At 43.7% G+C, this 284,667-nt stretch overlaps 18 protein-coding genes, 1 long non-coding RNA gene and 7 other non-coding genes across 39 annotated transcripts in view; 19 read left to right on the top strand and 7 right to left on the bottom strand.

Moving 5' to 3' along the window:
- Positions 1 to 10,020, top strand: part of LOC120026182 (GTPase-activating Rap/Ran-GAP domain-like protein 3) — a 41,715-nt gene extending 31,695 nt beyond the window's left edge. The window contains exons 10-11 of the mRNA XM_038971007.1: positions 9,408 to 9,528; positions 9,737 to 10,020. Of these exons, the coding sequence (XP_038826935.1) occupies positions 9,408 to 9,528; positions 9,737 to 9,902 (287 nt within the window). The 3' untranslated portion in view covers positions 9,903 to 10,020. The remainder of the gene's footprint in view (positions 1 to 9,407; positions 9,529 to 9,736) is intronic.
- A 14,632-nt stretch (positions 10,021 to 24,652) lies between these two features.
- On the top strand, positions 24,653 to 37,767 carry LOC120026396 (E3 ubiquitin/ISG15 ligase TRIM25-like; the record flags this gene model as incomplete). Its single annotated transcript, XM_038971251.1, has 5 exons — positions 24,653 to 25,296; positions 25,889 to 25,972; positions 36,723 to 36,956; positions 37,041 to 37,200; positions 37,568 to 37,767. Coding segments are annotated over exons 1-5 (1,269 nt in total), but the record flags the coding sequence as incomplete, so codon positions are not given.
- Positions 37,768 to 37,821: 54 nt separating this feature from the next.
- Positions 37,822 to 48,616, top strand: LOC120026395 (poly(ADP-ribose) glycohydrolase-like). The gene is made up of 15 exons (XM_038971250.1): positions 37,822 to 38,040; positions 38,280 to 38,393; positions 38,691 to 38,783; positions 38,930 to 39,001; positions 42,117 to 42,203; positions 45,017 to 45,177; positions 45,293 to 45,372; positions 45,570 to 45,636; positions 45,755 to 45,830; positions 45,979 to 46,126; positions 46,338 to 46,416; positions 46,508 to 46,616; positions 46,708 to 46,816; positions 47,223 to 47,351; positions 47,879 to 48,616. Exons 1-15 carry the CDS (start codon positions 37,876 to 37,878, stop codon positions 47,989 to 47,991), a joined length of 1,602 nt encoding a protein of 533 aa, XP_038827178.1. The 5' UTR covers positions 37,822 to 37,875; the 3' UTR covers positions 47,992 to 48,616.
- Positions 48,617 to 56,527: 7,911 nt separating this feature from the next.
- LOC120026181 (E3 ubiquitin/ISG15 ligase TRIM25-like) lies at positions 56,528 to 70,892 on the top strand. The gene is made up of 6 exons (XM_038971006.1): positions 56,528 to 57,143; positions 68,730 to 68,825; positions 69,635 to 69,868; positions 69,949 to 70,108; positions 70,476 to 70,676; positions 70,852 to 70,892. Exons 1-6 carry the CDS (start codon positions 56,553 to 56,555, stop codon positions 70,890 to 70,892), a joined length of 1,323 nt encoding a protein of 440 aa, XP_038826934.1. The 5' UTR covers positions 56,528 to 56,552.
- Positions 70,877 to 77,224, top strand: LOC120026493 (poly(ADP-ribose) glycohydrolase-like). Its single transcript, XM_038971374.1, has 15 exons — positions 70,877 to 71,008; positions 71,248 to 71,361; positions 71,564 to 71,656; positions 71,803 to 71,874; positions 71,958 to 72,044; positions 72,358 to 72,518; positions 72,634 to 72,713; positions 72,922 to 72,994; positions 73,115 to 73,190; positions 73,445 to 73,592; positions 75,419 to 75,497; positions 75,583 to 75,691; positions 75,783 to 75,891; positions 76,233 to 76,361; positions 76,784 to 77,224. Exons 1-15 carry the CDS (start codon positions 70,958 to 70,960, stop codon positions 76,894 to 76,896), a joined length of 1,494 nt encoding a protein of 497 aa, XP_038827302.1. The 5' UTR covers positions 70,877 to 70,957; the 3' UTR covers positions 76,897 to 77,224.
- Positions 77,225 to 129,916: 52,692 nt separating this feature from the next.
- ptges (prostaglandin E synthase) lies at positions 129,917 to 134,067 on the bottom strand. Its single transcript, XM_038970644.1, has 3 exons — positions 133,814 to 134,067; positions 133,587 to 133,669; positions 129,917 to 130,753 (listed from the first exon to the last, which is right to left on the bottom strand). The coding sequence occupies exons 1-3, from the start codon at positions 133,919 to 133,921 to the stop codon at positions 130,504 to 130,506; spliced, it is 441 nt and encodes a 146-aa protein (XP_038826572.1). The 5' UTR covers positions 133,922 to 134,067; the 3' UTR covers positions 129,917 to 130,503.
- Positions 134,068 to 143,958: 9,891 nt separating this feature from the next.
- Positions 143,959 to 147,674, bottom strand: LOC120026287. The gene is made up of 3 exons (XR_005473072.1): positions 147,438 to 147,674; positions 145,122 to 146,202; positions 143,959 to 144,892 (listed from the first exon to the last, which is right to left on the bottom strand). It is a non-coding gene; the product is annotated as an uncharacterized LOC120026287 (long non-coding RNA).
- Positions 147,675 to 149,191: 1,517 nt separating this feature from the next.
- usp20 (ubiquitin specific peptidase 20) lies at positions 149,192 to 174,641 on the bottom strand. The gene is made up of 25 exons (XM_038970498.1): positions 174,529 to 174,641; positions 173,899 to 174,007; positions 173,413 to 173,466; positions 173,243 to 173,305; positions 172,758 to 172,910; positions 172,267 to 172,375; positions 166,491 to 166,560; positions 165,184 to 165,297; positions 164,775 to 164,853; positions 163,254 to 163,758; positions 162,104 to 162,256; positions 161,728 to 161,840; positions 161,361 to 161,533; positions 160,412 to 160,506; positions 159,796 to 159,829; positions 159,647 to 159,692; positions 159,286 to 159,466; positions 158,822 to 158,948; positions 158,513 to 158,682; positions 157,777 to 157,858; positions 155,952 to 156,060; positions 155,756 to 155,858; positions 155,347 to 155,415; positions 154,603 to 154,781; positions 149,192 to 150,613 (listed from the first exon to the last, which is right to left on the bottom strand). The coding sequence occupies exons 2-24, from the start codon at positions 173,977 to 173,979 to the stop codon at positions 154,618 to 154,620; spliced, it is 2,847 nt and encodes a 948-aa protein (XP_038826426.1). The 5' UTR covers positions 173,980 to 174,007; positions 174,529 to 174,641; the 3' UTR covers positions 149,192 to 150,613; positions 154,603 to 154,617.
- An 83-nt stretch (positions 174,642 to 174,724) lies between these two features.
- On the top strand, positions 174,725 to 181,487 carry c31h9orf78 (chromosome 31 C9orf78 homolog). 2 transcript variants are annotated; one of them, XM_038970773.1, is made up of 9 exons: positions 174,725 to 174,833; positions 177,033 to 177,092; positions 177,560 to 177,611; positions 177,732 to 177,802; positions 177,899 to 177,979; positions 179,486 to 179,683; positions 179,904 to 180,040; positions 180,508 to 180,618; positions 180,834 to 181,487. In XM_038970773.1, the coding sequence occupies exons 1-9, from the start codon at positions 174,766 to 174,768 to the stop codon at positions 180,929 to 180,931; spliced, it is 876 nt and encodes a 291-aa protein (XP_038826701.1). In that variant the 5' UTR covers positions 174,725 to 174,765; the 3' UTR covers positions 180,932 to 181,487. The 2 variants fall into 2 exon arrangements, with proteins under 2 accessions (XP_038826701.1, XP_038826700.1); XM_038970772.1 differs by lacking the exon at positions 174,725 to 174,833 and adding an exon at positions 176,685 to 176,870.
- Positions 181,285 to 192,803, bottom strand: med22 (mediator complex subunit 22). Of its 2 annotated transcripts, XM_038970774.1 has the most exons (5): positions 192,719 to 192,803; positions 190,679 to 190,826; positions 190,361 to 190,441; positions 189,830 to 190,038; positions 181,285 to 182,335 (listed from the first exon to the last, which is right to left on the bottom strand). In XM_038970774.1, exons 2-5 carry the CDS (start codon positions 190,799 to 190,801, stop codon positions 182,134 to 182,136), a joined length of 615 nt encoding a protein of 204 aa, XP_038826702.1. In that variant the 5' UTR covers positions 190,802 to 190,826; positions 192,719 to 192,803; the 3' UTR covers positions 181,285 to 182,133. The 2 variants fall into 2 exon arrangements, with proteins under 2 accessions (XP_038826702.1, XP_038826704.1); XM_038970776.1 differs by lacking the exon at positions 181,285 to 182,335 and having other exon boundaries at positions 189,534 to 190,038.
- A 74-nt stretch (positions 192,804 to 192,877) lies between these two features.
- rpl7a (ribosomal protein L7a) lies at positions 192,878 to 196,473 on the top strand. The gene is made up of 8 exons (XM_038971005.1): positions 192,878 to 192,886; positions 193,665 to 193,785; positions 194,001 to 194,150; positions 194,732 to 194,872; positions 195,080 to 195,159; positions 195,412 to 195,542; positions 195,779 to 195,848; positions 196,162 to 196,473. Exons 1-8 carry the CDS (start codon positions 192,878 to 192,880, stop codon positions 196,264 to 196,266), a joined length of 807 nt encoding a protein of 268 aa, XP_038826933.1. The 3' UTR covers positions 196,267 to 196,473.
- Positions 193,521 to 193,596, top strand: LOC120026588. The gene has a single exon (XR_005473160.1). It is a non-coding gene; the product is annotated as a small nucleolar RNA SNORD36 (small nucleolar RNA).
- On the top strand, positions 193,848 to 193,916 carry LOC120026598. The gene has a single exon (XR_005473170.1). It is a non-coding gene; the product is annotated as a small nucleolar RNA SNORD24 (small nucleolar RNA).
- Positions 194,256 to 194,324, top strand: LOC120026599. Its single transcript, XR_005473171.1, has one exon. It is a non-coding gene; the product is annotated as a small nucleolar RNA SNORD24 (small nucleolar RNA).
- LOC120026587 lies at positions 194,932 to 195,003 on the top strand. Its single transcript, XR_005473159.1, has one exon. It is a non-coding gene; the product is annotated as a small nucleolar RNA SNORD36 (small nucleolar RNA).
- Positions 195,237 to 195,313, top strand: LOC120026586. The gene has a single exon (XR_005473158.1). It is a non-coding gene; the product is annotated as a small nucleolar RNA SNORD36 (small nucleolar RNA).
- Positions 195,636 to 195,704, top strand: LOC120026589. The gene has a single exon (XR_005473161.1). It is a non-coding gene; the product is annotated as a small nucleolar RNA SNORD36 (small nucleolar RNA).
- On the top strand, positions 195,937 to 196,002 carry LOC120026600. The gene has a single exon (XR_005473172.1). It is a non-coding gene; the product is annotated as a small nucleolar RNA SNORD24 (small nucleolar RNA).
- Positions 196,474 to 196,645: 172 nt separating the features above from the next.
- LOC120025996 (surfeit locus protein 1) lies at positions 196,646 to 199,549 on the bottom strand. The gene is made up of 9 exons (XM_038970771.1): positions 199,401 to 199,549; positions 199,177 to 199,243; positions 198,928 to 199,055; positions 198,756 to 198,838; positions 198,441 to 198,632; positions 198,242 to 198,314; positions 197,991 to 198,153; positions 197,696 to 197,777; positions 196,646 to 197,558 (listed from the first exon to the last, which is right to left on the bottom strand). Exons 1-9 carry the CDS (start codon positions 199,461 to 199,463, stop codon positions 197,495 to 197,497), a joined length of 915 nt encoding a protein of 304 aa, XP_038826699.1. The 5' UTR covers positions 199,464 to 199,549; the 3' UTR covers positions 196,646 to 197,494.
- Positions 199,550 to 199,587: 38 nt separating this feature from the next.
- surf6 (surfeit 6) lies at positions 199,588 to 202,073 on the top strand. Its single transcript, XM_038970770.1, has 4 exons — positions 199,588 to 199,948; positions 200,149 to 200,379; positions 200,550 to 200,632; positions 200,783 to 202,073. Exons 1-4 carry the CDS (start codon positions 199,858 to 199,860, stop codon positions 201,482 to 201,484), a joined length of 1,107 nt encoding a protein of 368 aa, XP_038826698.1. The 5' UTR covers positions 199,588 to 199,857; the 3' UTR covers positions 201,485 to 202,073.
- A 137-nt stretch (positions 202,074 to 202,210) lies between these two features.
- On the top strand, positions 202,211 to 209,916 carry kyat1 (kynurenine aminotransferase 1). 9 transcript variants are annotated; one of them, XM_038970469.1, is made up of 13 exons: positions 202,222 to 202,344; positions 202,547 to 202,640; positions 203,318 to 203,376; positions 203,457 to 203,490; positions 206,019 to 206,168; positions 206,269 to 206,355; positions 207,474 to 207,599; positions 207,803 to 207,923; positions 208,055 to 208,131; positions 208,262 to 208,351; positions 208,629 to 208,815; positions 209,027 to 209,103; positions 209,213 to 209,916. In XM_038970469.1, exons 2-13 carry the CDS (start codon positions 202,569 to 202,571, stop codon positions 209,357 to 209,359), a joined length of 1,227 nt encoding a protein of 408 aa, XP_038826397.1. In that variant the 5' UTR covers positions 202,222 to 202,344; positions 202,547 to 202,568; the 3' UTR covers positions 209,360 to 209,916. The 9 variants fall into 9 exon arrangements, with proteins under 9 accessions (XP_038826398.1, XP_038826395.1, XP_038826401.1 ...); XM_038970464.1 differs by having other exon boundaries at positions 203,457 to 203,604; XM_038970466.1 differs by having other exon boundaries at positions 202,225 to 202,339; positions 203,457 to 203,604.
- Positions 209,917 to 211,049: 1,133 nt separating this feature from the next.
- spout1 (SPOUT domain containing methyltransferase 1) lies at positions 211,050 to 215,916 on the top strand. Its single transcript, XM_038970637.1, has 12 exons — positions 211,050 to 211,120; positions 211,291 to 211,330; positions 211,804 to 211,926; positions 212,044 to 212,203; positions 212,329 to 212,418; positions 212,514 to 212,563; positions 212,707 to 212,837; positions 212,989 to 213,061; positions 213,206 to 213,304; positions 213,423 to 213,525; positions 213,986 to 214,133; positions 214,566 to 215,916. Exons 1-12 carry the CDS (start codon positions 211,073 to 211,075, stop codon positions 214,641 to 214,643), a joined length of 1,143 nt encoding a protein of 380 aa, XP_038826565.1. The 5' UTR covers positions 211,050 to 211,072; the 3' UTR covers positions 214,644 to 215,916.
- st6galnac6 (ST6 (alpha-N-acetyl-neuraminyl-2,3-beta-galactosyl-1,3)-N-acetylgalactosaminide alpha-2,6-sialyltransferase 6) lies at positions 214,802 to 231,937 on the bottom strand. 2 transcript variants are annotated; one of them, XM_038970638.1, is made up of 6 exons: positions 231,852 to 231,937; positions 228,087 to 228,166; positions 227,450 to 227,656; positions 217,264 to 217,682; positions 216,938 to 217,045; positions 214,802 to 216,585 (listed from the first exon to the last, which is right to left on the bottom strand). In XM_038970638.1, the coding sequence occupies exons 2-6, from the start codon at positions 228,108 to 228,110 to the stop codon at positions 216,399 to 216,401; spliced, it is 945 nt and encodes a 314-aa protein (XP_038826566.1). In that variant the 5' UTR covers positions 228,111 to 228,166; positions 231,852 to 231,937; the 3' UTR covers positions 214,802 to 216,398. The 2 variants fall into 2 exon arrangements, with proteins under 2 accessions (XP_038826566.1, XP_038826567.1); XM_038970639.1 differs by lacking the exon at positions 231,852 to 231,937 and adding an exon at positions 229,071 to 229,169.
- Positions 231,938 to 232,027: 90 nt separating this feature from the next.
- st6galnac4 (ST6 (alpha-N-acetyl-neuraminyl-2,3-beta-galactosyl-1,3)-N-acetylgalactosaminide alpha-2,6-sialyltransferase 4) lies at positions 232,028 to 235,291 on the bottom strand. 2 transcript variants are annotated; one of them, XM_038970359.1, is made up of 6 exons: positions 235,234 to 235,291; positions 234,833 to 234,918; positions 234,584 to 234,727; positions 233,919 to 234,328; positions 233,639 to 233,746; positions 232,028 to 233,393 (listed from the first exon to the last, which is right to left on the bottom strand). In XM_038970359.1, exons 2-6 carry the CDS (start codon positions 234,848 to 234,850, stop codon positions 233,186 to 233,188), a joined length of 888 nt encoding a protein of 295 aa, XP_038826287.1. In that variant the 5' UTR covers positions 234,851 to 234,918; positions 235,234 to 235,291; the 3' UTR covers positions 232,028 to 233,185. The 2 variants fall into 2 exon arrangements, with proteins under 2 accessions (XP_038826287.1, XP_038826288.1); XM_038970360.1 differs by lacking the exon at positions 235,234 to 235,291 and having other exon boundaries at positions 234,584 to 234,659.
- Positions 235,292 to 236,787: 1,496 nt separating this feature from the next.
- On the top strand, positions 236,788 to 252,464 carry miga2 (mitoguardin 2). The gene is made up of 15 exons (XM_038970828.1): positions 236,788 to 237,104; positions 237,615 to 237,977; positions 238,227 to 238,437; positions 239,217 to 239,335; positions 243,321 to 243,441; positions 244,368 to 244,504; positions 244,849 to 244,966; positions 245,136 to 245,236; positions 245,380 to 245,489; positions 246,205 to 246,277; positions 249,320 to 249,406; positions 249,655 to 249,753; positions 250,098 to 250,232; positions 250,431 to 250,601; positions 251,001 to 252,464. Exons 2-15 carry the CDS (start codon positions 237,882 to 237,884, stop codon positions 251,211 to 251,213), a joined length of 1,791 nt encoding a protein of 596 aa, XP_038826756.1. The 5' UTR covers positions 236,788 to 237,104; positions 237,615 to 237,881; the 3' UTR covers positions 251,214 to 252,464.
- Positions 252,465 to 256,691: 4,227 nt separating this feature from the next.
- On the top strand, positions 256,692 to 266,031 carry dolpp1 (dolichyldiphosphatase 1). Of its 2 annotated transcripts, XM_038970850.1 has the most exons (8): positions 256,692 to 256,777; positions 260,283 to 260,383; positions 262,259 to 262,343; positions 264,568 to 264,667; positions 264,781 to 264,879; positions 265,087 to 265,215; positions 265,416 to 265,505; positions 265,625 to 266,031. In XM_038970850.1, the coding sequence occupies exons 1-8, from the start codon at positions 256,702 to 256,704 to the stop codon at positions 265,659 to 265,661; spliced, it is 717 nt and encodes a 238-aa protein (XP_038826778.1). In that variant the 5' UTR covers positions 256,692 to 256,701; the 3' UTR covers positions 265,662 to 266,031. The 2 variants fall into 2 exon arrangements, with proteins under 2 accessions (XP_038826778.1, XP_038826779.1); XM_038970851.1 differs by lacking the exon at positions 265,625 to 266,031 and having other exon boundaries at positions 265,360 to 265,477.
- The last annotated feature ends 18,636 nt before the right edge of the window (positions 266,032 to 284,667 follow it).

The raw sequence follows: 284,667 nt of genomic DNA, 5'->3' as shown, positions 1-284,667 counted from the left end.
TGTTGAGCGCTCGTAAATTCGTTATTCTGCGCTCTGGTAGACTCAGACAAGAGTGCTCTGAAATCTGAATAGATAGCCAGAGCGAATTTACGAAAACACCCGAATGTCCATTGAGAACGCACAACTACTATACCATTTAGCTAAGCTAAGAATGACGGGAATAATCAAGTCAATAATCGTTAGGTAGTTAGATAGCCTATAGTTTATTTTTATTTATTTATTTTCACCTTTATTTAACCAGGTAGGCCAGTTGAGAATGTCGTGGATAATCGTCTCAGAAATATAACACTCTTACAAGACTTGTAAATTCAATATAGGCTTTCAATATAAAATATCAGAAGCCGTGTCAGTCCGCGGAAAAGACCAACTTCCATAAGCACTGGCTCTGTTCTTATACACACACATCAAATGAGTCCATCCCATATCTCTCATTTTAGACTTCCTGCTTGTTCATGCCCAATAACGCCTGTATCCGCTCTTGATTAGATTACAATGGTGCCAGGACCCTCTCAGTGTCCTAAAATAAATATGTATTATGCCTATAGTCCATCTGTTGGTCATTTGGCTGGCCCCCTCCTTTGTGTGTCCCTCTGACCTCGGTATGTCCAGCCATTCTATGCACTTATGGCCTTGCTTTAGTTTCCTGTCCTAGACAATAGACAATGTACTTTAAGTGTCGCCTCTTCCTTTTTACCCTAAGCCTTTATGCTTTTTATGGCTTTGGCCATTATGTCTGTTATGTCTTAGATTCCTGTTTTTACCAGAATGGCAAATGCACTCACGAATTGCCTTCTCCTCTTATATTCTAATGTACACCTGTCTTTTGCTTAATAGTGTGATATCTGTCTCTATATGTCTAAGTACTAACTCCTACAAGAACAAGTTCTCATTTACAACTGCGACCTGGCCAAGATAAAGCAAAGCAGTGCGACAAAAAACAACACAGTTACACATAGGATAAACAAAAGTACAGTCAATACACAATAGAAAACTCTATATACAGCGTGCGCAAATGGAGTTAGGAGGTAAGGCAATAAATAGGCCATAGTAGCGAAGTAATTACAATTTAGCAAATTCACACTGAAGTAATAGATGTGCAGATGATGATGTGCAAGTAGAAATGCTGGTGTGCAAAAGAGCGAAAAAGTAAATAAAAACAATATGGGGATGTGGAGGTAGTTGGGTGGGCTATTTGGAGATGGGCTATGTACAGCTGCAGCGATCGGTAAGCTGCTCAGACAGCTGATGCTTAAAGTTAGTTAGTCTTCAACTTCAGCGATTTTTGCAATTCGTTCCCAGTCATTGGCAGCAGAGAACTGTAAGGAAAGGCGGCCAAAGTGGGTGTTGGCTTTGGGGATGACCAGTGAGATATACCTGCTGGTGCGCGTGTTACAGGTGGGTGTTGTAATGGTGACCAGTGAGCTGAGATAAGGCGGAAGTTTACCTCGCAAAGACTTATAGATGACCTAGAGCCAGTGGGTCTGGCAACGAATATGAAGCAAGGGCCAGCCGACGAGAGCATACAAGTCACAGTGGTGGGTGGTATATGGGGTTTTGGTGACAAAACGGATGGCACTGTGATAGACTGCATCCAGTTTGCTGAGTAGAGTGTTTGGGATAGTCAGTTTCATGAGGGTATGTTTGGCAGCGTGAGTGAAGTAGGCTTTTTTGTGAAATAGGAAGCCAATTCTAGATTTAATTTTAGATTGGAGATGCTTAATATGAGTCTGGAAGGAGAGTTTACAGTCTAGCCAGACACCTAGGTATTTGTAGTTGTTAACATATTTTAAGTCAGAACCGTCCAGAGTAGTGATGCTACTCAGGTGGGCGGGTGCGGGCAGTGATCGGTTGAAGAGCATGCATTTAGTTTTACTAGCGTTTAAGAGCAGTTGAAGGCCACGGAAGGAGTGTTGTATGTCATTGAAGCTCGTCTGGAGGTTTGTTAAAACCATTTCTAGGGTACGTGGGACGGTAGCGTCCCACCTTGTCAACAGCCAGTGAAACTGCAGGGCGCCAAATTCAAAACAACAGAAATCCCATCATTAAAATTCCTCAAACATACATGTATTTTACACCATTTTAAAGATACACTTGTTGTAAATCCAGCCACAGTGTCCGATTTCAAAAAGGCTTTACGACGAAAGCAAACCAAACGATTATGTTAGGTGAGTGCCTATTCACAGAATAACACAGCCATTTTTCCAGCCAAAGAGAGGATTCACAAAAAGCAGAAATATAGATCAAATGAATCACTAACCTTTGATGATCTTCATCAGATGACACTCATAGGACGTCATGTTACACAATACATGTATGTTTTGTTCGGTAAAGTTCATATTTTATCCAGAAATCTGAGTTTACATTGGCGCGTTACGTTCAGTAGTTCCAAAACATCCGGTGATTTTGCAGAGAGCCACATCAATTTACAGAAATACTCATAATAAATGTTGATGAAAATACAAGTGTTATGCATGGAACTTTAGATGCACTTCTCCTTAATGCAACCGCTGTGTCAGATTTCAAAAAAGCTTTACGGAAAAAGCAAACCATGCAATAATCTGAGGTCGGCGCTCAGAGCCCAATCAAGACAAAAATATATCCGCCATATTGTGCAGTCAACAGAAGTCAGAAATAACATTATAAACATTCACTTTCCTTTGACGATCTTCATCAGAATGCACTCCCAGGAATCCCAGTTCCATGTGTTATGTTATGTCCAAATTCCTCCTTGTTGTTTTAGCGTTCAGTACACATTCCAAACTCACGACGCGCGTGCAAGTCCAGCGGAAAGTACGGACGAAAAGTTGTAAAAAGTTATATTACAGTCCGTAAAAACATGACAAACGAAGTATTGAATCAATCTTTAGGATGTTTTTAACATAATTCTTCAATAATGTTCCAACCAAAGAATTCCTTTGTCTACAGAAGTGCGATGGAACAGAGCTCGCTCTCACAAGAACGCGCATGGTCAGCGCATGTTCAGCTCATGGTAGACCTTACTCAATCCCCTCTCATTCGGCCCCACTTCACAGTAGAAGCATCAGACAAGGTTCTAAAGACTGTTGACATCTAGTGGACGCCTTAGGAAGTGCAACATGACCAATATCCCACTGTATCTTCAATAGGGGCTGAGTTGAAAATCAACCAACCTCAGATTTCCCACTTCCTGGTTGGATTTTTTCTTAGGTTTTTGCCTGCCATATGAGTTCTGTTATACTCACAGACATCATTCAAGCAGTTTTAGAAACTTCAGAGTGTTGTCTATCCAAATCTACTAATGATATGCATATTCTAGCTTTTATGGCTGAGTAGCGGGCCGTTTACTCTGGGCACGCTTTTCATCCGGACGTGAAAATACTGCCCCCTACCCCAAAGAAGTTAACACAGTGTCCAAAGAAGGGCCGGATGTATACAGAATGGTGTCGTCTGCGTAGAGGTGGATCAAGGAATCACCCGCAGGAAGAGCGACATCATTGATATATACAGAGAAAAGTGTCGGCCCAAGAATTGAACCCTGTGGTACCCCCATAGAGACTGCCAGAGGTCCGGACAACAGGCCCTCCGATTTGACACACTGAACTCTGTCTGAGAAGTAGTTGGTGAACCAGGCGAGGTAGTCATTTGAGAAACCAAGGCTGTTGAGTCTGCCGATAAGAATACGGTGATTGACAGAGTCGAAAGCCTTGGTCAGGTCGATGAAGACGGCTGCACAGTACTGTCTTTTATCGATGGCGGTTATGATATCGTTTAGTACCTTGAGTGTGGCTGAGGTGCACCCGTGACCAGCTCGAAAAACGGATTGCACAGCGGAGAAAGTACGGTGGGATTCGGAATGGTCAGTGATCTGTTTGTTAACTTGGCTTTCGAAAGGCAGGGCAGGATGGATATAGGTCTGTAACAGTTTGGGTCTAGAGTGTCTCCCCCTTTGAAGAGGGGGATGACCGCGGCAGCTTTCCAATCTTTAGGAATCTTGGACGATACGAAAGAGAGGTTGAACAGACTAGTAATAGGGGTTGCAACAATGGCGGCGGATCATTTTTGTTTAGCCGAGCTGATTTGTACGGGTCCAGGTTTTGCAGCTCTTTCAGAATATCTGCTATCTGGATTTGGGTGAAGGAGAAACTGGGGAGGCTTGGGCAAGTAGCTGTGGGGGGTGCGGAGCTGTTGGCCGGGGTTGGGGTAGCCAGGAGGAAAGCATGGCCAGCCGTAGAGAAATGCTTATTGAAATTCTCGATTATTGTGGATTTATCGGTGGTGACAGTGTTTCCTAGCCTCAGTGCAGTGGGCAGTTAGGAGGAGGTGCTCTTATTCTCCAAGGACTTTACAGTGTTCCAGAACTTTTTGGAGTTAGAGCTACTGGATGCAAATTTCTGTTTGAAAAAGCTAGCCTTTGCTTTCTGAACTGACTGTGTGTATTGGTTCCTGACTTCCCTGAAAAGTTGCATATCGCAGGGACTATTCGATGCTAGTGCAGTACGCCACAGGATGTTTTTGTGCTAGTCAAGGGCAGTCAGGTCTGGAGTGAACCAAGGGCTATATCTGTTCTTAGTTCTACATTTTTTGAAAGGGGCATGCTTATTTAAGATCTTGAGGAAATGACTTTTAAAGAACAACCAGGCATCCTCAACTGACGGGATGAGTTCAATATCCTTCCAGGATACCTGGGCCAGGTCGATTAGAAAGGCCTGCTCGCAGAAGTGTTTTAGGGAGCATTTGACAGTGATGAGGGGTGGTCGTTTGACCGTGGACCCATAACTGATGCAGGCAATGAGGCAGTGATCACTGAGATCCTGATTGAAAACAGCAGAGGTGTATTTGGAGGGCAATTTGGTCAGGATGATATCTATGAGGGTGCCCATGTTTACGGATTTAGGGTTGTACCTGGTGGGTTCCTTGATGATTTGTGTGAGATTGAGGGCATCTAGCTTAGATTGTAGGATGGCCGGGGTGTTAAGCATATCCCAGTTTAGGTCACCTACAGCACGAACTCTGAAGATAGATGGGGGGCAATCAATTCACATATGGTGTCCAGGGCACAGCAGGGAGCTGAGGGGCGTCTATAACAGGCGGCAACAGTGAGAGACAAAAAAAAAAAAAATAGAAGCTTGAACTGTTTGGGCATAGACCTGGAAAGTATGACAGAACTTTGCAGGCTATCTCAGCAGTAGATTGCAACTCCTCCCTTAGAATTTTTGGTAGCCTTCCTAAGCCAGGATTCAGACACGGCAAGGACATCAGGGTTGGTTGAGTGTGCTAAAGCAGTGAGTAAAACAAACTTAGGGAGGAGGCTTCTCATGTAAACATGCATGAAACCAAGGCTTTTACGGTTACAGAAGTCAACAAATGAGAGCGCCTGGGGACACACAGGGCCTGGGTTAACCTCCACATCACCCGAGGAACAGAGGAGGAGTAGGATGAGGGTATGGCTAAAGGCTATCAAAACTGGTCGTCTAGTGTGTTGGGGACAGAGAATAAAAGGAGCCGATTTCTGGGCGTGGTAGAATAGATTCAGGGCATAATGTACTATGGAGGTAAACCTAGGCATTGAGTGACGATAAGAGAGGTTGCATCTCTGGAGATACTAGTTATGCTAGGTGAGGTCACCCCATGTGTGGGAGGTGGGACAAAAGAGCTCTCTGAGGTATGTTGAGTGGGGCTAGTGGCTCCGCAGTAAAATAAAACAATGATAACTACCCTAAACAACAGTATACAAGGCATATTGACATTAGAGAGAGATATAAAGCGAGGCATAAAGCAATCGCAGGTGTTGATTGGGAGAGCTAGCTAAGACAATGTGTAAGACAGCAACAGCTAATCAGCTAAGACAACAACAACAGGTAAAATGGCGATGAATGGGCAGAGAGGGTCAGTTAACTACACACAGGGCCTGAGTTCGAGGCTAGTGCCGACAGATAAACAAAACAAACAAAATGGAGTACCGTGATTGATGAACAGTCCAGCAGGCATCAGCTATGTAGCCAGGTGATCATAGGGTCCAGTGAACAGCTATAGATGAAACAGGGAAGTCGTTACTATGCTAGCAAGTGGGAGACACAGCGTTCATAAGTTAGCAGGCCGGGGATAGCAGAAGCATCTTCATTGACCGGTTGAGGGCACATCGGATGGAATTATGTCTTCAGACCAATCGTGATGGATCTGCGGGGCTCCGTGTCGACAAAGGGTCCAGGCCAATTGGCAAAAGAGGTAATGTAGCTGGAGCAATATCGTTTGCTAGCCGGGAGATGTGCCTGGTTCAAGGCTAACTGGTGCTAGCTTCGGGACAAGGGCGTTAGCCACTATGGCCACTCGGTAGCAGCTAGGTAGTTGCGATGATCCGATGCAAAGGTCCAGAGCTTACGGCAGGAATCTGGCGATGTAGTGGCTTCTAGTCGTGTTAGTGAAGAGTTCGGGAGGCATCAGCTGTGTAGCCGAGTGATCATAGGGTCCACTGAGCAGGCTGGGAGATGGGTCTGGTTCAAAGGCTAGCTTTGGGGCTAGGCCACTCGGTAGCAGCAAGCTAGCTGAGAGGATCTGGAATAATGGTCCAGTAATGGAGTAATCTGGAGTAATGGTGGAGAAAAGCAGTCCTGATATGCACAGGGTTGATATCGCGCTGTGCAGACTGGCGTTGTGCAGACTGGCGGGTATTATCCAGGGTAAAAGCGGCTGGTGTCTGAGCTAGAGGTAAAAGCTGCTAGCAGTGGCTAGCAATGACTAAATAGCTAGTAGCTAATTAGTTGGTTAGCATCTGATGGCTAGCTTCTGATGGAGGTTCTAGCTATAAGGTCTAAAAATAGCGGATCCGTATCACATTGGGTGAGACGGGTTGCCAGAAGGTATATTTTAATTAAAAATGGAAAAAGAGATTGACATATATTGAAATATATACAAAAAAGACAAAAAAAGAATACATTTACATGGGACAACGACAAACACGTCTGCACTGCTACGCCATCTTGGATATGCCATCTTAATATATTGGCAAGTTTGATGTATAAGTAGCCAACTAACGTTAGGTAGCTAGCTAACAACATACTGGTACATACTGCTGTAATGATACGCTATGTGGTTCGTAAGGATAGCGTAGCTAACAAATTGTCTTATTTGAAAAGTCATTACTTTATTACATTGCTCAACATTTTCTTAACATTTGTCATAATTAGTTAAAGCAATGAATTTGTATCCGCCCTCGTACTTCAGCTGCACATTTTCCGCCATTTTCTTCAAATCTGGAAACGTTGTGAAGCCACGCCCATTTCCTGAAGAATTTTATTATGGGCACTAAAGTACAGAAATGATGTCCTCTGCGTGTATACTTCATATTTTGGCGAATTTAGTATCACATCCGGGAACTTTTGGCATGCTAACTATATCCATACTATGACCAATAAGCATACTATATACTCAATTCACGTCACAAATAGTACGGTTAGTGCGGTTGGTATGAGTATTAAAACACAGCTTATGTTTCCATCTACAAGCACCTACAGGTGACAGTGACACATACAGTATATTTACTATTTGTTTCCCATGAGGGAATGAAACCGTCAACCCATGTGTTGCAAGCACACTAACCTGTCTAACCCACTAGAACCATCCCAGCATACTAACCTGTCTAACCCACTAGAACCATCCCAGCACACTAACCTGTCTAACCCACTAGAACCATCCCAGCATACTAACCTGTCTAACCCACTAGAACCATCCCAGCACACTAACCTGTCTAACCCACTAGAACCATCCCAGCATACTAACCTGTCTAACCCACTAGAACCATCCCAGCATACTAACCTGTCTAACCCACTAGAACCATCCCAGCATACTAACCTACTGTAACCCACTAGCATACTAAGCACACTAACCTGTCTAACCCACTAGAACCATCCCAGCATACTAACCTGTCTAACCCACTAGAACCATCCCAGCATACTAACCTGTCTAACCCACTAGAACCATCCCAGCATACTAACCTGTCTAACACACTAGGACCATCCCAGCATACAAACCTGTCTAACCCACTAGAACCATCCCAGCATACTAACCTGTCTAACCCACTAGAACCATCCCAGCATACTAACCTGTCTAACCCACTAGAACCATCCCAGCACACTAACCTGTCTAACCCACTAGAACCATCCCAGCATACTAATCTACTGTAACCCACTAGAACCATCCCAGCATACTAATCTACTGTAACCCACTAGAACCATCCCAGCATACTAATCTACTGTAACCCACTAGAACCATCCCAGCATACTAATCTACTGTAACCCACTAGAACCATCCCAGCATACTAATCTACTGTAACCCACTAGAACCATCCCAGCATACTAATCTACTATAACCCACTAGAACCATCCCAGCATACTAATCTACTGTAACCCACTAGAACCACCCCAGCATACTAACCTACTGTAACCCACTAGAACTATCCCAGCACACTAATCTGCTGTAACCCACTAGAACCATCCCAGTACACTAACCTGCTGTAACCCACTAGAACCATCCCAGTACACTAACCTGCTGTAACCCACTAGAACCATCCCAGCATACTAACCTGCTGTAACCCACTAGAACCATCCCAGTATACTAACCTGCTGTAACCCACTAGAACCATCCCAGTATACTAACCTGCTGTAACCCACTAGAACCATCCCAGTATACTAACCTGCTGTAACCCACTAGAACCATCCCAGTATACTAACCTGCTGTAACCCACTAGAACCATTCTAAGCACCACAAGCGATTGTAATGCTATTTGTGCTCCTCCTTTCTAAGTGGTTAATTGAGCGGTTGTGTTGAGGTCGGTCCTTTCTAAGTGGTTAATTGAGCGGTTGTGTTGAGGTCGGTTCTTTCTAAGTGTTTAATTGAGCGGTTGTGTTGAGGTCGGTCCTTTCTAAGTGGTTAATTGAGCGGTTGTGTTGAGGTCGGTTCTTTCTAAGTGGTTAATTGAGCGGTTGTGTTGAGGTCGGTTCTTTCTGAGTGGTTAATTGAGCGGTTGTGTTGAGGTCGGTTCTTTCTAAGTGGTTAATTGAGCGGTTGTGTTGAGGTCGGTTCTTTCTAAGTGGTTAATTGAGCGGTTGTGTTGAGGTCGGTCCTTTCTAAGTGGTTAATTGAGCGGTTGTGTTGAGGTCGGTTCTTTCTAAGTGGTTTTAATTGAGCGGTTGTGTTGAGGTCGGTCCTTTCTAAGTGGTTAATTGAGCGGTTGTGTTGAGGTCGGTTCTTTCTAAGTGGTTTTAATTGAGCGGTTGTGTTGAGGTCGGTCCTTTCTAAGTGGTTAATTGAGCGGTTGTGTTGAGGTCGGTTCTTTCTAAGTGGTTAATTGAGCGGTTGTGTTGAGGTCGGTCCTTTCTGAGTGGGCATGACATTCCCCTACTGAATGATCTTATTCTGTGTGTTCTTCCCAGGCTTGACCGAGGAGCCGAGCAGTAAGCCCGACAGCAGCACGGTCAAACAGAGGAAGATGAGCAAGAAGACCACTGAGGAAGAGATAAAGGCACGAACATTGACATCCACCAGCAGTGACAGGTGAAAGACCCATATCATCTTCAACAACTCAAAAACCTAGATTACAGATTATATTAATATATAAAAATATATACAGATTTGTATCTATCCTTAGGCCCTCTCTGAAGGTGTAGAGGGCCCTTGCGGTTCCCCAATGTTCAAATGATATGAGTGTAACACGTTATGATGTAGTGATTCTAACTGATGGGCATGCTCTGTGTCCTATCAGAATGGGCTCGGAGTCGGCCGACACGGACTCGGACATCCAACGGCACTGCTCGTCCAGCTCGGAGGCGGAGCCAGAGAAAGTGGTGCTTAGAGAGGAGAGCCCACCATTGGCCAGCCCCTTCACCCTCTCCACCTCGTTCGAAGAAGACATCCTGGACCTAAAGTGAAGACAATCCCATCATGCACTTATTTTCTGCCTCCTCCTCCTTTCCTCCTCATCCACCTCTTCTCTCCTCCTCATTTCCCTGTCTTCTCTGCTCCTCCTTTCCTCCTCATCCCCCTCTTCTCTCCTCCACCTCTTCTCTGCTCCTCCTTTCCTCCTCATCCCCCTCTTCTCTCCTCCTCCTTTCCTCCTCATCCCCTTCTTCTCTCCTCCTTTCCTCCTCATCCACCTCTTCTCTGCTCCTCCTTTCCTCCTCATCCACCTCTTCTCTCCTCCTTTCCTCCTCATCCCCCTCTTCTCTCCTCCTCCTTTTCTCCTCATCCCCCTCTTCTCTGCTCCTCCTTTCCTCCTCATCCCCCTCTTCTCTCCTCCTCCTTTCCTCCTCATCCCCCTCTTCTCTCCTCCTCCTTTCCTCCTCATCCCCCTCTTCTCTGCTCCTCCTTTCCTCCTCATCCACCTCTTCTCTCCTCCTTTCGGTCATTTTATTTGTAGTTTGTTGATTTCTGTTTAGTTTTTATCTCTGTGGTCTGGGTCTTCATCCTCAGACGTGGTGTGTAGAAGAGGTATGTGTGTGTGTTGCACTGCAGCGAGTAACCCAAAGAAAACGAGGAGGTCATTTGAGGTGGTGTGGTTAGTTCAGAGTTCAGAGGTCATTATACGGCGAAGGTTTCATCAATAAACCAAAACTGAATGTAAATCTACGCACCAAGGCACGAAGAAAAATCTGTGTTGGAACCGACGCCCTCGTGAAGTTGCTTTGGCTTACCATTTGTTGCATATTATATGATTATTTCCTAATCCACTTTCAACTGTAGTATAATATATGTATGTGTACATCTATTTATATATTAAGATGCATACACACTGACAGACATGTATGCCTTTATAGATATATTATAATACACATTTTATTCACATATTTAGTAAATGTAAGATGTTTTATGCTCTCCATGTCTGTCAGTCTTGTTCTGTTTCCTTTCCAACTCACAGTATGCAGGTAGACAGGGCTGGACTGGAGGCAGAGTCTCCCACAAGTGCCAATTCGCCACATCCTACACCAAAACCAGAACTCCCATCAGCCAGCTCTCCTCTGATTGGCTGGTCTCTGACAGTAGCAGTCTTAGTCATGTATCCCTCTGTAGATAACATCCTACAGTGACTCTGTGAGCTAGGTTCAATCATCATAGAGTCACACACACACACCCCCCTCTAGGGTTTCTAAAAGCACCTGCATGCCATGCCTTTGCTACTACTGTCCTGTTTCTGGCTATCCCTGAGAATCCCTCAGTCCAGGTCCTCACAGAATGAAAAGGCATACAGTCTTCTATACACAGACTACAACCTTCCCTGACAATAAGCTTACTGTGGCCTATAAGTGGCCCAACATTGTCATAGCCAGCGGCCAGTTAGCTCATCGGCTTTCTAGTGGGTTGACGGCAGTATCTGACACAAACAGCCGGGCACACACTGGCTGAATCAACATTGAATAGTCCTTTCAATTAAATAACATTGAACCAACATTGAATAGATGTTGAATTGACGTCTGTGCCCAGTGGACATGGTCTGTCTGGTGTTAGGCCGCTATTGTCTACGTGGGACCTCTATCAGCTTGCCTCTCTGTATAGTGGTGTGTAGACTCAGCCAACATTGATTATCTTGTTAGTCGGGTTGGAGAATTTATCAAGTAGCCAACTACTTCCTTTTAGGAGTGATGGCATGAGGTAATGTAGTCGGTCATAGGTTGGGTCCCAACTTTTAACCAGGGCCCATAGAGCGCTGATCAAAAGTAGTGCATTATATAGGGAATGGGGTGGCTTTTAGGACATAGACATAGTGGATGAGAGTCCATTTAGATGGTAGATTGGTTAGGGTTAGATGGTAGATGGGTTAGGGTTAGATGGTAGGAGGGTTAGATGGTAGATGGGTTAGGTGGTAGGAGGGTTAGGGTTAGATGGTAGGAGGGTTAGATGGTAGATGGGTTAGGGTTAGATGATAGGAGGGTTAGATGGTAGATGGGTTAGGTGGTAGGAGGGTTAGGGTTAGATGGTAGGAGGGTTAGATGGTAGATGGGTTAGGGTTAGATGGTAGGAAGGTTAGGGTTAGATGAGAGATGGGTTATGGTTAGATGGCAGGAGGATTAGGGCTTAGATGGTAGATGGGTTATGGTTAGATGGTAGGAGGGTTCGATGGTAGATGGGTTAGGGTTAGGGTTAGATGATAGGAGGGTTAGATGGTAGATGGGTTAGGTGGTAGGAGGGTTAGGGTTAGATGGTAGGAGGGTTAGATGGTAGATGGGTTAGGGTTAGATGGTAGGAGGGTTAGGGTTAGATGAGAGATGGGTTATGGGTTATGGTTAGATGGCAGGAGGATTAGGGGTTAGATGGTAGATGGGTTATGGTTAGATGGTAGGAGGGTTAGATGGTAGATGGGTTAGATGGTAAATGGTAGGTACTGTAGCCTAACTCAGAGTCCCTATAGGAACTATTTGGAAGATGGAATTTCCTCTCCTCTCCAACTCTTCACTAGGAGCAAGGCATAACTCCCCAAGTGCAATGGGACATTTCTGAACACAGGAGTTGTGATGCATGTAAAGAGAGAGTGGACTGAAACAGCACAGAGGAAGCCATAACACACCTCTGATACTTAACACACCTCTGATAAGATAGATAAGTAACCAATCCCAATGAGTAGAGTGATATCAGCCTATCAGCACGCGGGTCGGGTCAAACATGACTCAATACTGGGGCGTCATGGTAAATGTAGTGTTTCATCAGTATGTACTGGACATGAGTTGGGCTCACGCCTGCAACTTCAAAATCAGTGTCATCCTTAACCCAAGTGGGAATTTCCTACTGGGCTAATGGTTAGGAGTTTGGTATCTCCCATGGGAGACCAGGGTTCAGACCCCTCCCTTGACGTACAGCATGATATTGTGTTCTCAGTGTCTTAAGCTGCATCATGCTGAGAGCAGTGTTAGGGAGCGGCTCTGTTGTTACTACTATACAGGTCACGGTGATATTGCTGCAAAACCTACATACAGTACATGTCCTGAGAGGAATATTAGGGAGAGTTCTTGGCTTAAGCATCTGTGCATACGTTTGGCCATGTGTGGTCAGCTTGTGACATGGCACCCCTCTTCTGATCTAGCATGAGCCCCCTTCTCTCTCTCTATCACACCCTTTTCTTCTGTACTTGCCTGTCTCAATATGGTCTCTTTCAATACTATTACGCAAAACCAGAGGGAAAACATAGGGGGACTATTTTTACAATGGAATTTGACTTGTTATTTATTACCCTGGTTCTTAACAAGAGTGTAGGTGAATGGGAGAGGGATGTCTGGTGGTTTGAAGGTTTGTAATACGGCTTCTATCACTTTGATCATTCTCCCTGTTACTCTCTCCTTTGTTTCCGTCGTCCCTGTTAAGTTCACACCTCCCTACTCCTTGATGTTTTTGCAGTGGTTTTTGTATCTAAATCAATATTTAGTGTTTAGACTGTTGCTCAACCTCTCTGTGATATCAAAACGAAAGAAAAAATAATAAAAATAACACCAAGTGTCTTAAAAATATTGTATCGCCATCGTTTTTAATGCCAAGTACTACTTGTAAATGTTTGTGTTTCAAATGTGGCCTCAAATGAACCTTTATTCTAAAATTATTATTATTATTATTATTTTTTGAACAATTATTTCAGTTATTTGAACAAGTGCTGTAGACCACTGCTGTGAAAGTAGTAAATTCTGTTCATTGATATGTAATAAATATTTATGAAATTTGAACACATTTTGTTTGTTGTCTTCCTCATTATGGATTAGTTATTCATGGTGTTGTGATGTCAGAAATTGCTGGAAGCTGTATCTGTACCACCGACTGTAAGTATCTACCTGCTAAACTACATTTCCCATGATTCCCCAACTGTCACACATGGAAACACCGCTCTTCCCACCTGGAAGGTGGCGGCACAAACTGAGAGGCAAATTAGGGCCATATTAGCAGGTCAAGTTAGCACAAGCTTTGTGTCAACACATCTGGTGTCTGCTCCAGTCCCTGCTGGAGCCTGTTTGTCGTGTGTGTGTGTGTGTGTGTGTGTGTGTGTGTGTGTGTGTGTGTGTGTGTGTGTGTGTGTGTGTGTGTGTGTGTGTGTGTGTGTGTGTGTGTGTGTGTGTGTGTGTGTGTGTGTGTGTGTGTGTGTGTGTGTGTGTGTGTACGCGCAGCTGATCAGAATTCATCTCTCACCTCTCTCTGAGCAGAATCATCAATCTCCCTGTAACAGCAGCACCCCCGGTGGAACACACACATACGGTCACATACACACACACATTCTCAACCTTACTTCATTCTCCCTGTGACACAAATGGGCAAAGTTTTTCCACTGCACTCTCCATCCCTCCCAATACCTCTGACCCCTTCTCTCTTCAAAACCATGGGGAAAGCAGGCGATGGTGCCAATGCAGCACTCTGCAGAGCTCTTTCCCAATGCTTTTGAATGCACCACTAACTGATACAATTAGGGGTGTATTCATTATGCCAATTCTGTTGTAAAACATTTACTCTGTTGCAAAACGTTGCAATGAAAACAAGACCTATTGGACACATTCAGGTAGGTCTACTTTCTTCAACTTCTTAACATTACCAATGTCCTCTCCTAATCCTTTAAACGTATTGAATTATTTCCAAACAATGTTACCCAGTGTTATACTAATGTAACAACATAGAAAGCTGATTCTTCTTTCTTGGCCTGTGTCCAGTTGTGCCCCAACTGAAATGTAAAAGCGTCAGTGACAGATATAGGGAAGATAATCAAGGAGGTGATGGAGTCCAGGTGAGTGTCATGAGGCGCAGGTGCGCGAGACGATGGTGACAGGTGTGCGGGATAATCAGCAGCCTGATGACCTAGAGGCCGGAGAGGGAGTATACGTGACAACCTCTAACTTCCTTCATACTGGATGCATGAACTTAAACATTTTCATCTGAGTCTGGGGAAGAAGATAGAGAGCCACAATCATTGTCAAAATCCCAAACTGTCCCTTTAGGTTATTTTAAGATAATTTGGACATGAAGCGCAGAGAATGTTAATATGAATTACTACATTACTAATGTTGGCACCCCCCAAACCAAATCTGGTGTTTTGGGAGCAGCAGTTTGCAAATCTGAACTAAACGGACTTGACAAGTACCACTCCCCATCCTCTTCCATGACGACAGTGAAAAGTATCCCATCATGCCCCAGAGTTGCGTTAGAACAGAAGTGTGACTTCACTGACTTTCCTCCAGGAACCAGCAAAAGGCTGTTTTGCCATGCACAGGGACACTAAGGCCTCAAGCCCAATCCAAAGCCCTGGGTAATGAATGTTGTGTTGAACGTGTGAAGGAGGGTCAGTGAATGTTGTGTAGAACGTGTGAAGGAGGGTCAGTGAATGTTGTGTTGAACGCGTGAAGGAGGGTCAGTGAATGTTGTGTAGAACGTGTGAAGGAGGGTCAGTGAATGTTGTGTAGAACATGTGAAGGAGGGTCAGTGAATGTTGTGTTGAACGTGTGAAGGAGGGTCAGTGAATGTTGTGTAGAACATGTGAAGGAGGGTCAGTGAATGTTGTGTAGAACATGTGAAGGAGGGTCAGTGAATGTTGTGTTGAACGTGTGAAGGAGGGTCAGTGAATGTTGTGTTGAACGTGTGAAGGAGGGTCAGTGAATGTTGTGTAGAACGTGTGAAGGAGGGTCAGTGAATGTTGTGTAGAACATGTGAAGGAGGGTCAGTGAATGTTGTGTAGAACGTGTGAAGGAGGGTCAGTGAATGTTGTGTAGAACGTGTGAAGGAGGGTCAGTGTGTCAGAAGAGACGCTTTGAAGGACAGAGTGCCGGCCGGCCAGAGATACACTCCAACTCTGTGAGTGCTTCCAGGAGGAGGGGACATGTATGGCAGTGTTCTGCTTATTAAAATTACGTACAAATCTGCTTTTCTGTGTTGGAATGGTGTGGGCGTACCCCAAAAATAGAATGGTGTGGGCTTATACCGGTCATTAGAAATATTTATTTCACTGGATAGTTACTTAAAAACGGCAACATTTTATCTTAGACTCATGTCAAAATGTGTAGAGTAGCAGGAAATTAGCTTTAAAACTGTAAAATGTTCTCTCATCCTCATCGCAGAAGAATAGCATGAAATTAGCTATAAAATAGCAAATGTTGCTCTATGCCCCATGGCATTGCAGGAAATTAGCTTTAAAACAATGACAAAATGTGTAGAATAGCATTATAGAACTGAACATTTTTTCTAGCTGTTTCTCTCCCCCACTTATCCTTCCACTTATACTGTTTTTTTCAAAGTACCCCTACATATACCCCTCAAAAGTAAGTCATGTCAAACTAGAATTGCAGGAAATATTTTTCAACCCCCCCCCCCCCCCCCCCCATATCTACACCACAATTTCACCCTTGACGTAGAGTCTTCTGTGAAAACCCAAAAGGGTTCTGTCACGCCCTGGCCTTAGTTATCTTTATTTTCTGTAATATTTTGGTTAGGTTAGGGTGTGACAGGGGGGATGTTTGTGTTTTTGTCTTGTCTTGGGTGGTTGTAGTGTCTAGGGGGTTTTGGTAGAGTGTATGGGTTTGTGTTGAGTGTAGGTGTCTAGGTAAGTCTATGGTTGCCTGAATGGTTCTCAATCAGAGACAGCTGTCATTCATTGTCTCTGATTGGGAGCCATATTTAAGGCAGCCATAGGCAGTAGGCTTTTGTGGGTAATTGTCTATGTTTAACGTTTGTAGCTTGTGTATGCACTTACGTTTGTAGCTTCACGGTTGTTTTGTAAAAGTGTTCGTTTTTCGTGTTTCATCTTCAAAAATAAAAGAAGATGTATTTCTCTCACGCTGCGCCTTGGTCCACTCTTCCTCAAAGTTATGACGATCGTGACAGGTTCTACCTGGAACCCAAAAGGGATCGACAGCCGATTTAGCATTTTTGGTTCTAGATATAACCTTTTTTTCTACAAGTGTAGTTACAACCCTGTCCTTAGCCGCTACCCAACCGAAACTACCAGTGGCCCACAAAGCCACTTTTCTCCAGTGTGTCAGTGAGCTTCTTCTGGTTTATGTCCCTTAGGACTTGATCTTCAGAGCCCCCTTTCTGGCATCCCTCTCCTGGTTCTCATCTTCAGCATGCATCACTTCCTCATCCTTCCTCTGACTCTCAGTGCAATCTGGGTATTCTTTACAAAGAATCGCCTTGAGCATCTTCAGCTCATTTCTCACCAAGGTGATGACATTATCCTAAAGTATCTGAAACAAACAATTCAAATGGAAAGCAAAAGAAAGTTGTGGTGATGCTAATTGCGGTTGTTAACTGCTATGTTGCAATGAGTAGTTGTTCATGAGCAAGGTTTCAAAGCTATTTTATACTAGCTTATTTAGAATTAGGCTCACTGTGTGTCACGCCCTGACCTTAGAGCGCCGTTTTATTTCTCTATTTGGTTAGGTCAGGGTGTGATTTGGGGTGGGCATTCTATGTTGTCTATTTCTTTGTTTTTGGCCAAGTATGGTTCCCAATCAGAGGCAGCTGTCTATCGTTGTCTCTGATTGGGAATCATACTTAGGAAGCCTTTTTTCCCACTTTCAGTTGTGGGATCTTGTTTTTGTTAGTTGCTGGTTTAGCGCTACTATATGTTACGTGTCGTTTATCTTTCTTGTTTTTTTGGTGTTCATTTAATAAATTCAAAATGTACGCCTACCACGCTGCACCTTGGTCTCATTCCGATGACAGCCGTAACACTGTGAATATGGAGGTCAGGTCCATTTGTTGACAGGAAAGACTGACCACTGGGGATCTCTAAATGTGAGCTCTCCTGTTGGTCTTTGGAAAATCAGTAAGACAGCAATAGATTTCTGAAAAAGTCCAGAAAATGTACACTCTTAGAAAAAAGGGTTCCAGATGGGTTCTTTGGCTGTCCCCATAGGAGAACCCTTTTTGGTTCCAGGTACTGTAGAACCCTTTTAGGGAAAATGTATGGAGCAAAAAGTATATTATTTTCTTCAGGAATATAGTGAAGTAAAAGTTGTAAAAAATATATATAGTAAAGTAAAGTACACATACCCCCAAAAATGTGTAATTGAAAGTATTTAAACTTTTATTTCTTGCACTTTTTACAGCATTTCAATCATGTGCATTCATATTTATCTACATGTAAGCTCACTTTGATGAAGATGCAGAGCAACAACTGTATTGATATCTTTTCTCGTTATAAGACAAAGTATTGTTTATGAATTACAATAAGTTAGACTGGTTCTCTGATGTCAATCTCAGTTTAAGTAGTATTATGATAAACAATAAAGGGCATTTTAATGAATTGCTGCCGAATTAATGAATTGACTGTGATGAAATGAAGGCACTATGATGTCAGCTACACCAGGCCTGACTTACTGTAACGGCTGTTGGAAGGAGAGGACCAAGGTGCAGCGTGGTAAGTGTTCATATTTTAATAGAATAAATAACCTGAACGCTGAACAAAATAACAAAGAGCAAGAACGAAAAAGTTCTGTAAGGTGAAGACACACAAAACAGAAAACAACTACCCACCAACACAAGTGGGAACAGGCTACCTAAGTATGGTTCTCAATCAGAGACAACGATAGACAGCTGCCTCTGATTGAGAACCACACCCGGCCAAACACATAGAAAAGGACAACATAGAACAAAACATAGAATGCCCACCCCAACTCACACTCTGACCAAACCAAAATAGAGACATAAAAAAGGAACTAAGGTCAGGGCGTGACAGTACCCCTCCCCAAAGGTGCAAAACCTGAACCTATAGCGGAGGGTCTGGGCGGGCATTTCACCGCGGTGGCGGCTCTGGTGCGGGACGTAGAACCCTTGCAGTGGGCCCCAGACAGGAGGGCGACTCTGGCGGCTCCGGACAGGAGGGCGTCGCTGGAGGCTCCGGATTAGAGGGCGACGCTGGAGGCTCCGGACTGGAGGGCGTCGCTGGAGGCTCCGGACTGACGGCCTTCGTTGGAGGCCTCGTGCCATAACTCCTCACTGGAGGTTTCGTGCCATGGATCCTCACTGGAGGCTTCGTGCCATGGATCCTCACTGGAGGCTTCGTGCCATGGATCCTCACTGGAGGCTTCGTGCCATGGATCCTCACTGGAGGCTTCGTGCCATGGATCCTCACTGGAGGCTTCGTGCCATGGATCACTACTGGAGGCTTCTTGCCATGGATCATCACTGGAGGCTTCTTGCCATGGATCATCACTGGAGGCTTCGTGCCATGGATCATCACTGGAGTGGAGAGACACACAGGAGGCCTGGCTCTGGGAGAAGGCACAGGACTCACCAGGCTGGGGAAACATGCAGGAGGGATAGGGCTTAGCACAGGCACAGGACTCACCAGGCTGGGGAGACATGCAGGAGGCCTTGTCCTTGGCCGAGGCACCGGATACACTGGGCCGTGGAGGCGCACTGGAGGTCTCGAGCAAAGAGCCTGCACAACCTGTCCTGGCTGGATGGTGACTTTGGCCCTGCACGTGCGGAGCGCAGGCACAGGATGCACTGGGCTGTGCAGACGCACTGGAGACACAGTGCGTAGAGCCGGCGCAGGATATCCTGGGCCGTAGAGATGTACTAGAGGTCTGGAGAGCAAGGCTGGCACACTCCGTCCTGGCTCGATGCCCCCTCTAGCCCGGCCGATGCGAGGAGCTGGGATATAACGCACCGGGCTAAGAACACGTACTGGAGACACCGTGCGCTCCACCGCATAACACGGTGCCTGACCAGTAGGACGCACGCAACGGTAAGCACGGGGAGTTGGCTCAGGTCTCCTACCTGACTCCGCCAATCACCCCGTGTTCCCCCCCCCAAAAAAATCTGGGGCTGCCTCTCGGGTTTTCTTGCCAGCCGTGTTCCCTCATACCGCTGGTTCCTTTCTCCTGCTGCCTCCGCTCTCCTGGCTGCCTCCACCTGTTCCCATGGGAGGCGATCCCTTCCAGCCAGGATTTCCTCCCATGTGTAGGATCCCTTGCCGTCCAGAATGTCCTCCCATGTCCAGTCCTCTGATCCACGCTGCTTGGTCCGTTGGTGGTGGGTAGTTCTGTAACGGCTGTTGGAAGGAGAGGACCAAGGTGCAGCGTGGTAAGTGTTCATATTTTAATAGAATAAATAACCTGAACACTGAACAAAATAGCAAAGAGCAAGAACGAAAAAACGAAACAGTTCTGTAAGGTGAAGACACACAAAACAGAAAACAACTACCCACCAACACAGGTGGGAACAGGCTACCTAAGTATGGTTCTCAATCAGAGACAACGATAGACAGCTGCCTCTGATTGAGAACCACACCCGGCCAAACACATAGAAAAGGAAAACATAGAACAAAACATAGAATGCCCACCCCAACTCACGCCCTGACCAAACCAAAATAGAGGCATAAAAAAGGAACTAAGGTCAGGGCGTGACACTTACCCAAAGCAGGATTAACAAGGTAGCATGTTCGGCCGTCGCTCATCCATATATTTATATCTACATATTCTCATTCACCCTTTTAGATTTGTGTGAATTAGGTAGTTGTTGGGAATTGTTAGATTATTTGTTAGATATTTCTGCACTGTTGGAACTAGAAGCACAAGCATTTCGCTACACTCGCATTAACATCTGCTAACCATGTGTATGTGACCAATAACATTTGATTGATTTGATTTGAGTTAACTTTGATCTGACTCATTTTGTGGTGCTTTGAGAAAGCTATAGTTGGATATGTGTTATAACTTATCATACTCAGTTTTACCATGTCCATTCCAATCTTCTTTTATGAATTAGGAAACTAACAATGTCTATCTCATTCATCTTTGTGATTTAACCCCTCTGGTGATGGACAAGAAATGGACACTATGTGTTAAGTATACTCTAAATTAAAATACTCTTAGTCCACACTGTTTATTGTCCAAAATGATTTATACATTCCTTCTTATAATCCAGTAATGATGTCACTCTTAGTGTATTGGTAAACTAAACTGACCATTGTGGAGCCCTGTATTGTGGCTGAGTGCTGGCACACACAATATATGTTTCTAATATGTTATTAATAAGTTATTCATCTATAACATATATAGCATTCTAAGACCGACGTGTTGACATTGTCTTGTCTTTATTGAATGAAAGAATTAATTAATTATTTTAAAAAGCATAGAACACTATACTAAAATAATGTAAATAAATCCTTTATTTAGTCCCAAAGAGATCCCCACCAGACCAGTAGACATTTTCACCTCATCTCTTCATAAGTTACTACTGGATCTTATACAATGTTTGATATAATATAATAATATAAAAGTATAATAATGTAATAGTATAATAATATAATAGTCATTTCTCATCAATTAATCTCTTAACAGTTTGTTTACATTTGGCACAGGAGGTGGAAGAGAGGGAGGAGAGTGATTTGTCAAGAGGAGAAAAAGAAATGAAAGAGAGGACGAGTGGGGACAATAAAGGAAGGAGGGTGATTGTCAACCAGAGAGAGAGAGAAAGAGAGATCAATGAACAAAGCTCCCTTGGTCTATGAACTAATATCTGACGACAAGACTTCCTCCACCTAACTGAAACTTGGCAACAACCTGGTGATTTATTTTCTCTTAACCAAGCTACTTGCCGCTGGCTATCCTTGTGTACCGTCCTCCTGAACTTAATGAATCATTCCTGTCTGAACTACTCACCTTTGCTGTCCCATTCTCCCACCGCTTAATGTTGCTTTGCGATATGAATATTCACACGAACTCATCAAACTCAAAACTTTCCTCTGATTTCATTGCTGTTCTGGACAGTTTCAATATTGCCCATAATGTACATTTTCCCACTCACATCAAGGGACACATACTTGATTTTGTCTGCTCTGTTGGCCTCAACCTAACTCATATCTCCCCCTCCCTATTCCAACTGTCTGGCCACAATAACCTTCATTTCTCTCTTCCCTCATACTCACACCAAAACACTGACAAACGCCTCCTTTCCTTCTGCAACATCAAAGCTGTTGACCCCCTCCAACTCTCTGATGCCATCTGTTCTGCCCTGCCTCTTGACCACACCCCCAACCCCCCTGATGAACTAGCTTCCAAATTCAATACTGCTCTATCTGTTTCTCACAACTCTCTGGTCCCCCTCCAAAGTATTGGTGTCTCTGAGGGGTCTTTGGCCTGCTTTGCTAACTACCTCTATCAATGAGTGCAGTGTATAAAATCAGAACATCTTCTGTCTCAGCCACTGCCTGTCACCAAGGGAGTACCCCAAGGCTCGATCCAAGGCCCCACGCTCTTCTCAATTTACCTCAACAACATATCTCAGGCAGTAGGAAGCTCTCTCATCCATTTATATGCTGATGATAGTCTTATACTCAGCTGGCCCCTCCCTGGATTTTGTGTTAAACACCCTACAACAAATCTTTCTCAATGTCCAACAAGCTTTCTCTGTCCTTAACCTTGTTCTGAACACCTCCAAATTAAAGGTCATGTGGTTTGTTAAGAAGAAAGCCCCTCTCCCCACAGGTGTGATTACTACCTCTGAGGGTTTAGAGCTTGAGGTAGTCACCTCATACAAGTACTTGGGAGCACATATCAAAGCTGCAGGCTAAAGTTAAATCTAGACCTGGTTTCCTCTATCGTAATAGCTCCTCTTTCACCCCAGCTGCCAAACTAACCATGATTCAGTTGACCATCCTACCCATGCTAGATTACAGAGACATCATTTATAGATTGGCAGGTACAGTAAGGATGTGCTAGATGTGCTTTACCATTCGGCCATCAGATTTGCCACCAATGCTCCTTATAGGACACTTCACTGCACTCTATACTCCTCTGTAAACTGGTCATCTCCGTATACCTGTTGTTGTCTTAGGTCTCTCTTTATGTAGTGTTGTGGTGTTTCTCTTGTTGTGATGTGAGTTTTGTCCTATATCTTATTTTTAATTTTTAATCCTAGGCCTTTAGCCTTTTGGTAGGCCATCATTGTAAAAAACAATTTGTTCGAAACTGATTTAAATAAAGGTTAAATAAATAAAAATAAATAATTCCCCAGCACTCACATCTCTAGCCATGAAATGCTTTGAAAGGCCGAACAGTTATATATTTGTTTCATCAGACAAGAGGACATTTCTCCAAAAAGTACGATCATTGTCCCCATGTGCAGTTGCAAACCGTAGTCTAGCTTTTTTATGGAGGTTTTGGAGCAGTGGCTTCTTCCTTGCTGAGCGGCCTTTCAGGTTATGTCGATAAATAACTTGTTTTACTGTGGATATAGATGCTTTTGTACCTGTTTCCTCCAGCATCTTCACAAGGTACTTTGCTGTTGTTCTGGGATTGATTTGCACTTTTCGCACCAAAGTACATTCATCTCTAGGAGACCGAACGCGTCTCCTTCCTGAGCGGCATGGCGGCTGCGTGGTCCCATGGTGTTTATACTTGCGTACTATTGTTTGTACAGATGAACGTGGTACCTTCAGGCGTTTGGAAATTGATCCCAAGGATGAACCAGACTTGTGAAGGTCTATATTTTTTTCTGAGGTCTTGGCTGAGTTCTTTTGATTTTCCCATTTTGTCAAGCAAAGAGGCACTGAGTTTGAAGGTATGCCTATCAATTAATTATCAATTATCAATTAGCCTATCAGAAGCTTCTAAAGCAATGACATCATTTTCTGGAATTTTCCAAGCTGTTTAAAGGCACAGTCAACTTAGTGCATGTAAACTTCTGACCCACTGGAATTGTGATACAGTGAATTATAAGTGAAATAATCTGTCTGTAAGTAGATGTCCTAACCGACTTGCCAAAACTATAGTTTGTTAACAAGACATTTGTGGAGTGGTTGAAAAAAGGGTTTTAATGACTCCAACCTAAGTGTATGTAAACTTCCGACTTCAACTGTATCTACCTCAATTACCTTGTACCCCTGCACATCGACTCGGTACTGATACCCCTTGAATATAGTCAAGTTATCATTACTTATTGTGTAATATCATTACCTTTATTATTAAGTGTTTACTTTCTATTATTTCTCTATTTTTGTTCTCTCTGCATTGTTGGGAGGGCCCCTGAGTAAGTATTTCACTGCTAGTCCACACCTGTTGTTTATGAAGCATGTAATAAATGCAATTTGATTTATTACTATGACTTTGTCTGTGACTGCATCTGTCTGTGTGTGTGTGTGTGTGTGTGTGTGTGTGTGTGTGTGTGTGTGTGTGTGTGTGTGTGTGTGTGTGTGTGTGTGTGTGTGTGTGTGTGTGTGTGTGTGTGTGTGTGTGTGTGTGTGTGTGTGTGTGTGCGTGCGTGTGTGTGTGTCTGTGAGACTGCATCTTGGGTTGGGTTGTTAGTGGGATGGTGGTCTTGTGGTCTGTGGTTGCATGAGATATCACTACATACCAGCTCCCTGAGCCCATCACTGTGAGAAGATGACAGGCATAAAGACTGTAGCAGAAAGGAGGTTATACCTTATCCACATGCCCCCCCCCCCCCCCCCCCCCCACACACACACACACACACAAACACACACAGACACCTTTTCTCTTGTTCCCCCCCACACACACAGACACATTTTCTCTTGTTTCCCCCCACACACACAGACACATTTTCTCTTGTTCCCCCCCACACACACAGACACATTTTCTCTTGTTTCTTTCTCTCTCTCCCTCCTCTGTCTCCTCCCTCTGTTTCTCTAACTCCACCCTCTAGCAGAACCAGGAAGTCCCTCCCCCTCCCACAAACTCTCTTCTGAGGAAACGAAACTGATCTGAGTCTCTCTGTCGTCTGTCTGTGTGAGAGTGAACAACAACAGTCTAAATGGCTCAGCAGGGAGTTCTGCTGGACCAGGACCAGTTCTGTTGTTCTGTCTGTCTGGAACTACTGAAGGAGCCGGTGGCTATTCCCTGTGGACACAGTTACTGTAGAAGCTGTATTGAGGGCTACTGGGATCAGGACGATCAGGGCATCTACAGCTGTCCTCAGTGCAATCAGACCTTCACTCCAAGGCCTACTCTGGGGAAAAATAACATGTTGGCTGAGGTGGTGGAGACACTGAAGAAGACAGGACTCCAGGCTGCTCCCCCTGCTCTGTGCTATGCTGGACCTGGAGATGTGGTGTGTGATTTCTGCACTGGGACCAGAAGGCAGAAAGCCCTCATGTCCTGTCTGGTGTGTCTGGTGTCTTACTGTGAGACTCACCTCCAGCCTCACTATGATCTTCCTCTACTAAAGAAACACAAGCTGGTCAAAGCCACCGCACAACTACAGGAGAAGATCTGCTCTCATCATGACCAACTGCTGCAGGTTTACTGTCGTACCGATCAACAATGCATCTGTTATCAATGTATGATGGATGAACATAAAGGCCATGATACAGTGTCAGCTGCAGCAGAGAGGACTGAGAAACAGGTTAGACCAGAACAACTTGTTGGTAACTCTCTGATAAACAGAAATAAAGACAAATAAAGACAAAGTAGGAAGGTTGGTTTAATAGGAGAGAGAAATTAACATAGTTATTCAAATGACATCTATCCACAGCAGAAGAATTATGAATACGGGTGGCAGGTAGCCTACTGGTTAATAGCGTTGAAAGGTTGCTGGTTTGAATCTCCAAGCCGACTAGGTGAAAAATCTGTCAGTGCGCCTTTGAGCGAAGCACTTGACCCTAATTGCTCATCTAAATCACTCTGGATATGAGCGTTTTCTAAAGTAAAAAAACATAATTCCGAATGAGCTTTCATGAGCCCAATGTTCAGTCTCTCTGATTTGTGTTGTGTACTGTAAAAACTATAAACATTCAACTGTGTAGTAACTGTTTGCTAAGTGATTGACAGGTTATGTAGGTGAGAAAATAGGTTTAGATGGCTGGCCTTTTTTAACAAACAACATAGATCATAGTTTTCCAAAGTGACTTTCTCAAGATTCATCTCTATCCTGTTAGTTACTGTGACTTATTGGACACATAAAACTTGGTAGCTCAATAAAGAGTGTTTCTCCACAGAGTCAGCTGGGGATGAGTCAGCAGAATGTCCAGGAGAGAGAGAAGGTGCTGAAGGAGATCCAACAGGCTGTGGAGTTTCTTAAGGTGACTATTATTATTGACCAGAAGAGACGCACCATTTCACTTCCCTCCTCGAGTCAACCAGTTAAAGAGAGTGCGAGAGAGAGAGAGAGTTCTGAGTTTTAAATCATCTTTATTGGGTCTGGGAACCCACAACACAATAAAAACTCATACAAAACCATAGTTACACATCAATTAAAAACACAACACCAAATCCTCCTCCACAGTAACTAAACACAACAGACTCTGAATACACCATATACTCATAAACAGATCAATATTGTTAACCAGTTTGTAATAGGCAAACTCAACCCTCAGTCTCGCTTCCAACATTCCCTCCAGCATTCCCACCACATCCACAGACCCCTGTCCCCGAATACTGTTCTTTCGGGTCTTCCATATTGCTAATTTAGCTGCCCCTAACACAAAATTAACTTCTTGTCAATAGGGGGGCGCTATTTTCACTTTGGAAAAAATTGTGCCCAAATTAAACTGCCTCGTACTCTATTCTAGATCATACAATATGCATATTATTATTACTATTGGATAGAAAACACTCTCAAGTTTCTAAAACTGTTTGAATTATATCTGTGAGTAAAACAGAACTAATTTTGCAGCAAACTTCCATACAGGAAGTGAAAAATCTGAAAACAAGGCTCTGTTCCAGGGCCTGCCTATTCAACTGGCTTATATTTATCGATATGCATGCACTTCATACGCCTTCCACTAGATGTCAACAGGCAGTGGAAGGTGGAATGGGGTGTCTAGCTTGATCTGAGGTCGAACAAGAGCTTTTGGAGTGGCAGGTCAGGAATTTCCTTTCTCTACCTAGGCGCGCGAAGCACCTCCATATTGTCTTCTGATAAGCGTTCGGTATACACGTCTAATATCTCCGGCTCTGATTTTATTTGATACATGTGATAATAACATCGTAAAGTATGTTTTTTCAACCGAGTTTTATCAGATTATTCAACGTTTATTGGGACTTTTGGAGTTTTCCGTTCTTTGCGTCGAGAGAAACTGGGAACGTCATCAACATTGGCTAGCATTGTGGCGCGAATTCGACAGGAGAAAAGGACATTCTAAAACCAAACAACGATTTATTCTGGAAATAGGACTCCTTGTACAAGATTCTGATGGAAGCTCAGCAAAAGTAAGAACAATTTATGATGTTATTTCGTATTTCTGTGGAAAATGTTATTTCTATTCTCCGCCGTTTTGGCGGGCGCTGTCTCGCAATAACGCAAGCTGTTTGTTATGGTAAAGTTATTTTTAAAAATCTAACACGGCGGTTGCATTAAGAACCAGTGTATCTTTCATTTGCTGTACAACATGTATTTTTTAGTAAAGTTTATGATGAGTTCTTTGGTCAGATTAGGTGAGTGTCCAAAATAGCTCCTGACATTCTGGGGAAATGTTGCTACATTTTCACAATGTATAACCACGGTTTGCAGCTCTAAATATGCACATTTTCGAACAAAACATAAGTGTATTGTATAACCTGATGTTATAAGACTGTCATCTGATGAATTTGTTCAAGGTTAGTGATTCATTTTATATCTTTTGCTGGTTTTTGCGAATGCTATCTATGCGGTGAATAAATGCGTTTGTGTGTTTGGCTGTTGTGGTAATATAATGCTATATTGTGTTTTCGCTGTAAAACACTTAAAAAATCGGAAATATTGGCTGGATTCACAAGATGTTTATCTTTCATTTGCTGTACACCATGTATTTTTCATAAATGTTTTATGATGAGTATTTAGGTATTTCACGTTGCTCTCTGTAATTATTCTGGCTGCTTTGGTGATATTTTTGATGGTAGCTGCAATGTAAAACTATGATTTATACCTCAAATATGCACATTTTCGAACAAAACATAAATTTATTGTATAACATGTTATAAGACTGTCATCTGATGAAGTTGTTTCTTGGTTAGTGACTAATTATATCTCTATTTGGTCGGTTTTGTGATAGCTACCTATGCGGTAGAAACATGGTGAAAATATGCGGTTGAGTCTTTGGCTATTGTGGTTAGCTAATAGAAATACATATTGTGTGTTCGCTGTAAAACATTTTAAAAATCGGAAATGATGGCTGGATTCACAAGATGTTTATCTTTCATTTGCTGTATTGGACTTGTGATTTCATGAAAATTATATTATATGATATCCCTGTCCCGTTAGGCTAGGCTAGGCTATGCTAGTCAGCTTTTTTGTTGAGGATGCTCCCGGATCCGGGATGGGTATTTAAGCAAAATCACTACACCCCTTCGACTAAACCTGTACTTTAACCCAAATATAAACAGTTGGGAAGAGAAAACCTCTCCCAAAGCTGAGAACCAAGAAGGGATCAGGTCAATCAGCCCAACCAACTGTAAAGGGACTGTAAAAACAGATGTGCCAGAGTTTCAGACTCAGCACAGAATGGACACCCTTCCCCAACTGTCGGATCCAGGTGTACCAGATGCATATTGGTGGCTTTGGCTCAATTTATTTTTTTTATTTTTTATTTAACCTTTATTTAACCAGGAAGGGCTCATTGAGATTTGAAATCTCTTTTTCAAGAGCGTCCTGGCCAAGATAGGCAGCACCAAGTCATTACTAAAATTACAGACAGACAACATGAAAAACTACAAGTAATCTAGTAAAAACCATTGAATTAACAAGAGTATAACAAAATCAAAAACAGCAAATTAAAAACATTGACAGGTCAGGGAATCAGCCTCAAAATCCTTCATCAGTGATTTAAAAACACAAATCGGGACAAGTTCTTCCAGTTTAAAAGTATTTTGTAAGGTGTTGCAAGACGATGGCGCAGAGTACATAAAAGCCCTTTTACCAAATTCAGTTCGGACATTTGGAACAGTTAGCAGGATAAAGTCCAGCGAACGAAGAGAGTACCCAACACATTTCTGAACAATAAAAATGCCCAAATAAAATGGTAGTATACCCAAAATGGCTTTGTAAATAAAAGTATACCAGTGACTGAGCCTACGAGTGACTAGAGAAGGCCAGCCAACCCTGGTATACAAAGTGCAGTGGTGCGTAAGGGTTTTGCAGTTTAAAATAAATCTCAATGTGTCATGGTAAAGGGTGTCAATTGATCTCAAACACTGAGCGGAAGCATTCATATATAAATATCTCCATAGTCTAGTAAAGGCATAAATGTAGCTGATACTAGCCTCCTTCTAGCTTCAAAAGAAAAACAGGCCTTATTCCTAAAATAAAATCCCAATTTCAGCTTCAATTTTTTTGTACGTTTTTGAATATGCAATTTAAAAGAGAGGCCGTCATCAATTAGAATTCCAAGATATTTATATGAGGTTACAACCTCAATCTCCTTGCCCTGACAGGTAGTAATAGGTGAAAGGTTCAGAGGTCTATTTCTTGCATTAGAAAACACCATTAGTTTAGTTTTGTCAGTATTGAGGATAAGCTTCAATTGACACAAGGTATGTTGAACAGTATAAAAAGCAGTTTGCAAGTTCTGGAAAGCTTTTGTAAGAGACGAGGCACAACAGTAAATAACAGTATCATCAGCATAAAAATGAAGTTGTGCATTTTAGACATTTTTGTCTAAATCATTTATATAAATAGTGAATAAGAGAGGACCAAGTACAGAGCCTTGGGGCACACCATTAAGGACAGACAATTTAACAGACATAAGCCCATCAAATTGAGTGCACTGAGTTCTATCAGACAGATAGTTAGCAAACCATGCAACTGCATGCTCCAAAAGACCTACACTCAACAATCTCTGCCTTAGTAGAGCATGATCAACTGTATCAAAAGCCAGTTGCCAATGGTATTATCCTCCATTGGAGGTCAGCTGTCCTCTTTTCAATAGGCAGTTTGTATAAAGACCGCCAACAACCTTTTGAGGATGCACCTGTACCCAACACGGCACGTAGCCTAGTGGTGAGAGCGTTGGACTTGTAACCGAAAGGTTGCAAGATCAAATCCCTGAGCCGACAAGGTAAAAATCTGTCGCTCTGAACAAGGCAGTTAACCCACTGTTCCTAGGCCATCATTGAAAATAAGAATTTGTTCTTAACTGACTTGCCTAGTTAAATAAAAGCACACCTGCCCGCGTTGTCGATTTTACACCTTCCAGGGAAGAGGCATGGGACACTTTTACACAAATTTTGTACATGGCCTTCTATCCCACTTCCTTGAACTCCCCCAGCTCCGGGGTATTGAATGAAAGCATCATCCCCACGTCCTCCTCGAATGACCCCGCCGCAGCACTAACAATCAGTGCAGGGAACACATAATCCAGACCCTCCTTCCACCGATCAGAATTGGAAGTGTCAATCACATACTGCAGATGAAGTACTGGCAAGGAATCACAGACCTCATCAACGACCTTCCTCAGTAGGCGAGATGTTGTAAAAAAGAGGCTCTTCAAAAAGCCACATCCCTGGTGGCGTGACGGCCTTACGGGACTTGACAAGAACTCTCCAAGCCTGCATAACAGACTCATAAGATGGAGTCAGACTCGACAAAGGATCCCCGCTCTTTCTCCCAGCTCCTCCAACGATCTGCTCCTGCTCCGCATCAGATGACCCAGCTTAGTACACCCCACACCTAACAAGCATGAATGTAGGCTGGCTGAACCCAGAGCACGGGACTGGATGGCAGTGTTGTAAAAAAGAGGCTCTTCAAAAAGCCACATCCCTGGTGGCGTGATGGCCTTACGGGACTTGACAAGAAATATCCAAGCCTGCATAACAGACTCATAAGATGGAGTCAGACCAGACAAATCACCCCCCTCCAGCTTTAAGAGAAAAAGATGCTTGTCTAAGCCCAAACAGCCCGCTCTCCTCATCAATGTGTAGGCTGTGTCGACCCAGCTAGAACCGTCACTGTACAACTGTCTCTGGGCTGCTTGAAGTCGGAAAGCCATGATCCTGTAAGAAATGTCCACCAGACCTTGCCCACCCTCGTGCAGTGGCAGGTACAGGGCTGCAGCTTTAATCCAGTGTTGTCCAGACCAGAAGAAATTGACAAGGGTCCTCTGAAGCTCTTGTATCAGACCCCCCCCCCGGGTGGCTGTAAAATCATTAATCTGTGCCACAGGGTAGAGGCAGCAAGATTATTAGCTACCAGTACCCTTCTCCTATAAGACAGCTGGGGTAGCACCCATTTCCACCTTGACAGTCTGGCACACACTTTCTCCACTACACCCGCCCAGTTTTTTTTCTGAAATACATCAGAGCCTAGAAAAAAAAAAGTCTTCATCCCATCTCTGCCCAACTGAAGCCCCCCTGGTAACCGTGGAGCGGACCCTATCTGAAGCTGACCTGCCCACAGCGATTCACTCTTTTCCCAATTGACTCTAGCTGAGGAGGCCCCCTCATACACCTTTAAAGCGTTTGAGAGAACCTTAACATCCTCAACCCCTGTAATAAAAACTGTCACGTCATCTGCATATGCAGACAGTGCTATCGTGGGACCCTTCATTACTACTAGCACAGAGAAACCAGTAAGCCTCGCTCTTAAAAAACAAAGCATTGGTTCAATTTCCAGACAATATAACTGCCCTGAAATTGGGCATCCCTGCCTGATGCCCCTTTGGACGGGGATGGGGCAACTCAAACCACCCCCCACCTTCACCATACACGAGGCCCCAGCATACAGTAAACTCATCCAAGACAAAAAAACATCCCCAAACCCAAAGGTTTTCATTGTCTTGAACAAGTACTGGTGGTCCACACGGTCAAAGGCCTTCTCCTGATCCAAAGACAGTAAACCCATATTCACATCAGACAGTTTACAAATGTCTAAAACATCTCTTATTAGAAACAAGTTATCAACAACAGAATGGCCAGGTACACAGTAGGACTGGTCCTTGTGGACCAACAGCCCCAGATACTCTTTCAACCTGTTTGAGAGACATCTAGATACAATTTTATATTCTGCGCACAGCAATGCAACAGGTCGCCAATTTTTTATAAGAGCCAAATCCACCTTTTTCGGCAACAATGAAAGCACAGCATGTTGATAGGATACAGGAAGAGAACCCTCATGAAAAGATCCACACACCACTTCATAAAAATCCTCCCCAATAGACCCCCAAAAGTGCTTATAGAACTCAGATGGTAAACCATCGATGCCAGGTGCTCGGCCTGATGAGAGCTGCATAACTGCTGTTGACAGCTCATGCAGAGTAAAGTCAGAGTCCAAAGCAACTCTCTGCTCTGGTCCCAATTGAGAAAGACCGTGTAACAACTGTTCAGTACACAGAGAGTCACAATCCTCCGCCTTATAGAGGGCAGAGTAAAAATTCACGGCATGTTGGCGCATTTCACTGTCATCCGTGGTCACCTTCCCATCAGGGAGACGAAGGCAGACCATCTGTTTACGTTGCAATGTCGACTGTCCTAGGTTAGGAGCATCCATATCCTTGAGGGTAGCAAAACAAGACCTAATCAAGGCACCCTTCACTCTTTCATGTAAAAACGACCTCAGTTCATGTCTCTTGTCCTGTAAGTTCATAACTAGTCCGGGGTCATTCTGAGTGAGCAACTTCAATTCAATAGATTTGATGTCCTGTTCAAGGGCCCTGATAGTCTCTTTAACTTCAATACGAGACAGGGCAGTATACTGTTGACAAAACAATCAATCGTATTTGGGCCTTCCCAACCTCCCACCATTGTCTCAAGGACTCAAAATTCCCTTTTGTAACCCTCCATTTTTCCCAAAACAACAAAACCTTTCACAAAACATGACATCATGTAACAACTTAACAGTAAAATACCAATAAGGTGATGACATTCGAGGACAGGACAAGTGAATATCAACAGTAACAATATGGTGATCAGAGAAACCCACAGGAGTAATATCACACCTTCCAACCCTACTACAGTAGTGTTCAGATACATACAACCTGTCTAACCTTCCAACCCTACTACAGTAGTGCTCAGATACATACAACCTGTCTAACCTTGCTGCACTGACACGACCTTCATTAACTTTTAGCCATGTGTACTGCCTAACTTTTACATTCCTTACTCTCCACACATCAGAAAGCTCAAACTCAGTTAATAGACCAGACAGGCAAGTAGCTGACCGCAGGTGAGGTTCTTCAGCAGTGTGATCCACTGTACAGTTCCAGTCCCCCCTAAAACCATACACCCCTCTTGGTCACACTGTCTTAAGGTTTCCTTTATTTTATCAAATACAGCAATACACTCTGTACCCTCATTAGGAGCATAAACATAAAAATAATAAAAATATTTTAAAAACATAACATCCGCCTTGACCAATAAAACCCGACCCATGACAATCTCTGTTGTAGATATCACAGTCACCCCTAAGCCTGAGGAAAACAAGATTGCCACCCCAGCACTGAAATTAGTACCATGACTGAGTATATCCCACCACATACCCCAGTCAACCTCATTAGCCTCATCACTATGTATCTCCTGTAGAAAAACTATATTAAGCCTTTTCTGTTTTATTACTTCTAATACCCAAGCCCTCTTATTCCTGTCCCTTCCCCCATTAATATTGACAGAACCTATGCTTAGTACCTCCATATAAAAAAGAGAAAGGAAAAGCAGAAGAAACCACAGAGAAACCAAAGAGGAAAAGACACCCTATGAGGCATAATCATCATCATTGTTTTAATTTTCTCTTAAAACCTCACTAGGGTATGTGGGACGGTAGCGTCCCACCTTGTCAACAGCCAGTGAAACTGCAGGGCGCCAAATTCAAAACCACAGAAATCCCATAATTAAAATTCCTCAAACTTATAAGTATTTTACACCATTTTAAAGATACACTTGTTGTAAATCCAGCCACAGTGTCCAATTTCAAAAAGGCTTTACGACGAAAGCACACCAAATGATTATGTTAGGTCAGAGCCAAGTCACAGAAAAACACAGCCATTTTTTCAGCCAAAGAGAGGAGTCACAAAAAGCAGAAATAGAGATAAAATTAATCACTAACCTTTGATGATCAGATGACACTCATAGGAATTCATATTACACAATACATGTATGTTTTGTTCGGTAAAGTTCATATTTATATCCAAAAATCTCAGCTTACATTGGCGCGTTATGTTCAGTAGTTCCAAAACATCCGGTGATTTTGCAGAGAGCCACATCAATTTACAGAAATACTCATAATAAACATTGCTAAAAGATACAGCTGTTATGCATGGGATTTTAGATCCACTTCTCCTTAATGCAACCGCTGTGTCAGATTTCAAAAAAACTTCACGGAAAAAGCACACCATGCAATAATCTGAGTACAGCGCTCAGAGCCCAAACAACCCAAACAGATATCCGCCATGTTGTGTAGTCAACAGAAGTCAGAAATAGCATTATAAATATTCACTTACCTTTGATGACCTTCATCAGAATGCACTCCCAGGAATCCCAGTTCCACAATAAATGTTTGTTTTGTTCGATAATGTCCATCATTTATGTCCAAATACCTCCTTTTTGTTAGCGCGTTTAGCCCAGTAATCAAAATTCATGAGGCTAGGTGCAGACGAAAAGTCACTAGGTGCAGACGAAAAGTCAAAAAGTTCCGTTACAGTCCGTAGAAACATGTCAAACGATGTATAGAATCAATCTTTAGGATGTTTTTAACATAAATCTTCAATAATGTTCCAACCGGAGAATTCAATGGAACGCAAGATAACTATCACGTGAACGCGCATGGTCAGCTCGTGGCTCTCTGGCAGACCTCTGACTCAATCCCCTCTCATTCGCCCCCTCCTTCACAGTAGAAGCATTAAACATGGTTCTAAAGACTGTTGACATCTAGTGGAAGCCTTAGGAAGTGCAATATGACCCCATAGACACTGTGTATTCGATAGGCAAAGAGTTGAAAAACTACAAACCTCAGATTTCCCACTTCCTGGTTGGATTTTTTCTCAGGTTTTTACCTTGCCATATGAGTTATCTTATACTCACAGACATCATTAAAACAGTTTTAGAAACTTTAGAGTGTTTTCTATCCAAATCTACTAATTATATGCATATTCTAGCTTTTATGGCTAAGTAGCAGGCAGTTTAATTTGGGCACACTTTCCATCTAAAATTCCCAATGCTGCCCCCTACCCTTGAGACCTGACCACATTTCCCACTACCTTTTGCTGCTGTGACAGCAGTAACAAATTTCCTCAAGCGAAAATGCTTCTTCTCACTCAGCTGGTCTAACCCCACCATCTTCTGTAACATCACAGCTGACCTCACAAACTTATCAACATCAAAAAAATCAGATTTCCCAAAAGTCTGATCCAGGAACCCATTTACCTCCTCTAGACTGTAAATTGAGTCTTCATCAGCTGCTATCATATCAGGAGAGATATCCATATCCTGATCCTCCTCAGCTGAGGCCACAGACCCCTGACTCCCCTCTACCACATCCCTCTCAACACTCCCCACTTGCACCCCATCACTCGTACCAGGCATCTCCTCCACTACCTGGGAGACTAGCCCCACCTGAACCCCCTCCCCTACTCCATTACTCATAGTGGGCATCTCCTCCACTACCTGGGAGATTAGCTCCATATGAACCACCTCCTGTACTCCATTACTCATAGTGGGCATCTCCTCCACTACCTGGGAGATTAGCTCCACATGAACCCCCTCCTGTACCACAGCACTCGTACTGGGCAACTCCTCACCAGTCTGAGGAAATAGCTCTTCAGATCCATCCTTACCTTCTACAACAATATTTTTCTGCTGCATAACATTTCCCTCTGGTACAAGTTGCAACTCCGTGCCCTCAACACGGACAACTTATTCCTCAGCAACAGGTGCTTGTGGCTGCTCAACCACTGTCGGCCCACCTCTCCCTACATCAGTGGGTCCAGGCGTTACAATGACCACCTGCGCCCCTCCCTCTGTCTTCTCCCTTTTCGGGCAAGCATGTCGCTTATGGCCAACATCCCCACACTCAAAACACCGTTGACTACCCGTGCTAGCATAAGCCATATACAGTCTGTTGTCATACTTGACTTTAAACGATAACTCCAAAGTCTGCTCCGGTGAGTCCAAAAACATAAACACCTGTCGCCGAAACGACATAACCTGTTTCAACGCCGGGTGTTTGCAACCCAACGGGACAACCTTAATTGAACTTGCAAACTTCCCAAACCGCAATAACTCGCGCTCCAATAGCTCATTGGGAATAAACGGCGGTACATTTGAAATCGTTACCCTTGTTGACGGAGAAAAAAGCGGTGTAACTTGAATAAACATTCCTTTAAGAAGTACGCCATGCTCAACCATACGATCAACAAGGCCGCTCTTCTTTAAGAAAAACCACCACCGCTTTATTCATCTGTGACGCATAAGCAACATTCTCATATCCTACCTTCTCTCCTACGGCGACCAGAAACTCCTCCACAGTGACAGTAGCTTCAGTAACACACCTAAAGCCGTGCCACAGTGACAGGGACGGCGTCCCTATGTGGGTAATTTCGACACGAAAAACAATATACTTAATTCTACCACAACAACTAAATAGAAATAATGATAACCTTAATCATCAGAATCAGAAAAAAGATACCACCAAGAAAAGGAAACCTAAAAGAAAAACCAGGATATCTAACTCTACACAGCACTCACTCATACAATTCCCAGCATGCACCAAACACTCCCAGCATGCAGAGAGAGAGAGAGACAGAAAGAGAGAGAGCAGCCGCTCTCCAGTCCCACTGTCTGAGTCCCACTGTAGGGAACAGGCTGTCTGGGTTCCCAGTTAGAGTGGGAATATACTTTTTGACAAGGAGCCTCCTCTCTCTCTCCTAATAGCGTTCTGCAAATGCAGCAGTGGATGACAGTGAGAGTATCTTTACTGAGCTGATCCGCTCCATGGAGGAAAGGCGCTCTGAGGTGAAGGAGCTGATCAGAGCCCAGGAGAAGGCTGAAGTGAGTCGAGCTGAAGGTCTACTGGAGCAACTGGAACAGGAGATAGTTGAGCTGAAGAGGAGAGATGCTGAGCTGGAGCAACTCTCACACACAGAGGATCACATCCATTTCCTTCAGGTGACTATACTGCCTTGTTAGGCCTATACATGATATGAATATGAAGTTACAGTGATGTAAATCTCTCTCTCTCTCTCTGTCCAGAGTTATCAATCTCTCTCAAGTCCCAGTGTATCTTCAGACTTGCCCAGCATCATTGTCTGTCCTCTTCAGTACTTTGGAGATGTGAATAAGTCAGTGTCTGAGCTGAGAGTGAAAGTAGAACACCTCCTTAAAGGAGAATGGACCAAGATCTCCACTACAGGTGGGTTGGAAATACTAAATCTGCGAGGTATACAGGTGGCCCAAATCTGATCTTTTGCCCAATGATTTGTCTTTTGACCAATCAGATCAGATCGTTTGCCAATAATTGTGCAAAAGATCAGAATTGGGCTGCCTGTGTTAATGAAGCCCTTTATTTAAATACAAAATCTCTTACCTTTCTTAACTATTGAATGAACTATTTCTGTCATATTACCGCTGCTCATGAACCAAATTTCCCTTTGGTGACAATTAAAGTTTGATGGATTGATTATAATAACATCAACTTATTCTTATTGAAGGTCCTACAGCTATCAAATACAGCATTAAATTGTCATCCTGTGTCCTCCTGTCTCTCTGTCTCTCTCTAGGGATAGCAGGTCATAACAACCACAGCTCCCAGATGAAAGCTGCTCTGCAGCAAGACGACCCCATGGAGGACAAGGACAGGGGTCAGGAGGTCAAACGGCGCCCAAGCAGCGAGTTCCCTGTTGGAAACCTGGTCGATATTGACAACACTCTGGTCGACAAATCACTGCACGGAGACAGTGAGAGAGAAAGGGATGGAGAAAGGGAGAAAAAGAGGGGTGGAGGGAGGGAAGTTGAAATGGATGGCGCAAGGGTAGGAGAGAGAGATGGAACAACTGAAAGAGAGCAGGAGGGGGTGAGGGAAGAAGCGATGGATATAGGGTGGGAAAGCGAGAAGGATGGAACGAGAGAAGGAGTGAGGGATGAGGAGGAGAAGAGGTCGTGCTGCTCTCTCTCTGAGCTGAAGAAAGTCCCTCAGTGTCACGTGGAGCTGGAGCCGCTGTCCTTCAGCAGAACTAACAACGTTCTCATAGATGTAAGACTCTCTGGCATCGCTCTGTCTGGTCAGAATAACTGTGGTGTCTTTCTTTGTTTGTGATTATGGAGAGAATGAGGAGGAGGAGGTAGAGTGAGATAGTTAAAACAGTCTAGCTCAATGAAAAAGATTGTTTTTAAAGCGACAGAGTGAACTGGATCTTTACACCAGAAAATGTATGTTGAAATCATTGCTGTCTCTCACAGATCATTCATGTCTCTGTCTACGTCCCTATTCAGGTGAATGAGTTGCACCATAAAAGGACATTAAAACCTCATTCTGGACATCATGTGTGGCACAGTGACTTTGTTAAGATGCCCTGCTCACCAGAAAGCCTCATCATGACTGGATGGGTGTGTTCATTGATTCATTCATTTACTGTTTAATTTATACATTATTTGTCGATTGATTGGCTTATTGAATGTTTGGTTGATTGGTTAATTGATTGATTGGTTTGTTGGCTGAATTATTGATTTGTTAGTTGGTTGAGTGGTAAGGTAGTTGATTGGTTAGTTGGTTGATTGGTCAGTTGCTTGAATGGTTAGTTGGTTGATTGGTAAGGTAGTTGATTGGTTAGTTGGTTGATTGGTCAGTTGCTTGATTGGTTAGTTGGTTGATTGGTTAGTTGGTTGATTGATTGACTTTCCCAGGTAACCAGCTCTGAGCGAAGTCGGTGGGAGGTGGTCTCTAAACAGCTGGAGAGTCTGGCCAAGAAGACCACTGCATCAGTGGGTGACGTAGAGGTACGACACACACACACCTCCATTATCCTAACATTTCCTAACATGCCTCCTCATGTTAACCTGGGTTTGGGGTAACAGTTAAGGTAGGGGTTAGCATGTTTGACCAGTACTGTTTAACTATGATCTACATGTTTCTCTCCACTTAGAAAGCCATAAAGAAATACAACCCAAAGTATGAATTTCAATGGTCCTTCGATGCCCTGCATACCTTTGTTCAGGTCAGTTACCACTTCACTGTGAAGGAACTCTCTCTAATGGTGTTGTTATGTAGAATTAAGCAATAAGGCATGAGAACCTGGGAGGCCCGACACGGAGCGGAGGGCCGGGGAAACAGCCCTTAGGAGGGTGTTATTCCTAATAATTCCCGGGTTCGAGGGCCTTATTGCTTTTGTAAAACGGTTACCAACAAAGACGAATGACATGTTTTCATTGAAAAAGTTATTTTAATAAGTAAATTAGTTTTATTTCATTTTTCCACCAGACATTATAGTCCAGGCAAAATCCAGTTTTTAGTTCTGAGATTCTGAAGTTGCTAACCAAACAAGCTGGTCGTCCAATCCAAATGTTCTAAGCAAAAAGGTTGCCATGAAGGCTAGCTACTTCTCCTTTGCTAGCTAACCAACTAAGGCCGAGATTCAATCAGATATTTTGGCGGTGTCAGAGGTGGAACTGGGTTGAAGTCATCAAATTGGTGAGCAACTGCTCTTGTGGTCATTGTCACACCCATCTTACTCGCATTCAGAATGAGAAAGTGTAGTCTGTATAGAAACAATTACGCTCAAACTGAAAAATCATTCAACAAAATGTTTTGGATTTCTATTATCCTAATTGAGGTGTAGATTACATCTCACATATTCCAGTGTTCCAACTTGTAAACAAGGCTGCATGGGATTGCAACCTGATCTCAGTGTATTTCGTAGTATTCTGTAGGTAAATCCAAGACACTCCATTTAGTATGATATGTTACGTTTCGTATGGTATGTATTAATTTGTGGATGTCCTTCACCCATTTTGTAGCAAATCAAATTTTATTTGTCACATGCGCCAAATACAACAGGTGTAAACCGTAAAATGCTTACTTACAAGCCCTTAACAAATAATGCAGTTTCAAGAAAAATAAGGGTTAAGAAAATATTGACTAAATAAACTAAAGTAAAAAAATAAAAGTGCACCAATAAAATAACAATACCGAGGATATATACAGGGAGTACCGGTCCCGAGTCAATGTGCGGGGGTACAGGTTATTCGAGGTAATTGAGGTAATAATGTACATGTTGGTAGGGGTAATGCAAACAGTGAGTAGCAGCAGCGTAAAAAGGGGGGGGTCAATGCAAATAGTCCGGGTAGACATTTGATTAGTTGTTATGCAGTCTTATGGCTTTGGGGTGGAAGCTGCTAAGAAGCCTTTTGGTCTGAGACTTGGCGCCCAGTACCGCTTGCCATGCGGTAGCAGAGAGAACAGTCTATGACTTGGGTGGCTGGAGTCTTTGACAATTTTTAGGGCCTTCCTCTGACACCGCCTGGTACGGAGGTCCTGGATGGCAGGAAGCTTTACCCAAGTGATGTACTGGGCCATACGCACTACCCTCTGTAGCGCCTTGCAGTCGGAGGACGAGCAGTTGCCATACCAGGTGGTGATGCAACCAGTCAGGATGCTCTCGATGGTGCAGCTCTGGAACTTGTTGAGGATCTGAGGGCCCATGCCAAATCTTTTCAGTCTCCTGAGGGGGAATAAGTGTTGTCGTACCCTCTTCACGACTGTCGTGGTGTGTATGGACCATGATAGTTTGTTGGTGATGTGGACATCAAGGAACTTGAAGCTCTCACCCTGCTCCACTACAGCCCCGTCGATGAGAATGGGGACATGCTCGGCCCTCATTTTCCTGCAGTCCACGATCATCTCTTTTGTCTTGATCACGTTGTGGGAGAGGTTGTTGTCCTGGCACCACATGGCCAGGTCTCTGACCTACTCCTTATAGGCTGTCTCATCATTGTCGTGATCAGGCCTACCACCGTTGTGTCGTCGGCAAACTTAATGATGGTGTTGGAGTTGTGCTTGGCCACGCAGTCATGGGTGAACAGGGAGTTCAGGAGGGGACTGAGCATGCACCCCTGAGGGGCCCCCGGGTTGAGGATCAGAGGGGCAGATGTGTTGTTGCCTACTCTTACCACCTGGGGGCGGCCCGTCAGGAAGTCCAGGATCAAGTTGCAGAGCGAGGTGTTAAGTCCCAGGGTCCTTAGCTTAGTGATGAGCTTTGAGGGCACTATGGTTTTGAACACTGAGCTGTAGTCAATGAATACTAATATAATACTGTATGTTACAAATTACAATTCGTATTAAATTTGACGAATTCTCTAAACGTACAATATATTAAGAATTTTCTAAACATATGATATGTTACGAATTCTAGCTAGGTGGCTAGGTGTTGTTAGCTAGCTCGCTAACGTTAGCTAGGCTAGGGGTTAGGGTTAAGTTTAGGAGTTAGGTGAAGGGTTAGCTAAAGTGCTAAAGTTGTCCGTAATGAGATTTGAACTCGCAACCTTTGGGTTGCTAGACGTTCTCATTATACGCACACCCATCCACCCTGACCAACCACCCTACTTTCGTTTTTGTAACATAACATATCATAATAAATGGTTGACTACAATTTACATACAGAATAATACGAAATGCTCTTCACTTAATGCGACTTCATGCAGCCATTGTCAGTGTCCTTTTTAGGTATAATGCCAGAAACCACTTGTACATTAGACAGCGCTAACGCAGTTCCACCTCCGACACTGTCAAAATAACCATTATGCGGATGTCGGCTAAAGTGGATCTGATTGAATAGAGTGCTAATGCTAACACACAATCACATCAAGCCGCTGAAATGACAGCCAACTATGTCCATTTTCATTTGTTTTACGTTTCTATTGGCAGTTATTTTGATATATCCATTATAATGATGCTGATAAATGAGTTGGCCTGGCTCAGAGAAGCTGAGTCGTCATGTTCATTCTCTCTATGACACAGTGGAGATCGCTAAAAGATACTACTTTGTTGCACAAGTTGGAGAGGCAGGCAGCAAGGTTAAGACAAACCACAGCTGTTGCAAACATAATGCTAGCCTAGTAGCATGGGACAATAATGTCTTGACACTTTTTTCCATGGGAGATTAAATTTATAAATTGCCTGGCTGGGCTGTGGGACAGTGGATGCACATTGATATTTCAAATGGAACAGGCATTACTCGGGGATTGGGGTGAATAACTCCCTGCAATCAACAAATCAGCATCCAGGACCAAAACAACCCCGTTACAATGATATATTCTCCTTTCCCTCTCCTCTAGAAAGCACCTAAAGAAGAGAACTACTACACGTCTGTTTTTCCTAAGATAGCAGAGCTGGCCTCCAACCTGCCTCACGATATCAAGAAGGTAACAACATAGGAACTGAATGATGTACTATGGTACAGAGGTAGTGTACTATGTAGGGCACAGAGATAGTGTACTATGTAGGGTACAGAGGTAGTGTACTATGTAGGTTACAGATTGTAGAGGTACTGGATGTGTCACGTTCCTAACCTGTTTTCCTTTGTTATGTATTTGTTTTAGTTGGTCAGGGCGTGAGTTGGGTGGGTTGGTCTAGGTTTGTTTTTCTATGTTGGGATTTTGTGTTTGGCCTGGTATGATTCTCAATCAGAGACAGGTGTGTATCGTTGTCCCTGATTGAGAGTCATACTAAGGCAGCCAGGGTTTCACTGGTGTTTTGTGGGTGTTTGTTTCCTGTGTCAGTGTTTGGGCCACACAGGACTGTTTTCAGGTTAGTCACGTTTGTATAGTTTCGTAATTTGTAGTGTTTGTTGTTTGTTCATTAAAACATGAATACCTACTACTCCGCATCTTGGTCCGATCCTTGCTCCTCCTCGTCTGAGGAGGAGAACGACTACGACAACCTTAACAGAAACACCCACCAACACAGGATCAAGCGGAGTGGAGAAGGAAGGCAGGAACAACAGCAATGGGGAAAAGAGGAATGGACTTGGGAGGAGATCCTAGACGGTAAAGGACCCTGGGCAGAGCCAGTGGAGTGTCGCCGCCCCAAAGCGGAGCTGGAGGCAGCCAAAGCGGAGAGGAGGTTGTATGAGGCTAAAGCAAGGCAGAGCGGCTGGAAGCCCGAGAGGCTCACCCAAAAATTTCTTGGGGGGGGGGCTAAAGGGGGGTGTGGCGAAGCCGGGTTGGTTACCTGAGCCAACTCCCCGGGCTTACCGTGGAGTGAGAGGGCGTCGTACTGGTCAGACACCGTGTTATGCGGTAAAGCGCACGGTGTCCCCAGTACGCGTGCTTAGCCCAGTGCGGGCTATTCCACCTTGCCGCACTGGGAGGGCTAGGTTGGGCATCGAGCCGGATGTCATGAAGCCGGCCCAACGTATCTGGCCTCCAGTACGTCTCCTCGGGCCGGCGTACATGGCACCAGCCTTACAGGTGGTGTCCCCGGTTCGCCTGCATAGCCCAGTGCGGGTTATTCCACCTCGCCGCACTGGCAGGGCTACGGGGACCATTCAACCTGGTAAGGTTGGGGAGGCTTGGTGCTCAAGAGCGCGTGTCCTCCTTCACGGTCCGGTATATCCGGCGCCACCTTCCCACCCCAGCTCAGTACCACCAGTGCCTACTCCACGCACCAGGCTTCCAGTGCGTTTCCAGAGCCCTGTTCCTCCTCCACGCACTCTCCCTATGGTGCGTGTCTCCAGCTCAGTGCCTCCAGTTCCAGTACCACGCACCAGGCCTACTGTGCGCCTCAGCAGGTCTGAGTCGGCCGTCTGCCCAACGCCATCTGAGCCATCCGTCTGCCCAGCGCCATCTGAGCCATCCGTCTGCCACGAGCTTTCAGAGCCGCCCGTCTGTCCCGAGCCATTAGAGCCGTCCGTCAGTCAGGAGCCGCTAGAGCCGTCCGTCAGTCAGGAGCTGCCAGAGACGCCAGCCAGTCAGGAGCTGCCAGAGACGCCAGCCAGTCAGGAGCTGCCAGAGACGCCAGCCAGTCAGGAGCTGCCAGAGACGCCAGCCAGTCAGGAGCTGCCAGATCCGCCAGCCAGTCAGGAGCTGCCAGATCCGCCAGCCAGTCAGGAGCTGCCAGAACTGCCCTTCAGTCATGAGCTGCCCTTCAGTCATGAGCTGCCCTCCAGTCATGAGCTGCCCTCCAGTCATGAGCTGCCCTCCAGTCATGAGCTGCCCTCCAGTCATGAGCTGCCCTACAGTCATGAGCTGCCCTACAGTCATGAGCTGCCCTACAGTCATGAGCTGCCACTCAGTCCGGAGCTGCCACTCAGTCCGGAGCTGCCACTCAGTCCGGAGCTGCCACTCAGTCCGGAGCTGCCCCTTATCCTGGTGCTGCCCCTTATCCTGGTGCTGCCCCTTATCCTGGTGCTGCCCCTTATCCTGGTGCTGCCCCTTATCCTGGTGCTGCCCCTCAGTCAACTGCTACCCCTCAGTCTGTTACTGCCTTTTGGAATAGCGGGATTGACATGGAGGGTGAATATTGGGAGGAGGCCACGGAAGCGGGGGTTGACTATGGTGGGGTGGGGACCACGACCAGCGCCAGAGCCGCCACCGTGGACAGACGCCCACCCAGACCCTCCCCTAGACTTTGTGCTGGTGCGCCCGGAGTTCGCACCTTAAGGGGGGGGTTCTGTCACGTTCCTGACCTGTTTTCCTTTGTTATGTATTTGTTTTAGTTGGTCAGGGCGTGAGTTGGGTGGGTTGGTCTAGGTTTGTTTTTCTATGTTGGGATTTTGTGTTTGGCCTGGTATGATTCTCAATCAGAGACAGGTGTGTATCGTTGTCCCTGATTGAGAGTCATACTAAGGCAGCCAGGGTTTCACTGGTGTTTTGTGGGTGTTTGTTTCCTGTGTCAGTGTTTGGGCCACACAGGACTGTTTTCAGGTTAGTCATGTTTGTAGAGTTTCGTAATTTGTAGTGTTTGTTGTTTGTTCATTAAAACATGAATACCTACTACTCCGCATCTTGGTCCGATCCTTGCTCCTCCTCGTCTGAGGAGGAGAACGACTACGACAACCTTAACAGGATGTGTGTTCTCTAGTCTGTTAAATGTGTGTGTGTGTGTGTGTGTGTGTGTGTGTGTGTGTGTGTGTGTGTGTGTGTGTGTGTGTGTGTGTGTGTGTGTGTGTGTGTGTGTGTGTGTGTGTGTGTGTGTGTGTGTGTGTGTGTGTGTGTGTGTGTGTGTGTGTGTGTAGGCTATCCCTCTGCTCCAGAAGGGCCAGACTCAGTCCATCACGTTGTCCCAGAGTCAGATAGCTTGTCTGCTGGCCAACGCCTTCTACTGCACCTTCCCCCACCGCAACTCCCCCAACCCCAGAGCAGAGTACCATAACTACCCCACCATCAACTTTAACAGGTCAGAACACACACAACAAACTCCACTGAGGACCCACACACATAGAGACAAACATGAAGTATTCCAACTTCAACAGATGATAACATGTGACCACTCTATCTCTCTGTGTTGTCAGTCTGTTTGAAAAGTGGTCTGAGAGGAAGAGAGAGAAGCTGAGAGCCCTCCTTCATTACTTCCACACTGTCACAGACCCAGGTACGTTACTACCACACACTACTATAGTCACTATAATGACTGGAATACAAGTAGTGTACTGTAGGGTACAGAATGAGTGTATTATGTAGGTTACAGGAACCTATGATGAGTGTCGATGAGGAATACCCTCTGATAATAGTTGCTGTGGGAACCAGGTTTACCTGTCTGAACTTTGACCCTTGTTGTTGCCATGACAGCAACCAGGCCCTGTGGACTGGTGACCTTTGAGAGGCGCTACATCAGAGACATGCCCAACTGGAGGAGGTACACACACACAGACACACTCACACACACACACTCACACACACATACAGACACACACAGACACACAGACACACAGACAAACATAATAAGTCCCCTCTTGTCTTTCTCTTTGTGTCAGTTGTAGGGAGACTGTTCCTAAACTCCACGTCTCCTCAGTAGGCTTCATAGAGGAACAGGGAGCAGGGATGTTACAGGTTGTTGACATCTACTGGCTTGTGTGTGTGTGTGTGTGTGTGTGTGTAATGCTGTATGTGTGTGCGTTTGTGAATTTGTGAGTGTGTAACACTAAGTGTGTGTGTGTGAATTTGTGAGTGTGTAACACTAAGTGTGTGTGTGTTGCAGGTGGACTTTGCCTGTAACATGATAGGAGGTGGAGTGTTGGGCTCAGGTCTGGTTCAGGAGGAGATTCTGTTCCTGATGAACCCTGAACTCATCGTATCTCGACTCTTCACTGAGAAACTAGGAGACAATGAGTGTCTCTTCATCACAGGTGTGTGTGTGTGTGTGTGTGTGTGTGTGTGTGTGTGTGTGTGTGTGTGTGTGTGTGTGTGTGTGTGTGTGTGTGTGTGTGTGTGTGTGTGTGTGTGTGTGTGTGTGTGTGTGTGTGTGTGTGTGTGTGTGTGTGTGTGTGTGTGTGATCACAGGTTATATCATCTCTCCTCCCTTTCCCTCCGTCACATTTTCTCTCTCTCTCTCTGTAGGTTCTCAACAGTTCAGTCAGTACAGTGGCTACAGCGACACTTTTAAGTGGGTAGGGCCTCACAGAGACGACTTTGAGAGGTGAACACACACACTCACTCACACACACTCACTCACACTCACACACACACTCACACACTAAAGTCCCTGATTGCTCTGCCTGTGTTTGCAGGGATGAGTGGCAGAGGCTACACAGGCAGATTGTGGCCATGGATGCTCTCCACTTCAGACACCAGAGAGAACAGTACAACATGAAACAGGTCACCAGGGAACTCAACAAGGTGAGAGACAACCCTCCTCTCCTGTAGGGGCCAGATTACAGCTGATTAGTAGAATCTGATGTCGGTGGTCTCCTGTAATATCCTCCCTCAGGCATATTGTGGCTTTAAGGCAGATGACAACACTTACCCAGACTTCCTTCCTGACATCGCCACGGGCAACTGGGGCTGCGGAGCCTTCAATGGAGACCCCAAACTTAAAGGTACCCCTAACTGTTAACCCCTTACTTAAAGGTACCACTAACTGTTAACCCCTTACTCAAAGGTACCCCTAACTGTTAACCCCTTACTTAAAGGTACCCCTAACTGTTAACCCCTTACTCAAAGGTACCCCTAACTGTTAACCCCTTACTCAAAGGTACCCCTAACTGTTAACCCCTTACTCAAAGGTACCCCTAACTGTTAACCCCTTACTCAAAGGTACCACTAACTGTTAACCCCTTACTCAAAGGTACCCCTAACTGTTAACCCCTTACTCAAAGGTACCACTAACTGTTAACCCTGGCTCCTAACCCCTCAAACAATAACTCAACTCTACTCACAGAGACCCACTCTGAAAATTCACACAAAATTACTCTGTGATCTGATTGGTTGTTTTTCCCCTCCCAGCTCTGATCCAGCTGATGGCTGCAGCCAGGGCCAAGAGGGGCGTAGCCTTCTTCACATTCAAGAACTTCAGCTTGGAGAGAGAGCTGCAGAACATGCACCACCTACTGGTCACACACAGAACTACAGTGGGTGAGTTAGTACACACAGAACTACAGTGGGTGAGTTAGTACACACAGAACTACAGTGGGTGAGTTAGTACACACAGAACTACAGTGGGTGAGTTAGTACACACAGAACTACAGTGGGTGAGTTAGTACACACAGAGCTACAGTGGGTGAGTTAGTACACACAGAACTACAGTGGGTGAGTTAGTACACACAGAACTACAGTGGGTGAGTTAGTACACACAGAGCTACAGTGGGGGAGTTAGTACACACAGAACTACAGTGGGGGAGTTAGTACACACAGAACTACAGTGGGTGAGTTAGTACACACAGAACTACAGTGGGTGAGTTAGTACACACAGAACTACAGTGGGTGAGTTAGTACACACAGAACTACAGTGGGTGAGTTAGTACACACAGAACTACAGTGGGTGAGTTAGTACACACAGAACTACAATGGGTGAGTTAGTACACACAGAACTACAATGGGTGAGTTTATCCTCCTAGTGGCCATGTAAATCAAGTTTGATTTATTCCTCTCCCCTGTCTCAGGTGAGCTGTATGAGTTGCTGGATGACTACTGTGCTGTGATACGATCGGCTCACACACATGTGGACCTGTTTGATTGGATCAGGAATACCCTGAAACACATGAGTCAGCCTTGAGGACACATCTCCATACTTTAAAGGAGCTTCCTTTCCTTGTCTCCTTTCCTTTTTTCACATTATTGAGATGCACCCCAGAGATAGTGGCTCTATGAATGATCTGTGGATAGAAACATGGTACAATTCCAAGTAATGGTTGATTATGAATGTGCTTGTCTTTTCAATAGTTAAACTGTTCCTAAATCAAACTGATATATTCGTAACTACTGCATACTGAACTATTTAGAAAACGACTAAATGTGATGATAAAACGAAGCTAATGAAATGATGTCAGCAAAATCAGGGGTCCTGCTTTTTGATTTCTCCCTTGATGATAGCCAACAACTTAACCAAACACTGGAAACTATGCACATCACAGGAGGTTGGTGGCACCTTAATTTGGGAGAACGGGCTCGTGGTAATGGCTAGAGAGGAATCAGTGGATTGGTATCAAATACATCAAACATATGGTTTCTATGTGTTTGATGGCATTCCAATTTCTCCTTTCCGGCCATTATTATGAGCAGTTCTCCTCTGCTGTGATGCACATGAAGTGTACTGTAAAATACTCTAGAATTATTATTATTTTTAAATGATTAATAAATTCCTCTTTATAATCCAGTAATAAATTCCTCTTTATAATCCAGTTTTTATTTTGTGGCTGTTTTTAGCACCATAGCTTTTTTGAGCAGTGTGACTGTTTTCAACATTTTAGCTGACATATACACACACTTAAAACAAGGACTTGTTGTAAGTCCATGTGGGCCACCATATTTATGCACCTCTACTATTGTCACTCTAACGGTGTAACCAAGGACAGATTGTTTAACCAATCAGCATTATGATGACCACCTGACCCATACAGAGTGTGTCTGGAAATGATGACTGTACTGTTAGCTTTGGCTGAGACAGACAGACGCTAGGCTGGCTGTTGTGTTTAGTTCTGTTGCAGAACCATTATTCTGTACTATAACCCCATTTTCAATACACATTTTCAGAGCCATATACCTGTATATAATATAGTACAGTACATATACACATTTACATAATCTGCCACTAAACTAGGTTGTTGTTGATCAACCCGATTTTCAGCTATTGGAACATTTAGTGACATGAGTAGATTTTTTTTAAGGAGATGGCTGGATCAAATCAAATCAAATCAAATTTTGTCACATACACATGGTTAGCAGATGTTAATGCGAGTGTAGCAAAATGCTTGTGCTTCTAGTTCCGACAATGCAGTAATAACCAACAAGTAATCTAACCTAACAATTCCACAACTACTACCTTATACACACAAGTGTAAAGGGATAAAGAATATGTACATAAAGATATATGAATGAGTGATGGTACAGAACGGCATAGGCAAGATGCAGTAGATGGTATAGAGTACAGTATATACATATGAGATGAGTAATGTAGGGTATGTAAACATAAAGTGGCATAGTTTAAAGTGGCTAGTGATACATGTATTACATAAAGATGGCAAGATGCAGTAGATGATATAGAGTACAGTATATACATATACATATGAGATGAGTAATGTAGGGTATGTAAACATTATATTAAGTGGCATTGTTTATAGTGGCTAGTGGTACATTTTTACATAATTTCCATCAATTCCCATTATTAAAGTGGCTGGAGTTGAGTCAGTATGTTGGCAGCGGCCGCTAAATGTTAGTGGTGGCTGTTTAACAGTCTGATGGCCTTGAGATAGAAGCTGTTTTTCAGTCTCTCGGTCCCTGCTTTGATGCACCTGTACTGACCTCGCCTTCTGGATGATAGCGGGGTGAACAGGCAGTGGCTCGGGTGGTTGTTGTCCTTGATGATCTTTATGGCCTTCCTGTGACATCGGGTGGTGTAGGTGTCCTGGAGGGCAGGTAGTTTGCCCCCGGTGATGCGTTGTGCAGACCTCACTACCCTCTGGAGAGCCTTACGGTTGTGGGCGGAGCAGTTGCCGTACCAGGCGGTGATACAGCCCGACAGGATGCTCTCGATTGTGCATCTGTAGAAGTTTGTGAGTGCTTTTGGTGACAAGCCGAATTTCTTCAGCCTCCTGAGGTTGAAGAGGCGCTGCTGCGCCTTCTTCACCATGCTGTCTGTGTGGGTGGACCAATTCAGTTTGTCCGTGATGTGTACACCGAGGAACTTTCCACCTTCTCCACTACTGACCCGTCGATGTGGATAGGGGGGTGCTCCCTCTGCTGTTTCCTGAAGTCCACAATCATCTCCTTTGTTTTGTTGACGTTGAGTGTGAGGTTATTTTCCTGACACCACACTCCGAGGGCCCTCACCTCCTCCCTGTAGGCCGTCTCGTCGTTGTTGGTAATCAAGCCTACCACTGTAGTGTCGTCTGCAAACTTGATGATTGAGTTGGAGGCGTGCATGGCCACGCAGTCATGGGTGAACAGGGAGTACAGGAGAGGGCTCAGAACGCACCCTTGTGGGGCCCCAGTGTTGAGGATCAGCGGGGTGGAGATGTTGTTACCTATCCTCACCACCTGGGGGCGGCCCGTCAGGAAGTCCAGGACCCAGTTGCACAGGGCGGGGTCGAGACCCAGGGTCTCGAGCTTGATGACGAGTTTGGAGGGTACTATGGTGTTAAATGCTGAGCTGTAGTCGATGAACAGCATTCTCACATAGGTATTCCTCTTGTCCAGATGGGTTAGGGCAGTGTGCAGTGTGGTTGCGATTGCGTCGTCTGTGGACCTATTGGGTCGGTAAGCAAATTGGAGTGGGTCTAGGGTGTCCGGTAGGGTGGAGGTGATATGGTCCTTGACTAGTCTCTCAAAGCACTTCATGATGACGGAAGTGAGTGCTACGGGGCGGTAGTCGTTTAGCTCAGTTACCTTAGCTTTCTTGGGAACAGGAACAATGGTTGCCCTCTTGAAGCATGTGGGAACAGCAGACTGGGATAAGGATTGATTGAATATGTCCGTAAACACACCAGCCAGCTGGTCTGCGCATGCTCTGAGGACGCGGCTGGGAATGCCGTCTGGGCCTGCAGCCTTGCGAGGGTTAACACGTTTAAATGTTTTACTCACCTCGGCTGCAGTGAAGGAGAGCCCGCAGGTTTTGGTAGCGGGCCGTGTCAGTGGCACTGTATTGTCCTCAAAGCGAGCAAAAAAGTTATTTAGCGGGCCTCCCGGGTGGCGCAGTGGTCTAGGGCACTGCATCGCAGTGCTAACTGCGCCACCAGAGTCTCTGGGTTCGCGCCCAGGCTCTGTCGCAGCCGGCCGCGACCGGGAGGTCCGTGGGGCGACGCACAATTGGGCTAGCGTCGTCCGGGTTAGGGTGGGTTTGCCCGGTAGGGATATCCTTGTCTCATCGCGCTCCAGCGACTCCTGTGGCGGGCCGGGCGCAGTGCGCGCTAACCAAGGGGGCCAGGTGCACGGTGTTTCCTCCGACACATTGGTGCGGCTGGCTTCCGGGTTGGAGGCGCGCTGTGTTAAAGAAGCAGTGCGGCTTGGTTGGGTTGTGCTTCGGAGGACGCATGGCTTTCGACCTTCGTCTCTCCCGAGCCCGTACGGGAGTTGTAGCGATGAGACAAGATAGTAATTACTAGCGATTGGATACCACGAAAATTGGGGAGAAAAGGGGATCAAATTTATAAAAAAATAAAATAAAATTTTTAAAAAAAAAGTTATTTAGCCTGTCTGGGAGCAAGACATCCTGGTCCGCGACGGGGCTGGTTTTCTTTTTGTAATCCGTGATTGACTGTAGACCCTGCCACATACCTCTTGTGTCTGAGCTGTTGAATTGCGACTCTATTTTGTCTCTGTACTGGGACTTAGCTTGTTTGATTGCCTTGCGGAGAGAATAGCGACACTGTTTGTATTCGGTCATGTTTCCGGTCACCTTGCCCTGGTTAAAAGCAGTGGTTCGCGCTTTCAGTTTCACACGAATGCTGCCGTCAATCCACGGTCTCTGGTTTGGGAATGTTTTAATCGTTGCTGTGGGTACGACATCGTCAATGCACTTTCTAATGAACTCGCTCACCGAATCAGCGTATTCGTCAATGTTGGATAGGAGCAAAAGCAGGGAGATAAAGTAGAGTTTATTTAAGGAGATGGCCGGATAGGAGCAAAAGCAGGGAGATAAAGTAGAGTTTATTTAAGGAGATGGCCGGATAGGAGCAAAAGCAGGGAGATAAAGTAGAGTTTATTTAAGGAGATGGCCAGATAGGAGCAAAAGCAGGGAGATAACGTAGAGTTTATTTAAGGAGATGGCCGGATCGGAGCAAAAGCTGGGAGATAACGTAGAGTTTATTTAAGGAGATGGCCGGATAGGAGCAAAAGCAGGGAGATAAAGTAGAGTTTATTTAAGGAGATGGCCGGATAGGAGCAAAAGCAGGGAGATAAAGTAGAGTTTATTTAAGGAGATGGCAGGATAGGAGCAAAAGCAGGGAGATAAAGTAGAGTTTATTTAAGGAGATGGCCGGATAGGAGCAAAATCAGGGAGATAAAGTAGAGTTTATTTAAGGAGATGGCCGGATAGGAGCAAAATCAGGGAGATAAAGTAGAGTTTATTTAAGGAGATGGCCGGATAGGAGCAAAAGCAGGGAGATAAAGTAGAGTTTATTTAAGGAGATGGCAGGATAGGAGCAAAAGCAGGGAGATAAAGTAGAGTTTATTTAAGGAGATGGCCGGATAGGAGCAAAAGCAGGGAGATAAAGTAGAGTTTATTTAAGGAGATGGCCAGATAGGAGCAAAAGCAGGGAGATAAAGTAGAGTTTATTTTAGGAGATGGCCAGATAGGAGCAAAAGCAGGGAGATAACGTGGAGTTTATTTAAGGAGATGGCCGGATAGGAGCAAAAGCTGGGAGATAACGTAGAGTTTATTTAAGGAGATGGCCGGATAGGAGCAAAAGCAGGGAGATAAAGTAGAGTTTATTTAAGGAGATGGCTGGATAGGAGCAAAAGCAGGGAGATAAAGTAGAGTTTATTTAAGGAGATGGCCAGATAGGAGCAAAAGCAGGGAGATAAAGTAGAGTTTATTTAAGGAGATGGCCGGATAGGAGCAAAAGCAGGGAGATAAAGTAGAGTTTATTTAAGGAGATGGCCGGATAGGAGCAAAAGCAGGGAGATAAAGTAGAGTTTATTTAAGGAGATGGCAGAATAGGAGCAAAAGCAGGGAGATAAAGTAGAGTTTATTTAAGGAGATGGCCAGATAGGAGCAAAAGCAGGGAGATAAAGTAGAGTTTATTTAAGGAGATGGCCGGATAGGAGCAAAAGCAGGGAGATAAAGTAGAGTTTATTTAAGGAGAACGGAATTCTGAACTCCTTTTGTATTTGTTATGTATTATTTATGATATACACAGGCCCCATGCTGGGATTGAATAGAGATCCCCACCCCATTACTGGTACTGGGCTCACTAGAGTCGTAGACTGTTCACCATGACCAGGTAAGAGACCAATGTTAAATCAGTCCATTCAGGTAAAAGGCTTAACTGAATAAACAACAGAGACAACACATGAATATGAAAGTATTCAAATAGTTTAGCGGATGGCCTCGTCTGTGAAGGGTTACCCCCAGAGCCAGATGCTGGCTTGGCAAGTAGCCCTTTGGTGGGCAGCTGGCATGGAAACCCCCTATCCCGCTGAGAGTGAGAGGTTCCGATTACGGAACTTCAGCTGGTGGCGGTGGGTGGGGAGGTGGTGGGTCGACAGTAACACTTGCTGCAAGACAGCGAGAGATAGAACAGGGGTAAATACATCACAATATGTATGCCCGTTGTTGAGAGGAGAGCGAGCTGATCATCGTACAGGGATTCCCAGGTTATTTAGCAAGAGTGGTGAGGTTCCATTATTCTTTTACATTTATATTTTATTTATTCACTTTTTCCCCAAACATACAAACATACATATACGAACCACAACATACAGACGCACACAAACATCGAATACACCCCAACGGCCCACCCACATGTTCATACCCCTATCTCCAGTGCCTGCATTATTGTTCTCCACATGGCCTCAAATTACACCATTTTGTTTTTCTCTGTTGTCCATGCACTTTTAATATTTAAATAATAAATAATTAGATTTTATCATTGTGTTAATGATGGCAGATTGATTAATTTCCAGGTGTTAAGAATACATTTCTTCAAGATGAATTATTCTGCTGTGCTCATTAATTATAGGGTAAAGGGGATTGACATTCCACACCTGGCTAATTGATAGTAAAGGAGGAGGAGTGACATGATGCTGTTGACGAGAACATTTGTAAACCTCACAGATATAAATTCCTGCTGTGCCCATGATAAAGGATGTGATGTGAATTATGTTGTAGCCTACTACTGAATCAAAGTAGAATGTGAGGATAATCATTCAGACCAGCCTTACTGATTAAACTTACGTTAACTACATTAGTAGACTACATCTGTAATAGTTGATGAATATCTTAAAAGGATAGTTCACACAAAATATCCCAATTTCCACGTTTTTTCTACTTAACTTTCAACTACCATTTATTTGATAAATTATTCTTGATTACACTGCCCGTCATACTATCTCTCTGTAATAGGTTCACCATAGGGAGAGAAGGCCTGCTATTCATCTTCTTCCTGTTGCTTCCACTGGCCTTGGTCTGGGAAGACCCCCCAACCCTCAGCTCAATCAGTGATCTCAGTAATATTGAGTTTGGCCACCTCTTCCCAAGTCACGGCCTACATCTGCTCTCCTTCATCGCCCACAACCCAGTTGTGGATAACAACGCTGCCCTCGTACCAATGTTCATACCAGACAGGGGAGACTGGGGCTTCCATACCAGACAGGGGAGACTGGGGCTTCCATACCAGACAGGGGAGACTGGGGCTTCCATACCAGACAGGGGAGACTGGGGCTTCCATACCAGACAGGGGAGACTGGGGCTTCCATTTCTACAGTAACTTTGAAAGGGTGTTTCCACCGCTGCAAGATCAAAACCTACATTACAGGCTTACTATGCTGTTTTTCATGGTTCGGGCTAGGCCCTTCTAGATGATTCTGTGCTTCCAACTTTGTGGCAGCAATATGGGGAAAGGCCCTTTCCTGTTTCAGCATGACAATGCCACCATGCACAAAGCGAGGTCCATACAGAAATGGTTTGTCGAGGTCGGTGTGGAAGAACTTGACTGGCCTACACATAGCTCTAACCTCAACCCCATCAAACACCATTGGGTTGAATTGGAAAGCTGACTGCGAGTAATCATCCAACATCAGTGCCCAACCTCACTAATGCTTTTGTGGCTGAATGGAAGCAAGTCCCTTCAGCAATGTTCCAACATCTAGTGGAAAGCCTTTCCAGAAGAGGGGAGACCATTATTGCAGCAAAGGGGGGACCAACTCCATATTAACGCCCATGATTTTGGAATGAGATGTTTGACATGCAGGTGTCCACATACTTTTGGTCATGTAGTATATATATCTACCATGTCCATCCGACCTGGGACCCAGGCTCGATTCTTTCTGAATAAATTATTATGAACCTTCTGCAAAGTTAATTCCCCTGGGAACACTGAAAGAGAACCATGTTATTTTTCATTTCTTGTCAGTGAGTTCAAACCTCAAATCTACACAGAACTAGTCAGCTTGTAGTAGTACAGATGTAGGATTTTAATTTGATAACTCTTTTGCTGCCAAGACTTGATTTGCCTTAACCAAAAATGTATCAACCCCTACAAAAATGTCCATTAATTATAATCCACATTAAATTTCAATTTCCAGATGTTGCAGGATTATTTTCCTGCATACCAAAACTTGCTCGAGTTCTGTTGTTCTGTCTGTCTGGAACTACTGAAGGGGCCTGAAGGGACTACTGAAGGGGGTTATGAGCATTTGAAACCCCATTATCATTCTGAATGCTCTTTTATCAGTCCAAAGTTCAGTCTCTCTAATACATGTTGTGTTTTGTAAAAACCATAATCATTCAATCAATTGTGTGCTGTGGTGACTGTGTAGAAACTGTGTGATGTGGTGACTGAGTAGTAACTATGTGCTGTGGTGACTGTGTAGTAACTGTGTGCTGTGGTGACTGTGTAGTAACTGTGTGCTGTGGTGACTGTGTAGTAACTGTGTGCTGTGGTGACTGTGTAGTAACTGTGTGCTGTGGTGACTGTGTAGTAACTGTGTGCTGTGGTGACTGTGTAGTAACTGTGTGCTGTGGTGACTGTGTAGTAACTGTGTGATGTGGTGACTGTGTATGAACTGTGTAATGTGGTGACTGTGTAGTAACTGTGTGCTGTGGTGACTGTGTAGTAACTGTCTGCTGTGGTGACTGTGTAGTAACTGTGTGCTGTGGTGACTGTGTAGTAACTGTGTGCTGTAGTAACTGTGTGCTGTGGTGACTGTGTAGTAACTGTGTGCTGTGGTGAATGTGTAGTCACTATGTGCTGTGGTGAATGTGTAGTCAGTATGTGCTGTGGTGACTGTGTAGGAACTCTCTCATTTCTCTCTCTCCCTTCCTCCCTCTGTTTCTTTAACTCCACCCTCTAGCATAACCAGGAGGTCCCTCCCCCTCCCACAAATTCTCTTCTGAGAAAACGAAACTGATCTGAGTCTCTCTGTCATCTGTCTGTGTGAGAGTGAACAACAACAGTCTAAATGGCTCAGCAGGGAGTTCTGCTGGACCAGGACCAGTTCTGTTGTTCTGTCTGTCTGGAACTACTGAAGGAGCCGGTGGCTATTCCCTGTGGACACAGTTACTGTAGAAGCTGTATTGAGGGCTACTGGGATCAGGATGATCAGGGCATCTACAGCTGTCCTCAGTGCAATCAGACCTTCACTCCAAGGCCTACTCTGGGGAAAAATAACATGCTGGCTGAGGTGGTGGAGACACTGAAGAAGACAGGACTCCAGGCTGCTCCCCCTGCTCTGTGCAATGCTGGACCTGGAGATGTGGCATGTGATTTCTGCACTGGGACCAGAAAGCAGAAAGCCCTCATGTCCTGTCTGGTGTGTCTGGTGTCTTACTGTGAGACTCACCTCCAGCCTCACTATGATCTTCCTGTACTAAAGAAACACAAGCTGGTCAAAGCCACCGCACAACTACAGGAGAAGATCTGTTCTCATCATGACCAACTGCTGGAGGTTTACTGTCGTACCGATCAACAGTGGATCTCGTATCAATGTATGATGGATGAACATAAAGGCCATGATACAGTGTCAGCTGCAGCAGAGAGGACTGAGATACAGGTTAGACCAGAACAATTCTAAACATAGAATTTAAGACACAGTAGGAAGACTGTTTTAATAAGAGAGAGAAAAAGTAACATAGTGCAAATAAACTTGATCAAAGCAGATGAAATATGAACGTGAAACCTGAGTTATGAGCATTTGAAACCCCATTATCATTCTGAATGCTCTTTTATCAGTCCAAAGTTCAGTCTCTCTAATACATGTTGTGTTTTGTAAAAACCATAATCATTCAATCAATTGTGTGCTGTGGTGACTGTGTAGTAACTGTGTGCTGTGGTGACTGTGTAGTAACTGTCTTCTGTGGTGACTGTGTAGTAACTGTGTGCTGAGGTGACTGTGTAGTAACTGTGTGCTGTGGTGACTGTGTAGGAACTGTGTGATGTGGTGACTGTGTAGTAACTGTGTGATGTGGTGACTGTGTAGTAACTGTGTGCTGTGGTGACTGTGTAGTAACGGTGTGCTGTGGTGACTGTGTAGTAACTGTGTGCTGTGGTGACTGTGTAGTAACTGTGTGCTGTGGTGACTGTGTAGTAACTGTGTGCTGTGATGACTGTGTAGTAACTGTGTGCTGTGGTGACTGTGTAGTAACTGTGTGCTGTGGTGACTGTGTAGTAACTGTGTGCTGTGGTGACTGAGTAGTAACTGTGTGCTGTGGTGACTGTGTAGTAACTGTGTGCTGTGGTGACTGTGTAGTAACTGTGTGCTGTGATGACTGTGTAGTAACTGTGTGCTGTGGTGAATGTGTAGTAGCTGTGTGCTGTGGTGACTGAGTAGTAACTGTGTGCTGTGGTGACTGTGTAGTAACTGTGTGCTGTGGTGACTGTGTAGTAACTGTGTGCTGTGGTAAATGTGTAGTAACGGTGTGCTGTGGTGACTGTGTAGTAACGGTGTGCTGTGGTGACTGTGTAGTAACTGTGTGCTGTGGTGACTGTGTAGTAACTGTGTGCTGTGGTGACTGAGTAGTAACGGTGTGCTGTGGTGACTGTGTAGTAACTGTGTGCTGTGGTGACTGTGTAGTAACTGTGTGCTGTGGTAAATGTGTAGTAACTATGTGCTGTGGTGACTGTGTAGTAACTGTGTGCTGTGGTAAATGTGTAGTAAGTGTGTGCTGTGGTGACTGTGTAGTAACTGTGTGCTGTGGTGACTGTGTAGTAACTGTGTGCTGTGGTGAATGTGTAGTAACTGTGTGCTGTGGTGACTGTGTAGTAACTGTGTGCTGTGGTGAATGTGTAGTAACTGTGTGCTGTGGTAACTGTGTAGTAACTGTGTGCTGTGGTGACTATGTAATAACTGTGTGCTATGGTAACTGTGTAGTAACTGTGTGTTGTGGTGAATGTGTACTAACTGTGTGCTGTGGTGAATGTGTAGTAACTATGTGCTGTGGTGACTGTGTAGTAACTGTGTGCTGTGGTGACCAGGGTTGGGGAGTAACGGATTACATGTAAGGGATTACAAAAAAGCAGTAACTGTAATCCGTTACCAGCAAAAATATTGTTATCAGATTACAGATACTTTTGAAAAACTAGATGATTACTTAGAGGATTCATTTTAAATTCAGAAAGCATGTTTGTGGAAAAAAAAACTTTGACAATTCTCTGTTTTCTTAATGGCATTCAAATAAGCATTGAAAAAAGGGGCAAGTTTCAGTTTGTTCCACCTGAGTGAGTCTGACCACAAGTCAGAGACCACTATGATGACACACCAAATGGGTTTGATGGATTGCGTAAAAAGAGCAGGAACAGGCTTTTGTAGACTACAGTCCAAGCTATGTCTTCCAATGGTGTGACTGCTGTCGGCATCCAAAGATGATTCAACTTGAATAAACGCTTGGAGGTGAGGATGACAGCAGTGGTGTAGTCTACTGAGATACGGATATCACATTTTATTGATATCTACATTGCGCATTGATGTGAATCACACTGCTGCTCTCTCATTTAGCTACAGTTGAAGTCGGAAGTTTACATACACCTGAGCCAAATACATTTAAACTCAGTTTTTCACAATTCCTGACATTTAATCCTAGTAGAAATTACCTGTTTTAGGTCAGTTAGGATCACCACTTTATTTTAAGACTGTGAAATGTCAGAATAATAGTAGAGAGAATGATTTATTTCAGTTTTTATTTCTTTCATCACATTCCCAGTGGGTCAGAAGTTTACATACACTTAATTATTATTTGGTAGCATTGCCTTTAAATTGTTTAGCTTGGGTCAAACGTTTCGGGTAAAAAGCTTCCCACAAAAATTTGGGTGAATTTTGGCCCATTCCTCCTGACGGAGCTGGTGTAACTGAGTCAGGTTTGTAGGCATCCTTGCTCGCACACGCATTTTCAGTTCTGCCCACAAGTTTTCTATGGGATTGAGGCCAGGGCTTTGTGATGGCCGCTCCAATACCTTGACTTTGTTGTCCTTAAGCCATTTTGCCACAACTTTTGAAGTATGCTTGGGGTCATTGTCCATTTGGAAGACCCATTTGCAACCAAGCTTTAACTTCCTGACTGATGTCTTGAGATGTTGCTTCAATATATCCACATAATTTTCCTGCCTCATGATGCCATCTATTTGGTGCAGTGCACCAGTCTCTCCTGCAGCAAAGCACCCCAGAACATGATTCTGCCACCCCCGTGTGTAACGGCTTTCTTCTGTGGACTAAGGAGATGAACAAAGCACAGCGTGGTTAGTGTTCATCATGTTTAATCAAGACAATAAACGTGAACACTACAAAAATACAAAACAACAAATGTGAAAAAAACCGAAACAGTTCTGTCCGGTGCAGACACACGAAGACAGAAGACAACCACCCACAAAACCCAACACAAAACAGGCTACCTAAATATGGTTCCCAATCAGAGACAATGACTAACACCTGCCTCTGATTGAGAACCATATCAGGCCAAACATAGAAACGGGAAAACTAGACACACAACATAGAATGCCCACTCAGCTCACGTCCTGACCAACACTAAAACAAAGAAAACACAAAAGAACTATGGTCAGAACATGACACCGTGCTTCACGGTTGGGATGGTGTTCTTCTCCCCATTTCCCTCCAAACATAACGCTGGTCATTATGGCCAAACAGTTCTATTTTTCTTTCATCAGACCAGAGGACATTTATCCAAAAAGTACGATCTTTGTCCCCATATGCAGTTGCAAACGGTAGTCTGGATTTTTATGGCAGTTTTGGAGCAGTAGCTACTTCCTTGCTGAGCAGCCTTTCAGGTTATGTCGATATAGGACTCTATTTCTCTATATTTAACTGTGGATATAGATACTTTTGTATCAGTTTCCTCCAGCATCTTCACAAGGTCCTTTGCTGTTGTTCTGGGATTGATTTGCACTTTTCGCACCAAAGTACATTCATCTCTAGGAGACAGAATACGTCTCATTCCTGAGCGGTGGTGTTATTACTTGCGTACTATTGTTTGTACAGATGAACGTGTTACCTTCAGGCGTTTGGAAATTGCTCCCAATGATGAACCAGACTTGTGGAGGTCTACATTTTTTTTTTCTGAGGTCTTGGCTGATTTCTTTTGATTTTCCCATGATGTCAAGCAAAGAGGCACTGAGTTTGAATGTAGGCCTTGAAGTACATCCACAGGTACACCTCCAATTGAATCAAATGATGTCAATTAGCCTATCAGAAGCTTCTAAAGTCATGACATCATTTTCTGGAATTTTCCAAGCTGTTTAAAGGCACAGTCAACTTAGTGTATGTAAACTTCTGACCCACTGGAATTGTTATACAGTGAATTATAAGTGAAACAATCTGTAAACAATTGTTGGAAAAATGTATTTTGTCATGCACAAAGTAGATGTCCTAACTGACTTGCAAAAACTATAGTTTGTTAACAAGAAATTTGTGGAGTGGTTGAAAAACAAGTTTTAATGACTCCAACCTAAGTGTATGTAAACTTCCGACTTCAACTGTATTAATGCCTTACGGATTGTGGTTGTTGTGGATGGCTGTTCACAAATCTAAATGTCTATTTGAACCCAATCATGATTGAATTCAAGAAGTTTAAGCTGCCTATCAATCATTGTTTTTGAAACCAGTGGACAACCAGTGAAAAATGTACTCTTGCAACAGCTGCATATCACAGCCTATGGAATAAAAGTGGGGCTTTTATTGTTCAATCTAATTCATGCTGATAAAAAACAAAATCCATAGGCCAAATGGACACACTTTTGCTAGACTTAAAGAGGCAATCGTAGTTGCTACATCCATATTTGGACTTTGCACACTTTTGGCATTCTCTCAACCAGCTTCATGAGGTAGTCACCTGGAATGCATCTCAATTAACAGGTGTGCCTTGGTAAAATCTGATTTGTGGAATTTCTTTCCTTCTTAATGTGTTTGAGCCAATCAGTTTTGTGGTGACATGGTCAGGGTGGTATACAGAAGATAGCCATATTTGGTAAAAGCCCAAGTCCATATTATGGCAAGAACAGCTCAAATAAGCAAAGAAAAACGACAATCCATCATTACTTTAAGACATGAAGATCAGTCAATGCGGAACATTTCAAGAACTTTGAACGTTTCTTCAAGTGCAGTTGCAAAAACTATCAAGCGCTATGATGAAACTGGCTCTCATGAGGACCGCCACAGGAAGACCCAGAGTTACCTCTGATGCAGAGGATAAGTTCATTAGAGTTAACTGCACCTCAAATTCCAGCCCAAATGCTTCACAGAGTTCAAGTAACAGACACATCTCAACATCAACTGTTCAGAAGAGACTGCATGAATCGGGCCTTCATGGTCGAATTGCTGCAAAGAAACCACTACTAAAGGACACCAATAATAAGAAGAGACTTGCTTGGGCCAAGAAACACAAGCAATGGACATTAGAATGGTGGAAATCTGTCCTTTGGTCTGATGAGTCCGAATTTGAGATTTTTGTTTCCAACCCCTGTGTCTTTGTGAGACGCAGAGTAGGTGAACGGATGACCTCTGCATGTGTGGTTCCCATCGTGAAGCATGGAGGAGGAGGTGTGATGGTATGGGGGTGCTTTGCTAGTGACACTGTCAGTGATTTATTTAGAATTCAAGGCACACTTAACCAGCATGGCTACCACAGCATTCACAGCATTCCAGGACAACCAAATCTGCCCGATTCCAGCCTTGCTGAAGCACCCCCAGATCATCACCGATCCTCCACCAAATTTCACAGTGGGTGCGAGACACTGTGACTTGTAGGCCTCTCCAGGTCTCACACCCACTGTGAAATTTGGTGGAGGATCGGTGATGATCTGGGGTTGCTTCAGCAAGGCTGGAATCGGGAAGATTTGTCTTTGTGAAGGACGCATGATTCAAGCCATGTACAAGGTTGTCCTGCAAGAAAGAAACGTTCCCCAACTCTGAGGATTGGTTGTTCCAGTAGGACAATGCTTCATGCCACACAGCCATGTCAATCAAGGTGTGGATGGAGGACCACCAGATCAAGACACTGTCATGACCAGCCCAATCTCCAGACCTGAACCCCATTGAAAACCTCTGGAATGTGATCAAGAGGAAGATGGATGGTCACAAGCCATCAAACAAAGCCGAGCTGCTTGAATTTTTGCGCCAGGAGTGGCATCAAGTCACCCAACATTAATGTGAAAGACTGGCGGAGAGCAAGCCAAGACACATGAAAGCTGTGACTGAAAATCAGGGTTATTCCACCAAATATTGATTTCTGAACTCTTCCTAAGTTAAAACATTAGTATTGTGTTGTTTAAAAATGAATATGAACTTATTTTCTTTGCATTATTCGAGGTCTGACAACACTGCATCTTTTTTGTTATTTTGACCAGTTGTGATATTCTGCAAATAAATGCTCGAAATGACAGTAGTTTTATTTGGAATTTGGGAGAAATGTTGTCAGTAGTTTATAGAATAAAATAAAATACATTTTTTTTACCCAAACACATACAGTACCTATAAATAGTAAAACCAGAGAAACTGATAATTTTGCAGTGGTCTCTTAATTTTTTCCAGAGCTGTAACGGCAGCCTTCCCTCTCTTCACGAGAAGAGAGAGTGTAACAGGGATCAGACCAAGACGCAGCGTAGCTCGTGTTCAACATGTTTAATTAACAAGACGAATACTGTGAACACTTACAAATACTACAAAATAACAAACGTGGCAAACCGAAACAGCCCTATCTGGTGCAGAGAAAACACAGAGACAGGAAACAACCACCCACAAAATCCCAACACAAAACAAGCCACCTATATATGATTCTCAATCAGGGACAACGATTGACAGCTGCCTCTGATTGAGAACCATATTAGGCCGAACACAGAAACAGACAAACTAGACACACAACATAGAATGCCCACCCAGCTCACGTCCTGACCAACACTAAAACAAGCAAAACACATAAGCACAATGGTCAGGACGTGACAGTACCCCCCTCCTGAGGTGCGGACTCCGAACGCACCCCTAAAACTCAAGGGGAGGGTCTGGGTGGGCATCTGTCCGCGGTGGCGGTTCCGGCGCAGGACGAGGCCACCACTCCACCATTGTCTTTGTCCCCCTCCTTAGCGTCCTTTGAGTGGCAACCCTCGCCCCCGACCTTGGCCTGGGAATCCTCACCAAGGTCCCCACTAAATTGAGGAGACAGCTCAGGACAGAGAGGTAGCTCAGGACAGAGAGGTAGCTCAGGACAGAGAGGTAGCTCCGGGCTGAGGGGCAGCTCCGGGCTGAGGGGCAGCTCCGGGCTGAGGGGCAGCTCATGACTGGAGGGCAGCTCATGACTGGAGGGCAGCTCATGACTGGAGTGCAGCTCATGACTGGAGGGCAGCTCATGACTGGAGGGCGGCTCTGGCAGCTCCTGACTGGCTGGCGGCTCTGGCAGCTCCTGACTGGCTGGCGGCTCTGGCAGCTCCTGACTGGCTGGCGGCTCTGGCAGCTCCTGACTGGCTGGCGGCTCTGGCAGCTCCTGACTGGCTGGCGGCTCTGGCAGCTCCTGACTGGCTGGCGGCTCTGGCAGCTCCTGGCTGGCGGCTCTGGCGGATCCTGACTGACGGACGGCTCTAGCGGCTCCTGACTGACGGACGGCTCTAGCGGCTCGGGACAGACGGGCGGCTCTAGCGGCTCGGGACAGACGGGCGGCTCTGACGGCTCGGGACAGACGGGCGGCTCTGACGGCTCGGGACAGACGGGCGGCTCTGACGGCTCGGGACAGACGGGCGGCTCTGACGGCTCGGGACAGACGGGCGGCTCGGGACAGACGGGCGGCTCTGACGGCTCGGGACAGACGGGCGGCTCTGACGGCTCGGGACAGACGGGCGGCTCTGACGGCACTGGGCAGACGGATGGCTTAGATGGCGCTGGGCAAACGGATTGCTCAGACGGCGCTGGGCAGGCAGGCAGCTCAGACGGCGCTGGGCAGGCAGGCAGCTCAGACGGCGCTGGGCAGGCAGGCAGCTCAGACGGCGCTGGGCAGACGGCCGACTCTGACCTGCTGAGGCGCACAGTAGGCCTGGTGCGTGGTGCCGGAACTGGTGGTACCGGACTGGAGACACGCACCTCAAGGCTAGTGCGGGGAGCAGGAACAGGGCACACTGGACTCTCGAGGCGCACTATAGGCCTGGTGCGTGGTACCGGCACTGGTGGTACCGGACTGGAGACACGCACCTCAGGGCGAGTGCGGGGAGAAGGAACAGTGCGTACAGGGCTCTGGAGACGCACAGGAGGCTTGGTGCGTGGTGCCGGAACTGGAGGTACTGGGCTGGAGACACGCACCACAGGGAGAGTGCGTGGAGGAGGAACAGGGCTCTGGAGACGCACTGGAAGCCTGGTGCGTGGTGTAGGCACTGGTGGTACTGGGCTGGGGCGGGAAGGTGGCGCCGGATATACCGAACCGCGCAGGCGTACTGGCTCCCTTGAGCACCGAGCCTGCCCAACCTTACCTGGTTGAATGCTCCCCGTAGCCCGACCAGTCCGGGGAGGTGGAATAACCCGCACTGGGCTGTGTTGGCGAACCGGGGACACCATGCGTAAGGCTGGTGCCATGTATGCCGGCCCGAGGAGACGCACTGGAGACCAGACGCGTTGAGCCGGCTTCATGGCACCTGGCTCAATGCCCACTCTAGCCCGGCCGATACGTGGAGCTGGAATGTACCGCACCGGGCTAAGCACACGTACAGGAGACACCATGCGCTCTTCCGCATAACACGGTGTCTGCCCGTACTCCCGCTCTCCACGGTAAGCATGGGAAGTGGGCGCAGGTTTCCTACCTGACTTCGCCACACTACCCTTTAGCCCCCCCCCCCAATAAATTTTTGGGGTTTCTTCTCAGGCTTCCAGCCACGCTTCCGTGCTGCCTCCTCATACCACCGCTCCTGGGCTTTAGCTGCCTCCATCTCTTCACGAGAGCGGCGATATTCTCCAATGTGAGCCCAGTGTCCTTTTCCCTCCAAAATTTCCTCCCATGTCCAGGAGTCCTGTGTAGTGGGCCGCTGCTGCTGCTGCTGCCCGTAGCCACGCTGCTTGGTCCGAGATTGGTGGGTGGTTCTGTAACGGCAGCCTTCCCTCTCTTCACGAGAAGAGAGAGTGTAAGAGGGATCGGACCAAGACGCAGCGTAGCTCGTGTTCAACATGTTTAATTAACAAGACGAATACTGTGAACACTTACAAATACTACAAAATAACAAACGTGGCAAACCGAAACAGCCCTATCTGGTGCAGAGAAAACACAGAGACAGGAAACAACCACCCACAAAATCCCAACACAAAACAAGCCACCTATATATGATTCTCAATCAGGGACAACGATTGACAGCTGCCTCTGATTGAGAACCATATTAGGCCGAACACAGAAACAGACAAACTAGACACACAACATAGAATGCCCACCCAGCTCACGTCCTGACCAACACTAAAACAAGCAAAACACATAAGCACTATGGTCAGGACGTGACAAGAGCTTTATATCCATTGATTCTTGAAGAATATAACTTATTAATGCCTCATTAGTTTAGTTCAACTGTCACACTTCATGAGAACCCAAAATATAAGCTTGTTTTTCTCCAATGTTTGTAAACATTTGGAAACGTAATCAAACATTGTATAGCGTCAACATGGTTAAAACTATAATTTTGATATCATGGATGGTCAGTACTTCCATCCATAACTTTGTCTATTAATCTGAGAGTGGTTCCATTTCTCCAGGCCCATCCCTCAGCTTCTTACCTAAACAGAAGTGACCGTTTTGTTACACATGTAAATAGCACTTTTCAGTAATGCTCAAAGCATGCAATTCCATGAGCACAGCATTTATTTTTCAACTAGAATCAATGAGACCAATCAGTCCTCCATGATAACAAAATCATAAACAACAGAGTAGGGCTGGCTAATAAGTCCTTAGTTTTTGGTTTATGATCAGGTAAAATTAATTTGGCTAATCTATACTTCCATATTTCCAAGTCCTATTCTTGAACATCAAGGGGTATAACATTTAAAGGAGTGATGGGAATTCTGATAGACTTTGTTTTTTAATGTAAATATATCATTTAATCATATTATTATATTTAGTAGAAAGCGATGGGTTAGAAGAAGCCTACATAACCAACCCATAAAGTAAAATGTAACATCCACATATGGCCAGCTATGTAAACTGTAACATTTATTTATCCTGCAATAGATGTTGTTCAATTGGTAACATACATTTGTGTCTTCTTCTAAAGCCTCTTAAGGGGAAAGTAATCTAAACATAACGGAATGTAATCAGATTACGTTACTGAGTTTGGACAGGTAATTAGTAACTGTAATGGATTACTTTTAGAAAGTAACATACCCAACCCTGGTGGTGACTGTGTAGTAACCGTGGGCTGTGGTGACTGTGTAGTAACTGTGTGCTGTGGTGACTGTGGTGATTGACATGTGATGTAGGTGAGAACACAGTTTGGTTTAGAGGACTGGCCTTTTTAACAATCAACAATATATATATATTTCTTACCTTTATTTAACTAGGAAGTCGGGGCACCAAGGAAAATATTCAGATTACAAAGTTATAATTTATAACTTTCAGATGTTTTAATATCTGATCAATTAGTCTTCGAATTAATGAATTATTATTTACCTCACGTCAGTCTCATTCCAAACGTCGTAAATTGTTGGTTATCTGCACGAACCCAGTCTTCACTATGAGTCATCCATACATCAATTGTCTTAAAATCATTTATTTACTAACTAAGTAATTCACAGAAATGCATAAACAAACAGTAGATAGTTACAAGGAAATGATAACGGAGTTTCCCTAGTGGGATAAACCGGTATCGCGGCTTGGTTGACAAAAAGGGAAGTGGGGGTCAACTGAGATGAGACACTACAAAGTTGATAATTATAACAATTGAAATGCTAATCCTTTGCACATGAACGCTCACTCATTCGGGAACAATTGCAATCAATATATATATTTACGCTCAGTGTGTCGTCGGGATCTCTGTTGAAAAGTTTGTTTCTGTTGGAGAGTCTGTCCGCCCTCTGTCGTGGTTAGAATGGATAGTTCAGAGTGACATTCATTCATGTCGGTCTTCGCGTTCAATGATACCGAATTCCTAGCTGCAGACTAGTAATTAATATTAAAGACTTGTTCTTATTCTGTCGGTATCGATAGTCTAAGAGTTTAACCACGTGGTATGGTTAAAAGATTCAGCCATCTACTCAAACCTTAGGTTTATGGTCTCTTCTCAAACCTTGGCCCTCTCGTGGTAAGCTGGTCTGCAACCTTTAGCCATCTCGTAATTGAGGTAAGCTCGGTCTGTTGATAGAAAACCGGGGTGGGGGTTTTATTCGGAAGAGCAGAAAAGGGCCTGTCCCAGGACGCCAGACCATAACTGTGCTCATGGGCGGTCCTCTGATTTAGTTAAACTCCAAAGGGAATCTTCATTAAACAGTCCAAAATCACATGACACAATTTCACAAACAGTATCATCCTCACTCATTCATCTTATACAACAATTAGATGTAAGCCTCATATCTGAGGCTATTGTATAAACAGCGTTATGCTAATGTGGCCGTATTGTCTCTCAAGAGTTTCACAAAATTGTACCAAATGGACCAGTTCATAGCTGGATTCTTCACCGATCTTTTATACGTTCTCCAGAACATAAATACTGTTCGGACCTCAAGTTCTGTGAGATGGAAGAAATTCCTTTGTTCTCTCTATGAAAACTCACTCTCTCTCTATACTGTGGCCATGAGGAGATAATCTCCTCCAGGAATTTACGACCTGAGGTTGCAGCAGCCTGAGTGTAAGAGACAGAGAGAGGGGGATGGTGATCGCTGTACCCAAAGAGGGCAACGTCATGACACTACCCTCTATGTTACTTCACTGTTGAACTATTGGACACATTAGAAAAACAGTATGATGGGTCCACACATATGGCTTTACTTCATTTTACTTTTTTATTTTCACTGCATCAGGTAAAACGTAGACAGACGTTTCAGCATTTTAGCATTCTTCAGTGTGTAGGTACCTACGGGATTTTCACACCAACCAAACCTTTGGAAGAGCGTGATGGTCCCCTTTTAATTATTGTAACTAATGGACATATAAAACTTGGTAGCTCAATGAAAAGTGTTTCACCACAGAGTCAGCTGGGAATGAGTCAGCAGAAGCTCCAGCAGAGAGTCCAGGAGAGAGAGAAGGTGCTGAAGGAGCTCCAACAGGCTGTGGAGTCTCTCAAGGTGAGTATTATTATTGACCAGAGGATATGCACATTTTACTTCCCTCCTCCAGTCAGCCAGTGAGGGAGAGGCCCTCTCCAATCAGACTTTCTGAGTCCCACTGTGGGGAACAGGCAGGGCCGGCACTAGGCATAAGAGACATAAGCTGTCGCTGAAAAAGTTTGAGGGCTCAGCCAGGTTCTCAACTTCCTGTTGAGAGTTAGAGAGTTAGTAGAATACACAAGTTGCAATTTTGAAATGTGGTTGTGTATCAGCAGTTTTCCTCTTGTTATGTCAGTCACTGACAGTCACTCAATTAGCCCATGTCAGCAATACATTTTTAGATTGTTAAGTTAGTCTAGCCAGCTATCTAAACTTGTAGTTATCATGGCCAAATTACCGATTGAGCACGAAGGGTACCTGCCCATGGGCCTTGACCTTCAGGGGCCCCCACTGATTTTCACTCTCATGGTATAAGTCAAAATGTGTAGAATTTCAGGAAATTAGCTTCAAACTGCAAAAATGTATCTCCACACCATGGCTAAATGTGTAGAATTGCAGGAAATGTACTTTAAAAAGGAAACATTTTCTCTCTACCGTCAAGAGGGGGGACACTAAAATGTTTTACCCGCGAGGTGGGGAGACCCCCAGGCAAATCTCTCTTAGGGCCTCCAAAAGGCTTAGGTCATCCCTAGGAACAGGCTGTCTGGGCTCCAAGTTACAGAGAGGATAGACTGATAACATGGAGCCTTCACTATTTTGTCCTCTTCTCTCTATTCATTCTATCTCCCTCTCTCTTTCTTTCTCTTGCTCTCTCTCTGTCCTGACAGCACTCTGCAAATGCAGCAGTGGATGACAGTGAGAGTATCTTTACTGAGCTGATCCGCTCCATGGAGGAAAGGCGCTCTGAGGTGAAGGAGCTGATCAGAGCCCAGGAGAAGGCTGAAGTGAGTCGAGCTGAAGGTCTACTGGAGCAACTGGAACAGGAGATAGTTGAGCTGAGGAGGAGAGATGTTGAGCTGGAGCAACTCTCACACACAGAGGATCACATCCATTTCCTTCAGGTGACTATACTGCCTTGTTAGGCCTATACATGATATGAATATGAAGTTACAGTGATGTAAATCTCTCTCTCTCTGTCCAGAGTTATCAATCTCTCTCAAGTCCCAGTGTATCTTCAGACTTGCCCAGCATCATTGTCTGTCCTCTTCAGTACTTTGGAGATGTGAATAAGTCAGTGTCTGAGCTGAGAGTGAAAGTAGAAGACCTCCTTAAAGGAGAATGGACCAAGATCTCCACTACAGGTGGGTTGGAAATACTAAATCTACGAGTTATACAGGTGGCCCAAATCTGATCTTTTGCCCAATTATTTGTCTTTTGACCAATCAGATCAGATTGTTTGCCAATAATTGTGCAAAAGATCAGAATTGCGCTGCCTGTGTTAATGAAGCCCTTTATTTAAATACAAAATCTCTTACCTTTCTTAACTATTGAATTAACTATTTCTATCATGTTACCGCTGCTCACAAACCAAATTTCCCTCTGGGGACAATTAAAGTTTGATGGATTGATTATAATAACATCAACTTATTCTTATTGAAGGTCCTACAGCTATCAAATACAGCATCAAATTGTCATCCTGTGTCCTCCTGTCTCTCTGTCTCTCTCTAGGGATAGCAGGTCATAACAACCACAGCTCCCAGATGAAAGCTGCTCTGCAGCAAGACGACCCCATGGAGGACAAGGACAGGGGTCAGGAGGTCAAACGCCGCCCAAGCAGCGAGTTCCCTGTTGGAAACCTGGTCGATATTGACAACACTCTGGTCGCCAAATCACTGCACGGAGACAGTGAGAGAGAAAGGGATGGAGAAAGGGAGAAAAAGAGGGGTAGAGGTAGGGATAGAGGGTGGGAAAGAGAGAGGGATCGAGGAAGGGAAAGCGACAGGGATGGAGCGAGCAAAGGAGAGAGGAATGGAGGAAGGGAAAGAGAGAGGGATGGAGGAAGGGAAAGAGAGATGGAGTGGGCGAGGGAAAGATCGAGGGATAGAGGGTGGGAAAGCGAGAGGGATGGAACGAGAGAAGGAGTGAGGGATGAGGAGGAGAAGAGGTCGTGCTGCTCTCTCTCTGAGCTGAAGAAAGTCCCTCAGTGTCACATGGAGCTGGAGCTGCTGCCCTTCAGCAGAACTCACAACGTCCTCATAGATGTAAGACTCTCTGGCATCGCTCTGTCTGCTCTGAATAACTGTGTTGTCTTTCTTTGTTTGTGATTATGGAGAGAATGAGGAGGAGGAGGTAGAGTGAGATAGTTAAAACAGTCTAGCCCAATGAAAAATATAGTTTTTAAAGCGACAGAGTGAACTGGATCTTTACACCAGAAAATGTATGTTGAAATCATTGCTGTCTCTCACAGATCATTCATGTCTCTGTCTACCTCCCTATTCAGGTGAATGAGTTCCACCATAAAAGGACATTAAAACCTCATTCTGGACATCATGTGTGGCACAGTGACTTTGTTAAGATGCCCTGCTCACCAGAAAGCCTCATCAATACTGGATGGGTGTGTTCATTGGTTCATTCATTTACTGTTTAATTTATACATTATTATGTCGATTGATTGATTTATTGAATATTTGGTTGATTGGTTAATTGATTGATTGGTTTGTTGGCTGAATTATTGATTGGTTAGTTGGTTGATTGGTCAGTTGCTTGAATGGTTAGTTGGTTGATTGGTCGGTTGGTTGATTGATTGACTTTCCCAGGTAACCAGCTCTGAGCGAAGTCGGTGGGAGGTGGTCTCTAAACAGCTGGAGAGTCTGGCCAAGAAGACCACTGCATCAGTGGGTGACGTAGAGGTACGACACACACACACCTCCATTATCCTAACATTTCCTAACATGCCTCCTCATGTTAACCTGGGTTTGGGGTAAGAGTTAAGGTAGGGGTTAGCATGTTTGACCAGTACTGTTTAACTATGATCTACATGTTTCTCTCTACTTAGAAAGCCATAAAGAAATACAACCCAAAGTATGAAGATCAATGGTCCTTTGATGCCCTGCATACCTTTGTTCAGGTCAGTTACCACTTCACTGTGAATTAACTCTCTCTAATGGTGTTATGTAGAATTACATATATTCTCCTTTCCCTCTCCTCTAGAAATCACCCAAAGAAGAGAAATACTACACATCTGTTTTTCCTAAGATAGCAAAGCTGGCCTCCAACTTGCCTCACTATATCAAGAAGGTAACTTCATACGAACTGCATTATGTACACTATGTAGGGCAGAGGTAGTGTACTATGTAGGGTACAAAGGTAGTGTACTATGTAGGGCACAGAGGCAGTGTACTATGTATGGTACAGAAGTAGTGCACTATGTAGGGTACAGATTGTAGAGGTACTGAATGTGTGTTCTCCACTCAGTCTGTTAATTGTGTGTGTGTGTGTGTGTGTGTGTGTGTGTGTGTGTGTGTGTGTGTGTGTGTGTGTGTGTGTGTGTGTGTGTGTGTGTGTGTGTGTGTGTGTGTGTGTGTGTGTGTGTGTGTGTGTGTGTGTGTAGGCTATCCCTCTACTCCAGAAGGGCCAGACTCAGTCCATCACGTTGTCCCAGAGTCAGATAGCTTGCCTGCTGGCCAACGCCTTCTACTGCACCTTCCCCCACCGCAACTCCCCCAACCCCAGAGCAGAGTACCATAACTACCCCACCATCAACTTTAACAGGTCAGAACACACACAACAAACTCCACTGAGGACCCACACACATAGAGACAAACACGAAGTATTCCAACTTCAACAGATGATAACATGTGACCACTCTATCTCTCTGTGTTGTCAGTCTGTTTGAAAAGTGGTCTGAGAGGAAGAGAGAGAAGCTGAGAGCCCTCCTTCATTACTTCCACACTGTCACAGACCCAGGTACGTTACTACCACACACTACTATAGTCACTATATTGACTGGAATACAAGTAGTGTACTGTAGGGTACAGAATGAGTGTATTATGTAGGTTACAGGAACCTATTTAAGACAGTCTGATGAGTGTCGATGAGGAATACCCTCTGATAATAGTTGCTGTGGGAACCAGATTTACCTGTCTGAACTTGACCCTTGTTGTTGCCATGACAGCGACCAGGCCCTGTGGACTGGTGACCTTTGAGAGGCGCTACATCAGAGACAGAGACATGCCCAACTGGGGGAGGTACACACACACAGACACACACTCACACACACACACAGACACACACACACAGACACACACAGACACACAGACACACAGACAAACTTAATAAGTCCCCTCTTGTCTTTCTCTGTGTGTCAGTTGTAAGGAGACTGTTCCTGAACTCCACGTCTCCTCAGTAGGCTTCATAGAGGAACAGGGAGCAGGGATGTTACAGGTTTGTGACATCTACTGACTTGTGTGTGTGTGTGTGTGTGTGTGTGTGTGTGTGTGTGTGTGTGTGTGTGTGTGTGTGTGTGTGTGTGTGTGTGTGCGTGTGCGTGTGCGTGTGCGTGTGCGTGTGCGTGTGCGTGTATGTGTGTGTTTGTGAATTTGTGAGTGTGTAACACTAAGTGTGTGTGTGTGTGTGTGTGCGCGTGTGTGTGAATTTGTGAGTGTGTAACACTAAGTGTGTGTGTGTGTGTGTTGCAGGTGGACTTTGCCTGTAACATGATAGGAGGTGGAGTGTTGGGCTCAGGTCTGGTTCAGGAGGAGATTCTGTTCCTGATGAACCCTGAACTCATCGTATCTCGACTCTTCACTGAGAAACTAGGAGACAATGAGTGTCTCTTCATCACAGGTGTGTGTGTGTGTGTGTGTGTGTGTGTGTGTGTGTGTGTGTGTGTGTGTGTGTGTGTGTGTGTGTGTGTGTGTGTGTGTGTGTGTGTGTGTGTGTGTGTGTGTGTGTGTGAAGAATAGTAAAGAAACAAACATTTTACCAACTGGGGACATTTTGTTTGTCCCCACGAGGTCAAATGCTATTTCTAGAGGGTTTAGTGTTAAGGTTAGAATTATTGTTAGGGTTAGAATTATGTTAAGGGTTAGGAGCGAGGGTTAGTTTTAGGGTTACATGCTGACCACACTGCTCGCGTCGCGTGCAAAATAAATGTACACATACATGTTATTCAATCATTGCACCCACAATGCTTGCACGCGCCAACGAGCGTCTGCGTTGCCAGGCGCTAAAATAGAAGTTACTTCTATTTGTGGCGCAGAACACGTTGCAAGTCCTGCCTCTCCCATCTCCTCATTGGTTAATGGAAGCAGATACCCACGTGCCATCTCCTCATTGGTTATACCCACGCGGCTGACTGAAAAACGAACTGAGGTAGGTCGTCATCATGGTAATAGTATTGCCAATCGCCATGTAAAGTCCAAAGAAGAAAAAGCGTGGAAGGAGGAGAGATGACAAGAAATTATTTGGTTGACTGTTTTATGTGTGGATTCATTGTCGGAGTAGAGGACCTTGTGCATTTCAGGCAAAATAACAAATTAACGTTTATATCCCAGGACAAATTGGCTAGAAACAGCAAGCTAGCTAAATAGGACAAATTAGCTAGCAACTGCAAGCTAGCTAGCTAAATTGCCATAAATGTTTAATGCTTTTCGACCTGTCCCCAAATTAATATAATTGATTCAGTTTGTTTTGATATTTCAACCAGCGTGTCATGATCGTGTTTGGTGTGGGGGGACAAAATCTACTTGCGCACGATGGCGCACGATGGCGCGACCAGTTTGGGTACGGTGTCAGGGTTAGGATTTTGGGTTAGGTTTAGAGTTAAGGTTAGGGTAAGGGTAAGAGTACAGGTTAGGGTTAGGGTTAGGTTTAGGGTTAGGAGCTAGGGTTAGGTTTAGGGTTAAGGTTAGGGTTAGGGTTAGGGTAAGGGTTAGGGTTAGGGGTTAGGGGTTAGGGAAAATAGGAGTTTGAATGGGACAAGGTTAGCTGCCCACCACCATACCTACCACCTTTTATATCTGTCCCCTTCTCCCTACATCACATCTTCTCTCTGTCACATGTGGTGGTTAATTTCTTTACTATCAAATGAGGAGAGACAAACTTATCACACAAGTCAGAGTTATACTTAAACTAAATCTTTATTCACTTATTAATAAGGGAGCAGGTCAATACAACACACACATATAAAGTGAATCGATTGAGCGCTCTACAATAATGATGGCTGGTCGACGAATCAGCCTCAGATGATTCGTTGAGAGCCCCGAGACAAAAGTACAAAGGTATTTTATAGCCAAGATACACCCCTTTCAACCTACATGACGAATAACAGATGTATAGTATGGGTCACAAGGTTAAGATTTGAATGAAAGATACGTATCATTCACAGCAGACAGTATCTGCTGTAAAAACAGTTCTCTCTCCCTGGTACCATATAGAACAGAAACATTAACTCATGCTCTGGAATTCGGTCTCTTTAGGTTTCATCACCCAAAAGACATTGTAAATCTCCTGACAGTGTTATCTCCCAGAGGCCCATCCTCAGTAGGACATACTCAGTTGAGCGTTCTAACAACCCCTTATTCTGTTGCATAAAACAACCATTTGATACAATAATAGCATCATAACATAATCTTGTAATTTCCACCATACACATCTCTCTCTCTCTGTAGGTTCTCAACAGTTCAGTCAGTACAGTGGCTACAGCGACACTTTTAAGTGGGTAGGGCCTCACAGAGACGACTTTGAGAGGTGAACACACACACACTCACTCACACACACTCACTCACACACACTCACACACTAAAGTCCCTGATTGCTCTGCCTGTGTTTGCAGGGATGAGTGGCAGAGGCTACACAGGCAGATTGTGGCCATGGATGCTCTCCACTTCAGACACCAGAGAGAACAGTACAACATGAAACAGGTCACCAGGGAACTCAACAAGGTGAGAGACAACCCTCCTCTCCTGTAGGGGCCAGATTACAGCTGATTAGTAGAATCTGATGTCGGTGGTCTCCTGTAATATCCTCCCTCAGGCGTATTGTGGCTTTAAGGCAGATGACAACACTTACCCAGACTTCCTTCCTGACATCGCCACGGGCAACTGGGGCTGCGGAGCCTTCAATGGAGACCCCAAACTTAAAGGTACCCCTAACTGTTAACCCCTTACTCAAAGGTACCACTAACTGTTAACCCCTTACTTAAAGGTACCCCTAACTGTTAACCCCTTACTTAAAGGTACCCCTAACTGTTAACCCCTTAACTCAAAGGTACCCCTAACTGTTAACCTCTTACTCAAAGGTACCACTAACTGTTAACCCCTTACTTAAAGGTACCACTAACTGTTAACCCCTAACCCTCGACCCTTAACTTAAAGGTACCCATTAGATATGCAGTACCACAGGCCTGCTATATGGGTCTACATAGCTCTCTGTCTAAAACTGACAATGACTCTGTGATCTGATTGGTTGATTTTCCCCTCCCAGCTTTGATCCAGCTGATGGCTGCAGCCAGGGCCCATAGAGGTGTGGCCTTCTTCATATTCAAGAACTTCAGCTTGGAGAGAGAGCTGCAGAACATGCACCACCTACTGGTCACACACAGAACTACAGTGGGTGAGTTAGTACACACAGAACTACAGTGGGTGAGTTAGTACACACAGAACTACAGTGGGTGAGTTAGTACACACAGAACTACAGTGGGTGAGTTAGTACACACAGAACTACAGTGGGTGAGTTAGTACACACAGAACTACAGTGGGTGAGTTAGTACACACAGAACTACAGTGGGTGAGTTAGTACACACAGAACTACAGTGGGTGAGTTAGTACACACAGAACTACAGTGGGTGAGTTAGTACACACAGAACTACAGTGGGTGAGTTAGTACACACAGAACTACAGTGGGTAGTTAGACTGCAGGAGGTGGAACATGATCTGAAAGTTCTCCTTCCCCTCACTGTGTTTAGTCAAACTTCATATCCTCCTAGTGGCCATGTAAATCAAGTTTGAATGATTTATTCCTCTCCCCTGTCTCAGGTGAGCTATATGAGTTTCTGGATGACTACTGTGCTGTGATACAGTCGGCTCACACACATGTGGACCTGTTTGATTGGTTCAGGAATACCCTGAAACACATGAGTCAGCTGTGAGGACACATCTCAATACTCTAAAGGAGTTTCCTTTCCTTATCTCCTTTCCTTTTTTCACATTATTGAGATGCACCCCAGAGATAGAGTGGCTCTATGAATGATCTGTGGATAGAAACATGGTACAATTCCAAGTAATGGTTGATTATGAATGTGCTTGTCTTTCACTATTATACTGTTCCTAAATCAAACTGATAAACTATACAGGGCTTTTTAGCTGCTGCGTACAGAATTAAATGATGTCAGCTAAATCAGAGGTCCTGCTTTTTGATTTCCCCCCTTGATGATAGCCAACAACTTAACCAGCACTGGACATTATGCACATGAAGTGTAGTGTAAAATACTCTAGAATTATAATTGTTCCTTAATAAATTATGATTAAATTCCTCTTTATAATCCAGAGACTTCACCGTTTGTTTTGTGTTTGTATTGAGCATTGTGGCTGTATTGTGGCTGTCACAAACACACACATGCACAATATTTATCGCTCTCACACACACACACACCATCTCTCTCTCTCTCTCACACACACACACAATCTCTCTCTCTCTCTCTCTCTCCCTCTCACACACACACACAATGTCTCTCTCTCTCTCTCACACACACACACACACACACACACACACACACACACACACACACACACACACACACACACACACACACACACACACACACACACACACACACACACACACACACACACGCACACACACACAGAAAAAAGAGAGTAACATGAACTTATTTCTGCTGTACTGCCCTCCATTCTCCTTCTCAAGGTCCAAGGTCCAAAGTCCAAGAACAAACATTTCACAGACATTCTTCTTCCCTGTATCAACATGACATGTTTGTCCACATTGTATTGATGACACCACCGTGGCACCCGCAAATGAAAAAAAAACATTTTCATGATCATATCTGTGCCTTTTTAGTGCATAGGTTTTGGGGAATTGACCTGTTTGTCTGTTTGTTTCACCAGAGAAGAACACACATCACAGAGCGAGAGAGTGTAAGGAGTGTGTGTGTGTGTGTGTGTGTGTGTGTGTGTGTGTGTGTGTGTGTGTGTGTGTGTGTGTGTGTGTGTGTGTGTGTGTGTGTGTGTGTGTGTGTGTGTGTGTGTGTGTGTGTGCGTGTGTGTGTGAATCAGCATTATGATAACCCCTGACCCCTACAGACCCTAGGCTAGCAGCTGTGTGTAGTTCTGTTACAGAACCCTTATTCTGTACTATGAACCCATTTTCAACACAAATATTAAACTGTATAAACATAGATATAATATAGTACAGTAGAAATACACATTTACATAATCTGCCACTAAACTACGCTGTTGTGGACTGACCAGATTTTCAACTATTGGAACATTTAGTGACAGGAGTAAATTTGTAAACTGACAACACCATCAGGTTTGTTGATGCCTGTTCTCTGGGATTATATTTTTTAAGGAGAACAGAAATCTGAATTCCTTTTGTATTTTGTATTTATTATTTATGACATACACAGTCCCCATGCTGGGATTGAATAGGGATCCCCACCCCAGAGGGATGTATACGGTTCAGGAGGAGAGAAAGTTAACCACTAGACCAGACTCCAGGACATGTAAACCACATTGAAAACCTGTGGTTTGAATTGAAGAGGGCAGTCCATAAGCACAGACTGTCACATCATTACACACACCTGGCAACCCATCATTAGGCACACCCGGACTTCATCACTGCCCTGATTACTTCCCCTTTATCTAGCACTCCCTAGCATTACTCTTCAAGCAGTATTGGTTCTGTTCTGTTCATGTCCAGAGGCTGCTCTTGTTTTGTATCGCTCAATGTTCTTTATTATTAAACTCACCAACTGCACCTGCTTCCTGACTCCCAGCGTCATTGTTACAGAATACTGCCTCAACAAATAGAAGAAGCAGGGAATCAAGACATCTCCCAGATGGTCGCCAAACAAGGACTCCTACTTCGCCAACACCACGACCAGCTGGCACAACTGGGGAAGGCTATGGAGGAGGTCCTCTGCGTACTTCAACGTCTCGATATTACCCAAGGGGCATAACCTCCAACTAGCGGAGGATAGTCGCTACCACGTTTTGACCCAGCGAGGCAGCACCCCAGCCCATCCAGCAGTCCCCCCAGGTCAGTGATGCCCGTTTGTCTGTCCCCGACAAATATGACTGGACTCCATGCAAATTCCGTGGCTTCCTACTCCAGTGCTCCCTTTATTTCGCTCATCAGATGGGAGGCCCCACCACCGAGAGGTCCAAGGTTGCCACGGTTATTTCCCTGCTGACCGGACAGGCGTTGGAGTGGGTTACGGCCGTCTGGGAGAGAGGAGAGGAGGAGCTAGGTTCCTATGAGGGGGCATGCCGAGACGACACTCTCTCCTTGGACACACTCATCACGATGGCCATCCATCTGGATAACCTTCTTCGGGAGCGTCGGCACCCCCATTCGCCTTTCTCCCTCCTTCGTTGACCGTTCTGAGTCAGAGCCTGAACCCATGGAGGTAGGGGCAACATGTCTCCCCGCGGCTGAGCGACGCCGTCGACACAGCTGGGGCTCTTTCCCTATTGCGGTCAAGAGGGGCACCAGCTTCAACAGTGTCCGATACGTTCCAACCCGGAGTCTACGAGAGCAGAGGGACGGCCCCGTGATCATCCGTCTCCTGGGTTAGGTGTTAGTATTCCATCATCATCACTTTCCACCAAACCATTGTTATTATTGATTTCACTAACTCACTGTCCCTCATGTATTGTTTCTACAGCTCTAGTGGATTCCGGTGCTGCTGGGGATTTTATTGACCAGGCCCTTGCCTCCTCCCTGAACATCACCTCATACCTGCTCTCCTCCCTGTTTCCGGATCAAGCGCTGGATAATCGACCACTGGGATCCGGGACTATCACACACATCACAACACCACTCACCCTCACCATGGAGTCCATACATCAAGAAAGCCTTCCCTTCCTCATCATCAGTGAACCTGTACACAAGATCATCCTCGGCCTCCCAAACCTGCAACGCCATAACCCCACCATCTCATGGTCGAGGATGACAATCACTTGCTTTCCCTTTCCCTGTGTTTCCACGTCGGTTGAGAGTCCTGTGGTTTCCCTTCAGCCCAACATCCCGGAGGTATACCAAGACCTGCAGGGGTTTTTTCCAAGACCCGCGCCACCTGTCTCCCTCCTCATGTGACTGTGCCATCGACCTGCTTGCAGGCTCTGTGCCTCCGCGTAGCCACATCTACCATCTGTCGGTGGCTGAAACAGAAGGCTATAGAGGAGTACATCCATGAGGCACTCCAACAGGGTTTAAGCTGCACGTCCACCTCCCCTGCGTGGCAACGAAGGATGGAGTGTTACGCCCGTGCAATGATTACAGAGGTCTGAATTCCATCACCACTAAATACCGTTACCCTCTCCCGTTGGTGCCGGCAGCAATAAAAATTACTATAAATTACTAGAAATATTTAACTTTCATAAAATCACAAGTGCGATACATCAAAATAAAGCTTAACTTTGCTGTTAATCCAGCCGCCGTGTCAGATTTCAAAAAGGCTTTACGAAAGCAAACCATGCGATTATCTGAGGACAGTGCCCCGCATACCAACACATGAAAAACATATTTCAACCAGGCAGGTGCGACACAAAAGTCCGAAATAACGATAAAATTCATGCCTTACCTTTGAAGATCTTCTTCTGTTGGCACTCCAAAATGTCCCAGAAACATCACAAATTGTCCTTTTTTTCGATACATTTCTTCTTTATATCCCCAAAATGTCAATTTATTTGGCGCGTTTGATTCAGAAATACACCGGTTCCAACTCGCCCAACCTGACTACAAAGTATCTAATAATTTACCTGTAAACTTGGTCCAAACATTTCAAACAACTTTCCTAATCCAACCTAATCCAATCCAATCCAATCCTAAAACGTAAATAATCGATAAAATTTAATACGGAATATACTGTGTTCAATAATTGATAAAAACAATCTGGAGCGAGCTCCAGTTCACGGGCGCCACACAGAAGACTCCACTTGGCTTGACACTGACAATGAACAGCCCTACTTCTTCATTTCTCAAAAGAAAAACATCAACCAATTTCTAAAGACTGTTGACATCTAGTGTAAGCCATAGGAACTGCAACCAGGTTCCTCATAAATATAGTTTCCCATAGAAAATGAATTGAAAACACAGTGACCTCAATTTTCTTTTTCCTGGATGGTTTGTCCTCGGGGTTTCGCCTGCCAAATAAGTTCTGTTATACTCAAAGACATAATTTGAACAGTTTTAGAAACTTTAGAGTGTTTTCTATCTACATCTACCAATTATATGCATATCCTAGCTTCTGGGCCTGAGAAACAGGCAGTTTACCTTTTGGCACGCTTTTCATCCGGACGTGAAAATACTGCCCCCTATCCCAATTAAGTTTTAACAAGGTGTTCCGGGACATGCTCGGACACCAGGTGGTTGTGTATATCGACGACATCCTGGTCTACTCAGCTGCCTTGGATGATCACATCGCTCACATCCGAGTAATCCTGGAATGCCTCCTGGCTAACCACCCATATGTCAAAGCGGAGAAGTGCCAATTCCATCAGGAGGCTGTCTCCTTTCTGGGTTACCAGATCGGCCCGCATGGAGTGATGATGGACGGTAAGAAGGTAGATGTTGTCAGGTCATGGCCATTCCCAACCACCATAAAGGGGTTACAACGGTTTTTGGGGTTTGCCAACATCTACTTCAGTTTCATCAAGAACTTCAGCTCTATCGCCTCTCCTCTTACCTCTTTCCTTGGGGTGGAGTCCTGCACCCGACGAAGCCTTCTGCCTACTGAAGGGATGTTTCACCTCTGCCCCATTGCTCAAACACCCAGATCCTGCCCTTCGTGGTGGAGGTGGACGCTTCAGAAGTATGTGTGGGGGATGTCCTGTCCCAATGACAAGGTAATCCACAAATTGTATCCATGGCCACACAACTGGCCGCACACAGCTGTCATTGCTGGACTTCCAAATATCACCTGCACTATTCAATCCATCTCTGGAAAGTACTACTGGCGCAGGACGTCACTCGCTATGTCAACTCCTGTTCCGTATGTGCCCAAACCAAATCTCCAGGCACGCTCCAGCAGGGAAACTCCTTCCCCTTCCCGTGCCTCAGTGTCCCTGGTCTCATCTGTCCATTGATTTTGTCACTGATCTCCCCTCCTCTGATGGTTTCACCACCATTTTGGTGGTTGTGGACATATTCTCTAAACCCTTCCATTTTTATCCCTCTCTCTGGTCTCCCTACCGCTCTCCAGGTCGCGGAGGCACTGTTCCAGCAGGTCTTCCGGTGCTATGGTCTTCCGGAGGATATCTTCTCCGACCATGGCCCCCAATTCACGTCACGGAAATGGAAAGCCTTCATGGAGAACCTGAGGGTCACGGTCAGCCTCACGTCCGGGTACCAGGCTCAGTCTAACGGGCAGCTGGAGAGGATAAACCAGGAGCTGGGGAGGTTCCTGAGGAGTCACGGCCAGGACCGGCAGGGGGAGTGGACCGATTCCTTTCCTGTGCGGAGTACGCCTAGAATTCATTGCTTCAGTCCTCCACCATGTTGACCCTTCCAGTGTGTTCTGGGTTATCAGCCAGCCCTGGCTCCATGGACCTCGAGCCAGACCGAAGCTCCTGCGGTGGACGAGTCGTTCAGGCGCACAGAAAAGGTTTGGAACAATTCCCACATGAGACTCCAGCGCGCAGTCCACCACCAGAAGGAGCAGGAGGATTGCCACTGCAAGGCTCCTGTTTTCCATCATGGGGATTGCATCTGGCTCTCTGCCTTCCTGTAAGAAGCTGAGCCCCCGGTTTGTGGGGCCGTTTAAGGTCTTCCGGAGGGTTAACGATGTGACATATACAGTGCCTTCGGAAACTATTCAGACCCCTTTACTTTTTCCACGTTACAGCCTTACTCTAAAATATATAAAATCGTTTTTTTTCCCTCATCAATCTACACACAATACCCATAATGATAAAGCAAAATAAGGTTTTTAAAAATTCTTGCTATTAGTAAAACATTATTTTTTAAATATTACATTTACATAAGTATTCAGACCCTTTACTCAGCACTTTGTTGAAGTACCTTTGGTAGTGATTACAGCATTGAGTCTTCTTGGGTGTGACACTACAAACTTGGCACACCTGTATTTGGGAAGTTTCTCCCATTCTTCTTTGCAGATCCTCTCAAGCTCTGTCAGGTTGGATGGGGAATGTTGCTGCACAGCTATTTTCAGTTCTCTCCAGAGATGTTCGATCGTGTTCAAGTCTGGGCTCTGGCTGGGCCACTCAAGGACATTCAGAGACTTGTCCCGAAGCCACTCCTGCATTGTCTTAGCTGTGTGTTTACGGTCGTTGTCCTGTTGGAAGGTGAACCGTCGCCCCAGTCTGAGGACCTGAGCGTTCTGGAGCAGGTTTTCAACAAGGATCTCTCTCTACTTTGCTCCATTCATCTTTACCTCGATCCTGACTAGTCTCGTCGGCTTGAGGGGGAATATACACAGCTGTGACTATAACCGAAGAGAATTCTCTTGGGAGGTAACACGGTCGGCATTGGATTGTGAGGTATTCAAGGCCGGGTGAACAAAAGGACTTGAGTTCCTGTATGTTATCACAATCACACCATGAGTAGTTCATCATGAAACATACACCCCCGCCCTTCTTCCCGGAGAGATATTTATTCCTGTCTGCGCAATGAACTGAGAACCCATGTTTCCGTGAAGCCATGTTTCCGTGAAACAGAGTATGTTACGATCCCTGATGTCTCTCTGGAAGGAAATCCTTACCCTGAGCTTGTCTACTTTATTGTCCAGAGACTGAACATTAGCGAGTAATATACTTGGAAGCAGTATGTGGTGTGCTCGCCTCCTGAGTAAGACTAGAAGTCCACTCTCCGAGTACCTCTTCTCCGCTGCCGATGTTTTGGATCAGCTTCAGTAATCAGTTAATTTGCCCTGACAAACAAAGGATCCAATTGGGAAAGACGTATTCCTGGTCGAAATTCTGGTAATGGTGGTAAGTTACTGTCGCTCTGATATCCAAAAGTTCTTCCTGGCTGTATGTAATGACACAAAAAAAAATCTAGCCTAATAATGTAAGAAATAACACAGAAAAAAACTAAAACTAAATAAGGGCAAAATTACCTAGGGGCTAGAAGCACCCTAGGCAATGATGATCTTTATGCCATCAATGGGGACTGTTTCGTCATACACCCAGGAGATCTTTAGGACTGGGGAATGTTGCCTCACACAACCAGGAGATCTTTATATCATCAATGGGGACTGTTGCCTCACACAACCAGGAGATCTTTATGCCATCAATGGGGACTGTTTCCTCATACACCCAGGAGATCTTTAGGACTGGGGAATGTTGCCTCACACAACCAGGAGATCTTTATACCATCAATGGGGACTGTTGCCTCACACAACCAGGAGATCTTTATACCATCAATGGGGACTGTTGCCTCACACAACCAGGAGATCTTTATGCCATCAATGGGGACTGTTGCCTCATACACCCAGGAGATCTTTAGGACTGGGGAATGTTGCCTCACACACCCAGGAGATCTTTATGCCATCAATGGGGACTGTTGCCTCACACAACAGGAGATCTTCATGCCATATTTGGCAGGCTTGCTGGGCATGTACTGTGTGAACCTGCTTCTGCCCCGGAACGGCACAAGCTGCTCATCCACTGTGACGCAGTCGCTGGGGATGTACCTTCCTCTACAGTTTGCTAGGAAAAGGTCCCACACATACCGGAATTATTTGAATGTGAACCTCATAGACCACTATTGTGGCTAATCCTATCTTCACACAGGCCTCTCTCCTTACTCACAAATTGCTGTTTTGTGTCACACCCTGATCTGTTTCACCTGTCTTTGTGCTTGTCTCCACCCCCCTCCAGGTGTCGCTCATCGTCCCTATTATCCCCTGTGTATTTATACATGTGTTCTCTGTTTGTCTGTTGCCAGTTCGTTTGTTTCCCTGCTCCTGCATTTTTCTTGCTCCCTTTTTCTATTCCTTCCCGGTTTTGACCGTTCTGCCTGACGTTTTTGTACCTTACCCCACCATTCTGGATTATTGACCCCTGCCTGCCCTGACCCTGAGACTGCCTGCCGTTCTGGTCCCTTTACACCCTCTCTGGATTATTGACCCCTGCCTGCCTTGACCTGTCGTTTTCCCCCTCCTGTTGTTAGGAATATACTTTTGTTTCTTCAACTCTGTCTGCATCTGAGTCATACCTCAAACGTGATAGTTTGCACATCTACAAATCTTTTTGTCATGGCTAGGCGCTAAAGCACTGCCAAAAGTCTGAGCACCTGAAATCGACATGCACAAGCAATTATTGCCTGCAAATATTAAGCTACATGTTTGCGAATGTGATTACAACTACACATGTGCTTTATTCATGTTCAAAACTCATCCATTATGCGCTTGCAAATTGTGTTTACAACAAATCTATTCTATACGCTCAAATCTTTACATCAGTGATTGACCTTCATACAATTCCACCTAATTTCTATGGTGTGTGTGTGTGTGTGTGTGTGTGTGTGTGTGTGTGTGTGTGTGTGTGTGTGTGTGTGTGTGTGTGTGTGTGTGTGTGTGTGTGTGTGTGCGTGCGTGCGTGCGTGCGTGCGTGCGTGCGTGCGTGCGTGCGTGCGTGCGTGCGTGCGTGCGTGCTCCCAAAAATTGCATTGTCACTCTAACAGTGTAACCAAGGACATAGATTGTTTAACCAGTCAGCATTATGGTAACCCCTGACCCCTACAGAATGTGCCAGGACATTATGCCTGTACTGTTAGCTTTGGCTGAGACAGACAGATGCTAGGCTAGCTGTTGTATTTAGTTCTGTTACAGAACCCTTATTCTGTACTATTTTCAGAGGCATATACCCGTATATAGTATACACATTTACATAATCTGCCGCTAAACTAGGCTGTTGTTGATCGACCCGATGTTCAGCTATTGGAACATGTAGTGACTGGAGCAGATTTGTTGAACAGACAACGTCATCAGGTTTGGTGATGACTGTTCTCTGGGATTATATTGTAAATGTTTTTGTTTTTATGAGATGGAAGGATAGGAGCAGAAGCAGGGAAGACGGAGTATACTTTTAAGGATAACAGAGTTCTAAACTATTTTTATATTTTTTATGTATTATTTATGACATGCAAAGGCCCCATCCTGGGATTAAACAGGGATCCCCACCATGGATGGAAGTATATGGTTCCGGAGGTGTCACGATCGTCGTATGGTGGAAGAGAGGAGGACCAAGGCGCAGCGTGAAATGAATACATCTTCTTTATTAATGAAGACGAAAACGAAACGAAACAAAACACTATACAAACTAGACAAAATAATAAACCGACGAACGTGAAGCTATATAAACAAAAGTGCAGACACAGGCATCTTAGACATAGACAATCACCCACGACATACCCGATGAATATGGCTGCCTAAATATGGTTCCCAATCAGAGACAACGATAGACAGCTGTCTCTAATTGAGAACCAATCTAGGCAACCATAGACATACAAACACCTAGACTGAACACTGCCCCATAAACATACAAAAACCCCTAGACAATACAAAAACACATACATACCCTATGTCACACCCTGACCTAACTAAAATAATAAAGAAAACAAAGATAACTAAGGCCAGGGCGTGACAGTACCCCCCCCCCCCCCCCCCCCAAAGGTGCGGACTCCGGCCGCAAAACCTGACATAGAAGGGGAGGGTCCGGGTGGGCCTTCTTACGGCGGCGGCTCGGGTGCGGGACGTGGCCCCCACTCCACCATAGTCAATACCCGCTTTGGTGGCGCCTCTGGAGCGAGGACCCTTACAGCGAGTCCCGGACTGAAGACCATCCTAGAGGGCGCCACTGGACGGAGGGGCAGCTCCGGACTGAGGGGCAGCTCCGGACTGAGGGGAAGCTCCGGACTGAGGGGCAGCTCATGACTGGAGGGCAGCTCATGACTGGAGGGCAGCTCATGACTGAATGGCAGCTCATGAATGGAGGGCAGCTCATGACTGGAGGGCAGCTCATGACTGGAGGGCAGCTCATGACTGGAGGGCAGCTCATGACTGGAGGGGAGAGCGTTAACTACTAGACCAAACTCCAGGCCCTGTAAACACATTTTGTATGATTAATCTGGCTAGAAAATGGTTGGATAAATATGGGTGTGTTGTTGTGTGTGATAGCTCTGTTCAATCTCTCCAGGAGTCACATCACATTGCTAGTAATGGGCTCTAGAGGGTAGACTGTTCACCAGGAGACACATCACATTGCTAGTACTGGGCTCTAGAGTGGTAGACTGTTCACCAGGAGACACATCACATTGCTAGTACTGGGCTCTAGAGTGGTAGACTGTTCACCAGGAGACACATCACATTGCTAGTACTGGGCTCTAGAGTGGTAGACTGTTCACCAGGAGACACATCACATTGCTAGTACTGGGCTCTAGAGTGGTAGACTGTTCACCAAGAGACACATCACATTGCTACTACTGGGCTCTAGAGTGGTAGACTGTTCACCAGGAGACACATCACATTGCTAGTACTGGGCTCTAGAGTGGTAGACTGTTCACCAGGAGACACATCACATTGCTAGTACTGGGCTCTAGAGTGGTAGACTGTTCACCAGGAGACACATCACATTGCTAGTACTGGGCTCTAGAGTGGTAGACTGTTCACCAGGAGACACATCACATTGCTAGTACTGGGCTCTAGAGGGTAGACTGTTCACCAGGAGACACATCACATTGCTAGTACTGGGCTCTAGAGTGGTAGACTGTTTACCAGGAGACACATCACATTGCTAGTACTGGGCTCTAGAGTGGTAGACTGTTCACCAGGAGACACATCACATTGCTAGTACTGGGCTCTAGAGTGGTAGACTGTTCACCAGGAGACACATCACATTGCTAGTACTGGGCTCTAGAGGGTAGACTGTTCACCAGGAGACACATCACATTGCTAGTACTGGGCTCTAGAGTGGTAGACTGTTCACCAGGAGACACATCACATTGCTAGTACTGGGCTCTAGAGTGGTAGACTGTTCACCAGGAGACACATCACATTGCTAGTACTGGGCTCTAGAGTGGTAGACTGTTCACCAGGAGACACATCACATTGCTAGTACTGGGCTCTAGAGTGGTAGACTGTTCACCAGGAGACACATCACATTGCTAGTACTGGGCTCTAGAGGGTAGACTGTTCACCAGGAGACACATCACATTGCTAGTACTGGGCTCTAGAGTGGTAGACTGTTCACCAGGACCAGGTAAGACACCAAAAAATTACACCACGTGTCAAACTCATTCCACGCAGGTCGGAGTGTCTGTGGTTTTTCACTCCTACTTCATTGATGAATTAATGTCACACATTTTTAAGGATCTCCCCTCATCTGGTTGTCTAGGTCTTAATTGAAAGGAAAAAAACAAAAATCAGCAGACACTAGGCCCTCCATTGAATGAGTTTGACACCACTGCCCTACACCCTCCCTAATTTTCAATCCCTTAGATTTGAGACACTTGTCCATACAATATGTTGGAGGAACGAAAAATGGAGGGCCAAGGGTTTCCACTAACAATTGTCTTTATCATGAAAATTCATGAAAACAGGCATAAGGTTAGAAGTGTGGTTAAGGTTAGGGTTAAGTATAGAGTTAGGTTTAACATCGATATTTAAGAAGATATATTGTAGAGATAGGTGGGGTTTATGACTTTGTGGCTGTGGTAACTTGTGACGACCAGGGTCGAGTGGCGAGGTGAAGGGTGATTTGGGATTCAGACATAAGGCTTCTTTGAGTGGTAAGGCTGAAACAACCGACTGCAGACGGAAGTCGAGGAGTCAGTCGGGGGAGGTGCATCTGCGACAGCCCAAAAGTTGGACACTGATGGGTTTTTTCAACAGCAAGGCTCAGTGCAACAGGGCAGTGTTGTCATTGTTTATAAATTATTAAGACTTTCCCTTTGTAATGTTGAAATAAACATTTCTCCAACCCCCATATCACACATTCACAAACTGTAAATATATGTATTGTACTATAAATTTGGGAGTTAATTCAAAATGAATAAATTCGAAATGTATTTACTAAAAATTCAATTAAGTACAATCAAATATTTGTTTGTTGTTGACTGCAAGGTTCAATCAGTTCAGTCAAATGTGAATATGAAACGTGTAAAATAGTTTAGGGGATGGCTTTGTCTGTGAAGGATTACCCCTGGAGTCAGATGCTGGTGTCGTGTCTTTGGCTGTGCCGGATTAAGTGATATGACATGCTATTCTATAAAATCCTTTCTCTGTAATTAATATTACCTGATTGAGCTAATCATGTAAATGTAATTAACTAGAAAGTCGGGGCACCACAAAATAATATTTATAGAGCTGTTATCTTCTGAATAAACTCTTAAAGACCAAGTAATATTTTACATCAATAGCAGTCAATATTAATCGTCACCTTATTTCAGTCTCATCTGAAAGTTGTAAATTCTTGGTTATCTTCACGAACCCTGGCTAACAAGTTGAATCAGCATTACAAAATTGGGTTTAATTATTTATTTACTAACTATTCACAGAATTACATATACACAGAATGAATCATACCTTGATTACAAATTATGTCATAAATGAAAACGTCCCTAGCGGACAGAGCAGATATGACAGCTGGTTACACAAAGGAAAATGGGTTGGGTTTGAGTGAAAGAGCGGGAAGACTGAAGAACAAAGGGAGAAGTGATGTCTCTATCGGGCCGTAGGCAGCTACTCTATCGTAAATACAGAATCTTATGCATTCTAAATTACCGCTCATTTGGAAAAGGAAAATGCAATAAATATTTACTCTGAGCTGCGCTTCGGTAGGTTGGTGGTAGATGGAAGGCCGTGTTGCCTAACAGAGTCCTTTGTCCTTTGAAGAATGTCTCTGCTGATAAATTGGGTACGTTGTAGTGTCGTCGTTGTGTGGTAGACGGGAAACTCTGTCTGTCCTTTCCTAGCCCACGTTTACAGCTGCTGTTGCTAACTCAACGGCTAGGAGGTATCACTTCTGTAGTGAATAAGAGTTCAAAGTTCATACCATTCGCAACCAAAGCTCACGCTGAGGTTGGTTTCGTTCTGTAGTTATTATCTGAACCATTCTGACATCGGATCGTCATCCTAATGTACCCGGAACAGCTTAAAAGGGCAAGTTATTTGCCCTTTTAATGCAGAGGCTGCAGGTCTCGCGTACTTGGAACAGGAGGTTACATTTTCATCAAGGCTTTATATAGTGGAGGGAGAAGGGTGTGTCTTCATAGTTTTATAACCCATGTCTCTTCACAGGGGCGGGCCACTGATTGAGCAGAGCCCTAACCTTATGAAAACCCAAATCTCTCATTTGGAAGCTAAAATTACATTTAATCTTTTCACCAATAATTTTATATTCAAACATTTAAATTGCCCAACAATTCCATGTGAATCTGATAACTCTAATGTGTAGACTTTCCACTGTAGAGTTTAGGTCATCATATCATTGATGAGAATGTCTCAGATGACAACCGAACTGACATCATATTCATTAAGTACCAACCCATATGTTCAACTGGTCGGATTACCAAAACATGGTTCATTTCCCCCCACCTTCTGATGTTCCCAGAATCTCTATGTTAACCAAGGGATTTTCAAATGTCACATCAGTAGGGTAGAGAGAGGTATTTATGACTGTCATAAACCTACCCCCAGGCCAACGTCATGACACTGGCTTGGCAAGTAGCCCTTTGGTGGGCAGCTGGCATGGAAACCCCCCATCTGGGAAAAGAGGGTGCCTTCAGCTTGTGGCAGTGGGGAGGTGGTGGGTATATGGTAACACTGTTGTTTCAAGACAGCGAGAGAGAAAAAAAGGGTAAGCGATCATTTAAATACGTCACAAGATATACGCCCATTGGTGAGAGGAGAGCAAGGTGATTATTGTACAGGTATGCCCATAGGTTATTTGGCAAGCTTGGTGAGGTTCCATTATTCTGCTGTGCTCATTAATTATAGGGTAAAGGTGATTGACATTCCGCACGTGGCTAATTGATAGTAAAGGAGGAGGAGTGACATGATGCTGTTGACGAGAACATTTGTAAACATCACATAAACATCCTGCTGTGCCCATGATAAAGGATGTGATGTGAATTATGTTGTAGCCTACTACTGAATCAAAGTAGAATGTGAGGATAATCATTCAGACCAGCCTTACTGATTAAACTTACTGTCCTTCCTGACATCGCCACGGGCAACTGGGGCTGCGGAGCCTTCAATGGAGACCCCAAACTTAAAGGTACCCCTAACTGTTAACCCCTTACTCAAAGGTACCACTAACTGTTAACCCCTTACTTAAAGGTACCCCTAACTGTTAACCCCTTACTTAAAGGTACCCCTAACTGTTAACCCCTTAACTCAAAGGTACCCCTAACTGTTAACCTCTTACTCAAAGGTACCACTAACTGTTAACCCCTTACTTAAAGGTACCACTAACTGTTAACCCCTAACCCTCGACCCTTAACTTAAAGGTACCCATTAGATATGCAGTACCACAGGCCTGCTATATGGGTCTACATAGCTCTCTGTCTAAAACTGACAATGACTCTGTGATCTGATTGGTTGATTTTCCCCTCCCAGCTTTGATCCAGCTGATGGCTGCAGCCAGGGCCCATAGAGGTGTGGCCTTCTTCATATTCAAGAACTTCAGCTTGGAGAGAGAGCTGCAGAACATGCACCACCTACTGGTCACACACAGAACTACAGTGGGTGAGTTAGTACACACAGAACTACAGTGGGTGAGTTAGTACACACAGAACTACAGTGGGTGAGTTAGTACACACAGAACTACAGTGGGTGAGTTAGTACACACAGAACTACAGTGGGTGAGTTAGTACACACAGAACTACAGTGGGTGAGTTAGTACACACAGAACTACAGTGGGTGAGTTAGTACACACAGAACTACAGTGGGTGAGTTAGTACACACAGAACTACAGTGTGTGTGTGTGTGTGTGTGTGTGTGTGTGTGTGTGTGTGTGTGTGTGTGTGTGTGTGTGTGTGTGTGTGTGTGTGTGCGTGTGTGTGTGAATCAGCATTATGATAACCCCTGACCCCTACAGACCCTAGGCTAGCAGCTGTGTGTAGTTCTGTTACAGAACCCTTATTCTGTACTATGAACCCATTTTCAACACAAATATTAAACTGTATAAACATAGATATAATATAGTACAGTAGAAATACACATTTACATAATCTGCCACTAAACTACGCTGTTGTGGACTGACCAGATTTTCAACTATTGGAACATTTAGTGACAGGAGTAAATTTGTAAACTGACAACACCATCAGGTTTGTTGATGCCTGTTCTCTGGGATTATATTTTTTAAGGAGAACAGAAATCTGAATTCCTTTTGTATTTTGTATTTATTATTTATGACATACACAGTCCCCATGCTGGGATTGAATAGGGATCCCCACCCCAGAGGGATGTATACGGTTCAGGAGGAGAGAAAGTTAACCACTAGACCAGACTCCAGGACATGTAAACCACATTGAAAACCTGTGGTTTGAATTGAAGAGGGCAGTCCATAAGCACAGACTGTCACATCATTACACACACCTGGCAACCCATCATTAGGCACACCCGGACTTCATCACTGCCCTGATTACTTCCCCTTTATCTAGCACTCCCTAGCATTACTCTTCAAGCAGTATTGGTTCTGTTCTGTTCATGTCCAGAGGCTGCTCTTGTTTTGTATCGCTCAATGTTCTTTATTATTAAACTCACCAACTGCACCTGCTTCCTGACTCCCAGCGTCATTGTTACAGAATACTGCCTCAACAAATAGAAGAAGCAGGGAATCAAGACATCTCCCAGATGGTCGCCAAACAAGGACTCCTACTTCGCCAACACCACGACCAGCTGGCACAACTGGGGAAGGCTATGGAGGAGGTCCTCTGCGTACTTCAACGTCTCGATATTACCCAAGGGGCATAACCTCCAACTAGCGGAGGATAGTCGCTACCACGTTTTGACCCAGCGAGGCAGCACCCCAGCCCATCCAGCAGTCCCCCCAGGTCAGTGATGCCCGTTTGTCTGTCCCCGACAAATATGACTGGACTCCATGCAAATTCCGTGGCTTCCTACTCCAGTGCTCCCTTTATTTCGCTCATCAGATGGGAGGCCCCACCACCGAGAGGTCCAAGGTTGCCACGGTTATTTCCCTGCTGACCGGACAGGCGTTGGAGTGGGTTACGGCCGTCTGGGAGAGAGGAGAGGAGGAGCTAGGTTCCTATGAGGGGGCATGCCGAGACGACACTCTCTCCTTGGACACACTCATCACGATGGCCATCCATCTGGATAACCTTCTTCGGGAGCGTCGGCACCCCCATTCGCCTTTCTCCCTCCTTCGTTGACCGTTCTGAGTCAGAGCCTGAACCCATGGAGGTAGGGGCAACATGTCTCCCCGCGGCTGAGCGACGCCGTCGACACAGCTGGGGCTCTTTCCCTATTGCGGTCAAGAGGGGCACCAGCTTCAACAGTGTCCGATACGTTCCAACCCGGAGTCTACGAGAGCAGAGGGACGGCCCCGTGATCATCCGTCTCCTGGGTTAGGTGTTAGTATTCCATCATCATCACTTTCCACCAAACCATTGTTATTATTGATTTCACTAACTCACTGTCCCTCATGTATTGTTTCTACAGCTCTAGTGGATTCCGGTGCTGCTGGGGATTTTATTGACCAGGCCCTTGCCTCCTCCCTGAACATCACCTCATACCTGCTCTCCTCCCTGTTTCCGGATCAAGCGCTGGATAATCGACCACTGGGATCCGGGACTATCACACACATCACAACACCACTCACCCTCACCATGGAGTCCATACATCAAGAAAGCCTTCCCTTCCTCATCATCAGTGAACCTGTACACAAGATCATCCTCGGCCTCCCAAACCTGCAACGCCATAACCCCACCATCTCATGGTCGAGGATGACAATCACTTGCTTTCCCTTTCCCTGTGTTTCCACGTCGGTTGAGAGTCCTGTGGTTTCCCTTCAGCCCAACATCCCGGAGGTATACCAAGACCTGCAGGGGTTTTTTCCAAGACCCGCGCCACCTGTCTCCCTCCTCATGTGACTGTGCCATCGACCTGCTTGCAGGCTCTGTGCCTCCGCGTAGCCACATCTACCATCTGTCGGTGGCTGAAACAGAAGGCTATAGAGGAGTACATCCATGAGGCACTCCAACAGGGTTTAAGCTGCACGTCCACCTCCCCTGCGTGGCAACGAAGGATGGAGTGTTACGCCCGTGCAATGATTACAGAGGTCTGAATTCCATCACCACTAAATACCGTTACCCTCTCCCGTTGGTGCCGGCAGCAATAAAAATTACTATAAATTACTAGAAATATTTAACTTTCATAAAATCACAAGTGCGATACATCAAAATAAAGCTTAACTTTGCTGTTAATCCAGCCGCCGTGTCAGATTTCAAAAAGGCTTTACGAAAGCAAACCATGCGATTATCTGAGGACAGTGCCCCGCATACCAACACATGAAAAACATATTTCAACCAGGCAGGTGCGACACAAAAGTCCGAAATAACGATAAAATTCATGCCTTACCTTTGAAGATCTTCTTCTGTTGGCACTCCAAAATGTCCCAGAAACATCACAAATTGTCCTTTTTTTCGATACATTTCTTCTTTATATCCCCAAAATGTCAATTTATTTGGCGCGTTTGATTCAGAAATACACCGGTTCCAACTCGCCCAACCTGACTACAAAGTATCTAATAATTTACCTGTAAACTTGGTCCAAACATTTCAAACAACTTTCCTAATCCAACCTAATCCAATCCAATCCAATCCTAAAACGTAAATAATCGATAAAATTTAATACGGAATATACTGTGTTCAATAATTGATAAAAACAATCTGGAGCGAGCTCCAGTTCACGGGCGCCACACAGAAGACTCCACTTGGCTTGACACTGACAATGAACAGCCCTACTTCTTCATTTCTCAAAAGAAAAACATCAACCAATTTCTAAAGACTGTTGACATCTAGTGTAAGCCATAGGAACTGCAACCAGGTTCCTCATAAATATAGTTTCCCATAGAAAATGAATTGAAAACACAGTGACCTCAATTTTCTTTTTCCTGGATGGTTTGTCCTCGGGGTTTCGCCTGCCAAATAAGTTCTGTTATACTCAAAGACATAATTTGAACAGTTTTAGAAACTTTAGAGTGTTTTCTATCTACATCTACCAATTATATGCATATCCTAGCTTCTGGGCCTGAGAAACAGGCAGTTTACCTTTTGGCACGCTTTTCATCCGGACGTGAAAATACTGCCCCCTATCCCAATTAAGTTTTAACAAGGTGTTCCGGGACATGCTCGGACACCAGGTGGTTGTGTATATCGACGACATCCTGGTCTACTCAGCTGCCTTGGATGATCACATCGCTCACATCCGAGTAATCCTGGAATGCCTCCTGGCTAACCACCCATATGTCAAAGCGGAGAAGTGCCAATTCCATCAGGAGGCTGTCTCCTTTCTGGGTTACCAGATCGGCCCGCATGGAGTGATGATGGACGGTAAGAAGGTAGATGTTGTCAGGTCATGGCCATTCCCAACCACCATAAAGGGGTTACAACGGTTTTTGGGGTTTGCCAACATCTACTTCAGTTTCATCAAGAACTTCAGCTCTATCGCCTCTCCTCTTACCTCTTTCCTTGGGGTGGAGTCCTGCACCCGACGAAGCCTTCTGCCTACTGAAGGGATGTTTCACCTCTGCCCCATTGCTCAAACACCCAGATCCTGCCCTTCGTGGTGGAGGTGGACGCTTCAGAAGTATGTGTGGGGGATGTCCTGTCCCAATGACAAGGTAATCCACAAATTGTATCCATGGCCACACAACTGGCCGCACACAGCTGTCATTGCTGGACTTCCAAATATCACCTGCACTATTCAATCCATCTCTGGAAAGTACTACTGGCGCAGGACGTCACTCGCTATGTCAACTCCTGTTCCGTATGTGCCCAAACCAAATCTCCAGGCACGCTCCAGCAGGGAAACTCCTTCCCCTTCCCGTGCCTCAGTGTCCCTGGTCTCATCTGTCCATTGATTTTGTCACTGATCTCCCCTCCTCTGATGGTTTCACCACCATTTTGGTGGTTGTGGACATATTCTCTAAACCCTTCCATTTTTATCCCTCTCTCTGGTCTCCCTACCGCTCTCCAGGTCGCGGAGGCACTGTTCCAGCAGGTCTTCCGGTGCTATGGTCTTCCGGAGGATATCTTCTCCGACCATGGCCCCCAATTCACGTCACGGAAATGGAAAGCCTTCATGGAGAACCTGAGGGTCACGGTCAGCCTCACGTCCGGGTACCAGGCTCAGTCTAACGGGCAGCTGGAGAGGATAAACCAGGAGCTGGGGAGGTTCCTGAGGAGTCACGGCCAGGACCGGCAGGGGGAGTGGACCGATTCCTTTCCTGTGCGGAGTACGCCTAGAATTCATTGCTTCAGTCCTCCACCATGTTGACCCTTCCAGTGTGTTCTGGGTTATCAGCCAGCCCTGGCTCCATGGACCTCGAGCCAGACCGAAGCTCCTGCGGTGGACGAGTCGTTCAGGCGCACAGAAAAGGTTTGGAACAATTCCCACATGAGACTCCAGCGCGCAGTCCACCACCAGAAGGAGCAGGAGGATTGCCACTGCAAGGCTCCTGTTTTCCATCATGGGGATTGCATCTGGCTCTCTGCCTTCCTGTAAGAAGCTGAGCCCCCGGTTTGTGGGGCCGTTTAAGGTCTTCCGGAGGGTTAACGATGTGACATATACAGTGCCTTCGGAAACTATTCAGACCCCTTTACTTTTTCCACGTTACAGCCTTACTCTAAAATATATAAAATCGTTTTTTTCCCTCATCAATCTACACACAATACCCATAATGATAAAGCAAAATAAGGTTTTTAAAAATTCTTGCTATTAGTAAAACATTATTTTTTAAATATTACATTTACATAAGTATTCAGACCCTTTACTCAGCACTTTGTTGAAGTACCTTTGGTAGTGATTACAGCATTGAGTCTTCTTGGGTGTGACACTACAAACTTGGCACACCTGTATTTGGGAAGTTTCTCCCATTCTTCTTTGCAGATCCTCTCAAGCTCTGTCAGGTTGGATGGGGAATGTTGCTGCACAGCTATTTTCAGTTCTCTCCAGAGATGTTCGATCGTGTTCAAGTCTGGGCTCTGGCTGGGCCACTCAAGGACATTCAGAGACTTGTCCCGAAGCCACTCCTGCATTGTCTTAGCTGTGTGTTTACGGTCGTTGTCCTGTTGGAAGGTGAACCGTCGCCCCAGTCTGAGGACCTGAGCGTTCTGGAGCAGGTTTTCAACAAGGATCTCTCTCTACTTTGCTCCATTCATCTTTACCTCGATCCTGACTAGTCTCGTCGGCTTGAGGGGGAATATACACAGCTGTGACTATAACCGAAGAGAATTCTCTTGGGAGGTAACACGGTCGGCATTGGATTGTGAGGTATTCAAGGCCGGGTGAACAAAAGGACTTGAGTTCCTGTATGTTATCACAATCACACCATGAGTAGTTCATCATGAAACATACACCCCCGCCCTTCTTCCCGGAGAGATATTTATTCCTGTCTGCGCAATGAACTGAGAACCCATGTTTCCGTGAAGCCATGTTTCCGTGAAACAGAGTATGTTACGATCCCTGATGTCTCTCTGGAAGGAAATCCTTACCCTGAGCTTGTCTACTTTATTGTCCAGAGACTGAACATTAGCGAGTAATATACTTGGAAGCAGTATGTGGTGTGCTCGCCTCCTGAGTAAGACTAGAAGTCCACTCTCCGAGTACCTCTTCTCCGCTGCCGATGTTTTGGATCAGCTTCAGTAATCAGTTAATTTGCCCTGACAAACAAAGGATCCAATTGGGAAAGACGTATTCCTGGTCGAAATTCTGGTAATGGTGGTAAGTTACTGTCGCTCTGATATCCAAAAGTTCTTCCTGGCTGTATGTAATGACACAAAAAAAAATCTAGCCTAATAATGTAAGAAATAACACAGAAAAAAACTAAAACTAAATAAGGGCAAAATTACCTAGGGGCTAGAAGCACCCTAGGCAATGATGATCTTTATGCCATCAATGGGGACTGTTTCGTCATACACCCAGGAGATCTTTAGGACTGGGGAATGTTGCCTCACACAACCAGGAGATCTTTATATCATCAATGGGGACTGTTGCCTCACACAACCAGGAGATCTTTATGCCATCAATGGGGACTGTTTCCTCATACACCCAGGAGATCTTTAGGACTGGGGAATGTTGCCTCACACAACCAGGAGATCTTTATACCATCAATGGGGACTGTTGCCTCACACAACCAGGAGATCTTTATACCATCAATGGGGACTGTTGCCTCACACAACCAGGAGATCTTTATGCCATCAATGGGGACTGTTGCCTCATACACCCAGGAGATCTTTAGGACTGGGGAATGTTGCCTCACACACCCAGGAGATCTTTATGCCATCAATGGGGACTGTTGCCTCACACAACAGGAGATCTTCATGCCATATTTGGCAGGCTTGCTGGGCATGTACTGTGTGAACCTGCTTCTGCCCCGGAACGGCACAAGCTGCTCATCCACTGTGACGCAGTCGCTGGGGATGTACCTTCCTCTACAGTTTGCTAGGAAAAGGTCCCACACATACCGGAATTATTTGAATGTGAACCTCATAGACCACTATTGTGGCTAATCCTATCTTCACACAGGCCTCTCTCCTTACTCACAAATTGCTGTTTTGTGTCACACCCTGATCTGTTTCACCTGTCTTTGTGCTTGTCTCCACCCCCCTCCAGGTGTCGCTCATCGTCCCTATTATCCCCTGTGTATTTATACATGTGTTCTCTGTTTGTCTGTTGCCAGTTCGTTTGTTTCCCTGCTCCTGCATTTTTCTTGCTCCCTTTTTCTATTCCTTCCCGGTTTTGACCGTTCTGCCTGACGTTTTTGTACCTTACCCCACCATTCTGGATTATTGACCCCTGCCTGCCCTGACCCTGAGACTGCCTGCCGTTCTGGTCCCTTTACACCCTCTCTGGATTATTGACCCCTGCCTGCCTTGACCTGTCGTTTTCCCCCTCCTGTTGTTAGGAATATACTTTTGTTTCTTCAACTCTGTCTGCATCTGAGTCATACCTCAAACGTGATAGTTTGCACATCTACAAATCTTTTTGTCATGGCTAGGCGCTAAAGCACTGCCAAAAGTCTGAGCACCTGAAATCGACATGCACAAGCAATTATTGCCTGCAAATATTAAGCTACATGTTTGCGAATGTGATTACAACTACACATGTGCTTTATTCATGTTCAAAACTCATCCATTATGCGCTTGCAAATTGTGTTTACAACAAATCTATTCTATACGCTCAAATCTTTACATCAGTGATTGACCTTCATACAATTCCACCTAATTTCTATGGTGTGTGTGTGTGTGTGTGTGTGTGTGTGTGTGTGTGTGTGTGTGTGTGTGTGTGTGTGTGTGTGTGTGTGTGTGTGTGTGTGTGTGTGTGTGTGCGTGCGTGCGTGCGTGCGTGCGTGCGTGCGTGCGTGCGTGCGTGCGTGCGTGCGTGCGTGCGTGCGTGCGTGCGTGCGTGCGTGCGTGCGTGCGTGCGTGCGTGCGTGCGTGCGTGCGTGCGTGCGTGCGTGCGTGCGTGCGTGCGTGCGTGCGTGCTCCCAAAAATTGCATTGTCACTCTAACAGTGTAACCAAGGACATAGATTGTTTAACCAGTCAGCATTATGGTAACCCCTGACCCCTACAGAATGTGCCAGGACATTATGCCTGTACTGTTAGCTTTGGCTGAGACAGACAGATGCTAGGCTAGCTGTTGTATTTAGTTCTGTTACAGAACCCTTATTCTGTACTATTTTCAGAGGCATATACCCGTATATAGTATACACATTTACATAATCTGCCGCTAAACTAGGCTGTTGTTGATCGACCCGATGTTCAGCTATTGGAACATGTAGTGACTGGAGCAGATTTGTTGAACAGACAACGTCATCAGGTTTGGTGATGACTGTTCTCTGGGATTATATTGTAAATGTTTTTGTTTTTATGAGATGGAAGGATAGGAGCAGAAGCAGGGAAGACGGAGTATACTTTTAAGGATAACAGAGTTCTAAACTATTTTTATATTTTTTATGTATTATTTATGACATGCAAAGGCCCCATCCTGGGATTAAACAGGGATCCCCACCATGGATGGAAGTATATGGTTCCGGAGGTGTCACGATCGTCGTATGGTGGAAGAGAGGAGGACCAAGGCGCAGCGTGAAATGAATACATCTTCTTTATTAATGAAGACGAAAACGAAACGAAACAAAACACTATACAAACTAGACAAAATAATAAACCGACGAACGTGAAGCTATATAAACAAAAGTGCAGACACAGGCATCTTAGACATAGACAATCACCCACGACATACCCGATGAATATGGCTGCCTAAATATGGTTCCCAATCAGAGACAACGATAGACAGCTGTCTCTAATTGAGAACCAATCTAGGCAACCATAGACATACAAACACCTAGACTGAACACTGCCCCATAAACATACAAAAACCCCTAGACAATACAAAAACACATACATACCCTATGTCACACCCTGACCTAACTAAAATAATAAAGAAAACAAAGATAACTAAGGCCAGGGCGTGACAGTACCCCCCCCCCCCCCCCCCCCCCAAAGGTGCGGACTCCGGCCGCAAAACCTGACATAGAAGGGGAGGGTCCGGGTGGGCCTTCTTACGGCGGCGGCTCGGGTGCGGGACGTGGCCCCCACTCCACCATAGTCAATACCCGCTTTGGTGGCGCCTCTGGAGCGAGGACCCTTACAGCGAGTCCCGGACTGAAGACCATCCTAGAGGGCGCCACTGGACGGAGGGGCAGCTCCGGACTGAGGGGCAGCTCCGGACTGAGGGGAAGCTCCGGACTGAGGGGCAGCTCATGACTGGAGGGCAGCTCATGACTGGAGGGCAGCTCATGACTGAATGGCAGCTCATGAATGGAGGGCAGCTCATGACTGGAGGGCAGCTCATGACTGGAGGGCAGCTCATGACTGGAGGGCAGCTCATGACTGGAGGGGAGAGCGTTAACTACTAGACCAAACTCCAGGCCCTGTAAACACATTTTGTATGATTAATCTGGCTAGAAAATGGTTGGATAAATATGGGTGTGTTGTTGTGTGTGATAGCTCTGTTCAATCTCTCCAGGAGTCACATCACATTGCTAGTAATGGGCTCTAGAGGGTAGACTGTTCACCAGGAGACACATCACATTGCTAGTACTGGGCTCTAGAGTGGTAGACTGTTCACCAGGAGACACATCACATTGCTAGTACTGGGCTCTAGAGTGGTAGACTGTTCACCAGGAGACACATCACATTGCTAGTACTGGGCTCTAGAGTGGTAGACTGTTCACCAGGAGACACATCACATTGCTAGTACTGGGCTCTAGAGTGGTAGACTGTTCACCAAGAGACACATCACATTGCTACTACTGGGCTCTAGAGTGGTAGACTGTTCACCAGGAGACACATCACATTGCTAGTACTGGGCTCTAGAGTGGTAGACTGTTCACCAGGAGACACATCACATTGCTAGTACTGGGCTCTAGAGTGGTAGACTGTTCACCAGGAGACACATCACATTGCTAGTACTGGGCTCTAGAGTGGTAGACTGTTCACCAGGAGACACATCACATTGCTAGTACTGGGCTCTAGAGGGTAGACTGTTCACCAGGAGACACATCACATTGCTAGTACTGGGCTCTAGAGTGGTAGACTGTTTACCAGGAGACACATCACATTGCTAGTACTGGGCTCTAGAGTGGTAGACTGTTCACCAGGAGACACATCACATTGCTAGTACTGGGCTCTAGAGTGGTAGACTGTTCACCAGGAGACACATCACATTGCTAGTACTGGGCTCTAGAGGGTAGACTGTTCACCAGGAGACACATCACATTGCTAGTACTGGGCTCTAGAGTGGTAGACTGTTCACCAGGAGACACATCACATTGCTAGTACTGGGCTCTAGAGTGGTAGACTGTTCACCAGGAGACACATCACATTGCTAGTACTGGGCTCTAGAGTGGTAGACTGTTCACCAGGAGACACATCACATTGCTAGTACTGGGCTCTAGAGTGGTAGACTGTTCACCAGGAGACACATCACATTGCTAGTACTGGGCTCTAGAGGGTAGACTGTTCACCAGGAGACACATCACATTGCTAGTACTGGGCTCTAGAGTGGTAGACTGTTCACCAGGACCAGGTAAGACACCAAAAAATTACACCACGTGTCAAACTCATTCCACGCAGGTCGGAGTGTCTGTGGTTTTTCACTCCTACTTCATTGATGAATTAATGTCACACATTTTTAAGGATCTCCCCTCATCTGGTTGTCTAGGTCTTAATTGAAAGGAAAAAACAAAAATCAGCAGACACTAGGCCCTCCATTGAATGAGTTTGACACCACTGCCCTACACCCTCCCTAATTTTCAATCCCTTAGATTTGAGACACTTGTCCATACAATATGTTGGAGGAACGAAAAATGGAGGGCCAAGGGTTTCCACTAACAATTGTCTTTATCATGAAAATTCATGAAAACAGGCATAAGGTTAGAAGTGTGGTTAAGGTTAGGGTTAAGTATAGAGTTAGGTTTAACATCGATATTTAAGAAGATATATTGTAGAGATAGGTGGGGTTTATGACTTTGTGGCTGTGGTAACTTGTGACGACCAGGGTCGAGTGGCGAGGTGAAGGGTGATTTGGGATTCAGACATAAGGCTTCTTTGAGTGGTAAGGCTGAAACAACCGACTGCAGACGGAAGTCGAGGAGTCAGTCGGGGGAGGTGCATCTGCGACAGCCCAAAAGTTGGACACTGATGGGTTTTTTCAACAGCAAGGCTCAGTGCAACAGGGCAGTGTTGTCATTGTTTATAAATTATTAAGACTTTCCCTTTGTAATGTTGAAATAAACATTTCTCCAACCCCCATATCACACATTCACAAACTGTAAATATATGTATTGTACTATAAATTTGGGAGTTAATTCAAAATGAATAAATTCGAAATGTATTTACTAAAAATTCAATTAAGTACAATCAAATATTTGTTTGTTGTTGACTGCAAGGTTCAATCAGTTCAGTCAAATGTGAATATGAAACGTGTAAAATAGTTTAGGGGATGGCTTTGTCTGTGAAGGATTACCCCTGGAGTCAGATGCTGGTGTCGTGTCTTTGGCTGTGCCGGATTAAGTGATATGACATGCTATTCTATAAAATCCTTTCTCTGTAATTAATATTACCTGATTGAGCTAATCATGTAAATGTAATTAACTAGAAAGTCGGGGCACCACAAAATAATATTTATAGAGCTGTTATCTTCTGAATAAACTCTTAAAGACCAAGTAATATTTTACATCAATAGCAGTCAATATTAATCGTCACCTTATTTCAGTCTCATCTGAAAGTTGTAAATTCTTGGTTATCTTCACGAACCCTGGCTAACAAGTTGAATCAGCATTACAAAATTGGGTTTAATTATTTATTTACTAACTATTCACAGAATTACATATACACAGAATGAATCATACCTTGATTACAAATTATGTCATAAATGAAAACGTCCCTAGCGGACAGAGCAGATATGACAGCTGGTTACACAAAGGAAAATGGGTTGGGTTTGAGTGAAAGAGCGGGAAGACTGAAGAACAAAGGGAGAAGTGATGTCTCTATCGGGCCGTAGGCAGCTACTCTATCGTAAATACAGAATCTTATGCATTCTAAATTACCGCTCATTTGGAAAAGGAAAATGCAATAAATATTTACTCTGAGCTGCGCTTCGGTAGGTTGGTGGTAGATGGAAGGCCGTGTTGCCTAACAGAGTCCTTTGTCCTTTGAAGAATGTCTCTGCTGATAAATTGGGTACGTTGTAGTGTCGTCGTTGTGTGGTAGACGGGAAACTCTGTCTGTCCTTTCCTAGCCCACGTTTACAGCTGCTGTTGCTAACTCAACGGCTAGGAGGTATCACTTCTGTAGTGAATAAGAGTTCAAAGTTCATACCATTCGCAACCAAAGCTCACGCTGAGGTTGGTTTCGTTCTGTAGTTATTATCTGAACCATTCTGACATCGGATCGTCATCCTAATGTACCCGGAACAGCTTAAAAGGGCAAGTTATTTGCCCTTTTAATGCAGAGGCTGCAGGTCTCGCGTACTTGGAACAGGAGGTTACATTTTCATCAAGGCTTTATATAGTGGAGGGAGAAGGGTGTGTCTTCATAGTTTTATAACCCATGTCTCTTCACAGGGGCGGGCCACTGATTGAGCAGAGCCCTAACCTTATGAAAACCCAAATCTCTCATTTGGAAGCTAAAATTACATTTAATCTTTTCACCAATAATTTTATATTCAAACATTTAAATTGCCCAACAATTCCATGTGAATCTGATAACTCTAATGTGTAGACTTTCCACTGTAGAGTTTAGGTCATCATATCATTGATGAGAATGTCTCAGATGACAACCGAACTGACATCATATTCATTAAGTACCAACCCATATGTTCAACTGGTCGGATTACCAAAACATGGTTCATTTCCCCCCACCTTCTGATGTTCCCAGAATCTCTATGTTAACCAAGGGATTTTCAAATGTCACATCAGTAGGGTAGAGAGAGGTATTTATGACTGTCATAAACCTACCCCCAGGCCAACGTCATGACACTGGCTTGGCAAGTAGCCCTTTGGTGGGCAGCTGGCATGGAAACCCCCCATCTGGGAAAAGAGGGTGCCTTCAGCTTGTGGCAGTGGGGAGGTGGTGGGTATATGGTAACACTGTTGTTTCAAGACAGCGAGAGAGAAAAAAAGGGTAAGCGATCATTTAAATACGTCACAAGATATACGCCCATTGGTGAGAGGAGAGCAAGGTGATTATTGTACAGGTATGCCCATAGGTTATTTGGCAAGCTTGGTGAGGTTCCATTATTCTGCTGTGCTCATTAATTATAGGGTAAAGGTGATTGACATTCCGCACGTGGCTAATTGATAGTAAAGGAGGAGGAGTGACATGATGCTGTTGACGAGAACATTTGTAAACATCACATAAACATCCTGCTGTGCCCATGATAAAGGATGTGATGTGAATTATGTTGTAGCCTACTACTGAATCAAAGTAGAATGTGAGGATAATCATTCAGACCAGCCTTACTGATTAAACTTACGTTAACTACATTAGTAGACTACATCTGTAATAGTTAATGAATATCTTAAAAGGATAGTTCACACAAAATATCCCAATTTCCACGTTTTTTCTACTTAACTTTCAACTACCATTTATTTGAACAGTTTGGGCTGGATTCTGTCCGTATCGCAGAAGATCCACGTTAAAAGGTAATGGTAATTTCCGATTGAGCCGATATATGCAGCGTTTACCATGAATGCAGTCTCTGAGACCGTCAATTGCGCTATAAGGTGGATCTTCAGCACTACAGATTGAATAGAGCCCTTTATCTTGATAACACTGCCCATCATACTATCTCTCTGTAATAGGTTCACCATGGGGAGAGAAGGCCTGCTATTCATCTTCTTCCTGCTGCTTCCACTGGCCTTGGTCTGGGAAGACCCCTCAACTCAAATAGTGATCTCAGTAATATTGAGTTCGGCCACCTCTTCCCACGTCACGGCCTACATCTGCTCTACTTCATCGCCCACAAACTAGTCGTGGATAACAACGATGCCCTCGTCATACCAGACAGGGGAGACTGGGGCTTCTATTTCTACAGTAACTTTGAAAGGGTGTTTCCACCGCTGCAAAATCAAAACCTACAGGGTTACTATGCAGTAGGGAATCTCAATACACGACACAATACGGACTCGCCTCTTATGTCCGACAAAGCTATCGCTACACCCCAGGGAATGTGGAGAGGAACAGGGACAGAGTAGCTATCAGAACCAGCCTCAACAGCCCGCTGTTAGAGCCACACTATATAACACAGCACTATCCTCGTGCCAGTCCCCGGAGCAATCACTATGACCCAGCTAACACCTGGCTCATAAGCCCTGCCCTCCTCAGAGAGATCCGGTTCGTCATAGCCAACCGGATGGACGGCCTGGCCGTGTTCCTGTTCATCGCTGACTATGATGTGAAATCCAGGTCCTTCGACCAGTTCTGCTACTGCTTCAGCTCATCCACTGCCAAACACACATATCAGGTGGAAGATGTAGCAGGCCCAGGGGCTCACAATGAGTCCACTGCTATAAAAAAAGGAGTTACAGTGAGTGAGAATAATCACCACTTGGAGTGCTATGCCATCGAGCTGCAGGTGAAATCCACTGACATCAGGTACGCCCGGATCAAATTGGGGTCAAAGTGACCCTCTATAAAGACCACATGTGGCTCGCTCACCTTATTGACAAGAGCAGCTATGGAAACTTTGACACCGACCAGTACCTAAAGCACAGCCTGAGCATCAGTCTCCTGCAGATGGATAGCACATACAGTGAGCACCATAATTCATTGGACAGTGACCATTTTTGGTTATTTTGGTTCTGTACTCTAGAACTTTGAGTTTGAAAGGATACATTGCCAACGAGGGTGAAGTACAGACTGCCAGCTTTAATTTGAGGGTATTTTCATACATATCGGATGAACCGTTTAGAAATGACAGTACATTTTGTACATGGTACCCCCATTTTAAGGTACTACAAGTATTTGTTTAATTGGCTTCACAGATGTGTGTTGTTAGGCAGGTGTATTCATTTGTGTCGTTAGTGAATGCAGGAGAGCTGTTGATGAATAGTATTGATTCTAGACTTTGCTATTGTCTTTTGGAGGTTGTTGTTGGGGTGTGACAACATGAGGAAGACAGCAGTGTCGATGCAAATGAAGCTGGCCGTCATTAGGCTCAGAAATTAAAATCAATCAATCAGTAACATTACAAAAACCCTGGGCATGCCCAAGTCAACAGTTTGGTTCATCATTAACAAGAAGAAAACAACCGGTGAACTCAATTATGTCAAAAGACCCGGTAGACTGAGGAAGACCACTGTAGTGGATGACCGGAGAATACTCTCTATGGTGAAGAAAACCCCCCTGACAACAGCCCAACAGATCAAAAACACTCTCCTGGATGCAGGTGTAGATGTGTCAAAGTCTACCATACGTAGAAGACTACACCAGCAGGACTACAGAGGGTACACTACAAGATGCAAACCACTGATAAGCCTGAAGAACAGAAATGCGAGATTACAGCTCGCTAACAAGCACCCAAAAGCGCTCCAAGAGTTCTGAAAAAAAGTATTGTGGACATGTAACGGATGTGAAATGGCTAGCTAGTTAGCGGGTACGCGCTACTAGCGTTTCAATCAGTTACGTCACTTGCTCTGAAACCTAGAAGTAGTGTTGCACCTTGCTCTGCAAGGGCCGCGGCTTTTGTGGAGCGATGGGTAACGACGCTTCGTGGGTGTCAGTTGTTGATGTATGCAGAGGGTCCCTGGTTCGCGCCCGTGTCGGGGCGAGGGGACGGTTTAAAGTTATACTGTTACATTGATGCTGTTGACCCGGATCACTGGTTGCTGCGGAAAAGGAGGAGGTTGAAAGGGGGGTGAGTGTAACGGATGTGAAATGGCTAGCTAGTTAGCGGGTACGCGCTACTAGCGTTTCAATCAGTTACGTCACTTGCTCTGAAACCTAGAAGTAGTGTTGCACCTTGCTCTGCAAGGGCCGCGGCTTTTGTGGAGCGATGGGTAACGACGCTTCGTGGGTGTCAGTTATTGATGTGTGCAGAGGGTCCCTGGTTCGCGCCCGTGTCGGGGCGAGGGGACGGTTTAAAGTTATACTGTTACAGACAGATGAGACAAAGATTAACATGTACCAGAGTGATGGAAAGAGGAAAGTGTGGAGAAAAAAAAGACATGCCCATGATCCAAAGCATACCACCTGTATGGCTGCCAGTGGAACAGGCTCACTTGTCTTCATCGATGATGTAACTGCAGACAGAAGTAGAACAACGAATTCTGATCACATTTTTGATGTGACTGATGATGTGACTGCAGACAGAAGTAGAACAACGAAGTCTACAGAAATATTTTTTATGCTCAGATAAAACCAAATGCCTCCAAACTCATTGGACGCACTTTATCATGCAACAAGACAATGACCCTAAACATACTGCTAGAGCAACAAAGGGGTTTTTGATGGACAAAAAGTGGAAAATCCTTGATTGGCCGAGTCAATCAATGCAGGTGCTTCTACACCTGCATTGCTTGCTGTTGGGGGTTTTAGGCTGGGTTTCTGTACAGCACTTTGAGATATCAGCTGATGTAAAAAGGGCTATATAAATACATTTGATTTGATTTGATCTGAATCCAATTGAACATGCATTTTACATGCTGAAGAGGAGACTGAAGGCAATAAGTCCCCGAAACAAGCAGGAACTGAAGATTTCTGCAGTACAGGCCTGGCAGAGCATCACCAGGGAAGATATCCAGCATCTGGTGATGTCGATGCATCGCAGACTTCAAGCAGTCATTGCATGCAAAGGATATGCGACCAAATATTAACAATGATTACTTTATTCTACATTATGCTAAACTTTCCAATGTTTTTTGATGCCCGAAAATAGGGGGGACTATGTATAAAAGATTCTATAATTTCTAAACGGTTCATCCGATATGTATGAAAATACCCTCAAATTAAAGCTGGCAGTCTGCACTTCACCCTCATTGTCATTGTATCCTTTCAAGAGAGTACAGAACCTAAATTTAAAAAATGGTCACTGTCCAATGAATTATGGTGCTCATTGCACGTCATCATGAGCAGCCCTAAGTTTGACGACACAGAGAGGAAGCATTCTGTTGTTATGATGTGACTATCATTAATCTGATGACTAATTTATTTTATCAACTAACTATGTTTAATTGATACTCGATTAAATGACTCATGTAACAATTAACTCATTAGGAATTTGGGACCACAGGAAAAGTTCTTTAACAAGTTACTATCTCCCAACTTAAACTCTAAAGATATGTAAATATCTCTTACATCAATAACAGTCAATTGTCAATTATTACCTCATCATTCTCATTCTGAACGTTGCAGACCTCGTAAATCTGCACAAACCTGGGTCTCACTGATCATTCCATACCACACAAATTGATTCGATTTTTTATTTTTTTATTTTATTTCACCTTTATTTAACCAGGTAAGCTAGTTGAGAACAAGTTCTCATTTACAACTGTGACCTGGCCAAGATAAAGCAAAGCAGTGCGACTCAAACAACAACACAGAGTTACACATGGAATAAACAAGCGTACAGTCAATAACACAATAGAAAAAAAGAAAGTCTATATACAGTGTGTGCAAATGGCGTGAGGAGGTAAGGCAATAAATAGGCCATAGTAGCGAAGTAATTACAGTTTAGCAAATTAACACTGGAGTGATAGATGAGCAGATGATGATGTGCAAGTAGAAATACTGGTGTGCAAAAGAGCAGAAAAGTAAATAAAAAACAATATGGGGATGAGATAGGTAGATTGGGTGGCTATTTACAGATGGGCTATGTACAGCTGCAGCGATCGGTAAGCTGCTCAGATCGCTGATGTTTAAAGTTAGTGAGGGAAATATAAGTCTCCAGCTTCAGCGATTTTTGCAATTCGTTCCAGTCATTGGCAGCAGAGAACTGGAAGGAAAGGCGACCAAAGGGGGTGTTGGCTTTGGGGACGACCAGTGAGATATACCTGCTGGAGCGCGTTCTATGGGTGGGTGTTATCGTGACCAGTGAGCTGAGATAAGGTGGCGAATTACCTAGCATAGACTTATAGATGACCTGGAGCCAGTGGGTCTGGCGACGAATATGTAGCGAGGGCCAGCCGACTAGAACATACAGGATTAAGCTAAATGATAACATAAGATGCATACACACACACGGTATAGGTTATTGATTAGAAACTTAATACGATGACAACAGGTCCCTAGCGGACTAACACAATATGACACTTGTTACACAAGATAGAGAGTTAAAGAGAGAGGGAGAGAAAGCGAGAAAGAGAAGGAACACTTGGATACATTTGGAAACTATGCTTACAGTAGCCCTAATACCTTGCCCGAACTGCCGCTCTTTTGGGTAAGACGTAATGTATGTATTTACGTGTTGAAGGTCTTCATTGGGTATCTCTGCTGGGTATCTTTGTTGGGCCCAGGCCTTCGTGGGCAGGGTTCCGCTTGGTGAGAAGGGGGGCCTGTTCTTCGGATGGCCTTCTCCTTCGTTCTCGGGTTCTGATTGTCCACAAGAGGTCACAATGTCCCAAGATGGCAGCATGTCAAGTTGTTTGTCTGTGACTAGTAGATTTTAACCTACTAATAACCTATTCATTTATGGTTGAGTAAATCCACAATTTCCTTGTTGTGTAGTGCAAACTATTTTGTTTGGCTGGTGTAAAGATTGCGGGTCTCCCTCAATATATTGTTTTCTCGCTATTTGCACTTCTTTACTTGAAGTTTACCAAAGTAACCCTATCTCTGGCTGGCATGAGTTCTTTCTTCAGCTTTCCCTCCGCAGAGTGTCTCATCCAAGCTGCTCATCTTCGCTCTCCGCCTGGCTGTCAGAGGCATCTCAACAATCCCCAACCCGTTTTCTCAATCGACCCCCACACCCAATCTACTCACACGCGCACATACTCACATACAGACTCATACATACACACTGTCCCTCTCTTCCCTTACCTTTCCTTGGCCTCTATTTCTTACATCTCTCAGAGAAAATGACAATTTTCATTGTATTGCTTTGTGCACTAACTTTACTGAACTCTGGAGAAAACGAACATTGTCGCTGGGTGAGCACATCTGACAATGTGCTCTCCCATCCATTAGACATTTTGTCTGCGGGAACTCGCTCTTTTTTACTCCGTCCACTTGTCCAAGTGCAGATGCATTTGTGGCATGATGTGAACAGTACGAACTTGTGTCACTACCAAAGTCTAATGGTTTGAAATTACTGTTTCGTATTGTCTGGAAACTCACTTGTAGAATTAGCTTGCTGTAGGTCTCTTAAAAAAGAGAAGCCGTGCAAGGTTATTAAACAGAGGTGCCTAGTTATTCTTCTTTTGTTGATATCAGGTAACGTGCAACCTAACCCTGGCCCTGATATGCAATGTCTCCAAGCCCCCTCTGATTTTAAATCTAGATCTGTTTTTGGTATTTTTCATTTAAATGTACGCAACCTGTTGTCAAAAATGTATGGAGTTAGGATTTGGGCTAAATCAACTGATGCTGATGTAATTGTGTTTTCTGAAACCTGGCTCAGCAAGTCTGTTCTTGATAAGGATATTTGTATAAATGGTTACAATGTGTATCGCACTGATTGAGTTACAGGGATAAACCCCTTTTTCAATTTTCGCCTAAATGACATACCCAAATCTAACTGCCTATAGCACAGGCCCTGAAGCAAGGATATGCATATTCTTGGTACCATTTGAAAGGAAACACTTTGAAGTTTAGGAACTGTGAATTGAATGTAGGAGAATATAACACAATAGATCTGGTAGAAGAAAATACAAAGAAAAAAACAATGTTTTTTTTCTACCACCATCTTTGAAATGGAAGAGAAAGGTCCCAGTTCCAGCTATCAATCTGGTTGTAGTTCCGATGGCAGCAGAGTATGTGCAACGTTTCAGACAGATAACTTGAAGTATGAGCGAGCTACAGGACATTTAGTGTGAAGTCACCCAGGTACATATGGGCAAATCGTGAAAGAGACATTTGCATTCATATCACATTTTTCAGCAAGAATATCGTCAAATCTGTATACTTGGACTTTGATTTAGCTTTTCCAGTATTAGCAGGCATATTATAAGTTCAGCATTTGTGAAACAACCAGTTTTCATAACTTCCTAACTCCAAAAGGAAAAGGCATGCTGTCGCAAAAGGTTAGCACCTACATTTTGCGACAGACTTTATTTTACCCCGATTGGTGCTTATTTGACAAAAATACAGTTGTTCAAGTGAAGACCGCCCGTGTCATCGGCGTGCCATGAAGGCGTCGCTCTCTGACCAAATATGGTGTCCTATGAGATATACTACACCCTTAATGATGTAGTGAAGTCTTGTTACGTTCTAGGATCTCTGAGGAATACATACGAACATGATTTGACTCGTTGAAACAACGTTTAGGGTGAGATTTTCATAGATTCCTTTCTTTGCAAATTGAACGAGAGGAAATACAAAATCGATCGTGCATGCTATATGGACCTTTATACGATATGAAAAATGATTTTATCTTACAAAACGACACTTCATGTTATCTCTGGAACCCTTTGGATGATAAATCAGAGCAAGATTTCAGAATGTAAGTACACATTTCACCTTCAGAGGTGAATTTATCAAACCTATCGCGGTGAAAAAAAGTGTTTTGTTGTTAGGAGCTCTCCTCAAACAATAGCATGGCATTTTTTCGCAGTAATAGCTACTGTAAATTGGACAGTGCAGTTATATTAACAAGAATTTAAGCTTTCAGACGATATAAAACACTTATATGTACCAACATTTGTTGTGTCTCTAAAATCTGCGATCTTGATATAAGGCGTTGCATGATTTACAACTGTCCTGTTGACGGGACACCGATCCCTAAGAAGTTTTTAAGAAAGGTGGGGGTGTGGCTATATATGTAAAGACCTAATTCCTTGTAAGTGTGGCAAAGTCTGAAACTATTTGTAAACAATTGGAATTTCTTGCTTTGAATCTTGAGGTTTCGAAGGGTCTCTCTATAACTATGATTTGTTGTTATAGACCCCCCCCCCCACCCCCTCTGCTCTCAGTGATGCATTTTCTTCTCTGATGCACCTTATGTCTAAACTTCTTTACAGTGAAATTATCTTGATTGGTGATCTCAACTGGTGTTGTTTAAAGCCGGTGTCTGATGATTTAAAAATGTCTTGTAATTCTATGAATCTTACCCAGTTGATTAGCTCACCCACTTGCCCAAATCTCAAATGTCCAGACAAATCTATCCTGATTGATTTGATATTGACAAATGTTCCACATAAATATTCTGTGGTAGGTGTTTTTTGTAATGATTTAAGTGACCATTGTGCTGTTGTTGCTGTTAGAAATACTAAGGTTCCTAAGACAAACACACGCTTTATTCATAAGAGAAATTTTAAGAGTTTTAATGAGCAGGCTTTCTTTCATGATTTTTTTTATTTTAACTGGAGCAGATTGAGCTTATCCCTGATGTGGAAACCGCCTGGAAATTCTTTCATTATGTTTTTTTCCAAATAGTAAACAAACATGCCCCATTCCACAGGTTCAGAGTTAAGGGGTGGGATAATCCATGGTTTTCTTCTGAGTTGTCTTGTATTATTCACAACAGTAATCTAGCCTGTGCTAAAGCAAGGAAATCATGTTCTGATGCTGATTGGCTTCTTTTTAGGCAGCGTAACTGTGTTATTTTCTTCTCAGGGAGGCCAAGTCTGAATATTTTATGTCTGTTACCACTGATAACCTGATTGACCCTAGAAAGTTTTGTAAGGCTATTAAGTCTATGTCTGGAAATTACCGGCATGTGTATTGAAGGACTTTGTTGCTGTATATGACAAAACTGAAATGCTGAATTGTTTCAATGAGCACTTTGTATCATCTGGTAGGCTGTTTGATTCAGTGTCCTCTTTCTCTGTACAACCCTGTGTGGATGAACCAGCGAGAGCTGGTCAAACTTTTAGCTTTTTGCCATTCTCAGTGCAGGAAGTACATAATGCCTTGAAATCCTTAGATCAGAGAAAGCCTGCAGGTTCTGATCTTCTTGATCCCTGCTTTTTAAATCTGGCAGCTGATTTCATAGATGAACCACTTACATATCTGTTCAATCTAACCCTGGAATGTAATGAAATTCCAAAGATCTGGAAATCAGCATTTGTCCTACCACTTTTAAAACGGGGAGATCCAACTCTTTAAAAAAATTATAGGCCAATCGCAAAGCTGTCACCCCTGGTGAAAATACTTGAAACCCTTGTGAGTGAACAGCTAAAATAGTTGTTATATACTAACTCTATTTTATCAATGTACCAATTGGGCTTCAGGAAGAAGCACAGCACAATTACAGCAGCCATTAAGGTTTTAAATGATATCACTGAAGCCCTTGACAAAAAACAGCACTGTGTCTCACTTTTTATTGATCTCTCTAAGGCTTTTGATACAGTTGATCATAATATACTGAGACAGAGATTGTCGAGTGTAGGTCTTTCTGAGCATGCAGTTGCATGGTTTTCTAACTACCTGTCTGATATAACTCAGTGCACTCAATTTGATGGGCTCATGTCTGTCAAATGGTCTGTCTGTAATGGTGTGCCCCAGGGCTCTGTACTTGGTCCCCTCTTATTCACTATTTATATAAATAATTTTGACAAAAATTTGCAAAATACGCAACTTCATTTTATGCTGATGATACTGTTTATTTATTGTTGTGCCTCGTCTCTCACAAAAGCTTTCCAGAACTTGCAACCTGCTTTTTATACTGCAACATACCTTGTGTCAATTGAAGCTTATCCTCAATACTGACAAAACTAAACTAATGCTGTTTTCTAAAGCAAGAAATAGATCTCTGAACCATTCACCTATTACTACCTGTCAGGGCAATGAGATTGAGACTGTAACCTCATGTAAATATCTTGGAATTTGATTTGATGACAGTCTCTCTTTTAAATTGCATATTCAACAACTTACAAAAACACTGAAGCTGAAGTTGGGATTTTATTTTAGGAATAAGGCCTGGTTTTCTTTTGAAGCCAGAAGGAGGCTAGTATCAGCTACATTTATGCCTTTACTAGACTATGGAGATATTTATATATGAATGCTTCCGCTCAGTTTTGAGATCAATTGACACCCTTTACCATGACACATTGAGATTTATTTTAAACTGCAAAACCCTTACGCACCACTGCACTTTGTATACCAGGGTTGGCTGGCCTTCTCTAGTCACTCGTAGGCTCAGTTACTGGTATACTTTTATTTACAAAGCCATTTTGGGTATACTACCATTTTATTTGGGCATTTTTATTGTTCAGAAATGTGTTGGGTACTCTCTTCGTTCGCAGGACTTTATCCTGCTAACTGTTCCAAATGTCCGAACTGAATTTGGTAAAAGGGCTTTTATGTACTCTGCTCCATTGGCTTGGAACGCCTTACAAAATACTTTTAAACTGGAAGAACTTGTCTCGATTGGTGTTTTTAAATCACTGATGAAGGATTTTGAGGCTGATTCCCTGACCTGTCAATGTTTTTAATTTGCTGTTTTATGATTTTGTTATACTCTTGTGAATTCTATGGTTTTTACTAGATTACTTGTAGTTTTTCATGTTGTCTGTCTGTAATTGTGTAATGACTTGGTGCTGCCTATCTTGGCCAGGATGCTCTTGAAAAAGAGATTTCAAATCTCAATGAGCCCTTCCTGGTTAATTCTTATGGCTGCAGGGGCAGTATTGAGTAGCTTGGATGAAAGGTGCACAGAGGTGCCCAGAGTAAACGGCCTGCTCCTCAGTCATAGTTGCTAATATTTGCATATTATTATTATTATTGGATAGAAAACACTCTGAAGTTTCTACAACTGTTTGTTGTGAATTATGAATTATGTCTGTGAGTATAACAGAACTCATATGGCAGGCAAAAACCTGAGAAGTTCCACTTCCTGTTTGGATTTTTTCTGAGGTGGCAGATTTTCAACCAAGCTCTCATTGAAATTACAGCGAGATATTGATGCGTTTTCACTTCCTACGGCTTCCACTAGATGTCAACAGTCAATAGAACTTTGTCTGATGACTCTAATGTGAAGGGGGGCCGAAGGAGACAGGAATTAGTCACCACTGCCACGATCTGACCATGCTTTGACCACGCGTGTTCACGTGATATGCAGCTCCGTTCCATCGCTCAACTGAAGCCAATCTAATTCTCCGGTTGGAACGTTATTCAAGATGTATGTTAACAACATTCTAAAGATTGATTCAGTACATCGTTTGACATGTTTCTACTGACTGTTATGGAACTTTTGGACATTTCGTCACGTTATAGTGGACGCGCTTTGTGACTTTGGAATTGTTTACCAAACGCGCTAACCAAAGTAGCTAATTGGACATAAATAACGGACATTATCGAACAAATCAAGCATTTATTGTGGACCTGGGATTCCTAGGACTGCATTCTGATGAAGTTCATCAAAGGTAAGGAAACATTTATCATGTATGTTGCATTAAGGAGAGGTATATCTATAATTCCATGTGTATAACTTGTATTATCATCTACATTTATGATGAGTATTTCTGTTGAAACGATGTGGCTATGCAAAATCACTTGATGTTTTTGGAACTAGTGAATGTAACGCCAACATTGGCGCGTTACATTCACTAGTTCCAAAAACATCAAGTGATTTTGCATAGCCACATCGTTTCAACAGAAATACTCATCATAAATGTAGATGATAATACAAGTTATACACATGGAATTATAGATATACCTCTCCTTAATGCAACCGCTGTGTCAGATTTTAAAAAAACTTTACGGAAAAAGCAAATCATGCAATAATCTGAGACGGCGCTCAGAACAATAGCCAAATTAGCCACCATGTTGGAATGCAAACCAGGTGTGCGGGAAAACAAGACAAAACAAAACAAATGGAAAATGAAAGGTGGATCGGCGATGGCTAGAAGATCTGTGACATCGACCGCCGAACACCGCCCGAACAAGGAGAGGGACCGACCTCGACTGAAGTCGTGACACTAGTTACGAGGTAAGGTATCATAATTTACTATGATCTTGTTAGAGAACTAAAATCACAATCTTATCGTCACAAAAACATTCTCGCTATCCTTGATATTTTCTACACAACGTAAAGGGTGTAATCCTGATATACACCGTGTAAAAGCTCTTCAAGTTACAATGTTTTCATTATAACATCTTTATGATAATTTTAATGACATCACAAAATATACATACATTTTCCATATTCCATCTCTCATCATTCCCAACATTCGGATGTTGAAAGATATTGTCCCAGTGTCTATTGTTTGATGTTGAAGTTTTGGACGACATGAGTCTCTTGGTAACAAAGGGATATTTACCTTCCCAATACTGCAGGGCAAGAGAGAGAAATTTCTCTCTAAATTTACGACTGGCTGTTAAGTCATAAAACCGGCACAACTCCCCCCTCTCCTCTCCTATGGGAGACAGGGGGGGTCTGGCTACCACCACAAGAATGGCCAGGGGATGTCCTGGTTGAGGATTGCCGTTCCGGACCAGTCGTCCGGTTGTCCAGGCTGGTGGATCTAGGCAGTAACTTATGCAGATGTTAACAATGGCTCTATCACTTCCTAAGTGTCAAAGAAAATGAAACAAAATTTAATAAAAGCATAAACAAAAGATATACAAAATATAGTTATCACACCTTAATAATCTAATTGGACTATGTTCTATATACATCCAAGTTCTTGGCTAATTACTCTATCATGGCATTGTGTCTAATGTCATATGTCAACTTTTACAGAAGTCACAATTACATTTTTGTCCCAAGATGTAGACCTGGGCTAGGCATGGAGATTTAATGGATTTGTAAAATCAATCAATAAATACAGAGCATTAGGAAAGTATTCAGAACCCTTGACTTTTTCCACATTTTGTTACGTTACAGCCTTATTCTAAAATTGATTACATTCTTTTTTTTTCTCATCGATCTACACACAATACTCGAAATTGAGCTCAGGTGCATCCTGTTTCCATTGATCATCCTTGAGATGTTTCTACAACTTGATTGGAGTCCACCAGTGGTAAATTATATTGATTGAACATGATTTGGAAAGGCACACACTATATAAGGTTGCACAGTTGACAGTGCATGTCAGAGCAAAAACCAAGCCATGAGGTTGAAGGAATTGTCCTTAAAGCTCCGAGACAGGATTGTGTCAAGGCACAGATCTGGGGAAGAGTACCAAAACATTTCTGCAGCATTGAAGTTTCCCCAAGAACACAGTTTCGAACCACCAAGGCTCTTCTTAGACCTGGCCGCCTAGCCTAACTGAGCAATTGGGGGAGAAGGGCCTCGGTCAGGGAGGTGACCAATATGCTGATGGTCACTCTGACAGCTCCAGAGTTCCTTTGTGGAGATAGAACCTTCCAGCAGGACAACCATCTCTGCAGCACTCCAATCAGGCCTTTACGGTAGAGAGGCCAGACGGAAGCCATCCCTCAGTAAATGGCACATGCCAGCCGCTTGGAGTTTGCCGAAAGGCACCTAAAGGAGGTTAATATTTGGCGTAGTTCGTGTCAGGCTGTTGACTCTGACCTTGAGAAACAAGATTCTCTGGTCTGATGAAACCAAGATTGAACTCTCTGGCCTGAATGCCAAGTGTCACGTCTGGAGGAAGCCTGACACCATCCCTACAGTGTAGCATGGTGCTGGCAGCATCATGCTGTGGGGATGTTTTTCAGCTGCAGGGACTGGGAGACTAGTCAGGATTGAGGGAAAGGTGAATGAAGCAAATTACAGAGACATCCTTGATGAAAACCTGCTCCAGAGCGATCAGGACCTCAGACTGGGGCGAAGGTTCACATTCCAACAGGACAACACAGGAGTGGCTTCGGGACAAGTTGTTGAGTGGCCCAGCCAGAGCCCAGACTTGAACCCGATCGAACATCTCTGGAGAGACCGGAAAATAGTTGGCAAGAAACGCTTCCTATCCAACCTGAAATAGCTTGAGAGTAAAGCTTCTAGCGTCATACCCAAGAAGACTTGAGGCTGTAATCGCTGCCAAAGGTGCTTCAACAAAGGTTCTGAATACTTATGTAAATGTGATATTTTCATTTTTTCAAAATTTCTAAAAAAGTTTTTGTGTCCTCATTATGGGGTATTGTGTGTAGATTGAGGAAAAAAAATATTTAATACATTTTAGAATACGGCTGTAATGTAACAAACTCTGGAAAAAGTCAAGGGATCTGAATACTTTCCGAATGCACTGTAAGTAAACAACGTGCAAGTTAATAAATAAGTAATCAGATGCATGACGGTGGCCCAATGTTTAGAGAGAATATTTAGGATATATAACAAAGGATATACAGTGTGTATATATATATATATATTAGGATATATACCAATTATCTACCAAAGGACCTTCAATGGATTACATTTCAGTGAGATTTAAAATGGTAATTTGGGGGTCAGATCTGGTTAAATATACAAGACTGTCCTTGCCAGCACTGTTCTAATGTACGCATACTTTGATTGCCTTTTCATAACAAATCAACAACTTGTTGTTTACCGTAAGTCATTTTTATTTACATCATTTACTGTCAAGAACATTTTAAAGCATCTTTCATTAAAATGCAACAGCAACATAAGGAATGGAATGTTCAAGTTAAAATGGGACATTGGTTTTAAAAGTCTGCATTATCAAAATGAGCAAATATTTGTGCTGGCGTTCCTACTGTGAAGTAGGACCAGACGACTTACAACCCAAAAAAGTTTGAACGAAGTGCGGACTAACATCTTGATAAAATAAATAAAGTCACACTCTACATTCTATGAAGAACAACATACAAAATGTGCCCTGAAAAATAAAAAACTCCTCCATTCACTTAAGAACAATAAACATGAATATTATTTGGTAGGATCTTCAGTGGTAGAACACTGTCAAAGCAAAAGTCGGGATAGATCTTTAGTAAATAAAAAATATATATATTTGTAATTTTTTATTGAATGTTTAAAACAAACAATATACTTGCAGTGAAGCTGCTCAACAACTACATCACATTAGTAATCTAACAGACTCAGAGCGACACACAGAAGCAAACCGGGTCAATGCCCTGCTCAAGGGCACATCGACAGATCTCCCACAAGGTCAAAAACAGGGACCCGAACCAGCGATCCATGAGCCACCGGCCCAAGCACCAACCGCCAACCCTACAAGATCCCGCCAACCCTACAAGATCCCCCCCACAGTTCCCAAGAGCTGCCCCTCAACCATCCGAGACCCCCCCCATAATTGTAAAAAAATTAATAATAATAATTCCATTACCCACCCCCAAGACCCCCCACCCAATGCACCAACAACCAAAACAATGAACAAAAGGGGAAGACAAAGGAAAACAGAAAACAACAATGCAAAAAAAAACTAAGACATCAAGGACAACAAAAATCATAATAGTGTAACAGTATAACTTTAAACCGTCCCCTCGCCCCGACCCGGGCGCGAACCAGGGACCCTCTGCACACATCGACAACAGTCACCCACGAAGCGTCGTTACCCATCGCTCCACAAAAGCCACGGCCCTTGCAGAGCAAGGTGCAACCCTACTTCAGGTCTCAGAGCAAGTGACGTAACTGATTGAAACGCTAGTAGCGCGTACCCGCTAACTAGCTAGCCATTTCACATCCGTTACACTCACCCCCCTTTCAACCTCCTCCTTTTCCGCAGCAACCAGTGATCCGGGTCAACAGCATCAATGTAACAGTATAACTTTAAACCGTCCCCTCGCCCCGACACGGGCGCGAACCAGGGACCTTCTGCACACATCAACAACGGTCGCCCACGAAGCATCGTTACCCATCGCGCCACAAAGGCCGCGGCCCTTGCAGAGCAAGGTGCAACCCTACTTCAGGTCTCAGAGCAAGTGACGTAACTGATTGAAACGCTAGTAGCTAGCCATTTCACAGCCATTTCACATCCGTTACACTAGCAAGGCCAACTGAATATGTTTGAATGCATGCATGCCACTATTTACCTGTGTGTGTCCGTATATGTGCACGTGTGCATTTGAAAAAGAGTGTGTGTATATGCATGTGTACAAACACCTGCACGGCATCAGCCTCAGGCAAACCGGCATTAGCCGTAAAAACACTGCCCCTCAGTGTCATTCAAACTTACTTTTTGCTATGTTTTATTTTGACTATTTTTTATACTTTTATCTTTGACCGTCATTCTATCGCCCGCCCAGCAACTTCACTTGTCTCCAATTCCACATCCCAACCCTCAGCCCCTCCCACCTATCTCTGCTGGCCACCCCCTTCGGATTTCTATGCGCCATATATCTTTCAACTATGCTGTGATAGTTTTTATTTTTACCCCCCCCCCCCCCCCCACGGACTCGGGAGAAGCGACGGTCGAGAGCCATGCGTACTCTGAAACACAGCCAAGCCGCACTGCTTCTTGACACAACGCCCGCTTAACCCGGAAGCCAGCCGCACCAATGTGTTGGAGGAAACACCGTACACCTGGCGACCGTGTCAGTGTGCATTGCGCCCGGCACGGGAGTCGCTAGTGCGCGTTGGGACAAGAACATCCCTGCTGGCCAAACCCTCTCCTAACCCGGACGACGCTGGGATAATTGTGCGCCGCCCCATGGGTCTCCCGGTCGCGGCCAGCTGCGACAGAGCCTGGACTCAAACCAGGATCTGTGGTGGCACAGCTAGCACTGCGACGCAGTGCCTTAGACCACTGCGCCACTCGGGAGAATGCTGTGATGTTTAACATACAATTTCAATCTATCTAATCAAATAGAATCCACAGATTGTGAGTTGAAGATAAATACTTTTACTACGAGTATTAGTATATTAGTAATTGACTGACCCGGTCTCTCCAGATCTCCTAACAGTACTATTTCTAGTGTCAATTTAGGATCAATGTTATGCATTTTCAGCCATTCCTGAACCTGAGACCAGAAGCAGGCCACCTGAGGGCAATACCAAAATAAATGTTCTATTGATTCTGTATCCTCACAACAAAATCTGCAGAGCTTCGATGATTGTATACCCCAAATATTCAACATTTTGTTGGTGGCAAGAATTATATGTAATAATTTTTGCTGAAAAGCATGAAGTCTTGAATCTTGTGTGTTTTATATATCAACTCATACACTCTGTCCCATGGAATCGGCACATCAAAAATAAAACAAATATTTTGCATTCTGTATGGCACAGCTGTCAACATCCTGGTCCTCAAATTAAACTGGTAAACTTTCCTATTTATGCTATTTTATTCCTCCACCAGTTTCGATCCTTTATATTGGGCAGACAGCCTATATTGGGCAGACCTACCTCCTCCTGCTGCCACTTGCCTCCTCCATTTTTGGGGTAATGCTGTAATCAATTGGTTGTACTCTTGGATTGAGCAGACCTTCCCATACAATTCTGATAACTCCATGAAAGACATGACTCTACCATTCCAATTTATAATATCATTTAAGAACAAAAAAACCTTTTTAAACAATGGATGAGCTTTTCTTGAGAATCATTTAGGGTTCAAGTAAAACTTTTGAATTAGTGAAGCTTTTAGAGAGAGGTTTAGTGCTTTCATATTTAATCATCTCAACCCACCCAATTCATATTCATTATATAGATAGGCACGCTTTATTTTGCCTGGTTTAGCATCCCAGATTAAGCAAAATATTTTTTGTTCATATGATTTGAAAAACAAATCATTAGGAGTAGGCAGCGCCATAAGTAAGTGAGTAAACTGAGATATGACTAAGGAGTTCATTTTTCCATAAAATTGTGTCTGTAAGTGTGGAACCACTGGTTGTCTTGATCATAGAAGGTCACCCGTCCTTTATCCATGTTCAGGTTAACTTTGACCCTCTGCACCTTGTTCAGGACGTATGGCCCAGTGTCCCTGCTCTGAGACTGCATTGTCTTCCTCTTTCCTGGCCATGGACTCTATGGCCATCCTACCATCCAGAGGTCATTGTCCCCCACCTTCACCTCCCAGCAGTGAGTCCCTGAGGTGAAGCCCTTGGAGCCCAGGACTTCAGGGTAGCTGCTGAACCTTTCGGGGTTGTCTCGAAACACTTTGTCTGGCTTCAAATCTCAAGGAGGTCAGATCCTTAGAGAGATGGAGACAGGCGTCAGCGGTGTTTGGGTTTAGGACCACAGGCGTGGATCTCCTGCATCTTCTCCCACACCTGGAACTTGAGGTTGCCCAGGTGTTAGCCATGTCGACCAGAGCTCCAGAGGCCATATATGGCTCCTGAGGTAAACTCTCTGCTGTCTTCTTCATGGTCTTGTACTTCTGCAGGAATGCCACGTCAAATTTAGCTATCTAGGCATTTTGCAAGTGTGATTGTGATTTTACGTTTGTATTTAGTTTTGAGACTGATAGAAATCTGGATTTGCAAAGTCAAGAAACATCTATCCCAATCTCTATCATTGACACAGGCTACACAGCTCATCACGTGAATCTTGAAAGGTGGTCTACTGAAATAAGACAGAAGCTATTTGAGGTAGCTACTGACAAGGAAACAGTGTTATTACATAGCATGTTGGGTGAAAGTCTGGGAATTGTGCAAATGCCAAAGTCAAAGGGGATGACACTAAAGTGTGTAACTAAAGAACAAACCTGCTTAGTGTAGCACTCGCCTTGTCTTTGATGCAGCCGTCTCAATACAAGCCTAGAACTGCAAAATCTTCACTGTTTGCTTCAGCTGCACCTCTTCAGACCGACAACAAGTGCAGTTCCGGGCATGGACCAGTGGGTGGAGGCATACAACATGGATTTTAATTGACAACAGCTTGGAGTGATTAAAAAAACTACAGAAAATAAATCAACCACAATTTCGTTAACAATAACATCAAATTAAGAATTTTTTTGTAATGTTTAATAAATTAATTTCTCTAGGTTAGGCTATCTACGCTCACATTTATGAGAGTGTGGGAGATGGTCTGTGTGTGTGTGTCTGCGAGACTGCGTCTTGGGTTGGGCTGTTAGTGGGATGGTGGTCTGTGTGTGTGTGTCTGCGAGACTGCGTCTTGGGTTGGGCTGTTAGTGGGATGGTGGTCTTGTGGTCTGTGGTTGCATGAGATCTCACTACATACCAGCTCCCTGAGCTCATCACTGTGAGAAAACGACAGGCATAAAGACTGTAGCAGAGAGGAGGTTATATCTCTCGCTCTCTCGCTCTCTCTCTCGCTCTCTCGCTCTCTCGCTCTCTCTCTCTCTCTCTCTCCACGCGCCCTAAGGAAGCAAACACGCCCGACCAGGCCACCCTACAGCCCACGCAGACACTCATGGAGAGGGACAAGACAGGACTTGCCCCCTGCTACCTACCACGAGTCATTAACAAATCTATTTACATTGAACCGAAATCCTGATTTATGTTGAAAACCATTCCATTCAATGGACAGGATTACCTGTTAATCCATACACCTCCATCATCATCATCTGTAGGGTTTATGATGTGGTGATGATTTAGACATTCTGTTGTGCAAAAATGCATGACTGGCATGATGATCATTTTATGGGCATTCCCCTTTGAATAAACAAAAGTTACATTATATCATCATAAAACCTTTGACACAGATGATAAAGTCACCCATACAAAACATGTATATTTCTTTAGAGTACCTTACAGTGGGGGTGTTGGCAATTGTCTAGTACAGTGAGAGTATATAAGTGTGTTGACATGAATGAGACAGAAAGAGGGCAAAGTGCAAGAATGCATGTAAACATGAGTGTCCATAAGTTACAGCTCAGGCACCTATCCACGTGTGTTCCACTGGATATCATAAGGTGAATGCACCAATTTGTAAGTCGCTCTGGATAAGAGCGTCTGCTAAATGACTTAAATGTAATGTAAATGTGTGAATGTGAGGGTGTGTTCGAGTGAGTGCGAGAGAATGAGTCTACAGCCCATTCATGTGTGTTGCTTAGCAGCAAGCATGCATTAAAGCGCACTCCCTTTCCTGTCTCTATGTGCCCCTCTCAAGCCCCGAGGCCCCTTCCTGTGGACAGTGTCCAGCCCCAGAGCCTTACATAACTACAGAGGAATGCTGCAACTTAGCCCTGCCTGGAGCTCTGGACCATCAGACACTGAGAGAGGAGCCAGCAAATAATAATAGTAATAATAATCTATTGCATTTGTAAAGCGCTTTTCGTTATAAAAGAATAATCTCAAAGTGCATACAGTAAAATATAAACTAGAAAAAATTGTTTTATTATTTATATATACACTCAGTGGCCAGTTTATTAGATAAACCCATTTAGTACCTGATCGGACCCCCCTTTGCCTCTAGAACTGTTTGTGGCCCGCCTGTTAGCTTGCACGGTTCTTGTCATTCTCCTTTGACTCTCATCAACAAGCTGTTTTCGCCCACAGGACTGCCGCTGACTGGATTTTTGTATTTGTCGCATATATATATATAAGTAGAACATTATAAATATATACATACATAGCTATCAGGTTTCAGGTAAGACCCAAATGCAGACTGTGTTGAAGTAACAATGTTTATTACAGCAACAGGGGCAGGCAAACAGCAGGTCAAGGGAGGCAGGGGTCGATAATCCAGAGTAGTGGGGTAAAGGTACAGGACGGCAGGCAGGCTCAGGGTCAGGTCAGGCAGAGGTTGGTAATCCAGAGTAGTGGGGTAAAGGTACAGGACGTCAGGCAGGCTCAGGGTCAGGTCAGGCAGAGGTTGGTAATCCAGAGTAGTGGGATAAAGGTACAGGACATCAGGCAGGCTCAGGGTCAGGTCAAGCAGAGGTTGGTAATCCAGAGTAGTGGGGTAAAGGTACAGGACGTCAGGCAGGCTCAGGGTCAGGTCAGGCAGAGGTTGGTAATCCAGAGTAGTGGGGTAAAGGTACAGGACATCAGGCAGGCTCAGGGTCAGGTCAGGCAGAGGTTGGTAATCCAGAGTAGTGGGGTAAAGGTACAGGACATCAGGTAGGCTCAGGGTCAGGTCAGGCAGAGGTTGGTAATCCAGAGTAGTGGGGTAAAGGTACAGGACGTCAGGCAGGCTCAGGGTCAGGTCAGGCAGAGGTTGGTAATCCAGAGTAGTGGGGTAAAGGTACAGGACGTCAGGCAGGCTCAGGGTCAGGTCAGGCAGAGGTTGGTAATCCAGAGTAGTGGGGTAAAGGTACAGGACGTCAGGCAGGCTCAGGGTCAGGTCAGGCAGAGGTTGGTAATCCAGAGTAGTGGGGTAAAGGTACAGGACGTCAGGCAGGCTCAGGGTCAGGTCAGGCAGAGGTTGGTAATCCAGAGTAGTGGGGTAAAGGTACAGGACATCAGGCAGGCTCAAGGTCAGGGCGGGCAGAAAGTGTCAAAACCAGGAAAAACAGGAACAATCAATAGACAGGAACAGAGGCAAAAACGCTGGTAGGCTTGACAAAACAAAACGAACTGGCAACAGACAAACAGAGAATACAGAATACCTGGGGAATGGGGAAAATGGGTGACACCTGGAGGGGGGTGGAGACAAGCACAAGGACAGGTGAAACATCAGTGTGTGACAGTACAAAGGGCAGGAGACAAAGGGCAGTAAGACATGGTTTTAACTCTAGACACAGAAAAGGTAGGAAAAATATAGAGGGTACGGGGCAACAGAGGACGAACAGCAGAGGGGCTAATGATCTTGGTGCGGGGGAAAAGGGTCTTGGCTTCCGGGGGTGTAGCTGCGGCACCATAGCAGAGTGCCAGCGCCTCAGGCTTGACTTTCTTGGATACCGGTCGGTGCTGCAGAAGCAAAGTGGCCCGGGCCTTACGGAACCCCTCCCGGAGGTCCTGGTACTCTGCAGGGCTGGCGGAGAGGTCCGGGGCAAGGTATTGGGATTCTCAAGCCCTCAGAAAGACATCCTGGGGCAGGCAGAGCTGACTTCAGGCAATGAGTGTGGCAGGATGGGCTCCAGCCCACGATGGCACCGGTAGCGCAGTCAATGGAGGGATTGTATCGCTGGAGCCAAGAGAATCCCAATACCACGGGAACCTGTGGAGATTCAACTAGCAGGAATTGGATCATCTCGCTGTGGTTCCCTGACACTCGTAGGTTGATGGGGGTGGTATGGTGGGTGACCCGGGCCTAGAGAGCCCCCAAAACATGCATGAGAGCATCAGCTGTTCCGGACGACTGCATGATCACCCGATGTGAGTAAGACCAACATGTTTCAAGCAGACCACCGTAGTCCCTGTGCCCAAGAACACTAAAGTAACCTGCCTAAATGACTACCAACCCATAGCACTCACGTCTGTAGCCATGAAGTGTTTTGAAAGGCTGGTCATGGCTCCTATCAACACCATTATCCCGGAAACCCTCGACCCACTCCAATTTGCATACCGCCCCAACAGATCCATGGATGATGCAATCTCTATTGTTCTCAACCCTGCCCTTTCCCACCTGGACAAAAGGAACAACAATGTGAGAATGCTATTCATTTACTACAGCTCAGCGTTCAACACCATAGTGCCCTCAAATCTCATCACGAAGGTAAGGACCCTGGGACTAAACAACTCCCTCTGCAACTGGATCCTGGACTTCCTGACGGGCCAACCCCAGGTGGTAAGGGTAGGCAACAACACATCTACCACGCTGATCCTCAACACGGGGCCCCTCAGGGGTGCGTGCTCCCCTCATGTACTCCCTGTGCACTCATGACTGCATGGCCAGGCAAGACTCCAACACCATCATCAAGTTTGCCAATGACACAACAGTGGTAGGCCTGATCACCAACAACGATGAGACAGCCTATAGGGAGGAGGTCAGAGGGCCAGGACTAGAATCTCTCCCTCAACGTGATCAAGACAAAGGAGATGATTGTGGACTACAGGAAAAGGAGGACCGAGCACGCCCCCATTCTCATCGACGGGGCTGTAGTGGAACAGGTTGAGAGCTTCAAGTTCCTTGGTGTCCACATCACCAACAAATTATCATGGTCCAAACACACAAAGACAGTCGTGAAGAGGACACAACAACGCCTATTCCCCCTCAGGAGACAGAAATGATTCGGCATGGGTCCTCAGATCGTCAAAAGGTTCTACAGCTGCACCATCAAGAGCATCCTGACTGGTTGCATCACTGCCTGGTATGGCAACTGCGTACGGCCCAGTACATCACCGGGGCCAAGCTTCCTGCCATCCAGGACCTCTATACCAATTGTCTAAGACTCCAGCCACCCTAGTCGTAGATTATTCTCTCTGATACCGCACGGCAAACGGTAACGGAGCGCCAAGTCTACTGTAGGTCCAAAAGGCTTCTTATTAGCTTCTACCCCCAAGCCATAAGACTCCTGAACAGCTAATCAAAGGGCTACCCAGACCCCTCTTTTACACTGCTGCTACTCTCTGTTTATTATCTATGTATAGTCACTTTAGCTCTACCTACATGTACATATTACCTCAATTACCTCGACTAACCGGTGCCCCCGCACATTGACTCTGTACCGGTACCCCCTGTATATAGCCTTGCTATTGTTATTTTACTGCTGCTGTTTAATTATTTGTTACTTTTATTTTCTATTTTTTACTTATCTATTTTTTACTTAACACTTATTTTTCTTAACACTTCTTAAAGCATTGTTGGTTAAGGGCTTGTAAAGTAAGCATTTCACTGTAAGGTCCACACCTGTTGTATTCGGCGCATGTGACAAATAAAATTAGATTTTATTTGAAATTTATGAATTAAAAATCTGAGAACGGTAAACAATCATTTCTGATGAAAAAAAGACAACTGTAAAAGATGTGTGGATATAGTGTTTTGGTACTAAACTCTTTATATCTAAGCATCAACATCAGCTTGAGACCTCTATTATTCCTTAGACAAACATTGAATGTCATTTCCCCAATGAAAACCCAATAAAAGAACAAGGCAAGACAGAAAGTGAATTCATTAAAGAACTGGCTTTACTGTCTCATGGCACTCCATACACATCCATTTACTGTCTCATGGCACTCCATACACATCCATTTGTACATTCAACAAGATGCCCATTCTTTTCAATGCACATTCAATAACGGAGTAAACAATAAAGTAATACAGTCATTTGGAACTGTAACTAGGAAAATGCAGTAACTTGGAACTATGAAGCAGTAACTTGGAACTGTGAAACATTAACTTGGAAAGGTGTGGCAGTAGCTTCCCACTAGGCATGCACTGCTTGAATCAACATTGTTTCCATATAATTTTAATGAAATTACATTGAACCAATGTGGAATAGACATTGAATTGACTTCTGTGCCCAGTGGGTATTTGGTATTTTATTAGGATCCCCATTGGCTATTGCAAAAACAGCAGCTACTCTTCCTGGGGTCAACACAAAACATGACATAATACAGAACATTAATAGACAAGAACAGCTCATCAGTCAGTTGTGTCAGTGCAGTACATGTTGAGTGACCTTCTCTATAAGCATGCTGAAAGTCTGTAGTTAATTTATTTACAGTGAAATAGCATTGTACTATGTCAAACACAAAGACTTTGGAACTGTGTTGCAGTAACTTGGAAATGTGTTGCAGTAACTTGGAAATGGGTTGCAGTAACTTGGAAATGGGTTGCAGTAACTTGGAAATGTGTTGCAGTAACTTGGAAATGTGTTGCAGTAACTTGGAACTGTGAAGCAAAGAAACACAGAGGTGGAGGATAAAATAGATGTTATGATTATGGACAATTCAGCAGTCATAGCTCCTATCTAGGTCCAGGATCAGACCAGGAAAAACTATGGGCTGTAGTCAAATCCTGTGATCAGGAAAAACTCTTGGCCTCATCGGTAGCCCATCGACAGGTGTGGTAGACCTGATGTCTCTGTGTCATCATCCCCCATCTTGTGATGCCATGGTGGCCAATGCTAGATAAACGAACACAGTGAACCACCACACTGGAAACGTTCCTTAGAATGGCACATGCCTGCTATTCAGTTCAACCTCTAAGACTGGATCAAGCTGGTTTCAGCTAAAAGGTCATTATATCCCAGACATGTCCTACTAAAATAGCTCTCAGTGAAATAAAATAGGTGCAGTGAAATGTATTGTTTTACAGGGTCAGCCATTGTAGTACAGCACCCCTGGAGCCAATCAGGGTTAAGTATAATTAAGCAATAAGGCCCGAGGGGGTGTGGTATTGGGCCAATATACCACGGCTAAGGGCTGTTCTTACGCACAACGCAACGTGGAGTGCCTGGATACAGCCCTTAGCCGTGGTATACTGGCAATATACCACAAACACCTGAGGTGCCTTATTTCTATTAGAAACTGGTTACCGACGTAATTAGAGTAGTAAAAATAACACAGCTGTCAGCCAATCAGCATTCAGAGCGCAAACCACCCAGTTTATAACAAGAAATAGAGAATGAAAAAGACAGAAACAAGCAACAACTTGTGTATACACAAACAACATGACAACACAATGAACTGGTTAAAAGGTTCAATGTTTACTAATTAAAACCTTAATCTTCAGAGAGTCCCCTGGACTATCAAGAGGGAGGCAATTGACTTCAACATTGCATAGCAAACATACAGTACTGCAGGAGGATGTGCTTGCTAGAGCACAACAATGACTTCATTTCAGAGTACACACTTTCAGAGTACATACTGTCTTACAGTCGAGAGACACAAACTGCTATGGTAGCATTGATGGCGATATAGTCTTGAGGATTTCCCTTGTATGAAAAGCATCTCTTGCAGTATCCTCTACCGCTGATCTCACAGACTGAGATCAGTCACAGATTGAAGCGGTCACAGATAGATCCAGAACACCACAACTACCACGAGGAGGCCACCGCCGCGAGGACCTGCACGGCCATGGACACGCAGGGCACTTGGGCGACGACATAGGCCAGGGAGCGTGTGGGCGCCCGCAGGACACACAGGTAGGCCACTGTATGAAGCACGCGGAACAGGAAAAAGACCAGGAAGTGAGCGCGGGCCACAGCAAGCGACGGGCCAATCAGGGAGTACACAGCCCCCAGGAACAGGAAAGGGAAGATATTCTCCATGTCGTTACGGTGAGCCCTGAAACACAAGAAGAGAGAATATTACATTTCATGTTTTAGATGTATATATTTTTTTACATTAATTGATTGGATATAGTCATATTTATTATCATGGATGTATGGATTTTACATGAATAACTAAGCTGTTCACACTGACTCAACAAGAATAACTTGAATACACACAACAGCTCCCCACGCTCACACATCTGTTTTGAATCAGAAGGTCATTCCTGGAGCTTACGGTATCGTCGTCTGACTCAGCCGTCTGCCACTGACCCAAGCAGTGCAAAAACCCACTTCCGCTGTGATTACTCCACACACATGCAACTTTCTCCATTAGCCAACATAAGGGAGGGGTTTAGCCTACTGCGTAACAGAAGGAAATGCCTTCATGGCCAAAGGGAGTACAAACACACAGCTTTGCTGAGCGTGGAAACCCTCCATTACAAGTCTGTGCGTAGATGCTTATTCGGGTTTCTTTCTTTAAGTGAATCACTTCCTCTCTTCTGACTATCACTTAAGAGAAAATTCCTCTCATGGATTCCAGTCTCTGTCTCTAAATAGACCTATAGAATGTCGCAACGTATGCATGGGCTTTACCAGCAGCTGTCTGAGTCAGTCGTAAAACCCAAACCATGGATTATCAATCATCCTTAAAAAGGCCAAAACAGTTGTAGTGACTCAATAGTATGAATTTTCTTCAGAAGCCATTTAGACATTCCAATGAAATCAGATGTGCTGAGAAAAAGGAAGAGGATGGCTGTATGTAATCTCTGAGAAGTGCAGCATGTTATTCATCTTGCTTTGTTGAATTCAAGTACCACTCCAACCAATCAACATCAAGACATGGAAAACTCCCATGGTGTAATCTAAATAGAATAGACCCTTGAGTGTTTGATTCTTTTGGCAGAGTTGTTAGGAGTTTAAGATTGATAGGAGTACAGACTGAGACCAGAGAGGAAAAGGTGAAGCAAGAGGGTTTACTCCACCCAAAATCTGTCCACGTTAAACAGATCAATATTTATACTAAGCTATATGGAATATTTTTAAGAAGGTCATAGCAAGGATCATTTAGCTATTTGATTTTGAATTTTAAGACCCAATCAAAAAAATATTTAAAAAGATAATTTGATGCAAAAAAAATTGGGCCTTACTGCTATTAGCCCATAAAAACGCATTGAATAACAGATTCACTACATGGAACAACAGACACTCCCCCAAAAATATCAAAAGGAAGTTTGTTCTGAAGTGTCTGTCCTATATCTGAGAGATATAATAAAGATCAGGAAAGATTTATTTTATGTATTTAACTCCATATTCTTGCCATTAAACAGTCTCCATATATAATGCCATTAATTTGGGGGACCTTCAGACGAGTCTTGTGAGGGCTGTGGATGTTGCTCAGAGTCACATTAGTGTGTATGTAGCCCAAACGGTTCGGACGCTACAGACAGAAGTTGGCAGATCGGCTGTACCGACTTCAGACGAGTCTCCTGAGACTTGTGGAGGTCGTAGAGCAAAACGGAGAACATAATTGAGAGTCTCATCTTTCCATAGAGGGGTCATAATAGTTTGTAAGCAAAACCATTCGGACACTACAGATGATTTTGTGAGAAGACCGATTTTCGGAATGTCTCATGGTCTGACAAGCAGCGCTCTACCTCTGTTACCTTTCACCACAGATGTGGAAATTATATCTCTAGCTTAAACTGACGAATTGTTATGAGCATTTTTTGATGATGCTAATTATATTTCAGCGGGGGCATGGAGATCAGGGGGATTTAATGCTGTTCTTGGAGAATCTTAATTGGACCTAATTGATACCAGTCACAGAGCATTCCATTGTATTGCGCATCAGTGCATGAATGCCTGCTCAGCTCATCACATTTTACATCATCAATGAGTCGGGTCAGAAAGGACCTCATGTGAGGGGAGAAAAGAGGGGAAAGTTTTCAGTGTTCACTAGAAAAATAGTTTTTTTCTGCTGTCGTGGATCATTTCCTGTCTAGTTAAAACAACACAGACACTGAACCATATCCCAGCCCCAGGATGGATAACAAACGTCTGTGAAATAAAAATGAAAGAGCCACAAATGATCTCTAAAGAGTTCAACCAGCTCCAGGTAAAATTCTCCATTTACATGTTTGGTTGTCACATGGAATGTGGGGTTCGTGGTCACTATCAACATTGCCACTGCCAGTATACAATAAATCCCACGCTCTTTGTGATGGTGCTATAAAGAGCTCCCTTCGTTGCCTCTCTCTCACACACAAACAGCACACACACACACACATTTACTCAAAATGTCATGTTATTCTCAAGGGATTAAAATGCTGAATTTTGTTAGGAATATAGTTTGATTAAAGAAAAGCTATTGCTAAGACTGTTTTCTATATTGCTTAATTTCCTGTTACAAGAGGAATACCTTACTTGCAAACACTGTGACAACCAACCTCATACTGTGTGTGACAACCAACCACATACTGTGTGTGACATCCAACCCAGGATGGAGCTGGTTGTCACAAGTGGACAGAGTGTGTTTGATGGCTTATAACTCCATGTTGGAATAAGACATGAGGATAAAAAGAGTCCCCACAAGTATTGAAAGTGACTGGTGCTGAGAATTACTGCATTGTCGGAACTAGAAGCACAAGCATTACGCTACACTCGCATTAACATCTGCTAACCATGTGTATGTGACAAATACAATTTGATTTGATTTGAATTACACCAAAAAAGTGTGACAACCAACCCGGTCTCCACTACTGTTGAACATTATATTGCTACCACCAATGTCAATAGGCTAGGGCTAGGCTACAATACAATCTGAGAACAGTAATCGCTCTTCTCACCTTCGGCACCGTTCTACGTCCGGATCCTCTCTGCAGTACTGGACGCCGCCGTGTCTCTGCGCATCCTCTGGGTTAGCGAAAGCCTTCCCAGGAGAGAGAGATAATTCACAAATACCCTGACCAACGTTTATACAGCGCCATACTTTACTTTTGTAACTAAGATGTATTCAAACCATAGATCAAATACCGAACTAGCCTAATAAACTGTTAACTGCGAAGTATCTTACCTTTTTACGAAGCCTGACTTGTCCAGTGATGATTGCTATGATGTACATCTTGATGACCAGGAGAACACTATAGAAAACAAAACAGGAAAAAGCCTCGTTCTCCAACATGATTGTTTGGTATGATCTTCCAATTCCCAGGTGAAGTACTGCTGTGTTATCGACGTCTGCGGTTGGAGAGTTGCTCGTGCTCACACGGAGCCTAACTGGAAAGTATGGAGCGGGTTGTAGCCCCAGGACTCAACACTTTCACTGACGCACATTTTGGAGGGGCTGGTCTGGTGCCTCTCTCTCGCTCTCTTGTTCTCGCTCCCTCTAGCCACGTTTATACACCTTGTGGGTTTTGTGATCTGATCAATGTGGTCCAATCACTATCTGATCAATGTTTGTAACATCTACACATTCTATTAAAATGTGTATTTTACCTGCCCACCGTCTCCACATTGCAATATGTTTGACTGATATTATAAAACAATGATATGAATTCATTTATTTTAAGACAATTACTGATGCCATAAGTCAATGCTATTACCTGTCAGTGATTATTTAGGCCTGCATTATGATTTTTTAAAAATGGTTTGACCATCCAGATCTGTTTACACATGATTGATATCCAGATATTAATGGGTCCCTAACTACCTCCGAGGTGGTCAAGTGGATCATGCGTCTTTTAATTGTCGACACCTGTCTAAAAATGTGGGCATCAAGATCAGGACAAAGGACGCATGTCAGTACCAGCTATACATATTTTTACTGAAGTACTTTACACCACTGCTCCTAACCATGCGTTACATCAGGATCAAACACACACGCTTTGGTTTGCGGAGTCTGCAGGATGTTTGAACAGGGCTTTTCGCATGGAATTTTCTGAATGCTTGCGTTCAGGATGTTTGAAGTGCTGCAGGTTGTGTGGAGCGTGTGCAAAAGGAGGTGTGCGCGCCGAGCTTCAAAGAGAGTCTGAGGAATGAGAGCTGCACTCCTCTCTCCAGGAGAAAAACTTCCCCATCGATTTATTTTAGCCCTATCATTGCAGTCAATTAAATCGTTACTCAGATATCAGAGTTTAAAACATGACCACATCACTGCTGCTGATTTTCATTATTTCCTTCCAGTGGCTACACGTCATTCAGTGTTTTGAGCCCCACCTTTGTAGTTGCCTTTTTTGCATGTTATTTTGACATTAATATGTGTCACATATCAGTTTGCAAACAATAGAAATATCATTGAGTTATTAAAGCCTCATACAAACTTGGTCTCTTTTTGCTTTCTTGAGTAAAGCAGCTCCAAAATGCTGGTGTTTCTGCCTGGCTCAGTGCTTTCTGTGGTGGTGGGGCAGTCAGCGGAAAATAGGGACGTAGGGGTGGTAATGTTCTCTAGTTACGCCGTGATTGGCTCAGTCTTCTGTCACTAATGGGGACACTACGTCACTACGTCACGGCCAAATCTAAGGGTAGAGCTCGAAAATTCAAGCAAAGTATTACTAAGTGTATGTTGTGTAGCAAGCTGTTAGTATCCCATGTGCCTCACCCTAATAATTTGGTCCCTTTCCCCCTCATAACTAACCTACTGTTCTGATTTGGTGGTGAACATGTAGCTTTTAGCCTGTTTTAGCTAAATGTAATCATCAAATATTTTAAGAGCTTTCATTGTCTGCTTATATGCCCCTTTTATTTATCCTATGGTTCTGACTTGGTGTACAGGGAGAATACTGTAAGAACGGCCTGTGTTCTGAATTCTGTCGCTGTACATTTCAAAAGTGCTGAACAAATAGTTATATTGACTACGTCTGTCCTAGCTCGCTCATTAATGTCTTAATCTAAATTATCTGCTCGTCGTTCCCTTATGCCATAGTTTGTACATCTCAATTGTCAGTAGAAACCACATTTGTTTAAGCAAGTCAGCCATATCAGCTATGTTTTTTTTAAAGGCAGTAAATGAAGCTGAATGAACTGTTTCGCTGCCAGACAAGGCTCGGATGTGTAACGGCAGCCTTCCTCCTCTTCGTCTGAAGAGGACGCAGCGTAGTTCGTGTTCAACATGTTTAATAAAAGACGATAACGTGAACACTACACAAATACAAAATAACAAACGTGGCAAAACCGAAACAGTCCTATCTGGTGCAATGAACACAAAGACAGAAGACAACCACCCACAAACCCCAACACAAAACAAGCTACCTAAATATGGTTCCCAATCAGAGACAATGACTAACACCTGCCTCTGATTGAGAACCATATCAGGCCATACATAGAAACGGACAAACTAGACACACAACATAGAATGCCCACCCAGCTCACGTCCTGACCAACACTAAAACAAGGAAAACACAAAAGAACTATGGTCAGAACGTGACAGTACCCCCCCCCCCCCCCCCCCAAGGTGCGGACTCTGACCGCACAACTTAAACCTATAGGGGAGGGTCTGGGTGGGCATCTGTCCGCGGTGGCGGCTCTGGTGCTGGACGTGGACCCCACTCCACCATTGTCTTTGTCCACCTCCTTAGCGTCCTTTGAGTGGCGACCCTCGCCGCCGACCTTGGCCTAGGAACCCTAACAAAGGTCCCCACTGGACTGAGGAGCGCCTCTGGACTGAGGGGCGCCTCATGACTGAGGAAACTCCTCCGGACTGAGGGACAGCTCCGGACTGAGAGGTAGCTCATGACTGAGAGGTAGCTCATGACCGAGGGGTAGCTCATGACCGAGGGGTAGCTCAGGACCGAGGGGTAGCTCAGGACTGAGAGGTAGCTCATGACTGAAAGGTAGCTCCGGACTGAGAGGTAGCTCCGGACTGAGAGGTAGCTCCGGACTAAGGGCAGCTCCGGACTAAGGGCAGCTCCGGACGAATGGCAGCTCCGGACTGAATGGCAGCTCCGGACTGAATGGCAGCTCCGGACTGAATGGCAGCTCCGGACTGAATGGCAGCTCATGACTGGAGGGCAGCTCATGACTGGAGGGCAGCTCATGACTGGAGGGCAGCTCATGACTGGAGGGCAGCTCATGACTGGAGGGCAGCTCATGCAGCTCTTGACTGGCGGGCGGCTCTGGCGGCTCCTGACTGGCGGGCGGCTCTGGCGGCTCCTGACTGGCGGGCGGCTCTGGCGGCTCCTGACTGGCGGGCGGCTCTTGCGGCTCCTGACTGGCGGGCGGCTCTGGCGGCTCCTGACTGGCGGCCGGCTCTGGCGGCTCCAGACTGGCGGACGGCTCTGGCGGCTCCTGACTGACGGACGGCTCTGGCGGCTCAGGACAGACAGGCGGCTCAGATGGCGCTGGACAGACGGGCGGCTCAGATGGCGCTGGGCAGACGGGCGGCTCAGATGACGCTGGGCAAACGGGCAGCTCAGATGACGCTGGGCAGACGGGCAGCTCAGATGACGCTGGGCAGACGGGCAGCTCAGATGGCGCTGGGCAGACGGACAGCTCAGATGGCGCTGGGCAGACGGGCAGCTCAGACGGCGCTGGGCAGACGGCAGACTCTGGCCTGCTGAGGTGCACAGTAGGCCTGGTGCGTGGTGCCGGAACTGGTGGTACCGGGCTAAGGACACGCACCTCAAGGCTAGTGCGGGGAGCAGCAACAGGGCGTACAGGGCTCTGGAGACGCACAGGAGGCTTGGTGCGTGGTGAAGATGCACAGGAAGCCTGGTGCGTGGTGTTGGCACTAGTGGTACTGGGCTGGGGCGAGGAGGTGGCACCGGATATACCGGACCGTGAAGGCGTACTGGAGCTCTTGAGCACCGAGCCTGCCCAACCTTACCTGGTTGAATACTCCCCTTAGCCCGGCCAGTGCGGTGAGGTGGAATAACCCGCACTGGGCTGTGCTGGCGAACGAGGGACACCATGCGTAAGGCTGGTGCCATGTACACCGGCCCGAGGAGACGCACTGGAGACCAGATGCGTTGAGCCGGCTTCATGGCACCTGGCTCGATGCCCACTCTAGCCCGGCCGATACGAGGAGCTGGGATGTACCGCACCGGGCTATGCACACGTACAGGAGACACCGTGCGCTCTTCCGCATAACACGGTGTCTGCCCGTACTCTCGCTCTCCGCGGTAAGCCCAGGAAGTTGGCGCAGGTCTCCTACCTGACTTCGCCACACTCCCCTTTAGCCACCCCCAAGAAATTTTTGGGGCTGCCTCTCTGGCTTCCAGCCACGCTTCCGTGCTGCCTCCTCATACCACCGCCTCTCGGCTTTAGCTGCCTCCAGCTCTTCACGAGGGCAGCAATATTCTCCAGCTTGAACCCAGGGTCCCTTACCGTCCAGAATTTCCTCCCATGTCCAGGAGTCCTGTGTACTTGGCCGCTGCTGCTGCTGTCCCTTACCATGCTGCTTGGTCCTTTTTTGGTGGGTGGTTCTGTAACGGCAGCCTTCCTCCTCTTCGTCTGAAGAGCAGCGTAGTTCGTGTTCAACATGTTTAATAAAAGACGATAACGTGAACACTACACAAATACAAAATAACAAACGTGGCAAAACCGAAACAGTCCTATCTGGTGCAATGAACACAAAGACAGAAGACAACCACCCACAAACCCCAACACAAAACAAGTTCCCAATCAGAGACAATGACTAACACCTGCCTCTGATTGAGAACCATATCAGGCCATACATAGAAACGGACAAACTAGACACACAACATAGAATGCCCACCCAGCTCACGTCCTGACCAACACTAAAACAAGGAAAACACAAAAGAACTATGGTCAGAACGTGAAAGGATGATAGCCAGGTGTAGCAGTGGTAAGGTGTTGGGACTCTGCTGTTGGGATTCTGCTGTTGGGACAGCTTTATGTAGGCCCTAACAGTTTGTGGGCACCGTTTGTCACCGTTATAGTGCAATTAATGTATTGTTAAGTGTTGTGTTGTGGCTTTGCTGGCATGCATCTAAAAATCTATATTTTTAGCTTGCCCCAAGATTTACATGCTAAAATTGCCACTGTTTCCTTCTAATGAGGGACGGATTTAGAATTGAATAGCACTGGATAGCTAGGCCTACTGTCGCCAGGATAGGCACCTGGGATAAGGACTAAGGGATGTTTCGGCAGCCCTTTAAAAAGGCAGCGGTGAAACATGGGGGCTGCCTGATCTATATTGAATTCAATAAATGTGAAAGACTAATCAAGAACAAACTAGTCTTTGATAGGCTAAATGAGCTAAATGAGCCCAGTCAAATCAGGATGATGAGGACCAGAGAAGGTGATTCTAGGCGCACAGAGAGTTTAAAAGGGCAATCTGCAATTGTTACATCCAGTTTTGGACTTATTGATATGCATATTGATTCTTTGAAGAATATAACTTATAAATGCCTCATGAGCTTAGTTCAACTGTCCTACCCCATCAGAGCCCAAAATATAAGCTTGTTTTACTCCCATGTTTGTAAACAATGAAAATGTTAACAAAGACTATATAGCTTCAAAACATAGTTAAATAATTTTGATATCATGGATGGTCAGTCTTTGCATCCATAGCTCTGTCTATGTGTTTGAAAGTGGTTACATTTTTCCAGGCCCATCCCTCAACTGTTTACCAAAACACAGGTGGGTTGACCACTTTGTTATTGTTTCAATTAAAGACTCTAGCTATGTTTTGAGGCTATATACTGTCTGTTTACACTGACATTGTTTACAAACACTGGAGTAAAACAATCTGGGTACGACAGTTGAAGTAAGCACATGATGGGGTGCTGGTATGGTACAGCAGTACTGGGCTGGTGTGGCTGTGCCTTCCCAGTCCACCACTGGGCTTATCTCTGCTGGACATAACTTTTGTTAGTAGCGAATGAGGGCGGAGAAACAGCAGGAGCGGGACTTGAACCAGCAACTTCATGGTGCTATGGAGCGCTGTGCCAGAAAATCTGTCTAGCATGAGCTAGTGGCCCCCGAAAACCCTGGGTTGACAATGAGAGAGAGGTCTCTATATCCTTCTCAGAGACCCTGACAGAAATATACAAAATACACATCATAACACTAACACAGCAGTGTGTACAATCATCACAATGCAGACATCCAAATGATGTCAGTGTTAATAGACTGGTGTTTACCAGAGATGTCGAACTTGTCAACACTAAAGCTCTCTAATTGACTTTGGCAGAATAACTTGTTGCATTTCATGGTGACTGTTTCTCCTGCCATAAAGGGCCCTAAAGTCCTTCACTATTAAAATAGAAAGACTCAGAACACCATCATTGTGTAGTGAAACCATGAGAAGTAGTGTACCTAAGCTGAGATCTGGTGTTTGGAGGGTGTTTGAATGTAAACCCAATGGAAGTGTTCTGATACACTGAATGGATTTCAAAACAGAATGGAAGTACTCAGAAACACCCCAAGTGGTTCTTCATTCTGAATCATTCTGTTTTTAAGAGAGGTTTATGAAAACACTTTTCAATGTTTCAGTGCATGTAAAAGACAGCATCAAAATACAAAAACAATGTATAATAATGGCCTGTCTCTCTCATCCAATAAAATGCTTTATAGCATAAATTTTGATTGATGCTGATTTTCAGTAGATATTTTTATTAACATTTTAAAGAAAACACTGTTTTTTTTTTTCCTAGGGTAGACTTTGGCACTTATTACAGGCTACAGTTGCCAGGCCCATTGTGACATCATAAATAATGTACAACTGTTCAATCCAAATGTTTAGGGCTATGTAAGATAGCAGATGTAACGAGTTAACATTGATTTTTTATTATTTTTTATTATTTTTTATTTAACCAGGTAGGCAAGTTGAGAACAAGTTCTCATTTACAACTGCGACCTGGCCAAGATAAAGCAAAACAGTTCGACACATATAACAACACAGAGTTACACATGGAGTAAAACAAACATACAGTCAATAATACAGTAGAAAAATAAGTCTATATACAATGTGAGCAAATGAGGTGAGATAAGGGAGGTAAAGGCAATAAATAGGCCATGGTGGCGAAGTAAATACAATATAGCAATTAAAACACTGGAATGGTAGATTTGACAGTAGATGAGTGTGCAAAGTAGAAATACTGGGGTGCAAAGGAGCAAAATAAATAAATAAATACAGTAGGGGAAGCGGTAGTTGTTTGGGCTATTTATAGATGGGCTATGTACATATATATATATATATGGTTAAATGCATTGTTGTACAACTGACTAGGTATCCCCCTTTCCCTTTGACACTGAAGAAGGAAACAGAAAAGGAATTCATTCAATAAGAACAAAGCGAATAGAATAAATCAAACAGCCATTTTGTTTAATTGATTCGTTTTCAAATAAAATAACATTTTATGCGTCGAATACAAGTGCAAACTTTACTTTGAAATGCATACTTACATTCAACAATGCAGAGTTAAAAAGTAAAAAACGTAAAATGTTTTTTAATAAAGGAAATAGTAACAAATATAAAATAACAATAAAGAGGCTACAGTATCTTCGGGAAAACACTTGATTTTTTTTCTTCCAAATTGGGTTGTTATAGCCTGAATTTAAAATTGATGCAATTTAGATATTCACTGGCCTACACATTATAACCCATAATGTCAAAATTGAATAATGTTTGTTTTTAAAATTTAGCAAATGAATAACATCAATTAATTAATTAGCAACCTGAAATGTCTTTAGTCTAAGTATTCAACCCCTTTGTTATGGCAAGCCTAAATAAGTTCAGGAGTAAAAATGTGCTTAAGTCACATAAGTTAAGAATTCACTCTGTGTCCAATAATAGAGTTTAACATGATTTGTACCCCATACATGCAATTATCTGTAAGGTCCCTCAGTCCAGCAGTTAATTTCAAACACAGGTGGTGCTGAATTTTTTTGCAGTGCTACAGACGGGTTGCCACCCTACAGATGGCTATATCAGTCCGCTAATACAGGACTTGTAAAGGCCCAGTGCACTACTTTTGTGATATATATTTTTAAAAGATTTCTATTATGGGATTTTTCAGGGGGTGATGCAGCACCCTCAGTACCCCTACTTCCCACAGCTATGACTGTATATACAAGGAGTACCAGTACCGAGTCTATGTGCAGGGGTACGAGGCGGTAGTCATTTAGACTGGTTACTGTGGCGTTCTTGGGCACAGGGACTATGGTGGTATGCTTGGAACATGTAGGTATTACAGACTGGGTCAGGGAGAGGTTGAAAATGTCAGTGAAGACACTTTCCAGCTGGTCAGCGCATGCTCTGAGTATGCGTCCTGGTAATCTTGTTAATATTGTCCTGTTTAAAGGTCTTACATCGGCTATGGAGAGTGTGATCACACAATTGTCCGGAACAGCTGATGCTCTCACGCATGGTTCAGTGTTGCTTGCCTCCTAAGCGAGCATAGAAGGCATTTAGCTCGTCTGGTAGGCTTGCGTCACTGGGCAGCTCTTGGCTGGGTTTCCCTTAATATTATAGCATTTGATGATAACCAAATTATACACTCATGTACTATCATTATTGCTTGCTATATGTCTGTCTCCCTGCAAAAAAACATGCATACATACTACGTTACCCACCGGCTGGCCAATCCTAACCAAATCAAGACAAGAATCACAGACTAATGCCAACTGAACTGTCAATCATATCATCTAACTCAACTGTACTGTGATTCAATCCATCTGAGCAACCTTTCATGGCATCATCTGAATATTAAGACACAGTTTAAATTTATTAGCATAACGGATGACTGGTAGATCATATTGAGCCCTGGGCTGAAGTTTGTAGAAGTGCTACTGCTAACATTAGCAGTCATTGCCTGTATTTATTTTTCATGAATGTGAAATATAAATGCAATATTTCTGTTGATTTTGAAGAATATTAATGATAAATAACTTAGATCTTTGAACTCAGTATACACATGTGAAAGACCTGTTTTGTCATTTGATAGTTTGAAATTAAGCTTCTAAATCCTGTCTTTAAAAGTAATTTTGTACTCATTATCTTGCACGAAATGATTAATTTGTGTTTTCACAAAACTATATTTTCTTGTCCTTTGTTTGAGAATACTGTACATTTGACCTTTTGGAATGACCAATGAGGAGTTTATAAACATACAAGAACATGGACTATACAATAAGGGGGGGGGGGGGGGGGGGGGGCTTTCATTTACAGTATTTGGAAACTCCAAAAGTAGGGAACTAATTCTGCACAAGACAGGATTCAAAACACCATCAAAGTGTTAAGTAGCTTTAGAGAGAGGAAACAACACCAAAAGAGAATGGATCCAATTCTGCACTACACAGGACTCCAAACGCCATAAATGTTTTCAATCTTTTCCAGGTTAGTGCTTCCAGTCTCTGGCAAGGTGCTGCACAACTCCTGACTCTGTGGTGTTACAACACACCATGTCGTGTTTCAGAACACCTCAGGATGAATTTTTTAGTACACCTTAAATCTGTCCCAATACCCTCACAACCATGTTTCAATACTCTAGCAACGTTAAGGTTTCCTCTGCTTTAAGGTGGTGGCAGCTCAGTTACCACTAGTTTTGTTACAAAGCACTTCCTTTTAACAGTATTATTTGAACTGTTCTAAGATCAGTTTTCACAATTGTAGTAATCTTTTCCACAACCTGACTGAGAACAACACTGATTTGGTGTCAGTTCCTGTGGGCCAAGTCAAACCACTGGTATGGTTTTAAGTGACTTACAGTTCAGTTAGGGAGTGCATGCATTTTTTGGTAAGTATTTTTGATCATTTTGATCCCTGCAGGAATTGAACCCATAACCTTGGCCTTGCTATCACCAAGCTCTTACCAACTGAGCCACACCATACAGACATTAGTGGTCAAGGCACAACTACTGGATTATGTTCATGGTGTTACTGTTGGCTTCATCATTCTTTTATGAGAACAAAATGTTCCTATCCATGAAAGGAGAGTTGTTTCTCTTTTTTCTCTGGCTCTGAATCTCTAGCCTTGTTATTAGTAGTTTAACCAGGCTACAGGACAGAGTTATGTGCGTAGCTGCACAGCGTCTGTACACATCTTTGCCAAAATAGGGGCTGGTGTTGTATAATATACAAAAGCTTTTCCCCTCACCCACATTTTAACAGACCAACGTCAAGGCATTCCTAAGCAGTGTGTTCAGACTGACACACTGGAAGAGCCTTAATATAAAATCTTAGACAGGACTGTGTAAGTAAGCTGTAATAAGACACTGACAGCATTTCAATGTTAGATTTATTGTAGACTGATTAGGGCCCAGAGTGTTTCACTTGAACTGACCTGGAAAAAGTCCAGGTGCTAGTTATAGGCAGGGTTGGGAAGGTAACTTTCTAAATGTAATCCACGACTTACTAGTTACCTGTCAATGTTCTGCTGGTAACGTAACTGATTACAGTTCTTTGTAATTGATTACATGTTTCTCTACAACTCTGGTTATAGGCTATATTTTCCTGGTCTCAGGTCCGTAGTCAGAAAAACTCCTGTCTGTATTGACACGGTGAGTGTGAGTCTTGACAATAAGGCCACATCATTGTGGGATGTTTTGAGAGTTCTGAGAAAGGCTTTCTTATTCCCCCTATAGAAAAAAATACATAAACAAACAAAATAATTCAGATGAGAAATAAATACTGTAGAATGAATACAATGTTGATCAATAATGGACATTTTAATCACTCACATACACACAGAGAATTAGCCAACGTATTTATGTTGGGTTTACGTATTGTCAATTTTTTTCGCAGATTACACAAATTCGTCTTTTGCTTTTAACCCAACCCCCCACATACATGCCTGAGGGGTTGGAAGCCAGGGTCAGCCACAGTGCAGTAACCATGGAGCAGATTTGGGGGTTAAGTGCTTTGCTCAAGGGCACATTTGAACTAGCAACCGTCTGGTTTCTGGCCCGCCTCTCTAACCCCTAGGCTACCTGCCGCCCAAGTGTCAGTCATCCGTCTCTTGCCAGTCCATGGTGAAGGAGCTGCCGGTGGTGCTGTTGTGACTGTTGTTGTCATCGCAGCAGTCCTCTGCATCGGAGAAGGAGGACATGTAGTGGAGGCTGGTGACTCTGTGGTAGCCCCCCTGGAGCGCCTTGGGGAGGGTAGTCTGTTCCATGGCCCTGCGGCTGGTTCTCCTCACCGACACGCTCCACATGTCAATCAACTGGGAACACATGGCACAGCCCATGGTGGCTTTATGGAGAGAGACAAACACAGTGGACTTGACACACAAACGGTGGACTTGACACACAGTGGAGGTTAGATGCTGATACACACACACACACACACACACACACACACACACACACACACACACACACACACACACACACACACACACACACACACACACACACACACGTTATGTCACTCATTCACACAGACAGACACAGGTAACCATTAGATACGTGATGTCACTCACACTTATTCACAGACAGACATGACAGAGTCACTGACACGCACACTTCTTGCACAGTGGCATAATCTGACTCAGGCCTCCAGTGAGAGAGCGAGCGTGGACTCAGGCCTCCAGTGAGAGAGCGAGCGTGGACTCAGGCCTCCAGTGAGAGAGCGAGCGTGTGTCTTCCCTCGGGAATGTGTTTATGCCAGCACTCCTATCTGAACCCTTTGACGAGAGAGAAAGACGTGTAGCTACAAAAAGAGAACAAACAGAGGGCATAAAAGAAGAGAAAGTTGGTTGTATGTCGACTGCAGCGGACAGCTGCCTCACATCCAACTGCCCCTAGGGCAGCTCTGAAGTCACCGCCAGTTGAGGAGTCAAAGGGTTAAGGATGAGCTCCCAGAACTTTCTCTTCTCTCTCTTTTAGTACAGATCAGATGAGGACAGGCAGCCACACAATGTCAATATTTACATCAGCTCCATCTGTTCCAAGATGGACTGTGATGAGAAGCCTAGCTCAGCCCCTAGACAGAGGACAATATATAGGGTAGCTTATGCTTCAGTGATTCTTAATTCTGCACTAGAGATATCAGATATTAATCTGATCTAGAAAGTCCTTCTCTAGTGACAGTAAGGAGGGGAAGTGTTGGACACTGCTACTACTCGCTGTTTATTATCAAAGCATAGTCACTTCACCCCTACCTACATGTACAAATTACCTCAACTAACCTGTACCCCTGCACACTGAATTGGTGCCAGTACCCCCTGTATAGAGCCTTGTTATTGTTATTTTGTGTTACTTTTTACATTAGTTAATTTGATAAACTTTTTACATTAGTTTATTTGATAAATATTTTCTTAACTCTTCTTGAACTGCACTGTTGATTAAGGGCTTGTAAGTAAGCATTTCACGGTAAGGTCTACACTTGTTGTATTCGGCGCATGTGACAAATAAATGGGTTATCGGCAGTATGGTTTACTATGGCTCTGACAAGTGTTCTATTTCCAAATGTGGTGCTGGTCAGTCTTTGGTCATGGAAGAGTTGATGTCGATGTGGGATCCTCAGGTCAGTGAAAGCTGAAGCTGGGGATGTATTTGAGCCTGAGAAAAAAGAAAGAGAGAAAGAGAGAGGATAACGAGGGGTTAATGAGTCATCTCTGTCTCTCTCCCAATCTTTCCAGTTACTCACTGACGCTACAAGGCTATCTAATACAGACTGTGCTGTGGTAGACACACAGAGGAGTAGATGCAAACCAACAGTCTTTGTTTTTTTATTCTCTCTGTTATCCGTCTAATAAATCTTCCCTATTTCCTCATTTATACAGTCTCAGACACAGACATACCCACCCCGAGGTCAAACTGATCCATGCCAGTAATACTAATCAGAGAAGCCTACCCTTATTTCCACCATACATTATTTTGCTATAGATATAGTTGTCATGGTAGATATGATATCCATTATGAACATTACCCTGAAACATACATTACCCTAAAGCCATGAGTTGCAGGACATCCTACTTTGTGTGACATACATTTTATCTTACATAAGAATATGAAAATACATGATTTGTATTTCCATGTCATCTATTAGAACTAATAATTAAACAAGTCAATGTAACCAGATAAGAGCATTGTGCTGTACTGGCAGTAGACATGAACCTGTCTAGATGACGACATCATGAGCAGCCTTTGTGCATCGTGCAAAGGCCACTAGCAAAGACCAAAGACATCCAAATTAGCCAATGATGTCAGTCGCTGGGGCGAGGACGGGACAGCCCCACCCCGTTCCATCACAGCTACGTGTACAGTAGCCAGCACAACATCCCTGTCATAAGCTCCATGTTCTTATTCAGTTATAGCACAGGCAAAGGCTTAAAGTCATGCACGTAATATTGCTATTTAATGAGGCTTGGTTTCTCCGGAAAGATGAAGTCAATATCTGGAAAGCTGAGACTCTGCCTTTACTGAGTGTCAGAAAATGAAGTAACATCTATTATAAACACACTGTAGGAAATATGCCTGTCTACAGTCAGATACACAGCACACCCAGATTGTGGTGGCAAAACACTGTCTGTACAGGAACATATCAGTCTTTAACTCTCAAATCAGACAGCTGCTGCTGAACAGTCACACATGCAGTAGTCAGATGCTGCTGTCAGAGGCACACATGACAATGTTTTGAAACAGTGGAGCGATCCAGCAGCAGCAGTCTTGTTTGGGTGCGTCAAAGAGAGGGGGGGGGGGGTTGATAACACAGCGCCTTTAAAAACAGAGGGATTGAGGGAGAGAAGGAGGGGGAGAGAGACAGAGAGGTACACATTACTTGTCTCACTCACCTTGTATGTTGCTTAACTGCTCCTATCTGCAAAGGATGATCAGTGTGCTCTATCCTTTCACCTCCCCCTATCTCCTCTCCTCCTTCTGTTCCTTTCTCTCTGCCCTTAGTCCTCACTCTGTCTGGGTTAGCTTGATACAGTCAAAGCAGAGCCAGGCGTAGGGGACAAAGACTATGACATCACAGTCTCACACAGTGAGACGACACTGTTCTCTCTCCTTCACTCACACTGACAATACATGGGGGTCACCAAAGCAAGAAGAGGGTGTGTCCAATTACATGAATTTACCCAGCATGCAGTAGGGGGTCAGTGGCCCCTAAACATCCCTAAAAGATTAATCAATGGGAAGCGTCTGGTCTTCTAGATTACCTTTTGATCTGGCCACCATTCCAACATTAAAAATGATATTTTAATACTGAGATTAAAAATCATAACTCTTCCCTTATAAGTGTTTGGAAAGATGGCACAGTGTGAGCAGAATCGTTATAAGCAGACACTAAACCACTAATCAGTGTATCCTACGGGGTGTGGCAGTGGGATAGGTAAGTAGTCATCAATACATCAAAGTGAGACATATTGATCATATTGTTGTGTCATGGTTCAGAATGAGAATATTTGTTAAATGGATGTCAGCAAGCAATAATTGTGTTGTTTTCTGGCCACGCCCCTGCCAGTGTAAACCAAACTCCTGGTTCTAATTCAACACTGTGCTGTGCCTTTGTGTGAAAACCAGTGTTCAAATATGATTACACACCAAGCACAAGATAGAGCAGGCTTTTAATCATATAATCATTTATAATTACATCTGTTTTCCAGACAATCCCAGACAATCATCTGAGTGTGGATCAACCACGGAAGTCAAAGAGCATCAAAAGATCCCCATCACTATGATACACTCTCTCTCGTCATTGAAAAACAGCAGTTGATTAACTCCTATTATTGTTTTGGGAAAAAGATATGAGGCGAGTCATTATCTATGCAATCAATCCCACCACAGCAACATCTTTATGTTCAACCATTTACCAGTGAAAATGAAACTTACACGCAAGTGTGCGTACACAACCCAACGTAGACACACAAATCAGGAATTCAGAAAAGAATCACAGACCGCTGGAATGTACCACAGGGACCCTCACTGTATAGTCAACTGTCATAACTAAGTTACAACGCTTCAGCAACCCATTGGCAGCCTATAATAATAATAATAAACTCTAAGGTGTCTGAGCACAGATAGACAGTCAGAAAGGTTTTCATTGCACCTCTGCAAAAACAAACACACTTGCTCTGGATAAGAGCGTCTGCTAAATGACTTAAATGTAAATGGAAATGGAGGTTTCACTTCTTTACAGAATTGGCAAAAACAAAGGAATACCAAAAAATATATATATAAAAAAAAAAAAGGGGGAAACATTTACTTCTCTTCTCTTTGGACACCGACATACCAATTACCAGCACAGAATCACTCAAACTTTCACATTTAGGTTCCAACACTGTCATTCAGCATCCATTACATAGCATTGCTACAGTAGACAGACACGCTTGAATATATGTTAGTTAACCTTTAAATGGCTAGTTGGCATACTGAAGGAATCAGAACTCAGGTGAAGCTCATAATGACATGCCCGCTTGGATTACATCATCTCCCTCTTATACATTGTTTGAAAAAAAAGGTGCTATCTAGAACCCAAAAGGGTTCTTCATCTGTCCCCATAGGATAACCCTTTGAAGAACCCTTTTTGGTATCAGGAAGAACCCTTTTGGGTTCCACGTAGAACCTTTTTGGGCTCCATCTGGTTTCTACCTGGAACCAAAAAGGGTTCTCCTATGGGGACAGCCTCAGAACCCTTTTGGAACCGTTTTTACTAAGATGGTACACAACAACATCCTCCTGCCAACCAAAGAAAAGGAAAACAAGTTTGAACATCTGTGTTAGCGTGCAGTACTAACATGCACACTGCAGGTTAATGAACCTTTATGGTAAGAGGGATAAGGGTGAATATGATATTTCCCCAAGCAGAGAGACGAGTGCAGGCAGGTGCAGGCTGGTGACCTGGGGGAGTGTTGAATTCTGGGATATGGAGCGAAGTACGAGACGTGATAGAGATTTGACAGATATAGCCCTTCGCATTCTTCCACACTGGTCACCTCTACCTCTATCCCTGCAGGGGGACTGGGGGTTGGACCCCCCTCTCTTTCCTCCCTACTAGCCTGATATCCTGACCTGGGGCTACTCTCCTGAGGGTCCCCTCCTCCCCTGTAGATCTGCTGCGGTTTCCTATTAGCCTGGTCCCAGAATCGTTTGTGCCATCTTGCCAACTAGACCATAGAGAGTTAGTAAGACGGCACAAACAGATCTGGGACAAAGCTCATCTCCTACACTTCAAAACCTTGTGAAATCACTCACAAAGGAATGGAGAGAGAGAATCCCCTCATCTGCTTGTTCATACTGTCTGTAAACATACACTATTAGGGGGTCTTGATGGGATTAGCTTTAATCTGTATGACTTAAATAAATCAATTGTAACGTCAATTGACTATGCGATGAGACGGCACGAGTCACGCCAATCGGAAAACACTGTAGTCCTCCTCGGAAACAAGCAGAACATTCAACTCTGAACATCCTTTTATTTCTTTACATTTTGTTTTTTTACATCAGTCCTTCTGTTGTCTCGTGAAAAGAAAAATGAGTGGCCCGACGTGTCGTCACTGAATGTCCTGTGTGGAGAAGAATGTACATGTTGACCCGAGTCGTCAAGCAGCAATTAACACTGACGATGTCACACTCCTCGGCATCATGGTCCCAAACACCACTACCTCCCTCCACTTCTCGTCTGAACACCTTTAACGATGACACACCTACTACACTAGTACAGCAGCTCTTTTGATTTAGACTTAACCAGCCAACCAACCATAGCTGCTAACAGCTTCAGAGACATGGTGTCACGCAATGTTATATTTTTCACTTAAAAATCTTATTAAGATTTATTCAATAAATAAGACCTTTTCACTACGATAGGATGATAATTGACAACTATGTCTTTCTGCACAGGTAATAGAATGAGACGTGTTGCTACGTTTTACAAAGTGCTCCTGACAAGGCTTCTCTTCACCCAGGTGCTTCTCTTCACCCAGGTCCTTCTCTTCACCCAGGTGTAGGAGTCAGACAGACAGACGACCTAGAAGGGAGGGAAGGAAAAAAAATTGCTGATAAAAAAAGGAAAATACACCAAGGGCATATGGAAATTGACTTTGTGTATTCTGGTATGTAAAGTATGTAAAGTATTTTTTGTAGAATTTAGGGATGTGACAAATTGAAAAATGTAAATGTTTAAAATGCCATTTTTGGGGTGGGGAGTTTCCTTTAAAACTACAAGAAAATGTCATAAAATTCCATGATAAATCCTATTGTGTGGTATGACTGTTAGGGGGCAATGAAGTTCTACCGCAGTCATACAGTAGGCTTAAGGCTTCCGCATGCTTCTGTTTGGCTGACGCCTAGCTGAGCTCGGCTAGGCTAACCGAACGAGTGTGCTCGCATAGCCCCTTAAAAGACCTTTGCTTGTAAATTGGAAAGAAAAGCGTCAATAGTACTGTTTGTCCATCTTGAGACGCCGTAGCCAGTATACACTTCCTCAAAATAGTCAGAATTAATATAACTCAGAACGCTTTTCCTGAGGATATCTTAGTCTCGCAATTTTACATCTAACTAAGATGTTTGGTACAGTATTTCTCAATGCGAAAATGAGCATGAAAACAAGTCATCTGTCATTGAATGACAACTTTTCTGAAGAATCCCTACTGTTGGCAAATCACAGATGAAGGGACATAGACTTCGGCTACCGACTTCGGCTTGCTTTAAGAAAAACATTTGTGTGCCCGAACTGAAAAAAAACTTTACCCAAGTCCAAAACGAACAAAAACGACAGATTAAATTGTCCCGAACACAACCGTGAATTCACATTGACTCAGTGTTCCTTCCATTTTTTATGTGCATTAGCAACTCACAACAAAAAATAAACATAGCCAAGTGATCCCAGTTCTTCTCCCTTCATTCTCTTTTCCCCTCGGTAGGTGTCTCTCAATTTCGATCTGACCGCTCCCTCTACACACACTCTTGCTGACTCTACTGCATGACTGCAGCGGGTTTACTAACACGTTAGTTATAGTAGCTATGTTGACTACGACGCTAATATGGTGACAAAGATGTAGGCTGTGTGTAGCGGTTATGATATGGTATGATATTGTTTGGCTTGGAAAGTTGATGTGCACTGATGTCCACAAGCAGAGGGAAAAGGTGAGGGGAGGTGAGAGAGCATATATGCTGTCATAGAAATAAGGCCACGCTCATTGAAATAGGCACCAACCGCCACTGGGTTACAACCCCACCTAAACATAGGCAGGTTCCAGACTGAAATATGAAACAAAAACAGGTAGGGGTGAAGTCAAACACAGGGAAAAAGAAAGCTGCATTTGGCACGTTATCTACTGGTTAAAAAGGGACACATTTTTGCATTCTAATGCTATTAACTGTATGTCTCAACTCCCAGTGATATTGATGAGGAAGACGCACTTGCAGTTCTTCCTTTAGCAAATTACCTCGCAACTCAACTAGGCCATTGACAATGGCTGCATATAAACTGCAATCATTTCTGTAATCAGCGCTTTTGTCCCCCCAAATGTTAACGACGAGGACGTGCGGAGCACTTTATATCCGTGGCAAATTATTTGAAAGATGCATATCCCCTCCTATTAACGTTACAGCATTGTTGTGTTCTGTAGGCATATCTGTAAAAAACAAAGTCCATTTTGATGATGATTAGGACCTGTTAGTGGTAGTTTTGTGATAACTGCATTGTGCTTTTCATTTTGTGGGGGGGAAAAAAACAGAATATTTTCCGTCAGGGATTTTTTCTTAGCGTTACCGATTGAATTTGGTTTAAATGTTTTAACGTTCACACCTCTAGTAGAATTGCCTAGCTTTTGATGTTTTATTGTGCAAGACAAATTCCCCTTCAGGGCAATGATGTTCTATCTATCGCTCTCTCTCTCTACCTAGTTACAGTATCTGGGATCTCAAACACAGTTGACCTGATTTACAAACTGTTTATACATTACATGAAGTACATTACCTACACACACACACACACACAGAGACCCACAAAGAATGTACAGGTAACTTACAAAAAGGAAAGACCGACATAAAGCTTAAAAATGTGGTGTTTTGTTGGTGGTGGTGGAAACCGCTGTCTCAGGCGCCACTCCAGAATCTCCCATAAGTGTTTAATTGGGTTGAAATCTGGTGCTCATCAAACCATTTAGTGACCACTTGTGCCCTGTGGATGGGGGCATTGTCATCCTATGAGGGTATAGCCATGCTAGTCAAAATAATGGCCTGCCCAGCATTTTTATTCAAGACCCTAAGCGTTATGGGATGTTAATTGCTTATTTAACTCAGGAACCACACCTGTGTGGAAGCACCTGCTTTCAATATACTTTGTATCCCTCATTTACTCAAGTGTTTCCTTTATTTTGTCAGTTACCTGTATGGCGTCATGAAAATGACCTGAGCTACGTGAGAGAACAGAGTGAGTGGACTGTAGCGGTACCAGACTGTAGCGATACCAGACTGTTACAGGAGAATGACCTGAGCTACGTGAGAGAACAGAGTGAGTGGACTGTAGCGGTACCAGACTGTAGCGATACCAGACTGTTACAGGAGAATGACCTGAGCTACGTGAGAGAACAGAGTGAGTGGACTGTAGCGGTACCAGACTGTTACAGGAGAATGACCTGAGCTACGTGAGAGAACAGAGTGAGTGGACTGTAGCGGTACCAGACTGTAGCGGTACCAGACTGTTACAGGAGAATGACCTGAGATACGTGAGAGAACAGAGTGAGTGGACTGTAGCGATACCAGACTGTTACAGGAGAATGACCTGAGATACGTGAGAGAACAGAGTGAGTGGACTGTAGCGGTACCAGACTGTAGCGGTACCAGACTGTTACAGGAGAATGACCTGAGCTACGTGAGAGAACAGAGTGAGTGGACTGTAGCGGTACCAGAATGTAGCGGTACCAGACTGTAGCGGTACCAGACTGTTACAGGAGAATGACCTGAGCTACGTGAGAGAACAGAGTGAGTGGACTGTAGCGGTACCAGACTGTAGCGGTACCAGACTGTTACAGGAGAATGACCTGAGCTACGTGAGAGAACAGAGTGAGTGGACTGTAGCGGTACCAGACTGTTACAGGAAAATGACCTGAGCTACGTGAGAGAACAGAGTGAGTGGACTGTAGCGGTACCAGACTGTTACAGGAGAATGACCTGAGCGAACAGAGTGAGTGGACTGTAGCGGTACCAGACTGTAGCGGTACCAGACTGTAGTGGTACCAGACTGTAGCGGTACCAGACTGTTACAGGAGAATGACCTGAGCTACGTGAGAGAACAGAGTGAGTGGACTGTAGCGGTACCAGACTGTAGCGGTACCAGACTGTAGCGGTACCAGACTGTAGCGGTACCAGACTGTTACAGGAGAATGACCTGAGATACCTAAGTGAACAGAGTGAGTGGACTGTAGCGGTACCAGACTGTAGCGGTACCAGACTGTAGCGGTACCAGACTGTAGCGGTACCAGACTGTTACAGGAGAATGACCTGAGCTACGTGAGAGAACAGAGTGAGTGGACTGTAGCGGTACCAGACTGTTACAGGAGAATGACCTGAGCGAACAGAGTGAGTGGACTGTAGCGGTACCAGACTGTAGCGGTACCAGACTGTAGCGGTACCAGAATGTAGCGGTACCAGACTGTTACAGGAGAATGACCTGAGCTACCTGAGCGAACAGAGTGAGTGGACTGTAGCGGTACCAGACTGTAGCGGTACCAAAAGGTCTAGTACTGAAGTGTTTAGTAGAGACAGGAATGTTTATGCTACATCATCCTGAGACCTGAGGTGGGTGGTTGTGTGTGTTTGGCAGTGGGAACCTATGCTGATGTTTGGGTTCTTGTGTATGGATGTGGGAAACCGTCAGTGGGCAGAGATGATGCTTGGGTGCGTGTGTATGTTTGCTTGTGCGTGTGTTTATAAAACAACACACCTGTGTGTGTGTGTGTTTGGGTGTGTGTGTGTGTGTAAACACAACATGTTTAAGTGTGTGTGTCTCACCATTGTGTGTGTTTCTCAGAGTGCCCTGGTCTCTGCCTCTATCTTCCTCTCTCTGTGCAGGCTGTCTGTGTCGAGGGCTGGGGCCGACACTGTCTGTCTCACTGCAGTCTCAGGCCCTCCACCGTAGATACTGAGAAGATACTGCCACGTCTCCTCTGAGATCTGACCATAGTCAGCCCCTAGGAACACACACACGTGCGCGCATTAACACGTACAAATGAACACACACACGTGCGCGCATTAACACGTACAAATGAACACACACACGTGCGCGCATTAACACATACAAATGAACACACACACGTGCGCGCATTAACACGTACAAATGAACACACACACGTGCGCACATTAACACATACAAATGAACACACACACGTGCGCACATTAACACATACAAATGAACACACACACGTGCGCGCATTAACACATACAAATGAACACACACACGTGCGCGCATTAACACATACAAATGAACACACACACGTGCGCACATTAACACGTACAAATGAACACACACACACACGTGCGCGCATTAACACATACAAATGAACACACACACGTGCGCGCATTAACACATACAAATGAACACACACACGTGCGCGCATTAACACGTACAAATGAACACACACACGTGCGCACATTAACACATACAAATGAACACACACAGGCCCAGACCAATACACACAGGATCAAGCACACAGACAGACCGACCAATCGACACATGTAACAGCATATACTGCTTACTTTGCTTTAGTTGTATGTGTCCCCCTTTCATCACACCAATCTTACTGTTGTCAATAGGACCAGGGGGTTCTGAGAAGACAATGACAAGCACCCCCAAGAGCTTTAGTGTCGTTACTAAAGAACATTTCACACTGCATTTATTCCCTCTACATATCCGGGGCCAGTATTCATAAATCGTCTCAGAGTTGGAGTGCTGATCTAGGATCAGTTTAGTCTATTAGATCATAATTGATCAGATTATAGGTACAGGTAGGGTCCTGATCCTAGAACAGCACTCCTACTCTAAAACACTGTGTATATGGGAGGATACAATGCGATAATTATAGTGTATTAAGTCATCCTGATCTTTAGCTTCCATTGGTACTGTAATGCCTCTGATTAGAAATCAACCATTCTCATAGGATCGTACCGTTGTCTTTGCCCTTGACAAAGTTCTCCCACTCCCTGAACCACTGCATGCTGATACACAGGATGACTGTAGGAGCCTCCTCCGCCTGGAACTCTTTATTCAACTGGAGACAGACCGGGAGAACAGGTGAGGCCTTTGATACAGGACACACACTTACAGGCGAGTGCGCACACACACAGTGACCCATCCCTCTTACCCTGATAAAGGTGTCTATTTCCACCTTTCTGCGTTTGACCAGAGCCTCTATCTCCACCTGGCAGATAGCACACACGTACAGGTGGTTCACTGCTGGGCCTCCTCCAAAACTAGGAGACAGACAGACAGACAGACAGTTAGAGAGTCTGATGGACAGAGAGACAGATGGACAGAGAAATAGATTGACAGTCAGACAGAAGCTGTGTTTGAATACCCATACTAACATACTGTATACTAACATACTGTATACTACATACGATTAGTTCATTTTAGTATACTGTAAACAAACAGTATCCTTTCAGTTGAGCGTACTACCTCTTCTCCTGTCTATCGGAAGTTGATGCTGTTGCTATGCAACCTCTCGCTAGCTAGTTAGCATAACAAATGACTAGCTAGACATTTTACAACTTCGGGTGTGTTCTTAAATTCAAGCTGGAGTGCCAGAGTGCGCTCGTAAATTCAGAGCGTTGTCAGATTGTCCGTTTGTAAATTCAGAGGAGTAGGGTTGATTTGAGCGTTCTGCCATTACAACGGCAGTCAAGCACCCATGCTAACATTGGATAGCTTGCTAGCTACTTCCAGACACAAATGAGACCACTCTGGCCATTTTACTCGCCCTAGCAGAGCTGGTTAGGCAGTTTTCATGTTTTCCAGAGCGTTAGTGACTGTAACTGTGCTGCTGGCAACAGCACGTTTATTGACACCGGCCATATTCAACGGGTGTTGAGCTCTAGTAAAATCATTATTCTGCGCTCTGACGAGAGTGCTATGAAATCAGAGTAGATGGCCAGAGTGAATTTAAGAACAACAACTATACCATTTAGCTAAGCTAAGAACGACGGGAATAATCAAGTCAATAATCTTTGGGTAGTTAGTTAGATGACCTATAGTTAAAATATTGGCAAGTTTGATGTATAAGTAGCCAACTAACGTTAGGTAGCTAGCTAACAACATACCGGTACATACTGCTGTAATCATATGCTATGTGGTTCGTAAGGACAGCGTAGCTAACAAATTGTCTTATTTGAAAAGTCATTACTTTATTACATTGCTCAACATTTTCTTAACATTTGTCATAATTAGTTAAAGCAATGAATTTGTATCCGCTCTCGTACTTCAGCTGCATATTTTCCGCCATTTTCTTCAAATATGAAAACGATCTGAAGGCACGCCCATTTTCTGAAGAATTGCATTATGGGCCCTAAAGTATGGAAATAGTGTCCTCTGTGTGTATACTTCATATTTTGGCGAATTTAGTATGACATCCGGGAACTTTTGGCATACTAACTATATCCATACTATGACCAATAAGCATACTATATACTCAATTCACGTCACAAATAGTACGGTTAGTGCGGTTGGTATGAGTATTAAAACACAGCTAGACAGTCAGTTAGACAGAGAGACATGTTGACAATCAGTTAGACATGTGGACAATCAGTTAGACAGAGAGACATGTGGACAATCAGTTAGACATGTGGACAGTCAGTTAGACAGACCGTCTGATGGACAGTCAGTTAGACAGACCGTCCGATGGACAGTCAGTTAGACAGACCGTCCGATGGGCAGTCAGTTAGACAGACCATCTGATGGACAGTCAGTTAGACAGACCGTCCGATGGACAGTCAGTTAGACAGACCGTCCGTTGGGCAGTCAGTTAGACAGACCGTCCGATGGGCAGTCAGTTAGACAGACCGTCCGATGGACAGTCAGTTAGACAGACCGTCTGATGGACAGTCAGTTAGACAGACCGTCTGATGGACAGAGACAGATGGACAGTCAATTAGACAGACAAGTGGGTAGGAAGACAGACAGTCTCATCTTACCTGTTGTACAGGTACTCCCATACATTCTGCGGCAGGATCACCACCAGGTCGTCTATATAGTGGTACTTGTTGGGTGGGATCCCTGGACAAAACATGTGAAGAAGATTATTTCAATGAGGTTGTGCTGGGGGTTGAGAGTGGTTGTGCTGGGGGTTGAGAGTGGTTGTGCTGGGGGTTGAGAGTGGTTGTGCTGGGGGTTGAGAGTGGTTGTGCTGGGGGTTGAGAGTGGTTGTGCTGGGGGTTGAGAGTGGTTGTGCTGGGGGTTGAGAGTGGTTGTGCTGGGGGTTGAGAGTGGTTGTGCTGGGGGTTGAGAGTGGTTGTGCTTGGCATCTGATGGTGGGGATGGTGAGGGCATAGAAATAGAATCCCTAGATCCTCAGACCAGATCAGTGGAGGCTGCTGCTAAGGGGAGAATGGCTCATAATAATAGCTGGAATGGAGTAAATGGAATGGCATCAACAATGTGTTTTTTATGTGATTGATACCATTCTATTCACTCCATTCAAGCCGTTATTATGAGCCATCCTTCCCTCAGCAGCAGCCTCCACTGGACCAGATGGGTGGAGTTTGTACTTTTGGGACTACTCTATTGGTTCCAATGTGCCAGGAGGCTCAATCAAGCACATCTTAGAGTATTTGAAAGAAAACAAGTACTACTTGAAGTGAGCCCAGGTCTAGATTGAGTCTGGTTGATGTTCAGGATGGGTTCTGGTGGTAGGTCCAGTACAGTACTGACCTCCGTGCTGGCAGAGAAAGGTGTGGTTGCTGATGGGCCCTGGCTCAGTGAAGGTGTTGAACTTGTTGAGCCACTCTCTGGAGATGTAGAACTGCAGCAGGCTGGGCTCCTTCATGTTGGCTAGAGCAACAACCTTCTGCCTCTCCCTCACTGACTCCTCACTGCTCTTCCTGTGGGGACACACACACGCATGCAGGCACACATATACACACACATGACCAGACACACACACACATACATTACTAGTTCTGCAAAACAGAAATACATTGTTATTATCATTGTAATGTGGTATGAAGGTTAGAGTCTCGCCTGTAGAAGAGCACATAGGCCTCAGCATTCTGCACCACTGTCTCATGGACCTCTGTTACATACTGGTCATCAAACTCATACCACTGACCGTTGATCACGTTCTGACAGTACGCTATGTAGTGACCACCTGGGGGGGGGGGCAGAGAGAGAGAGAGACAGAGACAGAGACAGAGACCGAGACCGAGAGAGAGACAGAGAGAGAGAGGAAGGAATTGCAGAAATGTAGATAAAGGTATGCTGTGAAATCAACAGTATTCATCAGTGTGCAGCTATCTATTTATGTACCATTACCTCCCTTTTTGTACCCTGCAGCTGAAAGTTACCGGATGTGATAAACTCACATTTTTACATGAGTTGACACACATTTTGAGTTTCACATTTTGAGTTGAATCAAAACCTTGAAGCCTAACAACCATGTTCCCTAAACGTCAGGTAGTAAGTACAGTCAGTCAACTGTTACTCACTGCCTGCGGTGCCATGGTGACAGATGACGGACAGCAGGTCGTAAGTGGTGATCTGGGAGAGGCTGTCCTTGGCCAGGAAAGGTCGGAGCTCGAGTCCCTCCAATGGGAAGGCCACGTGACTGTTGATCTTGAAGGAGTACATCACCTCATGACGAAAACGCTTCAGGTGAATGCACAGAATCTGTACACACACAAAATGTTTCATGTAGATTTCCTGAAACAAATGCATTATCTTAACGATGAAAATCAACAGCATTACACAACTTCAGTATCTTTAGTCGCTTTGATAAAGCTTGTTTTATCTTCTATGCAGGATGTCAAAGTCTGAGATAACAGAAGGGGACAAAGATAAGAGCGTTACCTCAGGTAGCTGAAGTACTTTGCAATATTTAACACCATTTCTCAATCTGCAAGATAAGTGAAAGAGTATTAAAATGTGTGCTGTAATGTGATCTGTATTACCAACTAGGCAGATTAATCTCCTAACTACAAATTCTCCAAAATACTTACTTTCTACACTTTTCACAGCTGTACATGTTGTCCCCTGCAAAACAATTAATTAAGAAATGACTGAAATTATTTCACGCCGAGATTTGGTTTTGTTTTTTTATTTTTATTCATTAAAGCTAAAAATTAATTATTAAAGCTCAATAATCCTATTGAGACCAATGTCTCTTTGGCAAGGGAGCCCTGCATCACAAAGAGTGCGCTGTGATAAACAGTATCTAATGGTTTTAACGCAGTGGCAGCTGCATTCATATCGATAATGTCGCAGTAATCCAGGGCCGACAGGAACGTTGATTTAATGATCTGTTTTCTACTATGAAGCGAGAGGCACCATCTATTTCTAATGAAGAAACCCAGTTTTATTCTCAGCTTCTTAGTTAACTAATCTATATGCGTTTTAAAATACAACTTATCACCCATCCAAATGCCTTGGTATTTCTAAGAGGGATAACGCTCAATTTGCAGACATGCAAATCTGTGGAGTCAATGTTGTGGGCTCTATAAAATAACATACACTTCTTCCTAATTCTGAACCAGTTTAAAGTTAACAAGATGTAACGACCAGTAGATCAGGGATGTTGAGGCATTTTATTGGACAACTGTATATTTTTGAGTTTACCTTTGAGCTCATCAGCAGCAAAGAAGGCTGCGAGACAGTCCTCCAGCGTTACCATGGGGCCCCAAAACCAGCTGGGGATACAGGACACCACAAACCTGCAGAGGGGGGTATACAGGAATAAATAGCAAGTAGTATGTAGCTGTTACATGTGGTTTAAGACTTGTTACAAGGTCGTTACATACTAGGTAAGGTTATTCCCTTGGAATGAATCATGGCAATGGTAAGTCTTACATTGCACAACTGGCTGTTGCAGATAGAAATGTAAAGAATAGAGCTGACACCATTCCTTGTTCTAGATGACAGTCAATCACATCTGTTCTACACAATACATTTCTATCTGAAGGTTCTGTAATGTTGTACCCTCTTGAACCGGGCCCCAATGCTAGCCCTATCCATTGACCCCTACCCCATCCCCAGCTCTCTACCTCCATCCCCAGCTCTCTACCCCAGCCCCAGCCCTCTACCACCAGCCCCAGCTCTCTACCCCCAGCCCCAGCCCTCTACCCCCATCCCCAGCTCTCTACCCCCAGCCCCAGCTCTCTACCCCCATCCCCAGCTCTCTACCCCAGCCCCAGCCCTCTACCACCAGCCCCAGCTCTCTACCCCCAGCCCCAGCCCTCTACCCCCATCCCCAGCTCTCTACCCCAGCCCTCTACCCCCAGCCCCAGCTCTCTACCCCCATCCCCAGCTCTCTACCCCCATCCCCAGCCCTCTACCCCCATCTCCAGCTCTCTACCCCTAGTCCTCTACCCCCATCCCCCGCCCTCTACCCCCAGCCCTCTACCCCGATCCCCAGCTCTCTACCCCTAGTCCTCTACCCCCATCCCCAGCCCAGCCCTCTACCCAGCCCAGCCCTCTACCCCCATCCCCAGCCCAGCCCTCTACCCCCATCCCCAACCCTCTACCTCCAGCCCCAGTTCCTACAGCTGCCTTCCCCTGACCCCCTGACCTGCGTATGGAGTCCATGATGTAGGTGATCCAGCCCTGGGAGCCGTAGACGTCCAGAGAGACCCCGGTCTTGGCTGGGAGGTTCTGATGGATGGAGGAGTGTAGCTTGGCAAGGTCCTCCTTACCTGGGATGGGCAGAGACAGGTCCTGGAAGGTCTCCACAGTGGTCGAAACCTAAAGGGGGAAAGGGAGAGGAGAAGAAAAGAGAGAGAGGGGGCGATGAGAGTAAATGGACCAAAACTTCTGTTAAAAGAGGTCAACATTCAATATTCATGTGACAGTACTGAGGTTCCAACAGAGGTAGTAAAGCAGAGTTCCTATGGGAGTGTCGCCCCCTGGTGGTGGTCCACACACACAGCACAGCTCACCCTGTCACAGGTCAGACACTGGACCAGGCTGAGGATGGAGCCGTCAAATATGTCTGAGATGACGCTGCGGTAGAGAGACTGTTTCTTCTTCTTGGCACCCAGGATCAGCTGGGCTAAGAGGTAGATTATGGGAAATGGAGTGAAATAGTTTGTGTGTGTGTGAGGCGGTAAGATGTGTCTCTGTGTTTGTGTGGGAGAGTGTGTGCACACGTGACTGTGTGTGTGTGTGTGTGTGTGTGTGTGTGTGTGTGTGTGTGTGTGTGTGTGTGTGTGTGTGTGTGTGTGTGTGTGTGTGTGTGTGTGTGTGTGTTTGTGTGTGTGTGTGTGTGTGTCAGTGGTGTGCGAGTCTGTGTATGGACGAGGACACCCCCCATACCTTTCTTGAAGGAGTATGTGGGCCCTGCAGAGCGGAGGGTGCTAGAGCGAGGGGGGCTGGAGGAGAGTTTCGGTTGCAGCTCCTGGACCGTACGGACAGGGCTGCAGGGGCGAGACTGGGGGCGCTGCTGCATCGATGCCTCGTTGTCTGGCTCTGGGTAGAGGAGGGTAGGAGAGGAAAGAGGAAGAGGTGGCTTTTAAGAGATTACTCACAAATCACTACAACCGGTCACCACTACACACACACACACACACACTACATTTTCTACTTCCACCATTACCAAAAATCTCAAATCTAATCAAAATCAAGCTTTATTTATATGGTACATTTCAGACATGGATGCAACAAAATGCGATTCACAAAAAAAACAATGAAAATAAAAACAGAAATATTTACTACACAACAAACAAGAAGATAACAAACTAAAGAATAACAAAAAATGAATGACTAAAGAGCACCCTAAGGAAAAGCAAAGTTAAAAAGGTGTGTTTTAAGATCTCTTTTAAATATGTCTACAGTTTTAGCTCCCCTCAGGTTCTCTGGCAGGCTATTCCAGACGCAGGGGGGATAGTAACTAAAGGCTGCCTCTCCATGCCTCTTGGTCTTAGGCTTTGTGATAGTTAAAAGGCCAGTGCCAGAGGACCTGAGGGACCTACTGGGTACATAACTTAAAATCATGTCTGACATGTTTTGGGGTGCACAATCGTTCATTGATTTAAAAACCAATAAAATAATCTTAAAATTAATTCTAAAACTCAGGCAGCCCATGCAGAGAATTTAAAACCGGTGCATAATGTATGCTCTCCGTCTGGTCCTGGTCAGTACCTGTGCGCTGCAGTATTCTGTATGTTTTGCAGTTAACCAATGGCTTTCTTGGGTAGACCAGACAGGAGAGCATTACAACAGTCAAGCCTGCTTGTAATAAAAGCATGTATAAGTCTCTCTGTATCAGACTGAGAGAGAAACAGACGCACCTTGACAATGTTTCACAAGTCGAAAAACAGCTATTTTGGTCACATTCCTAAGGTGTGACTCAAATTTGGGTTCAGAATCTAAAATGACACTTGTTTAATCTTTATTGCCTGTGAATTAAATTATGCGTACAGATTCTCTTTCTGTGCTTTGGCTCCAACAATAACAAAGCCCATACCTGGAGTGTTGCTGCTCTGCATCTGCCCCTGTGTTTGACTCTGACTAGGGCTCTGTGGTCTAGGGGGGGTCCCCTCCTCCTCCTCCGCCCCCCTCTCTAGAGACCCCTTCTCGGCCACCGCCGTATCCACATCTGCGTCCTCGTCCATCTCCTGGGAGCCTCCGTGGAGAGGTGAGCCCAACACCCTCTTCTCCTTCAGCCTCTCTTTCTCCGAGATGGGCCCTTCTGTCCCTGATCGCCCCCCAGTGCCTGTCCCCCCTCCTCCCACCCTCGGCGACACCCCGCACTCATCCTGGATGAGCAGCCCCGCCTCCCCCAGCCCCCCTCCTTCTCCCCGGTCGCTGCTGGCGCCTGAGTCGCAGGAGAGGAACTCGTCCTCGGCGGGGGAGCGGTCGCTCCCGTCCCTCCGCTCGTCCCCCTCACCCCCCCTGCCGTACTCTGCCAATGGCTCTTTGAGCTCCTCGTGGAGCTGGTCCATCAGACAGCGCAGAAACTCCTGGGTATCCTATGTAGTAGTATACAGTGCGAGAGGGAGAGTGTGTGGAACTGTCTTATACACTCAGATCACACACACACACACACACACACACACACACACACACACACACACACACACACACACACACACACACACACACACACACACACACAAAGAGGTAGAAGAGAGGAGGATGCTGCTCTATCAAGTAGAAAGAGAGAGGGGATATTGGTGTGGGAGGACTACGAAGCAGGGAAAGTGTGTGTGTGTGTGTACAGTTCTTTGGAAGTTTGTTCCCTGCAGCGCTTAGGCACAGAAAGCCATTGAGAGTGTGTGTGATGGTGAAAGAAGGTGAAGCATTAAGAGAAACAGAGAGAAAGCATGCTGATCACACAGGCTCAACACAACACTAATTTCACAGCAGTTTTGTCATTGTATTTTTCGACAGCAATCAAAACCAAAAGTCACATACACACAATCCCATTCCAATCAACCAAACACCCATTAAGCCAAGCAGTAACATTAAAATGTCCTCTAGTTACTGTGTGTTAGTTACAGCATGTCAGCGTCCCAAATGGCACCCTATTACCTATATAGTGCACTACTTTTGACCAAATCCATAACGCTATGGTCAAAAGTAGTGCACTACACAGAGAATAGGGTGCATTTGGGAAGATCTCAATTGCATACTCTTCATGTCCTCTCTCCTCGTCTCCTGACTTTCTCCTTCAATGGGTTTTGAGAAGGAGACGAGGAGAAAGGACGCGAGGAGTATGCAATTGAGATCTTCCCCATTTCACTGTCTTGGCACCTTACTTCCAGGTATCACTGACAGGGTTAGCCAATCAGCAACACAACAATCAACCTATGAAACTTCACTGTCCCTGGAGGTCCATTTGGTTTGTGGCAACAGTGGTTATTTTGGGGGTATGGGACAAGGTAGAGGTGGGTTCGGTCAGGGGTTAAAGAGAGGGGCCAGAGGGGGGTAGGGCTAGGGGTCAGGTCATCATTTTGTTTCCTACCTGCTGGGAGCTTGCCCCTACCTGCTGGGCGTAGCCACGGAACATGGGGTTGACCAGCTTGATTCCCTGGGACAAACTGGTGGGGACCACATAACTGGGCCTGGAGGAAAGAGAGAGTGGTGGAGGAAAGAGAGAGATACAGAGAGAGAAAGAAAGTGAGAGTGAGGGGATGAAGAAGAAGCAGAATGTGTAGCAGACCATGACTAAGCAAGTAGACTCATTAAACATACGTTAAGATGTTAAGGGATAGCCCCCCTTGTGAAAGTGTCCTGGGGTAAGATGTATTTTCTTCTATTACATAGGTCAGACAGTATCAGTTAAAAACAGAATTTGCTGCATTCTTGTGAATATCTAGTCCAAAAATGTGCATGTTGAATGGTACATACAGACTGTAACATTCAACATATTAGCATGTCCATTGGTACACTACCGTTTCTTGTGCCAGAGCTCAGAGATTAGTTTCTGGTAGCTCTTGCACAGCGCAGGTTTCTTGTCTGTCCGCACCAGTCCACTGCAGTCCAGGAAGAACTGAGTGAGAGGAGGACTGGAGAGGGATTAGAGGGGTTAGGGGAGGGACGGAGAAGAAAGAAAGAACTGGTCAGTTGGAGATCCAATCTATGAAAACTAACACACTGGCTTCTGCTGAGAAGAGCAGTCCCTACAGGATTCCACTGAGATTTTTCTGCAGGCTAAAATGATTGATTTTGCCTCGACAATTATGACATTTTGCATTGCAATATGCAATGATTTTGTCCAATTTGTTTGCAATAAATGTGCAGTGATTGGTTGAAATTGCGAGCCCTCTTTTTGTACTGCAGTAATGGGTCAGTCTTACGTGATAACATTGCGATGATTTTACTGTTTTATGCGGGTGATTGGTCAAATATGCAAGCCCTCGGATAATACACTGAGTATAGCAAACATTGGTAACACTTTCCTAATTTTGAGTTGCGCACCCCCCTGCCCCCTCAGAAAAGCCTCGATTTGTCGGGCATGGACTCTATAAGGTGTTGAAAGTGTTCCACAGGGATGCTGGCCCCATGTTGATTCCAATGCTTCCCTGTTGTGTCAAGTTGGCTGGATGACCTTCAGGTGGTGGACCATTCTTTATACACACGGGAAACTGTTCAGAGTGAAAACCCCAGCAGCGTTGCAGTTCTTGACACAAACCGGTGAGTAACAATTGAGACATGGATTATGTATGCGTGCCATGCAAAGGGTGAATGGGAAAGACTAAAATATTTAAGAGCCTTTGAAAAGGGTATAGTAGTAGGTGCCAGGCGCACTGGTTTGAGTGTGTTTCCTGTGGAACGCTTTGGACCCCTTGTAGAGGCCATGTACTGACGAATTGAGGCCGTTCTGAGGGCAGAAGGGGGTGTAACTTAAGAAGGTGTTTCTAATGTTTTGTACACTCAAGAGTACGTTAGAGAAAGACCCCACTGAACGATTCAGTACGTTAGAGAAAGACCCCACTGAACGATTCAGTACGTTAGAGAAAGACCCCACTGAACGATTCAGTACGTTAGAGAAAGACCCCACTGAACGATTCAGTACGTTAGAGAAAGACCCCACTGAACGATTCAGTACGTTAGAGAAAGACCCCACTGAACGCAGGGAATTGTTGATTTTGCAAAAAATTCTGATATTGCAGAATCGTGGAAGAACTGGAAGACGAATACACATATGCTCACACACTTTCAGCTTTAAATTACGAAACGAGACAGGAAGTGACCTCACCAGTTGGACAGGGCTTGAAGAGCTGCGTTCATGTAGCAGGAGTTACCGATATTCTTCATCCCTGTCAGACCTTTGAGAAAGATGTAGGTAAAAAAAGAAGAAGCTAATAACGTCATACAGGTATATTTACAATATTATATGGTAGGGCTACGATACAAGCCACTCCACTGTTTACACCTAACATTTGGAGAACAGGCCTACATACAGCATGTGGGATCTTCATTTGACCAGTTTCTCACAGGAGTAAAATATTCCTGGATGATTCGATTACTCTAAGTGATCATTTATTATGGGAAATTAGCTTTGCTAGGCTACAGTAGGCTATAGTTTAGGTGTGTGATCTAGTTAGAAAGAACTGCAGGCTTTCAGTGAATTTATGTAAACCACAAGGCTCATTTTAATTTCTTGCAGCACATGAAAAATTATCTGCAACAACAGAGTGATCAAATTAAGATACATCTGTTAGTGAAAATGCATGACATGAACCCTGTCAGTTAATATTGACCGTCAGTCTATTACCATTGTCTGGTACGTACTCTTAGGCCCCAAAGCAATTATATTTCTCCTAACCCAGAGTTTGTCTCTTCAGGCTCTCAGATAATTTGGGAGGTCCCTGACAAAATCAGCTTGGCATAATTCACTAAGGAATAGACCTGCTAAGCGTGTCATCTAGAGAAAAGGATGAACAAAACGATTGTTCAGAGCTCTATATGTGATCGTATGTTACATTTGTAACATAATATGTTACATTTAAAATGCAGACCATATCTGATGGCTATGGTTGTCACCCATAAAGAAAAAACTTTGGGTTGAATGCATTTAGCTGTGTAACTGACTAGGTATCCCCCTGTACAGGCTAAGGGGATCAGTTGAACTGTGTATATGTTGGACAATATACAGTGCATTCGGAAAGTATTCACACTCCTTCACTTTTTCCACATTTTGTTACAGCCTAGTTCTAAAATTGATTAAATTATTTTATTTTTCCTCAATCAATCATGACAAAGCAAAAACAGTTTTAGAAATGTTTACACATTTATTACAAATAAAATACTTAAATATTACATTTACATAAGTATTCACACCCTTTGCTCAGTACTTTCTTGAAGCACCTTTATTACAGCCTTGAGCCTTCTTGGGTATTACGCTACAAGCTTGGCACACCTATATTTGGGGAGTTTCTCCCATTCTTCTCTGCAGATCCTCTCAAGCTGTCAGGTTGGATGGGGAGCGTCGCTGCACAGCTATTTTCAGTTCTCTCCAGAGATGTTTGATTGGGTTCAAGCCCGGGCCACTCAAGGACATTCAGAGACTTGTCCCGAAGCCACTCCTGCGTTGTCTTGGCTGTGTGTTTAGGGTTTTTCTCCTGTTGGAAAGTGAACCTTCGCCCCAGTCTAAGGTCCTGAGCGCTCTGGAACAGGTTTTCATCAAGGATCTTTCTGCACGTTGCTTTGTTCATCTTTCCCTCGATTCTGACTAGTCTCAAATCAAATCAAATTGTATTTGTCACATACACATGGTTAGCAGATGTTAATACGAGTGTAGTGAAATGCTTGTGCTTCTAGTTCCGACAATTCAGTAATAACCAACGAGTAATCTAACCTAACAATTCCACAACTACTACCTTATACACACAAGTGTAAAGGGATAAAGAATATGTACATAAAGATATATGAATGAGTGATGGTACAGAACGGTATAGGCAAGATGCAGTAGATGGTATAGAGTACAGTATATACATATGAGATGAGTAATGTAGGGTATATAAACATAAAGTGGCATAGTTTAAAGTGGCTAGTGATACATGTATTACATAAAGATGGCAAGATGCAGTAGATGATATAGAGTACAGTATATACATATACATATGAGATGAGTAATGTAGGGTATGTAAACATTATATTAAGTGGCATTGTTTAAAGTGGCTAGTGATATATTTTTACATAAATTTCCATAAATTCCCATTATTAAAGTGGCTGGAGTTGAGTCAGTATGTTGGCAGCAGCCTCTAAATGTTAGTGGTGGCTGTTTAACAGTCTGATGGCCTTGAGATAGAAGCTGTTTTTCAGTCTCTCGGTCCCTGCTTTGATGCACCTGTACTGACCTCGCCTTCTGGATGATAGCGGGGTGAACAGGCAGTGGCTCGGGTGGTTGTTGTCCTTGATGATCTTCATGGCCTTCCTGTGACATCAGGTGGTGTAGGTGTCCTGGAGGGCAGGTAGTTTGCCCCCGGTGATGCGTTGTGTAGACCTCACTACCCTCTGGAGAGCCTTACGGTTGTGGGCGGAGCAGTTGCCGTACCAGGCGGTGATACAGCCCGACAGGATGCTCTCGATTGTGCATCTGTAGAAGTTTGTGAGTGCTTTTGGTGACAAGCCGAATTTCTTCAGCCTCCTGAGGTTGAAGAGGCGCTGCTGCACCTTCTTCACAATGCTGTCTGTGTGGTTGGACCAATTCAGTTTGTCCGTGATGTGTACGCCGAGGAACTTAAAACTTACTACCCTCTCCACTACTGTCCCGTCGATGTGGATAGGGGGGTGCTCCCTCTGCTGTTTCCTGAAGTCCACAATCATCTCCTTTGTTTTGTTGACGTTGAGTGTGAGGTTATTTTCCTGACACCACACTCCGAGGGCCCTCACCTCCTCCCTGTAGGCCGTCTCGTCGTTGTTGGTAATCAAGCCTACCACTGTAGTGTCGTCCGCAAACTTGATGATTGAGTTGGAGGCGTGCATGGCCACGCAGTCGTGGGTGAACAGGGAGTACAAGAGAGGGCTCAGAACGCACCCTTGTGGGGCCCCAGTGTTGAGGATCAGCGGGGTGGAGATGTTGTTACCTACCCTCACCACCTGGGGGCGGCCCGTCAGGAAGTCCAGGACCCAGTTGCACAGGGCGGGGTTGAGACCCAGGGTCTCGAGCTTGATGACGAGTTTGGAGGGTACTATGGTGTTAAATGCTGAGCTGTAGTCGATGAACAGCATTCTCACATAGGTATTCCTCTTGTCCAGATGGGTTAGGGCAGTGTGCAGTGTGGTTGCGATTGCGTCGTCTGTGGACCTATTGGGTCGGTAAGCAAATTGGAGTGGGTCTAAGGTGTCAGGTAGGGTGGAGGTGATATGGTCCTTGACTAGTCTCTCAAAGCACTTCATGATGATGGAAGCGGTAGTCGTTTAGCTCAGTTACCTTAGCTTTCTTGGGAACAGGAACAATGGTGGCCCTCTTGAAGCTTGTGGGGACAGCAGACTGGGATAAGGATTGATTGAATATGTCCGTAAACACACCAGCCAGCTGGTCTGCGCATGCTGAGGACGTGGCTGGGAATGTCGCCTGGGCCTGCAGCCTTGCGAGGGTTAACACGTTTAAATGTTTTACTCACCTCGGCTGCAGTGAAGGAGAGCCTGCAGGTTTTGGTATTTGGCCGAGTCAGTGGCACTGTATTGTCCTCAAAGCGAGCAAAAAAGTTATTTAGTCTGTCCGGGAGCAAGACATCCTGGTCCGCGACGGGGCTGGTTTTCATTTTGTAATCCGTGATTGACTGTAGACCCTGCCACATACCTCTTGTGTCTGAGCTGTTGAATTGCGACTCTACTTTGTCTCTATACTGGCACTTAGCTTGTTTGATTGCCTTGCGGAGGGAATAGCTACACTGTTTGTATTCGGTCATGTTTCCGGTCACCTTGCCCTGGTTAAAAGCAATGGTTCACGCTTTCAGTTTCACGCGAATGCTGCCATCAATCCACGGTTTCTGGTTTGGGAATGTTTTAATCTTTGCTGTGGGTATTACGTCGCTGATGCACTTTCTAATGAACTCGCTCACCGAATCAGCGTATTCGTCAATGTTGCTGTTGGACGCAATGCGGAACATATCCCAATCCACGTGATCGAAGCAGTCTTGAAGCGTGGAATCAGATTGGTCGGACCAGCGTTGAACAGACCTGAGCGCGGGAACTTCTTGTTCTAGTTTCTGTTTGTAGGCTGGAAGCAACAAAATGGAGTCGTGGTCAGCTTTTCCGAAAGGAGGGCGGGGGAGGGCCTTATATGCGTCGCGGAAGTTAGAATAACAATGATCTAGGGTTTTACCAGCCCTGGTAACACAATCGATATGCTGATAGAATTTAAGGAGTTTTGTTTTCAGATTAGCCTTGTTAAAATCCCTAGCTACGATGAATGCAGCCTCAGGGTGTGTGGTTTCCAGTCTACATAGAGTCAGATAAAGTTCGTTCAGGGCCATCGATGTGTCTGCTTGGGGGGGAATATATACGGCTGTGATTATAATCGAAGAGAATTCCCTTGGTAGATAATGCGGTCGACATTTGCTTGTGAGGAATTCTAAGTCAGGTGAACAGAATGACTTGAGTTCCTGTATGTTGTTATGATCACACCACGTCTCGTTAATCATAAGGCATACCCCCCCACCCCTCTTCTTACCAGAAAGATGTTTGTTTCTGTCGGCGCGATGCGTGAAGAAACCAGCTGGCTGCACCGACTCCGTTACCGTCTCTCGAGTGAGCCATGTTTCCGTGAAGCAAAGAACGTTACAGTCTCTGATGTCTCTCTGGAATGCTACCCTTGCTCGGATTTCATCAACCTTGTTGTCAAGAGACTGGACAGTGGCGAGTAGTATGCTAGGGAGTGGAGCGCAGTGTGCCCTTCTCCGGAGCCTGACCAGAAGACCGCTTCGTTTGCCCCTTTTACGGCGTCGTTGTTTAGGGTCGCCGGCTGGGATCCGATCCATTGTACTGGGTGGAAGGCAAAACACAGGATCCGCTTCGGGAGAGTCATATTCCTGGTCGTAATGATAGTGAGTTGATGTTGCTCTTATATTCAGTAGTTCCTCCCGACTGTATGTAATGAAACCTAAGATTACCTGGGGTACCAATGTAAGAAATAACACGTAAAAAAACAAAATACTGCGAAGCGAGGCGGCCATCTCTGTCGGAAGTAAGCCCAGTCCCTGACGCTGAAAAACATCCCCACAGCATGATGATGCTGCTACCACCATACTTCACCATAGGGATGGTATTGGCCAGGTGATGAGCGGTGCCTGGTTTCCTCCAGATACTTGTCATTCAGGCCAAATACTTCAATCTTGGTTTCATCAGACCAGAGAATCTTGTTTCTCATGGTCAGAGTCCTTCAGGCAAATTCCAGGCAGGCTGTCATGTGCCTTTTACTGAGGAGTGGCTTCGGTCTGGCCACTCTACCATAAAGGCCTTATTGGTGGAGTGCTACAGAGATGGTTGTCCTTCTGGAAGGTTCTCCCATCTCAACAGAGGAACTCTGTCAGAGTGACCATCGGGTTCTTGGTCAACTCCCTGACCAAGGCCCTTCTCCCGATTGCTCAGTTTGTCTGGGCGGCCAGCTCTAGGAAGAGTCTTGGTGGTTCCAAACTTCTTCCATTTAAGAATGATGGAGGCCACTGTGTTCTTGGGGACCTTCCATGCTGCAGAGGTTTTTTGGTACCCTTCCCCATATCTGTGCCTTGACACAATCCTGTCTCAGGGCTCTACGGACAATTCCTTTTACCTCATGGCTTGCACTGTCAACTGTGGGACCTTATATAGACAGGTGTGTGCCTTTCCAAATCATGTCCAATCAATTGAATTTACCACAGGTGGTGTAAAAACAATCAAGTTGTAGAAACATCCCAAGCATGATCAATGGAAACAGGATGCACCTGAGCTGGAAAAAGTGAAGGGGCCTGAATACTTTCCAAATGCACTGTATTCTTTACTGTTATTGGGTGCCATGATGACGAGAGGGGGGGGTCAGAGGTTACCTCTGGGTTTGAGGTCATCCTCCTCCGACTCTGACCCCTCTTCTTCTGCCACCGCGATGGGCACCGCCTTCAACGGGCGGTGGTGACTCACTGGTTGATGAACTGCATCCTGGGAAAATTATTTGTCGTCATTAAAAAAAACGAATAAGAACATAAGTCTGTGTGCCTGTGGGAAGCCAATTAAAATATAAAAACACAGAATCGGCTGCATTTCAGCTCACAAGTGTCAATGTGAGCTGATCAAAATTAAACAAAGTTGAGTAAAACTTCATAATAAATAAATTCTTTATACACAGTACATAATGCAGTCCTTCTGAATAGTTTATGAACCCTTTCTAAATTAAAAGATATGTTAGCCATAGTTGATATAGGGCCAATCCCAAATGGCTCCCTATTCCCTATATAGTGCACTAATTTAGACCAGTGCCCAAATGGCACGTAAACATAGTATAGTTGAATATAGCTGAGCTGACCTTTGTGCGATGGCGTACCTGGTTGTCCATAGCTTTACAGTGGTGGGGAGTGTGTGTGGCAGACATAGCAGATACCACTGCAGGCCTCTGCTCTAGAAACACCTCCCTCTCACACACATAGCACCAGATCCTGAATGTTGTCAGGTTTACTGTCAGGTTGTGTTTCTTAGTCTAGGGGGGAGAGACACAGAGACACACGCTCACACACAAAATAAGCTTTGAAAAACATTTTTGTTGCATGAAATACTAGGGTGGCAGGTAGCCTAGCGGTTAGGGAGGCAAGCCAGCAACCGAAGGGCTGCAAGTTCAAATCCCGGGTCCGATGGGAAAAATCTGGCAGGAAGTGAGCTGGCAACCGCAGGGTTGCTGGTATTAAATCCTAAATGCTGTTGCATATGTGTCTCTCTGAGGAGGTGGAAGTCAAATTTCGGTTGAGCCAATAAAGTGATCTTGAAATGGCATCTCTCGCAACCCAAAGAAAAAAAGCTCTGAGCAGAATTCACCTGAGCGTGTAGGGTGCTGTGATCTGAAAAGGATTCTCCACAGCCAACATATGGACACTCGCTCTGAACAAAATAAAAAAAACTATTACATTAGTCTACGGGTAAATATATATATATCATGGTCCACAGAATATCTGAAACAGTGAAGAAAAGCAGATTCTGCTGTTTACCTGAAGACAGGCCCAGAGGTTGGGACCTCCTGCTACACATAACTGGCAGGTTCCCTTCAAAACACAAAACAATTATACAGCACCATCTCCTGTGTGATTTTGTCAGACCACCAGAATGTATTGTACATTTTGTTTGACATTTTGTGGGACTTGTGAAGGCAAATCTAGAAGACATGACTCAAGAGTAAAAGACATGACTTTGGTCACATTGCACCTATTCCATACATATTCTAGATGCTTGACACTGTGAGAGCTTGGCGATATAAGGCTATATCTGCAAAAAGATGATTCTGAGATAATTGTCTTTAAAGTTCCGACCCCTCTTTGGTTTTAATGGTGTCACAGCATTTTTCATATTGTATTCTTTGAACTTTAACAATATGAATTTAGGTATTTACAGTACAATTTTGAACAAAATACAAATAGGACCTTATAGTCCCAAGCTCGACTGGGCAAATCTCTTAAGAAACAATCCTTTTCTCTTACCTTGGATTTCTGAAGAAGGTCCTCCTTGGTGACCTCCCCTATGGATTCCAGGTGGGGACAAATGTCCCCCAGGTCACTCATGTTTATTCAACTTCTTCTAAAGATCTAGCTAATAATACAAAAAAATATGAATCTGACATTTTGTTTGGGTAGATAAAACAATACATTCAAGCAAGCTGACATCAGTAAGTGGCTACAACAAGTAGACACACTTCAATCAAGGGGTGTGTCTGACTCTGCAAGAGTAGACTATTACAAAACGTATGTCGAATTAGTCGTACTGTAGCCGACAATGATGCTCTTTGGTTTAGCTAGCAAGCTAACGTTACTCTACTCACTCAAAGCTTTGAAATTACTGCATTTACTAGTAACTAGCTGCCTGACAACCCATCGACATTCTAGAAATGGATAATCAATTAATTCAACATCTAACTATCGCACATCAGCCAACACAGGTACACTTTTATTCTTTTATTAAATCAATTCCTGCACTATGGTTTGACTAAAGAGACACCGACATCTGACAGCTCTGCTGCAAACTGAAGGCCCTGTTTTTCCACGCCTAACTAACATCAGAAATCGATGATGACATCGACAACAAATACATTAATCTCAACAAATGCTATTTACCAACACCAGGCGATGTCACAACAATATTCAGATACGTTCATTTAAGGGGAAACGTCGTTAAAAATAGGTAAACACCTAGCTAGCGATGGTATCCTGGCTAGCTACTGTGGCTGTTGTACGGAATAGAGATACCCCATCCCACTTGCTCCCCCGCCCAACTCACACATTGGTTTAACGTCAGTGTTGTTATGCTCTACGTCAGCAAGAACTAGCAGCTTGTTGCTTTATTTCATCGGGATGTTGTTTCGATTCTTTATGACACAATTTACTGGAATACATTTGTCAATAATATCTGTTGGAAAAAGGTATCGTTATTACCACACAAATACCTGCTTTTTAACAAGGTCAAATAGGTCTCTTTCAGAATGTATTACCCTGCGAATCATTGCCTGAAGAAACTCAAAGACATTACTGTCCTTTTTGTGTTGAGCGTCCAGAAACAGCTTTGCATTGATTTTGGCACTGTCTACACGTAAAGAGATTATGGCAAGACATTTGTAGTTGTATAATATTCTTGAAGACTTGTTTACATTTTAGTCTTATCCAGAACAATTTACAGTAGCGAGTGCAAACATTTTCGTACTGGTCCCCCGTGTGAATCAAACCCAGAACTGCGAGAAAAGTTCTATATATCCACTACCAACTGAGCTAAGGATACACCGTAGAATGATAAAATGTGATGCCAATTTCCGTAACTATTTTTACCTTAAATGTAATTGTGCTAATGGCAAAATGTAAATGCACTAATAGAAAAACACTCTTCCTTGTTTTCTATAAAGAGTTGGAGCAATACTTTAAGAACAAATTCTTATTTAGAATGACGGCCTACACCGGCCAAACTTGGACGACGCTGTGCCAACTGTGCGCCGCCCTATGGGACTCCCAATCACGGCAAGTTGTGATAGACCCTGGATCCGAACTAGGGTGTCTGTAGTGAAGTTTCAAGCACTGAGATGCAGTGCCTTAGACCACTGCGCCACTCGGGAGACAAAGGTTTTCAAATTGTACAAACATATACGGAAGTGGAATTATACATCCAAAATGCATATTAAGCAAAGTGCATAACCAAGCACACAGGTTTAACCCTCCTGCTGTGTTCCGGTCGAATTGGAACGATTTATAAGTTCTCTCTCTGAAAAATGTAGTTCATTTAATCTGATTGTCATAAATTGCGATGACTTTGTCCACACAGGACATCTGAACATACAAAATACATTTTGATGATTTTCATTACATTTTGGGTGTATTATTTAACTTTTGTACACCTGTGGTGTTCCCGGTCAAAAATGACCTGTCATTAGAAATGAATGGGTGAGACTACAATTAGTGTATAAAATTGAGTTCGGGCACATGCCCATTCATCAGATGGACACACTTCCTCTCCAAGACCCCCACATGCATGTGTGTTTGATCACACACACACACCTCACTCCCCTTCTTGGCTTCCATGGCAACCCCCATGGGAACCTTTCCCCAATAGAATCCATCCCCCACGGGAACCACACCTGTTGGCGTTCTCACTAACAATCGCAACATTGTTTCAATAATATATAGAACTTTTCTCGCAGCTCTTGTACAGTATATAAAGCTTTTTTGAGGCCTTGCTCACAATTCATTCTGTGGCAGCACAATGACCAAACGATATACTGTATGTGAAGCTCTTGATCATATCTTTGACACTGGTGAGGAGGAGAGAGTCCTTGTTAAACTTTGACTCAAAGTAGTCTGTGATAAATAGCACAATATGTTTCATCTGAGTATTTGTTATAGTCAAAATAATCCATACATTATGCTTTTTCTTTACTCAAAAACGAGTTGTATGAGCTCAGGTCAATGAGGCCTACAGGCCATAAATAGCAAATAGAAGTTCAAAACGTGTAATGGTCACAATAACTTAAGTTGATAAAAAAAGATCTAACGCAACATTAGGTGATAATATATGTATTATAAAATATGTATAATCAGCTATAATGGGGCGGTCATTTTGGACCGGGAACACATAAGTAATTAACATGAAACGAACACAACAGGAGGGTTAAGAAATAAATATATATATTCATATATGTATTTTTTTTAAATGTTTTTTCAATCGTCACAATACACGTCAAGTATAACGTCACGTCCGGTATTGGGGGAAGTGGCGCATAGGTCCGTCAGCGAAATCTGTCCCCTGTGTTATTATTGTTGGCAAAAGAGCAGCTGCGTACACTGTAAAGTCGTGCACACAAAGTTTGCTACCACCCTTTCGAAAACTCTACAATAATGCCGTCGGGGAAAAACTTTAGAAGGAGAAGAGAAAGCTCTTCGGATGAAGAGGAAGACGAGATAACAGCTGAAGTTAGGTAACGTTTGAGACGTTTTCAATATAACTTACCTTAGTTAGCAAGCCAGCCACGACGTGTATGATGGCTAGCTTCTAGCTGGCTAATGACTATTCGATTGCCAGATAGCAGTTCTTCCTGTTCTTGATATTGACGTTAGTCAAATCTTTTTTTTCTACTCAGATCGAAACTGGACGAAGCTAAAGAACTTCAGAGTTTACGGAAAAGACAGACTGGAGTTAGGTAGGTACAGTTTACAATTAAACAGCATGTTTCTGTTGTGTACCTTAGCTAATTGCACTTAGCTAGAAGTGTATATCACAGCTAGCTATGCAATAATATTTGATTATCAACATTTCTTTTTTTAAAGACTGAAATGTGTTTTCAGCCTAATTACAGGCTCATAACTTGGTTTGCTGCTATAAAGCAGAGGGATGCGGCTGGATAAATTGAATCATTATCTCAATCCATGAGATAGACATAATAGCTTTAATCATAGTTTGTTTACAAAGACTCAAATGAGCAAGCTTATTGTGTTAAGATGGAGTAAGACAGTTACTTGCGCCTACTGAGGCATGTACAATTTAGCATATATTCTTAAAAAAAAAAAGTAAACAGGCATATTATAAAATTAATTTAATAGTTGAGAAATTGTACCTTAACGAAACTGAAAAGTTATGATTAACTTTCTGTTATGTTGTACTATTCAGCGTGGCTGCATTGTTGGAGGGGGAGAAACTTCGCTTGGACGAAGGGGGTGATGTATGTTTTTTTCCCTTGTTTACATAGTGTTATTGTTCAGTTGTTGATACATTGAATGTGTTTGTTTCTGCATCTTATCTTATACTAACTACATTCTTCTCAACTTTCATTGCTCAACAGAATGACCCTTTTAAATTGAAGACCGGGGGTGTTGTTGACATGAAAAAAGTTAAAGACCGGGCCAGAGACATGTAAGCTTTTATTGCTACCAGTTTGAGGCTTTTAAAGTGTGTAAGACCATTTTTTTGTCAGTATTTATGATGTGTATGTCTCTTCTCCACCTTCAGGACCGATGACGACACAGGGGACCTTAATCTGGGCACCTCTTTCTCTGCCGAGACCAACAGACGAGATGAGGATGCCGACATGTATGCTATCAACAAACCAAACAATTTATTACATTTTATTAGGATCCCCATGAGCTGACGCCATACGAAAAATACATTAAATAAACTCAGCAAAAAAAGAAATGTCCTCTCACTGTCAACTGCGTTTATTTTCAGCAAACTTGTGTAAATATTTGTATGAACATAAGATTCAACAACTGAGACACAAACTGAACAAGTACCACAGACATGGGACTAACATAAATGGAATAATGTGTCTCTGAACAAAGGGGGGGTCAAAATCAAAAGTAACAGTCAGTATCTGGTGTGGCCACCAGCTGCATTAAGTACTGCAAAGCATCTCCTCATGGACTGTACCAGATTTGCCAGTTCTTGCTGTGAGATGTTACCCCACTCTTCCACCAAGGCTCCTGCAAGTTCCCAGACATTTCTGTGGGAAATGGCCCTAGCCCTCACCCTCCGATCCAACAGGTCCCAGACGTGCTCAATGGGATTGAGATCCGGGCTCTTCGCTGGCCATAGCAGAACACTGACATTCCTGTCTTGCAGGAAATCACGCACAGAACGAGCAGTATGGCTGGTGGCATTGTCATGCTGGAGGGTCATGTCAGGATGAGCTTGCAGGAAGGGTACCACATGAGGGAGGAGGATGTCTTCCCTGTAACGCACAGCGTTGAGATTGCCTGCAATGACAACAAGCTCAGTCCGATGATGCTGTGACACACCGCCCCAGACCATGACGGACCCTCCAAATCGATCCCGCTCCAGAGTACAGGCCTCGGTGTAACGCTCATTCCTTCCACGATAAATTTGAATCCAACCATCACCCCTGGTGAGACAAAACCGCGACTCGTCAGTGAAGAGCACTTTTTGCCAGTCCTGTCTGGTCCAGCGACGGTGGGTTTGTGCCCATAGGCGACATTGTTGCCAGTGATGTCTGGTGAGGACCTGCCTTACAACAGGCCTACAAGCCCTTAGTCCAGCCTCTCTCAGCCTACTGCGGTCAGTCTGAGCACTGATGGAGGGATTGTGCATTCCTGGTGTAACTCGGGCAGCAATTTATTGCCCTGGCCACATCTGCAGTTCATGCCTCCTTGCAGCATGCCTAAGGCACGTTCATGCAGATGAGCAGGAACCCGTGGCATCTTTCTTTTGGTGTTTTTCAGAGTCTGTAGAAAGACCTCTTTAGTGTCCTAAGTTTTCATAACTGTGACCTTGATTGCCTACTGTCTGTAAGCTGCTAGTGTCTTAATGACCGTTCCACAGGTGCATGTTCTTTAATTGTTTATGGTTCATTGAACATGCACGGGAAACAGTGTTTAAACCCTTTACAATGAAGAGCTGTGGATTTTTACTAATTATCTTTGGAAGACAGGGTTCTGAAAAAGGGACATTTCTTTTTTTTGCTGAGTTCTCATTATCTTAAAGCACAACTATTGTCTGATGAGATCTCACTGATGTCTCAGTTCACAATTTTGAAGTTCTATATTTTGCTGTATATTTTTTAAATGTTCTCCCCCCGGCTAGGATGAAATACATTGAGACAGAGCTGAAGAAGAAGAAGGGCTTGGTGGAAGCGGAGGAGCAGAAGGTAAAAGTGAAGAATGCTGAGGACCTCCTGTACGAGCTGCCGGAGAACATCCGAGTCAACTCGGCCAAGAAGACTGAAGAGATGTTGTCCAATCAGATGCTGAGTGGGATCCCCGAGGTTGACCTTGGCATTGAGTGAGTGGCCAGGGTCTCAATGTTTCTGCAGCTGAAAACTCCTAGGGGAAACACTCTTGGTGTTTTTTGCTCTTGTTAAATCTGTATTCATGTCTAGCAACTATAGCAATGTCTTGTAATCTTACCACAACAAATCCAGTGACTGAAAACCTTGCACAACAGCTGTGTTTGTTTAGCACATCTTGAAGCTTAGATAAAGAGCATTATTTCTGTTTTTCAGTGCTAAGATAAAGAACATCATCTTCACGGAGGAGGCCAAGGCCAAGCTGCTACAGGATCAAAGGAACAAGAAGAAGGACAACGGCACCTCCTTTGTCCCCACCAACATCGCTGTCAACTACGTCCAGCACAACCGCTGTGAGTTATGTTCATGTCATCTATGACTGATTCCTGCTTCACACTACAGGGCAGACCCAATCCGTACTTTGCTGGCTTTGTTATTTTATCTCTCACATGGTTTCTGTAAAGAACAGTGGTGGATGCGTAACCAGGCCAGTACAGCTAGGCTTGACTCAGTAGCATGGACCAGCCAGTACAGCTAGGCTTGACTCAGTAGCATGGACCAGCCCAGTACAGCTAGGCTTGACTCAGTAGCATGAACCAGCCCAGTACAGCTAGGCTTGACTCAGTAGCATGAACCAGCCCAGTACAGCTAGGCTTGACTCAGTAGCATGAACCAGCCCAGTACAGCTAGGCTTGACTCAGTAGCATGAACCAGCCCAGTACAGCTAGGCTTGACTCAGTAGCATGACATCAAATCACGTCCACCTGTTTACACATGCTGATCTGTCAGCCTTTAACTGTGTGAATGTATTTTGTTCCAGTCTACCGTGAAGACGTGAACGCCCCACAGAGACACCACAACAGACACAAACCAAAGGAGCCAGAGGCCAGGCCTCTCCGTGTGGGTGACACAGAGAAACCAGGACCAGAGGGTAAGAGAAGAATCCACACAACTGCATCAACCACTGCATCACATTTAGACCAGAGGACATATACAAACATATTGCTAGAGAGAAGCCACCGCTAATACTGATAGCATAACACAGTATCTCTGAGATGAAAACATTTGTATATTTTTTTGCTGAAATATTGGAGAATACACCTATTAGAGACGTTAACGGTCAATCTGCTTTCATATCTCTTCCAGCTGTGGAACCAGCCAACCATCGCAAGAGGCCTAACAACGAGAAGGCCACGGACGACTACCACTACGAGAAGTTCAAGAAGATGAACCGTAGATACTGAGGATAGATTTGCCCTTTGACTGGAATTTGGATAATCTCCACTGAACATGATTTTTAGTCTAGGGCTAGGATGTTTTTCCTTTAGGAAAAAAAATCTATGCCCATTTGTATAAATAGCATCTTCTGCTTTTTGTTTCCAGCTTTGTTGTTTTGTCTGGGACTCGATTGATGTAGTGTATTCTATCAATAGCATGTGAAATGTAAAATCAGAATTATTTGATGTCATTCCATCCTTGGTTTCTACAATAAATGTATCATGTTCTCTTTGACATTTGTCAGAACAAAACCAGTAGTAATAGCTGACTATTTTTGGATTGTTCCAGAAATCTTTTTTTTTAAAGATTAGAGACAGGCTTGAGTTTATAATGGTGTTTTATTCACTTGTCTAATTCTTCATGCAATTAAAAGCTTACTAACTGAAATTGCAATATTACAAAAACAATGCTACAAAAGTAATCCAAGAACATAACATCCATACAATTGCATGACATGCAGTCTTATGGTCATACATTTAGACACGTTTTAACCTAAATAAAGAAATTGGCATCCGTAATGCACCATGTTTCTGCCACTGGGGTAACTGAAATGTCTTTAGAACTAAATCTCAACAAGTGTATGTAATGGGGATATTAGACAGACAGGGCAAAAACAAATCTTGGTTAGATTTTCGGGAGACGCAGTTTTAAAATTGTTTGGGCCAGCTAATAGTCTTCACACTAGTTGCATTAAGCATTATTTCTAATCTTGTTCAAACGCATTTAAAAAAAAAAAAAAATTATACTCTATCCATTTGGTCAGATACCTTGCTACAGAGCTTACAGCATTTATAAACTATCAGAGAAGCAACCTTAGATAAATTACCATTATTGATTGAATAAAGTTATGTGTGATATTTGTGCAGTTGGAGTGTAACGTTAGCTTATCAACAGTGTTCATCATACTATCAATGCTTCATACTGTTCCCTTGTAATCTTAAAGTATACAGAGGAATACCCTTTAGAAACATTAAAGGTCTTCAGTTCGGTTCAGTTTTGCTTGCCCCCCATTTCCACCAGACACACTGACAGTGGAAGACTTGTCATACTGTACATGGATAGACTATGATACATTAACACTAATCTACGTACCACTGTGAGAATCTGAGTGACACGGTGTTGGAGGGAGAGGTCCATTCTACATCCATATGTGGTCTGCTCCAGTGCTTTAGGGCTTGTCTGCCGCGGCGGTGGTCCCGTGTCCGTTGAGGTAATGTTTGGGGGTGGTATCCTGGGAGGCAGGTCCGTCTGTGTCCTCCTCGACCCCCTGGGCTGACCCGGAGGTGGCGCCCCCGTCCGGGGACGCCCAACTGTCCCAACGCCAGTAGGCCTCACACAGGGGCAGGTCGGTACTGTCCCACTGACCGTAGCTTTACCAGAACAAAAACCATAGAGGGGTATAGAATCAGCAAAGCACAGAGAAGAGAGGTGTGTGTCTGACACATCTGGTAGAGTACAGACACACACCTGCATTAAAGAGACAGACACAGGAATGATGCACACAAAACGCAGGAAACAGCAGTATGAAGTACAAGCTTAAGCTCAAAGGATTCCAGAGCAATGTTAGCTAGGTCTAGTGCTGTGATCATTTCCCTAAATAAATGTGTCTGTAGTCTTTCATTCCTCTTTGTCTTTGCTATTAACAGCTGCAATGCAGTCTCAAAGATGGTAAACTGGACACATTCATTGCTTGTTTTGTTTCCATTTCCAAATGCAACACAATCAATGAAACATGACCTGGAGCAAAGGGTCAATGAGTAGGTGAAAAATCTGTCGATGTGCCCTTGAGCAAGGCATGTAACACTAATTGCGTCTGCTAAATGCCTCAAATGTAAACGTAGAGTTGGGTCATCTGTAACTGACTGTTAGATACACTAGTTGTTGGTATTAGGGTTGTTGCGATACAAGTAATGTGATACTCTGAGGTATCGTGGGAAGGAATCAAAACATGAGGCGTACTGAATTTCCTGAGGAAAACAGTCCTAATGTCAGAAAACAGCAGCCTGATGTTGTCACCCAGAATCCCATGTTTCTTTTCCAAGCTATAGCACACTATATGTCACATACAGTGGGTTTTTAAAGGACCAAGGAGTTAAGTCTGCTTTGTGTTTTCCTTCTTGCCAAGGAAAATCAGGTATCGTAGTATCACGATACTTGAGTCGTGACAACCCTAGTTTATATCACCTAGCTGTGTAATCTTACTCCCAGAAGTGCATTAGATCCTGATGCAGGGCAAAGAACAGGAAATGTACAGGCAGAGAAAAAGAGGGGATACAACACCTTGCATGCCGAAAAGCAACATCTAGAGACAGTTAGATTTCTCACAGTTAAATAAATTAGACAGAGAATTACATTGTTTTGTCTCTAGTTTATTTTTCAGTGTTTATAAAGATAAAAGACTTGGTCTATGCCAATGATCTATATATATATATAAACACACTGTATGACCAATAGAGGGCGCTGTGTTGAAGCCACCGTGCCTCCATCTTGACACGCCCCCACCAGTGTAAAAAATTGAATAGAAATGCATTTATTAATGTCTACATTCGTTTTTGCCACATTTATTCTATTACAGATACCTTAATGCATACTTTTACATTATATTGTGAGCTATTAAGTCCTTACAAAGTATAATTTTGGGAGATTACTAATGTTACTGTCGCCACTACAACAACAAAACACTTAAATACATGCAATTTTGTCCTTGAAACATTTAATTGAAATACTGTAGAATTCCATTCATTCCTATGGAGGACTGCTCCTACTGGGCAATGCAAATATGGCCGACCGGTGGCTTCAAAGCCTCTCAATGGTCAATAGATTGCATCAGCAATCCAGGGTTTATATACATCATTGGTCTATGCAGGTGACTGACACAGACTAAATACATATTGCCATAGTTGATATGTGTGCAACAGTGCATGCTTTGTGAACACAGTTTGCACGGTTACTGGCTTGGTCAACTGTCTGGGAACAGAATCATTCAGATACAACACCGGATTCCGTTCAATGCAAAGTTTCTGGAACCCTCATAGAGATTAGATTTGTCTAGCACTTTCTAGTCTAAAACCATTCAATAGAAAATAAATAACACAAATGCCTGGTGTGTTGGTTAATGGACCTATACATCCACAATTTATAATTAGGGTTATAAAGACATAATACTTTTGCTTGTAGAAATGATCTTCCAGTGATTTTGTGATTGTAACAGTTTTTCTTCTTCATTAGATTCCAAGTATTTTGCAATGAAAGCATTTTTAACATGTGTTTTCTTACATTTCCCTTCCTGAGCCGTTTGCTCCGAGTTAACACAAATCTTTCAATTACATGATTGAATAGTTTAATAAAGGATCTTATCCACATTTCAGCACACAACTACACCCACTCACCAGTCCACAAATACTGACTGTAAAGCTTTAGAATGTGTTACCTAGATACCTACCTATAAACGGTATACAGTTGAAGTCGGAAGTTTACATAAACCTTATCCAAATACATTTAAACTCAGTTTTTCACAATTCCTGACATTTAACCCTAGTAAAAAATCCCTGTCTTAGGTCAGTTAGGATTAGAGGTCGACCGATTATGATTTTTCAACGCCGATACCGATTATTGGAGGACCAAAAAAGCCGATACCGATTAATCGGCCTATTTATTTATTTTTATTTATTTGTAATAATGACAATTACAACAATACTGAATGAACACTTTTATTTTAACTTAATATAATACATCAATGAAATCAATTTAGACTCAAATAAATAAGAAACATGTTCAATTTGGTTTAAATAATGCAAAAACAAAGTGTTGGAGAAGAAAGTAAAAGTGCAATATGTGCCATGTAAAAAAGCTAACGTTTAAGTTCCTTGCTCAGAACATGAGACCATATGAAAGCTGGTGGTTCCTTTTAACATGAGTCTTCAATATTCCCAGGTAAGAACTTTTAGGTTGTAGTTATTATGGGAATTATAGGACTATTTCTCTCTATACCATTTGTATTTCATATACCTTTGACTATTGGATGTTCTTATAGGCACTATAGTATTGCCAGTGTAACAGTATAGCTTCCGTCCCTCTCCTCGCCCCAGGAACACATCGACAACAGTCACCCTCAAAGCATCGTTACCCATCGCTCCACAAAAGCCGCGGCCCTTGCAGAGCAAGGGGAACAACTACTTCAAGGTCTCAGAGCGAGTGACGTCACCGTTTGAAACGCTATTAGCGCGCACCCCACTAACTAGCTAGCCATTTCACATCGGTTACACCAGCCTAATCTCGGGAGTTGATAGGCTTGAAGTCATAAACAGCTCAATGCTTGAAGCACAGCGAAGAGCTGATGGTAAACGCACTAAAGTGCTGTTTGAATGAATGCTTACGAGCCTGTTGCTGCCTACCACCGCTCAGTCAGACTGCTCTATCAAATATCAAATCATAACTAAATTATAACATAATAACACACAGAAATACGAGCCTTAGGTCATTAATATGGTCAAATCCGGAAACTATCATTTCGAAAACAAAATGTTTATTCTTTCAGTGAAATACGGAACCGTTACGTATTTTATCTAACGGGTAGCATCCATAAGTCTAAATATTCCTGTTACATTGCACAACCTTCAATGTTTTATCATAATTACGTAAAATTCTGGCAAATTAGTTCGCAACGAGCCAGGCGGCCCAAACTGTTGCATATACCCTGACTCTGCGTGCAATGAACGCAAGAGAAGTGACACAATTTCCCTAGTTTAATATTGCCTGCTAACCTGGATTTCTTTTAACGAAATATGCAGGTTTAAAAAAAATATACTTCTGTGTATTGATTTTAAGAAAGGCATTGATGTTTAGGGTTAGGTACATTCGTGCAACGATTGTGTTTTTTTCGCAAATGCGCTTTTGTTAATTCATTCCCCGTTTGGCGAAGTTGGCTGTCTTTGTTAGGAAGAAAGTCTTCACACAGTTCGCAACGAGCCAGGCGGCCCAAACTGCTGCATATACCCTGACTCTGTTGCACAGAACGCAAGAGAAGTGACACAATTTCCCTAGTTAAAAGAAATTCATGTTAGCAGGCAATATTAACTAAATATGCAGGTTTAAAAATATATATTTGTGTATTGATTTTAAGAAAGGTGTTGATGTTTAAAGTTAGGTACACATTGGTGCAACGACAGTGCTTTTTTCACAAATGCCCTCGTTAAATCAGTAGGCTAAGATTCAATGATAAATTAACTGTCACCGCATCGATTATACTTAACGCAGGACAAGCTAGATAAACTAGTAATATCATCAACCATGTGTAGTGATTATGTTAAGATTGTTTTTTATAAGATACGTTTAATGCTAGCTAGCACCTTACCGGGGCTCCTTGCTGCACTCGCATAACAGGTAGTCAGCCTGCCACGCAGTCTCCTCGTGGAACGCAATGTAATCGGCCATGATCGGTGTCCAAAAATGCCGATTACCGATTGTTATGAAAACTTGAAATCAGCCTTAATTAAAATCGGCCATTCCGATTAATCGGTCGACCTCTAGTTAGGATCACCACTTTATTTTAAGAATGTGAAATGTCAGAATAATAGTAGAGAGAATGATTTATTTCAGCTTTTATTTATTGCATCACATTCCCAGTGGGTCAGAAGTTTACATACATTCAATTAGTATTTGGTAGCATTGCCTTTAAATTGCTTAACTTGGGTGAATGTTATAGGTAGCGTTCCACAAGCTTCCCACAATAAGTTGGGTGAATTTTGGCCCATTCCTCCTGACAGAGCTAGTGTAACTGAGTCAGGTTTGTAGGCCTCCTTGATTTTTCAGTTCTACCCACAAATGTTCTATAGGATTGAAGTCAGGGCCTTGTGATGGCCACTCCAATATCAATCAATCAATCAAGTTTATTTTATATAGCCCTTCGTACATCAGCTAATATCTCGAAGTGCTGTACAGAAACCCAGCCTAAAACCCCAAACAGCAAGCAATGCAGGTGTAGAAGCACCTGCATTGCTTCTACACAAGTCAATACCTTGACTTTGTTTTCCTTAAGACATTTTCCCACAACTTTGGAAGTATGCTTGGGGTCAATGTCCATTTGGAAGACCCATTTGCAACCAAGCTTTAACTTCCTGACTGATGTCTTGAGATGTTGCTTCAATATATCCAAATAATTGTCTTTCCTCATGATGCCATCTATTTTGTGAAGTGCACCAGTTCCTCCTGCAGCAAAGCACCCCCACAACATGATGCTGCCACCCCTGTGCTCCACGGTTGGGATGGTGTTCTTCGGCTTGTAAGCCATCCCCCTTTTTCCTCCAAATATAACGATGGTCATTATGGCCAAACAGTTCTATTTTTGTTTCATCAGACCAGAGGACATTTCTCCAAAAAGTATGATCTTTGTCTCCATGTGCAGTTGCAAACCGTAGTGTGGATTTTTTATGGCGGTTTTGGAGCAGTGGCTTCTTCCTTGCTGAGCGGCCTTTCAGGTTATGTCGATATAGGACTCGTTTTACTGTGGATATAGATACTTTTGTACCTGTTTCCTCTAGCATCTTCACAAGGTCCTTTGCTGTTGTTATGGGATTGATTTGCACATTTCGCACCAAAGTACGTTCATCTCCAGGAGACAGAACGCGTCTCCTTCCTGAGCGGTATGACGGCTGCGTGGTCCCATGGTGTTTATACTTGTGTACTATTGCTTGTACATATGAACGTGGTACCTTCAGGCGTTTGGAAATTGCTCCCAAGGATGAACCAGACTTGTGGAGGTCTACCATTTTTTTTCTGAGTACTTGGCTGATTTCTTTGGATTTTCCCATGATGTCAAGCAAAGAGGCACTGAGTTTGAAGGTAGGCCTTGAAATACATCCACAGGTACACCTCCAATTGACTCAAATTATGTCAATTAGCCTATCAGAAGCTTCTAAAGCCATGACCATTTTCTGGATTTTCCAAGCTGTTTAAAGGCACAGTCAACTTAGTGTATGTAAACTTCTGACCCACTGGAATTGTGATACAGTGAATTATAAGTGAAATAATCTGTCTGTAAACAATTGTTGGAAAAATTGCTTGTGTCATGCACAAAGTATATGTCCTAACTGACTTGCCAAAACTATAGTTTGTCAACAAGAAATTTGTGGTTGAAAAACAAGTTTTAATGACTCCAACCTAAGTGTATGTAAACTTCTGACTTTAACTGTATGTTCTCTCAGTCATCAGCCTATTACAAACAACTGAGGAAGAATATAGCAACTAGATACACTACATGACCAACAGTACGTGGACACCTGCTCGTTGAACATCTCATTCCAAAATCATGGGCATTAATATGGAGTTGATCCCCCCTTTGCTGCTATAACAGCTTCCACTCTTCTGGGAGGCTTTCCACTAGATGTTGGAACATTGCTGCGGGGACTTGCTTCCATTCAGCCACAAGAGCATTACTGAAGTCGGGCACTGATGTTGGGCGATTAGGCCTGGCTCGCAGTCAGCGTTCCAATTCATCCCAAAGGGGTTCGATTGGGTTGAGGTCAGGGCTTTGTGCAGGCCAGCCAAGTTCTTCCACACTGATCTCAAGAAACCATTTCTGTATGGACCTCGCTTTGTGCACGGGTGCTTTGAGATGCTGAAACAGGAAAGGGCCTTCCCCCAAACTGTTGCCACAAAGTTGGAAGCACAGAATTGTCTAGAATGTCATTATATGCTGTAGCATTAAGATTTCCCTCCACTGGAACTAAGGGGCCTAGCCCAAACCATGAAAAACAGCCCCAGACCATTATTCCTCCTCAACCAAACTTTACAGTTGGCACTATGCATTCGGGCATGTAGCGTTCTCCTGTCATCCACCAAACCCAGATTAATTCATCGGACTGCCAAATGGTGAAGCATGAATCATCACTCCAGAGAATGCATTTCCAATGCTCCAGACTCCAATGGCGGCAAACTTTACAGCACTCTTGCCGACGCTTGGCATTGCGCATGGTGATCTTAGGCTTGTGTGCGGCTGCTCGGCCATGGAAATCTATTTCATGAAGCTCCCGACGAAGAGTTATTGTGCTGACGTTGCTTCCAGAAGCAGTTTGGAACTCGGTAGTGAGTGTTGCAAATGAGGACAGACACGCTACGCACTTCATCATTCTGCAGTCCTGTTCTGTGAGCATGTGTGGCTACCACTTCGCGGCTGAGCCGTTGTTGATCCTAGACGTTTCCACTTCATAATAACAGCACTTACAGTTGACTGGAGCAGCTCTAACAGGGCAGAAATTTCACGAAATAACATGTTGGAAAGTTGGAATCCTATGGCGGTGCCACGTTGAAAGTCATTGAGCTCGAGTAAGGACATTCTACTGCCAATGTTTGTCTATGGAGATTGCATGGCTGTGTGCTCGATGTTATAAACCTGTCAGCAACAGGTGAGGCTGAAATAGCAGAAACCACACATTTGAAGGGGTGTCCACATACTTTTGTATATATAGTGTACACTAGAACCACACTTATGATTGGGTATAACATTTACCATGTTGAGACCTACAATCTATCATACATGAGGTAATAAAAAAAACTTCCAGAGGCATTACAAACAAGGCACATCATTTAATTTTCAACCAAATGAGATTAGATTTCTCATGGTGAATGTATTGCAAAATAACTTTGCCCATAGATCAACCATCTATTTTGCTGTTAAAACCAGCATTTGGATATTCTATTGAAGTTGACGCAATATACAGAGACACTAAAAGACTAATGGCGATGACTGAGGTGGTGGGGTAAGATAAACCCTTCATAAGGCACGACGGTGAGGGGGAATAGGGGCTATAAGTCATGATAGAGTGGACCAACCGAACCTCGACTGTGCAGTATGAGCCTACTTGTACCTGGAGGAGTAATATTCTTCCTCTAGCTCGTACAGGTCGATGGCGATCTCGTCACGGAGCGAGGTGAGCTTCTTGTCGCACTCCTCCTGCAGCGAGCGCAGCTGCTGGTTCTGCAGGCTGATGGCCTCGTTGACCGACGGGAAGTCGTTGAGGATCAGGAACTGTTTCAGGTCCGACACTAGCTTCATCAGGGACTCGCCCGCACGCACCTTCAGACACAACAACAAACCACTGGGATTATCACTGGTGCTTTTGCCTTGTAACATGCACTCAATACAGGGTCATGTACATTATGCAACAAATGGGGAAGAAACAGACTGAAACAGGGTGGGACTACCTGAAATTGTTCAATAAGAAACGCTCATTTGAGTTTTCGGTTACAACATGTTTTCAAATGTTTTCCATTGCAGGCCCAAATGAACATGACCCAGGGTTGAATTCCAACTCAACCATTAACTTCCCTAAGCAAGGGGTTTAAAGTTGAAGGAAAGCTCTCCTAGTCTTGAGGGAGTCTGGCTGGCATGTACTTACAATGTTGGCTGCTCTGACGTGCATCTCATAGTGGTCCTGCTCAGCCTGGGTAGCCCGAGAGACCTGTGTCTCGTCCTCTACCTGGAGCAAAACAACACAACACATTTTGGTTGAACAGTAGAGATAGAATGACTTTATGGGTTAAACCGTCATTCTTTCAGTAAAAGAAAACGTTAGGAAAAAACTCCTTTGTCTGTTTCTCTCGCTCTCTCTCGCTCACACAGACAAACACACACTGTCTCACACACTCAAATGTGATCACGCACGCACGCACACACACACACACACACACACACAATACCGTAACGGTACAGCTACCTTTGCGGTTTTTATGATTTCTGTGAGGTTATCTAGAATGGACCTGATATCATCCTTCAGTCTTTTGTTGTAGTTCTGAAGAAGACTCTCCTTGCTTTGAGGGAGCGCTCTTTGATTGGCCATCGTATTCAGGAATGTAAACAAACCCCTAAAAGCAAATAAAGGAGATACATAACATTCAAAATACGCCCACGTTATACTGTAGTTAGCCAGCAAAATAAAACGACATGGTATTGCTAACGCGCATCATCAAATGCAATGTCTTGACTTCTTCGTCTTCTTTGGGACTGGGTTGGCGGATTGTGAGGATAGTAACAACCTACCTACGTTAAATTACGACAATACAAAATTGGGGGAAATTAAAATGACCCTGCCAACTATTAGCCCCCACAAAAAAAACACTACCTAATTCCACTATTTAACCCTATCTAACCCTTCTCCAGGCCAATGGTCTGGGAGGACAGAACACTACCACTCAATATCCCCTGCAACTCTTCTGCAGTAAAACCTCACAATCAAATCAAATTGTATTGGTCACATACACATATTTAGCAGAAGTTATTGTGTGTGTGTGTGTGTGTGTGTGAGCGTGTATGCGCACGTGAGCGATCACATTTGAGTGTGTAGCGAAATGCCTGTATTCCTAGATCCAACAGTCCCAAGTACTTCTCTGCAGCTGTTTTCTGTGACTTACGTTACATTTCTGCAGTACAGTTGACAACCATGGCTATGAATACTAAAAAAAACACCTTACTGAAGCACATATTATTCCCATACCGCTTTATTGGTCTCTGCCTACTCACAGGAATCCTCTCAGAATCCCTCACCCTGTACACATCTTCCTCTGCCACTCTCTTCATTGCTTCAGCATACAACACTTTCTGTACTGCTCTAACCCTGGCAACCTCAACATGCCTTTCTCTCACAGGACACCTCCAATCTCCAGCGCCATAAGCCAATGTCTTGACTTTTTCCACTTGACAGTGGCGTGGCATTCGTGGATGCCAGGAGAAGCCAGGCTTCCCCCCAAAAAATACAAAGAAAAAAAATACAATTATTTGTCTTTTGTCTATCTGTGTTTCATAATTTTCCTTCAATTCGCAAGAGGCCGAATGTACTGTATCTCACCGGAGAAAGCAAAACAGTGCCCCTGTCTGGCCAGTAGCATTCAATGCAAGGGAAGCCAGCGAGCATTTGGTTAATAAAAAAAAAAAAGACAAAATAATAGCCAATCAGCATTGGCCTAAACTGAGTGCGCTCAACTGTGAATAGTCCTGGTGCAGCAAAATAAAGGGTCAAGGGAAGCCAGTTTGTAATTCGCGTCTACTAGTTATGTTTTTGTCTTCCAGTGGCTAGCTAGCTAAAATAGTCCCTTTCCTATATTAGGCATGGACGGAGATAGGGATTTAATTCTGATCCAACCATTAAGTCATACATTGTTGTGCCCCTGGCCTGAGAGGATAGAAGGCTAATGTTTAACTAGCTAACGTTTCACATGAAAGTAAGTCAGGCAAGCGAGCTAGCATTTTAGCCAGGTAGCCTAAGACAACCAAAAATAAATGCCTGTACTGTATGACAGCGTGATAGACAGTTTCGTCAACATGAAAGAGCGACGGATGACATAAGCTTTCTCTACAAGTAGAGTGAGTCAACATGTTTTTTCTACTTGCACGAATGCGTTTGTAACATGCAATATGCTTTGTGGACTTAACCGTGCAGAGGTTGCGCTCCGGTTTTGTGATAAAGGTGTGGTTGAATTTATTCTGCCACTGTGTGTCTTCTTATTGTCTCGGCCTTTAGGCCTGTATATCACGGGTACAAGGCATATTAACTAACACTATTTTTAGAGCAAATATCACAACGCTTAGGTTGTAATAAGTTTTTTTTTTTCTGCCTTCGCCAGTGATTTTACCCACGCACCCCCTGCTACTTGCAGAAATGAAGAGAAATCGATTAACTCAACCACAACTGGTCAATACTGAGGTCTTCTATTTGTACATGGTATATACAGTTCTATATCAATTATAAAACATCACGTACCTCCTAAATAGTTTTCAACAATGTATATTTATGAAAATAGAAAGGTGCACATCCCGTTCAAAATCACCACTGCCGTCGATTGTTTATGACGTCACATACATTTATCGCGGTACTTAAATTACCCACAATCCATGGAACTTCCTTTCTGTCTGATCCAACATGGTGAGTGTACAGGGATTTTATTTCGGGGGAAAATCTAGATGTTTTCATCCCTCGTCATCTTCTTTCTAAAGCTATGATATCTGCTATAAGTTATATAATATGGTATACATAACACAAGCACCAATTTTATCTTTGTATGGTGTGGTAATATTTAGCTGTTTTTCGGATAACTCATGAATTGGCAGTGATATTGCCGGTGAAGTTATCCACACGGGACCCCCTAGTACAGCATTTTAATGTATTCGGAGTCCGACTGTGCGGCTAAACTGTAGTGTATGCACGTATAAATCGCTTCACGCTTGTGGCGGATAGTGTATATGGTAAAAGCATAGATGGACAACCAAGTAGTAGGCCTAACCTCGCTTCAGCACGTTTTACTAACTACGGTGCCCTCTGCCCGCGCAGTCAATTCGCATAGACAAGGGGATACTGGTCTTGTGTAACGTTACATAAAATTGCCAAATGCCTGTTTGGATAGTTAACGAGTGATGTAAGTTAGTTGGTTTACTTAGCTGGCTAGGTATCCATAACTAACCTTACCTCGCAGTAAAGTTTGTGTTGGTTAACCAACTTACATGTCACGATGTGTAGCTTCCATTTAACTTTTCGTTATAACCACGGAACACTATATTTCTGGCTTTTGCAGTGATGCTTTGAATTTATTCAACTGAATCTTCTATGTGGATTAAAAACAAAACGTTTTAACCCTGAGCTAAAGCCACACTATTGTTTAAATGTCTTTGAACAAACTCATGTATGCTGACCAGTCTACTTTTTCTAACAGCCTAAAGGCAAGAAGTCTAAGGGGAAGAAGGTGGCACCAGCTCCTTCTGTGGCCAAAAAGCATGAGGCCAAGAAAGTGGTCAACCCCCTGTTCGAGAAGAGGCCAAAGAACTATGGCATTGGTGAGTAAAGTGAACCTTTTGGGATTTGTATTTGATTTCAAGTAACTGTTCTGTCTTGCCTGTGCAGATGATGTAAAGAATATTTGCTATCTTAACAACAATGCAGACAACCCACCAAGATCGCTGATGCACTTGTTCCATGACTATAGTGGCTTTTGACTTTTCTGATTACGCAGTACTGATTGGATGCACTAATCCCCCATGTTTGTTCATAGGTCAGGACATCCAGCCAAAGCGTGATTTGACACGCTTTGTGAAATGGCCCCGCTACATCCGCCTGCAGAGGCAGCGCTCCATCCTGTACAAGCGTCTGAAGGTACCCCCAGCGATCAACCAGTTCACCCAGGCACTAGACCGCCAGACTGGTAATTCTTAGTGCATGCGTTTATCAATTCTGCTGTTGATTTGTGTATTGTTTGTGTGGGGAGATTTTCTGGGTCTTGAATATGAATTATTTTTGTGGGGTATTTTGCAGATGATGTGAATAATATTTGCTATCTGAACAGCAATGTTGACATCCCACCAAGATCACTGATGCACCTTACTTAGAAGACCCTAAAGTTATCCTTGTGGATCTCTAACTTCAGACATTTTACATTTACATTTTAGTCATTTAGCAGACGCTCTTATCCAGAGCGACTTACAGTAGAGTGCATACATTTTATTACATTTACATACTGAGACAAGGATATCCCTACCGGCCAAACCCTCCCTAACCCGGACGACGCTATGCCAATTGTGCGCCGCCCCACGGACCTCCCGGTCGCGGCCGGCTGCGACAGAGCCTGGGCGCAAACCCAGAGACTCTGGTGGCGCAGCTAGCACTGCGATGCAGTGCCCTAGACCACTGCGCCACCCGGGAGACCCACCCATTTTGAGTTGCAGGTCATGTTTTCTGCTATGTCCCAGAGCCAGTTAATGTACTGGTTTTCTATTTCCCTCACAGCCACACAGCTGTTCAAGCTGGCCCACAAGTACAGGCCGGAGACCAAGCAGGAGAAGAAGCAGAGGCTGCTGGCCCGAGCTGAACAGAAGGCCGCTGGAAAGGGAGACACCCCAACAAGGAGGCCACCTGTTCTCCGTGCAGGTGAGGCAGACATTGAAGTCTTTTTTTTAAGAAAATAAATTCTACATACTTTGGCGTTGATGCAATGATGTTTGAATTTCTTCACCTGAAACAATCATGTAGTTTTATTGAGCTTTTTAACCCTGAGCATAAGCCATGAATTGTTTGACTATTTCAACAACTCAAGGTTGAATGTGGGTTTGATATCAATGTTGAATTCTCCCTTAGGTGTGAACACTGTCACCACTCTGGTGGAAAGCAAGAAGGCCCAGCTGGTGGTCATTGCCCACGATGTGGACCCTATTGAGGTAAGACAACTCAACTTTGTAGGCTTGTTTCTTGCTGTATGGGTTAGCTTTCGCAGGCTGTTATTACTTGTGGTCATTTGCAATGATGCTTGAATTTCTTCACCTGAATCCTCTATGTGGATCAAAACATACGAGCTTTTTAATTCTGAGCTAAGACCGCTGCCCTGTATTGTAGTTGAGAAGAGAAGGCACAGCCAGAAATGTGTTGTCCAGAGATATTGATACTTGTCATTTTTCTTGTCTCCTCTGTAGCTGGTGGTCTTCCTGCCTGCTCTGTGTCGCAAGATGGGCGTCCCTTACTGCATTGTCAAGGGCAAGGCCAGGCTGGGAAGACTGGTGCACAGAAAGACCTGTACCTCAGTCGCCTTCACACAGACAAACCCGTGAGTAACAAGTGGCAAAGCCAAACATTGATGCACTGAGGCCTACCTTTAGTAAGTTGAGCTTGTGCTCTTTTTAAATCTATGAAATTCTTTTGGCGATGATGAATGATTTTCTTAACTGAACAACCGTGTGGCTTTATAAGCTTTTTAACCCTGAGCCAAAGGTTTATGTGCAGTTCACCTGGATGTCAATTGTACTTTGTCGATGCATTGATGACATGTTCCTACTTTTTCAGTGAAGACAAAGGTTCCCTTGCCAAGTTGGTGGAAGCCATCAAGACCAACTACAATGACCGATATGAGGAGGTGAGTGGCCAGTCTGATCAGCTACTGTTTTGTCAATATTGACTAGTAGTCAAGCCACAATGTTTCTGGTGGGTTCATTTTTGGCTTTTGCAGATGGGAATGAATATTTGCTGTCTTAACAGCAATGCTGACACCCACCAAGAATACTGATGCAATTTGCTTAAAATACCCTTTACACCTATGTTTACCATGTATTTAACTTGAGGGGGGTCTGTCTTAAAGCACATGAGTCACCACTTTGTCTCCCTGAACTGACTTATTTAAACCTGCCCACCCACTGAATTAACTCATGACAATGTGCTTCCTCTTCTAGATCCGTCGTCACTGGGGGGGTGGTATCATGGGTCCAAAGTCCACGGCCCGTATTGCCAAGCTTGAGAAGGCTAAGGCCAAGGAACTGGCCACCAAGCTCGGATAAACTGTTTGATATCAAAATAAATGTCTGTCAAGAAATATGCTCTTGTTTTTTGTCCAATGAGAACCCTTATGTTATGCATGTTAACCTTCAATGGATATTGTGCTGATCACATCAGTTTCAAATATCAATGCCAGTCAAAGGTAGTGGCACATTTTGTATGTGTATTGAATCTATAAAATAAAAAAAATCATACACCATTGGTGCCAATCATGTTTGACACATTGGTATGATTTGATGCCGGGAGAATTTCCTGGACAAAAAGTGGGGCTGACTACTGGTGTGCATTACACTTGCTGACCTAAGGCCACTGTTGGCAGTGCAGCAGGTGGCATTACCCAGCAGAAACATTGAAATTGCACAGCTCGGGCCTGAACTTATTTAAACCCCCCAATCATAACATGACAACTGGATACATTTGGCTATTTTATTACGATACTTCATATGGACAACAATCCCACTTGCTATTCCTTTGAGTTAGAGGTGATCAGTCAAATTCATTAGGCCAATTGTGGATTTCACATGACTAGGAATGCAGATATGCATCGCAGATTTTTTAAATGGGCCTCGCTCTCGTCATGGTATTTGTGCACACAAATTGCCATCTATAAAAATGTAGTCTGTCCACAGCTTATGCATGCCCATACCATAGCCCCACCGCCATTGTGGAGCACTGTTCATTATGTTGTCTGTAAACCGCTCACCTACAGGTGGGCTGCAGTTGACAGGTTGGACATATTCCCAAATTCTCTAAAACGATGGTGGCTTATGGTAGAGAAATTAAATGTATCTGGCAACAGCTCAGCTCTGGTGGACTTTCCTGCAGTCCGCATGCCAATTACACACCCTCAACTTGAGACATCTAGGGCATTGTGACTACATTAGTGGCCTTTAGTCCCCAGCACAAGGTGCACCTGTGTAATTATCATGCTGTTTAATCGGCTTCTTGATATGCCACCTGTCATGTGGTTGGATTATCTTGGCAAAGGAGAAATGCTCATTAAGCGGTTTGTAAAGAAATAATTTGTATTTGGAAAATGTATGGGATCTTTTATTTCGGCTCATGAAACCAACAACTTTACATGTTGCATTTGTTTAAGTGTACATTTTTCAAATAAAACCAAGACATTAAGTACCTACAGCAGCTTCTATACTGCCATGATCTGGCTATGTGATATTCATGACAAAAACATTGTATTAATTTACACTACTCAAGCCATTGCGGGGTGTATCACACAATCCTTTTGATGAACTTGGCATACCACATGTAAGAGGTTGCTGCACAGAGGCCATACCTACAGAGAGGAAGAGAAGCACTCATTGGATATGCATACAGCTCAAGTGATTCTAGTTCTACTTTTAGTTATGCAAGCCATAGAGGCTCACAGTGAAGAAAAAAATAAGGACAGTGATATGAAAAATGACAACTTACCACGTCATAATGTACTGCATATGTTCATTCCTGAGGGTGACTCGGGTCTGTCCTCCTATAGGTCCACCCGGAATTGTGCTGGCTGAGAATATTAACAAACCTTAGCTTTCCATTCATTCTCAATGAAACACACTACCAACTCACTTGAGATAAAAAAATGGATTTACTGTTATTCCAAACCTCAGCTACAGGGAATGTTAATCACCATTCAGTCTTTCACATACCTTATTTTCTCATATACCATGCAATTAAATCAAAGTGTATTGTCTAAATAGGGTAATACTGAGAGCTGTACCCAGGTCAGCATCGATGAAGATCTGCTCGGCCCCTGTGACTCTAGCCATCGTCTCCAGGTCGCGGTAGTGCCAGCGGTTGTGCTCCACGTTGTTTTGTGGCACAAAGGGTTTGCGGATCTCTGTCAGCCTCACCACACCTACCAGGTCAATCTCGTCATCCACCTACAGAGCAGCGCCATGACAAAATCATCACCCATGACAACTTTGAGTCTTGAATTAGACAATGAATATGGGGGGAGGGGGGATTCACCTGTCCCTTCATCCTGGTTTCTGGTTTGATCTTCTTCCTAGGAACATATCCTCTGTTTACAAGGATCGTGATCCTGTGAAATATATACAATAATGTCAACAGTGTAAGGAGACAATAATGTCCTAACATTTTGGAGCTCTCACATACACACACATACTGGTAGCAGCAATTGCGATGTGTGTGTGTGTGTGTCTCTTACCCTAGGTCACTGCAGTAGAACGGGGTAACGACATTGGCTCCAGTATCTCCACTGGATGACAGCTGGCCTGCCTCCCTTGCTTCTTTCTCTGGGTCGACAGGCGAGCGTGGTAAGATGTACATCTCCTGGGAGTGGTCATAGTGCCCACGCACCTTTACTCTCCTGTACTCCAGATTGTTCAACTCCAGAGGACTAGGAAGCAAAGACATACATAACAAGAACATTACAAACACTTCCAGTCTGAACTAAAAAAATCAAGACAACGTAATTATGTGTAATTATCTGTCTGATAACTTGTGTGCATGTGTTCCTCACTCAATAGGAAGAGGAATGGGTTCCACGGAGGTAAGACTTCTCAGTTCTGCAATCAACTTAATTTTCCATTCCCGACGTTTCACCTGAGTAGAAGAGTTGCTTAGGTCAGTATAATTTGTCATATCCATTCTAGAGGTACTGCCATTTGAACTACTGTTTAATGGAGCCATACCTGCCATGTCCCAAGACCAAATGTGGTGACAGGAATCAGAAGCAGGAGCCATTTGAGGAAGGAGTCCTCTCCCTTCGCTGCCCTGGCAGCTGTGGAGCTTGACAGTCGACCTAAGTTGATACACTTGCCTGGAGTGTTTGGAAAGGTGTCAGAGCTATAACCGTTACGAATTAACGTTATGAAATGGTAAGCGTCGGTCATTGAATCACATGGCTAGTTTGCTAGCTATGAATATGTCTGAAACATTACCTTCTGATTGTTTGAAGAGAGGCAGTCGTGGCAATAAGAGAGTCCTCTTGAAATAAATTGCATGTGACTGAAAAGAGAAATGCATTCACCTACATCATTACATCAGCAGTCTAACTGTAAGTTAGGTCACTGGAATTTATGCAACAGCAAGCTAGTTAACGTTAGCTCTTAAGATATTAATACTTGAAATACAGTAGCCATGTACTGTAGCTATATCAACTTACGTTATTTTTGATCATCTTCAAGGTCTTAGCAGAGCACGCGAACATAAATGTTAAACTGCCCATAGTTACTGAAAATATGGTGAACACAAAGAGATAGTCAATTTGACAAGGCAACTGGCAAAATAACTTACATGTCCTGTGTGCAGGAGGGATTGTGTTGGGTGTAACTACATCCGGTCCAACCTGACTTCAATGTGACGCCCATTTCAGTCTGTACACGTGCATTTGTAGCTAGCTTGTACTTTTTGTGCTTTCTGTCTTTGGTTGTCATTTTAACAGCAAATGTTGCAATTTTATTTTGATCATCATAAGTAAAGTTATTTATTCACCATTGGGTATCAGAAAGATGACCTGCAACATCTCGCTCGTACTTTCTGTTTGAAGAGGGACTTTACATTAGCTAGTGGCTATTTATTGTTAGCAGATTCGTGGTTGTCGATTTTTTTTTGTTCGAGAAATGGCAAGTCTTGCTTCAAAGGACTCATACCTTCAGAAATTGGCGAGTAAAGTATGTGCTCAACAGCAAGAACCAAGGAATAGGCCATTTGGTAAATGTTTTCAGGTTCTATCTATTAGCTAGATGCATGTTTTAATTTGTATGATAACTGTTTTTGAATACATTTTAGATGGTTGCTGATGTTAATCAATGAACGTCTAGCATCACTGACTTAGCAATAAACACCCCTCCAATGTATAGGCATTTTCATCTGTACTTGTACAACCTAACATGTTGTCTCCATGAATGAAGTCCCTTTTCAAGGTGGACGTGTGGCTGGCCCTCCAAAGAAGAGGAACAAAACCAATCACAAGCAGATAAGTGTAAACAGCAACGTAGCGAAACACCAGAAGTTACCTTTGAAGCCTAACAAGAAGCTTGTCATCACCCCAGCACAGAGAGCACCTGGTGTAGCAGAACAGAAGGTCTCAAAAGCAACAGTTCCAAATGGGGTGGTGGTTGAGACTAAACAGAAGCCCAAAGGTAAAGTTATATATTGATGTCCTGTCCTCAAATGATGCTCAACTTCCTAACATCTTCTGGTGATACTTGCCTTTCCTCTTTGTTTTTTGTCTAGGTGCAATATAAATGGTGTAATAGCCATGTCAGAGACATTATTGTACTCTTCACTGACTTTTGTTCTCACCCTGAAGGTGAAAAGCCGGGTACTAAATTCTCCACGGTAGATATTCTACGGCAGAGACTTCATGAGAAGATTGAGGAGTCTCGTGGGCAGGTATGAGTTAGGTTGTCTAAGCGGTTGTTTAGTGTCTACATGCGGTAAAATGTCTCATAACCGATCCACAGTTGACTGTCATGACTTGGCAATGCACATGTCTGTTGATATAGCCTACAACTAACCTTACATCCCCTTTTCTTCCTGTAGGGAACCCCTAAGGACCCATCCTCTGAGGAGGTGCAGAAGAAGCGAGAGAAGAGAAAGCAGGAGAGGGAGCGCAAGAAGAGGAAGCGTAAAGAGTTCCTCATTAAGAAGCTCGCTGAGAAAGCTGGCTTAGAGTATGAGCCTGAGATCAAAAGGGAAGAGGCCTCTCCTCCTCCCACCGCACCAGCTGCGGGCAAGCGGGACGAGACGGCCATCGTCTTCAACAAGGTGGAGCTGGGCGATGGTGGGTTCTTGGACAAAGAGCAGAAGAAGAAGGAGAAGAAGAACCGGATAAAAGGCGGCCTGACACCGCTGGTGGGCAAGAACTACAAGCAGTTGCTGGGGCGTGTGGAGGCTCGCAAGGCTAAGCTGGAGGAGCTGCGGGAGAAGGATGAGGGCAAGGCCAAGGTGCAGGAGGAGAAGATGAAGTGGACCAATGTGCTGTACAAGGCAGAGGGTCTGAAGATCAAGGATGACGAGGACCTGCTGAGGGCCTCGCTCAAGAGGAAAGAGAAGATGCGCTCGCAGCGGAAGAAGAAGTGGACGGACCGCAGCGAGACGGTGGTGGAGAAGATGCAAAGGCGACAGGACAAGAGACGCAGGAACATCCAGAAGAACAACAAGGGCAAAGTGGAGAAGAAAAAGGACCGGGCCAGGAAGAGGGGCCGCGTGCTGCCGGAAGACCTGAAGAAGGCTCAGGTGTAGGTGGATGGGGAGGAAGGTCAAGCTGAGGGTTATGGAAAATGGACTGATTAATTGATGAACATGTCTTTTTGATTGAGCTCTACTGCTTTTTTGTGGCATGGTGCTTTGTCCAGTGTCCCACATAATATTCATAATGCTTTGGACTTATGTTAAAAGCCACTGGACAGGGCAAAGACCCAATACAGGCTTCCTCGAGGTTTGAATAACCAGAGCTCTCTGTCAAATCAATGCTTGCTTTTTTACTTTTTATTCAGTTGGTCGCAATGGTCGACACATGCCATGGATGTACTGTATTGAAAGTGTAAACTTCAGTTTAAAATACCCAACTTCAGGTGATTTCTCTATATTGAATGTCAATGTTTTGCTAAACGTAATTGAACTTAAGAAATATGCCCATATTATCTTCCCTGTATTCATTTGTTTGAAAGCGCCATACAAATAGCATTGGGAACACATTATTGCCATATGTGGTGCACACTGACTCTTATAGATTGAGTGATTCATAGGCCTATTAATGGGTGTTTATATAAACAAATGAAACACTAAGGTAGCGACTGATGGTTAATTATTTATTAAATAATTTCATTGGCGCGTGCATTATTCATTCGCCAGTGTAGAACCGGTGAAATAAACCAACCTAAAACTACAGGTGCAAGCGACAATTTATATATTAAGCCCCGCCTATACGGGAAGTTATAATCAAAACTGGGGGGGGGGGGTCAAGGTTCGGGGGCAGTAACGTGACGTCTTCCCCAGCTGAAGGAGTTTAAAGATTTTTTTTGCCCCAGCTAAAGGAGTGCAGTCGGCACACTAGCACAACGTCGTTGAATTTCCAAACGTTGATTCTGTTACAAGGTCAGGTAATATTTATTTTTTTACTGGAATTTAGATAAATGTTATAAGATAAATTGCTAACTCATAGCCTCCAGCTGAAAATGTCAAACTGAACTGGTCAAAAGTAATTTTGTGTTAACCAGTTTTATTGTGGCTAATCATTAATTGAATGCGTAGCCTGAGTTGTGTGGGTGGTTCATTACACTAATGGTTGATAACTGATTCAAGGTAATCTGCACTCCTCACTGACATGCTAAGAAGAGTAGCGGCAAATGTGGCCGTGAATAGTTGGAAAGGAAATATTTTTGAACTTGATCATAAGGTATGGGTATCTACCGATATGAATAAGTAACCATTTTTACATGTTCTCTTTGTGCTTTCAAGACAACAGGGAACTCTGAAAAAATAACGTCAAATCATGACGTCAGTGATCTTCAGATTGGCGCTCTAAAACGGTGGTTCCCAACCAGGGTTACTTGGATCCCTGGTGGTACTTGGCCTATCCACAGGTGTTATTTGGGTTGAGAACATAGGCCAACTGGTAAAATGCACATGAAAGTGTACTCCGGGCAGAGCAAAATTCAGTTGGTACAGTAAATGAAAAGGGTTGGGAACCATTCTGGAAAGAGGCCTGAGTTCCCAACTTGGAATTCTGAGCTGGATGACAGACCATTCAAATGATTTTCCCCAGTCAGCTATTTTTTTTTTTTTTTCCCTCCAGAGTTCCCAGTTGTCTTGAAAGCAGCAAACAATATAGCTTCAAAATGTTGGCATGTCAGACTGTCAATCATTGCAGCCATAGATATGTCAATGAATTTGAGTGGTTTCCCCAGCCCCAGGTGACTAAACAATGTCCAGGGTCAGGCTATTGAAATGGCAGCTTGTGGCTATTAAATTATATTTTATAATAAGGAGTTGTATGCTCTAAAGAGCCATGTGAAATCATCTACATATTTCAATTGACTATTTAACAATGTAAATGAACATTTTTCATTTCAGTTAATCATGGCACGCCAGCTACATGCTCGCAGAATCGAGGGAATTGACAAAAATATATGGTAATTTTACAGAAATAGTTAATGTGTGTACAACATTTTATATCATACATTGTTGTTTATCACTTGTTCTGTATTGACAGGGTTGATTTTACGCAGCTGGCTGCTGACTACAAGGTGGTGAATCTAGGCCAGGGCTTTCCTGACTTCTCCCCACCAAGCTACATCCAAGAGGCCTTCTGCAAAGCAGTCAACGGGGGATGTTCAATGCATCAGTACACACACGCTTTTGTGAGAAAAACACAATAGTGTCTGTGTGCCACACTTGATTTTACCTCAGCACATTTTTTGTTGTTGATGTTTCGGTATAATACTTTTTTCAAGACATTTTTTATTTATTTTTTATTTTACCTTTTATTTAACCAAGTTCTCATTTACAACTGCGACCTGGGCAAGTTAAAGCAAAGCAGTGCGGCGTGGGTGGAGGCTTTGTTGCGAAATAGGATGCCGATTCTAGATTTGATTTTGGATTGGAGATGTTTGATATAAGTCTGGAAGGAGAGTTTACAGTCTAGCCAGACACCTAGGTAGTTGTCCATGTATTCTAGGTCAGAACCGTCCAGAGTAGTGATGCTAGGCGGGCGGGTGCTGGCAGTGAACGGTTGAAAAGCATGCATTTGGTTTTGCTTGCATTTAAGAGCAGTTGGAGAGCACGTAAGGAGAGTTGTATGGCATTGAAGCTCATCTGGAGGTTAGTTAACACAGTGTCCAAAGAAGGGCCAGATGTATACAGAATAGTGTCGTCAGCGTAGAGGTGGATCAGGGAATCACCCGCAGCAAGAGCGGGTGAACACTACCGTTCATTGATGTATACAGAGAAAAGAGTCGGCCCGAGAATTGAACCCTGTGGTACTCCCATAGACTGCCAGAGGTCCGGACAACAGGCCCTCCGATTTGACACACTGAACTCTGTCTGAGAAGTAGTTGATGAACCAGGCGAGGCATTCATTTGAGATACAAAGGCTGTTGAGTCTGCCGATAAGAATACAGTGATTGACAGAGTCGAAAGCCTTGGCCAGGTCGATGAAGACGGCTGCACAGTACTGTCTTTTATCGATGGCGGTTATGATATCGTTTAGTACCTTGAGCGTGGCTGAGGTGCACCCATGACCAGCTCGGAAGCCGGCTTGCACAGCGGAGAAGGTACGGTGGGATTCGAAATGGTCATTGGTCTGTTTATTAACTTGGCTTTCTGAAGGCAGGGCAGGATGGATATAGGTCTATAACAGTTTGGGTCTAGTGTCACCCCCTTTGAAGAGTGGGATGACCGCGGCAGCTTTCCAATCTTTAGGGATCTTGGATGATATGAGAGGTTGAACAGACTGGTAATAGGGGTTGCAACAATGGCGGCGGATAATTTTAGAAAGAGGGGGTCCAGATTGTCTAGCCCGGCTGATTTGTACAGGTCCAGATTTTGCATCTCTTTCAGAACATCTGCTATCTGGATTTGGGTGAAGGAAAAGCTGGGGAGGCTCGGTCAAGTAGCTGCGGGGGGGTGCGTAGCTGTTGGTTGGGCTAGTCAGGAGGATAGCATGGCCAGCCGTAGAGAAATACTTATTGAAATTTTTGATTATCATGGATTTATCGTTGGTGACCGTGTTACCTAGCCTCAGTGCAGTGGGCAGCTGGGAGGAGGTGCTCTTGTTCTCCATGGACTTTAGTGTCCCAAAACTTTTTGGAGTTAGAGCTACAGGATGCAAATTTCTGTTTGAAAAAGCTAGCCTTTGCTTTCCAGACTGTGTATTGGTTCCTGACTTCCCTGAACAGTTGCATATCGCGGGGACTATTCAATGCTATTGCAGACCGCCACAGGATGTTTTTGTGCTGGTCAAGGGCAGTCAGGTCTGGAGTGAACCAAGGGCTATATCTGTTCTTAATTCAATTTTTTTTTGAATGGGGCGTGCTTATTTAAGATGGTGAGGAAATTACATGGTCTTTTTGTTTTGAAAAAGGTCTTGTACCGAAAAGTCGATCACAATAAATGCGCAGAGGTAAAATTGTATGTGGCATATATACAGAACCAGTCAAAAGTTTGGACAAAGCTACTTATTCCAGGGTTGTCCTTTATTTTTAATACTACCGTTCAAAAGTTTGGGGTCATTGAGAAATGTCCTTTTTGAAAGAAAAGACCCCAAAAATTGTATTGATCAGAAGTACAGTCTAGATAATGTTGTCTACTATTGTAGCTTGAAATGGCATATTTTTTTTTATGGAATATGTACAGAGGCCCATTATCAGCAACCATCACTCCTGTGTTCCAACGGCACGTTGTGTTAGCTAATCCAAGTTGATCATTTTAAAAGGCTAATTGATCATTAGAAAACCCTTTTGCAATTATGTTAGCACAGCTGTAAACTTGTCCTGATTTTAAAGAAGCAATTAAACTGGCCTTTAGACTAGTTGAGTATCTGGAGCATCAGCATTGTGGGTTCGATTACAGGCTCAAAATGGCTAGAAACTAAGAACTTTCTTCTGAAACTCGTCAGTCTATTCTTGTTCTGAAAAATTAAGACATTTTGTTTTTACATTGTTGGTGTTTGGGGCAGTAACTCCCAGCACCACAAATGAGAAGCTTAGTAATGTACGTGTTAATTCTTCTTCTTACGTGTTAATTCGTGTGTGTGGTTTATTTTGTTCTTCCCTAGGGCCATCCCCCTCTTGTGTCGATCCTGGCTAAGTTCTTCGGTAAAGTCGTGGGACATGAGATTAATGCTTTCGAGGAGATCCTGGTCACTGTCGGAGCCTACCAGGCTCTCTTCTGCACCTTTCAAGCCCTGGTCGATGAAGACGATGAGGTGACTGTCAACAACAACACCTAGACAAAGGGTGCAACTCAATACTGAGATGCAGTTTTTACTGTGCATATCATATCAGTCAGTCACTTCTGTCTTCTAGGTCATCATTATTGAGCCTTTTTTCGACTGCTATCAGCCAATGGTGAAGATGGCAGGAGGAAAAGGTGTCTATGTGCCACTGAGGCCAGTGAGTAGTGTGTTTTTAGATTATTTTTTTTTACATACCTTTCATGGCCCATTTCCTATGGTGTAACAGTAAGTGCTAGCCTAAAGCTCATTGAGAATGTTTACATGCACAGTAATAATTCGATATTAAACTGATTATGGCAGATTATGTAATAGTCCTGTAAACACCTGACTCTGCTTATGTTAATCTGTGTAAGGTCAAAATCGAAGTAAGCATATGCCCATTAAAACACCTTGTTTTCTGAGCAATCTTTCAAATTATTAAGACATGTAAACACCTTAATTGGCATTCCAGCAGTGTATTTGATCTGCGCATATGGTAGCACCAGCTGAGCGAGCCTTTCACATACAGACTTTATACACTGGAACAGAGGCCTAGCCTGAACCATGAAAAACAGCCCCAGACCATTATTCCTCCACCACCGAACTTTTCGGTAAAGTAAGGCCGTTCTACTGTCAATGTTTGTCTTTGGAGATTGCATGGCTGTGTGCTCGATATAAAAACAAATAATAATATATACACACCTGTCAGCAACGGGTGTGGCTGAAATGGCCAAACCCACTAATTTGAAGGGGTGTCCACATACTTTTGAATGTCCGAACTCATAATCAACTATGCTTCTCAAATAACATGGTCGCTGTGGTAGAACGTTTATTTTCATTGCCGATATTCTGCATTTATCAAAGTTACATCAGGTAGCCTGATTTCAGATGAGTCCATGTAAACATAATTATTAGGAAAATCGTTCTCCTTGCAAAGCATGTAAATGTTTTAATCATACTTTTATATTCATCTGAACAATCTACAATAATTGCATAAAATGTTATTTGTCACATGCGCCAAATACAAACGGTGTAGACGTTATTGTGAAATGCTTACTTACAAGTCCTTAACCAACAATGCAGTTCAAGAAAGACTTAAAATATTTACTAAATTAACTAAAGTAAAACATTTAATTTTTAAAGGAATATAAAAAAATAACTAGGCTATATACAGGGGGTACCTAGTCAATGTGCGGGGATACAGATTAGTCGAGGTAATTTTAATTGTGTGCATGTAACTGTACTCACTGATTTGAGAAGTCCAGATAACATAAAGCTGAGGTTGTGTTGTCCTAGAGAGTGAAGGGGGGCAAGGCCCTGACTAGTGCAGACTGGGTCCTGTCTTCTGAGGAGTTGGCCAGTAAATTCAACCCACGCACCAAAGCCATCGTCATCAACACTCCCAACAATCCATTAGGCAAGGTGAGACTCCGCACTGTATGGTGAGACTGGTTTCAATGTTATCCTTGAGCTATCTATCCATTTCATATTACGGGTGACATGCTTGTAGTGCGAACGATCTGTGCAAAAACACAGTAAATCACGTAATCTGGCAGTGCAATTGATTTAGAAACACCTTAATCACTGACTTTTCTCACCTACAACATCTCATCTTTGTCACATAGGTGTATAAGAGGGAGGAGCTCCAAGTGATTGCAGACCTGTGTATAAAGCACGATGTGGTGTGTATCAGTGACGAGGTGTACGAGTGGCTGACTTATGACGATGCCAAGCACGTGAAGATAGGTGAGAGACAGTGGATTCAATAGAGACAAGCAGCACAGTTTCTATAGCATGATGTCATGGTCAACAGTTATATCAGTATGGTAATAATGCCCTGATGCAGCTAAATCTTATTTTGACTGTTTTCATTCAAGCTAGTCTTCCTGGGATGTGGGAGCGGACTGTCACGATAGGAAGCGGAGGAAAGAGCTTCAGTGCTACAGGGTGGAAGGTAGGTAAACCCACTGAAATACTATGATCAAGTTGCGGCACAGTGCCATATGCAATCTATATTGTGTGTATTGAATTGACTAAGACATATCTGATCCATATTGTTTGTATTGCAATGATACTTGTTTCAGGTTGGCTGGGCTATTGGAGCAGGGCCCATTGTAAGGCACCTGAAGACCGTCCATCAGAACTCTGTGTACCACTGTGCCACGGCCGCTCAGGTTTATGACTGATTTCTAAACCACTACTGTTGGTGTATAAAGACATATGACCTCACCCTTACGCTAACTTCTTGACTTATTTACTTTAACTAACTTGCTTATTGAATGAGGAAGGTGAGCATACTGTTTCTTGCCCACAACTTTTAAATTGACTGAAGTTGTCTTTAAATTCAGTCTGAATCTTATCTGAAATTGAATCGTTAACTTTCAAAGGTAAGACAACATCCTCCGGCTCATGCTTTGGGTGGGTCGTTCACACACTCTTGCACCCTCTCAGGAGGCGGTGGCCCAAGGTTTCCAGAGAGAGTACGAGCTCTTTGGGACACCAGAGAGTTACTTCCTGCAGCTGCCTGAGATGCTGAATCACAAGAGGAAGAAGCTGGCGACCTGTCTGGAGAGTGTTGGCCTGCAGCCCATTCTGCCCGAGGGAGGCTACTTCATGATATCAGACATCTCCTCTCTCAGTGAGTATTAATGTACCAGTACAGTGTGTTTGCTTGTATCTGGTTGTGTTAAAATATCATTTATCTGTTTGTGTATTGCAATGTGTTTTTCATGGATCTGCTTGTGTGAGTAACAATGTTTCAGCTTCATCAAGTTTGTCTTGGTTAATATGGGCATATGAAGTAATGGTTCAATGTCACTTAATATTTCATAACTGTTTTTTCCCCAAAGAGGTTGACTTGAATGATCCAAGCACTCAGGGTGAACCTCATGACTACAGATTTGTCAAGTGGCTCATTAAAGAGAAGGTAATAAGAGGGGAGAGGTTTAGGTTTAACTAAATATTGAAGAAATGTTGACATGGTATGGATGATGCATAATGTAATCCTGACCTCCTATATGTTCTTCATAATGCAGGGTTTGGCCACTATCCCTGTCTCGGCTTTCTACAGCCCTGAGCACCGCAAGGACTTCCAAAACTACATTCGGTTCTGCTTCGTCAAGGAGGACTCGACATTGAACGCTGCTGAGGATATCCTCAGAAAGTGGAGTGACGGAAAATGAACAAAGCACACACAACCCTTCCTGTTTTGCCTTTATCCACCCTAGCTCAACTTAGGTCTGCGCAGTTGAACCGAGCCATATTCAACACCTCTGGATTTGTTTACACTATGTAGTACTGTAGGAATAGACCTCCGTAGGAGCAAGTTATAAGGAATGTTTTCCTTTGTCAACATACACTGAGTGTACTGAACATCTTCCTAATATTGAGTCGCACACCTTTTTACCCTCAGAACAGCCTCAGTTTGTTGTGGCATGGACTCTTATCCAAAGCTTTCCACAGGGATGCTGGCCCATGTTGACTCCAATGCTTCCCACAGTTGTCAATTTGGCTGGATGGCCGTCGGGTGGTGGACCATTCTTGATACATACGGGAAACTGTTGTGTGAAAAACCTAGCAGCGTCGCAGTTCTTGACAAACCGGTTCGCCTGGCACCTACTTCCATAACCCGTTCAGAGGCACTTAAATATTTTGTCTTGCCCATTAACCCTCTGAATGGCACAAATTTTCAATAGTCTCAATTGTCTCAAGGCTTAGAAATCCTACTTTAACCTGTCTCCACTTCATCTACACTGATTTTGAAGTGGATGGCCATAGCTTTCACCTGGATTCATCTGGTCAGTCTGTCATGGAAAGAGCAGATGTTCATAATGTTTTGGACACTGTTTATATCTACAATGTCGTGAAGGCATATGACGGCGTAGTCAGTCACACTCCCAGTTCTGATTGTTCTAGTTGGCTGTTTTACGTTTAGTTTTTTTTTTTCAAACCTGTCCTGATACGGTAGTAATCAACCACTTAGAGTAATCAAATCCGTCCTGCATGGATGTGATCACCATCCAGAGTGCACTATAATTATCACATTACTGTTGATTTGAATATTTTTGTTTAACTGCTCTGAATGACATTAATGCACATTTAAAAATGAGACCAAGGGAAAGCTGTGCATTGAATATGCTGTAAGGTTCTAATTCTCAGAGTAAAAAAACTCTACATACACTTATGAAAGCTTAACCAAGTTGATTCTGCCCAGAGGGTCAATACAGCAGCATTCAGGCAAAAACATTTTCACACACGCACTGATATTTAACCATTCCCCATAGGCTGAGTCTCCTCCTACCCATCTATATAAACATCATTCTTTACTGCTAGGCAGGACACTAGTGATACGAGCCATAAACTTCTTTCTCCCTTAAGGTGACTTGACCCCCCCCCCCCCCCCCCATCACTAATCCATGGCTCTCTCCCCTTATCAATGCCTGCCACATGTAATCGCTTCCCTGCACTCAACACATTTAAAGCTTAGTTGCACACACTATATACCTTCCTCCTATAACTACTAACTTCTGGTGTAGACCCTCTAAACCTCAGCACTACATCAGTGACATGAATAAGTATATTTCATATTCTCAGAACCCAACAATGTCCTTCATTCTAATAGTGATTTTTGTATTATCAGCTGGTGGTCTACTCAAAGAGAAATTGTCCCAAAGTGTGCTTATTTGCATGCTGATCTTGTAAAAATAAAGAATTTTGAAGCAGATAACTGAGTCCTGCTTTTTATGAAATCATCTACATTTACCAGGTTTGTGTAAATGACATGTTTAGAGCAAACATGTTTGATAAAGGCTGGTAGATTACTTTTATTTTGAAAGTGTATTATGAGAACCGGAAGTGTGTTAGTATCTGTTTTCACGTGTTGGTTGCAGAGAAATATGGCGGACAGCGTTGCATCGAAAAAGCCCAAATTGACCTTTTCTCAGGTATTTTAAACTGGGACGTCAAACGTTGTCTTCTGATGTGTAAAAGAGGCAATTCGTGTCAGACAGTTTTTGAAAATGTAGGGATTTTTACGATAAACAACCGTAATTTTACATCGGTTCGCCAGCTAGCATAATGCTAACTAACATGGTGTGTATATGTTGCTTTACAGGGCGAGGAGAGAGTAGATTGGAGGAAATGGAAAGCGGAACGTAAGCATCATTTTTTTTTCTTGTGAAAAACTTGCCAAACTAATCGCTATGGTTGATTATCGGGGCATGCGCACTTTTACAGACATGTGTAATCTGACCCCAGTTGGGATTGAGTTAAGTATTGTACTACATCAGAAATCACAACCGTGTATATAAGCAGACTCTCAAGACATGAAATGGGAATTATTGCCATGTGCCTATGTAGATACTAAGTTTACACTGCTTAGTATCTTAGCCTAACGGTAACCGAAAGGTCGCTGGTTCGAGTCCCCGAGCTGGCAAGGTGGGGCGCCGATGACGTGAATGTCGATTAAGGCAGCTCCCGCACCTCTCAGATTCAGAGGTTGGGTTAAATGCGGAATACACATTTCGTTTGAATGTGTTCAGTTGTGCAACTGACAAGGTAACCACCTTGACTTCCTTTCCTACTAGTTGATTTGTGAATCCAGCTCATGTTTTTTCTTGAATAATAGGAAAAGAGATCAAGAAGCAAATCAAAGAATCCAAGCTGATTAAACAACTTGACAAGCAGAAGCAAGAGGAGGAAGAGAAGACTGAGGCAGCACTGCAGCAGAGTCAGAGAGAGAACCAATCAGGTAATATTGATTAGGTTTTCACCCCACTGGTTATTCCACAATGATCCCTCTATCTTTAAAAAAAATGCATTAGAATAAAATAATATATGATTTTGACTCCCGTATCTGCAACCATAGGACGGTCGTACACAGTGAGCGTGGCCTTGCCTGGTTCTGTCCTGGACAATGCCCAGTCTACAGAACTCCGCACATACCTGGCTGGACAGATAGCCAGAGCCTGCGTCGTGTTCTGTGTCGACGAGATCATCGTATTTGACGAACAAGATGAGGATGTCAAGTAAGACCTCTGTTTCTGTGTATCTTATTTTAGGCTCATGTCTTTAGTCATTTGATGCTGTTTTAGATGTTAGGTCTTGACAGTGGCAGTATAATTCTACTGATCCACAATGTTTTATTTCACAGGACTGTTGAGGGAGAATTCAATGGTGTTGGAAAGAAGGGTCAAGCCTGCATTCAACTGGCTAGAATCCTCCAGTTCTTGGAATGCCCACAGTAAGTACTACATTGACTTATAACAGACTAAGTCAAACGCAGCTGCTGTCTTTGACTAAGGTTTGAATCCTCTTCCCTTTGTATTATTTTCCAAGGTACCTGCGCAAATCATTCTTCCCAATGCATAAAGATTTACAGTATGCCGGTGAGTGAGTAGCTGTATAACTTCACCTCCATTCCTGGTTTTCCCAACCATATAATGAACATATGTCATGGTGTAAACATGATAATGAATGTTCGAGTACAGCCATAGTTGCCCTAACCATGTGTTGGTGCCTTCCCACTCAGGCTTGCTCAACCCTCTGGACAGCCCTCACCACATGAGGAAGGATGACGAGTGTGAGTACCGGGAGGGGGTGGTCCTCGATCGGCCTAGCAAACCAGGAAAAGGCTCCTTGGTCAACTGTGGAATGTGGAAGGTGAGTAGCTATCTCGATATGATGATAAAGTACGGTAATATGCCATAAGAAGAACCATAGGTCAACGGACCGAGAAAGCTGTGTGCTGATATTGAACCCCAACAGCAGCAGGATGTAGTAGAGGACTGATGTCTTTTTCTGCTACTTTTAGGAGGTGCAGATAGATAAGCAGCTACAGTCTGGTCTCAGAGTCACTGTCCACATGAACAAGATCCAGAATAAAGGTAGGTCCACATCTGTACATCCAACTCAGCTGATCTTTGATTCCATGAATAGGAGCTTCTGAGAAGTACGTTTCAGTTATACACATACAAATATGATGCTTCACTCATAGTTGCTCAGTATTTTGTGTGTGTGTGTTTACACAGATGGTAGACTACACAAAGGGGTGGTGGTGGCGCCTCACAAGCCGCGAACAGAGGGAGGTCTGTACTGGGGCTACAGTGTTCGCCTGGCCTCAAGTCTAAGTAGGTGTATTATTTACATATCTTCCACAACTGGAGCCATTCTTTTCAATTTCGTGAGGTTGAGAGTTTCATTCAATTTGACGAATCTCACCTTATCAAGTGTTGATTTGGATTGCAGGTAATGTGTTCACTGAGTGTCCACATAAAGAGGGCTATGATCTGACCATTGGAACATCTGAGAAAGGCAGAGATGTTGACAAAACTTCTCTTTCTCCATTCAAGTAAGTTCAGAGTATGAGGGCAAGAACTACAAAATGCAAGAAGGTCTGGTGGAAGACCTGTTAACATATATTACATAACTTTGTTGTATATGACTGAATCTCTCGTGGACAGATCTACGTCAACAACTGGTACCGTAGAATCTGTGGGGAATGAATGGAATGCGTGGGATAATGAGCAGCAGTAGTTCTGGTGTTTGGGTTTTTCATCACTGGTTATTTGGACATATCACAATGTCGCAGGTGTTAGCATCTTTAGAATTTCAGAAGAGGGGACATAGACTTGTACGTAACTTGCAAAGATAGAGGGTGGAGCTCCTTGTTCTAGCATCTCTTAATCCCTTCTCTTAACATGTAAGGACCCAGAATTTAATCGAGCAGCTGACCAATAATGCAAGACTTTAATTCTGGGTTAGCCGAGATTATATATGGCCTAAAACTTTGTTCTGTTCTCACTCTCCAGGCACATGTTGGTTGTGTTTGGTGGTCTGCAGGGCTTGGAGACCAGTGTGGATGCTGATCAGAACCTGGAGGTGACAGACCCCGGTGTCCTGTTTGACCTGTACCTCAACACCTGCCCCAACCAGGGCAGCAGGACCATCCGCACAGAGGTGAGTGTGGAACAGAGAGGAGTGTGTAGCAGGGGAAGACAGAGTATAGCAAACTGTCGTTCACATGTCTGCTGTAGGTCACGGAGTTATTCCCTGACCAGGAAAGACACTGACAATGGAACATGGTTTCCCTACATCAGGGATGTCAAACCCATTCCACAGAGGCCCGAGTGTCTGCGGGTTTTTGTTTTTTCATTTAAATTAAGCCTTAGACAACCAGGTGAGCCGAGTTCCTTACTAATTAGTGACCTTAATTCATCAATCAAGTACAAGGGTGCAGCGAAAAACCCCAGACACTCGGCCCTCCATTTAATGAGTTTGACAGGTGCCCTACTTGGTAAAGGAAAAACTCGGGGCCCTTAATCTGTCATATTGGCTGGGAGTTCAATCTGACCAGTCTATATTCTGTTGCTCTGATCATGTTTTCCACAGGAGGCCATCCTGATCTCCATGTCCAGCCTGAGGCAGAAAATCACAGCCGCATTTCCAGACAAGTCGAACGGTTCATAACAGGAAGTGGCTACTGACAAACCATCACTGAGAGGAAGTCTCAAGGATCTAAAAAATAATTCACTTTTTTGGGGAACTAGGTGAAGCTAACTGAACCAGGAGTCGATGATTTAATATTTAAATACTTCTGGGATCGAATGAATGGACATTGCTGGGATTATTCTGTGCTGTTTCTTTTATTTATTCAAGGGTAAGAGATCACAGCACAAGTAAAGAAGAACCCAGTGTCTTGGCGTTTCCTTATCTATATCCTCTCTCTTTGGTAGCTTTTTGCTAGTTAAAGCTAACGCTAGCTTTGCTCTGTTTCTACTATCCCCTCTGTATAGGATTCCAGGTGAATTAAGTCATTTATATGCATCAGTTTATGTAATTTGTTCAAGACACATTACAGAACATACATGAAGAATAAGTTGCTGAACACAATGCTAACAATAAATAATGCAATATATTCTGTTCAGTAATGCTAATGAATACCGCAATACATTATTTTGAATTACTCAAACAGCTGCATGCCTCAGGATGTCAGCGGTAAAGGGTCAAACATGACGACGAGGCAACGTTCGTCCGTGTCGTGGTTAGACGGGATAAAACTACTTGGTATCTAATACAGCACATTTGTGTGAATGCCTTACAGAAGCTCACACCCCCCTACATTCAACAGGCTTTGTGTGAATCCATTGGCTTGGCACGAGCCAACCTACAGCGCTATAAATGTAAGCTTGTGTTCTGATGTTGGTATATTAACACTGAGCCATAAAAGGTTTGATTGGATACGGTAATGCTACAAACAACATGTCACTTAACTTTAGCCATACTGTCTGTAAGCATATAAAGGTCTCAAATTAATTCCTTCAAAGCGTTGCAACAAGTGTACTCCCACTGTTTCGCTAAGGGATGGAGAAATTTAACCACTCATTCATAGAGCTATGGATGCAAGGACTGAACACGATATAATAATTACAGTTTTTGCTTTGAGGGTATACAGTGTTTGTTTACATTTAGGTTGTTTACAAACATTGGTGTAAAACCAGTTTATTTTCAGTTCTGATGGGGTAAGAAAGTTGAATTTAGCTCATGAGGCATTTAAGTTATATTCTTCAAGTTCAAAAATTGATGTAGCTACTGCAGATTGCCCCTTTAAAATTCGTAAAGTTTACATTATCTTGTTATGTGAGTGCTTTTGAGGACATTTAACGAAAGCATTATAAACATGTAAAAATACATCTTTAAATATCAATTAATTTGTTTATTTACAATAAATATTTTGGCAGTTGCCCTCTTCAAACTTCCTTGCCAAACACAGGAAATGCCGTATTTACAAAATCCCATAAAATGTTGATTTTGCACTGTCAAAAAAACATTCAGAATGTATATTAATGTTTACAAACCAAGCTCAGGTTCATCACAGAGCTACAGAAATGGCTGCCATTCGGAGAAGGGGACACAGAAACGTGTAGTTCTATAAGAATAATAAAGTATATTCAACTTAATATTGACCGATTGACATATTAGGGCTGACCTGAACCATACACGTGCTGGCTCTGATATTTTATTTTCATGTTGTCCTTTACATCACAGTTCCAGCAACTACTGTATGGTAGATGCCCAACCAGGCCAGGCCAATACAGCTAGGCTCAGCTCAGTTTGGTCCAGTAGTGTGAAAAGGGTATTCGTGCACTGTCCAGGACCCTGGTCCAGATGTGTGCATCACCTCTCTCATACCTTGGGCTAACTTTGTTGAAGGAACCAGTCATCTCACCATGTGGGGTGAGTGAAGGTGATGTTATACTGCTTGGCCCAGCGTGCAAACACCTGTTTCTCTGTGATGAAGCGATGGTGGGGGCCCTTCCGACCCCTCTCATTTTGCAGGTAGGTCACACACTCATCTGTGCCTCTGGGTTTATAGTAGTGGTAGGGCATCTTCTTGGGCTGGGGCTTTTTTCTGGAAGAAAAGGCATTACAAATGATTACATTGACAACCAGCATATGTTGGGTAGCAATAACCCTACGGCTCCTTCATAGACAAATTCTCCCCCTGCTGTTTTAAAGTGCAATATTTGTCCGACTTCTTTCAGAGACAACCATAATATACAATGTTCTGTTGTTTATATGAAAGCAATCCTGTCAGTTGGAGACAATGGTTCCATAATAATCAGTATAGATGATTAACTAATTGCTCACAACTAATTTATGATTACACACAATGTAATAGCCTGGTAGATTTAAGTGCTTGATAGATCACTATCATTGATTCATCCTCTTATGTGTAACATTGTTCATTAGTTCATACTCACCCACAGTGACTGGGCGGAACCATCCCGTACACTTTAATATTGTCACACTTCTCTATCGCAATCACCATTGTGAACCAGCCGGTGCTCAACCAGGACTGAGACTTTGCTCTGTGGAAGGAAACCGTAGAATAAAACGTTAACAAAAATAGCATTTAGAGGTTGATAGAAATGTCTATCATTAGATGCCAGGAAAATCCCCGCATTGTGCTCATTATCGATTGATATTAGTGCCAAAATAGATTGGTAATTATATATTGAATTTGTACAGATTTTTGCATTATCCCCATTGTTCTTTCACCATAACAGCTTTCCTTCATTCTACGCACCTGTCTCGCCCTGTCTCCTTCTGAAACAGTGTATCAAACTTGTGCATCTTCCTAGGCGTGATGGTAAAGCTGGACAGGTTACTGTAGGTCATGCTGACTCTCTGGATCAGACGGTACAGTGTTCCTTTAGCCTCTCTACCAATCTTGGTGGGTGGTCCCCAGAATATGACTGCAGAATTTGCCTGGTGGTCCGTGAGGTTGAGAAACTCAGCTGGACGTCGAACCACCCTGAACACGCTCGAGTGAGCCACCACTCTGAGGGTGGTCCGGCTCCCCACGTCACGTTCGAACCCCGACAGGGGGGCGTCATTCATGCGGATCACACACTGGGCGCGGTCGATGTCCGGTCCGGCCCCGCTGCCCAGCACGTGGCTGGAGCTGGTCACCAGGGCACAGTGGTGGCAATGCAGGGTCAGACTCTGGAGAGGGAATGCAGAAACAACAACTGAGAAAATATATACAGTATATAACATACAGTGAGCTCAAAGTATTGGGACAGTGACATGTTTTTTTGTTTTGGCTTTGTACTCAAGCCCTTTGAAATTGAAACGATACAATGACTATGCGGTTAAAATGCAGACTGTCAGCTTTAATTTGAAAAAACGTTTAGAAAATACAGCACTTTTTGTACATAGTCCACCACTTTTTAGGACACCCAAAGTATTGGGACAAATTCATTTATATGCGTATTAAAGTAGTCAAAAGTTAAGTATTTGGTCCCATATTCATAGCACGCAATGACTACATCAAGCTTGTGACTCTACACATTTGTTGGAAGCGTTTTCTGCTTGTTTTGGTTGCGTTTCAGATTATTTTGTGCCCAAAAGAAATGTATGGTAAATAATGTATTGTGCCATTTGAGTCACTTATTGTCAATAAGAATATATGTTTCTAAACCCTTCTACAATAATGTGGATTCTAACATTACGGATAATCCTGAATGAATTGTGAATAATGATGAGTAAGAAAGTTAGACGCACAAACATCATACCCCCAAGCAGGGTTGGGTAGATTACTTTCTAAATGTAATCCGTTAAAGTTACAAGTTACCTGTCCAAAATTGGAATTGGTACCGTAACTTTTGGATTTCCCAAACTCAGTAACGTAATCTGATTACATTCCGTTACATTTAGATTACTTTCCCCTTAAGAGGCTTTAGAAGAAAACAAAAATGTATGTTACCAATTTAACATCTATTGCAGGATAAATCAATGTTAAAGTTTACATAGCTGGTCATATATGGATATTACATTTTACTTTATGGGTTGGTTATGTAGGCTTCTTCTAACCCATTGCTTTCTACTACATATAATAATACGATGAAATTATATCTTTACATTAAAAAAACAAAGTCTATCAGAATTCCAGTCATTCCAATAAATGTTATACCCCTTGATCTTCAAGAATAGGACTTGGAAATATGGAAGTATAGATTAGCCAAATACACTGCTCAAAAAAATAAAGGGAACACTTAAACAACACAATGTAACTCCAAGTCAATCACACTTCTGTGAAATAAAACTGTCCACTTAGGAAGCAACACTGATTGACAATAAATTTCACATGCTGTTGTGCAAATGGAATAGACAAAAGGTGGAAATTAAAGGCAATTAGCAAGACACCCTCAATAAAGGAGTGATTCTGCAGGTGGTGACCACAGACCACTTCTCAGTTCCTATGCTTCCTGGCTGATGTTTTGGTCACTTTTGAATGCTGGCGGTGCTCTCACTCTAGTGGTAACATGAGACGGAGTCTACAACCCACACAAGTGGCTCAGGTAGTGCAGCTCATCCAGGATGGCACATCAATGCGAGCTGTGGCAAGAAGGTTTGCTGTGTCTGTCAGCGTAGTGTCCAGAGCATGGAGGCGCTACCAGGAGACAGGCCAGTACATCAGGAGACGTGGAGGAGGCCGTAGGAGGGCAACAACCCAGCAGCAGGACCGCTACCTCCGCCTTTGAGCAGGAGGAGCACTGCCAGAGCCCTGCAAAATGACCTCCAGCAGGCCACAAATGTGCATGTGTCAGCATATGGTCTCACAAGGGCTCTGAGGATCTCATCTCGGTACCTAATGGCAGTCAGGCTACCTCTGGCGAGCACATGGAGGGCTGTGCGGCCCCACAAAGAAATGCCACCCCACACCATGACTGACCCACCGCCAAACCGGTCATGCTGGAGGATGTTGCAGGCAACAGAACGTTCTCCACGGCGTCTCCAGACTCTGTCACGTCTGTCACATGTGCTCATGTGCTCAGTGTGAACCTGCTTTCATCTGTGAAGAGCACAGGGCGCCAGTGGCGAATTTGCCAATCTTGGTGTTCTCTGGCAAATGCCAAACGTCCTGCACGGTGTTGGGCTGTAAGCACAACCCCCACCTGTGGACGTCGGGCCCTCATACCACCCTCATGGAGTCTGTTTCTGACCGTTTGAGCAGACACATGCACATTTGTGGCCTGCTGGAGGTCATTTTGCAAGGCTCTGGCAGTGCTCCTCCTGCTCAAAGGCGGAGGTAGCGGTCCTGCTGCTGGGTTGTTGCCCTCCTACGGCCTCCTCCACGTCTCCTGATGTACTGGCCTGTCTCCTGGTAGCGCCTCCATGCTCTGGACACTACGCTGACAGACACAGCAAACCTTCTTGCCACAGCTCGCATTGATGTGCCATCCTGGATGAGCTGCACTACCTGAGCCACTTGTGTGGGTTGTAGACTCCGTCTCATGCTACCACTAGAGTGAAAGCACCGCCAGCATTCAAAAGTGACCAAAACATCAGCCAGGAAGCATAGGAACTGAGAAGTGGTCTGTGGTCACCACCTGCAGAACCACTCCTTTATTGGGGGTGTATTGCTAATTGCCCATAATTTCCACCTGTTGTCTATTCCATTTGCACAACAGCATGTGAAATTTATTGTCAATCAGTGTTGCTTCCTAAGTGGACAGTTTGATTTCACAGAAGTGTGATTGACTTGGAGTTACATTGTGTTGTTTAAGTGTTCCCTTTATTTTTTTGAGCAGTGTAGTTTTACCTGAGCATGACCCCAAAACTAAGGACTTATGTGGCAGCCCTACTCTGTTGTTTAAGATTTTGTTATCATGGAGGACTGATTGGTTCCAGTTGAAAAATAAATGCTGTGCTAATGGAATTGCATGCTTTGACAAAAGTTGTGCAAAGCTGTCATCAAGGCAAAGGGTGGCTACATAAAGGAATCTAAAATATATTATGATTTGTTCAACACTTCTTTGGTTACAACATGATTCCTTTATTTCATAGTTTTGATGTCTTCACTATTATTCTACAATGTAGGAAATAGTAAAAATAAATGAAAACCCTTGAATGAGTAGTGTCCAAACTTTTGACTGGTACTGTATATATCATTTATAAGTCCGATGTAGCAACTACAGATTGCCCCTCTAAGTCTATCAATGGGGGGTGCAAATAGTCCAGGGAGCCATTTGATTAGCTGTTCAGGAGTCTTATGGCTGGGGGTAGAAGCTGTTAAGAAGCCTTTTGGACCTAGACTTGGCGCTCCGGTACCACTTGCCATGTGGTAGCAGAGAGAGAGAACAGTCTATGACTAGAGTGGCTGGAGTCTATGGCAAGTGTTTGGGTCTTCATCTGACACCGACTGGTATATAGGTCCTGGATGGCAGGAAGCTTGGCCCCAGTGATGTACCGGGCCATACGCACTACCCTGTCGTGCCCTCTTCACGACTGTCTTGGTGTGTTTGGACCATGATAGTTTGTTGGTGATGTGGACACCAAGGAACTTGAAGCTCTCAACCTGCTCCACTACAGCCCCGTTGATGAGAATGGGGGCGTGCTCGGCCCTCCTTTTCCTGTAGTCCACAATCATCTCCTTTGTCTTGATCACGTTGAGAGATTGTTATCCTGGCACCACACTGCCAGGTCTCTGACCTCCCTATAGGCTGTCTCATCGTTGTCGGTGATCATGCCTACCACTGTTGTGTCGTCGGCAAACTTAATGATATTATTGGAGTCGTGCTTGGCCTGGCCGTGCAGTCATGAGTGAACAAGGAGTACAGGACGGGACTGATCACGCACCCTGAGGGGCCCTTGTGTTGAGGATCAGCGTGGCAGATGTGTCATTACCTACCCTTACCAACTAGGGGTGGCCTGTCAGGAAGTCCAGGATCAAGTTGCAGATGGAGGTGTTTAGTCCCAGGGTCCTTAGCTTAGGGATGAGCTTTGAGGGCACTATGGTGTTGAACACTGAGCTGTAGTCAATGAATAGCATTCTCACGTAGGTGTTCCTTCTGTCCAAGTGGAAAAGGGCAGTGTGGAGTGTGTCATGACGTTGGCCTAGGGGTAGGTTTATGACAGTCATAAATACCTCTTTTCCCCCTTTTCCCTCTCCCTACTATAACTGATGTGACATAAGAAAACCCCTTGGTTAACATAGAGATTCTGGGAACATCAGAAGTGGGGGGAAATGAACTATATTCTGGTAATCCGACCAACTGAACATATGCGGTGGTACTTAAGGTATATTATGTCAGTTCGGTTGCCCTCTGACAGAATGACAAACTCTACTGTGGAAAGTCTAAACGTCAGAGGTATCGGATTCACATGGAATTGTTGTTTAATTCAAATGTTTGAATATGATATTATTTGTGAAGAGATTAAATGTAATTTTAGCTTCCAAATGAGAGATTTGGATTTTCATAAATTTGGGCTTCTGCTCAACTAGGGGCCCGCCCCTGTGAAGAGACATGGGTTATAAACTTTTCAGACACACCCCTCTCCCTCCACTATAAAAGCCATTGACAAAAATATAACTTCCTGTTCCGGGTACATTTAGGATGACGATCCGATGTCAGAATGGTTCAGATAATAACTACAGAACTAAGCCAACATCAGCATGGACTTTGGTTGTAAATGGTATGAACTTTGAACTCGTATTCACTACAGAAGTGATACCTCCTAGCCGTTGAGTTAGCAACAGCTGCTACAAACGTAGGTTAGGAAGGACAGTCAGAGTATCCCGTCTACTACACACAACGTTACTCCAACGTATCCAGTGACCACCAGAGACATTCTTCAAAGGACAGAGGACTCGGGTTGGCGATACGGTCTTCCATCTACCACCAACCTACTGAAGCGCAGCTCAGAGTAAATATTTATTGCATTTTCCTTTTTCAAATGGGCGGTAATTTAGAATGCATAAGATACTGTATTTACGATAGAACAGCTCGCCTATGTTCCAGTCTCCCGCTCTTTCACCAAAATCCCGCCCCTTCCCTTTGTGTAACAAGCTGTCATATCTGTTCCGCCCGCTAGGGACGTTTGCCTTTATGACGGCAATTTGTGATTTAATTGTATATGTGTGATTAGTTAGGTATTTAGTAAATAAATAATTAAACCCAATTTTGTATTGCTGATTCAACTTGTTAGCCAGGATTCTTGCAGATAACCAAGGATTTACCACTTTCAGATGAGACTGAATAAAATTACGATTAATGTGACTGCTATGGATGTAAAATATTACTAAATCTTTAAGAGTTTATTCGGAAGATAACAGCTCTATAAATATTATTTAGTGGTGTCCCTCTCTAGTTAATTATATTTACATGATTAGTTCAATCATTAATTACGGAGAAATTATTTTATAGAATAGCATGTCATAGCAATTAATCTGGCATAGTCAAAGACACAACAAGTGCAATAGAGATTGCATCATCTGTGGATCTGTTGGGGCGGTTTGCAAATTGTAATGGGTCCAGGGTTTCTGGGATGATGGTGTTTATGTGTGCCATGACCAGCCATTCAAAGCACTTCATGGCTACAGACGTGAGTGCTACGGGTCGGTAGTCATTTAGGCAGGTTACCTTGGTGTTCTTGGGAACAGGGACTATGGTGGTCTGCTTGAAACATGTTGGTTTTACAGACTCGGTCAGGGACCAGTTGAAAACGTCAGCGAGGACACTTTCCAGTTGGTCAGCGCATGCTCAGAGTACACGTCCTGGTAATCCATCTGGCCCTGGTTGAGTATTGCTCTGTTCAACTATATATTGTGATTTGATTGGTGTGTCAGCGGGCTGACTGAATGCTATGAGAGACTCTGGGTTGAACTTGGTGATACTGTACTACCGCCAAGAGATGAGCTATACAGTTGAAGTCGGAAGTTTACATAAACCTTAGCCAAATACATTTAAACTCCGTTTTTCACAATTCCTGACATTTAATCCAAGTAAAAATGTCCTGTTTGAGGTCAGTTAGGATCACCACTTTATTTTAAGAATGTGAAATGTCAGAATAATAGTAGAGACAATTATTTATTTCAGCTTTAATTTGTTTCATCACATTCCCAGTGGGTCAGAAGTTAACACACACTCAATTAGTATTTGGCAGCATTGCCTTTAAATTGTTTAACTTGGGTCAAACGTTTTGGGTAGCCTTGCACAAGCTTCCCACAATAAGTTGGGTGAATTTTGGCCCATTCCTCCTGACAGAGCTGGTGTAACTGAGTCAGGTTTGTAGGCCTCCTTGCTTGCACATGCTTTTTCAGTTCTGCCCACAAATGTTCTATAAGATTGAGGTCAGGGCTTTGTGATGACCACTCCAATACCTTGACTTTGTTGTCCTTAAGCCATTTTTCCACAACTTTGGAAGTATGCTTGGGGTCATTGTCCATTTGGAAGACACATTTGTGACCAAGCTTTAACTTCCTGACTGATGTCTTGATGTTGCTTCAATATATCCACATAATTGTCCTCCCTCATGATGCCATCTATTTTGTTAAGTGAACCTGTCCCTCCTGCAGCAAAGCACCCCCACAACATGATGCTGCCACCCTCGTGCTTCACGGTTGGGATGGTGTTCTTCGGCTTGCAAGCCTCCCCCTTTTTCCTCCAAACATAAAGATGGTCATTATGGCCAAACAGTTCTATTTTTGTTTCATCAGACCAGAGGACATTTCTCCAAAAAGTACGATCTTTGTCCCCGTGTGCAGTTGCAAACCATAGTCTGGCTTTTTTATGGCGGTTTTGGAGCAGTGGCTTCTTCCTTGCTGAGCGGCCTTTCAGGTTATGTCGATATAGGACTCGTTTTACTGTGGATATAGATACTTTTGTACCCGTTTCCTCCAGCAGCTTCACATTTACATTTAAGTCATTTAGCAGACGCTCTTATCCAGAGCGACTTACAAATTGGTGCATTCACCTTATGATATCCAGTGGAACAACCACTTTACAATATACACTTTACACTTTACAATATCCACATATCCCTACCGGCCAAACCCTCCCTAACCCGGACCCGGACGACGCTAAGCCAATTGTGCGTCGCCCCACGGTTCACGCTTCACAAGGTCCTTTGCTGTTGTTCTGGGATTGATTCGCATTTTTCGCACCAAAGTACGTTCATCTCTAGGAGACAGAATGCGTCTTCTTATTGAGCGGTATGACAGCTGCATGGTCCCATTGTGTTTATATTTGCGTACTATTGTTTGCACAGATGAACGTGGTACCTTCAGGCGTTTGGAAATTGCTCCCAAGGATGAACCAGACTTGTGGAGGTCTACAATTTTGTTTCTGAGGTCTTGGCTGATTTCTTTTGATTTTTCCATAATGTCAAGCAAAGAGGCACTGAGTTTGAAGGTAGGCCTTGAAATACTGCTCAAAAAAATAAAGGGAACACTTAATCAACACAATGTAACTCCAAGTCAATCACACTTCTGTGAAATCCAACTGTCCACTTAGGAAGCAACACTGATTGACAATAAATTTCACATGCTGTTGTGCAAATGGAATAGACAACAGGTGGAAATTATAGGCAATTAGCAAGACACCCCCAATAAAGGAGTGGTTCTGCAGGTGGTGACCACAGACCACTTCTCAGTTCCTATGCTTCCTGGCTGATGTTTTGGTCACTTTTGAATGCTGGCGGTGCTTTCACTCTAGTGGTAGCATGAGACGGAGTCTACAACCCACACAAGTGGCTCAGGTAGTGCAGCTCATCCAGGATGGCACATCAATGCGAGCTGTGGCAAGAAGGTTTGCTGTGTCTGTCAGCGTAGTGTTCAGAGCATGGAGGCGCTACCAGGAGACAAGCCGGTACATCAGGAGATGTGGAGGAGGCCGTAGGAGGGCAACAACCCAGCAGCAGGACCGCTACCTCCGCCTTTGTGCAAGGAGGAGCACTGCCAGAGCCCAGCAAAATGACCTCCAGCAGGCCACAAATGTGCATGTGTCTGCTCAAACAGTCAGAAACAGACTCCATGAGGGTGGTATGAGGGCCCGACGTCCACAGGTGGGGGTTGTGCTTACAGCCCAACACCGTGCAGGACGTTTGGCATTTGCCAGAGAACACCAAGATTGGCAAATTCGTCACTGGCGCCCTGTGCTCTTCACAGATGAAAGCAGGTTCACACGCACATGTGACAGACGTGACAGAGTCTGGAGACGCCGTGGAGAATGTTCTGCTGCCTGCAACATCCTCCAGCATGACCGGTTTGGCGGTGGGTCAGTCATGGTGTGGGGTGGCATTTCTTTGGGGGGCCGCACAGCCCTCCATGTGCTCGCCAGAGGTAGCCTGAATGCCATTAGGTACCGAGATGAGATCCTCAGACCCCTTGTGAGACCATATGCTGGTGCGGTTGGCCCTGGGTTCCTCCTAATGCAAGACAATGCTAGACCTCATGTGGCTGGAGTGTGTCAGCAGTTCCTGCAAGAGGAAGGCATTGATGCTATGGACTGGCCCGCCCGTTCCCCAGACCTGAATCCAATTGAGCACATCTGGGACATCATGTCTCGCTCCATCCACCAAAGCCACGTTGCACCACAGACTGTCCAGGAGTTGGCGGATGCTTTAGTCCAGGTCTGGGAGGAGATCCCTCAGGAGACCATCCGCCACCTCACCAGGAGCATGCCCAGGCGTTGTAGGGAGGTCATACAGGCACGTGGAGGCCACACACACTACTGAGCCTCATTTTGACTTGTTTTAAGGACATTACATCAAAGTTGGATCAGCCTGTGGTTTTCCACTTTAATTTTGAGTGTGACTCCAATTCCAGACCTCCATGGGTTGATAAATTTGATTTCCATTGATAATTTTTGTGTGATTTTGTTGTCAGCACATTCAACTATGTAAAGAAAAAAGTATTTAATAAGAATATTTCATTCATTCAGATCTAGGATGTGTTATTTTAGTGTTCCCTTTATTTTTTTGAGCAGTGTACAACCACAGGTACACCTCCAATTGACTCAAATTATGTCAATTAGCCTATCAGAAGCTTCTAAAGCCATGACATCATTTTCTGAAATTTTCCAAGCTGTTTAACGGCACAGTCAACTTAGTGTATGTAAACTTCTGATCCACTGGAATTGTGATACAGTGAATTATAAGTGAAATAATCTGTCTGTAAACATTTGTTGGAAAAATTACTTGTGTCATGCACAAAGTAGATGTCCTAACCGACTTGCCAAAACTATAGTTTGTTAACAAGACATTTGTGGAGTGGTTGAAAAACGAGTTTTAATGACTCCAACCTAAGTGTATGTAAAATTCCGACTTCAACTGTAGGTGCACCACAGGAGTCCCCTCGAAGCCTGCCATTGACTATGTACAGACCCAGCTTGCGACAGAGCTGCAGGAATTGTGACCCGCTTTTGTTGGTTGCTTTGTCATAGTTGTGTCTATGGGGGCATATTGGGGAGGGGATGCTGTCACCTCTAGGTAGGTGTTCGTCTCCCTGTGTTATCTTTCTCTCTGAAATTTTAGTGGAAGTTGCACCACAGGTGCAAATTGAGTTTGTAAATTGTAGTTCATTGTAAATTGTAAATTGAATTGTAAATTGTAGTTCAAAACTAAAGCTCACCAGTCATACAGAAAACAGCTATAAGAACACAGCTGTATGAACTGTGCAACAGTTTTTTACTTTTTTACTCAATTTGGACTCCTAAAATGCATTTGTGTCTGTTTTGGGGCTATGCATTATTATTTCTATGGATCATGTGGTAGAGACTATAATCCACCACTACATTTAGCCAGTGCTAAGCATTTTTGGCACTACTTCAACTTAACCCCGCAAGTGTGAGAAGAACAGGGTTCAAATTAACCCATGACTTTAATGTTGTTTTTTCTACAAGATGTAGCCTTCTTGACCACGTCTCCTGGATTAAATAGAGGTTCCATAGATTTTCTCTGTAATTCAAACCCTGAGTGTAAATTACCTTGTTTCCATAGACAGCCACATAGCCCTCCTTCCCTGCCCATTTCTTGAGGTCAGTGACCTTGATGGGGTGATGAGGCGAGGACGCCCGGAAGGGACTGTAGAAGGGACTGATGTCGTTGCCGCTGTTGGAGCTAAAGAGGATGAGGAGGGTCATCAGGAGGAAGATGGCTCCGAAGATCACCATCTTCTGGCTCTGAGGCCCTTGCTGCCAAAGATAGGGGGAACCATTGATATAATATACATCAATGTTTGTGGTGTGTTGTCTGTCAATGTTAGTCTCTTGTGACAGACTGTTACATAAATGTATTGAGTAGCTGACCAGCATGTACACTGTATTTGGTCCTGGGTGCCGAGATCAATGTTAGTGCTTTGTTGTCTATCTGGTTTATAGTAATGAAAAACAACCTGAATGAAAAGGCAGTTCAAATAACAGTTGCCATTTTGAGAGGAACTCACTTGTTTCAAGTTCAGGTTTATTTACCATCTTTGCACATAATGTGACCAAATGCTTTTACAAAATATACAGATAGGCCTATTATGCACAGTGCATCAGTAATAATATTTGATGGCTAGTTTGACAACAAAAAAAACAAACATTTTAAGTGAGAGTATATCAATGCTCAGAATGATTTTACCTTTTCAACAAGCCTCAGCCCCATGCTTCCAAGTCAGGCTGAGCTACATTGCATGTTCTGTGCTTTTCTGGTCACCACCCCTGTCAAGAGGCAGATGTTCCATAGTGAATACACGATAAAATCTTTCAGGCTGCTATCTTGTATATTTATAGTCAATGAGTATTTTAACAAAACGTCACAATAAGTTGTTTTTCGTTCGATTTGCCTGTTCCGCTAAAACCATTGACAACTGCTTGCCGTTGTTAAATAAATGTTAACTATTTGGTTGTAATATCCTATCCATCACCTCTTGAAGAGCATTGTCAGACCTATACGTTTACAATTATTTCATGCAAAACAAATGCGCACATTTAGCTATACCAGAGTTATACAGCAAGTTGCTGCATACTTTTAATGATTAGTAAACATCAATTGATAATGTAATTCCAGATACGTGAGGGTAGTTTCACGATATCTCTCAATATTGGCCACCATTATTTTGATATTTGAGTGATATAAAATAAAAGTGAACTTTACCTGACAAGTATGCATGGTTTAGGTTAATTTCAAATATTTTTTGGGCTCTGCCTGTCAAGCAGCAGAAGGGAGCATTTGCCATGGGACGGTTAGCTGATGTTTACTTTGCAAGCTACCGCTGGTAGAAACTTTGTACAGTTGGCTAAACTTGTAGCTAGTGTGGTAGGTAAACCTAATGTACTTTTCCCCCCAACCATTGTAGGCCTACCAAGCGAAGAGCGCTAACATATTCCCCTTTTCAACAGTTTTTAAGAGTGTTAGATTGTGATTGCTGCTGACAGACATGATATACCGATATAGGCTATATTTATTGATGGACCATGCCAAATTGGTTAGCTAAAAACAGATCAGGTCAATATGGCTGGCTAGCTAGCTAGTTAACAAGCGAACTTTTGGAGTTAAACTAGATGATTATATCCAAATATTGTTTGATTTGCTTGCCATCTATATGATGACTGACAACTTTACCAGGAGTATGATGATTTACTGATATCAAGTTCTTTCTCAAAACCTAATCTCTGACCGAGGAAAATACAGATTCAGGTTGGATATTCGCCTGTAGTCTTCTTTACGTCCACCAACAGCAGTTAGGGACCGTCAACATAGTGACAAATAATATTTTTCAAATTTCAATAGCTCTTTAACCATTACTCCTAAAACGTTGAAACTGGTTATAGCTAACCTGATGGCAAAGATACACATTGCACACACTTTCTTTGTTAATTTACATCTCGCACTATTTTAAATTATTTATTTACATTTTTTAATTTCAATAGCTCCTTGGTCATGTGACCTACTGACTTCAAACAATGTTCAGAATGTACCCTCAGTGGTCCTACACATTTCAAAACCTTTAGTTTGTCCATTTTCATCTCACACAGTTCTACATGAATTTGCAAGGTTTTTCAGTGTTTCTAATTTCAATAGCTCCTTGGTCATGTGCCCTACTGACCTCAAACAAGGTTCAGAATGTCCACTGACTACCCTTGTATATTGCACAGCCTTTAGTTTGTCCATTTTCATCTCACATGGTTTTACATGAATTTTTCAAAATGTAGAATTTCAATAGCTCCTTGGTCATGTGACCTACTGACCTCAAACAAGGTTCAGAATGTACACTCAGTGGGCCTACACATTCCACACCCTTTAGTTTATCCATTTTCATCTCACTAAATTTTACATTAATTTTCAATGTTTCTAATTTCAATAGATCCTTGGTAATGTGACCTACTGAACTCAAACAAGGTTCAGAATGTCCAGAGACTACCCTTGTATATTGCACACCCTTTAGTTTGTCCATTTTCATCGCACACGATTTTACATACATTTTTCAAACTTTATAATTTCAATAGCTCCTTGGTAATGTGACCTACTGACCTCTAACTACTTTCAGAATGTCCATGGACTGGCGGAGACGGGCGCTGCGAGGCATCCAGTGCGGTAATGCGACCGTTCCCAGAGAAGCTGGCGGGTGCCCCGGGGAGAGTTCTCTTTTCTTTGTGAATCAAATCAAATTTTATTCGTCACATACACATGGTTAGCAGATGTTAATGCGAGTGTAACGAAATGCTTGTGCTTCTAGTTCCGACAATGCAGTAATAACCAACGAATAATCTAACCTAACAATTTCACAACAACTACCTTATACACACAAGTGTAAAGGGATGAAGAATATGTACATAAAAATATATGAATGAGTGATGGTACAGAATGGCATAGGCAAGATGCAGTAGATGGTATAGAGTACAGTATATACATATGAGATGAGTAATGTAGGGTATGTAAACATACAAAAGTGGCATTGGGCGCCAAATGGGTTCACCCCGAGAGAGGGGCCCAAGCCCTGGAAAGCGTTGCGGTTTCGGCGGCGTCTGGTGAGCTCTCCCTGGCCCTTGAAAATCCGGGGGAGAGGGTGTAAATCTCACGCCTTGGCGTACCCATATCCGCAGCAGGTCTCCAAGGTGAACAGCCTCTGGCATGTTATAACAATGTAGGTAAGGGAAGTTGGCAAAAAAGATCCGTAACTTCAGGATAAGGATTGGCTCTAAAATTAATGTCTAAACGTGTCAGATGAAAATGGAACCTTGTTTGAAGTCAGTAGGTCACATGACCAAGGAGCTATTGACATTTGAATATAATAAACGCTTTTACTTTGTTTACGCTCCCTAACTAATTTAACTAGGAATACAAAATGCTGGTCACATTTCCACATGTTTATTAGCTTTGCAAAGCGAATTAATGGCCAAAACTTGAAAATAAGGCCTGTGCAATGTTGTGCGCAATTTTTAAAACATCATGACAATAGCTTTCAAGTGGTTTCAAGTGGTTTGAAAGCTATTGAGGTTTGAAAGCGCGAATATCCGTTGAATATCTTACCTGAAACTTTTTTTTACCTCGGTTAATCACTGATGAAGCAAGCTAAATTATGTTGTTTGCTTAGCTAGGATGCCAAACATTTATTTAAAGGGGAACTATGCAGAAATCGCTCCGCCACTTCCTGGTTGCAAACATTCTAATAGTTTGCCTATTTTCCTTCTAAGTGACAAAACAAGCATTTGTGGAGAATCAATGTATGAAGCTGGTGTACAAAACCGAAAGTAAAAGACAAAAAAATGAAATTTAAGAACGGGAAGCATAGTAGTTGTCAATAGTTCTAGCGGAGATGGGGGTCTCCTTGCACCCCAGAAGCCAAATCAAACGTACAATAGCCTATTGTGACGTTTAATTTAGAACGACCTATAAGAATCCTATGATAGGGTAGCAGGGAAAATTAATCACAATTGTCTCAGAATAATGTCTTGTGGTTATCGGTATATTGCATACTAAAATGCATTCTCAAGAATTTGACAACCACAATCTTTTTTATTTTCTTTAGTTTTTTGTTATTCCAACTGATGTCCAACATCTTGGCCCTATCCGTTTGACAGTGGTTCATGAAAACCAACACCTCCGGTTTAAATAAAAATGAATATCTATTGCACATATTTAATTTGAGCGCACGGACACAACTGTAACTATAAGCCTATCAAAACCTAAATATAAAAATTATATAGAATAAGCTATTGGGGGACATGACAATATTCTGGCGCAGACCTAAACTCGTTGTCTCACTGCTAACGTAGGCTATCGGACATGACTCGTGTTGACACCATAAATAGCTTTATTCTAAGCCATAATAGTGGGAATGGCTGTCATTAAACCATTTCTGTAGAATAATGACTAAATGAAATGAATACGAGGTTTGCTTACCAATTAGTTTTTTTTTATCCATAGATCTGTGCATCGTTGACGTTTGATCTGTCGGCGCATCCCCCATCTTCCTAAACCATCGTAGGAGGGGACTCGCTTGCGTCATCAAAATTTCAGCGCCGCAGTGAAAATTATTATTAGGAACTTAATAAATAATTTAGAAAAGACACAAAGGCTAGTATTTGAAAATGTACATAGTTTATTTCAGTGTTGGGAAAACCAGACATCTTCAGAATAAACAAGATAAACACCACAATACTGTAAACAATTATAATACATTTCTTTGGAATCAGACATTAATTAATTTAAAAAGGCAGGTAAAGAGCATTTCATATTTCCTAAAAGAGAGGACTATAGGGATTTTCCATTGAACATGATTGTAGCATTGTCAAGCTTTGTAAATATCATTAAGACCATCAGAATATAAGGCATATCAGACCTTATATAAAAGTAACATTAAACCATTTACATTGTCAAGCAACAACATTTTTTGTTTAAAGTCAACATGTGTAAAATGTCAGACAAAAATAGGAAGTTAAAGAAAAAGGCACACTTTTTGGGGATGAGTCTCTACTCATAACATGTCAAATCATTCCATTGGCCTCTGCAAAAACCAATTAAATCAGCAAAAGAGTTTCTCTTTGCTATCAGATAGTCACTTTCTCTGATAGTAAATGACCAGCACATTATTACGTTTCAGTGACACTAAATTCATGATTCTTGTTACATTTGAACCATAACATAATAAATATATGTAAAAGTTTGAAATGTTGTTAAGACTAAACTCTGATAGGAAAGCCCAACAATGTTTCATTACATTGAAATACATGGGCATATAGCAGTGAACAGGAAAAAACATAATACGTTGCTGAACATTCAGTCAGTGCATCATAAAAGCTTTAAAAGCATTAAATGACAAAACATTTTATCTTAAAGAGTGCAGAAATGAAAAGGCATAATTATGACAAACAAACAACGAAGGCATCAAGTTTGTTCAAACACTAAAAATATTATTTGATTTGGCATCACTAGACCTACCAATAGCAGTTTTAATTTAATAGTGGTTAGAATACTGTACTTTAGCAATAGGCTAAAGGTCTAAAATTAGAAATATGTGCACTTTGACCAATGTAAAAAAGTTGGCAGTTTGATGCTTGACTATTGAATACAATGTTTTGAACACCATTTAGGCTGTCAGAAATATTATAATTAATACTGCAGCCCCATGAAGGAGTAAGATCATTTGACTCTCATACTGAACAGAATTCCCCCTCAACGGGGTCATACGGGGGTCAGAGGTCAACAAAGATAAAAAAAGTCACCAGGCACAACACTCAGGGGTCATGTTTCCTTTTCTGCAGGTTCCAGGAAGGGTGTTTGAACTCCACCCTGTGGTGCAAGGCCCACCGGGCATAGATGGCCTTCTCGGTGATGAAGCGATGGCCGCCACGACTTGCGTGCTCGTGCATCCGGTACATGCGGCACTCGTCCATCCGGCTTCCCTCGTAGTAGTGGTAGGGAGCAACACTGTGATCGGCACGGCTTCAGAGAAGCATGAAAGGGGTGTGGTTAATTGTCATACACAGCCAATCAATCCCAATAGCTCTCAGAACAATGTGGTGTAACACAAAACAGTGTAATATAAGGCAAGTTGACGGCTAGTTCAGGGTTCCTATTTATTTTATTCAAATTTAATTCATCTCAAAACAGAATAAATGTGCTATTACACCAGAATAAATGTGCTATTAGACAGGTAGTTTCCTCCACATCTTTTTCAAATAACTCACCTGCAGAAGTTATCGTCGATCATCCCATAGACGTGAATACTGTCACACATGTCCATGGCCAGGATCATGGTGAAGAAACCAGTGCTGAGAAAAGCACCTGAATTCATTCTGAAACGGAGAAAACTTATAATAATAAGAATAGCAGCATAACCATCTTGATCGTGTTCATTTTGGCACCAAACTGAAGAAAACAGACTGAAAAAGTAATAAACTACCTGGACTTGACCCTTGTACCCTAATTAACATGACCCCTGAGTGCTTGGCGAGGCCATTTTTTTACCTGTTTTTCCCTGTCTCGTTCTGAAAAACACTGTCACAGTACTGGATCTTCTCCCGAGTCACCATGTACATTTTGACCTGCGGGTACTTCGTGGCCATCTTCATCAAGGCATTAAAAACACGCCCTTTCCCATCCTGCCTCATGTTCCGCTCAGGACCCCAGAACACGTAGGTGGTGTCCGCAGAGTGCCTGAAGTAATAGCTCTCATTTTTAATCAGCAGTGGAACACTGGTGTGCGATACGACCCTCAGACTGGTTCTGCTCCCAACGTCCCTCTCATAGCCCAGCGTGGGGGCGTTGTTCATGCGGATCACACACCCCATTTGGTCAATCTCCTCTCTGAGACCTGCCCCCTGCATCTGGCCCGAGCTGGACACCAAGGCACACTGGAGGCAGTGCATCTTCAAAAACTGGAGGGAGAGAATGGGCATAAAATCACATGAGGTGAAAATGTATTAATGTGTTTAAATCAACATATAGTTTGTGTTTCTTTCTAGCTGAAGGTGTTCGCAAGTGGAACAAGGCATGGGTTGTGTTCATTAGGCACCAAAAACAATATATATAATGAAACAGGGAGGGACTTACCTGGGCTTGACCAATAGAAATGCCAATTTTAATTCTCTGTTGCAAAACACAAAGCAGACCTCTGCAAATCAACAGCTCACCTGATCCCTCCTGCCAGGGGTGATCCTGAGGTATCCTTGGAGACCAATGTTGACCATGCTGTTGGACCCATCTGATCTGGTCATGTGGACGTACCATAACAACACTGACAGTGTTACAATAACTAGACAAATCCAGTGGAATCTCTGTGGACATCAGATGAACAGGCTAAAAAACTGTAGTCAGTGTGCATAGGAAGTAAATGTTACTGTAATAATGATGAGGAGTATGAAACAAGATGTCATGTTTACCTGAGACTTCATATCCATTAGAGACCTCTGGCCCCGCCCCAGATGGATTTCATCACAATTGGTGGGAAATAAGTTGGGTATCTCACCTGTTGAATAAAAACGTCTACCGTTAATTTGACAACTGATGTTTAATCAATAGCACATTTAAAACCAGTGTAGGGGGTTAACTTCAGTGCGCATCGTTCGAAATGACTGACATGATAACCAATCGAACCGCGTTAGCGAGCTAGTTAACGTTAACTATCATCATGACCAATATTTTGCCATAACATGGTGGCAGCTAATTCAGTGCCAAAAAGGACATCAATTAACAGAAACGTTGACCAAACGAATAACCGACTGTCTGTAATTATTATAATACGTCAACATGGAATAAGAAGATACATGTTAAGCTAACTAACCTAGTATTTTCCTTATTGTGAGTGATGGTGTTACTCATATTATGTTCCGTCAGTGAACAGAACCTGAATAGCTTAGTTCCTGATGGTGTACGTCATATTGGACACATTTTATTACTGGAAAGATATTTCAGAGAATGAAAAATGTAACGAATACAATGCAGTAATATAATGATTTAAAAGCATATATCCCCATCTAAAAGTTAATATTATGGAAAAACTCATTATTTCTATCCTTTATTAGAGTTAACTTGCAGAATTATATATAAAAAGGCAAAAAAACGCATTTTTATAAGCACAGATGCGTGGTACAATCATTGACTTGAACTAGTTATAATTAAGAGGCATTACAGTGTTAGGGGCATACTCTTCAAGACATCCCTTTCATCATACTCCCGAGTGGCGCAGCGGTCTAAAGCACTGCATCTCAGTGCAAGAGGCGACACTACAGTACCTGGTTCAAATCCAGGCTGTATTACATCCGGCCGTGATTGGGAGACCCATAGAGCTGCGAGCTACCCTGGGTAGGTCGTCATTGTAAGTACGAATTTGTTCTTAACTAACTTGCCTAATTAAATAAATGAGCAGCAGGCACATTATCTTTCTTGGTTGCATCACTAACATTTGTAGCATTTTAACCAACGCTAACCCTAACCTAATTATCCTAACCTGCTACGTTAATTATCCTAACCTGCGGAGTAAGTTTTCCTAACCTGCTCCGAAATGTCAATAGCACTCGCCAGCATGTAATTTCCTAAAAAAAGGAAATTAGTTACTTCTGGTTCGTTCAGCCATTCCAATGGAGAAAATGAATGCGAAAAGAATAGGGGTTGGGGATAAACGCCGAAACTAAGGTTAACGCAGGTTTAGGATATCTCATACGTTTTGTTATATGAGATAATATTAGTCAGTTAGCATGATCTTTATGAATTATGATGTCTTTTATGTGCTTTAAAAAAAAACTACATAAATGCTTCAAAATTCACAAAAAGCAACGTTAGCTGATGAATATGTCATTACTATTGCTCTCTATTCTGGTTAATTCTGACATAAACTGCCGTTATCCCATCTGATGAATATGGCATTACTATTGCTCTCTATTCTGGTTAATTCTGACATAAACTGCCGTTATCCCATCTAGTCAAAACCCACCACCACCAATACGAACACCAGCACTGGGAACAATTTATGTCCATACACTACACTTAAGACAGGAGTAGATACTTATCTCACAAGACATAAAACAAAAATAGCTTTTTATGCAAAGATCCAACTCTGACAACACAATTGTGTGCACAAAACCTATGCTAAACATGTGATTACTTTAATGCTATTGATACATTTTTGGATGAAACGTTTTGACTTTTCACCTAACTTTTGCCATGGAACAAGCAAGAGTCAGGCCCCAATCTTTGATACGATTGGATATCCAATGTACACCCTCCTCCTTCCTCAATTGTGATTGACCACAACAGGAACGCGCCCGCATATACTCAACAGACATTGGTCTTCCATGGTATCAATTACAAATGTGTCCGCCCTGAAGCAAATATCACAGTAGTGTGTGAAATGCGGCGCTGAATGTCCTTCTACAGCTCTTTGGATGCGCAATGTGCATTAGTAGCTTTTGGATGTAGTTATTCTATGAATTATTGTGTTAGGTATCTTTTTTTTTTTTTTTTATCCATAAAAGGGTTAGCAATCTCTTGAATACACGGTTAGACAGCTTTTAGTAGTCCATCGGAGACCGTTGACTGAGTGATCTGACAGCCAGGCCGGATTGTAGCCAGCAGTAGCTGTCAGTGGGCGAATCAAAGTTCCTAGCTGGCTAACTAGCATGTTCGGCTAGTGGGGTTGGTCAGCAATCAGGACAGGTTTGTAATATTCCATTCGCAGCCAAAACCGAAGAGACCTTTGATGTTACAAAGCTTATTGTCAAATATGATAACCCTTGAAAGTTGTGAACCTGCAGGAACGGCTTGTCAGCTAGCATGATGCTAATGCTACTTTGGCGCTAGGCTGTGAGGGTCTCTGAGTTAATATTTGGTCAAAGTAAAAAATAACGTTAAACATGTTTAACTTCTAGAGGAAGTCTACTCATATTTAGTTGGTCGTGCTTCTTTGATGCTATGCTGGCTAGTAACTAACGTTAGCTAGCTAGCTAGGAGTGTAACTGCAGCTGTCGTGGTGGCCTGTGCAATGCCTGTGTGTCTACTTCACTCTGTTCTCGATGCTTTTGGGGTGTTACATTATATAGCCTGAGACGATGTTATGTCACAGTTAATTTCAGTTCATTACATATTTGTGTAGTAGTCAGATTTAGCTATCACTGATCGATATCACTTCATTGTAGCAATGATGACAACAATTCACATTCCCCCTAGGTTTGCACGGATCGAGAAACATGGTACCTTTGGAAAAGTGAAGAAGAGAGACGGGGCACCAAAACCAGTGTGGACAGGACTCCGGTACACTGGTTGCGGCTACAGTCTGAAGCTGGACCAGAGGGACCCACCCAGACTCAGAAGTGACTGCCCAATTACGACCAGGCACTGTGCTGGCTGGCTGGTCTCAGAGCAGAACAGAGAAGGAAGCCCCTTAGGAGGTTGATGTAAAGGGGTTGTTGGAGGCTCTGTGGGCATTCTACTTAAATGTCAATCAGAAGAGCAGAAGGGATGTCCATCGCCCAGGCCTTGGCCATGACTGTGGCCGAGATCCCCGTGTTTCTCTACTCCACCTTTGGGCAGGTAAACAATGTTCCCCAAGACACTTTCAAGTACACTATTGAATATGTTTGTAAGAATCTGCTCCTAAAACATTGCAAATAATGTTGCCCAAAAAACAGCATAAGTTTGTTCTTTATTAGCAAGTAACTGTTATTTGCAATCTCCCCCCCATATTTGACACACAGAAGATACATGTTTGATACATAAGCATGTATGCTTCAAGTTGTTTTAGCTTGTTGTGACCACTCACCCAATCTCTTTTCCTGTCAGTCCATATTCTCTCAGCTGAAGCTTTCTCCCAGTCTGAAGAAGGTGCTGTTCGCCACAGCTCTGGGGAGTGTAGCCCTGGCCCTCACCGCCCACCACATGAAGAGACGCGGCAGGAAAAGGAAACAGGCAACAGCTGCGAAAGATGAGCAGAAGCAGGTGGGAATACCAGAGGCATTGATCCGGTCAGGGAGACCGTCATCTCTGAGGAGAGGTGAGTTTCACTTCAATGTGATTACTGGTGGATTCAATCAGGCTGTGGAATTGGCTCATCATTTTGTTGATGTGTTTGTTGGTTGGCTGATTGACCTCAAGGAAGTAAAACGGGGGCCTCCCGGGTGGCGCAGTGGTCTAGGGCACTGCATTGCAGTGCTAGCTGCGCCACCAGAGTCTCTGGGTTCGCGCCCAGGCTCTGTCGCAGCCGGCCGCGACCGGGAGGTCCGTGGGGCGACGCACAATTGGCATAGAGTCGTCCGGGTTAGGGAGGGTTTGGCCGGTAGGGATATCCTTGTCTCATCGCGCTCCAGCGACTCCTGTGGCGGGCCGGGCGCAGTGCGCGCTAACCAAGGGGGCCAGGTACACGGTGTTTCCTCAGACACATTGGTGCGGCTGGCTTCCGGGTTGGAGGCGCGCTGTGTTAAGAAGCAGTGCGGCTTGGTTGGGTTGTGCTTCGGAGGACGCATGGCTTTCGACCTTCGTCTCTCCCGAGCCCGTACGGGAGTTGTAGCGATGAGACAAGATAGTAATTACTAGCGATTGGATACCACGAAAATTGGGGAGAAAATGGGATAAAATAAAAAATTAAAAAATAGGAAGTAAAACTGATGAAGTCAAGTAAGTTGGCTTGTTGACACGCTGGTGTTTCCATAAGGCTGTGTGGATACTGTATGTGAAAGCTGTTTCAGCATGATCACGGTTAGAATACCAGTTATTAATGTGATCAAAATGCCTTTTTGATAGAAGTGTTAGCTAACAGCCTTGTTTCCGTCCCAGGTGGGCCGTTTCCCGGGCGACAGATGATGAGCCCCAGCACACGGAGCAACGAAACCATGAGCGGCATCTCTTCACTGGCTCCCAGCAAACACTCAAGCTCCTCCCACAGCATAGCCTCTGTACGTTTGACTCTCCTTACTTTCTATCACTCAAATGAAACATTTTTCATATGCGCCGACTATAACTGGTGTAGACTTTAGTAAAATGCTTTCTTACAAGCCCTTCCCAAGGATGCAGAGTTTAATAATACTAATTAAAAAATAGTAACAATAGTAACACAAGGAATAAAATCCTCCCACTCTTCTCTGCAGATCCTCTCAAGTGCTGTCAGGTTTGATGGAGTGTCGCTCCACAGCTATTTTCAGGTCTCTCCAGATGTTAGATTGGGTTCAAGTCCGGGCTCTGGCTGGGCATTCAGAGACTTGTCCCGAAGCCACTCCTGCGTTGTCTTGGCTGTGTGCTTAGGGTCATTGTCCTGTTGGAAGGTGAACCTTTGCCTCCAGTCTGAGGTCCTGAGCACTCCGAAGCAGGTTTTCATCATGGATCTTTGCTCCATTAATCTTTGCCTCGATCCTGACTAGTCTCCCAGTCCCTGCTGGTGAAAAACACCCCCACAGCATGATGCTGCCACCACCATGCTTCACCATAGGGATGGTGCCAGGTTACCTCCAGATGTGATTTTTGGCATTCAGGCCAAATAGTTTAATTTTGGTTTCATTAGACCAGACAAACTTGTTTCTCATGGTCTGAGAGTCTTTAGGTGCCTTTTGGCAAACTCCAAGCGAGCTGTCATGTGCCTTTTACTGAGGAGTGGCTTCCGTTTGGCCACTCTACCATGAAGGCCTGATTGGTGGAGTGCTGCATAGATGGAGAACCTTCCAGAAGGACAACATCTCCAGAGGAACTCTGGAGCTCTGTCAGAGTGACCATCGGGTTCTTGGTCACCTCCCTGACCAAGGCCCTTCTCCCCCGATTGCTCAGTTTGGCTGGGCGGCCAGCTCTAGGAAGAGTCTTGGTGGTTCCAAACTTATTCCATTTAAGAATGATATGGCCACTGTGTTCTTGGGGACCTTCAATGCTGCAGAACTTTTTTTTGGTACCCTTCCCCAGATCTGTGCCTTGTCACAATCCTGTCTCGGAGCTCTACGGACAATTCCTTTGACCTCATGGCTTGGTTTTTGCTCTGACATGCACTGTCAACTGTTGGACCTTATATAGTCAGGTGTGTGCCTTTCCAAATCATGTCCAATTAATTGAATTTACCACAGGTGGACTCCAATAAAGTTGTAGAAACATCTCAAGGATGATCAATGGAAACAGGATGCACCTGCTCTCAATTTCAAGTTTCATAGCAAATATGAAATGTATATACAGTGGGGAGAACAAGTATTTGATACACTGCCGATTTTGCAGGTTTTCCTACTTACAAAGCATGTAGAGGTCTGAAATTTTTATCATAGGTACACTTCAACTGTGAGAGACGGAATCTAAAACAAAAATCCAGAAAATCACATTGTATGATTTTTAAGTAATTAATTAGCATTTTATTGCATGACATAAGTATTTGATCACCTACCAACCAGTAAGAATTCCGGCTCTCACAGACCTGTTCTCCACTCATTGCCTGTATTAACTGCACCTGTTTGAACTCGTTACCTGTATAAAAGACACCTGTCCACACACTCAAACAGACTCCAACCTCTCCACAATGGCCAAGACCAGAGAGCTGTGTAAGGACATCAGGGATAAAATTGTAGACCTGCACAAGGCTGGGATGGGCTACAGGACAATAGGCAAGCAGCTTGGTGAGAAGGCAACAACTGTTGGCGCAATTATTAGAAAATGGAAGAAGTTCAAGATGACGGTCAATCACCCTCGGTCTGGGGCTCCATGCAAGATCTCACTTCGTGGGGCATCAATGATCATGAGGAAGGTGAGGGATCAGCCCAGAACTACACGGCAGGACCTGGTCAATGACCTGAAGAGAGCTGGGACCACAGTCTCAAAGAAAACCATTAGTAACACACTACGCCGTCATGGATTAAAATCCTGCAGCGCACGCAAGGTCCCCCTGCTCAAGCCAGTGCATGTCCAGGCCCGTCTGAAGTTTGCCAATGACCATCTGGATGATCCAGAGGAGGAATGGGAGAAGGTCATGTGGTCTGATGAGACAAAAATATAGCTTTTTGGTCTAAACTCCACTCGCCGTGTTTGGAAGAAGAAGAAGGATGAGTACAACCCCAAGAACACCATCCCAACCGTGAAGCATGGAGGTGGAAACATCATTCTTTGGGGATGCTTTTCTGCAAAGGGGACAGGAAGACTGCACCGTATTGAGGGGAGGATGGATGGGGCCATGTATCGTGAGATTTTGGCCAACAACCTCCTTCCCTCAGTAAGAGCATTGAAGATGGGTCGTGGCTGGGTCTTCCAGCATGACAACGACCCGAAACACACAGCCAGGGCAACTAAGAAGTGACTCCGTAAGAAGCATCTCAAGGTCCTGGAGTGGCCTAGCCAGTCTCCAGACCTGAACCCAAAAGAAAATCTTTGGAGGGAGCTGAAAGTCCGTATTGCCCCGCGACAGCCCCGAAACCTGAAGGATCTGGAGAAGGTCTGTATGGAGGAGTGGGCCAAAATCCCTGCTGCAGTGTGTGCAAACCTGGTCAAGAACTACAGGAAACGTATGATCTCTGTAATTGCAAACAAAGGTTTCTGTACCAAATATTAAGTTCTGCTTTTCTGATGTATCAAATACTTATGTCATGCAATAAAATGCAAATGAATTACTTAAAAATCATAATGTGATTTTCTGGATTTTTGTTTTAGATTCCGTCTCTCACAGTTGAAGTGTACCTATGATAAAAATTACAGACCTCTACATGCTTTGTAAGTAGGAAAACCTGCAAAATCGGCAGTGTATCAAATACTTGTTCTCCCCACTGTATATACATTTTCAAAAATTTCTAAACCTGCTTTCGCTTTGTCGTTATGGGGTATTGTGTGTAGATTGCTGAGATTTTTATTTAATTTTAGAATAAGGCTGTAACATAACAAAATGTGTAAAAAGTCAAGGCGTCTGAATACTTTCCAAAGGAGTACCAGATCAGTGTGCAGAGGTACGAGGTATTTGAGGTAAATATGTACATGAAGGCATGGTAACGTGACTAGGCATCAGGATAGAACATAATTAGAGTAAAATAAAGAACAGAGTAGACTCAGCAAATGATGTGTAAAATTGTGTGTCAGTGTGTGTGAATATAAGTATGTGTGGAAGTGTCAATGACGTGTGTGTGTAAAGTCAGTGTAGATAGCCCGGGTAACCATTTTTTAATTGACTATTTAGCAATCTTATGTCTAAGAAGATTTATGCATTGGGGGTAGAAGCTGTCTCGGAGCCTGTTGGTCCGAGAGTCGATGATCAGGTGCCAGATGATAGAGTGAACAGTCTATGGCTTGGGTGGCTGTTGTCTTTGGCAATTTTTCGGGCCTTTCTCCGCCTGATATAGAGGTCCTGGATGGCAGGGAGCTCAGCCCCAGTGATGTGGATGGGGGCGTACTCTCCCCTTTCTCCTTTAGTCCACGATCAGCTTCTTGGTGTTACTGACATTGAGGGAGAGGTCGTTGTCCTGGCACCACACTGCTAAGTCTCTGAGCTCCTCCCTGTAGGCTGTCTTGTTGGTGATCAGGCCTACCACCGTTGTGTCGTCTGCAAACTTAATGATGATGTTGGAGTCGTGCATGGCCACGCAGTCGTGGGTGAACAGGGAGTACAGGAGGGGACTATGCACACGCCCCTAAGGGGCCCCTGTGTTGAGGGTTCACGTGGCGGATGTATTGTTGCCGACACTCACACCCTGGGCCCGGCCTCTCAGGAAGTTGCAGAGGAAGGTGTTCAGTCCCAGGGTCCCTAGCTTGGTGAGTAACTTGGAGGGAACTACAGTGTTGAACGCTGAGCTATAGTCTTTGAAGAGCATTTTAACATAGTTCATTCTGATTTCACTCTTCTTCAGTGGATCCTTTACCTCACTTAACTCTTTTTAGATCCTTGTGGTCCATGGCCCCTCAAGATTTCAATTTGTTAATGTCTTTTTGTTGTCACAGATGCGAGTCCCGACTTCTCCGAACCAGTCGGCCAATCCGTCGACTCCCTGGGAGGCAGAGCCTGTGGAGGAGGAGTCGGGAGCCATGGGGGACGCAAACGCAGAGAACCTGTACATCATTGGTAATAATACCCCTTCATGGATTCCCTCAAAGATTCAGCGAAGGGGACTGTACATAGCAAACTGAGACAGTGTTTGGTGTGCTTTTACATTTTTTGTCATTTAGCAGACGCTCTTATCGAGAACGACTTATAGGAGAAAATAGTGTTACGTGCTTTGCTCAAGGGCAGATTCTTCACCTTGTCGGCTCATGGATTCGAACGAGAAACTTTTCAGTTACTGGCCCAACACTCTAAACTCTAATGTAGGCTACCCGCCCACCAATGGGGAAAAGTATTTCTGAAAGTGGAATTAGTTCTTATTTGACATTCAAAATAACTGTTTGGCTCAATGAAAGGGGCTATGAGGACCCTTGGTAGAGGAAGAATAGAAGTGGGACATTGATATAGAGCATCTGACTATGCTGTATTTCTTGCACTGTTAGTTTTTCCATTAACACCTGGACAAAGACATCTCTGTAATTCAGCTAGACTCAGTTATCTTTCCTCGACAACCAAACACCTGGGTGGCCTCCCAGCACGTAGATGTCATTATCAAACCAACCTGGCAGGATAGCATTACTCATCCTGTCATTTTACGATGCATCATAATACTAAGAACTGGCATTAAGCTGTGGTTGTGTTCCATTCTCCCTACTGTATTTTCCCCTTATGTACAATCGCTCTCTCCCACTCATGCATGTAAAGAAACACTGGATTGATTTAAGCATCGGCTTTACAAGTGCACTGCACACTTTGGTGGAAAGGGTAAGGAATAGGAACAGACCCTAAGGTCCCCCTCCCCTAGCAGGAATGCCGTTCTTCTTGATTCATTTGTAATTCCTGCTTTTCTGGCATTTATCATTCATATATTATTGAAACTGACCTATCCCTTAGCCAAAATCCCAGATGTTCTATGTTGTCCTGATCACATCTCTCCCCTCCCCCAGGCATGGAGCTGTTTGAGGAGGCCCTTCAGAAGTGGGAGCAGGCCCTGAACATCCGGCACCGCACCCACTCCAATGCCTCCAAAGCCAGTACCAGCCTAGCCCTGGAGGGGGCAGCGGCCTGCCCCAACCTGCCCACGGTATGCCACAGAACTATCGCACACTCAACGGTACGGTACACTTTTATTTATCCTTTATTTAACCAGGTGAGTCCCATTGAGATATGCATCTCATTCTCAACTGAGCCCTGGTCAAGAGCAAGCAGCACTCACAAATCCACCTAACATTACATAAAAAAATCGGAGGGCGGGCTCATTGTAATTGCTAGAGTGGAACTGAATGAGCCCATCGGATTTCTTCCTCCACCAGCCTCTATTTCCTTAAAGATTCAGAGAAAGGATGGGCAACTCCAGCCCAGGTGGGCCACTGTGATTTTGAATTTATCATCTAATGTAGTAATTTTTGTTTGTTTTCATGGTTTCAGTCTGAGTCGCATAACAAGGTCTTTGCCGAGAAGTTAGAGACCCTCCTGCACAGGGCCTACCACCTACAGGAGGACTTTGGCGCCACCATTCCCCCAGATAGCCTGCTGGCAGACTTTGGTAATTAACATGCTACGATAGTGCAAATCTGTTGATTTTTGTTGTTGTTATTAGCATGCAGCTAGTGCAAATATGTTGACAGTAGCTTTAGCATTTATCCATAATGGGTAATTTGGCTTACATAGTCCTTGTGTTGTGGCTCAGACTGTTTGCTTTGTCGTCCTGTCAGAGAGTGAGGGAACACTCATCCTGCCAAACTTGGAGAGTAGAATGCGTGAAGACGACGCCACTACTATCACTTCTGACGATTCCTTCTTCTCAGCGGCAGAAGTTAGTTTCTTTCTCTCTCATTCACTCACCCTATCACGCATGTATTCTCTCTCCCTCACACACACAATCTCTCTCATATGACTATCATGTATCCTATTATGATCTTGTGTTGAGCATTGTGCCTCTCCCTCTTTACTCTGCAGCTGTTTGACAACCTGTCTCTGGAGGTGTGTCAGCCTCTGAGGCCCGCTGCTCTTTACGACGAGGCTTTGTCACTGGTCCAGGATGGCAGCGTGCCCTGTCGAGAGCTCCGGTAAGGACTAGCTAAGTACTGGACCTGGGTTAAAATAGTAGCAGTATTGGGCCTCCCGGGTGGCGCAGTGGTCTAGGGCACTGCATCGCTGCGCCACCAGAGTCTCTGGGTTCGCGCCCAGGCTCTGTCGCAGCCGGCCGCGACCGGGAGGTCCGTAATTGGCCTAGCGTCGTCCGGTTTAGGGAGGGTTTGGCCGGTAGGGATATCCTTGTCTCAACGCGCTCCAGCGACTCCTGTGGCGGGCTGGGCGCAGTGCGTGCTAACCAAGGGGGCCAGGTGCACGGTGTTTCCTCAGACACATTGGTGCGGCTGGCTTCCGGGTTGGAGGCGCGCTGTGTTAAGAAGCAGTGCGGCTTGGTTGGGTTGTGCTTCGGAGGACGCATGGCTTTCGACCTTCGTCTCTCCCGAGCCCGTACGGGAGTTGTAGCGATGAGACAAGATAGTAATTACTAGCGATTGGATACCACGAAAATTGGGGAGAAAAGGGGGTAAAAAAATAAATAAATAGTAGCAGTATTTTTTTGAGTGCTTGATTGAGTGCCAGATGGGAGAGGTTTGGGGTTTGTACTTTTTGGACTATTCCATAGATTCTAAGTATTTGGAAGAAAACAAATACTACTATTTGTTTAGTTTTACTCACAACCATATTTCCGTTAAATGAACTGATAACTTCGCATTTCTGATTTCCATCTTTTTCCCCCTTTCCGTCCCTCAGAACTGAGCTGCTAGAATGCTACGGCGACCAAGACTTCCTAGCCAAGCTCCACTGTGTGAGACAAGCCTTCCAGGTCTGAAAACCTTACTGAAGATGACTTATTGGTACAGTTGAAGTCGGAAGTTTACATACACCTTAGCCAAATACATTTAAACTCAGTTTTTCACAATTCCTGACATTTAATCCGAGTAAAAATTCCCTGTTTTAGGTCAGTTAGGATCACCACTTTATTTTAAGAATGTGAAATGTCAGAATAATAGTAGAGAATTATTTCAGCTTTCTTTCATCATTCCCAGTGGGTCAGAAGTTTACATACACTTAATTAGTATTTGGTAGCATTGCCTTTAAATTGTTTCAGGTAGCTTCCCACAATAAGTTGGGTGAATTTTGGCCCATTCCTCCTGACAGAGCTGGTGTAACTGAGTCAGGTTTGTAGGCCACCTTGCTCGCACACACTTTTCCAGTTTTGCCCACAAATTTTCGATGGGATTGAGGTCAGGGCTTTGTGATGGCCACTCCAATACCTTGACTTTGTTGTCCTTAAGCCATTTTGCCACAACTTTGGAAGTATGCTTGGGGTCATTGTCTATTTGGAAGACCCATTTGTGACCAAGTTTTAACCTCCTGACTGATGTCTTGAGATGTTGCTTCAATATATCCACATAATTGTCCTTCCTCATGATGCCATCTATTTTGTGAAGTGCACCAGTCCCTCCTGCAGCAAAGCACCCCCACAACATGATGCTGCAAGCATCACACTTTTTCCTCCAAACATAACGATGGTCATTATGGTCAAACAGTTCTATTTTTGTTTCATCAGACCAGAGGACATTTCTCCAAAAAGTACGATCTTTGTCCCCATGTGCAGTTGCAAACAGTAGTCTGGCTTTTTTATGGCGGTTTTGGAGCAGTGGCTTCTTCCTTGCTGAGCGGCCTTTCAGGTTATGTCGATATAGGACTCGTTTTACTGTGGATATAGATACTTTTGTACCTGTTCCCTCCGGCTTCTTCACAAGGTCCTTTGCTGTTGTTCTGGGATTGATTTGCACTTAATGCACCAAAGTACGTTCATCTCTAGGAGACAGAACGCGTCTCCTTCCTGAGCGGTATGACTGCTGCGTGGTCCCATGGTGTTTATACTTGCGTACTATTGTTTGTACAGATGAACGTGGTACCTTCAGGCATTTGGAAATTGCTCCCAAGGATGAACCAGACTTGTGGAGGTCTACAATTTTTTTTCTGAGGTCTTGGCTGATTTCTTTAGATTTTTTTTAGATTTAGAGTTTGAAGGTAGGCCTTGAAATGCATCCACAGGTGCACCTCCAATTGACTAAAGCGATGTCAATTAGCCTATTAGAAGCTTCTAAAGCCATGACATTTTCTGGAATCTTCCAAGCTGTTTAAAGGCATAGTCAACTTTGTATGTAAACTTTTGACCCACTGGAATTGTGATAGTGAAATAATCTGTCTGTAAACAATTGTTGGAAAAATGACTTGTCATGCACAAAGTAGATGTCCTAACCAACTTGCCAAAACTATAGTTAGTTAACCTTTCTCGCCCCGGGGTTCCGCTAGCGGAACACCCACAACATTCCGCTGCCTTCGCAGCGCGCGAAATTCAAAAATATTTTTTTGAAATATTTAACTTCCACACATTAACAAGTCCAATACAGCAAATGAAATATAAACATATTGTGAATCCAGCCAACATGTCCGATTTTTAAAATGTTTTACAGCGAAGACACAATATATATTTATATTAGCTCACCACAATAGCCAAACACACAACGCCATTTATTCACCGCCAACATAGCTTTCACAAAACCCACAAATAGAGATAAAATTAATCACTAACCTTTGAACAACTTCATCAGATGACAGTCTTATAACATCATGTTATACAATACATTTATGTTTTGTTCGAAAATGTGCATATTTAGAGGTACAAATTGTGAATACGTAGCCATAATGCACCAAATTGTCCGGTGTAATTTTGGACAGTCACGTAATCTAACCAAAAAACTCATCATAAACTTTACTAAAAAATACATGTTGTACAGCAAATGAAAGATACACTGGTTGTTAATGCAACCGCTGTGTTAGATTTAAAAAAATAACTTTAGTACAACGTACAGCATGCAATATTGTGAGACAGCGCCCAACAATTCTCCGCCTTGTTGGAGCCAACACAAACCACAAAAATACGAAATAACATCATAAATATTCTTACTTTTGATGATCTTCCATCAGAATGTTGTGCAAGGAGTCCTAGTTCCAGAATAAATCGTTGTTTTGTTTTAGAATGTCCATTTCTTCTGTCGAATTAGCAACTTTGGCTAGCCATGTGGAGGGCACACGTCCAAGAACTCTTAGCGCATGGAACGAAAAATTCCAAAAGTCCCAATAAACTTCGAATAAACTGGTCAAACTCGGTTGAAAATCCAACTTTATGATGTTTTTCTCATATGTATCCAATAAAATCCGAGCCGGAGCATTTCGTCGTGTATACCTAACGCATTTCAGAAGACAATGTGAGGTTCCCTAGTGCGCAGTTGAATACTGCCAATAGAGCGGACCTGTCACTCCAAGCTCTCATTCGGTCTCACATCAAGCTAGACACCCCATTCAACATCCTACTGCCTGTTGACATCTAGTGGAAGGCGTATGAAGTGCATACAGATCCATAAATATAAGCCAGTTGAATAGGCAGGCCCTGACACAGAGCCCCATTTTCAGAATTTTCACTTCCTGTTTGGAAGTTTGCTGCCAAATGAGTTCTGTTTTACTCACAGATATAATTCAAACAGTTTTAGAAACTTCCGAGTGTTTTCTATCCAATAGTAATATGCAAATTGTATGATCTAGAACAGAGTACGAGGCCGTTTAATTTGGGCACGATTTTTTTCCCAAAGTGAAAATGGCGCCCCCTATTCACTAACAGGTTAACAAGAAATTTGTGGAGTGGTTGAAAAACAAGTTAATGACCCCAACCTAAGTGTATGTAAACTTCCGACTTCAACTGTATATGGATAATGTCTCTATGGATTTGATGTGACTAAGATGGGTCATCTTTGCTGAAGTCCACAGTGGTCAGTGGCTGTTGTTGTTTTGACAGGTTTTGTTGCTGGACGAAACTCACCGGACGTTCTTCATGGAGACCGGCAAGCAGATGATCACAGGACTCATGACCAAGGCAAACAAGGTGGCAACACTAACCTAGACAATACAATGTAACTTTATTGTCCGTTGACATGGATTTTTTTTTTTTTTAATTTGCTGTAAGTTCTTTCATTCCCACCGTACACCGGACAGACCGTACACCGGACAGACCGTACACCGGACAGACTGCTCCTCACCAACACTCTTCTTCTCTATGAACATGTTACTTTGTAATGAACTCCTCTGATTGGCTTTTTTATTGAGTTGGTTGTGTTCCTGTTTCACCTGTAGAGTCCCAAAGCCTTCCTGGAAACCTATGAGGACATGCTTCTCTACACCCAGAGAGAGGAGACCTGGCCAGTCAGCAGGATGGAACTGGAGGGGCGAGGGGTGAGACACTATTTTCCTTTTTCTTTTTTTCCCCAAACATGAATTAAAGTGTTTGTAGAGATTCTGGTGATTTTTTTAAGGTATTGTAGGAAGAATCAGTGTCTATAAATCACTCTGGATAGACTGACTTTAGTGCCTGACAACTCATGAACTCTCACGTTTTACATGTGGCTTGAAGCTGGGCCATATTCATTGCAAACCAAACAGACTGATACAGGTAGACTACCATTTTTGTCTTCTACCAGTAAGAAAAACACTTGTTTTTCTATGGTGTGCCCTGATGAATATATGACCTATTTGTGTTTTAAAGCTCCTGACCTCGTATGATCTATGACCTTTACCAGGTGGTGGTTATGAACTTCTTTGACATCGTGCTGGACTTCATCCTGATGGATGCCTTTGATGACCTGGAGAGCCCGCCCTCGTCCGTTGTGGCAGTGCTCAGGAACCGTTGGCTCTCTGACAGCTTCAAGGAGACGGTGAGACAGACACCAACAATCCTATAGTCAACATGATCTTGTGATACTAGCTGTTACAACTGCAATACAAACACAACAAGCATTACACAGCATAAATATAGTTACACAGGCAGACATGAAAAACAGGGTCTATTGCATTCACTGCAACTATACCATTGGTTAAAATGTAATAAACCATACTTTGTGTGTGTTTCTCAGGCTCTGGCTACTGCGTGCTGGTCCGTTCTGAAGGCCAAGCGGCGTCTGTTGATGGTTCCAGACGGCTTCATCTCCCACTTCTACGCCATATCAGAACAGGTCAGCCCCGTACTGGCCTTTGGCTTCCTGGGGCCGCGACAGCACCTCAGTGAGGTGTGCACCATCTTCAAAGTGAGAATTTTAACCCTAACTTTTTGTCTCCAGTTTACTACTAGCAGTATTTAGAGGTCACACGTTTCTACTAATTTACTTTTTTTTTTACACGTGTGTGTGTCTCTGTCGGCGTCCTTCCTTCCGTCTGTCCTTTTTACCTTACATCACCAGTTTAATCACGCTGATCTCTACGATGCCTTAATCTCTCATATCATAATCCCTGTAGACAGTCTACCGAGTGACCTACCCAGTCTACCCAAATTCGACAGAGATTTTCAGGAGGGAAATTAATGTGGAAAACGAAGTTAGATTTTTCTTAAATAAATCTGCAAAATGACATCTCTTATGAGGACATTCCTCACCAATGTACTGAACTCAGTATTGGCTTATTTCTCCTTTTCTCTTCTCCTTCCCCAGCAACAAATAGTGCAGTACCTGAAAGATATGTTTGACCACGACAAGGTGCGCTTCACCTCGGCCCAGTCGTTAGCCGAGGACATCCTGAGCCTGTCCCACCGCCGCAGTGACATCCTGCTGGGCTACCTGGGCATTGACAGCCTGCTGGAGCCCAATGGAACTCTACCCCAAGGAGACACAGAACCGGGCCCCAGCCCCTCCAACCACCACTGAGACATGGGTAGAGTTCATTAGGGATGTTATGAAACGGGGAGGTACTACATGAATTTGTCCAATAAGAACATTGATTTTCATTTTCAGTTAGAAAGTGGTTTGCTACTGTGTGGCATAATGAATATGACCCTGTATCTGACTTAGTTGGGCTGGAATGGACTGGGTTGGTCAAAGCCGGACTTAACAGGCAAGATTTAGGAGGGTTGTTCTTCACATGCTTGAACTGCAGCATCACCCAGTCAGTCTGTGGTACTGCACCCTAAACATAACAGCCACCAATCGAACAGAACCCTACTTGTGTTGGACCTTACGTGAAAGAGGGATGTTTTTGTTCTAGCTCTCCCCTTACATTTTATCATCTGAGTTGAATCTGGAGTCGTATATCAGTCAATACTAGTAATCCCTTTTTCCCAATGTGTGAAGAATCAACAACCAACCGGCAAGAAAATGTTTGTTGTGTCTATGTAATGGATGTACTGTAAGTGTGTGTTCTGAGGGAGGGGATCCGAACCAATCCCCTCTTTATTATCCCGACACCCTTGGCCAATTTGAAGGCGTGCCCTGAGACGTGATGTCATAGTCTGCTGCAGGACTCGTTGCTTCCGTCTCCTCTATCCATTGATTGATCATCCATTTCATTTATCGTATTTATTCTAATCGTGTTAGGCGCCGTATTGATGAAAAAAAGCGCCTATTCATTCAAGAGAATGTGTAATACAAATGTCTAATACTGTACGTAAGGTCAGGCAGGGTATTGGACAGTCATCAACTTGTATGTACAGAAAAAGTGCACCGATATTCCTATCTTGTCCTCATACTTGAAATGGTCAGTATCGAGGTACTGTGGGGGTAAAAAAAGATGCCAAGCAGGGGGATACCACCCCAGAAATTCTAATAATATACTGTAGCATATACCTCTGTGACAAACTGACGTGTGACAATGCAGGCTGAATTTAGGTTACGCTTGGAGAACAGGAAATACACTACCGTTCAAAAGTTTGGGGTCACTTAATGTCCTTTTTTGTTTCCATTAAAATAACATCAAATTGATCAGAAATACAGTGTAGACGTTAATGTTGTAAATAACTATTGTAGCTGGAAACGGCTGGTTTTTATTGGAATATGTACATAGTTGTCTATATGTGTACATAGTCCCTACCGGCCAAACCCTCCCTAACCCAGACGACGCTAGGCCAATTGTGCGTCGCCCCATGGACCTCCCGGTCGCGGCCGGCTGCGACAGAGCCTGGGCTCGAACCCAGAGTCTCTGGTGGCACAGCGATGCAGTGCCTTAGACCACTGCGCCACCCGGGAGACCGCTAACGGGTTTTCTAATGACCAATTAGCCTTTTAAAATTATAAACTTGGATTGCCATTGAAACACAGCAGTTGCTGATAATGGGCCTCTGTACGCCTATGTAGATATTCCATTAAAAATTGGCTGTTTCCAGCTACAATAGTAATTTACAACATTAACAATGTCTACACTGTATTTCTGATCAAATTAATGTTATTTTAATGGACAAAAAAATGAGGACATTTCTAAGTGACCCCAAACTTTTGAATGGTGGTGTAGGATATCATGAACTGCTTTGTCAGTTCTGATGATTGTTGTCGAGTTGGGTGTGTCTGCATGAGTGTGTGTGTTTCCGATCGAGTGAAATTCTTATTGTCTGTAATCACGCTTTGTCTGTAAGAAACAGTGATACCGGTATGTACCGCACCTAACGGAGCAGGATGAGATGTGGTCTATCCAGTACATTTCTGCTGTTTTTGAGAAAAGCATTGTTTCTGGATAGCGCTTCCCACTACTAATATTCCCACATGCCCTCTGCTCTCAACAAAAGACAGGAGCGATACTACTTTACATGTTTGAATTCACAGCTACCTTGTACTGTGCGCTGTCACACATTTTGTTGAAATGGGGATTGTCAATGTACATTCAAATTTTGTGGTATAGTATGCGGTTATTGTGATCTTGATATAAGAGTTCAGTATATTGCAGCTGTGTATTCAGAATCGGCTTTGGGGCTGTCTTGTTAGCCTGGAATCCAAACTGTGAAATCCATATACAAAAGTATGTGGACACACCTTCAAATTAGTGGATTTGGCTATTTTAACCACACTCGTTGCTAACCGGTGTATAAAATCGAGCACACAGCCATGCAATCTCCATAGACAAAAATTGGCAGTAGAATGGCCCATACGGAAGAGCTCCGTGACTTTCAATGTGGCACTCTCCTAGGATGCCACCTTTTCAACAAGTCAGTTCGTCAGATTTCTGCCCTGCTCGAGCTGCCCTGGTCAATTGCAAGTGCTGTTATTGTGGAGTGGAAATGTCTAGGAGCAACAACTGCTCAGCCGAGAAGTAGTAGGCCACACAAGCTCACAGAACGGGTCCGGCGAGTGCTAAAGTGCGTAAAAATAGTCTGTCCTCGGTTGGAATGAGATGTTCGAGCATGTAGTGTATATTGGTGAAGTGAAACGATGATGAAACGGAGCATATCACTTTGGATTCCAGGCTTCTAATTGGCTCATTCATCCCCCCTCTTCTTCCCCGGATCTTTGCTGTAAATGAGAATGTGGTCTCAGTCAACTTACCTGGTAAAAGAACGGTTAAATAAAAGTCCTTTCTGTTATATCAAACTTGAAGCCTAACTTAAAATTACCTATTACTGTTTTTGGAGCTTTTCTAGTAACCAGTAGAGTTGAAACTGTCTTTTTTTTGGCACATGAAAGATCCTTCCTTTGCACTTTATTGGAAAAAATAAATTTAAACGCTCTTAACCCTTTATTTTTTTAATCAATAGTTGGATAGCGCGGTTGAGGCATAGGTCATTGGTAGGCCTAGTTTTAAAATGTTATTGCGCAATGAAAAGTACTGATGTTATTGGATATATTTAACATGTGTAAATGATAGCAAGGTTGAGGCTTTTTCCCTAGAAATGGCATTATTGAATACCCATTGTAAGATTGGCAGACATTGTGCCAGACAATGTATTAGATTGAATTCTTGGTTTTTGTACATGTGATTTGTTGGTCTAACTTGGGCAAGTTCTCTCTGACCTAGATTTGAATCAGATATTTCTATTGCGTTACTCGAATCAATTGAGTGACAAATAAACTGTCCTGCCTATTTTGGGTTCTCCTATGCTCCAATTACTATGAAATGTATATGAATCGATCAATACTTATCACATCCCAATGGGAGATTAATGCAATAGTTATGCGTTACTGCTCAGATACCCAAATGGTGGCCTTTGGGTTGTGAGATTAGTTTACTTTTCCTTCTCGGTTGAACCAACAATAGATATATATGTAGTATCAGAATCGCACTATCCTCAGCAGCCTTTGCATGTGGACTCTCGTCATACCTGTACTGCTGTTTGCGTCTTGTTAATGTGTCCCATCAGTCAGCATAGTGTTGGATTGCATTAGATGCCCTGTGACTTCCTTTTAATAATCTTAATTACCAGTAATTGTGGTATCAAAACTAGGAAAATGTCAACGCAGATTTAGTGAACGATTAACTGCTTAATACTGTTTACTCTACTGTATGGATTATACTTCAACTTCAAAATTCAGCTGTAGGAACTCTTATGTAAGCTGATGAGACAGGCCAGTTAACTCTTTGCTTATTCAATCTCTTAAGTCTGCATTGAGACATTAGTAGGTTTATTATTTCAAAATGGCCAAAGGAGAAAACTGAGTAAGACGTTTAAGTATGAAATTACTTGTTGTACACTAGAAGTGTCCTATTCATGCCTTTTGTGTCTTTTATTGTTGTGAAATTACAATGCCAGCACAAACTGAATGTTTTAGAATCTGCATATTTTTTGTTTTTTCTTATTAAAATGTATCAATTAGACTTTTCCCTATCAAATGAAAGTTGTGACTGTCTTTGGATTTTGGCATTGCATCACCTAAGAGATCCCTCAAGACATTAGTCAAGTGTGAATGGCAATTCTACTTCCAAATTTCTTTGCGATTAGCCTTTTGTACTGTACATTAAAGTATGGGGTCAGACATTTTAAGGATATCAAAGTTTGTCATGTGTGCCGAATACAACAGGTGTAGAGACCTTACAGTGAAATGCTTACTTAGACTCTAACCAACAGTGCAAAAAAGGTATTAGGTGAACAATAGGTAAGTAAAGAAATAGAAACAGTAAAAAAGACAATAACAGTAGCGAGGCTACATACACACACTGGTTAGTCAGGCTGATTGAGGTAGTATGTACATGTAGATATGGTCAAAGTGACTGCATATATGATAAACAGAGAGTAGCAGCAATGTAAAAGAGGGGTTGGGGGGGCACACAATGCAAATAGTCCGGGTAGCCATTTGATTACCTGTTCAGGAGTCTTACGGCTTGGGGGTAAAAACTGTTGAGAAGCCCTTTTGTCCTAGACTTGGCACTCCGGTACCGCTTGCCATGCGGTAGTAGAGAGAACAGTTTATGGCTGGGGTCTTTGACAATTTTTAGGGCCTTCCTCTGACGCTGCCTGGTGTAGAGGTCCTGGATGGCAGGCAGTTTAGCCCCAGTGATGTACTGAGCCGTACGCACTACCCACTGTAGTGCCTTGCGGTCGGAGACTGAGCAATTGCCGTACCAGGCAGTGATGCAACCAGTCAGGATGCTCTCGATGTTGCAGCTGTAGAACCTTTTGAGGATCTGAGGACCCATGCCAAATCTTTTTAGTTTCCTGAGGGGGAATAGGCTTTGTCATGCCCTCTTCACGACTGGCCTGGTGTGTTTGGACCATTCTAGTTAGTTGGTGATGTGGACAGTAGCTAAATATACTGAACAAAAATATAAATGCAACGTGTAAAGTATTGGTCCCATGTTTCATGAGCTGAAACAAAATCACAGACATTTTACATATGCACAAAAGGTGTATTTCTCTTAAATATTGTGCACATTTGTTTACATGCTTGTTAGCAAGCATTTCTCCTTTGCTAAGATAATCCATCCACCTGACAAGAGGCTGATTAAACAGCATGATCATTACACAGGTGCACATTGGGTTGGGGATTAATAAAACGACACTCAAAAATGTGCAGATGTCTCAAGTTTTGAGGAAGCCTGCAATTGGCATGCTGACTGCAAGAATGGCCAACGGCGCTGTTGCCAGATAATTGAATGTTAATTTCTCTACCATAATTGCCTCCAATGTCGTTTTAGATAATTGTGCGGTATGTCCAACCGCAGACCAAGTCTAAAGCACACCAGCCCAGGACCTCCACATCTGGCTTCTTCACCTGCTGGATCATCTGAGACCAGCCACCTGGACAGCTAATGAAACGGAGGAGTATTTATGTCTGTAATAAAGCTCCTTTCTGGGGAAAAACTCATTCTGATTAGCCATACATTTTTTTCATGGGATCTACTCTTGTGAATGGATGATTTTCATGGAAGGGATCGTGTATCCTATTGGTTGGACGGATTTACGTATTACATTCTGATTCGTCACCGGTGTCCGGGAAAATGGCGTCGGAAGAACAGTGCTCGGTACCATTTCGATGGCGGTCGATATCGCTAACCCACATAGAGTTCCCTGCTGGTAAGTGTATTTAAGCGTTATTATTCGCTTACATTCGTCTGATAGATGCTTGACGCTTTGGTAATCTGCAAGAGATCTTTGGATGATTTGCAATTGACTGGGCACGACCGACGGGAACTGCCAAATAGTGAGACCTGGAAAAAGCGTATACACAACTCCGAACATGAACTGCCAAATTGTGTGACAGTTCCGCATGCGCAGTTGACCACAATGACAAGCTAACTAGCTCGAGCTTTCATTGCTACATTGAAGTGTTGCATTTAAAAATGGTCATATACAACCCATGCCCATAATGAAATGTATTCGTTAGAATATATCTTTGTTTGCTACTTGACTACTGGCCCAGTATAGCCAACTCGTTTTGATTGTGAGACCGTAAGGTAGCTAGCGAAGTTAGCTGTGTAGTGTAGTTGGCCAGCTAACGTTATGGCTTCCAAGCCTCAAACATTGACTAAACATTTGTGGTTCGTGTTACATTTATCACGCAAATTGATGTGTAATACATTGTACGAACATCTTCGTTAACTAGTTAGCTGGTTTAGATAACTTGCCAACTACCCAGTACACCAACCATCACCCATTTTAATGGAACGTGGGTAACGATTAAAAAAGTATTTCATCATACAATTTAGCTAACTACCTTTATGGTGTTTGAATATTAACTCAATAATCAGTTATCACATTGATACTAACTTCTGCTTGATGCTAACTACAGATTCTAACACCTGAGACTGAGTTTACTATGTATTTTTAGTATCCATTACTGGAGAGTTACAGGTTTGGTACTGTTTAATATAGCACAGAATTTCCCACCAACCGTGAAGATGTGCTACGCAGAAATCGCTCCACCATTTCCTGGTTGCAAAAATGTTAATAGTTTGCCTAATTTCAGTTTGGGACAAAACAAGCAAGTACATTGAATCATTGTTCCATCTAAACCGCTGGGAAATATATTTTCCATTACCGAAAATATTGTATTTTCAGCTCTTTGAAGTTAGTACAAAACAGGAAGCATAGAAATGGCTCAAATAGAACATATCTACTGTATCTTAGACTTGCTTTCAATGAGAAAGACAGATAACACATTTCTATGTGAATTTGGTCAGGTTGCCCAAAAACATACCCCATTTAGTCTACTCGCCGATTGTTTGGTCAAAAGGCTGTTGGTTGACTGAGATTTCTTTAGTTGAGCAGTCGCATTTTATTTTTTTCCATGATGAACATAACACCTACCTGTCTGATTCGCGTATGTCTCAGTAGACTAATCCATTGCGGATGGCACAATCACTCGAAGACATGTGATACTGATTGTATATGGTTATATTATGTAAAGATAATGGTGCAACACTAATAAATCAAATATTATTTTTTATAACAAATGCGTTTTCTCCCGCGTTGGATATGGTCGCTGTCCACTGTACTGAAACAATCTAGAGTGCGCCGTAGAATTGGCGCCTTTCACTATGTTGCCATGTGCATAATATCAAAATTAACCTGCATATTGAGAGCAGCAGAGACAACGAAACAGCCATTGCCTTAAACCCTATTCGGAAGGGATTCGTTTTACTGGGGGTGGTCGGGTAATGAATGTAATTATGTGCACAAGCACAAAACACATCTATAATTTGAGTCCCGTCCGAATCTGCCATGTCAGTAATTTGTGCAGAGTAACAATTCCAGCCAGAATAACCTGTTTTTTGGCGAACTCCAAGGTCCTCTGATAACTCTAGTCGCGTGCGAATCGACATCCATGTGTTTTGAGAGAAATGTCTGAGTTTGACAGGTGTTAATCATGGTTTGAGCAAGAAAACAATAACTGATTCGATACATTTAATGAAGTGCTGCGCATAGCCTATATGAAGGGCCTACATGTATCAACTTTCACAGTGAATTATTTTGTTAAAATGTTTTGTTCGTATGAATTATATATTGACAAATCCATAAGTAAAAAATATTGTGCCTATTTAATATAAGCCTTGCTGTTAATATATTGCCAAGCAGCGTACAACTGGCCTAAACGTTTAGAATATATACATTCACTTTCGCATAAAGCCTTAAAACACATCTCAAGTGCACTGTTTAGCTCACATCTGAAGGCTGAGTGTTTTGTGCTTGTGCATTTAGGATGTCTACTACGGATCGCTAAAAAATCCTAATGATTATGATCATACTTGCTCAATTCAAATATTATGGCGACACTATACCAAAGATGGTTTAGAATTGTGGGAACCAAGCTCTAGTTATCAGTGTAGCGCTGTTATCGCCTGGACTTATTCCCGCCTATGGGAAAAAAACTCCAGGCATCGGTCATAATGGTCAATTTATTTGAAGAAAAAAAAAATAACTACAGGGGGCAGTTTGGAAAAAACGAATCCAGTCGGAATCATCCTCTGGAATAAGTCATTCTGGGGTAATAATTACATAACCAACGTTCTCTAGTAATACTAGTCCCGTGCAAATAGGGCTTACCCTAATTGTCTAAGAAAATTGAGAGCGCAAACCACAACTTAATTAGGTCTATAATCAATAGCCTAACTGTTAAATGTACGTGGCTTTATAATTCATCCATATACACTACCGTTCAAAAGTTTGGGGCCACTTAGAAATGGCCTTGTTTTTGAAAGAAAAGCAAGTTGTTTTTGTCCATTTTAAAATAAAATCGAGTTGATCAGAAATACAGTGTAGACATTGTTAATGTTGTAAATAACTATTGTAGCTGGAAACGGTTTTATTTTTTTCCTGTGTTCCAATAGCACGTTGTTAGCTAATCCAAGTTTATCGTTTTAAAAGGCTAATTGATCATTAGAAAACCCTTTTGCAATTATGTTAGCACAGCTGAAAACTTGTCCTGATTTATAGAACAATAAAACTGTCCTTCTTTAGACTTGTTGAGTATCTGGAGCATCAGCATTTGTGGTTTTGATTACAGGCTCAAAATGGCCAGAAACAATTAACTATCTTCTGAAACTCGTCAGTTTATTCTTGATCTGAGAAGGCTATTCCAATCGAGAAATTGCCAAGAAACTGAAGATCTCGTACAACGCTGTGTACTACTCCCTTCACAGAACAGCGTAAACTGTCTCTAACCAGAATAGAAAGAGACAAATACATTAATGTCTTGTTTGAGAAACGGGTACCTCACAAGGCCTCAACTGGCAGCTTCATTAAATAGTACCCGCAACGCTTGCTCCTATGTGCCAAGTTTGTAGCATTATATCCAAGAAGAGTCAAGGCAGTAATTGCTGCTAATGGTGCTTCAACAAAGTACTGAGTAAAGGGTCTGAATATTTCTGTAAATGTGATATTTAAGTGTTATTTTTCTAAGTTAGCAAAAATGTCTGGGGTATTGCGTGTAGATTAAGGCTGTAACGTAACAAAATTCGGAAAAAGTCAAGAAATCTGAATACTTTCCTGAAGGCACTGCCCTGATGGAAGTTCCAATGAATGTTCACATTTTCCTGCAAGGGGATTGTGTTTAAGAATTTCTTGTTGGTTGTTCTCAAAGGTGATCTGACTGGACAAGTGTTGGCCTACACCAGCCTGCTGCCCATAGCGATCCTCGTAGGCTTTGTCACCCTCATAGTGTTCAAGCGTGAACTGCACACGGTAAGTAATGTAACCCTGATCCTTGCCCCATACGGGGTTACCCAACTCCCTGCTGGATCACTAAATGAGGACAGGACACGTGTCACACTGACACATGACACACGCTAAGCCATAGAGTGGCTTGCGAAAGTGTTCATACCCCTTGGCATTTTTCCTATTTTGTTGCCTTGCAACCTGGAATTATAATATCATTTGATTTACACAACATGCCTACCACTTTGAAGATGCAAAATATTTTTTCTTGTGAAACAAACAAGAAATAAGACAAAAAAACGGAACTTGAGCGTGCATAACTAATCAACCCCCCCAAAAGTCAATACTTTGTAGAGCCACCTTTTGCAGCAGTTACAGCTGCAAGTCTCTTGGGGTATGTCTCTATAAGCTTGGCACAGCTAGCCACTGGGATTTTTGTCCGTTCTTCAAGGCAAAACTGCTTCAGCTCCTTCAAGTTGGATGGGTTCCGCTGATGTACAACAATCTTTAAGTCATACCACAGATTCTCAATTGGATTGACGTCTGGGCTTTGACTAGGCCATTCCAAGACATTTAAATGTTTCCCCTTAAACCACTCGAGTGTTGCTTTAGCAGTATGCTTTAGGGTCATTGTCCTGCTGGAAGGTGAACCTCCGTCCCAGTCTCGAATCTCTGGAAGACTGAAACAGGTTTCCCTCAAGAATTTCCCTGTATTTAGCGCCATCCATCATTTGTTCAATTCTGATCAGTTTCCCAGTCCCTGCCGATGGAAAAACATCCCCACAGCATGATGCTGCTGCCACCACCATGCATCACTGTTGGGATGGTGTTCTCGGGGTGATGAGAGGTGTTGAGTTTGCGCCAGACATAGCGTTTTCCTTGATGGCCAAAAAGCTCAATTTTAGTCTCATCTGACCAGAGTACATTCTTCCATATGTTTGGGGAGTCTCCCACATTCCTTTTGGAGAACACCAAATGTGTTTGCTTATTTTTTTCTGGACACTCTTCCGTAAAGCCCAGCTCTGTGGAGTGTACGGCTTAAAGTGGTCCTAACGTTGTCCCTGACCTCCGATCTCCGCTGTGGCGCTTTGCAGCTCCTTCAGCGTTATCTTTGGTCTCTTTGTTGCCTCTGATTCATGCCCTCCTTGCCTGGTCTGTGAGATTTCGTGGGCGGCCCTCTCTTGGCAGGTTTGTTGTAGTGCCATATTCTTTCCATTTTTAAAAAATGGATTTCATGGTGCTCCGTTGGATGTTCAGTTTCTGAATTTTTTTATAACCCAACCCTGATCCGTACTTCTCCAAAACGTTGTCCCTGACCTGTTTGGAGAGTTCCTTGGTCTTCATAGTGCCGCTTGCTAGGTGGTGTCCCTTGCTTAGTGGTGTGGCAGACTCTGGGGACTTTCAGAACAGGTGTGTATATATACTCAGATCATGTGACACTTAGATTGCACACAGGTGGACTTTAACTAATTATGTGACTTCTGAAGGTAATTGGTTGCACCAGATCTTATTTAGAGGCTTCATAACAAAGGGGGTGAATACATATGCATGCACCAGTTTTCATTTTTTTTTTTTTTTTCACTTCACCAATTTGGGCTATTTTGTGTTTGTCAATTACATGAAATCCAAGTAAAAACCCATTCAAATTACAGGTTGTAATGCAACAAAATAGGAAAAACGGCAAGGGGGGTGAATACTTTTGCAAGGCACTGTACATAAAGAAATGCTTGTGCAAGGTCATATAGATGAGATTATTATTGGTCTATTGCCCATTAATAGTAAAGAATAGGCTGATGTTGCAAGTTACATTTCTGTAAGAAAATATCTAAAAGCTGTATTCATACACATGGTGGACTAAGGCATATGATCACACATAATCCTTTTCCCATTCCTCATCCCTAGATCTCCTCCTTCGGGGGGCTCGTCCTGAACGAAGGTGTGAATTGGCTGCTGAAGCATATTCTACGGGAGCCCCGCCCATGTGAAGGTGAGGAAAGCGACAATTCACTTACTATAGTGACCCAGTACATTCATACAGTACATTCGGAAAGTATTCAGACCCCTCGACTTTTTCCACATTTGTTACTTTACAGCCTTATTCAAAAAAAAATTAGAATAAGGCTGTAACGTTACAAAATTTAAAAAATTTAACCGTTCCTCATAGACTGAGTCTCCTCCTACCCATCTATATAAACATCATTCTTTACTGCTAGGCAGGACACTAGTGATACGAGCCATAAACTTCTTTCTCCCTTAAGGTGACTTGACCTCAACCCCCCCCCCCCCATCACTAATCCATGGCTCTCTCCCCTTATCAATGCCTGTGTAACAGTATAACTTTAGTTGTCGGGGCGAGGGGACGGTTTAAAGTTATACTGTTCCATTGGTGCCGTGACCCGGATCACTGGTTGCTGCGGAAAAGGAGGAGGTTGAAAGGGGGGTGAGTGTAACGGATGTGAAATGGCTAGCTAGTTAGCGGGTACGCGCTACTAGCGTTTCAATCAGTTACGTCACTTGCTCTGAAACCTAGAAGTAGTGTTGCACCTTGCTCTGCAAGGGCCGTGGCTTTTGTGGAGCGATGGGTAACGACGCTTCGTGGGTGTCAGTTGTTGATGTGTGCAGAGGGTCCCTGGTTCGCGCCCGTGTCGGGGCGAGGGGACGGTTTAAAGTTATACTGTTCCATTGGTGCCGTGACCCGGATCACGGCACCAATGTAACAGTATAACTTTAGTACGTCCCCTCGCCCCGACACGGGCGCGAACCAGGGACCCTCTGCACACATCAACAACTGACACCCACGAAGCGTCGTTACCCATCGCTCCACAAAAGCCGCGGCCCTTGCAGAGCAAGGGGCAACACTACTAATAGGTTTCAGAGCAAGTGACGTAACTGATTGAAACGCTACTACGGTTTAAAGTTATACTGTTCCATTGGTGCCGTGACCCGGATCACGGCACCAATGTAACAGTATAACTTTAGTACGTCCCCTCGCCCCGACACGGGCGCGAACCAGGGACCCTCTGCACACATCAACAACTGACACCCACGAAGCGTCGTTACCCATCGCTCCACAAAAGCCGCGGCCCTTGCAGAGCAAGGGGCAACACTACTAATAGGTTTCAGAGCAAGTGACGTAACTGATTGAAACGCTACTAGCGCGTACCCGCTAACTAGCTAGCCATTTCACATCCGTTACACTCACCCCCCTTTCAACCTCCTCCTTTTCCGCAGCAACCAGTGATCCGGGTCACGGCACCAATGGAACAGTATAACTTTAGTACGTCCCCTCGCCCCGACACGGGCGCGAACCAGGGACCCTCTGCACACATCAACAACAGTCACCCACGAAGCGTCGTTACCCATCGCTCCACAAAAGCCACGGCCCTTGCAGAGCAAGGTGCAACACTACTTCTAGGTTTCAGAGCAAGTGACGTAACTGATTGAAACGCTAGTAGCGCGTACCCGCTAACTAGCTAGCCATTTCACATCCGTTACACCTGCCACATGTAATCGCTTCCCTGCACTCAACACATTTCAAGCTTAGTTGCACACACTATATACCTTCCTCCTATAACCATTAACTTCTGGTGTAGACCCTCTAAACCTCAGCACTCTCTCAGTAACATGAATAAGTATATTTCATATTCTCAGAACCCAACAATGGTAACATAAGTTCATACTGTAGGCAAGACAGAATGCAGAAATGGTACACAGCATTACTAAGTTCATGCTTCCAGGATGCAGCCAGACACAGATTTTGTATTAGTCAAAAACAAATGAGCCAATCGCTTTTGTATGGGTCACAGTGGAGAGAACGGGGAGCATTCTCAGTTGTCAGTCGATTTAACGTTGTAGGTTTTATTAGTTTCTTTCGGTCATAGACCGAATTGTACACAAATTTATAATCTTCACATCAATCATATAATTATCAAATGGTAAAATCCCAAACTAGCAAAACACTTAATATGATAGTGTTAAAATATACAATATATACACAAAACAACAATACTATGGGTGGCAGCTTGTTGAAGGCATTTCTAACGTAAGCATCTCTGACATTAACCGTCACGAGTTTGACTAATTTCAGCTTTTGATGGACAAAAATGGCCATAAATATTTGTGATTAATGTCATAGCATGTGGTTAAACCCTGTTCTATTTGTGATTGTTATAGCGTGTGGTTAAACCCTGTTCTTCTGTATCTTTTCCCAGGAGCGCACACAACCCTGACAACAGAGTATGGGATGCCCTCCAGTCATTCCCAGTTCATCTGGTTTTTTGTTGTTTACTTCTTTCTTTTCCTTTATTTGAGGTGACTTACCATTCTCTCCCAGACTACATTTATTTAAATAATAATAATAATTATGCATTGTAACCATACATAACATTTGATGTCGGCTGACGCACTTTGCCCCCTGTGTCTAGAATGCATCAAACGAACAACGCTCGGTGTGTGGAGCTGCTGTGGAGACACATACTGTCCATCACCTTGTTGGGCGTGGCCTTATCAGTGTCATACAGCAGGTGAGGGAGGGGAGGGAGAGACCCAGTGTAAAAAAAATAGTCTAAGTCTAATTTATCTAGATTTTTATGTATTTTTAGACCATGACACATTTGTCAATTTGGTCCCAACTCTTAACCATTTAGCTGTTAATAACTGTACCGTAATTATCAAAATACAAGAATTGCACAATTTTTATAAAAAAAATGCTCAATGTACCTTTTTCGCAGGGTGTACCTGTTGTACCACACTTGGAGTCAGGTCTTCTATGGGGGAGTGGCCGGTAGCACCATAGGAGTAGTCTGGTTCTTCTTCACACAGGAGGTGCTGACACCGCTATTCCCCAAGATAGCAGCATGGTAAAGAACAGGGACACCTCTCAGGGGGCACACAGGCTTAGCAAGAAGTGAACCATCAGAGCCTGGCACAGATTTGGGCAGCGTATACTGTAGCTACTGATGTGTTCATCTTGATTATCTGTTGTGTACTTTTCCCTTTCTCAGTGTGTCTCCATTTTTTATTTTGTCCCACCTCTCTCGCCATCCTTGACTGCTGACAGGCCGATATCAGAGTTCTTTCTGGTGCGGGACACGAGCCTGATCCCCAACATCCTTTGGTTCGAGTACACAGTGACCAGGTCAGAGGCGAGGTAAGGGACATATTTTAATAACCACATTAGGTGGGAATCTGTGTGACTCCAAATAGAGTTGATGTTTTTAATCATGTTTACATGTGTAGTAATGGTTTGAATGTCTGCTTATCCTCCAGAAACAGACAACGGAAGCTTGGAACAAAGCTTCAGTAATCTCAGCAGTTCCTTGGAGAAACTGAGTAAAGGAACACACACACACACTCATTAAAAAACACACTGGAGAATCAATCATCTTCTGGACTGACCTGGTTGAAATGGTAAAAAGGCCATCCATTTACAGGTGGACCAAAAGAGTGTCTGGACTCGGCCCGGATTCCACAGCCTTAGCAAATCCGTCCACATGCTTCTCCTTCTTGTATAGCTTGCCGAAATGCTCCCCCAATGCATGCAAGACCGTGCAAGAGGTATACTATTTAATGATAAATTAATATAAACTCAGCAAAAAAAGAAACATCCTCTCACTGTCAACTGCGTTTATTTTCAGAAAACTTAACACGTGTAAATATTTGTATGAACATAACAAGATTCAACAACTGAGACATAAACTGAACAAGTTCCACAGACATGTGACTAACAGAAATGGAATAATGTGTCCCTGAACAAAGGGGGGGGGGGGGGGGGTCAAAATCAAAAGTAACAGTCAGTATTTGGTGTGGCCACCAGCTGCATTAAGTACTGCAGTGCATTTCCTCCTCATGGACTGCACCAGATTTGCCAGTTCTTGCTGTGAGATGTTACCCCACTCTTCCACCAAGGCACCTGCATGTTCCCGGACATTTCTGGGGGGGGGCGGTCCTAGCCCTCACTCTCCAACAGGTCCCAGACATGCTCAATGGGATTGAGATCCGGGCTCTTCACTGGCCATGGCAGAACACTGACATTCCTGTCTTGCAGGAAATCACGCACAGAACGAGCAGTATGGCTGGTGGCATTGTCATGCTGGAGGGTCATGTCAGGATGAGCCCGCAGGAAGGGTACCACATGAGGGAGGAGGATGTCTTCCCTGTAAAGCACAGCGTTGAGATTGCCTGCAATGACAACAAGCTCAGTCCGATGATGCTGTGACACACCGCCCCAGACCATGACGGACCCTCCACCTCCAAATCAATCCCGCTCCAGAGTACAGGCCTCGGTGTAATGCTCATTCCTTCGACGATAAACGAGAATCTGACCATCACCCCTGGGAGACAAAACCGCGACTCGTCAGTGAAGAGCACTTTTTGCCAGTCCTGTCTGGTCCAGCGACGGTGGGTTTGTGCCCATAGGCGACGTTGTTGCCGGTGGTGTCTGGTGAGGACCTGCCTTACAACAGGCCTACAAGCCCTCAGTCCAGTCTCTCTCAGCCTATTGCGGACAGTCTGAGCACTGATGGAGGGATTGTGCGTTCCTGGTGTAACTCGGGCAGTTGTTGTTGCCATCCTGTACTTGCCCCGCAGGTGTGATGTTCGGATGTACCGATCCTGTGCAGGTGTTGTTACACGTGGTCTGCCACTGCCAGGACGATCAGCTGTCCGTCCTGTCTCCCTGTAGCGCTGTCTTAGGCGTCTCACAGTACGGACATTGCAATTTATTGCCCTGGCCACATCTGCGGTCCTCATGCCTCCTTGCAGCATGCCCAAGGCACGTTCATGCAGATGAGCAGGAACCCTGGGCATCTTTCTTTTGGTGTTTTTCAGAGTCTGTAGAAAGGCCTCTTTAGTGTCCTAAGTTTCCATAACTGTGACCTTAATTGCCTACCGTCTGTAAGCTGTTAGTGTCTTAACGACCGTTCCACAGGTGCATGTTCATTAATTGTTTGTGGTTCATTGAACAAGCATGGGAAACAGTGTTTAAACCCTTTACAATGAAGATCTGTGAAGTTATTTGGATTTTTACAAATTATCTTTGAAAGACAGGGTCCTGAAAAGGGGACATTTCTTTTTTTTGCTGAGTTTATATTTTAACTGTAAAAGCACATGCGCAGATGGTAACCATGTACTGTAAGAAAAAGATTTTCACAAAAGCCAAGAAAGAGGGCTCTGTCAAGTAACAAATATTGGCTGATGTTAAAACAGCATGAAATTTGTTATTTTTTATATTGCAGAAGCAAACATTTTTTGTGTAAAACGTAATATAAACACATTTGAACTCTGAAAATGTAAGAAAAAGGTGGGGGAGAAAGACCCCTCTGACACCTCTTTCCTGTCTCTGTATGACTGCCAACCTTATGTATTCGTTTCCAAAATTGACTTACAGGCGTTTAAGCGCTCACATACTGTACAAGCTAGGGATAGTTTACCTGCTGTACAGCAACGAGTTCTGGATTTTTGTTTGTTGGAGATGATAGAGAAGTGGAGAAATAAGCACCACAACACAAGGGGAAGTGTTGTTTTTCTGCGCCTCTTACTCACATAGTGAGCAAAGGAGTGTTTTCTCAACCCCTTTCTCCCTGCATGTCTGACACCCCAGGAGCAGAAACCTAGGATTTGTTTTTGTTTTCTTTTTTTCCATTTTTGTTGCAGTTCGAGAGAACATGAAATGGTGGATTGCCACATGTCTTTCCAAACATTCTTTTCACCTACCTTTCCAAAACATTCCATATCTTTTGGTGGAAAAACAAACGAGATGACTGCTGAGGGAAAAAAAATGTTTTTGTTTGTTTTGAAAAGGAAACCTCAGGTCAATCGTAGCATTTTGATTACGCTGTGTTCTTCTCGTAAATGCAACAACTGATGTTTGAAGCGGTCTGGTGAGGGTCAAAAGCTGATTTGGAAATGTCATTAACTCCATAAAGGGAAGTAGTTCTCTTAGATTATCTTTTTTTTTTTCATCTAGTGTAACCCATATCGGGCTGAATAAAGAAAGTACGTGTTTATGTACAATTGTAGGCTTCTTTTCCCTCTAATTCTTCAGTGAATAATCAACAAAAAGTGGTCCATGGTATGGAAATAGACAGAGGTCCAGATAAGCATCATTATGTATTTTATAGATGTCATATTTTGGGACTATTGAACAAAAATGTTGGACATATTTTTAAGGTCATGAAGTGTCAGTCATGATATTTGGATGAAACCCGATCAAATTACTGTATGATAACAAGTATGAAAAATTACTGTTGCTTTTACATTGACAAAGTTTGATCATAGTTTCTGGTTCCCTCCCCCATGTCAAACACTTGGATTCAGGAGGCAGGATTATTAAGGGGACAGGGTGATGTCATCCTAACTCTCCGTTCCATACACCAATGGTAACATGATATTCTTACCTACTTTAAATAAGTACTGCCTTGAAAACAACATCAGAGAAGGTGTGTTTGCAGAGGGCTGTGGTTTATATTGACTGCTTGGTTGTTTAGCAACAAAACCAATGCATGTACAACTATGGGTCTAAACAGACAGGATTGGCTTACATAATTTATAAACATGTAAGCTATATTTAATCTCAAATGTTTATTTAAAACATACATTTGCATATTGACCACTTGTGTCCAATATGTCGTTACAGTTGTTGGTTAGCTAGCTAGAAATGTTTGCCCTATTGACATGAAATCAGTCAAAACACCTCAAAACAAGACATGGTATCAAGAACAACCTGAAACGAGACACTTACTATACCCCACATGGTACTTTCTTCCCTTACAAAAAAAGATAAAAGTGCAGTAACTGCAGTTGCCTGGTATTTTGGATGCAGAATAACTGCAGTGTACTAACCCATCTATAGAGGGCTTCAGTGTTGCCATGTTTGTGGTTTTCTTGCAAATTGGGCTACTTTTGAAAATGTACCACTGCCGCCATGACATTTTCCTTTAAAAATATAGATATATATTTCACTGTGACTTGCTGCTGACTCTCAGGCAATGACCAGGCTGTTACTGAGTGAATGAGAGAGAGCTCATTGGCTCCTGAATTTTTCAGGAGATAAACTTCAACAACAAAAAATCACAATGACTTATACAGGAAACTATCCTCTACAGTAAAACCTAAAAAATGCCATACTTAAAACCTTGATTTTTGGACAAAATTACCTGAATGGATTCTTACTATCACGATTTTTTTTTTTTTTAAACAAACCAAAACCTGCAGAAGAAACACAGCGGAAACCTGGAAATACCATCCAACAGAAGAACTGAGTGAGTAATGTTCAGTCTGAACTTACTTCTGAAGCCAAAAAGTAAAAGCCTTATCTCCAGGTAATTTTGTTTTATATTAAGCTTAGTAAGTAAGGCAACTAAGCTACCAAGCTGCTAGGACAGAACAGACCTGGCTGCAACTTCAATTGGCACTGAAGTGTGAAATGAGATGTGTGAACTCTTGAGCCTAACAATGTGAAACTGCTGCCAACCTCCCACACCCAAATGCAGATGCTTTTAAAGCCCCCTGTGTCATGGTGTATCCCTGTGCAGATGTCATCACAGTACAGTACCCCTTGGATATTAAAAATAACACTGCATGGAATAAGTACAAAAAGAAGCTCAAGGACAATCCTGAGAAACTATTTGCGGACTGCTACAAAGAAGGGAACATAAGCAACTTAATTTTCCACACAAACCATCCCCTGGCATGGCACAGTGCTATAAGAGCATACTACCCCCATGTCAAGAGAGCGGGTAGTGGCCCAGGGTGGAAACTCAGAATACTAGACATGGAGGAAATGTAAACAACCTCTGTCAACGTGTACAGGTCTGGGACAGTAATGGTGCAGGGCATCCTCTAGCAGTGCCAGCAGGACTTTTACAGGATCAGAGAGAGAGCACAGCAGGAAAAGCTCTCTCTCTGTGACAACTCCCCTGTCCTGAGTCAGTCTGATCACACCTCTTCAAAACTGTCCTGCAGACGAGGATAGTCACCCCCTCCCAAGCACTGAACATACCCAGGTCCCACAACTGCACTGCTCCTCCATCATTGAGAGGGATAAATTCACAGAGCTGGAGAGTGAAATGGTGGATCTAAGAGAGCTAGTCTAAACAATCCAGACAGAACAGACCAGCACAACAACAACCCCCCCCCCCAACAACAACAAGACCTGGAAGGTGGAGATGGACGGCCGTCAAAGAGCTGGCTGCACTCCAAAATGAGGTGAGAGAATTTGAGGAGAGAGAGGAAGACATGGCATAGATAACAGCACTGAAGGTGGAGGAAGAGGAACACATGGGACAGATAACAGCAGTGAAGGTGGAGGAAGAGGAACACATGGGACAGATAACAGCAGTGAAGGTGGAGGAAGAGGAACACATGGGACAGATAACAGCAGTGAAGGTGGAGGAAGAGGAACACATGGGACAAATAACAGCACTGAAGGTGGAGGAAGAGGAACACATGGGACAGATAACAGCAGTGAAGGAGGGAGTGAGAAAGCTGAGGTGTGACAGAGAGCAGGACACTCCCCCAGAGTAGCCAGCAAAACAGCCCACCCCGGACCAGAACGTCAACACCACAATGGGACAGACAACACAGGACCCACCAACCCAACAGACCCCACCCCCTCCTAACTGCCCCCTTCTCAGCTCCCCTCGTTGCTCTCTTGACAACCCCCACACATCCACTGAGGACACACAAAAGCCAGAAATTGTGCTCCTCATTGATTCAAATGGCAAATACATTCAAGAGAATAAACTTTTTCCCAAACACAAAGTGGCTAAACCCTGGTGCCCAAACACTAGGCATGCCCTGGAGATGTCAGAGGACAGACTAGGGTCCCCCAGCCACATTTATAATTCACAAAGGCACAAACAACCTGAGGGCCCAACAGGAAAGGGTGGCCACAGCACTCAAGGGAGTGATTTTAAAAAGATTCTTTCACTTTCCCCAACACACAAGCGGTTATCTCCACCCTGCTACCACGAAAAGACATTCACCTTGCTACCACACAGCGGGTGAACGCAAGCATTTCTCGGGACTGTGCCTCAAAACCTAATGTCTACCTGGCCCACCATTCCACCCTGGACTTGAATAGTCTTTACGACCAGGTCCACCTCTACAAGGCTGTAATCCCAACTTTTGCCAGGACCCTGAAGGACATCACCCTCAACCGCAACACCCGGAACCTCACACAGAAGCAACAGACACCCCGCCCAGACCAGCGAGACCCCCTCCCGAAGGACCTCCACCGAGAGAACCCACGCCAAGAGGACCTCTACCCAGACCATAGCTTCACAAGCCACACCCCAACCAGCTGAGACCACCCCAAACAAACCCTGGCCACACCATATATAGGCCCCCCAGATCAGACCTATGCCCCTTCTGCCACCCCATGCCCCCCACCCTGCAGCAAGGACCAGCCACACATTATGCCCAGGCCATGAGCAGAGCCACAGGCCCAACCCCCACTAATGCACCTACGACCTAAGAGGTATGTATCAGATGCTTAACATGCTCTGCTCACATCTACTGTGATGGTCCGGGCCTAAACCACACGAAAACAACACTAGACACTATGGAACACAAAGCTTTTACTATCTCATCCTGGAATATACAAGGTCTGAGGTCATCTGCTTTTGGCCTAAAGAGCAGGAACCCATACTTCATCAAAGAAATTGGAAATACAGACATTGTCATCCTACAAGAAACATGGTATAGAGGAGACGGACCCATTGGTTGCCCTCTAGGTTACAGAGAGCTGGTAGTCCCATCCACCAAACTACCAGGTGTAAAACAGGGAAGAGACTCAGGGGCAGTGGTGGAAAAAGTACCCAATTGTCATACTTTAGTAAAAGTAAAGATACCATAATAGAAAATGACTCAAGTAAAAGTGAAAGTCACCCAGTAAAATACTTGAGTAAAAGTCAAAGTATTTGGTTTTAAATATACAGTTGAAGTCGGAAGTTTATATACACTTTGGTTGGAGTCATTTAAAACTCGTGTTTCAACCACTCCACAAAGGTCTTGTTAACAAACTATAGTTTTGGCAAGTTGGTTCGGACATCTACTTTGTGCATGACCCAAGTAATTTTTCCAACAATTGTTTACAGACAGATTATTTCACTTATAATTCACGGTATCACAATTCCAGTGGGTCAGAAGTTTACATACACTAAGTTGACTGTGCCTTTAATAAACAGCTTGAAAAATTCCAGAAAATTGTGTCCTGGGTTTAGAAGCTTCTGATAGGCTAATTGACATCATTTGAGTCAATTGGAGGTGTACCTGTGGATGTATTTCAAGGCCTACCTTCAAACTCAGTACCTCTTTGCTTGACATCATGGGAAAATCAAAAGAAATCAGCCAAGACCTCAGAAAAACAATTGTAGACCTACACAAGTCTGGTTCATCCTTGGGAGCAATTTCCAAACGCCTGAAGATACCACGTTCAGCTGTACAAACAGTAGTACGCAAGTATAAACACCATGGGACCACGCAGCTGTCATACCACTCAGGAAGGAGACATGTTCTGTCTCCTAGAGATGAACATACTTTTGTGCGAAAAGTGCAAATTAATCCCTAAACAACAGCAAAGGACCTTGTGAAGATGCTGGAGGAAACAGGTACAAAAGTATATCCACAGTAAAACGAGTCCTATATCGACATAACCTGAAAGGCCGCTCAGCAAGGAAGAAGCCACTGCTCCAAAACCACCATAAAAAAGCCTGACTACGGTTTGCAACTGCACATCTGTGTTGTTGTATGTGTCGAACTACTTTGCTTTATCTTGGCCAGGTCGCAGTTGTAAATGAGAACTTGTTCTCAACTAGCCTACCTGGTGAATTTTTTTTTTTTAAATGGGGACAAAGATTGCACTTTTTGGAGAAATGTCCTCTGGTCTGATGAAACCAAAATAGAATTGTTTGGTCATAATGACCATCGTTATATTTGGAGGAAAAAGGGGGATGGCTTGCAAGCCGAAGAACACCATCCCAACCGTGAAGCACGGGGGTGGCAGCATCATGTTGTGGGGGTGCTTTGCTGCAGGAGGGGCTGGGGCACTTCACAAAATAGAAGTGAGGAAGCAAACTTATGTGGATATATTGAAGCAACATCTCAAGACATCAGTCAGGAAGTTAAAGCTTGGTCGCAAATGGGTCTTCCAAATGGACAATGACCCCCAAGCATACTTTCAAAGTTGTGGCAAAATGGCTTAAGGACAACAAAGTCAAAGGTATTGGAGTGGGCATCACAAAGCACTGACCTCAATCCCATAGAAAATTTGTGGGCAGAACTGAAAAAGCGTGTGCGAGTTAGGAGGCCTACAAACCTGACTCATTGTGGGAAGCTTGTGGAAGGCTACCCGAAACGATTGACCCAAGTTAAACAATATAAAGGCAATGCTACCAAATACTAATTGAGTGTATGTAAACTTCTGACCCACTGGGAATGTGATGAAAGAAATAAATCATTCTCTCTACTATTTTTCTGACATTTCACATTCTTAAAATAAAGTGGTGATCCTAAGTGACCTAAGACAGGGAATTCTTTTACTAGGATTAAATGTCAGGAATTGTGAAAAACTGAGTTTAAATGTATTTGGCTAAGGTGTATGTAAACTTCCGACTTCAACTGTACTTTAAGTATCAAAAGTATATGTAATAGTTATATACACTTGGGGCTCCCGAGTGGCGCAGCAGTCTCAGGCACTGCATCTCAGTGCTAGAGGCGTCACGACAGACCCTGGTTCGATCCTAGGCTATATCACAACCGGCCGTGATCGGGAGTCCCATAGGGCGGTGCACAATTGCCCCAGCGTCGTCCGTGTTAGGAGAGGGTTTGACCAGGGTAGGCCATCCTTGTAAAATAAGAATTTGTTCTTCACTGACTTGCCTAGTTAAATTACAAAGTAAAAGTATTTATAATTTCACATTCCTGATGTTAAGCAAACCAGACGACACAAAAATAAAAATCTGATATCCAGGTGTACAATACAACTCTGACATAATTTACAAACAATGCACTTGTATTTAGTGAGTCCTCCAGCTCAGACTCTGTAGAGATGACCAGGGATGTTCTCTTGATAAGTGTGTGAATTTGACAATTTTTCTATCCTGCTAAGCTTTCGAAATGTAACAAGTACTTTTGGATGTCAGGGGAAATGCAGTAAAAAGTACATTATTTTCTTTAGAGTAAAAATAAAAGTTGTCAAATATGAAAAGTCGTTTTTTGGGGTAACTGTACTTTACTGAAGTATTTTAGACACCACTGCTCAGGGGGGGGGTATGCTCAGGTGGTGTGCTAATTTGGTATAGAACAGACCTAACCCGGTATTACATTTGTCAAAACAGGAACATTTTACATCTGGCTAGAAATGAATAAGTAAATGATCTCAACTGAGAAAATGTCCTCATTTGTGCTACCTATATCCCCCTATATAATACCCATACTTTAACGATGACAGCTTCTCCATCCTAGAGGGGGCGATCAACCATTTCCAGGCCCAGGGACATGTACTAGTCTTTGGCGACCTAAATGCCAGAACTGGAAAAGAACCTGACACTCTCGGCACACAGAGGGACAAACACCAACCTGGAGGTGACAGTATTCCCTCCCAAATATACCCCCCTAGACACAACTATGACAAAACAACCAATTGGTCACAACTCCTGCAGCTCTGTCACATGCTGGGTCTGTACATAGTCAATGGAAAGCTTAAAGGAGACTCCTATGGTAGTTACACCTACAGCTCATCGCTTGGCAGCCGTACTGTAGATTACTTTATCACAGACCTCAACCCAGAGTCTCTCAGAGCGTTCAGTCAGCCCACTGACACCCCTATCAGATCACAGCAAAATTACAGTCTACCTGAGCAGAGCTATGCTCAATCATCAGGCATCAAAGCCAAAGGAACTGCACAATATAAAGAAATGCTATAGAAAGGAGTGTAGAAGTCTACCAAAAAACAATTTGGCAACAACAAATTCAATCCCTTTTAGACAACTTCCTGGACAAAACATTTCACTGTAATAGTGAAGATGTAAACTTGGCAGTAGAAAGCCTTAACGATATATTTGACCTATCAAATAAAAAAAATTCAAGCAGATAACCTAAGACAATTAACAACAATGACAAATTGTTTGATGAAGAATGCAAAAACCTAAGAAAAAAATTGAGAGACCTATCCAACCAAAAACATAGAGACCCAGAAAACCTGAGCCTACGCCTTCACTATGGTGAATCACTAAAACAATACAGAAATACACTACGGAAAAAGAAGGAACAGCATGTCAGAAATCAGCTCAATGTAATGGAAGAATCCATAGAATCTAACCACTTCTGGGAAAATTGGAACACCAAACAAACAACACAGAGTTATCTATCCAAAATGGAGATCTGGATGAACTACTTTTCCAATGATTTTGGCTCTATAACAAAGCACAAACAGCAAAAACATACATGATCAGTTACAAATCTTAGAATCAGCTATTGAAGACTACCAGAACTGACTGCATTCTCCAATTACATTGAATGAACTACAGGACAAAATACAAACCCTCCAACCCAAAAAGGCCTGTGCTGTTGATGGTATCCTATATGAAATTATAAAATATACAGACCACAAATTCCAATTAGCTATACTTAAACTCTTTAACATCATCCTCAGCTCTGGCATCTTCCCCAATATTTGGAACCAAGGACTGATAACCCCAATCCACAGAAGTGGAGACAAATTTGACCCCAATAACTACCGTGGAATGTGCATCAACAGCAACCTTGGGAAAATTATCTGCATTAACAGCAGACTTGTACATTTCCTCAGTGAAAACAATGTACTGAGCAAATGTCAAATTGGCTTTTTACAAAATTACCATACGACAGACGATGTATTCACCCTGCACACCCTAATGACAAACAAACAAACCAAAACAAAGGCAAAGTCATCTCATGCTTTGTTGACTTCAAAAAAACGTTTGACTCAATGTGGCATGAGGGTCTGCTATACAAATTGATGGAAAGTGGTGTTGGGGAAAAAACATATGACATTCTAAAATCCATGTACACAAACAACAAGTGTGCGGTTAAAACTGGCAAAAACCACACATTTATTTCTACAGGGCCGTGAGGTGAGACAGGGATGCAGCTTAAGCCCCTCCCTCTTCAACATATATATCAACGAATTAGCGAGGGCACTAGAACAGTCTGTAGCACCTGACCTCATCCTACTGGAATCTGAAGTCAAATGTCTACTAATTGCTGATGATCTGCTGCTTCTGTCCCTAACCAAGGAGGGCCTACAGCAGCTGCACTTCCTAACCTCCTGCCAAATGTATGACCATATTAGATTACACAGACCCACAAAGAATTTGAAAACAAATCCAATTTTGATAAACTTCCATATCTATTGGGTGAAATACCACAGTGTGCAATCACAGCAGCAAGATTTGTGCATGTGTGCGTGTTGAGAGCACTGGTTGAGAGAGTGCTGCAGCTGAGAATACACGTTGTGACAACTTTTTACAAGTTGCAGGTATGCTATTTAGATTGGTCATTATGGAGACACTCTGTTTCCATAAAACATATTAAAGCACTAGAACTGATAGAACGGGAACAAAGCATTGGAAAACGACTTTAGGCGTTTCTCTCAGAGGTGGTTTAAAGTAAATTCTAATGTAGACTTTTCTTAACAGTATCTAGTGAAGAGTTTTACTCATGCACAGTTCTAGGGTTTGGAGCACTGCGTGAGTGGAAATTTGGAATGGAAGTTACTCCCTCGTGTGCTTGTGTTGTGGTCAAAAGTCCACAATGAAAATTACATTGAAAGTGGAGAATGATAGGTTACATTAGCATATATTGGCCATCAAGTAAGCTATTAATTTATATGCCATTGTGTAACGGATGTGAAATGGCTAGCTAGTTAGCGGTGGTGCGTGCTAATAGCCTTTCAATCGGTGACGTCACTTGCTCTGAGACCTTGAAGTAGTGGTTCCCCTTGCTCTGCAAGGGCCGCGGCCTTTGTGGAGCGATGGGTAACGATGCTTCGTGGGTGACTGTTGTTGATGTGTGCAGAGGGTCCCTGGTTCGCGCCCGGGGCGAGGGGACGGACTAAAGTTTTAAACTGTTACAATTGCAGGCTACTGTAACCTACCATTTGATACAATACATATATATTGAAATTATGATATCACTGGAGTCATTGCAAATCAATTTGTGCCACTTATGTAGCCTACCTGGAGCTGACAAACAGATTTAATAAACAGCCTATAACTCAGTTTGTTGTTGTAGCCTTGTGTTATTTTGCAATTATTAATGGCCATGTTTAGTTAATTAAATTGGAAGCTGTCAATTGTGATCTTGGTCACAGCTCTATCGCAAATGTATTATTCTCCACATGTAATGTCAGTTTCATTGTGGACTTTTCCCTGAAATTAGATGTTGGCCTATCAGGGGCTATAGGCTACCTGCATCTAGCTCAGCAAACCATGGCAAAATGTAATTGCAATTATAAACCCAGATTTTAGTCAGTAGCCTATGCCTAATAAAATAAGTTAATCTCACAAATAGGCCATTTATAACTATTTGTAGTCTTAACATCTGGCACATAATAATGGCACAATTGCCAAAATATAGTCTAACATTAGTTTGTTTAAGTTCATCCAAGTGCTTCTTGCACAGATATTTCAAGATCCTGTCTAACTTTCATCACTCAAACTCTCCTGTCGGATTTATCGATAGTTATGCACATGCGCAAACAGGGTTGATTTACAATTATTAACTGGGTGTTTTGAGCTCTGAATGCTGATTGGTTGAAAGCCATGGTATATCAGAGGCTTACCACGGGAATGACAACTTACTTTTTACTGTTCTAATTATGTTGGTAACCAGTTTATAATAGCAATAAGGATCCTCAGGGGTTTCTGGTATATGGCCAATATACCACGGCTAAGGGCTGTTCTTTGTGGTATATTGTCACGCTCTGACCTTAGATATCTATGTTTTCTTTATATTTTGGTTAGGTCAGGGTGTGACGAGGGTGGGTACGCTAGTTTTGTATTGTCTAGGGGTTTTGTATTGTCTAGGGTTTTTGTAAGTTTAGGGTTTTGTAGGTCTAGGTGATGTGTATGTTTATGGTGGCCTGATATGGTTCCCAATCAGAGGCAGCTGTTTATCGTTGTCTCTGATTAGGAATCATATCTAGGTAGCCATTTTCCCTTTTGTGTTTGTGGGTTCTTGTCTATGTGTAGTTGCCTGTCAGCACTCATTTGTATAGCTTCATGTGTCGTTTTGTTATTTTGTTCAGTGTTCATTCTTAATATATTAAAGAATGTACACATGCTGCGCCTTGGTCCGATTCATACGACGAACGTGACATATATGGCCTGTGGTATATGTCTCATGTCCTAAGAACAGCCCTTAGCCATGGTATATTGGCCATATACCACACCTCGGGCCTTGTTGCCTAATCATAGCAGTCAAAACAAGTTAGACTGACATCCATTGATGGAAAATTATCTTTAGAGTTTAATAAGGGCGGTTTGTCTTTTCTCTTGGAACATATCCTTAAACTCGCAATAATTATTATTTTGATGGAAAAACCTAATTTTGCTTCTTAGCCTACGTTGTTAAAAATTATGACGATATTCGTTCTTATTTAGCTCGAAAACGTTATGGAAAAAGGGTTTATTGGATAAATGTGGCAACTCACCTCTTGCAAAAAAAAGGCCTTGTGAGTATTCAGATGTCATCGGGCTAGAAATTTTAGTTGGACCTGGCAACCCTGGAGAGCTTTCAGTTGACGTAGAACGCCTCCTGGCGGCCATGTTGGAAGACCACCGCATTAATTATTTTGACAACAGCCGAAGGGCTACCCCAAACGGAATGATAAAAGTGACTAGAACTAGTTGATTCATCACCACGGTCATTTTCTTTGGAGTATATGGCTGCTCAAACGAGGCCGGAAACACAAAGGGGGAAAAGATGTTTACAGATTCCCCGCAATCATGAAACACCAATGAGATAAGACTCAAGAACTCAGAAAAGCAAAGAAACCTTTTTGCCCGTCAAGACCTCAACCCAGACAGCTGTCAATACAGGGTTTGCTACGATCATTTCATCATTGGTAGGTCAAGTCTTATCGATTTTGAGTTTAGTTTCGCTGTTATGCTAACCAGGCGTTAACAACACGAAGCAAAATTAGTTGGCTCGATAACTTGTAGTCTAGCTGTTAGCATGTGTCGCATGAGTTTCACGTTTTGGGAATCCATTTTTTTCACCATAGAAATGCTGCTTATAACAAAGTATTACATGCCTCTATCATCGCATTTGCGGGCTAATGTGAACCTACTATTCCTAATGTGATGAGTAGATTGGATAGTGATAATTTAGGCTGTTAATAAGTGCGTAGTGGCATAGGTTTATAGGCTATATCAGAGACGTTTTTTTCCTTTGCACGGGAAAAAACATTAAATGCAATTCTACTACACTTTATATCACTGGAGACATTAACATAATATTTTTTTAATACGATGGTATTCTAGGCCTACTCTACTGACAACAGATTAATTAGAACGACCTTGTCTTGAAAGCAACCATGTAATCTAGACCGAGGTAAAGACAGTTTCAAGTTGGATATTCGCCGGATATTCGCCAGTAGTTTTCCTTACGTCCACCAACAGCATTTACGGACCGTCAACATAGTGACAAAATAACTCTTTAACCATTACTCCAAACACTTTCAAAACTGGTTGTAGCTAACCCGATGGCATAGACACACATTGCACACCCTTTAGTTTGTCCATGTGACCTAATGACTTCAAACAAGGTTCCGTATGTCCACTGACTACCCTTCTATATTGCACACCCTTTAGTTTGTCCATTTTCATCTCACATGGTTTTACATGCATTTTTCAAAATGTTAAATTTCAATAGCTCCAAGGTCATGTGACCTAGTGACTTCAAACCAGGTTCAGAATGTCCACTCAGAAGGCCTACACATTGCACACCCTTTAGTTTGTCCATTTTCATCTCACATGGTTTTACATGCATTTTTCAAAATGTTAAATTTCAATAGCTCCAAGGTCATGTGACCTAATGTCCCCTGACTACCCTTCTATATTGCACACTCTTGTTTGTGTACTTTCATCTCATGCTATTAGACTTAAATCTGTAAGCTTTGCAGGCCTTCATTTTACATGGGTGTTAAAAAAATATATTTTTTAAATGTACCATCCTCGCAATAACTATCTTTCACATGGACACTGAAAAGATCTGCAAATGGCTATGTGGTATGGATGAAGGACAGGAGATGTGTTCAGAGGTGCTTAAAGGAAGGTGCACAGGTAGGCCTCATGAAAAACACTGTTTCATATGCTCTTTTTAATCACAGTAATAGGCAGTGATTTATCAGTCACAGTGAACTTGATAATGTGAAAGAATCTTTTACATAGCATCACTTTCATATACTGTACATTAAGACAAATCCTTCTATGTTGAGTATTAGAACACAGTTTACATAACCTGATAATGACTTGATATTTGAGTGCATTCACAACAAGCCACCTGCAGACAACTTACAAAATGCAATAGTGCATTTGAGGGTTCGTTTTTCTGATGAAAATAGTTATTTGATGCATAGCCTACTATTTCTAACTGGGAAAATACATTCCTATGTCTTTTGTGAGTAAAATCCTTTTTCCAAAATTGATTTAGGTACATTTTTGTGAAGAGGTATGAGGGTTGTGATATGGGTCATTTAATAGTAAAATCATTTAAGGGATCAATACATTTCTATATTGCTTCCCCAGTATCTGCATGAACCATCAGGCCCAGTGTTTTTGGTTGACCTGCTGGACAGAAAGAGAAGGAGGAATCGGAACACGCTGCATTCAAATTCAGATCTTAGTTATTCCATTGTACTGGATCTAAGTGTAATACTTTTTTATGACATACTGTGAAAAACTCTCTTGGCTGCTGGCTCTGTCACTTTCAGACATGCGCAGAGCAGACTTGAACCACAGGGGTTCTCTGTAAAGAGAGAGTAATCCAAAAGGCACAGACACACCCCTTGACTTTCAATTGGCACCGTTGACCTGTATGTATTCTCTCCTGATTGGCTCTGTGGTGCACAGTCTGGCAGTCTGACTAAAGTGCCAGAGGTATGAGGAGAGACATCCTCCTTTGTATTTATGGGAACAAATATTTCCTAACACTTTGGATCCTATTCTTGGACAGTTAGAAGACACAATGCATCAATGCAAAAAATAAAAAAAGTATTATTAATTACTGTCCATGAGTAACCTCAACCTTGTGGGTCTATGGATGTTTGGGCCAATAAAGTGCCAACTCAATTCTACCACTGACTAGTCTCTCATGCCTCTATGAACGGGAACACAGGGCAATAGTTTTTAATCTAAACCAGCCCTTTTTTACTGGAGTACACTAAACCCTAATTGGGGCTCTTTTCTTGACACATAGTAGCAGTTTACCAGATAAGAAGTCAAGAAGAACAAAAGTAGATTGTTGTATGGGTGTATTACGTCCTGTGCTGGCCACATTGTCATATCCATTCTGGATTCTGAGTGTTAAAATCATAGCTGAAAAATGCCTTTATGTATGTGTATACATTTTCCGCCAAGACAGAACTGACAAAGGGGGTGGAGTTGCAATCTACTGCAGAGACAGCCTGCAGAGTTCTGTCATGCTATCCAGGTCTGTGCCCAAACAGTTTGAGCTTCTACTTTTAAAAATCCACCTTTCCAAAAATAAGTCTCTCACTGTTGCCGCTTATTACAGACCCCCCTCAGCCCCCAGCTGCGCCCTGGACACCATATGTGAATTAATTGCCCCCCATTTATCTTCAGAGTTTGTACTGTTAGGTGACCTAAACTGGGATATGCTTAACACCCCGGCCGTCCTACAATCTAAGGTAGATACCCTCAATCTCACCCAAATTATCATGGAACCTACCAGGTACAACCCTAAATCCGTAAACTCGGGCACCCTCATAGATATCATCCTGACCAACCTGTCCTCTAAATACACCTCTGCTGTCTTCAACCAGGATCTCAGCGATCACTGCCTCATTGCCTGCGTCAGTAATGGGTCCGCGGTCAAACGACCACCCCTCATCACAGTCAAACTCTCCCTAAAACACTCCAGCGAGCAGGCCTTTCTAATTGACCTGGCCCGTGTATCCTGAAAAGATATTGACCTCATTCCGTCAGTAGAGGATGCCTGGTTATTCTTTAAAAGTGCTTTCCTCACCATCTTAAATAAGCTATTTACAAAATAGCCTCCAACACTCTACTCAGCAAATTGGATGCAGTCTATCACAGTGCCATCCGTTTCGTCACCAAAGCCCCATATACTACCCACCACTGCGACCTGTATGCTCTCGTTGCCTGGCCCTCACTTCATATTCGTCGCAAACACACTGGCTCCAGGTCATCTATAAGTCTCTGCTAGGTATAGCACCGCCTTATCTCCGCTCACTGGTCACCATATCAGCACCCACCCGTAGCACACGCTCCAGCAGGTATATTTCACTGGTCACCCCCAAAGCCAATTCCTCCTTTGGCCGCCTTTCCTTCCAGTTCTCTGCTGCCAATGACTGGAACCAATTGCAAAAATTACTGAAGCTGGGGACTCATATCTCCCTCACTATCTTTAAGCATCAGCTATCAGAGCAGCTTACAGATCATTGCACCTGTACGTAGCCCATCTGTAAATAGCCCATCCAACTACCTCATCCCCATATTGTTATTTATTTTATTTATATTTGTTTAGTTTTTTTCTCCTTTGCACCACAGTATCTCTAATTGCACATTCATCTTCTGCACATCTCACTCCAGTGTTTCTTTGCAAAATTGTAATTATTTCACCACAACGGCCTATTTATTGCCTTTACCTCCCTAATCTTACTTCATTTGCACACACTGTATATATACTTTTGTATTGTGTTATTGACTGTACGTTTGTTTATTCCACGTGTAACTCTGTGTTGTTGTTTGTGTCACACTGCTTTGCTTTATCTTGGCCAGGTCGCAGTTGTAAATGAGAACTTGTTCTCAACTGGCCTACCTGGTTGAATAAAGGTGAAATAAAACATTTTTTTAAAATACTGTATGTGGGAATGTCTTATGTCCGTCCTACATGTAGTGTTGGTACATGGAATATTCCTCAACTGCATATATCATAAATTGCTATTGCAAATAGAAGTATTATGTTCAACAACTGATATTTTCAGATATTATTTTGACAAACACACTTTGGTGCTTACAATTCATTCTCTATTGTCATAGATTTGGTGGGCACTGTCATCTGTGATCTTTGTGATATGACTTTCTTTAAGCACGTACTGATGAAACTGTCACTTAATATTTTTTTCTTAGTCTACAAACGCTCTACATTTATTCACTCTGTGATAGGGTTGGATCCTATATGCTACTTTTATTATTGTCCTGTAAATGGTTCAGTGCCTATAATTTAGGCTGTGTGAAGAATGGGGAATAAAGGAAATTACCTCTACTAATAAATTACTACTAGATTATAGTGAAAACAGCATACAAAGTTGGCTTGTGTATCCATTTGCCTATAACTAATCATAATTCCATTATTTTTACATAAAGAGAATACTTCAAAATGAGAAGATCCTGCCATGGAAAAGACAACTGGGTGGACATAAAGTGGAAAGGAGGGGAAATAACTCACACCATGCAGCTGGACACCTTCAGCTGTGGGGTCTTTGTCATGCAGGTTTGATAGTTATATTTTCAATAATGAATGGTTAGCTGTTATGTGACAATTAGGTCAAAAACTCTATTTTATTTTTTGGTGTAGATGGCCAAAAAGTTGCACAGAACTTCCCCAACATCCCCTCCCAAATTGATATGGAACCTTCAAAAACACATGGAGCAACTGCGAAAATAAATGGCTGAGGATATACTAAAAATGTCTGCTATGTAATGACATTTATTTCAAGGTAAATGTAAATTCTTTATTTTTATGTAGTAGTGTGGGACAGCCATATGTTCAGTTCATGCCTATGATTTCAGAGTTCAACAAAGCCAACAACTGCTTCATGTGTGCCACTGATAAAGAACCTGGATGTGGCCCAAAGACTGACTGGGTTAGTAACTTTATTTAACATGTTTATATCTTTTGACAACAGTGACGGCATGTTAGACAATTTATGATATAACACAATGGATGGCTAATTCATCATTCGTCATACTGCATTGATATTTTATATTATTTATAACGTGTTACGTTTTGTTTTGATTGAATGTTTTGCATGCCAACGGTGGTTCCATGCGCTGTGCCTA

The sequence above is a fragment of the Salvelinus namaycush genome, chromosome 31 (genome assembly GCF_016432855.1).
Source record: "Salvelinus namaycush isolate Seneca chromosome 31, SaNama_1.0, whole genome shotgun sequence".
Taxonomy (NCBI): Eukaryota; Metazoa; Chordata; class Actinopteri; order Salmoniformes; family Salmonidae; genus Salvelinus; species Salvelinus namaycush.
The sequence above is the reverse complement of the archived record's forward strand: the minus strand, read 5'-3'. Positions and strand labels throughout refer to the sequence as shown.

Excerpts from the sequence above, each read along its gene's own strand:
- surf6 (XM_038970770.1), top strand. The coding sequence starts at position 199,858 with ATGGCAAGTCTTGCTTCAAAGGACTCATACCTTCAGAAATTGGCGAGT. Across the intron at positions 199,949-200,148 it reads ACCAAGGAATAGGCCATTTG|TCCCTTTTCAAGGTGGACGT; the intron begins GTAAATGTTTTC and ends CCATGAATGAAG. Across the intron at positions 200,380-200,549 it reads GACTAAACAGAAGCCCAAAG|GTGAAAAGCCGGGTACTAAA; the intron begins GTAAAGTTATAT and ends CTCACCCTGAAG.
- dolpp1 (XM_038970850.1), top strand. The coding sequence starts at position 256,702 with ATGGCGTCGGAAGAACAGTGCTCGGTACCATTTCGATGGCGGTCGATA. Across the intron at positions 260,384-262,258 it reads TCAAGCGTGAACTGCACACG|ATCTCCTCCTTCGGGGGGCT; the intron begins GTAAGTAATGTA and ends CCTCATCCCTAG. Across the intron at positions 264,880-265,086 it reads TTATCAGTGTCATACAGCAG|GGTGTACCTGTTGTACCACA; the intron begins GTGAGGGAGGGG and ends CCTTTTTCGCAG.
- LOC120026181 (XM_038971006.1), top strand. The coding sequence starts at position 56,553 with ATGGCTCAGCAGGGAGTTCTGCTGGACCAGGACCAGTTCTGTTGTTCT. Across the intron at positions 69,869-69,948 it reads ATCACATCCATTTCCTTCAG|AGTTATCAATCTCTCTCAAG; the intron begins GTGACTATACTG and ends CTCTCTGTCCAG. Across the intron at positions 70,109-70,475 it reads GACCAAGATCTCCACTACAG|GGATAGCAGGTCATAACAAC; the intron begins GTGGGTTGGAAA and ends GTCTCTCTCTAG.
- LOC120026395 (XM_038971250.1), top strand. The coding sequence starts at position 37,876 with ATGGATATAGGGTGGGAAAGCGAGAAGGATGGAACGAGAGAAGGAGTG. Across the intron at positions 42,204-45,016 it reads TGCCTCACGATATCAAGAAG|GCTATCCCTCTGCTCCAGAA; the intron begins GTAACAACATAG and ends GTGTGTGTGTAG. Across the intron at positions 47,352-47,878 it reads CACACACAGAACTACAGTGG|GTGAGCTGTATGAGTTGCTG; the intron begins GTGAGTTAGTAC and ends CCCCTGTCTCAG.
- usp20 (XM_038970498.1), bottom strand. The coding sequence starts at position 173,979 with ATGAGTGACCTGGGGGACATTTGTCCCCACCTGGAATCCATAGGGGAG. Across the intron at positions 172,376-172,757 it reads GTAAAGCTATGGACAACCAG|GATGCAGTTCATCAACCAGT; the intron begins GTACGCCATCGC and ends TAATTTTCCCAG. Across the intron at positions 155,859-155,951 it reads AAATAGACACCTTTATCAGG|TTGAATAAAGAGTTCCAGGC; the intron begins GTAAGAGGGATG and ends GTCTGTCTCCAG.
- LOC120026493 (XM_038971374.1), top strand. The coding sequence starts at position 70,958 with ATGGAGCTGGAGCTGCTGCCCTTCAGCAGAACTCACAACGTCCTCATA. Across the intron at positions 71,362-71,563 it reads GCCTCATCAATACTGGATGG|GTAACCAGCTCTGAGCGAAG; the intron begins GTGTGTTCATTG and ends TGACTTTCCCAG. Across the intron at positions 71,657-71,802 it reads CATCAGTGGGTGACGTAGAG|AAAGCCATAAAGAAATACAA; the intron begins GTACGACACACA and ends CTCTCTACTTAG.
- LOC120025996 (XM_038970771.1), bottom strand. The coding sequence starts at position 199,463 with ATGGGCAGTTTAACATTTATGTTCGCGTGCTCTGCTAAGACCTTGAAG. Across the intron at positions 198,315-198,440 it reads TTCTACTGCAGTGACCTAGG|GATCACGATCCTTGTAAACA; the intron begins GTAAGAGACACA and ends TATATTTCACAG. Across the intron at positions 197,559-197,695 it reads ATGCAGTACATTATGACGTG|GTATGGCCTCTGTGCAGCAA; the intron begins GTAAGTTGTCAT and ends TCCTCTCTGTAG.
- c31h9orf78 (XM_038970772.1), top strand. The coding sequence starts at position 176,791 with ATGCCGTCGGGGAAAAACTTTAGAAGGAGAAGAGAAAGCTCTTCGGAT. Across the intron at positions 176,871-177,032 it reads GAGATAACAGCTGAAGTTAG|ATCGAAACTGGACGAAGCTA; the intron begins GTAACGTTTGAG and ends TTTTCTACTCAG. Across the intron at positions 179,684-179,903 it reads GAGGTTGACCTTGGCATTGA|TGCTAAGATAAAGAACATCA; the intron begins GTGAGTGGCCAG and ends TCTGTTTTTCAG.
- rpl7a (XM_038971005.1), top strand. Across the intron at positions 194,151-194,731 it reads GGCACTAGACCGCCAGACTG|CCACACAGCTGTTCAAGCTG; the intron begins GTAATTCTTAGT and ends TTTCCCTCACAG. Across the intron at positions 195,160-195,411 it reads ACGATGTGGACCCTATTGAG|CTGGTGGTCTTCCTGCCTGC; the intron begins GTAAGACAACTC and ends TCTCCTCTGTAG.
- med22 (XM_038970774.1), bottom strand. The coding sequence starts at position 190,801 with ATGGCCAATCAAAGAGCGCTCCCTCAAAGCAAGGAGAGTCTTCTTCAG. Across the intron at positions 190,442-190,678 it reads AAATCATAAAAACCGCAAAG|GTAGAGGACGAGACACAGGT; the intron begins GTAGCTGTACCG and ends GTTTTGCTCCAG. Across the intron at positions 182,336-189,829 it reads GAAGAATATTACTCCTCCAG|CTACGGTCAGTGGGACAGTA; the intron begins GTACAAGTAGGC and ends GTTCTGGTAAAG.
- spout1 (XM_038970637.1), top strand. The coding sequence starts at position 211,073 with ATGGCGGACAGCGTTGCATCGAAAAAGCCCAAATTGACCTTTTCTCAG. Across the intron at positions 212,204-212,328 it reads GAACAAGATGAGGATGTCAA|GACTGTTGAGGGAGAATTCA; the intron begins GTAAGACCTCTG and ends TTTATTTCACAG. Across the intron at positions 213,062-213,205 it reads GAACAAGATCCAGAATAAAG|ATGGTAGACTACACAAAGGG; the intron begins GTAGGTCCACAT and ends GTGTTTACACAG.
- kyat1 (XM_038970464.1), top strand. The coding sequence starts at position 202,569 with ATGCTAAGAAGAGTAGCGGCAAATGTGGCCGTGAATAGTTGGAAAGGA. Across the intron at positions 208,132-208,261 it reads TCAGTGCTACAGGGTGGAAG|GTTGGCTGGGCTATTGGAGC; the intron begins GTAGGTAAACCC and ends TACTTGTTTCAG. Across the intron at positions 208,352-208,628 it reads ACTGTGCCACGGCCGCTCAG|GAGGCGGTGGCCCAAGGTTT; the intron begins GTTTATGACTGA and ends GCACCCTCTCAG.
- st6galnac4 (XM_038970359.1), bottom strand. Across the intron at positions 234,329-234,583 it reads CCCCTGGCAGGAGGGATCAG|TTTTTGAAGATGCACTGCCT; the intron begins GTGAGCTGTTGA and ends CTCTCCCTCCAG. Across the intron at positions 233,394-233,638 it reads ATCGACGATAACTTCTGCAG|CCGTGCCGATCACAGTGTTG; the intron begins GTGAGTTATTTG and ends GCTTCTCTGAAG.
- ptges (XM_038970644.1), bottom strand. The coding sequence starts at position 133,921 with ATGTTGGAGAACGAGGCTTTTTCCTGTTTTGTTTTCTATAGTGTTCTC. Across the intron at positions 133,670-133,813 it reads AAGTCAGGCTTCGTAAAAAG|GCTTTCGCTAACCCAGAGGA; the intron begins GTAAGATACTTC and ends TCTCCTGGGAAG. Across the intron at positions 130,754-133,586 it reads GACGTAGAACGGTGCCGAAG|GGCTCACCGTAACGACATGG; the intron begins GTGAGAAGAGCG and ends CTTGTGTTTCAG.
- st6galnac6 (XM_038970638.1), bottom strand. The coding sequence starts at position 228,110 with ATGGGGCTGAGGCTTGTTGAAAAG. Across the intron at positions 227,657-228,086 it reads GGCTGAGGCTTGTTGAAAAG|CAAGGGCCTCAGAGCCAGAA; the intron begins GTAAAATCATTC and ends TATCTTTGGCAG. Across the intron at positions 217,046-217,263 it reads AAGGAGACAGGGCGAGACAG|AGCAAAGTCTCAGTCCTGGT; the intron begins GTGCGTAGAATG and ends TTCCTTCCACAG.
- miga2 (XM_038970828.1), top strand. The coding sequence starts at position 237,882 with ATGTCAATCAGAAGAGCAGAAGGGATGTCCATCGCCCAGGCCTTGGCC. Across the intron at positions 237,978-238,226 it reads TCTACTCCACCTTTGGGCAG|TCCATATTCTCTCAGCTGAA; the intron begins GTAAACAATGTT and ends TTTTCCTGTCAG. Across the intron at positions 239,336-243,320 it reads CCTCCCACAGCATAGCCTCT|ATGCGAGTCCCGACTTCTCC; the intron begins GTACGTTTGACT and ends TTGTTGTCACAG.